This window comes from Perognathus longimembris, chromosome 28, assembly GCF_023159225.1.
Source record: "Perognathus longimembris pacificus isolate PPM17 chromosome 28, ASM2315922v1, whole genome shotgun sequence".
Classification (NCBI taxonomy): domain Eukaryota; kingdom Metazoa; phylum Chordata; class Mammalia; order Rodentia; family Heteromyidae; genus Perognathus; species Perognathus longimembris.
This window is the reverse complement of record NC_063188.1, coordinates 76,173,602-76,451,101: the sequence shown is the minus strand read 5'-3', so window position 1 is coordinate 76,451,101 and position 277,500 is coordinate 76,173,602. Positions and strand designations below refer to the sequence as shown.

General features: G+C 40.2%; 1 protein-coding gene and 1 long non-coding RNA gene across 6 annotated transcripts; one reads left to right on the top strand and one right to left on the bottom strand.

Annotated features, from left to right (window-relative positions):
• Positions 1 to 41,811: 41,811 nt before the first annotated feature.
• Positions 41,812 to 258,382, bottom strand: Shroom4 (shroom family member 4). Of its 5 annotated transcripts, XM_048335882.1 has the most exons (10): positions 257,849 to 258,380; positions 145,235 to 145,386; positions 84,083 to 84,217; positions 78,082 to 80,527; positions 71,837 to 71,898; positions 56,665 to 57,453; positions 52,027 to 52,176; positions 51,033 to 51,213; positions 48,103 to 48,372; positions 41,812 to 45,811 (listed from the first exon to the last, which is right to left on the bottom strand). In XM_048335882.1, exons 1-10 carry the CDS (start codon positions 257,963 to 257,965, stop codon positions 45,542 to 45,544), a joined length of 4,572 nt encoding a protein of 1,523 aa, XP_048191839.1. In that variant the 5' UTR covers positions 257,966 to 258,380; the 3' UTR covers positions 41,812 to 45,541. The 5 variants fall into 5 exon arrangements, with proteins under 5 accessions (XP_048191839.1, XP_048191842.1, XP_048191841.1 ...); XM_048335885.1 differs by lacking the exon at positions 145,235 to 145,386 and having other exon boundaries at positions 257,849 to 257,953; XM_048335884.1 differs by lacking the exons at positions 145,235 to 145,386; positions 257,849 to 258,380 and adding an exon at positions 90,035 to 90,983.
• On the top strand, positions 192,594 to 195,043 carry LOC125343452. The gene is made up of 2 exons (XR_007209339.1): positions 192,594 to 193,633; positions 193,860 to 195,043. It is a non-coding gene; the product is annotated as an uncharacterized LOC125343452 (long non-coding RNA).
• Positions 258,383 to 277,500: the final 19,118 nt, after the last annotated feature.

Genomic DNA, 277,500 nt, shown 5'->3' with positions numbered 1-277,500 from the left:
TCCTGAGGTCTTTTCTTTATTGTGATTGAAAAAAAACCTAAAGTGTATCATCTTAATTATTTTATATCTATATTTGAAGTGTTAATTATATTTGCATTGGGGTGGAATAGATCTCCCAGTTTAAAAAAAGGGAAAACCTCTGTAAATCCAAAGAAGTATAATGTCAGTGTGCTCATTTTGTGAGAATTCACTGGTTTGTCAATTCACCCACTTTTCTGTGTTTATGTTAAACCTCAAAACAAGTTCTCTGAGTGGTAACACTGAATAAGACATCAATGACCTTTCCAGTTATTAAGTGGTGAATAATTCAATTAGCTATAGAAATGAGAGATAAATTTCTTATATGCAATGCAAGAACAACCTTGTTTTTGTAATAATCTCTACAATTTAAAGGAAAGAAGAGGCAGTTTAATCCTAAGACATTTTAAGAGGCATAATAGAAATAGGTAGTCTATTTATTTCTACTCATTCTTCCATATTAGAATCAACCATACACCCTGGAAATCAACCCTTTAGTTCCTGTGAGCTGTGAGACTCCTTTCTCTACCAATAAGCATTTGGAGGCTAACAGATCACCTGCAAAGGGGATTTCTCTAGAGCAAGTGACCCACTCTGGCAAGTTCTTTGTGTCCATGGACCTAGTAATTACGTCCACCACACAAGAGGCCACACTGTCCTAGAGGAGGTCGGGGCTAGAATCCTGCACAGCATATGGCCAACTATAGGAAGCTTCTTTCTATCTATACACCTCACACAACCAAGCCCCCTCCCCCCGCCAACAATGAAAACACCCTGTGTCCACAGGTAGAACTGCACATACCACTGGGAGCCTCAGTGGCACCAACAAAGGCTCCAGAGATGACATTGTCATTGGAAACACAGCTCATGAGAGCAACCAGGAACTGCATGCTACACCTAAACAAGGAGATTTGCCTCAAACAGAATCACTTAGGGCTGCAGTTGCTTAATGCAACAGAAATAAAAACCATTATGTGGCTATTTTGCAGAATATATTTAAAAATCACTTGTCATACCATGCATGAACTAAGAAGCAGAATGAGAAATGACAACTGAATGATGCCAATATCAATATGAATCATAGGTTGGAATTGTCTGACAAAGATTTTAAAGCAGCCATCATAAAATTACCTCAGTGGCCCACTAGGAACACAGTAGAAACAAATGGAAGAAAAAGACATTTAAAAATGTTCGCAGAGAAATAAAAGTTATAAAAAAAAGAAACAAATGCAAACTGAGAAGCACATTAATGGGAATAAAAACCCACTTCAGTTAATTATGATGTATGGAAAAGCTGATATCAAAAGGTTATGTACTGTGTAATGCCATTTATACAATTTTTTGAAATGACAAAATTGGTCAAAATTGGTAGCAGAAGCTGAGTGCTCAGGGGTTCACACCAGTAATCCTAGCTATTCAGGAGGCTGAGATCTGAGGGTCATGTTTCAAAGTCAGCCCAGGTAAGAAAGTCCATGAGACTCTTATCTCCAATTAACCACCAAAAGCCAGAAGTGGCACTATGGCTCAAGCTGTAGAGTGCTAGCCTTGAACAAACAAAGCTCAGGAACAGAGAGAGCCCAGAGTCTTGAGTTCAAGCTCCAGGACTGGTACACACACACACACACACACACACACACACACACACACACACACACACACGTAGCAGTTTTGGGATAGTAGGGACTTGAAGTTCTGGTTCAGGAGGGAGAGATGGGTATGACAGAAAGACTCAATGAGGTCTTTGTGGGGTGAACTCTTCTGGATCTTCATGTGATACTGAGCACACAAGCCCTCACTTACCCAGAATTCATCATTGCCTTGCAAATAACTAAACACACAGAGAGACATACATGGGGGAGATAAGAGAAATATAAGTAGTACTGGAGAAATCTGAATGACCTCAGTGACTCTTAGCCAACATCATGGCTGTAATGTTGTGCCATTTAAGGGAATAGCAGAGTTCAGAGATCTCCTCATGTCCTGTCTTTTCTTGTGGTGCTAGAGATGTACCTTATGCTTGCGAGATACACATTCTACCACTGAGCTACACCCCAGCCCCTTCTCTACTTTATATTATAGAACTATAAGTGGATCTATAATGATCTTAATTACAAGTTTAATTACAAATTAAGAGGCTATGTTGTGTAGCTCAGTGGTAGAGCATTTTGTAGCATATAGGAGGGGTCCTGGATTCAATCCCAAGTTTGCATACATACATATGTGCATATATACATATATACACACATGCATTCATATGTATGAGATAATTTATGTTTTAGTTTGTTTTGTTTTATGCCAGTACTGGGCCTTGAGCCATACTCAGTCACTTCATAGTATTTCCTCTTTTTTTGCCAGTCCTTGGGCTTGAACTCAGGGCCTGAGCACTGTCCATGGCTTCTTTTTGCTCAAGGCTAGCACTCTGCCACTTGAGCCACAGCACCGCTTCTGGCCTTTTCTATATATGTGGTGCTGAGGAATTGAACCCAGGGCTTCAGGTATATGAGGCAAGCACTCTTGCCACTAGACCATATTCCCAGCCCTAGTATTTCCTTATTTATTTATTTATTTTTGGTAGGTTGTGGAGCTTGAACTCAGTGCCTGGGCACTGTCCCTGAACTTTTTCACTCAAGTTTAGCTAGTGCCTGACAAATGGAGCCACAGCTCCATTTCTGATTTTCTGGTACTTAATTGGAGACGAGTCTCACCGATTTTCCTGCCCAGGCTGGCTTTGAACCATGATCCTCAGATCTTAGCCTTCTGAGTAGCTAGGATGACAGGTATGAGCCCTTAGTGCCCAGCAACTAATATTTCTTTATAATTTTGTATCTAGATAGGCATTTCTAAACACTACATTTAAGTCTTGTCTGTTTTGAAATTTTTGAAATTGCCAAAGTATACTGTCTTCTTTTGTGCCTGACTTCTGTCCAAGATGATAAGATTCATCCATGTTTTTTTCTATACTATAAATAGCTTTATTTCTACTCCTGTTCCATTTATTATCTACAATAAATGTATTATAGATAATAAACACAATATGTCAAATATTACATACATATAATAAATATATTATGCATAATATATTGATATTATATTATACAAAATACAATACATATAATAAATATTATTTACATATAATATATATTATCCCACTTTGGAGAAACTTTGGATTGTGTCTAGTTTGTCACTGTAAGGAACAAAACTATGTATCATGGGTGTGTACATGTCATACACTTCTATTCTTATTACCCAGGATATACTGATTGTGTTTCAGCATCAGTTTATGTTCAAGTTTTTTGTGTGTGTATGCTAATACTGGGGCTTGAGTCCAAGGCCTTGCAATTTTTCTTGACTTTTCGCTGAAGGCTAGCTCTCTACTACCTGAGCCACAACTCTATTTCCTGTTTTTTGCAGAGGATTTAGAGATAAGAGTCTCATGGACTTTCCTTCCTGAGCTGTTTTCAAACTGTGATTTACAAGAAAAAAAATGTTCTTCCAAATCAATTCACACAGTAAGCTTTTCATTTTGTAGAACCCTGTCATTTAATAGTTTAAAGTGTTGGCATATTAAAGTAGTTACGAAGTTACACTTTCTTTGTGTGTGCCTGTACAGGAGCTTGAACTCTGGGCCTTGTGCTTTTGGTTGGCTTTTTCCTTCAAGGCTGGTACTCTACTATTTAATCCACAGGTCCACGTTTGGCTTTTTTGCTGATTAATTGTATATAAGACTCTCACAAACTTTTCTGCTGAGGCTGGTTTATGAACAGTGATTCTTAGATCTTAGCCTCCCGAGTAGCTAAGATTATAGGTGTGAGCCACCAGTGCCTGGCCACCAAATTATACTTCACACCCTTCCTTGTCTATTTGCTCCAGTGCCTCTTTGAAAAATTAGAGCAGAAAATGGACAGAGAAATGGGGGTGGAGAACAAAAGCAGTCATAATATTCAGTGTGCATATGTGAAACTGGAGCCAGGAAATTGAGGGGATCAATAGGACTAGTATAGAAATAGGGGAGAACAATGAAAGGGAAAGGGGTGTATTTTACTTACAAAGTAACATTTTGAATTCAAACTCCTTTGTATAACTACTTCAAGATAATAAAGATTAAGGTAAAAAAAGTCACAAAAATATGCATTTTCATGTTGAAAATAATAGTGCAGCAAAGTCCAAAACAAGTTGTGATACTGTTTGTTTTTCAAAAGCTTTAAGGACTGAGGTGAGTAATGCATTGTAATAGTACTATGTTGCAGGCTGCTCAAACAGATATTGCTTTCATAGTTTGTTGCCTGGACCACATTTTTTTCTCTTTTAAAGGCACATTTATTGCCCCCATCAAAGGCTTCATTTTGTGTGTGTGTGTGTGTGTGTGTGTGTGTGTGTGTGTGTGTGTGTGCATTCTGGGACTTGAACTCAGAGCCTGGATGCTGTTTCTGAGCTTTTGGGCTCAATGCCAATGCTCTACCATTTGAACCATAGCCCTACTTCTAGCTTTTTGCTGTTTAATTGGATGGATCTCACAGAGTTTCCTGCCAGGCTGGCTTCAGATCTTGATCCTCACATGTCACACTGCTGAGTAGCTGAAATTATAGGCATGAGCCATTGGCTCCTGGTATATTTAGTCATTTTGAAAATCAGATCTCATGTTTCTGTCCCAGCTGGCCCTTATTAGCTATATTTTTTGTGTAGCTGAGATAACAGGCGTGTGCCACCACATTCAGATTGTTTTACTTAGATGTTGTTTCTTGAACTTTTTTTTTCTGGGGTAGAGTCAAAACACAGTCCTTGTGATTTCTACCCAATGAGTATGAGCTACTGCACCTAGCCATGAAAATCATTTTTAATACTACCATTTCAGACTTGCATGCAGATGAAACTCCTGTGTGTTTTACAATCACTTTTTCATTTGAAGAATCCATGAGTTTTCCAAATTTATCTGAAAATACTCTTATGAATCATGGTGGTAAAATTTGAAACAAATGGTAGATATCACTGGGTTTCATGAGTATAATTTTTATGTGTCAGTCTTCGGGCTTGAACTCAGGGCCTGGGCACTGTCCCTGAGCTATTTTTGCCCAAGTTGCTAGCACTGTACCATTTGATCACAGCACCACTTCCAATTTTCCAGTGGATAATTGGAGATAAGAGTCTCATGGGCTTCTCTGCTCTACCCAGCTCAAAATGGCTTTAATTCAATATGTTAACTTATAAGTATAATACATCTTAGATCAGTTTCCTTGTAGTATTGAATGATCAGACTCATAACTATGGTATATCGTGGTTTAAATACAAAATGTTTCTCACAAGCTCATGTGTTTGGGGCTAAGTGCACAGCTGGTGGTGAGATTTGTGAAGGCTGTAGAAACTTGAGGAAGTGGCATAGCTGAAAGAAATCTCACTTGAGGTAAGTCCTTGTGGGTAGCTTGTCCCTGGCCCTGGGCGGTATGTATTGAGGGCAGCAATAATGTTTTTCCCTCTCTGCTTCTGCCCTGCCATTAGTAATGTTCAGGTTCCACAACATACTGCCACCATCATGTTCTGCTCAAGTGCATGAGGCCAAGCAACCCAAGCCTGCTGAAACTGTAAGTGAAAATAATCTTTCTTCCTTTAAGTTGATTATGTCAATTATTTTGGTCACAGCTATGTAAAACTCTTTTGTTGTAACTCTCATTGTTATGCCTCTCAATTCATTTTTGTAATTTCCCATAAATTATTTTCCCCCTAAATTATTGTTTCCTTCAACTTATTACTTTTGTGTGTTTGTGTCAGTCCTGGGTCTTGATCTCAGGGTCTGGGCACTGTCTCTGAGTTTTTTACTCAAGGATAGCACTCTACCACTTGAGCAATATTTCTTTTTTTTTTTCAAATTTTTATTATCAAACTGATGTACAGAGAGGTTACAGTTTCATACGTTAGGCATTGGATACATTTCTTGTATTGTTTGTTACCTTGTCCCCCATACCCCCCTCCCTCCTCCCCCTTGCCCTTCCCCCCCCCTGAGGTGTTCAGTTCACTTACACCGAACACGTTTGCAAGTATTGATTTTGTAGTTGTTTGTCTTTTTTTACCCTGTGTCTCTCAATTTTGGTATTCACTTTCAATTTCCTACTTCTAAGACCAGTATACACGGTTTCCAATATACTCAGATAAGATTACAGAGATAGTGTAAGTACAACCACTGGAAGGTGATACAAGAACATCATCAATAATAGAAGCTACAGATACACATGGGACATTGAAAGTAGTTACAACTGTGATATAACCATTGTTTCCATAACATGGAGTTCATTTCACTTAGCATCATCTTATGTGTTCATACGGGTATAGCTATTGGGCCTTGTGATGCTCTGCTATGACTTGCCTAACCTGTAATAATTATTCCCAATAAGGGAGACCATAGAGTCCATGTTTCTTTGGGTCTGGCTCACTTCACTTAGTATAATTTTTTACAAGTCCTTCCATTTCCTTACAAATGGGGCAATGTCATTCTTTCTGATAGAGGCATAAAATTCCATTGTGTATATGTACCACATTTTCAGGTCCATTCATCTACTGAGGGGCATCTGGGTTGGTTGCTGCCATGAACATTGTTGTGCTGGTGGCTTTACTGTGATGTTGTTTGTGGTCTTTTGGATAGATAACCAAAAGTGGGGCTGCTGGGTCATAGGGGAGGTCTACATTTAGCCTTCTGAGGAATCTCCATACTGCTTGCCAGAGTGGCTGAACCAGTTTACATTCCCACCAACAATGAAGTAGGGTTCTCTTTTGGCCACATCCCCTCCTACAATTGTTATTGTTAGTTTTCTTGATATATGACATTCTTACTGGGGTGATATGGAATCTCAATGTTGTTTTGATTTGCATTTCTTTTATGGCCAGTGATGTAGAGCACTTTTTCATATGTCTCTTGGCCATTCTCATTTCCTCATCAGAGAAGTCTCTTTGTAAGTCTTTAGCCCACTTGATGAGGGGGCTATTGGTTCTTTGCGGTTTTGTTTTGGAAGAAGGTAATTTTTTTAGTTCTGCATATATTTTAGATATGAGGCCTTTGTCCGTTGAATGGCCGGTAAAGATCTTCTCCCAGTCTGTGGGCTTTCTGTTTATCTTGCGAGCTATGTCCTTTGCTGTGCAGAAGCTCTGCAGTTTGATGCAGTCCCATTTGTCCAACCTTTCTTTGATTTGTAGCCTTTCTGGGTTATTGTTAAGGAAGTTCCGTCCTGCGCCAAGGAGCCCAAGTGTTTCTCCTACTCCTTCCTTTAGTGTTTTCAGGGTGTCTGTTTTGATTTCGAGGTCTTTAATAAATTTGGAACTGATTTTGGTGCAGGGTGATATATAAGGATCTAGTTTTAGTTTGTTGCATGTGTTGAGCCAGTTTTGCCAGCACCATTTGTTAAAGAGGCTATCTTTCTTCCAAACTATTGTTTTAGCTCCTTTATCAAAGATTAAGTATTGAGCAATATTTCTATTTCTAGATTTGGAGAGTCTCACAGACTTTCCTGCCTAAGCTGGCTTTGAACCATAATCCTCAGATCTCAGCCACCTGAGCAGATAGGATTATAGGTGTGAGCCACCAGCACCTAGTATGTTGCATTTTTTAAAAATTAGATTGATCTTGCACATCACTTTGACAATAAAAAAATAAGATTGATCTTGATCTTTAGTATTTTTTTTGTTTCACTTGTAAAGATGTCTTTTTTTCTGATATCAGGACTTTAATTTAGGCCCTCAAGCTTTTTTGCTCACTGTTAGCACTCCATCACACGAGCCACTCTTCCAGTCTGGCATTTCTGTTGGTTAATTAGAGATAGTCTTGAATAGTCTTTCCTTCCTGGACTGGCTTTGAACTGTGATTCTAAGATATCAAGTAGCATTACCCACCTGCAGCAACTGGAAGGATGCCTTATATTTTATTTTTTGTTTTTATTATAAAACAGATGTACAGAGAGGTTACAGTTTCATACGTTAGGCACTGGATACATTTCTTGTACTGTTTGTTACCTTGTCCCTCATACCCCCCTCCCCCCTCCACCTATCCCCCCCTGAAGTGTTCAGTTCACTTACACCAAACAGTTTTTCAAGTATTCCTTTTGTTGTTGTTTCTCTTATTTTACCCTTTGTCTCTCAATTTTGGTGTTCCCTTTCAATTTCCTAATTCTAATACCAGTATACATGGTTTCCAATATACTCAGATAAGATTACAGAGATAGTGTAGATACAATCACAAGAAGGTGATACAAGAACATCATCAATAGTAGAAACTACAGATACACATGGGATGTTGAAAGTAGTTACAACTGTGATACAACAATCATTTCCATAAAATGGAGTTCATTTCACTTAGCATCAACTTATGGGATCATAAGGGTATAGCTATTGGGCCTTGTGATGCTCTGCTGTGACTTGCCTAAACCTGTGCTAATTATTCCCAATAAGGGAGACCATAGAGTCCATGTTTCTTTGGGTCTGGCTCACTTCACTTAGTATAATTTTTTCCAAGTCCTTCCATTTCTTTACAAATGGGGCAATGCCATTCTTTCTGATAGAGGCATAAAATTCCATTGTGTATATGTACCACATTTTCCTGATCCATTCGTCTATGGAGGGGCATCTGGGTTGGTTCCAGATTCTCGCTATGACAAATTGTGCCGCAATGAACATTGTTGTGCTGGTGGCTTTACTGTGATTTTGTTTGTGGTTTTTTGGATAAATACCCAAAAGTGGGGTTGCTGGGTCATAGCGGAGGTCTACATTTAGCCTTCTGAGGAATCTCCATACTGCTTGCCAGAGTGGCTGAACCAGTTTACATTCCCACCAACAATGAAGTAGGGTTCCCTTTTGGCCACATCCCCTCCTACAATTGTTATTGTTAGTTTTCTTGATATATGACATTCTTACTGGGGTAAGATGGAATCTCAATGTTGTTTTGATTTGCATTTCTTTTATGGCCAGTGATGTAGAGCACTTTTTCATATGTCTCTTGGCCATTCTCTTTTCCTCATCAGAGAAGTCTCTTTGTAGGTCTTTAGCCCACTTGTTGAGCGGGCTATTAGTTCTTTGTGGTTTTGTTTTGGAGGAAGGTAATTTTTTTAGTTCTGCATATATTTTAGATATGAGGCCTTTGTCCGTTGAATGGCCGGTAAAGATCTTCTCCCAGTCTGTGGGCTTTCTGTTTATCTTGCGAGCTATGTCCTTTGCCGTGCAGAAGCTCTGCAGTTTGATGCAGTCCCATTTGTCCAACCTTTCTTTGATTTGTAGCCTTTCTGGGTCTTTGTTAAGGAAGTTCCGTCCTGTGCCAAGGAGCCCAAGTGTTTCTCCTACTCCTTCCTTTGGTGTTTTCAGGGTGTCTGTTTTGATTTCGAGGTCTTTAATCCATTTGGAATTGATTTTGGTGCAGGGTGATATATAAGGATCTAGTTTTAGTTTGTTGCATGTGTTGAACCAGCTTTGCCAGCACCATTTGTTAAAGAGGCTGTCTTTCTTCCATCCTATTTTTTTTTATCTCCTTTATCAAAGATTAAGTAGGCATAGTTCTGTGGGTTCTTTTCTGGGTCTCGAATTCTGTTCCACTGGTCTTCAGGCCTGTTCCGGTGCAATACCAAGCTGTTTTTATTACTATAGCTTTATAATACAACTTGAAGTTGGGTATTGTAATTCCTCCAGTACTGTTCTTTCTGCTTAGGATTGGTTTTGCTATTCTAGGTCTTTTATTATTCCATATGAATTTCTGGATTGATTCCTCTATTTCATTAAAAAATGGTGTTGGGATATTAATGGGTATTGCATTGAATTTGTAGATAGCCTTTGGCAATATTGCCATTTTGATTATATTAATCCTCCCAATCCAGGAGCATGGGAGGTTTTTCCATTTCCTTAGTTCTAATGTAATTTCAATTCTCAAGCTTTTAAAGTTCTCCTCAAAGAGGTCTTTCACTTCTTTAGTTAAGGTTATTCCTAGGTATTTTATGTTTTGGGGGGCTATTGCAAAGGACGTTGCTTTCCTGATATCAGCCTTGGTCTTTGGGTCATTAGCATAGAGAAAAGCCGTTAATTTTTGAGGGTGTATTTTATATCCTGCAACTTTGCCAAAGTTTTGGATCAGCTCTAGTGGCTTGAGGGTAGAGTCTATTGGATTCTTTAGGTATAGGATCATGTCATCTGCGAAGAGAGAAAGTTTAACTTCATCTTTACCTACTTGGATCCCCTTTATATTTTCTTCTTGCCTAATTGCTCTGGCTAGGAATTCTAGTACTATGTTAAGAGCAGGAGAGAGAGTGGACATCCCTGCCTTGTTCCTGATTTTAAAGGGAATGGCTTTAGTTTTTCACCATTTAGAATTATGCTTATGCTTGCTGTTGGTTTGTCATAAACTGCCTTGATTATATTGAGGAATGTTCCCTGGAATCCCAGTTTTTCCAGGGCTTTTCGCATAAATGGGTGCTGGATTTTATCAAACGCTTTTTCCGCATCCAGAGATAAAACCATGTGGTTCTTTAGCTTGCTCCGTTTGATGTGGTGAATTACATTAATTGAGTTGCGTATATTAAACCAACTTTGCATTCCTGGGATGAATCTAGTTTGATCGTGGTGTATGATTTTTTTGATGACCTGTTGAAGTCGATTGGCCATAATTTTGTTGAGAATTTTTGTGTCTATGTTCATCAGGGAGATGGGTCTATAGTCCTCTTTCCGTGATGAGTCCCTGCCTGGTTTTGGGATGAGGGTTATACTGGCTTCATAGAATGAGTCTGGAAGTGAATGTTCTCTTTCAATTTCTTTGAAGAGTTTGAGAAATATTGGAGTGAGTTCTGTTTTGAAGGCCTTGTAGAATTCTGCAGTGAATCCGTCTGGACCTGGGCTTTTCTTGGATGGGAGATCATTTATTGCCGTTTCTATTTCAATACTGGATATGGGTCTGTTTAGGAGGCTTAAATCCTCATGGTTAAGTTTGGGGATATGAATTTTTTCTAGGAAATCATCCATTTCTTCCAAGTTCTCGAATTTGTTGGCATAAAGGTTTGCAAAATAGTCCCTTATTATTTTTTGAATTTCGGTTATTTCTGTGGTGATGTTACCTGTTTTATCTCTTATCCTGTTTATTTGAGTGTGCTGCCTTTGTCTTTTGGTCAGGTTTGCCAGCGGTCTGTCTATCTTGTTGATTTTTTCAAAGAACCAAGTCTTTCTTTTGTTGATTCTTTCGATGGTTTTTTCCTCTCTAATTGATTTAATTCTGATTTGATTTTAATTATTTGCTTCTGTCTATTGATTTGGGGTTTGGCTTGTTGTTCTCTCTCAAGGAAATTAAGGTGCTTCCTTAAATTATTGAGTTGCTGTTTCTCCAGTTTGTTGATGTATGCACTCAGAGATATAAATTTTCCTCTGAGTACTGCCTTTGCTGTGTCCCAAAGGAGCTGGTACTTTGTGTCCTCAACTTGGTTGAATTCCATAAACATTTGAATTTCCGTTTTAATTTCTTCAATGACCCTCTGATGGTTCAGCAGTGTGTTGTTTAGTCTCCATGAATTGTAGGATTTTCTGTGGTGGCTGTTTGGGTTGAGCTCTAATTTTATTCAATTCTGGTCTGAGAGAATGCAGGGAATGGTTTTGATACTTCTGGATTTGTACAGATTTTCTTTGTGCCCTAAGATGTGATCTATTTTGGAGAATGTTCCATGTGCTGCTGAAAAGAATGTGTATTCTGTTGTTGCTGGGTTGAATATTCTGTAGATGTCGGTTAAGTCTAGTTGGTCTATGCAATTGTTTAGTTCTGTGGTTTCTTTGTTCAGTTTTTGGCGTGTTGATCTGCCCAGAGGTGATAGCGGAATGTTAAAGTCCCCAACTATCAATGTGTTTGGTTCTATGAGTGTTTTTAGAGCCAGTAGTGTTTGTTTGATGAAGTTGGGTGCTCCTGCATTTGGGGTGTAGATATTTAGAATGGTTCTTTCTTCCTGTAGGAGAGATCCCTTTACTAGTATGTAGTAACCTTCTTTGTCTGTTCTTACCTTTTTTAATTTGGAGTCAATTTTGTCTGATACTAGGATCGCAACTCCAGCCTGCTTATGGGAGCCATTTGCTTGATAGATTTGATTACAGACTTTCACTTTTAGAAGATGTTTACTTTTACTGGATAATGTGTCTCTTGGAGGCAGCAGAAAGATGGATCTTGATTTTTGACCCAACTTATGAGCCTATGTCGTTTGATTGGAGAATTAAGTCCATTAATGTTTACAGTTAGGATTGAGAGATGATCGTTTGTTCCTTTCATTATCACTATCTTGTTTAAAGCTGTGTCTTCCCATTTCTTGATCTGATGTTTACTAATTAGGGTCATTTCTCTGTCTGTATTGGGATCTTGATTATTATCCCTGTATAGTACATCTTTGAAGACTTTCTGTAAAGCTGGTTTGTTGGAGATATATTGTTTCAGTTTTTCCTTATTGTGGAAAACTTTTATTTGACCTTTGGCTATGAAGGAGAGTTTGGCTGGGTACAGAATTCTTGGTTGGTAGTTATTTTTATTTAGAGTTTGGTATACTTCATTCCAGGCTCTCCTTGCTTTCATGGTCTCTGCTGAGAAGTCTGGGGTAATTCTGATTGCTTTTCCTTTATATGTGATTGTTTTCTTTGCCCTAACAGCTTTGAATATTTTTTCCTTGCACTCTGCTGAAGCTGTTTTGATCACAATGTGTCGGTGGGATGTCCTATTCTGGTCTGGTCGATTTGGGGTTCTAAATGCTTCTTGTATCTGTATAGGCCTTTCCTTCTGGATATTTGGGAAGTTCTCAGCTAATATTCTGTTAAATAGGTTGCCTATCCCATTAACCTCTTTCTCCAAGTTTTCCTCAATACCTATTAAAGGATGCCTTTTAATAATTATTTGTTTTGTCAAACTTGGTATATAGAAACGACTGTTGAGGGGTCTAATTTAAATACGGTAAATTTTGCTGTTTTTGATGCACAGTTCTATGAGTTTTGCCAACCGCATGTGTTCTGTCACTGCAAACAAAAAGCAAAGATAACCCATCACTTCTTACAAACATCCTCTAGCCTCCTCTTTGTAGATGCCTTTCTCCCCAACCATGAAACTCTGTTTCTTATGGACTCATTGCTTACTCTTATATTTTTCCCTTTTAAAACATGACATATATATTCAGTCTGTAGTCATTTTGGTCTAGCTCTTTAGTTTGTATAATTCATTTGAAATTCATTCAAATTGTTGATTCATTCAAGTTATTGATGAGTGATATTTCAGTATATGGAATAGCATTGTTTTTATCCATTTATTATAGTGACGATACTTGTGTTGGTTTCGGTTTGGAACATTATGTCTAAATCTCCAACATACACTCATGAATAAAGTTTTATGTTAACATAAATATTACTTTATCTGGGTAAAAGTATCCAGAATTAGGATTCTGGGATTTTATGGTAAGTACATGTTTAACTTTCAAAGAAATTGTCAAGTACTGGACATTGATGGCTTACACCTGTAATTCTAGCTACTCAGGAGGCTGATATTTGAGGATCAAAACCAGAACAGGCAGACAAATTTGAAAGACTTTTTACTTACAATTAACTAGTAAAAAGCAGAAGTGGAGATGTGGCACTTGCCTCAAGAGGTAACAGCCAAGTGAGAACATGAGACCATGAGTTCAAGCCCCAATCTGACACAAAAAAAGAAAAATGGTCAATTCCTTTTCCAAACCTACTGTATCATTTCCATTCCTATTTTAACAATGTAATAGAGATATACTTGTTCCACAATCTTGCCAATACTTGATACTGTGTGTTTATTTTTTAATTTTAGTATAATAGTATCTTTGATATTCATTTTCATTTCTTTAATGCCTAAAAAAATACTTTATCAACCATTTACACATTCCTTTTGTGCTGGTCCCGGGACTTGGAATTCAGGGCCTGGGTGCTGTCCCTGATTTTTTTTCCACTCAAAACTGGCATTCTACCCCTTGAGCCACAGTTTCACTTCCAGCTTTTTGTTTAACTGGAGCTGAATCTCTCAGATTTGTCTGCCTGGCCTGGATTCAAACCACAATCCTCAGATCTCAGCCTCGTGAGTAGTTAGGATTATGGAAGTGAGCCACTAGTGGCTGGCTCTACTTACATTTTTTAAAGTAACTTTGGATCAGTTTTAGATTGACAGAAACATTTTATAAGTAGCATACAGAGTCCCCTCATCCCCACATCCATTTTATTCCATTATTAATAACTGATACCATTAAGTGACCTAATATTAGCATATTATCTTTTTTTATTGTGTGCCAGTTCTGGGGCTTAAACTGAGGGAGGGCCTAGGTGTTGTCCCTGAGCTTTTTGGCTCAAAGCTGGCATTCTACTACTTGAGCCACAGCTCCATTTCCATCTTTTTGGTGTCTAATTATAGGTAAGAGTTTCTTGGGCTTTGCTGCTGGGTTGGCTTTGAATCATGATCCTTATAGCTCTACCCCCTGAGTAGTAAGGATTACATGTGAGAGCCACTGGCACTTGACTATATTATTATTTTAAAGTCCTTAATCTGTTCAGATACCTTTTATTAAAATTGCTATTGCAGAGTTGATATACAGGAGGGTTACAGTTATATGAATCAGGTAATGAGTACAATTCTTTTTGAACAATGTGTTCCCTTCCATTGCTCTCTTCCAGTTTTTCCCTCTTATCCCCACCACAAGATGTACAGTTCATTTTCCACATAGAGTTTAGTGAGTACCACTGTTGTATTTGTTCACCCTAGTCCCACCTTTTCTGTTCCCTGCCTTACCCTCCCAAATAAAAACAAATTAACAAACAAGACAAAAGAAAAGGAAGCAGCAACAATGGCAACTAAAAACGTCTCTTGTTTCCTTTTCTTGGTGTTCATTTAATAGAATATTATTTTACATAATCATATTCACATAGCTATTGAGCCTTTGTCAACCACTCCTATGCATATCCTCTTTTGGTCTCAGTGTGTGAATGTCTAGAGTTCTATATAATTTATCATATCCTAGTGTATATTATATAATATGTTATATATCTTAACAATTCAAAGTCAACTTGTAGATTTATAGGAACATTCTAGCTATCACAAATGAGGGAAACCATGCAGCCTATGTTTCTTTGGCTCTGACTTACTTCACTTAATATAATTTTTCCCGAGTCTTTCAATTTCCTTACAAATGGTACAATATCATTCTTTCTGGTAGATGAGTAGAATTCTATTGTGTATATATAGCACATTTTCTTGAGCCATTCATCCACTGAGGGACATCTGGGTTGATTCCATATCTTGGCTATGGTAAACAATGCTGAAATGAACATGGTTGAGCTGCTGGCTTTAGTGTTTAGCCTGGTTTGTGGTCCATTGTATAAATGTCCAGGAGTGGGATTACTGTGTCATAAGGAAGCTCTGTGTTTAGTCTTTTAAGGAACATCCATGCTGCTTTCCAGTTCTAAGGACAAATGGAACAGAATAGAAAATCCAGCAATAAGCCTACAAATATATAGCCACCTAATATTTGATAAGGGAGCCAAAAACACAGGTTGGAAGAAAGGTGACCTCTTCAACAAACGGTGCTGGCAAAATTGGCTATCCATGTGCAGAAAACTGAAGCTAGATACTCATGTATCACCCTGAACCAGAATCAACTCTAACTGGGCCAAAGACCTCAGTGTAAGGCCAGATAGTGTGAAAATATTACAGGAAGGGGTAGGGGAAACCTTTGGCCTTCTAGACATAGGCTGCAACTTCCTAAATAAAGATTCAGAATCACAGCAATTCAAGGAAAGACTGGATAAATGGGATTGTATCAAACTGAAGAGCTTCTGCATGGCAAAGGACATAACTAACAAGATAAATAGGAAGAAAGTCCACAAAATGAGAGATCTTTACGATGTATGCATAAGATTAGGGCCTCATATCTAAAATATACTTAGACCTCAAAAAATTAACCCCCTCAAAAATTCAACAACACAATCCATAAATAGGCTTAAAGAGAGACTTCTCAGAGGAAGAAAAAAGAATGGCCAGTAAACACATGAAGAAGTGTTCAAAATCTCTGGCCATAAAAGAAATGCAAATAAAAACAACATAGGGATTCCACTCATCCCAGTTAGAATGGCCATTATCAGAAAAACCAACAATAACGAATGTTGGTGGGGATGTGGTCAAAGGGGACATCTATTACACTGTTGGTGGGATGTAAAGTTGTCCAACCACTCTGGAAAGGAATAGGGAGGTTCCTTAGAAGACTAAACATAGGGAAGATTCCTTTTAACCTCTTGTCCTTTCTCTGTTCCTGAATCCCAGGTTACATCTAGTAGGTATTTTTCACAGGCTACTCTTGATTGCGAGTTTCTCATTTTTCCCCTTACTCTTTTTTTTATTATCATGCAGGTTTGCGGCACACAAATTAGGCATTTTTATAGAATTCTCCTCAGTTGGGATTTGTCTGATACTTTGCAATGATTACATTGGAGTTCCTGGTTTTCAGAGATCCACAGAGGTAACCACAATGATTCTCATAACATCACAGGACGTCACATACTTTCCCCATGGCTTTTCACTTCAGCTTGATTATTGGCTGATTTAGTGTTTTTCTTGTTTCTCAACAGCAGTTTTTTTTTGTATGACATTTCGTGGGCTTGAACTCAGAGCCTGGCCACTGTCCCTGAGCTTCTTTTGCTCAAGGCTAGCACTCTACAATTTGAGCCATAGCTCCACTTCCCACTTTGCATTTTGAGTAGTTTATTAGAGAAGAGAGTTCTCATGGACTTTCCTGCCTGGATTGGCTTCAAACTCAGATCTCAGCCTCCTGAGTAGCTAGAATTACAAGTGTGAGCCACCAGTGCCCTGCTAGAAAGTTGTTTTTTTATGGATCTCTTTCTATATCACACTCTTTGGAAGGAAGTCACTATGGGTAGCCCTTACTTAGAGTGGGAAGTTATGTACCTTGGAGGTGAAGTGTCTACAGAAATTACTTTGGATTTTTATGTATGAGAGATTTGTCCTCCCTCTATTTGTTTTCTCATTCCTTTAGGTCAGTGTGGACTAATGGATATTTATTTGTACTTTGTGTTGTTATTCAATACCACTTTACTTTCTTGCTCAGATTTTTCCAGGCTTGGTATTGGGAGCTCTCCTGCTTTGCTTGCTATATCCCTTTAACACTTTTCCATGATTGGGGCATATTGGAGTTCATCCTCACTTTCAGCACAAGGTGCTCCAGGCTCATCTTATATATTTTCTACCACTGCCCTAGACTCGATTATTTCTCTAAGGACTCTTACTTCCTCTTACTGGAGAATTGCATTAAAAACTAAAATCGTGGTATTGGGTGTGCTTGTTACTATGAGGGAACAATTATTTTTACATTTTCTCAACAGATAGAGCTACAGAAAAAATTACATTATACACACAGATACACATATGTATACTAACCCATGGACATACACAATTTTGGTCTTGGCAATACAGAGGTTGAACTTAGGACCTTGTATTTGATAAGCTGACACTCTACAACTTGAGCCATACTTCCATCACTGTCTCTTGTTGGTTATTTTTGAGATAAAATATTTCAAATTATTTTCTGACAGGGCTGGCTTTGGACCATGATGAGAAGATCTCAGTCTCCTGAATACTTAAGATTACAAGTGTGAGCCACTGGTGCTCAGCTCACACAAATTCTGTATCAGTGTCTATGCTGAGCTAAACATGTTTTCATACAGATGTATCCAATGCTAATACAGAACCCTATGGTTTGTTCTCACCTTTCTTGCTGGTCTAGCTACCACCTCCCACACTACTTCCTTATTGTTTAATTCTGGCATGCATATGTAGTGCTTTCAAAATTTGTGAACCATACCTTATGGTAAAATAAAAACTTGTTAAGGTGCTTATGTACTATTTCTTTTGCCTTTAGTCCTTCAGTCTCCAGTCATTTTCAAGGTTACACAAGTCAACACCTGATCACTCTTGCCAGTACCACTGGGCCCAGCTGGACTTGTCAGCAGGACTCTTGATTGATCTCTCTAAGACGTAACATATCTGAGTCATCTTCATTTAATATGTTAGAGTTAGTAGATGCCAGGCCTGGGTTACCTTCTGTTTTTGCCTGATGAGTGAGTCATATGAGGAGGGACTACTGTGTTGTTCCTACAGTACTTGGATTCCTAGCCAGTCTAGTGTCCTCTTCCCATCATTGAGGGTTCTCCTGTGGTTGTCGCATTACATTATAGTTGAACTTAGGAGAAGCAGGGGAAGATGAATCTCTGTTGTGTTGTCTGGATCCAAGTTGCCTGACTAACTACACTTAATCTAGCTGCTATTATGTGAGGCTCAACTCTTCCTCTCCTTCTTTTTTATTTTGTTTTTATTGTGCTGATCCTGGGGCTTGAACTCTGGGCCTGGACACTGTTCCTGAGCTTCTTTTGCTCAAGGCTAGCTGTCTACCACTTGAGCCATAGCTCTACTTTTTTGGGGGTAGTTTATTCGAGATAAGAGTATCACGGACTTTCCTGACCAGGCTGGCTTTGAACCTTGATCCTTAAATCTCAGCTTCCTGAGCAGCTAAGATTACAGGGATGCCACAAGCACATAGCAGTCTTCCTTTGTGTATGTATGTACATATGTGTTCTGGTTTTTTACCCTCTGCTTTTTTTTTCTGGTATTCTTTGGGTTATTTAATTTTGTTTTGTTTTAGAATTCTGTTCAGATTCATCTGTAGTTGTTGAGTGTATCTCTTCATATGGAATTTTCAGTGATTGCTGGAGGTGTATAACCTATAGTGTTGACAACATTTTACAGTTTGAATAAGATCAAGAAACTTTCCCTCTTATATTTCGAGTTTTTATACTTGCCCCCACTTATAGTATTGTAACTTTTCCAAGATTTCTTCTACATACCTAAGAGAGACACAAGACAATAGTATTTCTTTTATTTCAACCATTGAACATAATTCAGAAAGCTAAAGAAAAAGTTAATCAAATTTACCCATATTTTTGCTCTTATATTCCCTTCATTCTTAATGTCCCCAAGTTTCTTATTATATCATGCTTTGCACTACATTGACTTACCTTAGCCCTAGAAAAGGAGTCCCAATGAGAGCTTTTTAAAATTTTACCTTTGTCTGAGAATGTCTTGATTTCTACTTCATTCCTGTAGGGTATTTTCACTCGATACACAGATTTGACTGTCATTTGCCTCTGTCACTGTGTTGCTTTCATTTTCCTCGAAATAAGGCTGATAGTCCTTACAGGGCTGCAGTACAGCACACCATTAAATATATAATTCTCACTACATTCTGACAAGCTTTCAGACTGTCATCTATGTAAGAGGGTCTTGTGAAGGACCCTTGTGAAGGGTCTTGTGCTGTTTCTCAACCCACTGCCCAAATTATGGGAGATTCAGTGGGCTTGAAGATTGCAGTGGAGATTTGAATAGACACTGACAGGATGGTAGAGGAAACTGATAAGTAAAAAAAAATGGATTGGGGATGGGAATGTGGCTTAGTGGTAGAGTGCTCGCCTAGCATGCAAGAAGCCCTGGGTTTGATTCCTCAGTACCACATAAACAGAAAAAGATGGAAGTGACGCTGTGGCTCATGTGGTAGAGTGCTAGCCTTAGGTAAAAGAAGCTCAGGGACAGTGCCTAGGCCCTGTTCTAGGCCCAGGACTGACAAAAAAGTGCGATGGTTCAGTGGTGCTAAGAAGCCATCTCTTTGTGGTCATCTCAATCTGCATAGATAGGTAATTCTTTCAATTTTATTTTTTTGTTTGCTTCATTTTAAGCAGCCTTGTATAGAATGTATTTGAGGCAGCTGTGAGAGAATAAGTTTAAGGAAAGCTTTTAAAGTTTGGTTCTTGTGTCTTTTCCAATTGTCTATTTGCATCACCGATCCCATTCACTATAGCAATTAGCAGAAACATCCAAACCACAGTTACCAATATCTATGAGTATCTCAGAGTATATCATAGCCACAAAAATCCATGTTTTCTTGGGCTGGAGGTTGATGAACATAGATAAGTACTCCCCTAATCAGTGGGCATTCATTCTGCCATCCCTATTATATCTTCAAAGCTGATTATTGCCACCTGGGGATGATGACTACACCCAGTGCTGCTTTGTTCAAAGAGGTTCAGTATGAAGGATAAGCCTTACTTACAGACTAGTAGCAAATGCTAATGACTGACAGGCTCTGTGGTACATGGGGCTGTCCTTTCCCCACTCAAACACATTGAGGCTGACATAGATTAAGAGAGATGAAAGGTATGCAGGTACTGTAGCACAGGCTTGTAATCTCAGTATCTGAGAGGTAGAGGCAGAGGGATGACAAGTTCAAGGCTAGCCTGAGCTCCATAATTAAGATCTTATCTCAAAACAATCTCTCTCTCTTTCTCTCTCTCTCTCCATCCCCCTCTCTCTCACTCACATACACAGTGAGATATTCTAGAATAGAATTTAACAAAAATAAACCCACAAAATAAACTTATTAAATCTTATAGACATAAAAATAAAATCCTCTAGAAAGGAAATAAATTGATAACAGACTTATTAGTAGTACTGAATATGAGAATACAATTGAGTAACAATTTTAAAGAACTGAACCTATTTTACTATGAATTTCATCTTATAATTCTATATGTATCTCTTTTTTATTTAAAAGTATCAGACTAATGCCTGTAATCCTAAGTGTTTAGAAAGTTGCAATTGGGAGGATTACTGTTTGAGGCCAGCCTGGACCAAAAATTCATGAGACTCTCTATTCAACCAATAGCTGGGCATAGCACCTGTCACCGCAGCTATGGTTAGAAGTGTAAAATGATTTAAAACTATGATTAAGTACATATTGATGTTAAAAACAACATGATAGAAATAAGAACTATAATAGATAACTTGGAAGCTAGGAACAGAAAATTTGACCTATCCTGTAGAAAAAGGGAAAGAAGAAAAAGATGAATTAATCCCAAAGTTTACTCCTCTAAGTGTTGGAAATAGCCACTTTGTGGTCACAAATGACTGGCTGAAGTGAATGAGCATGAAGACATTCAACTGGAGACATTCAACTCTCAGAGAAGCTAAGGTTCTGGGTGACATGTCTGTGGTGATCTGATGGCAGAGACTTTGAGATTTCTTTCTCAGGGTTTTCCTACTCTCTTTGTCAAGCCAGGAATGTATGGGGAATGAGAAAATGAGCATATTTCATCTGAGCAGGGTGTTTAGAAGATACAGTCCTTAAGGAAGAATATAGAGGAAACATTCAAATAAGAGGGGTAACAAGAATATTTTTGTACATTTCTCATGATGTGAGCTTGCTTTTCTATGCAACAGATTTCCAGGAAGATGTGAAAAGGGTTTTAAAAGAGAAGAATTGCTGTTGGAAGAGAACTGAAGAATTCCTGATGATAGAATTTGAGAGTAGAAAGGAGAGGTGATGGTGTAGGAGGTTCTTACCTCCTACAAGGGATTACAAGGATGAGAAGCACAGATGATATTGGCTTTCCTGAAACACCCAAACATGGTTTCATTGTTTTGTGAACAATTCAGAGCTCAATCTGGATTCAGATCCAGCTACTTTGAAGGTAGTAAACAACCCCCATACTAGCGCACACCACACTACCTCCTCTAGCTAATTTTCTGTGTTCAAAGCAAAGATCCCTCTATAGTCTCTGATCTTCATCCTTTCTTCCATCTCTTTCCTTCCTCTTTCTTCTCATTTTTCTCTCTGTATCCCCATATCACTACTGATTACCTCTGGACAGTAAGGTGGCCTATCAGATACATGCTGTAACCATTGATCAACTTATAGGACTTAAGACAAAGGTTGCCACCTTGTGGTTGGAGACCAAAATAACCAAGATGGTCTTGGGTGAAAAAAAGGTTAAGACTTGACTTTAGGATCACAGACTTCCATGTGCATAGAAACATCTAGAAAACTTCTTAAAACAGAGCTAGGCTCTGATATCATAGTTTCTGGTTTAGTTCATTGGGGCTGAGAGTAAAAAACTAGCATATCTAGCCTGTGCCAGTGGCTCATGCCTGCAATCCTAGTATTAGGAGGCTGAGATCTGAAGATTAGTGTTTGAAACCAGCCCTAGCAGGAAAGTTTGTGAGACTCTTACCTCCAATTAATCACTAAAAAGCCAGAAGTAGAGTTGTGGTTTGACAGCTAGAGTGCCAGCCTTTAGCAAAAGAAAGAAAGAACAAGGAAGGAAGGAAGGAAGGAAGGAAGGAAGGAAGGAAGGAAGGAAGGAAGGAAGGAAGGAAGGAAGGAAGGAGAAAGCTAATAGACAGTGCTCAGGCCCAAAACAAACAAAAACCTAGGATATCGAATATTTCTCCAAGTGATGCTCCTATAATTGCTTCAAAGACCAGAATTTGAGAGCCAGTACTTTAGATAAACCACTTTGAAGACAGACTGTCATTAATTGGGCCATGCATAATTGGTAGAATTAGTGGTTGAACCTAGATTTGCTTGTATTACATTCTTGCTACATTTTTTACTAGAAAATTCCTGTGGTACTGCTTGGGAAACAGTCTCATTTTCTTTTCTGTCTATAGACTGGGTGGTAAATAATGGAGAAAGGGGGCTGGGAGTGTGGCTTAGTGGTAGAGTGCTTGCTTAACATGCATGAAGTCCTGGGTTTGATTCGTCAGCACCACATAAACAGAAAAAGCCAGAAACGGTGCTGTGGCTCAAGTGGTAGAGTGCTAGCCTTGAGCCAAAGGAAGCCAGGGAAAGTGCTCAGGTCCTAAGTTCAAGCCCCAGGACTGGCAAAAAAATGGAGGAAGGAGTGACATTCTTCTTGCATGGATCCAATGTATCATGACCCACTTAACAATTCACCTATTGTTGGTTGTTTCTAAATTTTCACAATTATTAAATATTTTAATAGTTAACTTTCTTTTTTTAAATAAATTCTCTCGCTGTTTATTGATTACCTCTGATAGAATAACTGATGTAGTTTTCTTTTCTTTCTTTCTTTTGGTGGTTAATTGAAGATAAGAGTCTCGGAGACTTTCCTGCCTGGGCTGGCTTTGCACCATGATCCTCAGATCTCAGCCTCATGAGTAGCATGAGCCACCAATATCCAGCTGGATACTGTTTTTTAATGCTAAAAAAAATCTCCCTTTTCATGAAAGTTGAGGTCGGTTGGAGCAAAGGGGATATGGGAGCCAAAAACTCTATTCGACCAAATGTATTACTATGAACAAACCTGGATTTAGGCTCCTGAGATTACAATTTATCACAGGAGTCAAATATTAATCTATCAATCCTACAAATAAATGTAAAATTATTACTGGGAAAATGTAGTTAGTACAGTGAAACTCACTAGACACTATGTTGAAAGTGAACTTGTGGACAGGGACAGGAAGGGAAAAAAAAAACTGGAAGGGAGTGAAGGAAGGGGTGACATTGTCCAAAAAGAAATGTACTCATTACCTGACTTATGAAACAGTAACCCCTCTGTACATCACCTTTATAGTAAGAGTACACATATTTAATAATAAAAATGCAATGAGTGAAAGATCAGCCTTATAGTAGGCAGTGTGACAGTGCGTAGACATTTTTGTTCCCAGGTACTACTGATAAACTTATAAAAATTGGCTACTGACATTTTGATAATAAATTTGTTATGATTAATATTTAATGTAATTTCAAATTTATGCCTATATACCAGAATTTCAATATATAATGATGATTTGTGGACTTGGCTTTAGCTTTAGCTGAATACTGATTTTGAAACCTGACCAAGTAGTATTTGTAGATTATGTGAGCCTCCATCACCTACCTTGTACCATCATCCTTCATGGAAGACAACTTTTGAGGTGACTCTTAGGACTCCCATCACCTGGGTTCTGAGTATGAGTGGTACTTAGGACTTGTTCTAGCCAATAGAAGATGGCAAAGGTGAAAGATTTGTAGTACTCCATTTGCTATCAGACTTTAGAGCCCTTTTCTCTCTCTCCACTCCTGCACATACATGTGAACACATGCACATGTGTGCACACACATGGCCATGCCCTGTTCTAGTGTCCAGATAAGAATCCAGCCTTGGCCAAGACCTTGATTGTGAAATTCCTGAGGACCAAGCCTAGCATTGCCTGGAGTCCTTGTCCACAGTAACTGTGAGATAATACATGTGTGTAAACCCCTCAAGTTGTGATAGCACAGTAAAGGAGCTAGCTTCTCCTCAGCTAGGCAATTCCTCACTTGAATTGAGCATCATCCTGTGATATGCCACATCCTCCATTCTGGGCTCTCTTGTTATCTAACTACATCAGCTTTCAGCTGAATGTTCTCCTCTCCTTTGGGAAGATTTCCTTGACATTTTTGAGATTTTTTTTTCTTCCTTGGTGAGATGACAAAATTGGTATACTGGTTTTAAGCCATTCTCATAACACACACACACACACACACACAGGCAGGACATTTTTTCTTGAAAGAATTATGAAATTGTTAAGTGAAGTACATATTTAAAGATTCTTCTTGATGAGTAATGTTTAGAATTAGAACATATAGGTGATACCCATCTCAACAGTTATTAGACTTAGAGTTTTTGATTTGCAATAGAACAAAGGTGAGCCACATTCAATAGAAAAAAACGTCTGGAGTTGGCTGAGGATCCCTGGAGTTAATCCATGTGAGGTGCACAGGGCAGTGGCTAGCTCAGAGGGAGTCCTCCATGAGGACTTGCTGTTACTAGAAAGGTCAAGTCAGAGTCCAGTGAGGTCCTGGGAGGGCCTGCCATGAGCATCTTCAGTAGATGATGGTTTCCTTCCTCAGCTGCCCTGCTCTGGGCACCAAATCAGCATTTCTTTGGCCTCAGGATGAAACCATTTTCTGGCAGGCTTGATACTACCATGTTACTAGAACAATGCAATCTATTGGCTCCCTGCAAGACGACTGTCAATAGTCCAAAGAAAACATCCCCATTTAGAGCCATAAGAAAGGAATTAGTGATAGTCTCTAATTTATGATGGTTTGAATTAGATTTTTCAATTTTACAATGGTGTAAAAGCTATGTGAGTAGAGTAGATACTGTACTCTGAAGTTTGAGTCTTTTCTTGGGAGAGCAGTACTATGACACTGGGCTGCCCTTAGATGTCAGATTGAAGGAAACTATTATCACTACCATGTGCTGTGTTAGGAATGAGTGCTAGGTTAGGTATTGAAGATGTATTTTTTACTCATAATATTTTGAACTTGTGATGAGTTTAGGTAGACATAGCCCCATCAATATTTAAGGAATAACTGTACTTGGGTTGCTAATATTTAAATTTTAAAGCTACATCAGCTCAGATTTGGAGCAATAGTCTTCCTAAGGTTATCTAGTGGATGCAGTCTCTCGAAACTATATACTTTACGATTTGGAAGATATTTGTGCTAGTAGCAGGGTTGCAATCAGGGCCTTGTATTTGCTTGGCTTGTTTGTTCAACTAGTGCTTTACCATTTGAATCATGCCTCCAGTTGGCCTTCCCTGGTTATCTTGAATATGTTAATGACATTTCTGACCAACACGAAATCCAGGTCCTCTGGATCTCAGCCTCCTTAGTAGCAAGGATTAGAGGTGCAAACCAGTGGCATCTGGTTGATTGTTTGGTGTTTAAACTTTTTGGAGATAAATTAACAGTATTAATTGTTTATTTTACTCTTTCAAGAAGAGATGTCTATCTTTCAATTGAAAGATAGAATGAAAACATATAGTATATATGACATATTCTTTCTAACTTATATCTGGTATGCTTATATACATTTGAAAGAGAATTTTCACATACTAACTATAAGCTGGGCACCAGTGCCTTGTGCCTGTAAATCTAGCAACTCAGGAGGCTGAGATCTAAAGATGACAGTTCAAAGCCAGCCTGGACAGGAAATTCCATGAGACTCTTATTTTCAATTAACTACTCAAAAACAAAACAAAACAAAAAACAACCCTGCTAGGTGTAGCTGTGGCTCAAATGATAAAGCACTAGCTTCGAGCAAAGAAAGCTGAGTAACAGCCCCCAGGCCCTGAGTTCAAGCCCCTAGATAGTAAGTCCAAATGATCTCCATTATTCATATTCTAGTTTTTATGCTAGTGAATATGACAGCAGTCTAGATGATCACATGATCTTTAATGACATATTTAAGAATACCAAAAGTAATTCTTTCATATACTGTATTATTTGTTAACAATTATGATTGCCCCGATCCTATAGGCAGAGTACACATTACCGCCCTATTGTCCTTAAATCACTTACTTTAGTACATGTAAGTAGCTGTGATATCTAGAATCTAGAATGACTTCCATGATGCTCTCCTCATAGGATTCTTGGTCTTGAATAATCAATCTCTACCCCTTGAGTATGGCTAAGACTTTGACCTGTTTCTAACTGATAAAATTTGGCAAATGTGATGAACTTTCACATCCATAATTATATTACATTATAAAAGAACTAACGACTTCCGGGAAGATGGCGGAGGAGCTACAGAGCCCTAGCTGAGCTCCCTCCAACATCGCAGTTTTCTCACCCCATAGAAACTTTTACTCCTAGAAAGACAGCCAGAGTAAGTTCTAACAGTACAGGGATTCTGGCCAGGAAGGAAAAATCGACTTTGCTCATCTGAAAACACAGATTTGAGCTCCAGGTGGCATCCCACCGCTGTGCCAGTCCTGGCACTGGCACAGTGCCCGGCACAGCAACCTGTACTCCACGCAGATAAAGCACACAGTGTAGACCAGGGAGAAATCCTCCAGATGGTGGCTGAGCACGGACAACCAGAAATCGCAGAGAAAGCATGAGTACCCCATGAAAGATATTCTCACTCGTGCCCACAGAGCAGCTTCTGGAAGGTAGCCCTTCCCCTACCACCAGAGCAAAGCGCCATCTTTGACACTGGCATAGGGTCAGACCAGACTAGAACTAGAGCAGGCCTGGGGAAAGCGAGGACAAAGGAGCCATCTTTGAAAAGGGCAAGAGGGACCGACCAGTGAGAGCCAGCTCCGCCCAGGAGAACACCCCCTACCCAGGAGGGAGGCTCGTCCTGGGCCTCGGCTTAGCCAGAGGTGCCCCGCCCTGCCCACCAGAATTTCTAAATTTAAAGCGAAAGCTGCGAGCAGCTCCCGGTGGCACGGAAACACCAGACGTGGGAACAAACAGTTCCTGAGACAGTTAAACGGTTCTGTCACAGCGGAAGCTCAATTCCCAGCCTGAAACAGAGCTGCATTCCATAGCCACCTCCGCCAAGGAGGCCGCCCCGCCCAGGTGGGAGGAGCATCCCCCAGGCAAGCAACTCTCAGCCGGGTAAACCAGGCCAGAGGCGCCCCGTCCTGCTGAGTCCACAGCCTATTCAAAGCCAGGCGCTAAAGGCAGTGGCCCCAGAGCAGACAGAGGAGCCATGGTTCCCGAGACTGCTCAAGTCCCCATTTACAGAGGACGCCCAAGGCCTACCTGCAAGCTGTACAAATCACAGAGACCCAGGATTGCACCAACAGGGGAGAAGGGTCACAACAGATCCACCCCCTGCAAACTGAAATAAATTCAAACCAGGAATTCAAATCAATTCAAATCAGGAAAATAGACTGCAGACCATCGCAAGGAAACCAGAGACTGGGGAAAGACCACCCAAACAAAGAAGACTCCATTTCTTTTTTCTTCTTTTCAAACATTTTTTAAACTTTAAAAAAATTTTTTTTTCACTTCTGAAATGTCATTTTTTTTTGTTTTGTTTTGTTTTCCATTTTTACCTGTTTTATCAAGTTTTTTTTTTTTTGGTTTGGGTTGTTCTTTTTCCGGTTTTTTTCCTTTTTATTTTTTTTTCCTTATTTAAATAATTTTTCTCTGTTTTTTTCTTTATCCTTTTTGTTTTTGGCCAGTCCTGGAGCTTGGACTCAGGGCCTGAGCAACATCCCTGGCTTCTTTTTGCTCAAGGCTAGCACTCTGCCACTTGAGCCACAGCACCACTTCTGGCCATTTTCTGTATATGTGGTGCTGGGGAATCGAACTCAGGACCTCATGTATATGAGGCAGGCACTCTTGCCACTAGGCCATATCCCCAGCCCAATTTTTCTCTGTTTTGTGCATCTGTCTTCCACAATTTTTACTTTATTTCTCTCTTTGTGTTCTCTTTCTTTAAAAATTACTTTCCTATGAATAACACCTCCACTCTTTTCTGCTAACTCTCCATTGTCTATCATTTTAACCTTGTTCTCTCTACTGATTCTACTCTTCTCCACATTTCCACGTCACTGAAACTAAACCAAAATCACCACCACCACCCCCTACCCCAATACATTTTACTCTATTCTCTTTACTACCTCCAACTTACCCTCCTGACTTACTGCCTGGACCTCCAGTTTCCATTGACTCCTGGTTATTGGATAGAGGGTATCCTACCTTAATCTGAGTGAAACAAAGGGGTTCATAGAGAAAGCCAGTCCTAAAAGAATTTAATATAAAAACAAGAATTGCTTATAGGGTTGTAACAGTAAATAAGTAACTACTGAATACAGGGCCCAGTATCAGTTGTTATATTGCAATTGTATTCTTTAGGAACACCAAATCTAATTTTATAGACAGGTATACAAGGTATCTGTATATAATTGTGAACTTGTAAGATTTACACAACAGTGCTTGGTAAGGTCTGCTTTGGGTCTTAAACGGTGCTCACAGGTGCTGGTAGACTGGCATTCCCAATCCAAATGGGCAGAAGGAACACAAGAAAGTTGGCAAACAATGAAGTCTTATCTCCCACTCAAAACAAGAGGAAGCAGAGCAGTCAATCAAAGACATAGAAGAGAACCCCAAAAAAACTCTACAAAGTCTACTGATAAACATGATAAATGAAAAGTTTGAATCTCTTCAGTCAATTATTCTAGAGAATGAGGAGGCAAAGCAAAAATTAATGGAGAATTTCATGGCATCCACAAATAGAAAGATAAATGAACTTCAAGAGTCAAATGAAAAGATAGCTAACCAGCTTAAAGATTTGAGAGACAACACTCAAAACCAAAGTAATGAAGTTAATGAAGTAAAGAAGTCCATACAAGACCTAAGAAATGACATGGAAATCATCAGGAAAGAGGAGTCAGAAGGAAAAGAGATTCGAAATCAAGTAGCTAGCCTACAGTCCTGACTAATTGAAGCAGAGGATCGAAATTCAGGAGCTGAAGATTCCTTAGATCCTATGGAGAAAGATCAAAAATCAATACAAATCCAGTCCAATCAACAAAACCGATCGCTACAGGAGATTCAAGACACGATCAGGAAGCAGAAATTAAGGAAAATAGGTATTGAGGAAAACTTGGAGAAAGAGGTTAATGGGATAGGCAACCTATTTAACAGAATATTAGCTGAGAACTTCCCAAACATCCAGAAGGAAAGGCCTATACAGATACAAGAAGCATTTAGAACCCCAAATCGACCAGACCAGAATAGGACATCCCACTGACACATTGTGATCAAAACAGCTTCAGAAGAGTGCAAGGAAAAAATACTCAAAGCTGATAGGGCAAAGAAAACAATCACATATAAAGGAAAAGCAATCAGAATTACCCGACTTCTCAGCAGAGACCATGAAAGCAAGGAGAGCCTGGAATGAAGTATACCAAACTCTAAATAAAAATAACTACCAACCAAGAATTCTGTGCCCAGCCAAACTCTCCTTCATAGCCGAAGGTCAAATAATTGCCTTCCATAGTAAGGAAAAACTGAAACAATATATCTCCACCAAACCAGCTTTACAGAAAATCCTCAATGATGTAGTATACAGGGAAAATAATCAAGATCCCATTACAGACAGAGAAATGAACCCTAAATAGTAAACATCAGATCAAGAAATGGGAAGACACAGCTTTAAACAAGATAGTGATAATGAAAGGGACAAACTATCATCTCTCAATCCTAACTGTAAACATTAATGGACTTAATTCTCCAATCAAACGACATAGGCTCATAAGTTGGATCAAAAATCAAGATCCATCTTTCTGCTGCCTCCAAGAGACACATTATCCAGTAAAAGTAAACATCTTCTAAAAGTGAAAGTCTGTAATCAAATCTATCAAGCAAATGGCTCCCATAAGCAGGCTGGAGTTGCAATCCTAGTATCAGACAAAATTGACTTCAAATTAAAAAAGGTAAGAACAGACAAAGAAGGTTACTACATACTAGTAAAGGGATCTCTCCTACAGGAAGATATAACCATTCTAAATATCTACACCCCAAATGCAGGAGCACCCAACTTCATCAAACAAACACTACTGACTCTAAAAACACTCATAGAACCAAACACATTGATAGTTGGGGACTTTAACACTCCACTATCACCTCTGGACAGATCAACACTCCAAAAACTGAACAAAGAAACCACAGAACTAAACAATTGCATAGACCAACTAGACTTAACCGACATCTACAGAATATTCAACCCAGCAACAACAGAATACACATTCTTCTCCGCAGCACATGGAACATTCTCCAAAATAGATCACATCTTAGGGCACAAAGAAAATCTGTACAAATCCAGAAGTATCAAAACCATTCCCTGCATTCTCTCAGACCAGAATTGAATAAAATTAGAGCTCAACCCAAACAGCCACCACAGAAAATCCTACAATTCATGGAGACTAAACAACACACTGCTGAACCATCAGTGGGTCATTGAAGAAATCAAAACGGAAATGCAAATGTTTATGGAATTCAACCAAGTTGAGGACACAAAGTACCAGCTCATTTGGGACACAGCAAAGGCAGTACTCAAAGGAAAATTTATGTCTCTGAATGCATACATCAACAAACTGGAGAAACAGCAACTCAGTAATTTAAGGAAGCACCTTAATTTCTTTGAGAAAGAACAACAAGCCAAACCCCAAGTCAATAGATGGAAGCAAATAATTAAAGTCAAATCAGAATTAAATCAATTAGAGAGGAAAAAACCATCGAAAGAATCAACAAAAGAAAGACTTGGTTCTTTGAAAAAATCAACAAGATAGACAGAACTCTGGCAAACCTGACCAAAAAACGAAGGCAGCACACTCAAATAAACAAGCTAAGAGATAAACAGGTAACATCACCACAGAAATAACCGAAATTCAGAAAATAATAAGGGACTATTTTGCAAACCTTTATGCCAACGAATTTGAGAACTTGGAAGAAATGGATGATTTCATAGAAAAAATTCATATCCCCAAACTTAACCATGAAGATTTAAACCTCCTAAACAGACCCATATCCAGTATTGAAATAGAAACGGCAATAAATGATCTCCCATCCAAGAAAAGCCCAGGTCACTGCAGAATTCTACAAGGCCTTCAAAACAGAACTCACACCAATATTTCTCAAACTCTTCAATGAAACTGAAAGAGAACGTTCACTTCCAGACTCATTCTATGAAGCCAGTATAACCCTCATCCCAAAACCAGGCAGGGACTCATCACAGAAAAAGGACTATAGACTGATTTCACTGATGAACATAGACGCAAAAATTCTCAACAAAATTCTGGCCAATCGACTTCAACAGGTAGTCAAAAAAATCATACACCACGATCAAACTGGATTCATCCCAGGGATGCAAAGTTGGTTTAATATACGCAAGTCAGTTAATGTAATCCACCACATCAACCGGAGCAAGCTAAATAACCACATGGTTTTATCTCTGGATGCGGAAAAAGCGTTTGATAAAATCCAGCACCCATTTATGCTAAAAGCCCTGGAAAAACTGGGATTCCAGGGAACATTCCTCAATATAATCAAGGCAGTTTATGACAAACCAACAGCAAGCATAAGCATAATTCTAAATGGTGAAAAACTAAAGCCATTCCCTTTAAAATCAGGAACAAGGCAGGGATGTCCACTCTCTCTCCTGCTCTTAACATAGTACTAGAATTCCTAGCCAGAGCAATTAGGCAAGAAGAAAATATAAAGGGGATCCAAATCGGAAAAGATGAAAAACTTTCTCTCTTTGCAGATGACATGATCCTATACCTAAAGAATCCAATAGACTCTACCCCCAAGCTGCTAGAGCTGATCCAAAACTTTGGCAAAGTTGCAGGATATAAAATACACCCTCAAAAATCAAGGGCCTTTCTCTATGCTAATGACCCAAAGACCGAGGCTGATATCAGGAAAGCAACTCCTTTTGCAATAGCCCCACAAAACATAAAATACCTAGGAATAACCTTAACTAAAGAAGTGAAAGACCTCTTTGAGGAGAACTTTAAAAGCTTGAGAATTGAAATTACATTAGAACTAAGGAAATGGAAAAACCTCCCATGTTCCTGGATTGGGAGGATTAATATAATCAAAATGGCAATATTGCCAAAGGCTATCTACAAATTCAATGCAATACCCATTAATATCCCAACACCATTTTTTAATGAAATAGAGAAAGCAATCCAGAAATTCATATGGAACAATAAAACACCTAGAATAGCAAAAACAATCCTAAGCAGAAAGAACAGTGCTGGAGGAATTACAATACCCAACTTCAAGCTGTATTATAAAGCTATAGTAATAAAAACAGCTTGGTATTGGCACCAGAACAGGCCTGAAGACCAATGGAACAGAATTGAAGACCCAGAAATGAACCCATAGAACTACGCCTACTTAATCTTTGATAAAGGAGCTAAAACAATAGTTTGGAAGAAAGTTAGCCTCTTTAACAAATGGTGCTGACAAAACTGGCTCAACACATGCAACAAACTAAAACTAGAACCTTATATATCACCCTGCACCAAAATCAATTCGAAATGGACTAAAGACCTCGAAATCAAAACAGATACCCTGAAAACACTAAAGGAAGAAGTAGGAGAAACACTTGGGCTCCTTGGCGCAGGACGGAACTTTCTTAACAATGACCCAGAAAGGCTACAAATCAAAGAAAGGTTGGACAAATGGGACTGCATCAAACTGCAGAGCTTCTGCATGGCAAAAGACATAGCTTGCAAGATAAACAGAAAGCCCACAGACTGGGAGAAGATCTTTACCGGCCATTCAACGGACAAAGGCCTCATATCTAAAATATATGCAGAACTAAAAAAATTACCTTCTTCCAAAACAAAACCGCAAAGAACCAATAGCCCCCTCATCAAGTGGGCTAAAGACTTACAAAGAGACTTCTCTGATGAGGAAATGAGAATGGCCAAGAGACATATGAAAAAGTGCTCTACATCAGTGGCCATAAAAGAAATGCAAATCAAAACAACATTGAGATTCCATCTTACCCCAGTAAGAATGTCATATATCAAGAAAACTAACAATAACAATTGTTGGAGGGGATGTGGCCAAAAGGGAACCCTACTTCATTGTTGGTGGGAATGTAAACTGGTTCAGCCACTCTGGCAAGCAGTATGGAGATTCCTCAGAAGGCTAAATATAGAACTCCCCTATGACCCAGCAGCTCCACTTTTGGGTATCTATCCAAAAAACCACAAACAAAATCACACTAAAGCCACCAGCACAACAATGTTCATTGCGGCACAATTTGTCATAGCTAGAATCTGGAACCAACCCAGATGCCCCTCAGTAGATGAATGGATCAGGAAAATGTGGTACATATACACAATGGAATTTTTGCCTCTATCAGAAAGAATGACATTGCCCCATTTGTAAGGAAATGGAAGGACTTGTAAAAAATTATACTAAGTGAAGTGAGCCAGACCCAAAGAAACATGGACTCTTTGGTCTCCCTTATTGGGAATAATTATTACAGGTTTAGGCAAGTCATAGCAGAGCATCACAAGAGCCCAATAGCTATACCCTTATGATCACATAAGATGATGCTAAGTGAAATGAACTCCATGTTATGGAAATGATTGTTATATCACAGTTGTAACTACTTTCAATGTCCCATGTGTATCTGTAGCTTCTATTATTGATGATGTTCTTGTATCACCTTCCTGTGGTTGTACCTACACTATCTCTGTATTCTTATCTGAGTATATTGGAAACCGTGTATACTGGTATTAGAAGTAGGAAATTGAAAGGGAATACCAAAATTGAGAGACACAGGGCAAAAAAAGACAACTACAAAAGCAATACTTGCAAAACTGTTTGGTGTAAGTGAACTGAACACCTCAGGGGGGGAAAGAGAAAGGGGGAGGAGGGAGGGGGGTATGCGGGACAAGGTAACAAACAGTACAAGAAATGTGTCCAATGCCTAACGTATGAAACTGTAACCTCTCTGTACATCAGTTTGATAATAAAATTTTGGAAAAAAAACAAAAAAAATAAAATAAAATAAACATCTTTAGAAAAAAAAAAAGAACTAACTTTGCTGGCAAATTCTCTTTAGGGATTTTCCTTGTTGTCTGAAATAGCAGCCATGTTACAAAATTGTAAGGAACTGTAGGGAGGCCTCTGAGAATTATGAGCAGTATCTAAGGATTTGGGCCACTGCTAAGAGTAGACAGAGGTCCTCAAAGTCTGAAAGAAATCCTTAGCTGACAGATGGCAAGTAGCCTCCTCTATTCTATAGCCATAAAAATATGATTTCTGCCAACAACCTGAGTAACATAGAAAGTAGATATTTTCCCCAGTTGAGCCTTCAGATGAAACCTCAGTTGTAGCCTTGTGAAACTTTTAAGCAGAAGAGCTAGTGAAACTATGCCCACACTTCTGATCAACAGAAATGATTAAATAATATGTGTTGATATAAGTCAATTATGTTTGTAGGAATTTTAATGCAGCAATTCATAAGTACTTCAATGGGCATGGAATGCCCCACATTAGAGCAGAAGTTTTAAATATCTTTTCATGGTTTGGCTGTGACTGTTAAAAGAGAAGAGTGTGTCCAGGAGAGTGGCAGTTCTTTCAACTCATGTCCCTCAATAAGATGATTTATGGAGTCACCTGCACCCAGCCAGGTCCAGCAAAGCTGTAGTTAACCATTAGCCTCCATGTGAGGTGAATAGAAAGTAGTTGTAAACCTTTGAAATCGGAGGGATGGTTTTTTTCTGCAGCAAAAGCTAAATAATTCAATGTTGAAGAAGATACTTGGCTAGTCAGCTCTCAAATATCAAACCCAATGCCATAGCTGAAGCTGACAAGCAGATTTAGCAGATAATGAAGCTGAGGCTGAAGCTGAACTCGGTGCATCTTTAGACCCATATGAGCACACAGTGCTTTAGAGGCGACGGAAAAGCCTTTGGAATCTAGTACAATGATTTAGGCAGAAGGAGTGACACAATCCTATTTGGGTTTGGGCAAGATCACCCTAGCTATAGCATGAAAAACAGTATAGAAAATAAGAAATGATGCAAGGGGACTAGTTACTAGACAAATGCTGCATTTCAGGAGATAACAGTTGTGGAAAGAGTAGTGAGCAGATCTGAGACCCCAATTAGGAGACAAACTTGACAGGACTTGGTGATGGATTCATGAGAAAAGAATATACAGATCACACCAAGATTTGTGGCTGAGCTCATTGGTTGGCTAGGTGTATAATGCATTGAAATATAAAGGACACTAAAGGGAACCAGATTTGGGAAAGGAAGACAGCATGTTCAATTTTGGACATCTGTGGAGATATCAACCTTTCACCTGTGTTAAAACTCTTAAGAAAATAAACTTACAAGGAAAAGAGAAAGAAAAAGGAAAGAGAAAATTGGGCTCATAGTTTCAAAGGTTTCTGTCCATAGCCAGGAGCATATGATGAGGCAGAGCTGCCTTCCTCCTGACCAGGGAGGAAGAAGAGAGAGGGAGACAGAAGAGGAGAGAGTTGGAAAGGAGGAGAAGAGGGAGGGGAAGAGAGGAATTAGAGGAGAGGGGAGGGAGGGAAGGAGAAGCAGAGAATGAGAGGGAGAAAGGAAGGAGAGGGAGGAGAAAGAGGGAGACAGAGTATGAGAGGAGGGTATATAACCAATCTTTAAGATACAATTTAATAATTGTGTTGAAGCAGATAAGCCAGTGTCAAATTACCTGTGGAACTTGAAACCCACAGCAAAGTCTTCATGAAACAGTGCTACTCTGTCTTTCTGAAGTGTTTAATATGAGCTAGGAGCACTGTACTATGTGCTAGTGGAATAAATTAATATTTGTCCTCAAGAATCCTATAACCTATTGAGATAGGCACACAGTACAAATGAGAGATCATTCCAGCATACCATCCACCATTGTCAGAAGAATAAAGGGCAAGTTCCAAAGGAGTAAAAATCAGAGTTGGCACCATAGGTTATTCTGTAATTTGCTAAAAGGGGAGTCAGTGGTGTAGGGGTGGCTTTTCAGGCAGAATCTAACTTATGAGAAATCAGAGAAGATACCTAGTGAAATATTTTGCAGGACTATCCCTAGCAGAGGATCACAATAGCTCAGTGACTATGTACATACGATCATATAAGAAGATGCTAAGCAAAATGATCTTCGTGATATATAAACAAGTGGTTTTTCATTGTTGTTGTTATTTTTAATATCCTATATGAAATTATTTCTTTTTTTCTTGTGCTTTTATTCCCTATAGTTTAGCTCTTGTTGTCACTGTATTTGATTTTGGTACTCTGGGTATTGTATATACACTTATCTGAATTAGGGGAGGAGAACATCAAAATGGTAAGACAAAGGACAAAGGATAAACCAATGCAATAGTGATACAAGATAATATGTTGTAAACTACCTGTACAACTTTCAGGGGGAGGATTGGGGAGGAGGGAAGGTGGGAGGAAAATGAGTGAGGGGATAGCAAGTTTGACAAGAAATGTACTCACTGCCTTATATATGTAAATGTAACCCCTCTGTACATCACCTTGAAATAAAATAAAATTAAAAAATATGTTTTGCAGAACCGGCTAGAGCTAAGGGCAAGGAAAAGTTGGTGAGGAATCATAGCTGGAGAAGAAAATAGGAGATAAATCACAAAAGGTCTTGAGTGCAAGGAAGCAGGATTTCATCCTGTGAGCAGCAAGGCCTGTTAGAAGGGGCTGGGCTGGTGTACCATTTAGGGTCCAGAATGAAGCATCTTATGCCCAGAGGCTGGAACAAGACAAGGCATCCCTTTACTTTAATGACCACCAAAGTAGCTCACTATATCAAAGGCACCCTAGGTTATAGAGAGAGGGCATAGCTGGATCCAGGTGTAAAGATGCTGAGTGTCATGCCAACAAGGGCTAGAAGATTCATGGCCTTATCATTCGGAGATTATTTTCATACCAGGCATGGTTTAGGCTAGACTTTTTTTTTTGTCATATCCGCATTTTGTTTATAAAAGGTTTTCTTCATTATCTGATTCTCATGCCAGGCTCATTTGATACAATAATGTAGCTACCAGGATGTAGCAGAGTGACCAAAATTATGTTCTAAATGGATAGCATGATCAAATGAATCTAATCTCCTTAGTCTTTTCTGTTTCTCCTTATTCTTTCCCCTGCTCACCTTTCTAGAAGATACATCAAGGTTCCATATTTTTAAAAGACACATAAAGATACAATCACGTATGAAACTTCTAAAAAGTATCTGTATGAGCCATTATGTTCAATGTACATTATGTAAAAATTGAACTATGTAACTTGAGGGTAGGGATGGCAGGAAAAATAATGGAGGAGAATGATGGAAGGGGTGACACTAATCAAGATGCATTGTACTCATAGCATGACCTACAGAATTGTAACCTCTTTGTACAGCTACTTAATACTAATTATTTAATGTTAAAATCATAGTACCATGCTAAAAAAGAGTAAAAAATTAGCCCTAATAAGGATTTCTCTCAATTAGAAGTTATAATTTGCAATATCTACTGAGTGTAGCATGCTGTTTTATCTATAGCAAGCTGAAAAGTTTAGGAGAATTCATGGTGCAAATTGTTATATATCTTTGCATTTTATTTGTTCATCTATAGTTTAATGCATTTCCAAATTGGAAATACTGTTCACTCATGATCTTTTTCCTAAATTATTTCTGCCGTGTGTGTGTGTGTGTGTGTGTGCCTGTGTCTGTGTCTGTGTCTGTGTCTATGTATCAGCACTCAGGTAGCTAAGTTCTATTAATTATCCTTTTTAAGATAGAAAATCAGTAGCTGGGAGGAAAATGGGAATTCAGTCATGTTATTTTACTCAGCTGATGGTAGTGAGCAAATCCAGTATATAGGGTCATAATTAAGAAGCTTAAACACTTTACATGCAGAATGTATTTATTCACAGTCTAGTCTATTGTGAAAGGATTTATTATCAGAAACTTTTTTTGCCAGTCCTGGGTCTTCGTCTCAAGGCCTGATCATTGTCCTTGGCTTCATTTGCTCAAGGCTAGTACTGTACCTCTTGAGCCACAACACCACTTCCAACATTTTCTGTGTATGTGGTGCTGAGGAATTGAACCCAGGGTTTCATACATGCTAGGCAAGCACTCTACCACAAAGCCACATTCCCTGCCCCTACTGCCAGAACCTTTTAGTCCCTGAACATGTTTGATCTGTGTACAAAATGGCAAGATCTCTATATGATATAAAAGTTGATTTTCTTTATCACTAGTGGAGTTTAACCTTTCTGTCTAAAATATTTAAACTTGTTTTTGTCAATGACAATCTGTCATTCTTTTAGCTATTTTTGAAAACTTTTGTTATAATTTGTTTGGTTAGAAAAAAGAATTCATCTGGTAAAAATATTTTCTTGTAAATATTTTAAGGGAACAACATAGTTCTCTCTCTCTCTTTCTGTGTGTGTGTGTGTGTGTGTGTGTGTGTGCGCGCATACTGGTACTGGGGCTTGAATTGAAAGGCTCAAATTCTCCCTTAGCTTCTTCACTCAAGCTTGATGTTCTACCCCTTGAGCTACAGCCCCATTTCTGGATTTTTGCTGGTTAACTGGAGATAAGAGTCTTGAAGATTTTCTGTTCAGGCTGGATTTGAATGTGGATCCTCAGATCTCAGCTTCCTGAATAGCTAGGATTACAGGTGTGAGCCACTGGCACCCAGTTTTAAATTATTCAATTTGTTCTGCTTGAACTCAGGGCCTCGTGCTCTTGCATAGCTTTTGCACTCAAAGAGCGCAAAAAGGCTCTAACACTTGAGCCTCAGTTCCACTTCTAGGATTTGGTGGTTAAGTGAAGATGAGTCTCATGGACTTTTCTGTCTGGGCTGGCTTCAAACTAACATCTACAGACCTCAGCTTCTTGCATAGTTAGGATTACAGGTGTGAGCCACCAGCACCTGGCTTAAAATTCTAACTAATAAATTCGAGTGTTTGAAAACATAGAGCTGTTGTAAAGACTGAATTATTCCTGTATAAATGTGAGCTTAGATAGAAAAATAGTAGAAAGCAAAGAGTTATGGAAATGTCTAATCCAGGGTAAGAAACACAGTGACATTCAAATTGACTACAAATCTGAAAACAGGTTTGCAAGATAGTTTTTTTTTCTAAACTGTCCTCAAATTAGACTCTAAGAAGTTCAATTTCAAAGGAAATAGCTCTTCCTTGATGCTCTGAATCGAGTATTTTCTTCAGAACATTAGCAGTTAGATTGTCCAGGCATCCAATCGCTGAAGAATCTTGATGATAGCAATATAGACAGACCAGAAAATTCTTTTTCTGAAATATTTCATTCATGAGGCCAAGGAAATGCTGTTTTGGTGCCCAGAGCAGGGAAGCTGAGGAAGGAAACCATCATCTGCTGAAGATGCTCATGGCAGGCCCTCCAAGGACCTCACTGGACTCCGACTTGACCTTTCTAGTAACAGCAAGTCCTCATGGAGGACTCCCTCTGAGCTAGCCACTGCACTGTGCACCTCACATGGATTAACTCCAGGGATCCTCAGCCAACTCCAGACATGAGTATTTGTTATGACCATAACAAAATACTCTCTCACTCTTGTAAGAGGCAGAGCCAATATGTGGTGGTGGTGATGGGGTGGGTGGGTGGAGGGAATGTCCAGACTTGGAACTGTCTTTCTAAGACAAGGATTATTGTTTTTTGTTTTGTTTTGCTTTTGGCCAGTCCTAGGACTTGAACTCAGGGCCTGAGCACTATCCCTGGCTTCTTTTTGCTCAAGGCTAGCTAACTCTGCCACTTGAGCCATAGCACCACTTCTGGCTTTTTCTGTGTATGTGGCACTGAGGAATTGAACCCAGGGATTCATGCATGCTAGGCAAGCACTCTACCACTAAGCCTCATTTCCAGCCTGGATTGTAGTTTTTTGTGAGTTCAGTGGAGCAAAAAAGCTCAGGAACAGTGCCCATGTCCTGAGTTCCAGCCTCACAACCAACAAAAAGAGGTTGATGGAAACACAAACCAGCTTTGTGTGTGTGCATCTGTAATGAAATTTGAACTTATGGTTAGGGTAGTCTCACTTAGCTTTATCATCCAAGACTGGCCTAGAGATAAGAGTCTCACAGATTATTCTGTTCAGGCTGGTTTTGAACCTGGATCCTCAGATCTCAGCCTCCTGAGTAGCTAAGATTGTAGGGTGAATCATTACTGCCCGGCAGGAAACAGCTTTCATGCATAAATAAAAGTAAATCTCATCATATGTGTTCCTTTGTTACTGGCTCCTTTTTCAAGGTTTGTGCATGTGTAGTTTGTGACAGCACTTTATTTTTATGGCTGAATAAAATTTCAGTGTGGTGGTATACCACAGTAAGTTTATCTACTCCACAATTGATGTGACATTTGGATTGTTTCCACTTTGGGGCCATGATGAATAACTTTTCTTTCTTTCTTTTTTTTGCCAGTCCTGGGGCTTGGACTCAGGCCTGAGCACTGTCCCTGGCTTTTTTTTTTTCGTGCAAGGTTAGCACTCTGCCACTTGAGCCACAGCACCACTTCTGGCCGTTTTCTGTATATGTGGTGCTGGGGAATTGAACCCAGGGCTTCATGTATGGGAGGCAAGCACTCTTGCCATTAGGCCATATTCCCAGCCCCAATAACTTTTCTTTCAGCATTAAAATGTTTTTGTTTGAACACCTGTTTTCAATTCTTTGAGGTATAGGAATGTGAAAACTTCATTCAGTGCATTAAGAAACTGCTCTCCAGGATCTCTGCATTAAATTACATCCTCATCAGCATTATATGAGAACTCTCTTCTCAATAATTATTGTTGTTGTTTATTATTACTATTGCTGTGCCTGTTCTAGTGCATGAACTTGGGGCCTGAGTGCTGTCCTTTGGATTTTTTTTGTTTCTCAATGCCAGAGCTCTAATTCTTTAGCCACATCTCTACCTCTGGCTCTTTGACTGTTAGAGATAAAAAACTCAGGTTTATCTGCCCAGGCTGGCTTTGTACTGAGATCCTCCCATCTCAGTCTCCTGAGTAGCTAGAATTACAAGCTAGGATTATATATTCTGTAGGATGGGGATTGTGTTCCTGAGCACCTTCTAAGTAGAAAAATACCATGTTTCAATCCTATGGTAATTTCCAGCATAAACTCTGCTCTTCCTACTCACGGTGTTCTTGACCAGATGCCTAAAAATTATTACCCTTAAAAAGACTCTAAAAGAGGGCTGGGAATGTGGCTTAGCAGTAGAGTGCTTGCCTAGCATGCATGAAGCCCTGGGTTTGACTCCTCAGTACCACAAAAATAGAAAAAGCCAGAAGTGGTGCTGTGGTTCAAGTGGTAGAGTGCTAGTTTTGAGTAAAAGAAGCTCAGGGACAGTGCTCAGGCCCTGAATTCAAGCCCTAGGACTGTCAAATAAAGATTATAAAGACCCTAGTCTTTTACCAGGGAAAATGACTGGTATAGTTATCACTACCACCCCCAAGGGGTCAAAATAAAGATTTAGAAATGTAGATGTGTCTCTGGTCGTATAGCTACCTGTGAAAGACTATGTATAGGTGACCCAATTCTTTTGTAATGCTTTTCAATAAAATATTAAGGGATTTCCATTACCTAAGTCAAAACACCTGAGACAATTACTTTTGTCCATAGCACCTTTTATTGAAGTATGACCGTGGTGACAATCTGGCAGGCATATATCTATGTCAGCCAAGATGGGTATGGTGGAGGACACAAATTCAGAAACAATAAGATTTAGGAAAAAAAGCATACCTTCACATTGGATAAATGGTCCCCCTAAAGTTGTACAATGAACATTTGTTCTTTATCTATACAAATGGCCCTGCCCCACCCCCTTCTAAACATCTACTAATCTTCAAATAATATAATATACTGTTACAGAAATATTATTGGCATCAACAACTCCCTTGGCAAAGAAAGCAGGAGTTGCCAAGCTTTCGATGGGTAGAGATGGCCAGAATGTACCCAGAGTCCCCCATCTAGGGCCTGCTACTGGTTCAGCAGCACCTTTGGGGAGGCTGGGGTTCTGGATGTATTTCTGGCATTCATGTGTGGCTTCCTTTTTGGCATATGAGGTTAAATAGAAAATATAATCTGACATTGCCCTGAGAGAGGCTTTTGACTTTTTATCCTCTCTCCTTCCCTCTGCATTTAATCTCTCCCTTTGTAGCACTTCAATTTCAGTGTCTCTGTCTTATTCTCTTAGATTGCACTTCTATATCCTGGCTTAGTCTCCAGTTATGAGTCTCCAGGTGACTCAATTATTAAATTTGGCGAGTGGGGGAAGAAAGAGGCGACATATAATAGAAATCTTGCTCTGACTCCTTTCTAGCTGCCTACCACCCTGCTTAACTATTACTCAATGGGGCCTATGTGAGGATTTCTCTAAAGGAGGTTTCTCCTTTAGAGAAATCCTTGAACCTGACTTTAAACTGCTATGCCCTCAGAGGCCTTAGGGGAGGTCTGAGCCTCAAAACAGAATAGGAAAAGATGCCCCAGCTCAAGTAATACCAGCAGCTTGAAGAGTATCAGGGACTTTTTTTAGCCAGACTGGCAGTGACCTATGGTCTTCAGATCTGCCTCCTGAGTAGCTTGGATTACAGGCATGAGCCACTAGCATCCAGCTAGTTTTGAAATTATATTTTAAATGCTTTGGAAACGAAGTGTTTTTGTGTTGTAACTCCAACTGTAGAAACAAATTTGAGGTTGGGATAAATGCCAGTAATACCAGAGTTAGGGCTGGGGTGGTAGCTCAGTGGTAGAGTGCTTGCTTGGCATGCACAAGACCCTGGGTCCCATCCCCATCAATATATACATACATACATACCTACATACATACATACATACGTACATACACACAATTCATCATCTTTTTGGTATCATAAACTTAAGGTATCATCAATTTAACCATGACTACATATACTGGATTATGGCCATGTTGTCCTGGTAAGAAGTTTCCCTTTTCACTAGGCCCATATTCCCCCAAATTCCCATATTATAGTCAAAAGAAACCTTAGAACGATAGCATACATTGGTCTCTCCCCTCATAAAAGACATTTCATTTTGCTTCTTTTTTGTCCTAGGGCCCGTTTATTTATTTTTTTAAAGCAACTATGTCCTATTTTCAAAGCACTCTTGCACTTCCCTCATCCTTCCTTTGCATTTTACAAGCCACTAGCCTAAGCGAGAATCTTCCACTTCAGGGGAAAATGGGAAAATGGGCATTCTAACAGTGGTTCTAGCAATGAGGGCAGTACTATAAGCACACTTAGAACCCCCCCCCCACACACACACACAGGGTTGCCACACCTCCCAGACGCTCTGCTGGCCAAGATTTTCCTATTGTTTTCAGATACAATGCAGAGGAAATGGAAGCTAGTGATCAGTATTTGTGGCAGCAGCAAAGTTCCTTGGCAAATTCTTTGGTTTGAATGAGGTCCCCTGCTGCTACAGTGAACCTCCAAGGACCCTGAGGAACTCAGCAGTAACAAGAAAAGATGCTGGAGTGGAGCTTGGCCATGCTGGATTTAGGTTTAGCAAGGATCAAGAAATTAAGCTAGATAGCAGAACAAAGTTTGGTTATTCCCTTCCTGCCATTGCCCACTTGAGTGCTTTTCCAGGATAGAAGCTGGCTACTAGTGTCAGGGTCTGGGCAATAGCGGTGGCTTTAGTTCTTTGGACAGTAGTCCCCCACCCCCACACCTGATATTTTCATGATTTCAGTTACCCGTGGTGATGAACCATGATCTAAAAATAGTAAATGGAAACTTTCAGATATAAGCAATTCATATGCTTTAAATGGTGTTCCTTTCTGAGTAGCGTGATGAAATTTGACCCCACCTTGCTCCATCCTACATAAATGTGAATCATCCATTTGTCCAGTGTATCCATGCTGTTTGGGGTATCTTCCCTTTAGCCACTTCGTAGCCATTTCAGTTGTCAGACTGAGTGTTGTGGTGGTACATATAAGGTTTGGTTCAGGCATCCAGTGGAAGGTCTTTAAATATACCCCCTAAGGATAAGGAGGGTCTAATAGCTGGATCATAATTTTCTCTCATGTCTAGCCCTGGCTATAAGTCCCAGCCACCATCATTTTAGTTCCCCGAGCCTGGCCACAGGCTGAGAAACCCGTGAGTTGTTAGAAGAGCACCACCTTCTGAGCTTACCTCCAACTCATCCCATGATAAAGAAATGAATGACCTTTGTCAGTTTTAGATTTCTTTGGTTTCAAAAAATACTTTGGAAAAAAAGTTGAACTTTGCTCAGGAATTCTAAGCTCATGGTCACTCAGACTTCAAGAGGTGCAGAGCCAGGCCATGTTTGGGAGGCTCTGAGTTCAAAAGACTAACTCTTTTCTTAAGACACTTGTGGCTGTGGTGGGAAGAAGGTAATGCCTTGGCACTTGCGTACCTAAGCCAGGATGGATTCAGACTGCATTGCAGAAAACACTTTCTTTCTGGGCTAAGTTTTCCCTCCCCAACTTCCCTCTTCTTGCCTTATTAGTTATAAAAGGAAAAACAAACAAAACAAAAACAAACAAAACATACAAATAAATAAAAATCAAGATGCCATTTCAAATATAACAATAAGAACCCTCCCCACTCCCATCCCCCATAAAGAAACCTATATCCAGAAGTCAGCTATAGTTCTGAATATGCAGCTATGGAGGAGATGCTTGTAACTCCGAGTGAGATCGTAACAAGAGAAGGAACAAGACCCTAGCTAGCCAGGACTCAGTGTAACCTCTTTCTCATCAACTAGCTGCTGGGGAAAAGTAGAAATGGAACCCATCTGTTTACACTCTGGCCTCTTGACTTCGTGATACCTAGCTCTTCCTTGTATTCAGTTCCATGCAGCCCCCTTGCAAAGTTTGGGTAAGGCCCTGAAACTGTTGCTAGGTGAATACACGCAAGTCAGTCAGTTTTCTGTGGCTGACAGTGGGGTCATGAGCTGGTCTAGAGGAAGCTGCACAGGCAGTTACTCTCTGAGCCTGAAAACAGCTGATTTGGGTGCAGGTGGGCATTGAGTTCATTATGACTTTGGTGTCCTAGTATAGAGACAAATAAAGGCACTTGTTTGTCCCATGGGCAGCAAGTGCTGGCCCACATTACTGTGGGAAAGTGTGGTCAAGTGATCACACAAGGCTGTAGCTACCTTGGGTACAAGCTTCACACCTCTCCAAGGTCTCCTAGCTTTTGGGGGAGCAATGCTTGGAAAAAGGCAATGCGAGACATCCAAAGTAGAGGGCTGGAACAATCTAACTAACTGCTATCTACTTGCTAATATAACTGGACCAAAGATTGAAAGTATTCCCCACTGGGATGCTATGGCAGCCTGCTGGTTGGACTAGAAATTGCTAGGCCCCAGGAGTAAGCTCTCCCTGAGACATTTGAGCTGCTCTTCTCCAAGCTTGATCTTCTCCTCCAACTCTCTCTGTTCAATAATTAGAGCAGATTTCATCTTGACAAAGTGCTGGTAATCTTGAAGCTGGTCCTGAGGAAGGTATCGCGAGACCATGCCAAACACCAGCTTCTCCCGACGGTCCACATGTTCCTTCAGCTCCTTGGCATCAGCCAGCTGGCTCGTCAGCTGCTGCTTCTTCTCGATCAGTACCAACTGGGGAAGCAGAGGAACAAATTAAGGGATATCTCAATTACTAAGTATCTGCCTAGCAAGTCCCCACTGAGAAGGTGGCCACAAAGCAGCTATGCATTCTGCTAATTGGTCCCCTAGATTTCCTACTTGAAAGTCTACCTTCATGCAGCAGCCTTGTTTTTCTGTAGCTGGAAAAGTGCGAAAGCAAATGTAACACAGGTGTGCACAATCACCTTTCTATTGCTAAGGCTGTTTTGAATATGTGGACCACTACCAAGTTTGGTAGGTCAGGATAGCTCTGCCAAATCCAGCCTTTGTCGCATGCATCTGATGAACAAGCATCATGGTGGCAGTTTTCTCTCTCTTCCTTCTTTCTTTTTCTTTCTTTCCTTCCTTCCTTCTTTCTTTCTTTCTTTCTTTCTTTCTTTCTTTCTTTCTTTCTTTCTTTCTTTCTTTCTTTCTTTCTTTCTTTCTTTCTTTCTTTCTTTCTTCTCCTGCCTCCCTCCCTCCCTCTCTCCCTCCCTCCCTCCCTCCTTCTTCCTTTTCCGTGCTAGCACTGGGGCTTAAATTCAGTACCTCATGTTCTTGCTTGGTTTGTTCACTCAAGACTGGCATTCTGCCACTTGGATCACACCTCCACTTCCAGCTCTTTGCTGGTTAATTGATGATATTGACTTTTCTGCCTGGGATAATTTTGAGCCTTGATACTCATATGTTAGGTTTCTGAGTAGCTAGGATTCCAGATGTGAGCTACTGTAGGTGGATATGAACATGTGCCTCTTAGTGTGGATTCCAAGCCACTTGTGTAGGGAAAGGTAATGCAGTTTGGTTGGGGAATGGATGAAGAGTGAGCCAACTTGTACAAGGGAGAGCATCCCCAGCTCAATTAATTGATGAGTCCTCCTCTTCTAACTCAAGACAAAGGCAAAATTGCTGCTGCTTCTACTGACAGATAGTACTTGTTCAGTAAGTACTCTTAGCCTGTTTTAAGTGATTAGCATGAATTGGCTAATTTAATCCTCATAACAAGCCCATGAGAGGGGGCTGGGGATATGGCCTAGTGGTAGAGTGCTTGCCTGGCAAACATGAAGACCTTGGTTCAATTTCTCAGCACCATATACACAGAAAAAGCCAGAAGTGGTGCTGTGGCTCAAGTGGTAGAGTGCTAGCCTTGAGCAAAAAGAAGCCAGGGACAGTACTCAGGCCTTGACTTCAAGCCCCAGCACTGGCAAAACAAAAAAAACCAAAAAACAAAAAAAACCCAAACCCATGAGGCAGTCAGTTTACTTGGTGTTTCATAGATGAAGCAATGGAGTGAGTTTAAATAAGTTTGTGTATAGCTGCACAGCTAATAAGCAGTAGAGCCAGAAAATAGGGACAGTAAAAAGCCAGTGCTAGCTGGGTGCCAGTGGCTCACACCTGTAATCCTAGTTACTCATGATGTTAAGATCTGAATATTGAAGTTCAAAGCCACCCCTGGTAGGAAAGTTTGTGAAATTCATATCTCCAATTACCCACCCAACAAAGCCAGAAGTGGAGCTGTGGCTCAAGTGGTAGAATGCTAGTCTTGAGCAAAAAAGCTCAGGGACAGTGTCTAGACCCTGAGTTCAAGCACACACACAAAAAAGCCAGTGCTCACACTCTTAGTATAAGAAGCACTTATAAGCTGCTTTTGCTACAAGGCATTTTACTTGGCCTACAAATTAACTGAAAAGATAAAATCTAGGCTTCCCAGCCTCCATTTTGTAGCTGTATTCTTTGCTTTTAACTTATTCTGTCCTGAAGCCACTTTGCATTCATCCTGGAAGTCAAGATGGCAACAAAACCCACCTGCCAGACATCATTGCCTCATTATACCAAGGTCCCACCAGACCAATCCTGCCACAGTAAGCTGCCAGCCCATCTGTGGCTGCCATCTATGATCAACTGTGACCACTGAAACGCACCTATGGGTAGAAGTGTTTAGAAATTATGCATATGCTTCCCCTCCCCCAATTCTTCCTCCTACTTAGATATAAATAGCAAATGTGTGTACTGGGAAGATGGGGAGAGGCTGCACTTGCCATATCCCTATGGTATGGGATAAACCTCCTTTTTCTCCCCTTGGACATCTTTCATCTCTTTATTTGATGCATTGCTGTGTCTGGACTTAGCCTTAAAGCCCAGGAGTTTGGGCCTGGGGCCTAAAATCTTCCATAACATTAACCTTATGCTATTTTCCCTCCCCCAGTAGCTAAACATGAACAAGGGAGGACTCAGCAGAATTAGATGGCATTTCCCTCCATTCCCTTGGACAGAGACCCCAAGTCTACCTTTTCCTGGTTGGTTCCTGAATCAATACTGTTGAGAGCATTCTCTACCCTGGCCAGTCTTCCAGAGAGTGACAGCAACAGGTTGACCACCTTGTCCAGGTCCCCAATAAACAAGCGGTATTTTTCAAACTCATTAGATTTGCAGACAGCTTTTAAGTTGGCCTCCACCTCCTCTCCAAGGGCAGAATTCCCATTGATGTCCTCCACTAGCCCTCGCTGGGCCTCCCGCAGGACAGACAGTTTTCGGCCAATGCTTTCAATGAGCTGTATCTAAAGAAGTTAAACAGAAGACAAAAGATGTGCGTGCACACAAATGGAAACTGATCTGTGCCTCTAACTTCAGTTTGGAAATTAGAGAGGGAAGTTTGGGGTTGGCTTTGCCTTTAAAAACAAAGGGATGCCTGTAACCCTAACTATTCTGAAACCTGAGATCTGAAGATCACAGTTGGAAGCCAGTCCAGGGAGGAAAGTCCAGGAGACTCTTATCTCCAATTGACCACCCAAAAGCCAGAAGTGGAGCTGTGGCTCAAGTGGTAGAGTGCTAGCTTTGAGCAAAAAGTTCTGAGATAGGGCCCAGGCCCCTTGAGTTCAAGCCCCAGGGTCAGCATGCACACACACACACACACACACACACACACACACACACACACACACACACGGAACATGAGTAAATCACAGGCAATTCTGGTTTTCTAGGTAGGGTCCTCCTCTCCCTGTCAGGTAGGCATCTCCATGTCACCACCAAAGCTCTTGACATGAAATAAGTGGTACCATGGGCTATGCAAACATCTATCAAATACAACTGAGACTAAAACACTGGGAATACAAATGCTTTGCAGGCATAAATACAAATTGCATTCTTGGAATACTATCATATATGTAGGAAGTATGCTTCAGTGTTTATTGTTGTTTTAGCCTAGATATTCTAGGACCATAGAGTTGGAATTTTCTAGAGATGTGTTCCTCTCTAGAAGTTTATTTTGAGATATCCAAGGTATGCAGAACTAAGAGTTTCCTCTGGGTTCCAGGGCCTGTTGACACATTTTCGAACTATTCAAAGATGCTAGAAGATCATCATGATTATAGTCTGAAGTGTAATATGTTTGGATTTAAGAGAAATCCCAAAGCACTGGGAATTGGGGATCAGTGACATGAATGAGGAGACAGAATTAGGTGTCTGGGGATTTCCAGTTACCTTATCATCTTCAGCTCTCCCATCCCAAACTAAACACCAGGATCAAAGGATGACTCACTTAGAATATCACCTGTTCACATCAGTCCTGCGCTCTGGTTGGGATAGAAGGATAAGCACAGAGAAAGCTCTTTGTTTCTCAGCATCTGAGCTCTACAACCTGACCCTCCACCCTGGAGAAGACACTGTAGATAGATCTGTGGAGTCATCACAGATTCAGCCAGGAAGAATTTTTTTTTTCTGGGATACCGGACATTGGTGACCTTCCTCCTTTTACTTTCTCAGTCACACAAATTTCCCTGACTCACCCATAGTCACTTTAAATCATTCTGCCTGTCTTTCTTTGATACTCCCAATTATCTCTCCCTTCAAGACCAGACTTCTGTTTGGTTTGTCCCTTGAGAGGCCAACCCTTGAGGAAAAAAGGGGCAGCCCTGAGGTGCTCAAGGGATATGGCACCCAAGGAAGTGCATTTGGTGAAATAAATACATCAATACAATATGCTTCCAATTATTTCCCTGACATTTTGCTTCCGATGAGACTTGGAGGAAGGGTTTTTGCAAATGGCCCTATGGTTTCTTACAGGCCCCATCCTAGAAAAGAAATATGAACAGAGAGCAATTTGGCATTGAGTTGACATGTCTGCAAAATGGTAAATTGGGCCTTGGAGGTTACCATGACAACTCAATTTGCTTACAAAATAAAATGGGTATGTACACAGGGGTGGGCAAAGTGATTCCAGGAACTTGATTAGAAAACTAGGCTACTGGTACTTAGAGGAAGAAAGGGAGGCTTCAGCACAACAATAATACCAACAACATTGCCATTTACTTATTTTGTATTTGTAAGAGATAATTGACCATCATTGTAAATAAATAATTATGTCTACTAGCCTATATTTTCTCCTATTTTCAATGTAGTCAGTCTGTTCTTCCTGCAAAAAGTTAGATAATAAAAATCAATGCTCTTTCCATTGGCTAGAGCTCAGCAGCAGCAAAGAATGTGCTTAAGGCTAGCTGAATTCTGAGGGACAACATGGTAGAACAGAATTTCAGTCTTGACTTAAAGACTGGATCTATCATTTAGTATGGAACTATAGGAAAAATTAATCCTTATGGTTTTAAAAAAGGGGAGGGATCGTGATACCTGTCTTGAAGGGCTGGAAGTATATCTCAGTGGTAAATCACTCATCTGGCATGTGCACAGCCCTGGGTTTGATCCCCAGAAAATAGTAAGTAATGAGGAAAAAAAGAACAAGAAATAGTATGTAAATAAGGAAAAAAGAAAGGAAAGAAGGAAAGAAGGGAGGAAAAAAGGAAGAAAGGAATAAAAGAAAGAGAAATCTGTCAGTAGCCAGGCAGGCAGTGAGGGAGAGAAGAAAGGCAAGGTAGGAAGAAGTAAGGAAGGAGGGAAGCAAGGAAGTAAAGCTTGGGAGTAGAACATGTACAAGGCCCTACATTTGATCTCCAGCAAGACACACACTCATGAACACACATACACACTTGCACACATATACACTACCTTGTAAGGTTGTTTTTCTAAGAATCAGAGAAATTACTACTCTGAGTACTACAACAATTCTGATTATTGATCATATCTATATGATTGGAGACAGTCTATTTGATTTCCATATTAAATACAAGACTGACAGATGTTCTAGAGGGCTTAGAGGAAATGATCACCCTGCAGACCCAGTTGGCTTTAAGTTAAAAATCTCTAGGACATCATAAAACTTTACCTTTTTTTGAGCCAGTTCATGGTCAACTTCCTCCTCTCCCAGGCCCATCTCTGCCATTTCGGGTTGGTCTTTTAACTTGTTCAGCAGCTCTGCCTTGGCCACAGAAATATTGTAATAAGCAGAGTAAGAGGTTGGGATCCCAGGGGCCCCTGGAGGAGGCGAGAAGTGCTGAAAGTCTTGTCTAAGGAAACAAAAGAATGTCCAGTTGAGCACTTCTGTTGAGAGACTGCTGACCTTTCTACTTCCTTAATTTCCCCTTCTATACAATGTGACCCTGTTTTCTCAAGGAGTTGCAAAGAAATGGACCAGGAGGTGCTGCTGAAACATAAATAGGCCACATGAAGGCTATCTAGAAGGCAAGAAAAGGCAAAGTTTAAGAGCATAGAAATCTATGCTCCTGACTTCGGCAGCTAGGGGTACTTCTCTAGAGATAATTTGATCTGAACCTATTCAAACCCAGAAGATCTGCCAGTCTCCAAGACATCTAGGCTTTTGATCATCAGTGATTCCCCTTGGGTCACAGCCACCCTGAGGAGAGGCTGAATAGCTAGTTCAGAAGTGTTAGAGATCTTCTCTATTGGTCTGCCTTCTATCCCAAACCACCACCTTCCCTGGTTCTATCTAATATGCTTGTTTACAAAGGCTGGATCTTCTCAACTTTTCTTCTTTCCTGATGCCACTGTTGTTTCAAATTACTCTCCCACTGAAGACCTCCCACAGCAAAGAGACCACCCATGACCTCAGCAGTGGTCATCATGTGGTAGGCTGGGGTTGGCACCCCTGCCAAGGACTGATCACAGCACCTCACATCTCTCATGAGCACTTCTGATACTGCCTCCTGTAGGGGAGTACTTCAATCTGAGAAGGTATAGAATCTCTCCACTTCTGATATATTTTTATATCAGAAGCCCCAGCCTCCTGTATGGTTGTAGAATGAAATGGGAGAACACTGAAACCAGTGACACCAAGGGGTTGAACAAATGTAGCAGCAGACCTTGATATCTTCGGCTCACTGAAGCCAGTGGGACCGAGGTGCTGCTTCTCAGAGCTCCAGCCTGTGCAAGATAATTTCTCTTCAGGAAAAAAGTAATTCTGGTTCCATGCTGGCTTGCATTTGGTCTCTTCTGCTGTGGAAGCTTCAGGCCTGGGAGGGGGGGGGAAGAAAGTAAAAGAGAAATGAGACAAAGTCAAGTTTCAGTGATGGAGGGGTAAATAATTCCAGCCAGAATTTATGAAAGGGAGAAGGCATACCCCATCCCCTGACTACATTCTCTTTGCTGTCACTACCCCATTGCTAACCCCAAGCTGTCTGAAATGGAAAATAAGAGAAGCTCATTAGTCATTTTGCAGCTATTTGCAGCTCTTAGATAAAGGTCAAAAATAATGGTTAAATGGCTCTGTAGCTATTTACTGATTCGTGCTATACTGTCTCCTAATTCATCAGACAAAAGAAACTTGGGCATGCCAATATTCTTCATCCTAGGTGAATTCATTTCACATGTAGGGTTTCAAGCTCAGAATACTGACAGAAGTACAAAATTAGCTAATGGTCACACAAGGCTTTATAATGCCCCAGAAAGTGACCTGATACAGGTACCATACAGATGCACAGACATTCTCCCCATAGACCATCATGAGCACCTATATAGATGTATAATCAAGTGTTCATCATAGCCATTTCATAAATAAGAAAACTTAAGGTACCGAGAAGGAGAATCAGTAAACTGCAGACTTCTGATTTGCACCTGGGCAACTTGATTCCACAATGCATGTGTGTTTTATTTTTTAAACCATTGTGTTATATAGTACTGACAAAGGGAAAACTTGACATTGTGTGTGTGTGTGTGTGCATGCGCGTGTGTGCATGCACACATGTGTTCATGCATGCCCACCATTACTGGGACTTGAACCCAGGGCCTTTAACTCTTCCTTGACTTTTTTTACTCAAGGCTTGTGCTCTATCATGTGAGCTGCTGCTCTATTTTCAGATATTTTTTTGTATCCTGGTTAATTAGAGATGAGTCTCATGAACTTTCCTTCCTGGGATGGCTTCGAACCATGATCCTCAGATCGCAGCTTTCTGAGTCGCTAGGATCACAGGTGTGCATCACTAGAGCTTGGCAACTTGACATTCTATCTGTGGTAGCAGGGAAAAATATTCTGGAGGGAATATGAATACTTGAACTTAGGAAATTTCTATTTACAAGAAAAGTATTTAAGGTATGCATGACCATTGAGTGAGAAATTGTACAGAAGAAATAATGATGCCTTCAGCAGAGATAGGCCATCTTCATATATTAGTGGAGCAAATGAGACACCATGTTCTAGAGATTCTTTCTAGAACAGAAAAAGGATTATAGGAGAAGTATGATGACATAATCAGAATCTTTCTACAGAGTACTGAAAGAAGTATTGTTCTAACTTGCTTTATGGACAATTATCAGATTTTAACCAATATCTGATAATTCTATGAAATTTCCCTCTATTGTAGTCTAGAAATTTTAACTTAATAGTACATGGGTTATAGAGAGATACTTTGGTTTAACTTGACTGAAATTTGGATGTCTTCGCATGTTAGATTCAAAATAGTGCTCATCTTTTTTCCTCTAGCACTATTCTTCCTTGCAATAATCACTGTTTCATTTCGGTTAGGACCTTGTGTTCTAAGGCCTAGAAAAGACATCCTGAAATAACACTGCAGGGATAGTAAACTAGGCTTCCCAGCTTCTAGCTACCTGTGATCTTGTGATTAAGTCGTGATTATCTCCTGAAGCCTCTCTTTTCTTATATAAAGGAGGAGACTAATTGTAATCATTTTATCAGTTTGTTGTGAAGAATGAATCAATCAATACAATGCTCCTTAACTGAAGAGTGGGGCTCACTCCTAAAGAAACTATCATTGAGTTGAAAAGACCCTAAGTTTCTGGGCACTGGTGGCTCATGCCCATAATCCCAGCTACTCAGGAGGCTGAGATCTGAGGATTGCAGTTTGAATCCAACCTGGGCGGGAAAATTCATAAGATTCTTTTCTCCACTTAACCACCATCAAAAAGCCAGAAGTGGAGCAGTGGCTCAAGTGGTAGTGCACTATCCTTGAGCAAAAAAACCTCAAGGACAGCATCTAGGTCTGGAATTCAAACCCCTGGACTGCAAAAAAAAAAATCCTAAGATGCACGTAATATACCAAATAATCTACTACACATGGCAGCTCAGCAGCGCAGCACATAGTAGAATTAATTCCCCTTCATACTCATGGGGCTGAGAGCTTCTACCCATCACCATGAAAGTGTATTGCATTGCATTTTATTAGCCCAGGACAAGATCAAAACCTGCCCCATTTGTAAGGAACTGGAAGGACTTGGAAAAAATTATACTAAGTGGAGTGAGACAGACCTAAAGAAACATGGTCTCTGTGGTCTCCCTCATAGGGAATAATTAGCACAGGTTTAGGCAAGTCACAGCAGAGGATCACAAGAGCCCAATAGCTATACCCTTATGAACACAAAAGATGATGCTAAGTGAAATGAACTCCATGTTATGGAAACGACTGTTAGATCACTGTTGTAATTACTTTCAAAATGTGATGTGAAACCGTAGCTTCTATTGTTGATGATCCTCTTGTATCCCCTTTCTGTGGTTGTACCTGCACTCTGTATCTTATCTGAGTACATTGGAAATCGTGCATACAGGTATTAGAACTAGGAAACTGAAAGGGAATACCAAAATTGAGAGACACAGGGTAAAAAAGACAAACGATTACAAAAGCAATACTTGCAAAACTGTTTAGTGTAAATCTACTGAACTCATGGGGAGAAAGGGAAAGGGGGAGGGGGAGTTAGGAATGAGGGAGGAGGTAACAAACAGTACAAGAAATGTATCCAATGCCTAACATATGAAACTCTAACCTCTCTGTATATCAGTTTGACAATTAAAAAAAAAGATCAAAACCTAAAGTTAAGGTACAGTTTCCAATGAATGCATATTGTTTCTGTATCATGCAAAAACCAAACCCAAAGGAAAACAACAACTTGTAACATGAACCACTGTAAACCATGGTTAATCAGTCCATGAAAGGGCTTAGAATAATTCTTAGCTGAAAACAAGCTAGCTGTGTTCGGAATAATGCTGTTTCTTAAATCCCCACCATGCATAGAAGCATCTATGATTGAATTTGTTCTCTTCTTTACTATTCTCTTCTTTCTTTTGTGAATACTGGAGTTTGAACTCAATGTCTCATCCCTGCTAGGCAAGCACTCTACATCCCTCTCCTATAGTTAATTGTTGTAGCCAGAAGCCAGAGCTGCATGGAAATGTTTCTTCTGTCATATCAGTCAGTCTTAAACATATGAAAGCTGGATATTTTGATGTAGCTCAAGTGGTAGAGTACCAGCCTTGGACAAAATCTAAAAGATATGCCCAGGCCCCGAATTGAAACACTAGCACTAAAAAAGAGACTCCCCTGAAAAGCTGTCCTCCCAGAAAAAAAAAATCTCTTTGAGAAAGGCTGCCAAAGAAGGCAAAGCAAACAGGGGGTTATAGTCAAGCAGATTTGCCTTTGAATCATTGCTCTGCAATACTGACCTAGATGGTCCCTTATTGTGCTTAGCTTTAGTTATCTCATCTGTCACATGGGGATAATGGCCAATAGGACTGTTAGGATAAATTAATGAAATAATGGGCCTAAAGCGTAACAGTATCTGGCACATAGTGACTGTTTAATAAATACTCATCCACTTATCCTTCTGTCTTCTGAAATGTTAGTTAAGTGTATGCTATGTGTAGATCACCTTTCCTTATTCTGGCTATGATACATAACAATCACAGTTACATTTTATTAAATATCTCCTCACAGTGAGAATGCTTGCCAGCTACATCACAACTTGAGGAGAAGCTATGTTGGGATCTGGCGATGGAATTTCAGTTACTGGAAACCAGGAGCTTTTGCTTGTGGCACCGCAGACTAGAAATCTGCTAAAACAGATCCTTATAGCCAAGTAAAAAAATTGGCTGTCAATAAAAGGTATAAAGTTTATCTGATTTGGGGAGGGTAAGGGGAAGCACAGAAATGGTGGGATAAAGGTGAACTAATTAGGCAGTGATACTCACTAGACACTACATTGAAAATGAACTATACAACTTGTTGGGGAGGGGAATCGGGAAGGAAAAAAACTGGGAGAAAATGGGGGAAGAGGTGACACTGTTCAAAAAGAAATGTACTCATTACTCTAACTTTACATAACTGTAACCCCTCTGTATATCACCTTTACACATTTTAAACTTTTAAACTTTAAAAATTTTTAAAGATACAATAGCAAGGTGTGTGTGTGTGTGTGTGTGTGTGTGTGTGTGTGTGTGTGTGTGGTGTGGTGTGTGCTGGTCATAGGTCTTTGAGCTCAAGGCTTGAGCACTATCCTTTAGCTTTTTTACTCAAGACTTGCACTCTACCACTAAAGCCACAGCTCTACTTCTGGCTTTTTTTGGTGATTAATTGGAGATAAAGAGTCTCACAGACTTTCCTGCTTGGGCTGGCTTCGAATCATGATCTTCAGTTCTCAGCCCCATGAGTAACTAGGATTACAGGTGGGAGCCACCAGTACCCAGTAGGGATCCAATATGTTTCACAAATACTTACTTAGGGGAATCTGTGGCCTCTTGCTCTGATGCCTTCCACAGCCCACCAGTGCCATAACAAGGAGGCTGGGCCTGCTCCACTTGAGATCCCAGATGGCCCCTTACTGGAGGCAGGAGATTGCTGGAATAAGACTCTGGCTCTGAGAAGCTTTGAGAACCCCGTCTTGAGGTCTCCAGGTGGGCAAGGTGCAGGGTTTGTGGCTGTTCCAGGGCCTCCTCGCGATTGACAGTACACAAGCCAGTGGTTTCTGAACTGAAATACTGGGGAGGCAGCTCCTCTTCCTCTTCTCCCTCCTCTTCCTCTTCTTCCTCTCTCTCCTCCTCCTCTTCTTGCCGTTGTTGCATTTGCTGCTGCATCTGCATCTGTTGCTGCTGCTGTTGCTTCTGTTGCTGGGCTGCCCGGAACAGCCTGTACTTCTCCCAGTTGGGAGGAGGAGGGCGAGGAGGAGGAAAAGGTTTCTTCCTAGTTCCTAGAGGATCTCGCTGAGTCTCATCAGCTTTGGGAAAGAGCTCCCTGAGATGCTGTCCCCAAGCCCGGGTGCCCTGGGGCTCCAAGCTGATGTGACTTTCAGAGAAAGCCCGGTTGCGCAGTGGGCGGGGCATGGAGGCCAGATGGCTGTCCTCCTCATACACTGAAGTTTCCTCTGCTGTCTTCAGGGAGTGTTTGAAGTCTCCTAGGAGATCAAGAGAAGAAACTGCTCGGTGGCTTGACAAGTCCAGTGCTGGGTTCTCAAGGCAAGGATGGAAGGGGTTCTTCCATGAAAGGTTGCCCTTTGAATGAGCCATTTCTCTGCAAAAAAAAAAAAAAAGGCAGATATAGCATCATTTATGTAAAATCTAAAATGGCCCCCAAACATTGTAATAAGTGTAGTAAATGTGATGAACATAGTACTAATAAAACAATAACAATGGCCACTAGCATTTACATATATTAAGTACCAGATTAGATTTTTAATGCTTTCCATGTCTAAAAGTATTTCATCCTCATGATACTCCTAGAAGGCAATTATTACTGTCTTGATTTTATACCTGAGGAAATAGACTCACAAAGGTTAAGGGACTTGCTGGGGGGCATAAAGCTAATAAGGGGTAGAGCTAGGATTTTAATTTGATCTGCCTGGCTGCAAAGTCTGACATATGCACCCTAGTCTGTTAATAGCGGCTAGACTGTATTTTTTGTGTTCTAAGGCTTACAAAGCCTACTTATCCTGCTTTATCTGTTGTTTTTATTTGACATCTTTTTCATTATGAAAAATTTCCAATATTTAGAAGTGCACAGAAATTTCCATAATAAATAACCATATTCTACCCTACCACTCAGAATTAGCACATTTGAATACTTTTCCATCTAAGCTTCACGAATTTTTTTTTATTATCTTGAAGTAGTTGTACAAAAGGGTTCTAATTCAACATTCTTTTTTTTTTTTTTTTGCCAGTCCTGGGGCTTGGACTCAAGGCCTGAGCGCTGTCCCTGGCTTCTTCTTGCTCAAGGCTAGCACTCTGCCACTTGAGCTACAGCACCACTTCTGTCCATTTTCTGTATATGTGGTGCTGGGGAATCGAACCTAGGGCCTCATGTATGCAAGGCAAGCACTCTTGCCACTAGGCCATATCCCCAGCCCTAATTCAACATTCTTGACTAATGTCACCCCTTCAATCATTCACCCCTATCTCTCCTAACCATACCCAGGCCCTCAATTTTCCTAGTTCCCTTTTCACATATGTACATTGAGTATTATGACTGCATTTGCTGGCTCTTCCTCTCTCCATTCATCAACCCTCTCCCCTTGGTCTCATCCCTTGACTCCTCAAGTTCTAGCTTCCTGGTGTTCATCTCCATGAATTTTTCTTAAGAAACAACTCATAGTATAAAAGCACCACATGCACAGCCTTCTAAAACAAAAAGATAAAGAAGTATTATTTAATAAATTTTGTGGAGATAACCACAAATTAGTGCTTTTTGGAGCTACACCAAAAATTCATTCAAAATCAAGACTTGGATATGTGTGTATATATAATTTTAATGTACTACATATATGTTATATATAAATAAATATATGCACACATGTATAACATAAGACAAATATTTTAGAAAACTGAAGATTATGAGGCAAAAATAAGAATGCTATACATAATAAAACAAAGTTTTCACGGAGGAAAATGCAAGTTTATTTGAACATGCATAAAATGTCAAATTTCTGCCTAATAAAAAGTCACCAAAGGGCTGGGAATATGGCCTAGTGGTAGAGTGCTTGCCTGGCATACATGAAGACCTGGGTTCAGTTCCTCAGCACTACATTTATAGAAAAAGCCAGAAGTGGCACCGTGGCTCAAGAGGTATAGTGCTAGCCTTGAGCAAAAAGAAACCAGGCAGAGTTCAAGCCCCAGAACTGGCAAAAAAAAGTCACCAAAGTCAGACGGTATCTCCTTGGTTTCTAAATATAAAGAATTAAGCCTCCAAGGCACTGGATCTGGTACTTTGCTACAGCCTGTGTACAACAAATACCAGGTTAAGTCCGGCCCAGTGACAAGACATTCTGGGGCTTTAATTATCATCTATAGTCACAATGAACACAGTACTGGGCTTGAATTCAGAGCCTGGACACTGTCCCTTAGCTTTTTGGCTGAAGGTTGTACCTTTACTACTTGAGCCACAGCTCCACTTCCAGCTTTTTGATGGTTAACTGAAGAGTCTCACAGACTTTTCTGTCTGAGCTAGCTTCAAGCCACAATCCTCAGATCAGTGTCCTGAGGTGCTAGCATTTTAGGAATAAGCCAACAGTGCTCGTAACATACTGTTTTTTAAAAGAAAAAAAACCTCACCATAGTACTTAATGGTTAACTAGTGGAAATTGGGAACAGGGCAAACGTTTCTACTTCCTTCATAATGCTGAATACTCTTTAGAAAGTTCTAGATATGCAACGTGATGTGATAAATATACAAACATTAGAGGAAAATATTCTGATTATGTATTTAGACATTTCTGAAGAAATAATTTAAAAGTCTAACAATAGGAAAATACAACAAGATTTTAGTACAAAATAGTACATAGAAACCAACAACATTTCCGTCCAAGCAATAAGCAGAAAATATAAAGGAGTGAAAGATCACATTTACTACAGAAAGTAAAAAAAGATAAGATGCCTAGCAATAAACTTAAATAAGAAATATACAGGTCCTATATGTAGAAAAATTTTAAACCCTATTGAAGGACATAAAACAAGATATACATAAATGAAATAACATACTTTCCTAGCAAGGATAATTTAATATTGTAAAGACGTCAACTCTACCTAAAATAATCTATAAACTTAATGAAAACTCAATAAAAGTATCCACAGATTGCATTTGGGAACATTATTCTAAATTTCATAGAGGAAAAATAAAGTTGTGAGAATTGCCAGGAAGAGTAGCAAAAAAAAAAAAAAAATGGGAGGGGGGGTGGTTGAGGATGAACTAACCTGCCAATTCCCAAAATATATCTCACAGTTATAGCAAATAAGGCAGTCTCACAAACAGAAAGGTAAAACTATGGAAAAAAGATAGTCCACTACATGAGAATGGTTGTATATACCTGTAATCCTGGCTTTCAGGAGGTAGCAGTAGGAGGATTTCAAGTTAGGGGCCAGCCTGGACTAAATAATGAGAGTCTATCTCAGAAAACAAAAAATAAACAAAAGAAAACCACAAAAGCCTTGGCTGCCCTCAGATTCTCTATCCTACTTCCCCTGCTTCAAGTAGCTAGGATTATAAAAGTGTACTACTATGCTCAGCTTCCTGCCTAATCTTTATTGATCTTTATTATTAGTAGTATGGGCTGATCTGGTAACATAAAGAGGAGACAGTAGAAGCTACAGGTAGTAGGGCTGAAACATACAGTTGTGAATGTTGTACTCTGCATAATCGTATGTCAGCACCATGTAAGGAAATTCACTTAAAATAAATATAGTGCTCTCGTTTGTTAGTCTACTATTATTTGTCTTTTCATGTAATCCGCATCATTTCTAGAGACTTTTTACATAGTGAATCCTTATGGCAGCTTTGTAAAATACGCATTTTACTGAAACTGAGAAGTGAAAGTAACTTGTTTTATAGGTCATGAATCTTTTTTTTTTTTGACAGTACTAGGGTTTGAACTCAGCTCCTTCCATTTGCTAGGCTGGCATACTACCACTTTAGCCACCCTCCACCTTTTTGTTTTAGATAGGATCTTGTGATGGTTTTGCCCAGGGGCTAGCCTCAAAACAGGATCCTCCTACCTAAATTCCTCCTGTATCTGAGATTGCCAGCATGAACTACACTAACCTTGGTGGCTGAGATAGATCTGTCTCTAATTTTCTGCCTGGGATATTCTTGGACTGTGAGCCTCCCTATCTCTACCTTCGAAGCCATTGGGGTTAGACAGGAGCTACTGTACTTGCTCAAGGTCAAGCATCTTTTCAATTATGGAACTAGATTTTAAAGTTGTACTGGGATTCCAACTCAAGTCATTCTGACATTATGTGCTTTTTTTCTCTGCTCCGTTGCCTTTCTTATGATAGACTGAGGATGCGAAAAAGAGAAGTTTAGTTACTATCATGGAACAAGATGGCAATGGGACATTTACCTAACAGGCTTCCACTGATCTGTGTGTTAGGCTAAAAGCAAGGGCATGGCCATAAAGGTTCTACAATCAAGACCCAGACATCCTAAACACATAGACAACTGTACTTTAGGACTGTGTAAAGATTCTCACCCTAGGTGGAAGACAAGGGGCTCCATGGAGGGGAAAGATCTCTGGTTTGTTCTTTTTTCCTTCATATTAGGTATATTCACACATGCATTTCAGTTAATCTCTATGTAACCTATTGAAGAAGGTACGTATGTACCATTGTCACCAGGTTACAGATGAGAAGCCAAAGGCACAGAAAGAGCAAACATTCTCCTCGCAAGTGAGAAATAGGAGTGTCTAGATTGGAATTTGATCTCTCAGAAGGTCAATGCACTGAAGCAAGGACTTCCAGGGTAGAGCAAAAGCTACTTGTACAATGTTCCTCTCTGAAGAAAGGGGCAAGGGAGAATGAGAGCTAAATAATAGGAAAAGGCTTTGTTGACAACAGCAAGCAGATTACTCCTCAAAAGCAAAAGCAAAGCTGGGCACTAGTGGCTCATGCCTATAATCCTAGCTACTCAGGAGGGTGAGATCTGAAGACTGTGGTTCAAAGCCAGCCTAGGTCTTTGGGAGTTACATCTCTGATTGACCACTAAAAAGCCTGAAGTGGAGTTATGGCTCATGTAGAAGAGCACCAGCCTTGAGTGAAAAAACAAAGGGTCAGTGTCCAAGCTGTGAATTCAAGTCCCAGTACCAGCACACACACACACACACACACACACACACACACACACACACACGGGCGAATTGCCCACCAAGGCTTGGGCTGTTTTCTTTTCCTGTTTGCATGGGCTGCTTTTTCTTCTCCTTTTGGTATTTTTACCCCCTTTGGGCCTAATTGAAAATGAAGACCAATAGTTGCAATGATTGAAAGATCTGTTCTTTTCCTCTTCCTCAGCCCTTTTGAAGTTTTCTTGTTCAGAAATTTTATTTTTAAACTCACCACAATAGTTTGGCATTCCAGACCTTAGTAGCAAGAGCTCACAGGGCTGGACCCTCTTGCTTTTCCCTTCCCTCAGCAGTGAAAAGATAAGACTGCTCCAAGAGAAACAACCACTCCCAGGTTATTGTAGAAGGAAATATTTGTGAGGTCCAGGAAGTGAGACCGAAGGAGGCTACACAAGTAGGGGGAAAGGACCCAGAGAGCTTTGCTGTCAACTGTCTCGGCCCCTGGCTTCACAGAACTCTTTGCTGTTATCTGTCTCAGCCCCTGGCTTCACAGAACTCCAGTAAGGAACAATTGGCCTAATAACAACAAAGCCTTATAGTAGTACTTTCCCAGAGCCTTCTGCATTCCCCAAGAAGCTGATGCCTTGAAGATCAGACAAGTCCTTGTTTAACTGGCTGATGAACACTGTCCTAAGGTGAAGCTTAGTTCCCTCTCCCAAAGATTCTTACCTCTACTTGTGATCAAGTTAGCTATATATCCAATTCTCTTGGTAGAAAAAAATGTATATCTTGGTGAAAAACTAGCACTGAAATGCAAATGATTTGCAAACCAGTGCTGGTGATGGCACTGGAGAGAAATGCAAAGGGCTTTAAAAAGTGATGACTTTTCCCAGATTATAAAATATGTATTGGGGTATGTGGGAGGGGGCAGGTATATAGTTGGGGGGTACTGTTGTCAGGGTGGTAGAGACCTGTGTGAAGATTCACAGAGGCCTGGTAAAATTCCTCTTTAAAAATGTCAACATTATCAAGGACTTAGCTAGAAGAACTGCTGCTCATCGGAGAATTTTAGCAAACCCAGTTCTAATGAGCAGTGAGATGGAGCACATCTGGTAAGTAACAGTCTGTCCTTGGTACAGGGATTTTCCAAGTCCTTTGATCTCTAACTTCCCAGGTCTAAATCAAACCAATGTGGGCTGCCTCTTCTTCAGATTTTCTTTTTATTACAAATTCCTGCATCTTGGCACATACCCAAAGAACACCATGTGCATTCAAGTCCAGCTATTTACATTTTACCAGACTCCTTCCTGAATTTTCTTTGTCTATTTCTGCTGTCAGATTCAACATGTAGTTTAGGATTTGGCTGTCTAGGGGTTAATATACATATAGGTTCCTAGGTCAGTGCTCCATTCAACATTCATACACCTATCCCTGTTCATGATTATTCTATTTATTATTATTATTACCAAAATGTAATAATATGCTGGTATGGGTTTTTCTTGTGGTTCTAAGTAGCACAGATACACTTTTAAAGAAATTATGTTTTTTATTTTCAATGTGTTTACTTCAGGGAATGCTGGATCTGAGTATGACAGGTTTTGTAACTCTTGTCACAGATTTCCAGACTGCTCTCTAGGAAAATGGAACCTATTTATACTACTTCCAGAAGCATGCAGCTTGCCCACAGCCCTGCCAAAGAAGGCTTTTCTTTATCATCTCTACTGATCATTTCTGTTAATTGTTGGAAGTTTAATAAGAAGCTTGTGCTACTTTGAAGTTGCTTTTTGTTTGTAATTCTTTAACTGCTGGAGAGGCTGTACTTTTCCATGGAATGGATGGTTTGTCTGCTTTGATTTTCTCATGTGTAAAGTCAATTGTCTGTTTATTTTCTCTGACCACTTACAAAGCCAAATCCTCAAACTGACATTCAATATCTGCATTCAGATTTTCTACCTCTTGGACAGACAGCTGTAATCAGTGATGTTGATCCTAGACACTTCCCTCATTCTGCTGCTTAGCTTTTTATTAGATTTTGTTGTACACATTTTCCCCTAAACTTGTATTTATTTGAATCCATCCATCTTGTCTCTGATGATATTCAAATTTATCTTGCATTCACAGCAGAAACAAAAAGACTAAACCACTGGTAGACTTTCTTGCTAGGAGGCACTATGGCTCCAAGTAAGGTATGTGCTATGTACATTAATTATGCTCTGCTTGATTGTCTCACATTTCTCAAATTTATTAAAGAAAGAGTCATTTTCTCAGCATAGGGTTGCTTCCAGTATTCAATATTCTTAAAATAGCTTGAGCCTGCTCCTGGAGTGTCCGTTTTTATTTTACAGTTTGACATTTTTCATTTCACTATCACATTAGGACAAGTTTTTAAATCTCAGATGGTCAACTGGTTTCCAGTGGCTCACTCCTCTAATCCTAGTTACTCAAGAGGCTGAGATAGGAGGATCAAGGTTCAAAGCCAGCCCCTGGCATAAAAGTCCTTGAGACTCTTATCTCCAGTGAACCAGCAAAACAGCCAGAAGTGGACCTGTGGCTCAAGTGGTGGGACACCAGCCTTGAGCAAAGAGTGAGAATGCGAGGCTCTAAGCTCATGCCCCCATACTGACACATGCTGCATGCACACACACGCGTATATGTGTGTGTCTGCATGCGCACACGCACACACACGCACACACACACACAATCTGAGCAGGTGAGTCCACCATCATTACTTCAGAGACTCCAGTCCACTGCTTCCAAATAAATTTCACTATGAATATGACAAGTTCTAAGGCATATCCCATGGTAATCTAATTGCAACAAACGATATCTGCATCATTAGTATATTCATTCTTCCCAACTTGAAACAGTGTAAGACATCCGTTTATTTATGTCTTGGTTTCTCCCATTAGATTTTTTTTGAATGTCCTGGGGCTTGGGACTCAGGGCCTGAGCACTGGCTCTGGGTTCTTTTTGCTCAAGGTTAGCACTCTACCACTTGAGCCATAGTGCTACTTCTGGCTTTTTCTGTTTATGTGGTGTAAGGGAATCAGGGCTTCATGCATCCTAGGCAAGCACTCTATCACTATGCCTTTTACAATTGTCCTTGAATAAATTTTGTGTGCCCAATGCCACATTTAACTTATGGGTAAAAGGACCAAGGTACACTGCACACACAGCTATGTGTATATGTATATGACAAGTGTATATGATGGGATGTGGGTAAAATAATAAACCCTTTAAAGACTGCATCATAGGTAAAGTCAATTCTTGAATGTAACCTCGTTGTATGAGATGTGACTATATAGTGTAACACCTTAAGTTGCAAAACAAGGGAAGGGGTGACATTGTCTGAAAAGAAATGTACTCATTATATAACTGTAATCCCTCTGTATATCACCATTATAATAACAATAAAAAGTAATAATAATTGGGGGAAAGATGTACTAAAATCATGATACACAAATTAAAATAAAATGGTAAAACAATAAAAGAAAAAAGAGGAAGGGTAGAATGGGAATGTAAAGGAGAAAGTCAACTTGTTCAAAATACATGGTATGCATGTATGGAATAATCACAATGAAACTCTATTGTCTTACTAATGTATGCTAATTAAAACACAAAATTAAATTAAAATACTCAAGTAGTTTAAATAATCCTCCTTTCTTCCAAAGGTTGTATTATTCTTGAAGACTTCCTGAAATATCTTCTTTCTAATGAAATCAGATCAATTCTGAAGTCTTTTGCTTCTACTCAGTCAGTAAGAACCATGTGCTGAATATTCCACACCCTACCCAGGATGTAGTGGAACTAGGGCAAAGGAGAGCTCTAGGCTGAGAATTGAAAAAAAATGGAGTTCTGGTTTGGTCACCTACTTGCCATATAAGCCCAGAAGGAGTGACTCTGTCATCAGATTGACCTTGAGAAAGCAGCTTTGATCTCTCTGTGAGTCAATTTTCTCATCTGTGAAACTAGATCAATAAATAATAACGACTTCATGGGATCATTATAAGGTAATAATGCATTTCATGTAAAATGTATATAACTTGCTGGACAGGGTGACTCACTCCTGTAATCCCAGCTACTCAGAGGGTTGAGATACGAGGACCTAAGTTCAAAGCTAGCTCAGGCAGAAAAGTCTGTGAGACTCTTATTTGTAACTTGCCACCAAAAAGCTGAAAATAGGGATGTGGATCAAGTAGTAAAATGCCAGCCTTGAGCAAAAAAAAAAAAAAAAAAAAAAAAGCTAAGCAAGAACACGAGGGCCTGAGTTCAAGCCTCACTACTAGCACCAGAAAATGCATGTATCTGTGTCTCTTGCATAATAAACACTGTAAATGTTAGTTAGCTACTCTCTGTGTTCTTGTTGCTAATACTACAATGATATCTTTTCTTTGTTTTAGCTTCCTCATCAACAAAGGGGAAAAAATCAAGGCTTAAACTCATAAAGTTATGAGGATTAATAGTGGCTAAGTGTATATAAATATTTAAAAGAAATGCCCCAAGACTTCTAAAGTTCTACATAAAGCAGGAAAATGGAAAGAATCACAGCAGGCAATTGTAGGTAGAGAAAACCAAAAGATATAATCTACAAAATAATATATTTTAGCTTTTCAATGTATGTGTTGACGCAAATCTTCCTCCTACAAGATCTACTCACCATCTTCCCCTTCTGCCAATATGAAAATGAGTTTGCATTCTCTGCATGCAAACCATGTAAGAGCAGAAAGAATAACCAGGAGTGGAATTAACTAGAATTATCAATTCATTGTAGGTTTCTAGGCAGAGAGAAAAGCTCAAGATTATACATTTGATTTTTCCACCTACATCCATCATTCCTGTTGTGACAGAAATGACATAATAAATGTGAAAGATGCCTGTGTGTGGTAGTGAGAAAAAAGTGAGAGGAAATTCCATCAGAATTTTTCCTCACAAAAATATCAGCTTTTCAAAGCTGGGTGGTTGGGGACTCATCCTTGCAATCCCAGCTACTCGGGAGGCTGAGATATGAAGATCGTAGTTCAAAGCCAACTTAGGCAGGAAAGTCCTTGAGACACATCTCCAATTAACCTCCAAAAAGCTGAAGGTAGAGGTATGGCTGAAGTAGTACAGTGCCAGCCTTGAATGAAAAAATCTAAAGGACAGTGGCCCCAATACCAACAAAACACACACAGACACACAGACACACAGACACACACACACACACACACACACACACACACACACACACACACACACACATACCTGGACTTTCTCTAGTCCTTCCTTTATTGCCTGGGATCTCTGACCGTGATCTACATCTTCCATCTTCCATATCTGCAGCCTCTCTATTGATCTCTACGGGTTTTTTTTAACTGTATTTTTTTTTGTCTTTTGTCTTTTTTGGTACTGGGGATCGATCCCAGGACGTTGCACTTGCTAGGCAAGCACTTTGCCATGAGCTACGTCCCAGCCCTGATCAATATGTTCTTAAACATACTCCACTAAGATTGTGACCAAACCTCACTTCTCAAATTTAGCTTGGATCAGAATTATCTGCAAGTCTTGATAAGACATAGGCGCTATGTGGGCCCATACCCCACTTTCCAATTCAGCAGATCTAAATGGGGTCTTAGATTTTTTCTTTCATTTCTAACAAGTTCTTGGGTGATATTGAGGTTGCTGGGTCTGGAACCACATTTTGAAAATCACTGAATTAAATCCAGTCGTCCCCAATTTAATCCCATTTTCCCCAGCCAACTTCCTTCTAGACATTTTAAATAGCTTTTAGGCTGGGTTCCAGTATCTCACGCCTGTACTCCTAGCTACTCAGGAGGCTGAGACCTGAGTCGCAGCTCAAAGCCAGCCTGGGAAGAAAAGTCCCTGTGAAACTCTTACTAACCTCCAACTAACCACTCAAAAAGCAGAAGTGGAGCTGTGGCTCAAATTAGTAAAGCCACTGGCCCCGAGTTCAAACCCCACAACTGACTATATATGCAGGCCCTGAGTTCAAACCAGACAACTTACGATATATGTATGTATATACATACACAAACACACACACACACACACATCTTTTTAACATGTTTTTCCTTTTAATTTTTTAAAATCACACAGGAAAATATGATAATATTAAAATTAGTGAAGAGAAACTTGATCCTTCCTACATGGTGGAAATGCAAGATGCTGCCGAAAACGTTTTTTTAAAAGCAAAGTAATCAAAATAGTGAGAAAAAGGGTAAAAGGCGAACCGATACAAAAGCAATACTTAAAAGACAATTTGTTGTAAAATAACTATACAAGTTGGGGCAGAGGTGGTGGGGGGAGATTTGGAGAGGAGGGAAGTTGGTAGAAAAATGAGTGAGGAGGTAACAAGTTTGCCAAAAATATATGCACTACCTTACTGTAACTCCTGTGTATATCACCTTGACAATAAAAAATAAAATAAAATAAGAATTATAAAAACTTAAGTATAAAGTAATCATATAGCCCAGAAATTCTACTCGCAGTGCCTAATAAAGAGAACTGAAAACATATCAACACTAAAACTTGTACCCAAATGTCTTGAATAGTAATGTACATAATCAAAGTTGGAAACAAGGCAAATGTCTATGGATGGATGGATGGACGGATGGATGGATGGATAGATGGTGGTCTATCCATAGGATGGAATATTAGTAGGCAATAAAGAGAAATGAAGTACTGAAACACGATACTACATGGATGGACTGCTAAGTGAAAAAAGTCGGCCTCAAGAGCCCACATTTTGTATGATTTCATTTATATGAAATGTGTGGCAAAGGCAAATCTATAAAGACAGATTAGTGGTTGCTTGAGACTGAATGGCAAGTGATTGCAAATGAGCATGAAGGATCTTTTTAGAGTGATAGATCATGTTTCTAAAGGTGGATTGTGGTAATGACTGTACGTTATTGTATATTCACTAAAAGTCTGAATTGTACATTTAAAATTGGTTGAATTTATGATGTGCAAAACTATTTGCATTTCTTCTTAATGCTTCATCCTTACAGACCATCATGCCACTGACTTTTGATGCCCACTACTTAACTAAATTTGCTTTCTTGAAGGTCACTTGTGATTGCAAACTGTCAAAGCCATTAGCAGTCATCATCTTCCATAATGGCAATACACCTGCCGATTTCTCCTTCTACTTCAGCTGCTTGACCTTTTGGTTTTCTTTGCTGCCTCTTTTTCATTATCCTGCCTCCCACACTGAGTGTTAGAAAAGCATCCTCCAAGGAATATACTTGTGTACCTCTTTTACCTCAACTACAACATATTCCAGCTCTAACTTCTCCACTAAACCAGCGTTCAGTGTGTGCCCCATGTATGTGGGTAACTTTTTGCAAGTCACTAGGTCTCACTGGTGTGTCTTCTTTGTTCCCACGCTCTAGTCACCAAGTTTTCTCTACTTTCTCAAAAGGTATTATTTATTTGTAAGCAAACAATGTGAATAGATAATGCACATAAGATGCAATTCCAACAGATGAAAAAAATGCTCAAAGCCAAATGATCAAAGTAAGCAATTTACAATGATAATTTCATACCCATTGCATTAAATTTATACCCATTGCATTAGAAAAAGAACATTATCAATGAAGAGAGTTCTGCTATAGTGCTAATGGCCAAGTAAAACATCTCCTGGGGAAAGCAGTTTGGTGAAATCCATAAAGAACCATAAGAATGCTCCCAACTCCAGATAATTGTATTTAATGAGATCATCAAAGTGAGAAAAAGGCTATAACTACTGAAAATGTTCTGCAGCATTACTTCTTAATAGCAAAAAATAGGAAACAAAGTAATTACCCAACAATTTAGAAATTATTAAGCAAATTAGAGCGCATTAAGCTGGTGAAATATTAGATAGCCATTAAAAATTATAACTATTGAGAGAACTTGCACAGCAGCATGAAAACAATTCACTAAATAATGCTCCTGAGAGGAAGAATCAGGATGCAGGAAACATATCTACATAGTTATTATAACCATGCCAGAAATAATCTCCATACCTATAGATAAAGCCAAGAGGGAAATAAAAGCAATCAGGGTGGGAAGGTGGTAGAAATCAGACTATTTTTTCTACTAGTTTTTAATTTCCTATAATACTGTTTGCATAATAGACAAACTTTTTTCTCCACAATCATTCCATATTTATCTCTTTCTTCTGTACATACCACTCCACCTCCCTAATCTAAGCCACACTCTTTCATGCCTGGCTCATTGCCATGGTGGGTTCCTTTTACTACATTTAGGCTACGGACACTGCCATATTGCCTAAAGGGTCACATCGATCAAATCACTTACCTGATCAGTGATCTTCCTTAAAGAAAAGCTATTTGCTGTTTTTTTTTGTTTTGTTTTTTTGTCGGTTTGGGCGCTTGAACTCTGGGCATGGGTGTTGCCCCTGAGCTCTTCAGCTCAAGGCTAGCACTCTACCACTTGAGCCACAGTGCCACTTCCGGTTTTCTGGTGGGTAATTGGAGGTAAGAGTCTCAGGGACTTTCCTGCCTGGGCTGACTTTGAACCGTGATCCTCAGATCTCAGCCTTCTGAGTAGCTAGGATTACAGGCATGAGCCCCCTGGCACCAGCTATTAATTTTTTTCACCAGCTATTAATTTTTTTAAAACCAATACAGGCAAACAAAAGTTGTGCATACAATAAGCATACATATTATGTAATGTTTAAGTTAACCTACTACTCAACCTAGCTCCTCAAATTTTTATCATTTGTGGCATAAACTTTCAAAATCCTATTCTAGCTTTTGGAAATATTAATGAGCTCAGCTCATTAATGCTAGCTATAGTCACTATACTGTGGAATAGCACATGAGAGGTTCTTGCTTCTATCTCAGTGTAACTCAGTGCTTACTGGTGCTCAGTGATCTTTAATTGCTCTCATATTTCAGTCCTGTCTTAATCTTAAGGCCTACTTTCCTGGACCAATGTTACACTAGTAACCTTTCTTCTTTACTGTTCTGAATGCTGATACACCACTTCCTCAGTATCACATGGAACATTTACTGAGAGTTTTCAATGTCAGGTTTTGTTTTCAAGAGTTTACTTTGTGTATATATGCCAGTACTAGGGCTTGGACTCAAGGATTGGGCCCTATCCCTTCATTTTTAAACTCAAGGCTAGCTAACACTTGAATCATACCTACATTTTCTGCATTTTTGGTTTATTCATTGGAGGTTTTTTTCTGTGGGTCCAGCTTTGAATTGTGATCCTCAGATCTCAGCCTCCCGAGTAGCTAGGATTACAAACATGAGGCACCAGTGCCTGGCTTTACCCCTAGACTTTTAATGAACAGACTAAATTTTTCCATAAGCCCTTTCAGAAGAATGGTTACCAAAAAGCATGTACCTTCAACTCTGGGGACAGATCCTTCAAAGGCACAGCCCTCTTACCACTGTGCCTACTCCAAATGCCCCAGGACCCCTGGGAAAACAGCACAGTTTATTCCTGTTCATTTCTGTTTCTACAGTCTGATCCCATAAATCCTTGGGGCCTGCATGGGCAGGGCTGCCTCAGGCCTCAGAGTGACCATCACAGTGTCCCACAATACTGTCCAACGTGGAAGACAAGGAAGAGCCACTACAGGATGGCAGGGGGCTGGCTTTCCCTCGACCTACCTTCATAGAAGGTTGCTATAGCATAATCTAAAATGTTCTCACAACCGTCAAGGTCATTACCGGCAGTCTGAGGGACAGGCTGGATATCTTATTGGCATAAGTCCCTGGTATAGATACCAGACCAGTTTCCTCAAACGAAACAAATCAAGCCTAAAACCTTAGCAATTTATGTACAAGCCCCAGAAGCACCAGACTCACTCCAACTCCCTGAATGGTCACTTACCTCCCCGACTGGCTAGTTTTCCTGTTTCCTGTTATTGGTTTCCATTTGTCCCCAGGAAATTCCTGCAAAGCAAAATTCTGATAAGTTAGAGAGCTCTGAAGAGCCAGGTGGGAGACTGTGCCTAGCCAGGCCACCCAACTGGTATGATGTACTATTCCAGGCCGGCTAGGGAAATATGCACCTGCAAGGCTGCCTTTGTGTGGAGAAGATAGCTGAATTGCCACAGGCTTTCAGACACACAGAGAGCACGCAGGGACCTGGACACTGTAGGTTAGGAACACTGCGTTTCCCTCTTGCTCCACTCCCCTCCCAAATCATGGTTAAAAAAAAAAAAGAAACCAGTTTAGCATGTTTGCTGTTTGCTCTGGCTCTTCCCTTCATGAAGGGATGGAGGTCTTTTTGTTTGTTCTGCTGGATGAACCTGCTCATTCCTTCTGCCTCTTTGGATACAGAAAGCATCTTCTTGGAAGCTCTGGCCTGGAGGGGGCTTTGAGGACAGGACATCTTGCTGGGTGGCGTGGGGTAGAGGGAGAACACGCATGCCAATCCCTCTACTCTGCAATGGCTCTTCCTCTTCTGCCCATGTCTGCTAGCAGGGCCTAAGGTGGCCTCATCTTGGGCACCATTTGTACCAGGTGCCATGGTCCCCCACACTACAGACACCCCACTCTAAGAATGTTTTCTTTCATTATTATGCCTAAGCAGCATTTTTCCTTCCAAGCCAAGCCAAACATATAATTTGTAGAAATGTCCCTGGCTTCCTATTCTAGCTCCAAACTGAAAGCAAATTTGCTTTTAAGATCCTGATTTGTGTGTGTGTGTGTGTGTGTGTGTGTGTGTGTGTGTGTGTGTGTGTGTGTGTGTTTATGACAGCACTGGGGCTTGAACTCAGAGCCTCATATTCTCCCTTAGCATTTTTGCTCAAGGCTGTCCCTCTACCACTTGAGCCACTTTGGATTTTTGCTAGTTACCTAAAGATAAGAGTCTCACAGATTTGTGTCCATGCTGACTTTGAACGAGGATCCTCAGATCTCAGCATTCTGAGTAGCTAGGATTAAAGTCATGGGCTATCAGCACCCAGTCTAAGTCTCTGATTTCATATCCAGCCTTCTATGTATAAACTCAGAGCTTAGCTCAATGAGAATGGACAGTTTTTTCTAAACCTTGCTCCATCTTCCAAATTGTTTTTCTCCAGTGCTGTTATTATTAGTTCTAGTCAAGATTTTATTGCCTTTCTCAGAGTACACTTCCCTTTGAGAGATCAGACACCTGTTGAAGGAGAATGAATGTAGGTCTTTTGTATAAATCATATTGGCTAAGACAGTTTTAGCTGGGTTATTTGAAGCAAGTTCTGTTACTTCCCATCTGGCAAATAAAGACTGTGTTGTTTAGTCTTGCTGGATTACCAGCTCTATTACAGTGCAGCAAGAATGCCCAGCACAGTTCTTGACAATATAGAAGGCTCTAGATGGGTAAGGAGCCACAGCCTCTAGTTTTACCATTTAAGAGACTGAGGCAGGAAGATCACTTGAGCTCATGAATTCAAGACCAGTCTGAACAACATAGCAAAAACCTCATCTGAAAAAAAAATAATTTCAAGAAGGTTCTGGATATCAGTAGGTATAGAAAAGGTAAGTTTCATTTCCTGGTTCCAGCTTTCATAAGACCAGAACAGTCCGATGTACTGATATCTGGGCCATCAATGCGGGTCTAACTACTTGTACTTCAGACTACATCAAGGCCATTGTGAGTGCTGTCCCTGCCCACCGACATCATAATTCATTTAGCCACAGCGAGAGCCAGAATTTCCTGTCCATGCTCTTATTAAGTCCTGTGGAAGTGCTCAGAAAATCGCAGTGGCCAAACAAAACAAACTCCTCTATTCCTCTCCCAAATCCAATATCCCTCCCAGGACTGTGGCACTTTTTCCCTTAACTATTTAGATGTCTGTAAATGAATGATGCCCTTTGAACCAAAGCAGTAGTAATCCTCTTGACTAGCTGCAATTGGGCATCACTGTGGAACTTTTTGACCTAATGAGGTGATTCTGCTAGGTGGCATCCTGCCACACTGGAGAGGGGACTGGGCTTTGTAGTTGGCTTGTGGAAAGGCAGGGCAGCACACTCACATTTGTTCTATGTAGTGAAGTAACAGGACTACAAATCCTACACCCACTTTCACTAACTGGGTGAATGCTGAACAGCCAGGTAGAAGACAGGTAGGACAACTTCTCTTTCCCTTAGTTTCCCCAGCTATATAGAGTGGCCTATTTGTGATCACCTGAGTATCTGTTTCTTGGCTACTTGAGAACTCAAAATCAGTACATCTAAAACACCTATAATCATACCTGATGTCCAATGGACACTCACAACCCACCGATATTAGTTACTATGATGTTATTCAAATCCTGGCTCTGTCACTTGTGAGATGCAAATCCTGTGTGAGCCTCAGTTTTCTCTGTTGTAATATGAGGATCCTATCATAATTTATCTCATAAAAGTGTCACATGAACGAAACTGATAATGCATTCAAAACTCATGAAACAATAGGATGTGAATTTGTGCCAAGTTCCTCCTCTTAATATCAATGCATAAAGAGTTAATTAGCTCTCAACCTTCTATAGGGCCATAAGGAGCTGAATTTCAGTCTTACTTCTGACAGTCACCTACTATGTTGGGAATTACAGCTGTAACATCTGCACACATGCTGCATGTTCTCCCCACATGTTGAGAAGTTGGAGACAAGACAGTTCCAATGGCAAGTGTAGAATGGGCATGCAGTGGCTCCAAGACCGCCATCTATGTACCCAAAGACCTAGTAGCTAAGCAGACATGTTTAGCTCATCTAACAAGCAATTGAAAACTCTGCATGTTCTTCCCCCACAAGCACACAGGGACAAGCATGGATAGGCACAGGCTCCCTTGTATTGCTGCCAATTGCTGCTGCCTAGTAGTCGAAAGAAGTTTACACTGAATATCCATATGCCCATCACATAGATTCCACAGTTATCATTTTGCTATATTTACTTTATCGTATAACTGTTTACCCTTCTATTCATTCACCAGTCCATCTTAAATTTTTGATGCATTTCCAGGTTAAATTGCAATAATCTTTTGAAAACTTAAGTGAAATTGAAAAGGTCCTTAAAATCCACAACTATTAAAATGGTTTCAAGAAGAAATAGTTAACTGAAATAACTCTTTCTAGGAAAGGAGTTAAAACTTGTAGTTAAAAACACACACACACACACACACACACACACACACACACACACACACACACACCCCACTTGAGGTCCAGATGGCTTCAATAATGAACTAGATACTTAAAAAAAGAAAATACTAGTTCTATACAAACTCTTTCTGAAAATAGAAGCAAAAATAATCCTTTCCAACTTATTCGTTAAAGTCAGTGTTATCTAGATAGAAAATAGGATAAGGTTTTTACAATAAACTGCACGCTAAAATCGTGAACATTACACATACAAAATCCTCAACAAAATAGTAACAAATAAAATCTAGTGACATATAAAAAGGGCACTATATTTTTACCAAATGGGATTTATCCTGGCAATGCTTATCCTGTTGCTTATTTCAAGAACCAATCAATGTAATTCAGCATATGAATATACAATAAAGGACCATATCATTCTTTTCCTATATGGTCATTTTAATAGACATAGAAAAGCCACTTGAAAGAAATACAAATCCATTCTTGTTTTGTTTTGTTTTGTTTTGTGCCAGTCCTAAGGGGTTGGAACTCAGGGCCTGAGTGCTGTCCCTGGCTTCTTTTTGCTCAAGGCTAGCACTCTACCTCTTGAGCTACAGCGCCACTTCTGGCTTTTTCTGTTTATGTGGTGCTGAGGAATCAAACCCTGGCCTTCATGCTTGCGAGGCAAGCACTCTACCGCTAAGCCACATTCTCAGCCTACAAATCCATTCTTGATTTAAAAAACACTCAGAAACTAAGACTAAAGAGTATTTACTCATCTAATAAAGGACACCAACAAAAAAACCTATAACTGACATCAAACTTAGTAAAAATTTTAAGAACAAAGCAATTATGTCTGCTGCCCGCCACTTCCTTTGAACATTGTATTAGAGGTCCTAGATAGTGGCCAAGTATAGTAAAACAAACCTATAATCCCAGCTATTTGGGAGGTGGAAACAGTGTGATCAAAAGGCCAGCCTCAGACAGAGTTAGCGAGAACCTATTAAAAACAAAATAGAAACAAAAGGACCAGAGGGAATGGTACAAGTGGCAGAGTACTTGCCTAACAGTCAGAAGGCCCTGTACTCAATCCTTAATACCTCAAAAAAATTGATTCCTAGATGCCATGATTGCCCATGAAAAAATGTTTATAACCTATCAAAAAGCTACTAGATTTAATTAGCAAATTTAATAACAAATTTGCAGGACACAAAGCCAATATAAAATTCAACTATAGTTCTATATAATAGTAACAGAATTCTAACTTTACACTACAAAAGAATTCTTACAATAGCATAAGAAACTGAAATCTTAGCAATAAGTATAATAAAATCTGTTTAAAATATGGCTGATATTTACTTACAGTTTTTGAGCACATTTTTGAGCAAACTTTACTTCCCAAGATATGGACAATTATGAGGAATACATCTGTTGAGTTTTTTTTAATCTGTTGAGTTTTGATGAAAACACTTGTGTAAATCTAGCCCTTATCAAGGCATAGAATATACCCTTATATTCTTTTCTAGTCATTCACTGTGCCAGCACTTCCTGGCAAGTCGGCTCTCAAATTTTTTTCCATAGAAGAGCTTCTTTTCTCATTCACCAAGTACCTCTTTCCCCCTCAAGAATATATATTGAGGGGTTTCAAACTCAATGTCATTATAGAAACATCTGGCACAGGAATTAATTATGTTTTGACCACAACAACCTCAAAGTGTCACTTCAGATGCAATGGGAAAGAAATGTGGCATTGAGCAGGCAAACAAAAAACACTTGGGTGTCCTCCAGAGGTACCTAGAGGAAAGGCAGAGTTTTGTATTGGGGTTGTGGGTAGCAACAGCAAGTTTAGACCTGGGTCTCCTGTCCTTGGAAGCAAGCAGACAAGTGAACTCTAAAAGCAAAAGCCTGGGAGACATTTGAAATTTTTACAGTTCCAAATAATAATTTTAAGCAGGAAGTAGAAGACAATGAATGCTGGTTTCTGTTTCAGTGCTGATCCTGGGGCTTGAACTCAGGGCTTGGGCTCTCTCCCGGTGCTTTTTTTTTCTCAAAGCTAGTGCTCTACCACTTGAGTCACAGCTCTTCCTCTGGATATTGGGTGGTTAATTGGAGATCAGAGTCTCACAGACTTTCCAGCCCAGGTTGCCTTCAAATCATGATCCTAGCATCTCAGCCTCCTGAGTATTTAGGGTTTTAGGCATGAGCCACCAGCACCCAGCAATGAGTACTGTTTTGTATATGCACTGAGTCTCAACCCCTAGATACACTATCTCATTTGATCCTCACTACTGATCCACATGGCAGCCATGACTTTCTTCTACTTTAGATGTAAGGTAATAAGAATTTTCTTAATACTTTCTGCTTTATTAGGTAAACATCCATTTTCTCTATTAAAAATCATATGCCTTCGAATTGTAGTTGAATTGCTTGCTTACAGTGACTCAGATACCAATTTTACAGTTAGGAGAGAAATCTCAGTGGGTTTTTTTCTTTTCTTTTCTTTTCTCTCTCGCCCCCTGTCTTTCTCCCTTCTTCCTTCCCTCCCTCCCTCCCCAATTCCCTCCCCTTCCCATCTGTGTATGCACACATGCACTGGTACTGGGGTCAGGGCTTTGCATTGTTGCTTGGCTTTCTTTTGCTCAAGGCTGGCATTCTACCAAGTGAGTCACAACCCATTTCTGTCTTTTGGCTCGTTAATTGGAAATAAGTCTTATGAAATTTTCCTGTCTGAGCTGGCTTCAAATCATGATTCTCAGATCTCAGCTTCCTGGGTAGCTAGTATTATAGGCATGAGCCACCTGCTCCTGGAGAGTTCTTTTCATAAGGAGTCAAAATTATTTGTATCTAGGTCTAAAGATGCACAAGAACATTGCACTCTGAGGGTGAGTGTCATACCCAAGGTCACTAACCTACCATGTGGTGGCCTAAGCCACCCATACCCAGTTCATATTATGCAAGTGTAATTGTCATATTTTCAAATGATTTCCCTAGCTTGCTCCTCACACAGAGAATGATGAAGTTCACCAAAGGCTCACCTGCACTGTCAGCTTCCGGGGCTTCCAAGCATTGACAGGTGTCAAACTGCCATCTTCATGGGCACTGTGCTGAGAGTTATGATAGCAAGGTGCACACCGGATGCACTGGTGGTGGTGGCACCTGCAATTGTAGCAGTTAGGCATCATATTTCTCTTTAGCAAGGCAGGACAGAGTTCCCCAGAACAATAAACGCAAGGGTCATGGACAACAGCTCCCTGGACACCGCAGGAGTAAGAATAGGTCCTGTGGCAGTCAAAATCACCACAATACAGTGGCTTGCAACACATTGTATTTTCTAGACTTTTGCTTGCAAAGCATTCTGAGTATGTGGGAGTTTCTGACTGGAGAGATGACATGGAATGATATGATTGGTCTGTGGCATGATATGATTGGTCCATGGGATGGGGCCTCAATTCCCTGTAGCTGGAGCTCATTGACTGGAAGTTTTGATCTAAAGGTTTGGGTCTCTGTGTAAAAGTCTTGTTACTATGAGTGGTTAAACATGGCAAATGAGATGTTGATAAGGATTTGCTACTTTCTTCAAAGAACTTTCTTCTGTCAGCAAAGGGCAGAAGGATGGCTTCCTCCCCAGCTTGGGTAGTAGTAGTCTTCAATTCTTTGTTGTCACATGGGCTGGAAGGTCCTTCTATGGCAAGTGCCACATGTGGCTGGGAGTTATGCTCTGGAGACCATCTCCAGTGACCTCCATGGACCCCACGGTGAACATGTGCTTTCTCAGAGTCTGAGGGAAATGAGTCAGGTGCTTTCCACCAGGTGTTCAGGCCTGAAGACGACTGGGTAGGCCTCTGGCCAGGGCTTATTCGTCCCTCTAAGCTTAGCCTAGATTCGTGGCTTTCAGGGGCTTGGCTGAGGCATTCTGAAGATCTAGCCTTGAGAATCATGCTTCTGTTGAAGAGTTTCTCTCTAGGACTAGGAGGTTTTTTATATGAAGATAGAAGAGATGAGTTAGCGGCAGGGAGTGGAGGACTTTCTGGAGGTTCCTGGGTCTCTTCCACTGGCTCCTTAGTGTCACACAACTGTGACAAGGGGCCCTTGCTTTTTTGGAGCTGGGCCTTCCTCCTCTGTATTTCATTCCGAAGGTTGGTAGCAAACCGTTCACTCTTCCTCCGGTTCTGGATTGAGCGGCCCCGGGAACTTCCACTTTTCCTAACTCCAGTTTGACCAGTCTCCTTGGGCTCAATGTCCCTTTCTTCAGTTGCCCTGGTGCTGCCAGCTCCTTCAGTGGTTGAAGAGCAGTCTCTTGTTTGTTGAGTGAGAGAGCCAGAGGCAGAGGGCTGCTGGCTGGCCAATTCACTGCCTATTCTGCTGGGGTCCAGGAAATCTCTTTCTGGAGGGTGTCCGTCAACTTCTCCATGTGGAGAACTGCTTTGGCTCTGGTGTTTTGAATCCAAAGGCTGATCATCCATTGGCTTTGTCTTTCTTTCTTTGCTGGACTGGTCATGGGCTTCTCCTGTGGGGCCACATTGACTGGTTTTCCCTTTTTGGCTGCTGTGCAAAGGGGACAGAGTCCACTGATGCTCATCCTGCTCATTTGCTAGCTCTGTCCCCTTTCTGCCCCTGGGATCAAGGTGTACTTGCTGCAGGTGGACTGCCAGAAGCTGTTCAGGGGCACTGTGGCGATGCCCTGTGAGTCCTATAAGGTGTGGAAGGCCTCTCAAGGGAGAGGGGTCAGCAAGTTCCGCTGACCTCTCATTGAGCAGGCTGGGATCTCTGCTGGAAGTTTGGTCACAGGCTTTTGGGGAAGCCTCCATCAATAGATGCTCAGGGTCCTGCTGGTTAGATTCAGGATTTGGGCTGTGCTCACCATCCTGATGGTCATCACCTGTCCCTTGATCTTGCCCACTGAGGCAGCGGATTTGGTTAGGGTTCCTTGGGGATAGTACTGTCTCTAAGTTTGCTTTCTCCTTCAACAGCAATGAGTCCACAGGCTCAGAAGCCCTGCGCTGCTCTCCATTGAAGAGTTGGGTTCTAGAAGCCTGAAGGCTATCCCGCCTCACTGGAGGTTGTGGTGGACCTCTGAGCACTTTGGAAGACCCTGAGTGGTGACCTTCCTGTGGGCGGGATAACATTTGGGAACTGGGGGTTAGGTGGCCCCCATTGGTGTGTTGGCTACTTCCTGAGGTCCCAGACACATTAGAGCGGTCATTAGGAGTCTTACTTGTCCCTGGACCTTGTGCGATGCACTCTGCAGATACTGACTCCTCTGGCCTGATAGAAAGGGCACAGTCAGAGGCATTTGAGCTGGCCGAGAAGGAGCTATAGGCTGAATCGCGCTGGTTAGGGTACGTGTTCTGGTCAATGGGTAAAAGGTGACCCTCATAGGTGGCCTGGCCTGGTTGTTCCAGGCTCTCCATGCTGCCAATGGAGCTGCTCTTCTCAGTGCTACAGTGCCGGGACAGGGGACACCACTGCACACACACGTCACTGAAAGATACAGGGCACATCCATTAGTTAGTTAAGCCATTTATCCCTTTCCTATCTTGGCCTACCTTTCCATATAAAAAGACAAGAGCCACCCGTATCACAAATGCAATGGCATTGAATCAGAAAGAGAAAAGAGAGAAATAGGGAAGAGGTGGTCATTGGCCCACAGAAGGATGTGGCAAAATGGAGGAAAAGATGACACATGGAAGAAAGATGGGAAAACAGCCCAAAGACTAAAAGTGGACAAATGCTATGGGAACTATGCACTATTTCCTTATCATCAACAAATCTGATCTTCCTTTTGGGCTGTTCCTGGAGCATGTAATTCTCTACTATAAGCAACACTATAAGCAACAGCCACTTGTGTCTTCATTGGTGTGGGTCTTATGGTGCTGATTCAATGTTAGCCAGGCCATTTCAGAAGTGAATGACTCTCAAACTTGAGTATGTACCACAATCATATGGAAGACTTGTTACAACACAGGCCACTGGGCCTCATCCTACATTTTCAGATCCAGGAGGATCCTGAGAATTTGCACTGTTAAAACTTTCCCAGGTGTTGCTGGGACTGTTGACCCAGAGATCACACCTTTGAGAATCACTGGTATCAGCAGAGCAAAGGGAAGTGACTGTGAACAGGTGATTTTCCCAAAGTTTTAACTAGAGGCCCAGGCTGGAAATTTAGGTGGTCCTCTTGTTATTCTATTCTATCCTTCTATTTGTTCTACTCTCCTCTCCTTTTCTCTTTTGGCCCATCCCATCTCCCCTCCATTTCATTCCCTTCCATTCTTTTCTTTGCAGTGCTGGAGATGGAACCCAGGGTCTTACACATGCTAGGCAAGTGCTCCGCCTTGAGCTACATCTCCAGCCCCTCTCATGCTTTTCTTGATAATAAGATAAGTATTAATTGATAACCCACAATTTTCCAGGCACTTCACAATTGTCCATTTTAAGCCCACATGAGGAAATTATCTCCACCTAATAACTGAGAATACCGAAATTAGAGTGGTAAGGTAAATGGACATGTTCACTATGAAGAAACAGAGCTCCAATTGGAAATTAGGCTTTCTGAGTCCAGTGTCTTAGCTCTTCTCTGAGACCATCTTTTGCTCATTTATTTATTTATAATTTAAATTTTGTTGTAACGGTGATGTACAGAGGGGTTATAGTAAGGTATACAGTAAGGGGTTATAAGTAAGGTAATGAGTACATTTCTTTTTGAACAGTGTTACTCCCTTCCTCATTTTCTCCCTCTCCCCGCTATCCTTCTCCCCTCCCCCAAGTTGTAAAGTTCATTTCCAACTAAGTATCACTGTTGCATTGGTTCACCCTCTGCCCCACTGTTTCTGTGATTCCCCTTCTCTTCCTCTAATCAGACAAACTTATACACATGACAAAGGGCATAGAGCTCAAAAACAGTGACAACCAGGAATAATCCAAAGGAAATACAAGAAAGAAAAATAACTACAAACAGTTCAATAAAAAAATCTCTTGTTTCCATTCCTTGGAAAGACCATCTTTTAAATGGAAATAATAATAAGATATCTGTAAGAGGACTGCTTTGTAGATGACAACAGAGCCCTTGTCATAGTCCAGGCATTGAGCAAGGGTTTACTACATATCCGTGGCAGCTTTCTTGATGGTTGTCAATGTCCTTCCTAATGTTAGTGTTGATACTTCAGTAGTCTCTGCCCACCCATGCCTCCCTCATCCCCCACAGCAAAGCCAACTAGGGAGACCAAGGATCAAATGCAATCCTGACTTTTAAGTATCATTTCCCATACATGTAACCTTTCTGAGCCAAGTCATGCCAGTAACTCCCTTTGACTAGAACTCCAGAGGTTGCAGGCTGCTCTCAGGAAAGCCATAGCCCAGAAAGCCACAGCTGAGCTGTGACAAACAGCCCACAAGACTCTCTCATCAGCTTTCCTTAATTCTTTGCTCCCTGTCTCACCCCCCAAGCCACTCTGCTCACTGTGCTAGAGGCTACAAATTCATCAGTTTCTTGTTGGCAAGGAAACATGCTACACACCCTTCCACCCTTCCTGCTGAAGAAACTACCACCCCCACTCAAACAGAAGCCAAGCTCAGTGTGTGTTTCTGTATATTCTTCTAAAATGAAATTACCTCTAACCCCAAGCCTCTTGCTTCCAATGCCAAATATAGTCACCAAGTTGGGAGAAAACTTACCCCTTAATTTCTCCAAGTGCCTGTGTAGAGGGAAGAACTAGTTATGGACAGGAAAGGCAGCTGAGGACAGTGTGGTGGCCAGTACTGAATACATCAAAAAAGTTGTCTGCTGGACCCTGGTGGCTCATGCCTGTAATCCTAGATACTCATGAGACTGAGATCTAAAAATCGGTTCAAAGCCAATCTTGACAGGAAAGTTCATGAGAATAAAACCCTCAGTTAATCAATAAAAAGCTGAAATGGAGCTGTGGCTCAAGTGGCAGAGTGCTAGCCATGAGCATGAAAGCTCAGGGACAGCACATAGGCCCTGACTTCAAGCTCCAGGACTGCCCCTCTCTCTGCACAAACATTGTCTGCCCTTTGGGTAATTGTATCAACAATACACACCAGCAAGTTCCTTGAATTGAGTGTTCTTTCTTGCTTGTAGAACTTGTTATTTGGACAGGTCCCCATTTGGGGGGCTTTGATTCTGCAAAGTGGATGATGTATACTTAATGGGGTTCCTAGGGAGTCACTACAGATGCAAAAGCCCACTGGAATGAAACTCTGTGGTTGTTCCATATTAGATGAGAAGAAAAAACAAGGAATTAGGTAAAGAGACTGAAAACAAGCAGCTAGTGAAATAGGATGAGAAACCAAGTGCCCATGACACTTGCCTGTAATCTTAGCTACTCATGGGGCTGAAATCTGGAGGATTATAATTTGATGTCAGTCTGGGAAGAAATGTCCATGAGATTCTACCTCCAAAATAAGCATCAAATGCTAGGCTGGAGGTGTGACTCAAGTGGTAGAGTGCCAGCTGAACAAGCAAGCCCAGAGAGCTCAGAGCCCTCAGTTCAAACTGTGATACTAACAAAAATAAAATGAACAACAACAAAAACAAACAGGATGAAAAGAAAGGCTATGTGGTATTTTAAAAAATCATCAAAAGTGAGGCACTAGTGCCTCACACCTGTAATCCCAGCTACTCAGGAGGCTGAGATCTGAAGATCACAGTTCAAATCCAGCTTAGGGAGGAAAAAGTCCATGAGACTTATCGCCAATTACTCACCAAGAAAACCAGAAGTGATGCTGTGGCACAACGTGGTAGAGGGCTAGCTTTGAGCAAAAAGAGGTCAGGGGAAGCACCCAGGACCACAGTTCAAGCCCCATGACTGACAAAAAAAAATCATCAGGAAAGAAAGTAAGGAGCCCCAAATCACAGAGAGCAGTATACCCAGACAAGGATCTATGTATTCTGAACTCCCATGTCATTTTTTATTATATCACTCTTATATCTAAAGCATTCAATAGGGTCCCAAATAAAGAAGAAGCATGCAGGTTGTCCACCCTCCACCCACCTGAATGGGAGGATCCTAGACTCACCTTGTGTTGCAACCAGAATGCCAGGACAAGCTGAAGGCTTCAGAAGGGAAATGCATGGTGGTGGCCGCTTCAGGGCATCCCTCCAGCAGCTTGGCCACGTGCCATGAGTGCGGCCTACTGACAGGGGCGTTTCTCCTATGGCCAGAAAGTGACAGGAAGTTAGCTTAGGGAACAGGGCTGAAATCACTTCCCAGGCAGCTTCCGCCCCACCCCCTCTTCCCTTTCAATGATGTAGAACATCTTGTAAGGAATCTGAGTGCTCTCTCTCAACTCCCAGTACTCAAATCCTTCATCCTGAGAGAGAAGGATCCTAGAGCTACAGGATGCCAGCTTCACAGGACTATTTTGTTTATAAAAGCATCCTAAGTACATACAGTAGTGCAAGACACATAGGAGATGCGCAGTAAGTATTTTAGATGCCTAACCTCATTTCTCTTTGAGGGAGAAAAACATCCAACAAGGTGGTTAATCTTTCCAAGAGGAGGCAAGTGAGGAAGAAGTTAGAACAAGTCAACACCAGGCTGTGAATTCTCCAATTTAAGCATTTGTGTGTTTACTATGTGCCACCTGCATAGGATTCTAGGCAATCACATATGAACCAAGCACATTCTTTGTCCTTGAGAACTCAGAATTCATAAGAAGAGACAGAGCTAGGTAAGGACACTGAGACAGTGATGGGCAGAGATGTGAGACACTTGAATTTGTAGGCAGAGTAGTAAGCAGGAAGTCCTTGCTCTATTGAAGAGAAATAGAACAAAATGCTGAATGTCACAGAGCTCAGCAGATGGGGGAAATGGACTGCTTAAGAAGTTAAGGATGAAGAAAGGAAACAGGTCTGAGGCCAAGGACTGAATGCAGTCAGGAATCTGTCAGGTACTAGAGGCCATGGCCATAACTTTTGCATTGATTGGCTTATTGTGCAAGACTCATCTCTGCACCCTGCTCTGAATAAATGCCATTCTTGCAAGTGGGGAAGAGCATGCAAGGGGCTTGAGTAATACCAGAGGCTAAAGAGATAGCTGAAGGGACAGAGAAATGGAGGAGGGAAGGAGAGGAGGTGAGATTGCAAGAAGAGAGGAAAGAGAGCAGCAAGATGGCAAGAGCAGAAGGGGCAGGAAGACGCTAGAGGTAAGATGAGACATGAATGGGAGAAAACTAAGAACGATTGAAGAGAAATATTTAGTAGAGAGAAATGGATAAAATCTGCCCACCAGAGGAAATACAGACAAGCCAAGTGCTGGACTGAGGCCTACAAAGGTGGTTCTAGGGAATTTGGCTTTCTAGGGACCCATGGATGAAATGGGAACAGGGCAGATAGACAAGGTGCAGGACGAAGGGAAGAGGAAACTGCTTGTCAAATGTCAGAGCCACAGGTCACCAGCAGTGGCTAAGATTTACAGAGAGGAAAATAAGGCGAGGCCCTGTCTTCGCAATCACATTGTTTTGTTCTGGAACACAGAGTGCCAAGTGGGGAAACTGGGGGTGCTAGCAGGCCTGGAGGCTGCCATACAAAGCCTGGTTGCTGGAAAACTTCTCCAGCTGCTCTTAGTTATGTGGTCAACACCTGTTTATCAAGCATCTTCAGGATATGGTACTGGCTACATCAAGTCTGTGTATCATGCATATCTACGATGTCCTGTGCTCCTAGGCATTGAGGCTACAATGGAAAAAAGAGCATCTGTCCTATTTCAAGTTCTTCTTTCCAATCTAGGATTGCTCGTTCTTCTGCATCCAAGATGTAAAATGTGAGTAGTCAGCTTTGTGACCAAATTCTCTTTGACTGTCTAACCAAAGTTCTCCTGTTCTAGGGCTTGAACTCAGGGCTTGCACACTGTCCTTAAGGTTTTTTTTTTCTTTTTGCTAAAAAACTAGCTTTCTACTATGTCAGTCACAGCTCCACTTCTGCCTTTTGGTAGTTAATTGGAGATAAGTCTCATCAGTTTTCCTGCCCAGACTGGCTTTAAACTGTAATCCTCAGATCTCAGCCTCCTGAGTAGCTAGGATTATAGGCATGAGTCACTGGTGCTGGCCTGAGTCATCTTCTTTTTTATTTTTTAAATATATATTTAAACATATTTTCTCTTTATTTAATTTTTTATTGTCATTATGAGGTAATGTATAAAAGGGTTACAGTTTCATAAGTCATGTAAAGAATACATTTCTTTTTAACAATGTCACTCCTTTCCTCCCTCTCTTCTAGTTTTTCCCTCTCATCTCCACCCACAAGTTGTATAGTTCATTTTCTACATAGTATCTGAGTCTTCTTTTAAGATACATCTCTTGCTTGCCAGCCTTTCTCCCTCTCCTTCTCTCTCTGTACTCTATTACCCTTTTTACAGTTCTTTTCCCACTATTACCAATATCACCTCCTGTTCTGGTCCAGGCCCTCAGTGCTTTATGTTCAAAATACTGCATCTACCTTCCATCCAGTCTCTTCTTATTCCACATCCAATTACTACTTTTGGGTACTAATATATTAAATACCAATTGAGTTGGAGGCATTCTTCCACTCAAGAATCTTAATTGACTCCCTATTTCTTACTTTGTCCTGCTTCAAATGTAAACTGGATCAGACCTTCAAAGTCTCTACCAACTATGTTATAGTCCAGTGCAACCTCATGTCTCTGCTTCAATCAGAGCTCTGTCCCTTTCTGACTTTGTACCTTTGCCATTGATTTTCTAGTAGGATCTATAATGGGCTCTGGGGTTAGATTCCTATGAAATATCTATTGTGCCACTTACTAGCTTCTGTTGCTTTAGATAGGTGATTTTACTTCTCAGAACTCCCCTCTCCTCCTTTCTTTCTGGTCCTGGAGCTTGAACTCAGGACCTGGGCACTGTCGCTAAGCCTCTTTGTACTCATGGCTAGTGCTGTACCACTTGAGCCACAGCACCAATTCCAGCTTCGTTGAATAGTTTATTGGAGATGAGAGTCTCATAGAGACTTTCCTGCCTGGGCTGGCTTCAAACCACGATGCTCAGATCTTACCCTCGTCACTAGCTAGGATTACAGGCCTGAGTCACTGGCACCTAGCTCCAACCCCGTTTTTACTGTCATGAATATTAGTCCATAAAGATATACCAATTAATAAAATAAATAATTAAAAAATAATATCAGTCTACTTGTGAGGCTGAGATCTGAGGATCTGAGTTGGAAGCTAGGCTGGGCAAGAAAACCCACAGAACTCTCATCCCCAATTAACTCCAAAAAATGCCAGAAGTGGAGCTCAAGTTGTAGAGAGCTATCCTTGAGCACAAAAACTCAGGGACAGCACCCAGGCCCAGATGTGAAGCTCCAGGACCAATACACACATAAAACAAAACAAGAAAACCCTGATAGCCATGTCAATGGAAATGTTTAAAGATCAAATGAGACAATGTGTCATATTTGAAGGTTTGAACCTGGTGCTGGTCAGATCGCAACTAGTAAGGTTCATTACTAGGACTGTCCTCTCTACCTAGAATAGACTCTCCAGCCTGTTCTTATGGTATTGCTCAACTGCTATCCACTCCATGCATCTTGCCCTGAACAAGTTAGCTGTTAACAGAGTCCATAATCACATGGGTGTTTTACATTGCTTGCCATCACATCATGTATATTAGCTTCATAATATCAACTATGTCAAACTCATAGGAAGAATGAGATGAATACAGCTAAGACAGATCTATGTTCAAATCCTAACTCTACTATTTTAGATGTTTGATTCTATGTGAGTCACTTAAACCATCTGAGCTTCAGTTTTCTCACCTGAGAAAGGGAATAACAGTTCATAATTGGCTAGGTTATTGTAGGGATTAGAGATAATATTCTCAAAGTATCTGAGACATAGTCTGTTGCAAGTGGTCAGTAACTAGCAGGCACTTCAGTGGCAGTTATTAGTTCAAACTCATCCTTTTGGAGAGCTCAAGGGAGTCTGACCACCCCTTGTCAAGACTCTGCTATGTAGCTCATGCCTGTAATCCTAGCTACTCAGGAGGCTGAGATCTGAGGATCACAGTTCAAAGCCAGTCCAGGCAAGAAAAGTCTGTTTGACTCTTATCTCCAATTAACCACTATAAAACCGAAGTAGTGCTGTGGCTCAAAGCAGTAGAGTGGTAGAGCGTTAGCCTTGATCTGAAGAGCTTAAGGACAGTGCCCAGGCCGAGAGTTCAAACCCTACAAACACACACACACACACACACACACACACACACACACACACAGAGAGAGAGAGAGAGAGAGAGAGAGAAAGACAATGCTACGCTACAAGATTCTGCTTTCCACACTTTTGAGAGGTCACTTATAAAGCCCCCTTCCTATCTAGGGTTACTCCAGGACTAGGAAACCATCCCAAAGACTAGTGGGGAGGATGAGAAGGGCAGTGGGATTTGGGAGATACTAGGGACAAATGAAAAGGCAAGGAGGAGGAAAATCTCAGTAGAAAGAATGGGAATGGGGGGGGGGTCCTTCTAACTCTAGTTTGGGAAAGAAACTTTCTCTAGGATTTAATATTTTATCACATTCCTATTCTTGAGTTGCTATATAGACCCAGGATTCCACATTTCAGATTCAATCCTAGTGTTCAAAATTCTGATTATATGACCTTGGGCAAGTCATTTCTCTGAGTTGTGGATTCTTCTTAGAAAGGATTATTGGGCACGAAACCCAGAGTCTTACACATGGTGGGTAAGCACTATACCACTGAGGTGGTTCCCCCAACCCCCTGAGTTATAAATTCTTTACCTGTAAAATAGGGAAGATGACCACCTCTTCCTCATGAATTATGGCCTAGACTAAATGCAATCAATGCCATGTATGGCATCAATCGGCACAGTACTTGATCACTACTCTATTAACTTAAAAAAATACAAACTCACATGAGTGCCAGAGATTCATGCCTTTAATCCTAACTACTCATGAGCCTGAGATCTGAGAATTATGGTTCAAAGCCAGCCCAGTCAGGAAAGTCTGTGACTCTTATCTCCAATTAACCAGCAAAAATCAGAAGGGGAGCTGTAGTTCAATTTGTAGAGTGCTAGACTTGATGGAAGAAAAAGCTTAGGGACATCACCTTAGGGACATGCCCTGAGTCCCCGCCCCAATACCAGCACATGCGTGTGTATACACACACACACACACACACACACACACACACACACACACGTACATATGTCTACAAACACAAACAAAACAAAACCATCCAAACTCAGTGGAGGCTGAAGATTTAAGGTGTGCCAGGCACTAAATACTTCACATACATTAGCTGGTTTAATCCTCACTCCACCCTTATTTGTAGGAGCTATTATTGCCCCCACTTTACAGATAAAGAAATAGCAGTACAGAAAATTTAACCAAGTTGCAAAAAGCATACAGCTAAAAACCAATGAAATGGTGATCAAGACTCAGATTTTCCATCTCTTCCTAGAATACCACACAACCCTTCCTCCCCAAAGGGATCCATCACAGAAAACTTACAGACCTGAAGCCTGTTATAGCCATTAACTTAAGTATATCAAAATGGAAGGTCTCAGTAGTCTTGAACTTGAAATCATCCCCTCCTTAGACAAGGGGCAAGAGTTGGGGGGGGGGGACAGATAAACAGAGAGGCAAGAAAATCCCATTCACCAACCCTGCAGCCTGAACCCAAATAGGAGAGTAATGACTCCAGCCCTTGCCCTTTCTCCTAAGGCTAGCTCAGGCGCTATCACTGAATACACTCTACAATCCATTACCCCCAAAAGTCTTTCTTAGAAAGGAGAAACACAAAGATATTAAAGAAAAAAAAAGGATGAGGAAGAGGGATAGTAGTCATGAAAGCCACAATGACTGACTGTACCTACCATAGAAGTTTCTCAGGGTGGAGAGATGGCTTGGGAGAGGTATCCAGCTAACTCTCTTTCTCTCTCTCTCTCTCTCTCTCTCTCTCTCTCTCTCTCTCTCTCTCTCTCTCTCTCTCTCTCTCTCTGACAAACTTGTATTCAATGTCTTCTCTTAGCTGGGACCCATCTGGCCCCTAGCTAAGACCTCCTAAGGTTAGGAAGTAACAGTCCAAGATCCTGAGTGCCATCCAAGGGACTCAGGATCAGTCAAGTCCCAGTTCCAAAAAGAGGATACAGTAGCACTGGAGACAAAGCATGTCATCAGCCTGGCTGGGCCTGGATGTAGCCACAGCCTTAAGGACTGGAAGCCAGTGTCAAGAGCTGGATAGGAATGAAGACAGACGCTGCTCCAGGGACAAGCCAGCACACTGGTGGCAAAGGGAAGAATGAAAGGCAGTTCTAAAAGCATAAACAGGCCCCCTGTTCCTGACTCCCACCTCCTCTGAGCCCTGGCCTACCCCCGCCACAGCTCAGAGGCCAATAAGGAAGCTGGGCCCCCAGCCACTGCTAGAACTCAGGAAAGGAGCAAGGAAATGATGTTTGGGAAAGATAAAGCGGGTGTCTAAAAAGAATTTTTAAAAATACACGTAAGTGAGAGAGAAAAATACCCCCAGACACATACACTTAAAAGAATTCCTGCACTTCCTGAACTGAGTTGACCCCACCCAGCCATCTCCTCAGGTTCTCAGAGGATAACCAGCAAAAGAAAGGCCATTACCAGACAGGCCTAGCTGCCTCCAGGTCCAGAGGGATGGCCCCACAGTTGAGTTTCCAAAGCTGAAGGAAAGTGACTGAAGGAAAGTGACTTAAGACATTCTCCAAGATGAAGGGCTTACTGCAATATAAAGATTTAAAAAAGTACTAGGCTGTACTTACAGGTTCTTCATTTCCAAAGGGCAATTGAGCAAACCCAAAGTAAACTTAATTTCTCACCACAGGCTCCAACTCCACAAATAGGTGCCTGCTAACAATGCTGGAAAAGTGGTAGTTGGGGTCAGTGTCTCTGGATCTTCCATAAATGTACTCTGCCCTCTCAGACCACTACTTTCCATCTCTGAGCTTGTTTCTCTCTTAAAAGTAAAACACTGAGCTCAACCATCATAGATGGCCCTTCCAGCTAGAACATACTATTATGGAGTGGCTCACCTGGAGCACCTAATGATGTCTTCACTGACCAGGGTGTTAGCCAGAAGTCAGAGCAGCCCCACATGGGTTTGTTGTATTCCCTAAGTCCAGGCCCCAACATCAGAATTGAATTTCTTTTAGAGATTTAGTGAAGGTTTCCTTTCATAATACTCCTGGTCCCAAATAGCTATTTCTCTTGGCCTCTGTCCCCAATTCCAGAAATTTCTGACCCCTAAAAAGGCTGATGGAATAAATATGTTAGGGCCTTTCTTCTCTGGGGAAATTTTGCTTGGAGGCACTTCTCCCCTTTTCATCTCTACCTTTTAGGGAAGTTTGGCTTGGCTTTTATCAACTTACGAAGGTACAATATGGAAGAAACTTTGAGAGTTTGGAAGTGCATATAAGTCTGGAGTGGAGATTCAGCTTCATTTTAACTAGTTGTTTGGGCTTGGGCATGACACAGAACTTCAATTTCCTCGTCTTTAAAATATGCCTAGTATGTGACAGGTATTTGATAAATGGTATCTGTTATTAACATGAAGTGCTACTCAAAATAGCAATGGAGACAGTACTGTTAATAGAAAGCAAATCGATTTCTTCAACACAAGGATAGATGAAAGAAAGGGAAGACTAGTTAGGAGAAGTCCCCAAGGAACGCTAGTACTCTAGAGAAGCACTTGTCAAACTTTCACAGACCTGAGAGTCACAGGGGGTTGAGGCAGGACTTATTTATTCAACAGGTCCAGAGTATGATCCAAGTTCTACCTTTCCAACAAGTTCCAGATTGATGCTTTGGCTGCTATAATAACTATATTTAGAGTAGCAGTACACTAGGGAAGATTCCCTGGATCCCAAAAAAGGATCAATATAATGTCTCTTGTCACATCAGTATTTAGGCCTGAGTGACCAGCCTTCCCTAGTCTCCTTGCCAAGTGACTTCATCTTTCCACTTAGTAACTTGTCCCATGCAAGTGCTTGTTTAATGAGGGCTGCCAAGCTCACTTCCTACCAAAATAAAAAGCAAGCACTTTGACAACAGGGGCTAGTAGGGGCTAAGGAAAGAATGCCTAGAGGAACAAGCATGTCTGTGGGATGGGCTAGCTGACACACAGTGGGAGTATGACAGTTGGGCAGTTCCAGATGGGTGATAGGCAGGTGAGCATAGATGGACATCCTTAAGAGATCCTTTGGCAAGGGAAGGTAAGTGAAGAATTTGAACAAAGTTTGGCCAGTGTGGGATTAGGAGGAAGAGATCAGAAGATGGGGTCAGGAACAGAGGAGTGCTTTGCCACTTAGCAGAATTGATATCCAGAGAATTTGAGCAACTATAACTTCATAGGGTGGAGCCAGGTATAGATGGCTACTCCTTTTCCCAGCTCACATGGAACAAGAATATGGCCTGGAAGCAGAGGAAGGTGGGCACACTCAGGCTTAAGTGGCAGGTCAGTCTGTTTCTGGCTCCTAAGAGTCCCTCAAAAGACCATTATGAAAGCCTGGTGCTGGTGGTTTATGCCTGTAATCCTAGCTACCTAGTAAGTTGATATCTGAGGATCATGGTTCAAAACCAGCCTGAGAAGACAAATCCAAGAGACTTATCTCAATGAACCAGAAAAAAATCCAGAAGTGGCAGAGCCAATCAAAATCTCAAAGCCCTCCCTGAGTTCAAGCTCCAGTAACACACACACACACACACACACACAGATTATGAGAGGTAAGGATAAGGGAAGGAGAAGCAATTCTGAAAGGCATCACTGTGAACTGTGGTAGTTGGCTGTCCACCCCAATATCTTCTGACAGCACCATTTGTCTTTGGGCATGGCTCCCAATGAATCTCCTAAAAGATACTTGGTGAGAAAGGAGAATCAGGAAGAGAACCATGGCTCTGCCTAAATCAGAAAAAAAGGAAATGTGACTTGCTTGGGGCTTATGCTTAGCCTCAAGTCTGAACCTTAATATGATGTGGGCCCTTTCCTTCGTTCTAAGTGCTTGGCCAAGGAGAGGCACAAAAGAGAGCCCTTGATTAGCTGTTTACTTTCTGTGACTCTTCTAGTCTCCTCCCAATCAGCACATTCCACCTGCCCCACAAGAAGGCGTCCCAGAGCATTCTGACTGTTAGGCAGGAAGAGAAGGCTGCAGTCAGGCAGAACAATGCATGCCTTGTTTATCTGACAGGAGGGGAAAAGCTGCTTGGTCACCATGGAGGGACACAGAGCTCTAACCGCCTGCCCATGCCCCACTGCTGGCTGGGATGGTTCAGCCTGGTAATCTAGAGACTCTTTATTACACACCCAAGCAAAGAGTGATGTGATTGGGAATAGGGTAGTTTTAAAGAGAACTTTCAGGATAATGGCTTTGGCATCAATGTAGGAAAGCTATAATTTGGGATACTCAAGACAGATACATTGAGAGAAGCATTTTTTTGATGGTCCTGAAACACTAGATAAAAGGGATTGCATTAAAATGAAGACTTTCTGCATGGCAAAGGATGTATTTAGCAAGATAAATAGAAATCCCACAGAATGGGAGAAGACTTTTACTAGCTATGTATCAGTCGGGGCCTCATATCTTTTTTAGTTTTTTTTTTTTTTTTTTGCCAGTCCTGGGGCTTGAACTCAGGGCCTATGCACTGTCCTTGGCTTCTTTCTGCTCAAGGCTAGCACTCTACCACTTGAGCCACAGCACCACTTCTGGCTTTTTCTATATATGTGGTGCTGAGGAATCAAACCCAGGGCTTCATGTATACAAGGCAAGCACTCTACCACTATCCCATATTCCCAGTCCTGCATCTTTATTTTTTTCTTTATCTTTTTTTTGTCAGTCATGGGGCTTGAACTCTGAGCCTGGGTGCTGTCCCTGAGCTCTTCAGTTCAAGGCTAGTGTTGTACCACTTGAGCCACAGCTCCATTTCTGGTTTTCTGGTGGTTAATTAGAGATAAGAGTTTCATGGACTTTCCTGCCTGGGCTGGCTTTGAAGCAGCTGGAATCCTCATCCCTCAGCCTCCTGAGTAGCTAGGATTACAGGCATGAGCCACTGGCACCAAGATTGGAGAACCATCTGAGTAACCAGTTCTGCCTCCCCAACTCTACAGTTCTTCGGAGCTCCCTCTCTACATAGCTGTGTTCAGTTCATCCACTGTCTACTCCTGCCTTTCATTTCAGGGTCCATTTCTGGCTATAAAGAAACCCAAGATTGGAAATTAAAAGGGAAGGGAATGAGCATAAAATAAAGATCCTCCCAATGTAGCAATGTGTGCATCAGGCAATTTTCAAAGTAGGGAACAACAAATTCCTCTGATTGGGGACATTGCATTTGACCTTCTGTTTCAATTACTCTAATATTAGATCTTGATTTCTTAATTTTTTTTATTTCGGGGGGGGGTTACTGGGGTTTGAATTCATGGCTTTGCGCTTGTTAGGCAGTATAGTATCACTTGAGCCATGCATCAAGCATGTTGTGCTTTAGTTATTTGTCAGATAGGGTCTCATGCTTTTATTTGCCTGGAACACCTTTGGTCTATGATCCTCTTACCTATACCTCCCACATAGCTAGCGTGAAAAAGCATGAAGCACCATGAGTGGCTTATTTGTTGTGATGGGGCTGGGTTGACCTCAAAACAGTCCTTCAGATCTTTACCTCCTGAGTAACTGAGATTATAAATATGAGTCACCATACCAGGCCAGTAAAATCTTTAAAACATGGGATAGATGTTTTTCCAAAGAAGTTTGAAAGTATATAACCATCCAAATGACTTGGAAGGGTTGTGTGGGTTTTAGGAGCTATGAAAATAATAGTAGTTTAGGAATGTAGTAGTCATAATTCTCATTCAGGCTATAGAGAAATTTGTAGTTTTTCTACATTTAGTCTGATAAAATATACTCACTATAGACTGGTGTTAGCCAGTGATCCTAAAGGCAAGGAGTTGGATGGTGTCAAATTTGTAGGAAACGGGGCAAGTAAAAAATGTGAATAATGAAAGAGGGATTTTTATTCTTTTTTCTTTCTTCCTCTGTGCTCCAAGCTAAGGGTATGACATAGCAGGGCTGAGGGAAGCTTCAGAGGCACACATAGAGATAACTGTACATATAACATTATTTGACTCAACAGAAGACCTTACACCTTTTGCCAGGATGCCCAATTTCCCAGACCAACACCCAGAGTGATAAGGAAGGTGGAGGCTGTTTGTCCTCCAGCTCTGGTTTCTATCAGTCATATTTATGGTATTCTTTGGGATGAAAGCAGGGAGAACAACACAAGCTTTCCTTTCTTCCTTCTTTAAGCTCATTATCTCCTTTTGTTTGTACCCAGTATTGAGCATAGCACTTTTGATGCATCTTCTGGAATCCACAAAGGGATCACTCAGACTCAACTCTCGATTCTTGGAATGTCTTCTACTACTATATTCACTGAGCCCTAGCAAATAGCTAGTACTGGAGGTTTGTAAATAAGATGGACATTAGCGGAGATAATGTAGTAGGTAGAAAGTGAATAGGCTACACCATGGAGTTTGCTTAGATCAAGGCAAGTGGTTTGAATTTTATTCTCAGTGAAATAGGAACTTGTCAGAGGTTGGCAAACAAAAGATGAAGATGATCTACATTTTACAAAGATCTCACTTGGCTGACAGATTAAGGCTTTTGTAGGTAAGAAAGAATGGCAGGCTGTTCTGGGGAGTTAGAAGTAAGTGTAGGAAAAAGAAGTTTAATTAGAGATATTGTGAACAGAGAGAGAGAGGGAGAGAGAGAGCTGACAGTATTTGTTGACAGATTGAATGTGGAAAGTGAGGGAACAAGAATAATCTATGACACTTGGGTCATCTGGCAACTGTGCCTTCTTAGCATACTTCATTCCTGAAACTGGGTTATTATAGCTTAAAAAAAAGAAGTTGGCAGTCATCATCATTCTTTTATCCAAGCATTTAAGATGCTTCTATCTGCATTTAAGGTAAATGGAGAGATATTGTAAAAATGAAGAAGACAAAAATATCTGTGTTCAAGGAATTTATAACATAAAAAGGGCCAGGGGAGGGGGCTCGGAGAAGGCTTGGAAAACCAAATAATTGAATAACAGAAATATCAGAAATGCTAACCAAAGGAGAGTTAAAGGAGAACATGTGCCTGACTGAATTTTGGAAGACTTGGTACCACTTCAACTGGAGAATGGCGGGAAAGAGCTCTTGCCAGGTTTACATGAGCAAAAGTGGGAAAGGCAGGAGTACATGGCAGAAAGAACACACAGTTTCTACAAAGTACACAGGAAGACAAATGAATCAAGGACACGGGGCCCTTGAGTGTCACCCCACAGACAAGAAGCCTTGGAGGTTCCAGTATAGGAGAGTACTATAATACAGTGTTGCAGGATGGGTACTCCTGTAGCCATGCGTGGTATGCCTTATGTAGATAACACTACTACGAGAAACACATAAAGACATGTGTAGGATAATATAAAATACATAATAGAAATTCAAAGTAGGTCAGGCACAGTGGCTCATGCCAGTGTCCTAGCTACTCAGGAGGTAGAGATCAGGGAAGATTATGGTTCAAGACCAACTCAGGCAAAAAGTAAAACCCCGTCTCAACCAATTAGCTAGACATAGTAGTTTATACCTGCCATCCCTTGCAAATGAAGCATAAGTAGGAATTTGGTTCAGACCATGTGGGAAAAAAATCACTGGACTTTATCCCTAAAATAACCAAAGCAAAAGGGCTGGGGTGTGCCTCAAGTAATAGAGTGCCTGCCTAGCAAATGTGAGGCACTGAGTTCAAATTCTGTATTACAAAAATGTCAATAAGTGGTTTGTGTTGGGATGGAAAGGTAGGAAAGATGATCAAAAGGGTTGAACTATTAATTTGATATGAAGGAAAGGTAAAAGATGGTTGCAAAGCACCTAGGAGAATGGTGACATCACTAACCTAGGTAAGGAAGGAGTAAGCTTCAGGAGATGGCAGTTTCATTTAGATCACAAGTCATTATGTTGGAAAATTCTGTACCTAGGGATGCCCAGTGAGCAGCAGGGCAAATGTGGACAAAATACAGGCATGTGGCCAGAGACGAGGTAGTTAGGCCAGCTTTAGTGGATGTTACTGTTCACACAGAATGTTTGCAAGGGAAAGAAGACTGAGAACAGATATTTACAGACCAGCTATCCTTTGGGAGAGAAAGAAAAGAGATTAAAGAATAAAATATAATTTTCAACAACATTGGCATAATTGTGTGTGTGTGTGTGTGTGTGTGTGTGTGTGTGTACTTGGGCTTGAACTAAGGGCCTTGTACTCTCACCTGGCTTTCTTGCTCAAAGCTGGCACTCTACCACTTGAGCTACATCTCCAGCCTAGCTTTTTGCTGGTTCACTGAAGATAAGTATCTCGCAGAGTTCTCTGCCCTAGCTGGCTTTAAACTACAATTCTCCAATTCTTAGCCTCCTCGCTAAGTATTGGTGGTTCATTCCTATGACCCTACTCAAGAGGCTGGGGTCTGAGATCAAAGCTAACCCAAGCAGGAATGTCCTTGAGATTCTCCTCTCCAACTAAGCAGCAAAAAGCCACAAATGGAGCTGTAGCTAGAGTGACTGAACATCATCCTTGAGCAGAAAATGCTAAGGAACCAGTACCCAGGCCCTGATTTCAAGCCCCAGCACTGGCACAAAAAAATATGTATGCATACATATTCATATACCAGTGAAAGCAAATTAAAAGTTTGGATGTAAATGTATGAATCTATCCTACCAGTGGGTTTATTTAAATGTCTGCATTAGAGGAGTAAGGATCATCTTTTTATTTTTTAAGTGCTCTAAATTTTCTACATCACACATACATTAATTTTTGAATAAGAAGAGGTTTCACAGAAAACGTCACTGCTCTCCATAAATACATCTATTACCCAGGCAACGTATGATCCAACTGCTTGACACGTTCTTATTAGGAATCTGCAGTTGTCTCTGTGTTCTATTTAACTATCTGAAACATCTGGACTCTGCCTTTAGGGAAATTAGCCCAGAACCCACCAACCTAGCAAAATGCCTTTCCCAGTACTGTTTTGCTGTTTGGGAGGGAATGCCACTAATTAAAGAAAAATGCTATGTGACAGTTGGCTTTTAGTTTTACAGGGCTGGGGCTCAAACTCAGGGTGCATGCAAAACATTTATTCTACCTCTAAATTATACTCAACCCCATTCACAATTTCCCCCCATTTTCAGCAGTGGACACTGTTCTTTGCTGTGAGAGCAGAGCAAGGCTTGAACAGAAGGAGAAAGTTTTAGGGGGAAACTAGCAAAGGAAAAGGAAGGTCAAGCCAAAGTCAGTATTTAGGGCAGAGCCAATGGATTGAAAAAGTTACCCAGAACCTTCTGGACAAACTTGGGTGGAGAGAGAACAAAGCATAGGAAAATCTGGTAGGAGGTGGGAGTAAGTACCATTTTTGAAGCCATTTAACTACTAATAGTTTTATGTGATATTTGTAGTCTATAAAGAACTTTCATGGACAATGTTCGATTTAATCACCACAACAATTTTGATCAAATCCACTTTAGAAACAAATGGCTTATAGAGTCTGAAGTAAATCATGTACAACATGAATATAAATTTCTTGTTTCAAATTCCTGTGTTTTTTCCCAATTAAACATTGTTCTCAGAATTTGTTCTAGATGCCAGCAACTGCATCCCCTGGGAGTGTATCAGAAATGAAATTCTGAGATCCTAGCTCATACCTTCTGAGTAAGAAAGTCTGGGTAAAGCCCCCCATATTGAATGTTGAGAAGCAACACTCTAACAAACATTTTAGAACAAATAGCTCCTTCAGAGCTATCTAAAATTGCTTTTATCAATGGCTTACATTTTTCTGTGTAGAGAGGTGTTTTTATTTTTTGGTTTAATTTATTCTGAATTATTTTAAATTGGTTTTATTGCAATGGTAAATAGAAAATCTTTCTTAGACAATTTCTTGTTAGCATAGAGAAATGCTATTGATTTTTGAAGGCTGATTTTTATTACATACTATAATTTTACTTAATTTATTTGCTATTTCAGACAGCTTTTAGGTAGAGTGTTAGGGGGGTTTAATATAGAAGATCATAGCATTGCAAATCCAATTTAACTTTTCTAATTTGATGGCTTTATATCTTCTTTTTCTTATCTAAATTCTCTGGCTAGGATTTCTATACTGACTAGAAGTGGTAAGAGTAAACATCCTTGTCTTGTTTCTTATTTTACAGAAAAGTATTTCAACTTTCTACCATTCCATATGATGCTACGCACTGTGTGTGTGTGTGTGTGTGTGTGTGTGTGTGTGTGTGTGTGTGTGTGTGTTGATACTGGGACTTGAACACTGAGCCTTATACCCTTGCTCAACGTTTTACCATTCAAGACTAATGCTCTTCTACTTGAACCACAGCTCCCCTTATGGCTTTTTGATAGTTAATTTGAGTCTCAAGGATTTGTCTACCAGAGCTGGCTCGGAACCTCAATCCTCAGATCTCAACATCCTATGTAACCAGTACTATGGGGATGAACCACTGGTGCTCAGTTTCGTATATGCATTTTTATTATGATAAAGTACATTTCTTTGATGTCTAGTTTGTTAGAGCGGGTTTTTTAATATCATGAACGCATTTTCAACTTAATGAAATATATTTCTTCATTTATTGCGATGATCTTATAATATCCTTATTTTTGCTAATATGGCAGATCACATTTATGGGTTTATATATGCTGAACTACCCTTACAGTAAGGAAATTAGAAAGCTGGGTGGGAAGTTGTTTAAGGATGTAGATGAAGAGGAGTCCATGCTCCCTGGCTGGAAAAATAACATACCCTTTGGTTATGTTGCCAGTAAGTTTCCTCTTGTGGGCGGGGGTACTTTTTCATTGTGTATACTGCCTTTGTAGTATTTGAATATAGAGTGTCCCGTGTGAGATAAGCACTGCTTTAAAAAATAAGAAATACTTAAAGATCAACTTGTCCAAAAATGCACTAATTTTTCTTCTAATGCTAGAGAGAAAATGAATTATTTACTAAGGTAAGAAATCTGGGAGATACTCTGGATACTTCTTTACTCCTCACATCTTATATACAGGAAACCAAGACTTACTGGTTCTATTTTCTAGATTTAACCATTCTCAAATATTCCCCCTTTCATTCTTCCCTGAATCGCAGATCACTTGGATTACTGCATTCACTTTTTAACTACTTCACCTGTCTTCTAAAATAATTAATTAATTAGCTGGTCATAGGGCTTGAACTCAGGGCCTGGGTGCTATCCTTGAGCTTTTTCACGTAAGTCTAGCTAGTGCTCTACCACTTTGAGCCACAGTGCCACTTCCTGTTTTCTGGTGGTTAATTAGAGGTATGAGTCTCATGGACTTTCCTGCCTGGGATGGCTTTGAACTGTGATTCTTAAGATCTCTGCCTCTTGAGCAGCTAGGGTTACAGGTGTGAGATACAGGCACCTATCCCAGTTCTCTTTTTTAATCCCTGAAAAATGCTAGAAGATGCATTTGTCCAAAATACTAATCTGGCCCTTCCTCTCTTGTGCTTAAAATCCTTCACTAGCTCCCTAGTGGCTATAGGAGAAGTCCGAGTTCATCATCATGGCAGACAACAGACTAGACCTTCTGTGTTCATACTATAACCTGTCTCTCAATAGGTACAAATATAAAGATGGAAAGGGAGGATAATGGATCTGATATTGAGAATAAATGAAAGCCTCTCAGAAATCCTACATGCTGGGGCTTGAACTCAGGGCTTTAAGTTCTTACCAGGCTTTCCTGCTCACTGATGGTGCTCTAACACTTGAACCATGCCTCCAGCATAACACTTTTACTAGTTAATTGGAGATGGAGTCTGGAGGATGTTTCTATCCAGGCTGGCTTCACATCACAATCCTCCAGGTTTCAGCCTCCTAAGTAGCTAGGATTATAGGTATGAGGCACCGATTCTGGTTCACTGTGTGAAATTTTTGTAGTTTATTTAAACTTTTCCATCCAAATAATGAATACTGATGTTGTTTCTAAAATTCTGTTAATACAAACAAGGATTTCATGAGTGTCTTTGTATGTGTCTTCACGTACATATTTCATTCTACCTTTGAAAGTTTTCCAAGTAGAACTCTGCATCCAAAGGTATGGAAACATTTAATATGAGAAAAATCTAAAATCCGAAGAAGTTATAATAAGTTATAGAAGTTATAGTTTGCACTTCCACCAACCTTAAGGCAGTACTTTTGAACTTTCAGGGGCCTGTAAATTTCCTAGGGATCCAGTGGGTCTGAGGTGGATCAGCATTTCTAAAAATCTCTCACTCGATACATATGCTGCTGGCACACTTTCTGCATCAAGGTCTAAGGTTTCACATTACTCCACATTCTTACTAAATAATGCATATTAAATGTTCCCATTTCTGCCAGTCTCATAGGTGAAAGTTGTATGTTATCCCTTAACTTAATGTCTATCTCTTTAATTATGAGTGCTGTGTTACAGTTTTCCATTCATTTTTACCTTTTTTGTCTAAACTGCCCAGCCAAGTTCTTTTTCCTCCCTCTCCCTTTTTTGTGTGGTGGTATTAAAATTGAACTCAGGGTCTCACACTCTCACTTGACCTTTTCACTCAAGACTAGCACTCTACCAATTGAACCAGACTTCCACTTTTGGATTTTTGATAAGTGCCTCATGGGTTTGTTTGCTGGGAAGGCTTGAATCAAGATCTTCAGCTCTTAGGCTCATGAGTAAACAGGACTACAGGTGGGAGCCACCAGCACCTGGCTTTTCCCCTTCTTTTAGAAAGGTTTGTTGGCAATTTCCTCAGTGACTCTTAAGAGCTCCTCATATATTAAGGAAACCAGTTCTTAGAAAAGGACTCTCTAGTCTTAGAAAATGATACACAACCTGTACCCCAGTGGTCTGTGAGTTTTATTTATGTATTTTGGTGGTTGTTTGGATTTTAATTTTACATAGTTAAATTTCAAATATTCCCCTTTATGACTCTCAGATTTTGTATCTTAGAAGAGTCTTTAAAATCTCAACATGATATACTAAAATCATATATCCTTATCCTTCAGTTGGAAGAGATTAGCCCCAAGATTCTGTAAATATCCAAATAAAATGATATTGTATTTTCATAAAACCTAAACAAATTTCCCTAGATACTTTAAATCATTCTGGGTGGCTTAAATAATTAATGTGATATAAACACCTTTAAGGTCTTCCAGCTATTAGGTAATTCCATTCCATTTTATTATATAGCAACAATTGTATATGATAGACCTACAGTTCAATCCTTCTACTAGTACATTGTTGCAAAATTGTTCATTGGGAAAGAAAAGAATATATTCCTTGATATATATATATATATATATCATATATATCATTGATATATCATATATATCATTGATATATCATATATATCATTGATATATCACATATATATATATCATTCAGCTTGGAATCCTACAGAAAGGGTTATGGGACTATGAGAAAATGAAAGGTGAGAAAATAAAGACAATGAGGGTAAGAATACTTCTAAAGTCTAAGAGGCTTTGCTGTGAAGAAAACGAGTGGTAGTTGGCAGAAGATGAAGGCTAAAGGCAGATGATGTTTTTAAGATGAAAGGACCACCTGAAGGTGGCTCATTGGCATTTAGGTTAATTTAGATTAGAGATCACATTCTGTATGTAGAGGGCAATCTGTAGCCTTAATCTCTCCTCCAAACACCACCTTATTTATACCTACTCTCTATAAAAATCAGTGGGATCTTTATATATCTTACCAATCACCTCAAAATAAAAACAACAGAAACAACATACAAGGAGACACTAAGCCCACTTTCTATTGACTTATTTCATGCTTGCTTATTTTAAATCCTTAAAGTTGTGACTGGCTAAAACCTTGTGGTCATCATTTATTCCTTTTTGTCTTTATCCTGTACAGTGAATGACTTACCAGGTAGTGGCTTTGTTATATCTCCCCCTATCAATGTATCCTATCTTTGCCAATGCTATTTAAGCAATCACATCATTTTATCTCCCTATGTCTAATCCAATTCCCGGCAATTTTCACAAGTGCCAGTTTTCTTCTCACAATCCCGTAGTGGTTCCCCATTTGCTTGTATAAACCTTCTATCTATTTTTTCAAATTTATTTCACATGGATCTCACTACATTTATCTTAAGTGGGGTAAGCCTCTTTACTATTCCTCAACTTTAGATTTCTTTCCATCCATTTTTATAACTTCCCACAATCCACCTAGAAATCAGGACGAAGCTCCCTGACATTTTCCACAGGCAACATCTTCAACTTTCTCCTCTAGTCTTCAAATTTACTTGGGGCTGGTATCGTTGACTTTCACATCTACTTCTTTTGCTCAACTACTTTATCCATCTGTGTCTTCTCTCTCTCAGCTAGAGTGGAGGGCTAGAACATATCCCCACTGCTATTCCCACTACATTGTTTAACATATGCTCTAAGGACTCAAGAATAATGACTTAATCAATGAAATATTGTCATAAAAATTTGCTATTGAAAGAGATCTTCAGAGAATTACCTTTTGGAAAAATGTCCGGCTTATTTTTACCTTTCAAATGCCATCCCAAGCATAACGATACACATTTATTGGATAGATAGTCAGTACTGTCAGGAATGGCTATACCTTTAAGACCTGGGACTGCGTGGCTATTATCCACTCCTAACTTCCCCCCCCCACCCGGTCTGGAACTGGAAAGTCGGCCCAAACCAGCCCTGCCTCTTGTCTTGGAGCACATGTCTCATAATGGCGCCGGCCTGAGCCCAGGGGGCCGGTCCTGGGGGGACTGTGATCTTCAGGTCTGCGGGAAATTTCGTGACATCACTGTGATGGACAGTTCATCAGCCAATCGTTAATACCCAGTTAGTCCCTCCTCTTCCTGCCACCATTACTGTTATATAAACCCCTCCCCTGAATAAAACTTCCGGAGCTCCTGAAGCTTACTCCGAGATGTCCACGCATACCTGGCCTCCTTGGCGAGTATAGGGGGGGGAGGGTATTCTCGTGGCCACACCTGGTCCGGAGCTTACCCATGGCCCTCGCTCCCGCATTACTTCCTACTGGCCAGAGGCTTGCATGAGAGCGAAAGGGGAACACATGGAAGTGGCAAATAGGCCCGGGATCTACACGGAAGGAGGTATAGAGTTAGCCCGGCAAATGGCACCATAACGTGGGGGCAGAAAACCCGCGGGAAACAAAATTCTCAGCATCGGTAAGCCTCCTGGAGCATGGGTGTGGTCAGCCCATCGATTCAGCAAAGGATGGGGAAGGACTTAAGTGCCTGGAATAATTTGTCTTTCACTGAATTGGACTTTTGGGACGCTCAGGCCAAGGGCCGAGGGATTTCCGCTGCCCGGGGGATGGGCTCACATGCAGGTCCCAGGCACAAGGCTTCGCAAGTCAGGCAGCGCGGCGCCGGGTGGGGCGGAGCGGAGCACGCGTCCTGCGGGAGGCCCTTCATGGTGGCTTCACAACAAGTGGGGCGGGCAGCGTGGGTACCGTGGCAGGCATGGCAGAGGAGCACAAAAGGCGCGGGCAGCAGCGCCCAAAGTGGCTGCTGCCATCTGGGCTGGGACCCCCGCCCTCCCGGGGTTTCCGGGTACCGATTTGCGAGCGGAAGCGCCTTAGGGCACGGCGGACGTGGAGGAGGCAAGGCGCTAGGGCCCCTAAAGCAGCCTGCCCTTGCGCCGGCCCCCTCCCCCTTTCCGCTTCTGAGGCCCGGCGCCAGCGGCTGCCCGGCCCTGGAGCATGGCAGCTGCGCGCGCGGGGTGTTTGGGCTGGCATGCCTTCATGCCCTTCCTGCCTCTAAAGCCTGCCTCAAATTTACTGGACTCGCCTATAATACCTGTTGACTAAAAGAGACAGGAGCTTAGGTTTTTGTTACTAATGCTTGATAAGTTGGGATGGCCTCCTCCTGCCCCCACCCCTGCTGGTGGGTGTGTTGGAATCATCAGGGCTGGGCAGGGACTCGAAGGCTGGGAGGCTCCTGGGAATGCTTCACAACAAAGGTGTCCTGCTGTGAGCTTGCGGTCTGTGTCCTGTTCGTGTCTTGTCTCCCATCTCCTGGACCTTCTCTGGTTGTAAGAGCTGAACTGGTTTCTCAAAATGTGGCTTCTCGGATAATCTGTAAAAATTTTGGATTGCTAAAAAGGATTTTTTTTGTTTTTTGTTTACTAAAATATGGGCAAATAATACCATTTCGCCACTGGAATTCCAGAAAACTTACATGGCCAATTCAGAGATTTTTCCTAAGAGCGCACAATCTGTATGTCTGTCTGTTTGTTTGTCTGTGGGTAAAAGCATATAAAATCTAACATCATGGTTTAAAAATTACTTCCTTTTAACTACTACATTAATTTGCTTTAGTTCTGTGTGAAACTTTCCCTTGCAACTCCTAGGTGGAGTTGCAGTAAGAAAAAGCCCCAGGTCTCTAACCCAAATGGATTGTTTGGGGGGCAAGCAAACGTGTCTAAGAAAAACTCCAAAGGGTTCTAATATACAGCAATGAGTAATTTGACTGGATTTTCTAAAACTACCCCTTGAGAGATACTAAAAATTAAAAGTCTTTCTTACTGGTTAAGAAAGTTTATTTTTCTAATGTGATTTGATTCCTGTGCTATTTTTGCAATTTAGAGATATTGAAAAGGCAAGATGCTAAGACCAAATCTCTTGTGTTTATGATTCTGGTAAACACTGTTTTGTTTGTTTGTTTTTGTTTTGGCCAGTCCTGGGGCTTGGACTCTGGGCCTGAGCACTGTCCCTGGCTTCTTTTTGCTCAAGGCTAGCACTCTGCCACTTGAGCCACAGCGCCACTTCTGGCCATTTTATGTATATGTGGTGCTGGGGAATCGAACCCAGGGCCTCATGTATATGAGGCAGGCACTCTTGCCACTAGGCCATATCCCCAGCCCCTGGTAAACACTGTTAAAAGTACATTTGTCACAGTTATTTTGGATATCAGTCTAATGATTCAGGTACTAAATTCTATGTGTATACTGTGATTTAATAAGTAAGACTCCTAACTATCTTAAGTTACATATAATCAGGCAAGTATTTTAAAGTATGTATAATAAAATAGTGGGGATAAAAGTAAATTCTCATTAACCCTGTATGTAGAAAAAAAAATAGCAAAGCAAGCTAATGTTTCTCACTAATTTATTGGAAAGTTAAATGGATAAGTGTTTCTAATTTTGTAATTGTAATTCCTGCATTAAGAAAAAATTGTCATTTGAGTTCAGAGTCTTTTGGATGCAAATAAGGCTGAGGCAAAGGCTTAAAGTACATTACTAGATAAAAATTTAAACAACCATAGTGCTAACATTTTTCCAGGTCAAAGACATCATAGCCACAGAGAGGCCACAGAGTTACCTTGGGATTTTGTAACTAGGGAAATCTCTTAAAGTCATCACCCTGCTTGAACCAAGAGGGCATCAGCCTACAAAAGCCAGAGAATACTCAAAATGACCAACCAGGAAATGCTAGGGGATTTCAAATGTCTTAAACAGTTTGTGTAGAATCTTTCAGGAGGTGTGACAACCTGTCCAGAGGACTCTCTGAAATCCTACTACAGCCTTACTCAGATGCAACCCATCTCTCCTGCTGGCCTGCTAATTTGGGATGGAAGACACAACCACTTCAGATCCATTGAAGTTGAAACCTTTCATTGTCCTGACCTTTTGCCCTCCTAATTATTATTCATTTGTGCTCTCTTCCACCTGCCGGTAAGATCAAATGGTATGATTTAAATTGATGGCACATAGATCTCATTCAGTCTGCTGTTCTCTAAGTGTTATAAGAGAACTCTGACAAGCAGTTGTTGGTCAATTCTTGACAAGTTACAGATGGGGCTCTGTTCCTATTGTTCTCCTTGTTGCTTTAATTGGATATAAAAAGGTCTCATATGGCTAGAACTCCTCGGATTACAGTTCAAAGCCAGCCCGGGCAGAAAATTTCTGTAAAACTCCATCTCCCAATTAACCAGCAAAGAGCCAGACTGGAAGCTTGGCTCAAGAGAACCAGAGAAATGCTGAAAGCGGCACCGTGGCTCAAGTGGTAGAGCACTAGCCTCGAACAGAAGTACTCAGGGATAGTGCTCAGGCCCTGAGTTCAAACCCCATGAATGCCGATGAGAACATGCCATCCCAGCAACAAGTGCCTGAACTCCTGGGACTCAGCCAGTCCAGGAAACAAGGATATGGATAGGAGTCAGAGGAGAATGATGTCATATCCTAAACGGAGTCGCCTTGTCTCACCCTTTCAAAACTAATCAGAGCCGGGAGATCAGGAGGAATAGTTACCTGTCCATTTTCCTTTATCCTGCCAGTTGTATATATGTATGTATATTTATTTTAGCCTCTGACTGGCTACTCCAAACCGATTAACTAGCCCTAAACACTTCCTTCAGTTATTCCTCCTTCTTTGTAATTGACCACAATTGGGTTTATGCTCCAAATGGAACTTTTCTGGCTTATGCCCAGGGTATGTTCTCCTATGTCATTCATATTAACTAGCCCTGTGAACTTGTCTGCCTTTTGCCTGATCCTTTCAAAAGTCTCTTTTAACAGAATAGCATCCCTCACTGAGGTCACCACCTGGGAACTTGCAATTCAAGGCCATCATCTCTCTACACTGCTATGCCCAACGCAGATCTGGACCCTGGAGGCCCCAGCCCTAGGGACTTCCTGATGTGACCAAGCTACAGGAGCTGGCCAGAGGAGACCATGACACCCTCTGGCCCTGATAACCATTCTTGTTGTAATTATGAGGACTTTTGCCAACCAAACTGGATGGTACCAGGCCATATGGCAAATCAGGAGCCCCTCACTACTTCACCCCCTTTCAGCAGGAAGTAGTTAGAGAAGAAATGACCTTCGCCCATACTCCCAGCCTGGTGCCCTCCTGTGTTAAGTTCATTATTTAAAACAAAAAAGGGGGGAAGAGCCCCCATGACCAGTTAAGGACAGCTATGCTCACATTAAATATCTTAAATTTACACCAAAAAGAAAGTTTAAATCTCCCCAAATCAGTGTGGGAAGGAGCCTTGTATGTGCCTTTTCCGATTCGGAAACTAAGCCCAGAGCACTCGCTCTGGAGAAATGTCTTCTTGTTCTCTCTAGGAAAACAAGGACCGTGCTGGATTTCTTCTGCTCTTCTGCCAGGCTCGGGTCGCTTCCCCTAACATGGGGATTCAGGCTCTGCTATGCTTCTAACAGCTCCCTTTCTCACCCTCTCCCCTGGTCACCCGACCCGCAGGTAAGGCCAGGGTGGAGTGGGGGGCTCAGGAAAGACCTCAGGTGCACGGGGCCGTACGAGATCGCTTTACCCCCTCCTTACCCATGAAGAAAGCCAGGCGTGTGCGGATCTCGGAGATGCTTCCAGAGCGAATCTGATTTATTAGGGAGGGGCAAAGGCTGATATGGTGGGAGGTGACGAGAGAAAAGGTGGTCGGCCAGAGCGCTGACGATAGGCTGCGAGCCTATCATAGGACCCCCTCATGAGCTAACGTCACTTGGATAGCGACACCCCAGGGGTGAAAAGCCCGCGAAAATGGGGGGCACATGGGCTGGTGAGAAAGTTGGGGGCTGGTTGCAAAGCCAGTTCTTCTGGTTCTGGACCCAGAGAATTGTGGCCTGCTTCCGCATTCCCCAGGGCTGGGGAAAGGGCAGCGTCTCGGGCGCGCTCTCCAATGCTCTTCCCCCTCAAGGCCAAGGCTGGACCCCAACACTCTTCCATGGGAATATGGGAAGCCTGCCTGCATGCATCAGCAGTAGTCGACACCGGAGGCAGCCAGCTTCCCTTTCCTGCTTGCTTTCTTGACTCTTCCTTGAGCGTCTTTCGTGGCGCAATGTTTTGCTGTGATGATATTGCCTGCGGCTTTGCACAGGGACTGAAATGGGGAATTGCACTGTTTCCCTTTTGCCCTTCACCCTGCTGCTGAGTTTAGGGGTTCACATTGGAGAAAAATAGGCATAAGGGTTTAGCACCTTACTTCAATGTTTATGATAAAATGTTTTACTAACCACATGTGTGAACTGCCTTGGCTGCTGTGGACTACCAGAGTCGCCAGAGTTTAAACCTGCTACTACCTCACTGCCAAAAGAGGAAATGATGTCTGCATTTGTCTTGAGTGGCGTGGAAACGGGCTAAGGACTCCAATTTCTCCGGACTTAGCCAAATGGATGGCCCCTTCACTTACCCCCCTTTTGTGGAAGAGGCCCCATATATATCTTATGTCAGCATTTGCCTCATGCCTACACATGCAATATGTTTACAGCATCACCTGCTAAGTTAAAAAAACAAGGGGGAGATGTCGGGGATGGCTATACCTTTAAGACCTGGGACTGCGTGGCTATTATCCACTCCTACCTTCCCCCCCCACCCCCGCCCCCGGTCCGGAACCGGAAAGTCAGCCCAAACCAGCCCCGCCTCTCGTCTTGGAGCACATGTCTCATAATGGCACCAGCCTGAGCCTAGGGGGCTGGTCCTGGGGGGACTGTGATCTTGGCCTCTGTGAGAAGTTCCGTGACATCACCATGATGGACAGTTCATCAGCCAATCGTTAATACCCAGTTAGTCCCTCCTCTTCCTGCCGCCATTACTGTTATATAAACCCCTCCCCTGAATAAAACTTCAGGAGCTCCTGAAGCTTACTCCGAGATGTTCACACATACCTGGCCTCCTTGGCAAGTATGGGGGCGGCGAGGGCATTCTCGCGGCCACACCTGGTCCGGAGCTTACCTGTGGCCCTCGCTCCCGCATTACTTCCTACTGGCCAGAGGCTTGCTTGAGAGCAAAAGGGGAACACACAGAGGGGGCAAATAGGCCCAGGATCTACATGGAAGGAGGTATAGAGTTAGCCTGGAACAGTACCAGGTACTTTCTGATACCAAACATCTATTTATGCTTTATCAGGTAGGACCTATTGCTCTGAATTACAATAAAGACAAGACTATGAGGTATTTCAAGATTTACTCAGTAATTCCATTACTTCCACTGGCTACTCAGAGTGCACCTAAAATCATTAAGTCCCTTCTCGCTCATGATTGTAACCCAAAACTACTCAGGAAGCTAAGATCTGAGGACCAAAGTTTTAAGACAGTCGAGGTAGGAAAATTCATGAGATTCTTATATCCAATTAACCATTAAAAAAAAAACAGCCTTGGTGGGGAAGTCTGTGATGCTCTTATCTCTTATTAGACAGCAAAAAGCTGGAAATGGTGCTGCTAGAAATAGAACAGTAGGCTTGAGCCGAAAGCTAAGTGACAGCACCCAGGCCCTGAGTTCAAACCCCAGTAGCAGCACGTGTGTGTGTGTGTGTGTGTGTGTACCTGTGTGCACACACAGGCCACATACATGCACACAACCCCTAAGACCCTTGCTTGATCCTTCAGAACACAGAGTCCTTTCATTTCTATTTTTTAAAATAGGGCCCCCTGGTTGTTAATAGAATTTTAAACACTATCTTAAAAAATAATTTTAAGTTAAAAATTCTAAGAAACAAAAGAGGTAAATCATGAATACGTTTATACCTCAACTTTTAGTGTCTAATTATAGTAACCATGAGTATGGAGGGACAGTACCTTTGTGTTCTCGAAGTAAACTTGGGCTGCAATGCAAAGGGAGGTGCGATGCAGCAGGGGGATGTATTAACATTCACAATTATGCATCATATGTTCCAGAAACGAATTGTTGTTTGCCAGCAAGGGACAATGGCAATAGTAAGAATTATGACAAAAGCACATAAAGTTAATCAACACATAATTGACTCTCAAATATGCACATTTTAGATGTTTCCTTTTATTGATGTTTATGATTTATTGTTTAGAGACATTGTAAACTAATGTACTGGAATAGATTTCCCTATTAAGATGCCCGCAATGAAAACCCACACACATAAAGTGAATTAACTTTTTATGACACATAGTAGATACCTCACTTAAGGGAGACTTTGTTCCACAAACTCAATAATCTGTACATAATGAGGTGTCAACTTCTCCAGTGATACTTGATCTAAAACACACACATATTTGCAAACACATTCATTGGGGAAGCAACCTCAACCTATTGGGAGAAAAAGACTAGATTAAAAACCCCTTTTTTTCAGTGACTCCTAATGTATACATTATTAAACATAATACATCCCAGATAAACAAAAGAGGAATGCAGAAGGCAAATGACAATATTTTCCCACTGACTGAGACTGACCCAGCCTCAGGTCAGAAAAGAAAATGCCTTCTACTCAACAGATGGCTACTGAATACCTTCTCATGGGCATCCAGTGATCATCACTTCAGTTTGTAGGCAGACTCACTCCCACCTAGAACCTGAACCCTCACCCCATTCAAAAGCCAATTAATTCAGATCATTCTTCTGTGCAAACTGCCAGGCAATGCAGGTTAAGGCAAACAAAGGCCTGAGTAACTGAGGTTCAATTATCCTATCAGATCCATTTAAACTCCCCCAGCTGAACTCCAGGGATCCACTGGGCCAAGGTTATTAGCTGAGGATAACACACAGAGTGAGGCAAGGGAGAGAGCATACACAACTTGAAGGCTTGAAAATTGATAGAAGGATGTCTGAAGAACTCAGCTAAACAGTTAGTTTAAAGCCTCTGAAAATACTACCAAGCCAGACATATATATGAACTGATGTCACAGTACAGATGACGTTGGTCACTACATATGAAGTTGACAAACCTGGCTCTGAGACAGTGGACACTGCATTTCTTTGATCTAAATCTCATCATCTGTAAAAAGAAAAGTGGACATAGAGTCACTCCTTCCCCGCATAGCAGAGTTGTGATGATGAAGTGATAGGGTGACCAGGTGCTACTGGCTTACACCTGTAATCCTAGCTCCTCAGGAGACTGAGATCTGAGACTCATGGTTCAAAGCCAGCCCAAGCAGGAAAGTCCTTGAGACACTTATCTCCAATAAACTACTCAGAAAAGGCAGGAAGTGGTGCTGTAGTTCAAATGGTAGAGCACTAGTCTTGAGTAGAAAGAGGCTTAGGGACAGCACCTAGGCCCAGAGTTCAAGCTCCAGGACCAAAAAGAAAAGAAAAAGAAAAAGTGATACAGTGTAAGGGACTGGCTCTTTATACAATCCATAGTAAGTGCTAGCATAGAGAACATTTATAGAGCCAGATAAACCTGCAGATGATCAGGGTTCTCCCTAAGAAAAATTTAATTCATCCCTTTGTGAATTGCTTTTTTTGTTGTTGCAATACTAGAGTTTGAACTCAGGGCTTTGCACTTGCTAGGCTCATCCTCTTCTGTGTAAGCCACTGTTTTTCACTGTTTTTATTTTTGAGATGGGGGTCTTACTTCCTACCGATGTGTGCGCCTGAGCCACGGTTGGCTTACTTTTGGCTTCCCATAGTCACAAGGGTCACAGGCACACAACACTATATCCAGCTTCCCTCTGTGAAAGCAGAGTCTTCACAGACCTTTCTGCTTCCTTGTCCTGGAATTGCAATCCTCTTCACCTCATCCTCCTAAATAGCTAAGATTATGCTCATGGGTTACTGGCATACAGCTCGATCTGAACATTTTAAATAAGCTCTTCTGTAGAGGACTTCCATAGCACTATTTCAGGGAGCTATGGCACTTTGATAGGCCCAATAACTGGAATTCCCCAAACTAGCACCACTTGTACCAGAGAATAAGAGATATGTCTACACAGCTCTGATCCAAGCTCTGACACCTATTAGCATGGTCGTCTTACACAACTGGCATATCCATTATGTGCCTTGGTTTGGTATCATTTTAATGCATGTGCCAATAGTGGAGCTTGAACTCTGGCCCGGGTCCTGCACCTTAGCTTCTTTTCTGCTCAAGGCTGAAACTCTACCACTTAAGCCACACCTCCACTTCTGGTTTCTTGGACTTTCCTGACCAGGCTAGCATTGAACTTCAATCCTCAGATCTTAGCCTCCTTAGGTGCTAGGATTACAGGAGTGAGCCATCAGTGCCTAACTTGTTATCATTATAATAGCCCATAATTTCACAAGGTGTCAGTTCAAGTATACTACTAAGATCTTGGGATATAGTACACAGACAATACAAAGCTACCTTCTCAGTTTAGTTCTGGTAAACCAATGGCCAATGCCAGCATTTATTCTAGTGAGAAATAGGAAGCAGAAAAGACTTTTTTAGGGTTGAGATTTATAGTAGCACTTCTTCATTTTTTGGCAGATTCATAATAGTGACTCTTAATCATACATAATAGATCAGACACCCTTCCTAGCTTCTACTCAGCCTAAAAGTTTCCTTTATTAAACCTCTAGCTTTTCTCAGAAATACAAGGTAAGAAAGAATTGCATGCACACAAAAAGTTAAAAAAGGGAGGGTAGGAGAACAAAAAAGAGAAGGAAAGATATTACAAGAGAAAATTTTCTTCATCTCATATAAAATGGATGTATCAGAATCAGTCAGTAATTTTTCTCAAAATATTCAGTTCTCCTCACGGGTCATGGGTATTTCAATAAATCTTTTACCACATTGCAAAGAGGGACATACTGAAGTAAGTAACCTTCACTGTGTGTAAGTTTAAATCAAACTATTTTATGACTAAGAGAAAGAGAAGAACAGGTGATTTTCTGCTCTCTTCCCTAGAGGAAAAAAAACTTACCCTATATAAATTTTCAAAGACCATTCAAAGGCATACATTAACTTTATAATGAACAAAATTTAAGGATATTCTGCATCCTCATCTCAGGGAAAAAGGGAAGACTATATCTTTGCATTAGGATCCAGAGACATAATCATTTTTAGCTGAACAGAGATGCCAGAACGGCCAAGCAATGCTTTCCCTTTGATTAGCTGGAAAGCAATCAATGCACTTTTGCTAAATTGGAGCCTTCACTCAAAATAGAAACTGGCCTGAAGTCCAGAAGGCTGGCAGTTAAAATACAAATCCCCAGAAGGGATCATGACACTTATACTTAGTTCCAGAGGCCAGAGTTGGCATACTCAGCAGAACCCAAGTTTTAGGGCTGAGACTTGAAGAATTTATTAAATAATAAAGACTGGCAAGGCATATGCAGTATCTTTAGGATTTACATGTTGCTTTCATTAGCTAAAAGAAATAGCTTAGGCACTGAAAGCTTAATTCATTTCACTATTTTAATAAAGACATCAGAGGTTTGGCTTTGTTCTGTTTTTGTTTTTGAGACAGGGTCTTGCTATGTAGCCTGGGATAACCTGGAACTTATATTCCTCGAACCTCTGCCTCCCCAGTGTTCAGATTATAGGTATGTACTACCATGCTGTTAAAACACCAAATTCTTGATACAAATATTTAATTTTGAATTCATATAAGAGATGGTGTCAGGCATCAGTGGCTCACACATGTAATCCTAGCTTCTCAAGTGGCTGAGATCTAAGGATCACAGTTTAAAGTCAGCCCAGGCAAGAAAATGCTCGAGTGTCTTATCTCAAATTAGCCAGCAAAGAGCCAGAAGTGAAGGTATGGCTCAAGTAGAGAAGTACTAAGAAAGAATACAAAGTCTTAAGTCCAAGCCCCAGTGCCAGTCCAAAATAATATGGGGAAAGTGAAGTATATAATTCTTAAGATGGGACATTAAAACTAAAACCCTTGGATATTACATATGAAATAAACATAAAGTCTCTCTAGCTTTCTCAGACCCCACTCATTAGGAGAAACTATTTGTAAAACACATAGTTGACAAAGGTCAAGTAATTAGAGTGCATCAAGATACTTCAAAACATAATTGGCACTGGGCACCAGTGACTCACACCTGTAATCCTAGGTATTCAGGACACTGATATCTGAGGATGGTGGTTCAAAGCCACCCTGAGCAGGACAGGCTGTGACTCTTATCTCCAATAAACTACTCAAAAATGCTGGAAGTAACCCTGTGGCTCAAGTGGTAGAGTGCTAGCCCTGAGCACAAAGAAGCTCAGGGACAACGCCCAAGCCCTGAGTTCAAGCCCCAGGACTGGCCAAAAAAAGGAGGTAAAAACCAAACAATCCAACTCTAAGTATCTTAAGGTAACGAATATGGAGTCTGTTACCATCTATTATGAAGAAAACAGACTGCCTGAAAAACAGGGGTCCAGGGCACGACACAGTGGGAAATTTCTAAGGTATTCTTCTTGCCCTATATAGTCAAGATTTGTGGCTAAGAACCAAGTGGAAACCTTAGTGGGTACTGAAAAAATAAGCCCTAAAAAAACCAACTCTTATTATCTAGAAGAGCAGGAGAGATGTGGCCTAGAAAGACTGACTGTTTTTAAACAGTAAACTGCTTTACTACAGCTAAACACATCACAGATAAACTGTGACTCTGTCCCCACTCAAAGGCTGATCTGGGATCCTAGATTTCCATTCTAGCCAGGGTGTGATGAGGTTTATCAACACCACCCCCCCCCCAGAGTATTGGCAGAAAAGCCTCAATACAGAAATGGGATTTTCATCCATGCTGAGTAGTAACAAGCCTTGATTTCCCCACAATGGAGAGCACATGGGACATGAGGGAGAACCCACTCTCTGTCCCTGTAGAAGTAGGTTCAAAGACTACAGCCAAGGAGCAGCAAGGAGAAATGAGTAGATGTCTAGCAGGAATGAACAGTCTCCTTCCTTGGGTGTCAGGAGAGAGCAAGTGAAGAACTGGCAAGAACAAGAATGAAGCATTAGTTTCATCCCCTAAGAGGGCAGTGTGAAAGGAAGCAAGCACAAACAGAAAGTTTAATATAATTCATCAACTCCTAACATAATATCCCCATGTCTGCATTTCAGTAGAAAATCATTCACCATGCTAAGAGCCAGGAAGATCTTAAGCTGAACAAAAAAGATAATAGATGTCAACACTAAGATGACAGACATGTTAAAAGTATATGAAAAAGCACCCATCATAAAGATGCTTCCGTGGGTAATTACAGGTGTGCATGAAAAGAATGACAAAACAGAACATCTCAGCAAAGAAACATCTCATCTTGACAAAAGTATACAAAGAACTGCCAAAGGGAAATTTTGGAATTTTAAAAATACAACACTCGGCTGGGTGCTAATGATTCATGCCTGTAATCTTAGCTACTCAGGAGACTGAGATCCAAGGATCAAATTTCAGTACCAGCCCAGGCAGGAAAGTCCATGAGACTCATATTAACCACCAAAAAGTGGAAAGTAGAACTGTGGCTCAAGTGGTGAAGTGCTAGCCTTGAGCAAAAAAAGCTCAGGAATAGCACCTAGGATTTGAGTTCCAGGATTGTCCCAGGACTGACACACACACACATACACACACACACACACACACACACACACACACACACACACACACGACACTCAAAGCAGCAAATATAGGAGATAAACATTAATCATTAAATTTGAAAATAGAGCACTAATTTTGTCCAATATAAACAACAAAAAGAAAATAGATTTGCAAAAATGAATAGGTTTCTTTACAGTACCAGAGTTTTCGAGGGAGAGAAGAAAGAGAGCAGGTCTAAAAAATTACTTGGGACAGTAGCACTGGCTCATGCCTGTTAACAAAACTACTTGGGAGGCAGAGATAGGACTAGGGCCTAGACCACTATCCACTTCTTTTAGGCTTCCCCTTATAGCTAGGTTGACACATGTGTGTCATCATACTCAGCATCTTCTGTTGAAATAGAGTCTAACAGACTTTTCTTCCCTGGCTGGTTGGGAATCTCAGTCTTCCTGATCCCAGCCTCCCACCTAGCTAGAATTATAGGAATGAGCCACCAGTGCATAGCTTCAAGATAGAATTGTAAATATTGTTTAAGTAATACACAGGAAGGCAAGAGCAAAATAGAAAAAAAAGACAAATTTAAAACTAAGCAAGTAGGACAGAAAGAAAAAATGTTAAAAATCAAGCTCTAGTTTATTAATGATTATATTAAACCGAAATAGTCTAAATACAGTTACTAAAAACACAGATTGACAGTCAATGCATAAAATCACATGACACAACGACATACCAACAATGGAAATTCTCTTCAAATGAAACAATATAGACTGATCAAAGGTAAAAGGTTGTAAAAAATATCATATAATTTCTGATCAATAAAAGAAGAAATGGTAACATTAACAGCACATGAATTAAGTTTCAGGGCAAAGGAAGTGACTATAGAGAGAGGGACATTGTACAATGACAAGAGATCAACACACCAAGAAAGCATGAAAATCCTAAATGCATATATTTTAAACAGCTGAACTGAAGAACAGATGATGGTGATCCAGATAGAAGCAAAAGGACATATACAGACAAATCTACAATTATACTGGTCTTGCAAACTTTGAGGCCTGTCTCTGAGCGATAGAACAATTAGATGGAAACTAAGTAAGGAAAGAGAATTCAACTACCATTACTATACTAACAAGACCTAATTGACATTTATGGAACATTCCACATACCAACAGTGAAACACACATTGTTTTCAAGTGCTCGTAAGATATGTACCAAGATAGACTATATCCTGGCCCATAAAACCAATGGTATTGACTTTAAAGGAACTGAATTCTTAAACAGTACATTTTTTAACACAATGAAATCAAATTAGAAGTGAACGATAGAAACAATTGGGAAGCAAACAACATATTCCTAACTAATTACACTAACTGGATAAAAATATAAACATAACAGCAAAATTTGTACAATTCAGCTTTATCAACTCTTTTGCTTAGAGGAAATTTATAGTACTAAAAGTTTAAATTAAAAAGGAAGAAATGACTCATAAGTAATCTAAGTTCCATTTCAAAATATTTTTAAAGAGAAAAAAAATCCCACCCTAAAGAAAGCAAGAGAGAGAGAGAAAAAGGAAGAAAGAGAAAGAAAACAATGAATATAGGAACAATGAAACTGAAACAAAAAATGCAAAACAAACCAATGTAAATAAAAACTGGCTTTTTAAAAAGGGCTACAAAAGTGGCAAACCTCTAGCAAGAATGACAGAGGGAAAAAAGACAAACATTAGAAATTAAACAAGGCTTATGAAGACATACAAAAGACAACATAAGAATAATATGAACAACTTTATTGATATAAACATTACAATTTACATTAAATGGATCATTTCTCTGAATAACAAGTATAACTCAATCAACATAAAATATGTAATCAAATAGTCTTTAAATAGGCAATTGTTTTTTAACTAAAACTAGACCCATGTGGTACCCCTGGGAAATTCTATCTAAAACAGAGCACTCAAAGATTATATTATTATTATTATTATTATTATTATTATTATTATATGTCAATTAAAAAGAAAGCAAGTCAGTTGGGCACAGGTGGCTATCATCCTAGGTACTCAGGAGGCTGAGAGCTGAGGATCATTTTTCAAAGCCAGCTGGGGCAGAAAAGTCAAGTTGATGACGCTCTTATCTCCAATAAACTACTCAAGACTCAGAAAAGGCTGCAAGTGGTGCTGTGGTAGAGTGCTACCCTTGAACCAAAGAAGCTCAAGAACAGAGCATATGTACTGGCACCAAAAAAAAATTTAAGTTAAAATACCTAAAGCAAGTATAGATACAGTGGTTTCATGCCAGTAATTTCGCCTACTAGGGTAGACATCAGGAGGATTGCCATTTGCAAGCAGCAAAAAGCTAGTGAGACTCAGCTCAATCAATAACCCAGGTATGTTGGTGTAAGCCTGTGTTCCCAGCTACTTGGAATGCCATATGTATAAGGATCATAGTCATAAAACTGGTCCTGGGCAGAAACAGGAAACCCTATCTGAAAAATAACTCAAAGCAAAATAAGGCTAGGGACATGGTCCAAGTGATGGATTGCCCTCTACTAAGTATGGGGGTTTGAGTTAAAATCCCAGAGCCACTCCCCAAAAAGTTTAACACAATTGCTTATTAGTACCATTTGTGTGTGTGTGTGTGTGTGTGTGTGTGTGTTCCAGAAAACTGAACAGGAAATTCATGTTACGTAGTAAATATTAAACTGATAAGTAAGCCAGACAAAAAGTGTACAAGAAAAAACTGACTACAGACCTTCTGAATAATGATACAAGGCTTTAAGAAAACATTAGGAAAAAGAATTCTCCTATATTTAAAAAAATCATATAATGTAAGCTGGAGCTTATTCCTATAATGCAAAAATAGTTCAATGTTTAAAAAATCAATGTCTAAGTTCAAACCCCAGTGCCACCAAAAAATCAACATAATGTACTAAGCTAAGGAAGGAAACATAAGATTTTATCATACAGTAAAAAACTACTGGCAAAACTTGACATCCATTCATAAGAAGTCTTAGCAAACATGAAGTGCAATAAAAGTCCATGGCTTGAAAAAAAGCACCGTAAATATTCTACATTAACATCACACTTATGAAAGACTGATTGCTTTCCCTTTAAGATCAGAAACAAGGGAGAGATATCATTCTGTCCTTATTTAAATTTATAGCTAGCACAGTTTAAAAAGGGGGAAAAATGAAACATTCATTTTGGAAATGAAGAAGAAAACCTATCTTTATCTGAGGATGGCATATGTCAAAAGTACTAAGGAATCTAAACCAAGCAAAACTAACCTAACACAAAGAAACTCTAAAAACTAGTAAATCCAACATGAAAGATCAACACTCTGAAAAGCAATCACATTTCTAACCACTAACAATAGACATGTAGAGACAAATTCAAAATGTAAATATTTATAATTACTGCAAAAAATGAGATGCTTGGGTATAAATCTAACAGGGATACAGGACATATATGCTGAAATTACACAACACTGAAGAAAATCTCAAGGAAGATCTAAGTGGAGAGACGTTTTATGGATTAGAAGTTTCAGTGTGGTACAGAGACCAATTCCCTCCAAATGCCCATACATATTTAATGCAATTCTTATCCAAATTCCATCAATTTATTGTAGAAACAGAATTATTATTCTAGAAAGGCAGAGGAAGTAGGATGACCAAAATGGTTTGGGGAAAGAAGCATAAAGTAGAAGGAATCAGTCTATCTGATTTTTTAAGGTTTAGGAAACTACAGTGATCAAGACTCAGTGACACTAGTGGAGATTTATACACATTGATAAATAGAGAAGAATAGAAAGGACATACATAGACTCACACAAATATGTCCAACTTGTTTCTGACAAAGCTGTGACTATAATTCAGTGGAGAAAAGAGAGCCTTTTCCACAAATGGTGCTATATTGATTGGACAACCATGGGTCTAAAATCTTAAGACTTATTCTTATAAAAAGTAAACACACACACAGACACACACACAACTTCAAAGTGTATTATGGACTTAGTGTAAAACTGTGAACATTTTATAATAGAAAAATACATGAGATTCAGGACTTTGCAAATAGTTTTTAGACTTGAGAGAAAGTATTGATAGATTAAAGGGGAAAATGACTAATTGGATTTTATGTTACAGTATGCATTTTTTCATATTTGTTACCACAGACTATGATATGCTAGGTACTGAAATTTTAAGGACAATAAAATGAATTCTCTGTGTGAGCACCAGTGGCTCACACCTATAATCATAACTATTCAGGAGGCTGATATCTGAGGATTGAGGCTTGAAGCCAGCACAGGGAAGGAAAATCCATAAACCTTATCTCCAATTAATTAAAAAAGGCAAAAAATAGAGCTGTGGTTCAAATGGTAGAATGCCAGCCTGGAGGGAAAAAACTAAGAGTCATCACTCAGACCCTTAGTTCAAGCCCTGATCCTAGCACACGCACACACACACACATACACACACACACACACACACACACACAGAAGAATGCACATGTGCACACATGTGGGCATTTCCTGCCTTCAGGGAGCTCATATTTTAGTGTGGAAAAGAGCATCCTAAATTGATAGCTATGTGACAAGTACACAAAGGAGAGAACCATTGGCTCTTCTGTGGAAATGAGGAATGGCTTGTAATGCATGACAGGGGTTGTAACAATGAGCAGAGACTTACCAGGTAAAGGAGGAGTGGGCGATTATTCCAAGCAGAGAGAACATTATCTGCAAAGGCACTGGCAGAGTTATGATAGGACCCTGTATTCAGGAAATATCCAAGACATTCAAAAAGTGTGAGATTTTAGCTGGGTTTTTGTTGTTGTTTTGTTTTGTCTTGCAGTAGTAGGGTTTGCATTCAGGGCTTTGCATTTGCTAGGCAGGGCTCTACCACTTGAACCACACTTTCCCAAGCTTGAGATTTGAAAGAAGACATATTTGAGGTAGAATCAATGGGATATGATAACCAATGTGAAAAAGTCAAAGCAGGTAGTTGACAGCAGGTAGTTGAAGCACTTTAAGTTACTTCTAGAAGCTCTACTTTAAGGGAACTAGATCATTAAATGTGATCTAGAACGGGAAATAAAGAGGAGATTGCATTTTAGATAACATCCAGTTTGAAGCACTTCCATTTCCAGGTAAAAATACTCTACTGGAAATACATAGTCAGTATCCAGAAAATAGCTTGGGACTAGAGATGTAAATTAGTGAGAGGCATTCATATTCAGATAGTTGAAGCCATGGAAGCAAATTGTGTTATATACTGACTGCAAGGGCACATTGAGAAGCCTGGTGTGTGAGTACTTGTGCAACACAGACATGAAATTAACAGAGCAAAGTCCAATCCTCTTTTTGGATTGCTTGTCATTCAAACTTTCACAAGAGTAGTCTCTGTTTTCCTCAGATCATTACGATTGGAGAGCCTGGTTTGAGTAAGATAAAGAAATGAAAGGGCTGTGATTGGTCCATCTCTCAGGCTCTGTTGCCAACTACCTTCTCTTGGTTTCCAGAAGCCATCTTTGGTGAGATAACAATCCATTCTTTTCATTGGTAAACTCAACTGGCTACAGAAAGTGACATGGAAGTCCTCTAGAATAGCTACCCAAAAATCTTGTCTGCTGAAAATGTCATTTCTTCTTGTCCTTAATGGTAAAAGAACACAAGCACCCTCGTGCACGGATCATAGAATCATATTTTCTGGGGAGACATCAGGAAAAGTAGAGTTTTCAAGAAAGTGTTTGATGTGAGGTCTTAGGGTTCACAGGGAAAATAGTGGATAGAAGATACCTTGGGATTCGATTCCTAGCACTCTATAAGAAGCAGATTGTTTTTCTAAAAATATTTTTCAGCCAGGTATAGGTGACTCACACCTGTAATCCTAGCTACTCAGGAAGCTCAGATCTGAGGATCGCGTTCGAATCCAGCCCAGGCAGGAAAGTCCATGAGACTCTTATCTCTAATCACAGAAAAAGTCAGAAGTGGAGCTAGCCCAAGTGAACTCTAGCCCAAGTGCTAGAGTTCTAGTCTTGAGCTACAGAAGCTCAGGGACAGCACCCAGGCCTGGAGTTCAAGCCACAAGACTAGCAAATAAAATAAAAAATTATACAGGGGCTGGGGATATGGCCTAGTGGCGAGAGAGTTTGCCTTGTATACATGAGGCCCTGGGTTAGATTCCCCAGCACCACATATACAGAAAATGGCCAGAAGTGGAGCTGTGGCTCAAGTGGCAGAGTGCTAGCCTTGAGCAAAAAGGAAGCCAGGGACAGTGCTCAGGCCCTGAGTCCAAGGCCCAGGACTGGCCAAAAAAAAAAAAAAAAGACTTTTAATGGGCTGGGGATATGGCCTAGTGGCAAGAGTGCTTGCCTTGTATACATGAGGCCCTGGGTTCGATTCCCCAGCACCACATATACAGAAAACGGCCAGAAGTGGCACTGTGGCTCAAGTGGCAGAGTGCTAGCCTTGAGCAAAAAGAAGCCAGGGACAGTGCTCAGGCCCTGAGTCCAAGCCCCAGGACTGGGGAAAAAAAAATTATACAGATACATACATATATATACATATATATGTCAGTACTTACAAACAGTTATTAAATCACTCCCTGCTGTCTTACAAAACAAATACATAAGGAATAACCTGGGTATAATGGTACACACTTAGGATCTCAGCATTCAGGAGGGAAATAGAGGCAAGAGTGTTACAAATTTGAGGCCAGACTATGCTGCATAGCCAGAGACTGTCTCAAAAAAAAGGAGAAAGAAGAAAGAAAGGAAGGAAGGAAGGAAAAATGAAAATTTCACAGAACTTACTTATTTTGTCAGTCAACATTTACCTTATGGATATTAATTTGGTTGTAAAATTATTTAGGTTGGCATGTTTGGGTCTTGTTTATTAAACCATCTATGGCCAATGGCTATCTTTCTAAGGATCTGCACACTTTCTCCAGGTTGAATAATCTTAATTATTTTAGAAAGCCTTAATTTAAATAACTGTTCTATCCATTAATAGTTTTATAGCACCTCTGTGCTTGCTCACCAAGTTCTTCACAGCCACCTTGAGTTGTTATGATTGAATCACATTAGCTCTCTGATCAAAAACTTGTGTTTGAATATTTTTCAAAACATTCTGTTCTGTGTAAGGGATATAAGCCCTCTGGGGGGAAATACCTTTTGGAGCAACAAAAGTGTCAGGCAGTGTTGTTAAAGGAAGTGAGTTGTTCAGGGATATTAATTAAGTCCAGTTATCGTACCCAAATTGAACTGGTGTCTCCTAACTCCAGCTAAAAATAAACAGCTAAGTGAAAGGAAGAAGAGATACAAAAGAGAAAAGCTGAAAATATCTTCAGCTTAACGAAAAGGTTGGGAAGGGATTTTGACCTATTCAATGTTATCACTTCCTTAATGAAGCCATTCTTTTCCCTGTAAATTATGTCTGATGGGGAAGGATAAAAATAATAGGAGGAAATCTCATCATAAGCAGGCTTAAACAGGTATATTTGGAGTTTCTCAATGATTAGCACCCACAGCTAAGGTTGGGGGAACAGTGTAAATGGTAACTCACCAGAGATAAAGAAAGACAGACAGACACAGACATACAGAGAAAGGCAGAAAGAGGGGCACAATTGGGTACTTTGGATGCTGAGCAAGTTCTCAAGATAAAAATATACTGCTAGAAAAAAGATTTTATTTATCATTTATGAAAAGCTGATAAAAAACAGAATGAAGGAAGGAGTATCATACCAGATAATGCCTTTTCTATTGTTTTGTTTGTTTTCTTGCGTTTGCTTATTGGGCAATGTTAAACTAAGCTTTTTTAACATAAATACCAGTTTTTAAAAGAAAAAGCATAATTTTCTCTGTTTGCAATGTCATAGAGAACAAATAGAAACTTTGACTTGTCTGGAGAGTCTAGAAAAATATATGGGAAAGAGAGCAAATGCTTCTTAAGATGCTAAATTCTAAGCACCTTATCTACCTGAATTCATTTTATCCTTTAAAGAAATCGTTGAAAAAGAAATGAGAAAAGTGGATCCAGGCTATTAAAAAACACACTAAACCTACCAGCCCACAGTTCATTTTAAATTGGTATTCCTGCATTCTCTCCAAGGTATCATTCACACATTCATCAGCTACATATTATCAATTCATTTCTCAAATACTATATTCTAAACACTGGAGCCTTGCCTTAAAGATCAATGGTGTATAACACCAGATCTTGGTTTGATGGAGTTTACATTGTCCCTAACTTAATTCTGCAGCTTTTGCAGAATTCTCTCTTTTAGTATATTGGCTTCTCATTCTCTATTCCATTATCTGGCTAATCAATGGGCATTCTTTTTGTTGTATGCCTATGGTCAAGTATGAGTCATTCAGCAAAGGGAAAACAAACAAAATGCTCAACCTGTTTTTTTTTCTCTGACACAATCAACCAAATGAGTGTAGGAAAAAGCTATTAGGTCATATCCAGTGCATCCCTTTGGGAACAGAGCAAAACAACTCCTTGTATCATGCTACATTATTTCTCAACGACATTGTCCTGTCTAAGTGTAAATAATTACAAATGACTCAGTTGTAAAGGTTCCATGATTTCCTCTCAAAGCTCAGCCCACAATCCAGCAATTTTTTCTGTCAAGACAGTTTCTCTGATAATCAACTTAAACAACCCTTTTCTTGATTTCATCTAATTATACTCTGATATTCCCTTATCCCATTCCATACAATTCTTCTTATTGTTGCTGTGTTTATGAGCTTCAAATACAGTGATGTGCCCAGTGTACCCAATTCCCTCCTTTCTCCCCCACAGAGAATTATTAAACTGCCTTCATGGGGGAATCTGCAAATCCAAACAACTCCTAGCCATCTCAGTGTTTCCTACCCCAAAACGCCAGCTAATTTTTTGTAGTTCTGACATTAGACATCCCAGATCTCGACCCACATACCAGGCAGAGAAGGGTCTAAATGGTATTTGAACCACCATTTGTCACTTCTACTCTCTTATTCCTTTAGTGTACCCTATCACACCTTCAGAAGATTTTCCCCACTGTATGTTTTAAGGCTAGCAGAACAAATCTACTTTTCTCAAAAGAACATATCAGAAGATTTTGTTGACTGAGTGAAGAATTTCTTTTTATACTCTTACTCACAACTTCTGCTAGAAATCAACAATACCATCCTGTATAAGTCACTCCAGCTGTACTATGTTACATCTGACATACTCAACTCCCGCAAAGAATTCATAGACTAATAAAGGAGAAAAATATATTTTTCCAAATTGTCCTATGTCACTTTCTATTCCTAAAAGGAATGGTTGGAATGCGGGGTGTTTAACTTACCTAGCATGCGCAAGGTCATGGATTTATTCCCCAGTACCACACACATATACATACATACCCCCCCCCACACACACATAGTCCCTCACTCTCCATTCATTCTTCTTTTAGTACTGAGCTTGGAAGTCAGGGACTTGCGCACTTTAGCCAAGCCCTCTACCACTGATCAATAACCCTAGCTCATTCACTCTTCATTGAAACTGCTGCCATTAACTTTTCAATGTAGTATTTTCTGTGAAAGTCAACCACTCACTGCTGAACCAACAAACTCAATAATATCTTCAATACTCATCTGACTTGACTGTGATAATCCTTAGTGATCTTGACTGGAGGACTATTCCTTCTTGCAATCTTCTCCCTGACCTTGGGCTTAATGATGCCACGATTCCATGTGTATCTTCCTACATCTGTGGTTGCCTCTGCTTTCTCCTTTCACATGCCCTTCCCTTCACTCTGAGCTGATGGTGTCCATTTATATTTGATTAAAGCACAGCACTGAAATGAGAACTCTCTCTTCTTTCCATCACTTCCCATCAATTTACCTGGCTTTACCTCCTCTTAATGTAGACAAACTTTCCTTGTTCCTACTAAGGTTTATTTCTCCAGTTCTGCTCCCCATGATCTTGCTGTTGTAATTATTCCTTCCTTTACGTAAGACCCACCTCTTCTTCACCACTGTATCAGTCCCATCGATTACCTCTTAAGCTAACAGTCCATTTTTCTATTTTAGTTCACATCTAAATACCTAGGAAGACTTATGTCTTTACTTCTTCACCTCCCATTCGTTCTTTTTCTTTTCTCTTCTTTTGGTGCCAGTACTGTGGCTTGAACTCAAGGTCTCAAGTTCTCACTTACCTGTATTGCTCAAGGATAGACAGTACTCAACCACTTGACCCACATGTCCACTTCTGGCTGTTCTGCTCCTTAATTGGAGATAAAAGTTCCATGGACTTTTCTACATAGGCTGGCTTTGAACCATGATGCTCAAACTTCAGCCTCCTGAGCAGCTAGGATTATAGGTGTAAGCCACCAGCCCTAGGCTCACCTCCCCTTCTTTCATGAAACAATTCAGCTAGGTTTTTGAATGAATAACTTTGCTAATAACTTTCATGTTGTCAAAATCAATAGTCAATTCTCAGACTTGATATCTCACCAACATTTGACAGCACTGACTACTCTCTTTCTTGAATCAGTATCCTCATTTGAATTATGGGAACACTACTCTCTGGTTTTTCTCTCACCTCATCAGCCACTATCCAGCTTCTTCTTTTTATTTTTCTTCTTCTGATTTACCTTCTTTCTTGGATTTCACACTGGTGAATCCAGGACTGAATCCAAAGACCTTTCTACTAGTGTTTACATTTAATCCACTAGTGAGCTCTGGTTCAAATCTTTAGTGATCAGAGGATGACTCCAAAATTTATATTCAACCTTGATATATTTCCTGAAATCTAGTCTCTTCTAACTTATTATTTGACATTAGCATCGCCAAATACACATCTCAAGTTTAACATGTTCAAAACCAAATAATTTTCCCTAACTTTTTTCCTCTTCCCACCAAACTTGTTCCTTCTCCAATCTTTTTCACATTTTTAACTGGTCCCATACAGTTATTCAGACACAAACCATGGGCTGATCTTCCATTGGGAATGGGAGAAGTCCTAGTGGTCATTTATGCTTGAGTATATTACCGATGTTTCAAACTCCATTTGGTTAAAACTACTTACTTTCTCTTTTCTTTTGATGTAATGTACATAATGTACCTAGTCCAATAGTCAGGACTCAGTAATCATTCAATAAATGGTAGTTCTTGTGCCTGGCATTTATAATTAATCTTGTAACATCAACCAGTTTATTAAGAAAGTTTGGACTCATCTTTGAGACACATCTCTTTCCTTTACTGAATCCACCACCTCAAGTTTCAAGTATTTGGCAGCCCACCATTTCCGGTATTCTAGACACTCACCTCTTGCTGCAATGACTTTCACTGGCTTTGCTTAGCACACATTCATTCAATCCAGTGAGATATTTAATAAGAATTGGCATTTCACCCTGCTAGGCACAAGGATGGCAATGTCAAAGATAAAATGATGAACATCATATGGACACTGCCCCAAACTTACAAGGGGAAACAGACTTGTAGACTGTCACTACAATTCTAGATGGAGGAAACCAGAGGATGTGATCTATGGGAGGAAACTTAATTCAGTTCTGGGATGCAATGGCTAGGCAAAGCTTTGAAGTAGTAAAGTTTAGGTCAAGTCTGGAGTATTAACTAAGAGTCAACTAAGAGAAGAAGAGAAAGGAGTAATCAATAATCGTTCTGGAAAGAAAGAGCACAATGTGCTAATGAACAATGTCATGAGAAAAGATGTTACAGTTAAGGAAAAACAAGTAATTAAATATGTCCATAACTTGAGTGTAAGCTTTGGCAGCAACAGTGCTAATAAATGTTACATATATGATACTGGGGTTTTGAATTTAGGGGCTCCGGATTCCTGGGCTAGTGGCTCATTCTACCATAGCATTTCCGCTTTAGATAGTATCTGACATCATCCCTCCCACCCCCATTCTGGAGCTCCACCCACAGTTGTCTCTACCCACAATTCTCATATATAGCACTGCCATCTAGCTGAGGTTACATGCCACCACAGCTGACCTGGCTCAAACTGGATCTTGCTCAATTGTTTGGTTTTGGCCTGGGATGGCCTTGAACTACAATTTTTCCATTGTCTGCCTCTCAAGTAACTAAGATTACAGGTGTGAATCATCATACAAGGCCCCATGGATTATATTTTAAAGGGCCTATTCAAGGAAGTTAAAAAGGTTAGCTTTTATTCTCCACCAAATGAAGAAGTTTGAGGGATCTGTTAAGGGTTTCATGACTAGATTTCCTTTTAAAATATGATTGCTGTTGTAATTACAGGATAAATTCAGGATATAGGCAACATGGAAAGACTCTAGGTAGAGAAATTGAGAGATTGCTGCAGGAAACACATAAGAACACAGGATTTTTCAGTAGGTAAAAATGGTCAACAAAAATGGTCTAACTGTTCAGTTAGATACAGAAATGAGATAAGAAAATTGGCTTTACTGCCAAAAGTTCACTTTTACAGAGGCACCCAAGAGAATATAAAGATTTGATCAGGATTTAGAGGTGGAAGTTGATGATTTTAATATGATCATGTGGCACTCTGGAAATACTTGTGGATCATGTGGCTGGAGATAGCAAGAAAGAAGTGGGATATTTGGGACAAAGGTACAGGAAAAGTGACAGTTTTAAATCTTACTTGTTAGTGGAATGAGTTAAGTCATCTATCCTATACAGGTGAGGAAACTTGGACAGAACTTTGGAGAATATGAATACTTAAGAAGGAGTAAAGGAAGAGGAACCAGGGAGATGGAATAGGCAAGAAAAAAATCAGAGGAAGAACCAGTGCTACTGAGGGAAAGAGAGAAGAAGTTTTGAGAAAGAAGTAGGGTTCAACAGTGCTAAGTTCTAACTAGAGGTTGCACAGAGTTCAATATGCCCCCATAAATTCACGCCTATACAGAACCCCAGAGAGCAACCCTATTTGGAGTTATGGATTTTACAAATGTAATTGATTTATGAGATCACACTCTACTATTATAGGCCCCCAACCCAATGACTGCTGAGCTTTTAAGAAAGCTGTATAATCTGAGTAAAAAAATAAATAAATAAACACACACACACACACACACACACACGCACACACACACACACACACACACACACACACACACACACACACACACACACACACCAAAAACAAAACCAAAAAAGAAAGCTGCATGGAAGCTGGTACCAGTGGTTCACAACTATAATCCTATGTACTAGAGAAGCTGAAATCTGAGGATTGAGGTTCAATGTCAGCCCAGGAAGATAAATCCCATTAAGCGACAAAAAACCAGACGCCTAAGTGTAGCACAAATGGTAGAGTATCAGTGTTGAATACAAAGGCCAAGCAGAATACAAGGCCTTGAATTCAAGCACTAGTACTGGCAAAATACAAAAGAAGGCCACATGAACAGAAAAATATAATAAGGTGAGGAAAAATGCCTTAAGAAGACAGAAGTAGAGGTTGGAATGCTAAGGAATGGCAAGGGCACTAGTAACCACCAGAAGCTGGATCAGAAAATGAAGGTTGCTTCCTTAGAGCCATCAGAGAGAGCATGGCCTACAAATACCTTGACTTCTGACTTCCAGTAACTGGAATATGAGAGAATCTCTCTTTTTTTAAGATAACCAGTCTGTGGTACTTTGCTATGGCAGCCTTAGGAAACTAATTTAGAAGTGAAGTAAGATGAATTAACGGAGTACTGGCAATGTTGAGCTGAGTCATTTAATGTGGTCAGGGAAACAAGTAAGGTTGTTATAGGTCATACTTATGAAAGAAAGATAAAAGGGTGCTAGTCACTGAAGACCACTTTTCAAAGCAGTTTAGCCATGAAATAAAGGGCAGCATTTAAACATGAACATAGGTCCAGGAAAAGTTTTTTTCAAACTGAGAGAAAATCAAGCAAGTGTGTAGTGTCAGAGGAAAAGTGTAGAGCAAGAAAGAAAAATAGATTGACAATACCAGAATCAGGGAGAGTAGGAGTTAAAGGAGGAGAAGGATTCCTTTTGTGTGTTACTATTGGGTCTTAAACTCAAGGCTTAAATACTGTGGTGCTCTACCACTTTGTGCCACACCTCCACTTACTGATTTTTTGGTGGTTAATTGGAGATAAGTCTCATGGACTTTCCTGCTCTGTGACTTCAAACCTTGTTCTCAGAGCTCAGCCTCCAGAGCAGCTAGGATTATAGGCATTAGCCACTTGTACTGAATGAGGAGAAAGATTTCTTAATAAAGTAAAAGAGAAATGAGATCCAGGACATGGTTTAAAAAACAAAAGAACCGGGCTGGGGATATAGCCTAGTGGCAAGAGTGCCTGCCTCGGATACACGAGGCCCTAGGTTCGATTCCCCAGCACCACATATACAGAAAACGGCCAGAAGGGGCGCTGTGGCTCAAGTGGCAGAGTGCTAGCCTTGAGCAGAAAGAAGCCAGGGACAGTGCTCAGGCCCTGAGTCCAAGGCCCAGGACTGGCCAAAAAAAAAAAAAAAAAAGAACCAGATATATCCAAATGTGGAGGAAATATACTCCTTTGTGTTTCAGGAAAATAAAGGCAGAAAAAAGTCACTTAGACCCATCTACACTGGGTCATAAATAGTTGAATGGAGACACTGGACTTAGTTTTGGAGGCAATTGGGGTATTTTTTTTTTTTTTGGCCAGTCCTGGGCCTTGGACTCAGGGCCTGAGCACTGTCCCTGGCTTCTTCCCTCTCAAGGCTAGCACTCTGCCACTTGAGCCACAGCGCCGCTTCTGGCCGTTTTCCGTATATGTGGTGCTGGGGAATCGAACCTAGGGCCTCGTGTATCCGAGGCAGGCACTCTTGCCACTAGGCTATATCCCCAGCCCCCAATTGGGGTATTTTTGAAAAGGGGACTGACATGACACAGGGCCAGCACAATAGAGATCTCCTAACTCATGAGGTTTACCCGAAGCACAATTATTGCTGATTGAAATAAATACTGAGATGTACTTTAGGAAGATTAATTTGGCATAAGTGCAAAGAATGGGTTGGAGGGCATCCAGTCAAGAGGTAATGAGTCCCTGGCAGTGGCAGAAAGAAAGCGAATGAGAAGGATGAGATGGTATTAGAAACACTGCAGAGGGAGCTCAGAAAGGACTTGGAGATGGTTAGGAATTGCAGAGAACTCAACATTTGAGAGTCTTGACTTAGAAGGACAGGAAAGATGCCACAGACTAAAATAGAGATATTGGGACTTGTAGGGAGGAATAATGGACACTTTGGAATGGCAATCTGGAGCTCAGGGAAAAGGAAAAGCAGGGTATGGGACCAGGCAGGCTCCTACATCCAGGAAAGGTGACCCTCTTAGGCAAAGATAAGTTTGTAATAGCAGGGTAAAAAGCTAAAGAATTGTCCAGAAGCCACCGGCTCATGCCTGTAATTCTAGCTACTCAGGAGGCCAAGATCTAAGGATCACAGTTCAAAGGCATCCCATGCAGGAAAGCCCATGAGCCTGTTATCTCCAATTAACCACTAAAAAGCCTGAAGAGGATCTGTGACACAAGTGGCAGAACACTAGCCTTGAGAAAAAAAAAATCTTAGGGACAGCACCAAGGCTCTGGGTTCAAGCCCCAGGGCTGGTTTAAAATTTTTTTTGCCAGTCCTGGGGCTTGAACTCAGAGCCTGAACATTGTCCCTGGCTTCTTTTTGGTCAAGGCTAGCACTCTGCCACTTGAGCCACAGCACCACATCTGGCCTTTTTCGTATATATGTGGTGCTGAGGGATCGAACCCAGGGCTTCATGTATTTGTACTCTTGCCACTAGGCCATATTCCCAGCCCACTCCAGGGCTGGTTTTAAAAGAAAAAAGCTAGGCACTGGTGGTGCACACCTGTTATAACCCTTGCTACTCAGGCAGCTGATATTTGAGGAACACAGTTTAAAGCTAGCCCAGGCAGAAAAGTCCTGTAACTCTTATCTCCAATAAAATACTCAGAAAAAAGCTGGAAGTGGTGCCATGCCTCAAGTAGTAGAGCACTAGATTGGGACAGCTCCCAGGCCCTCAGTTCAAACCCCAGGACCAGCAAAAGAGGGAGAGGTATGGGGGGAGGAGGAGGAGGGGGAGGGGGGGAGGACTAGGAGGGGAAAGAGTGTAGGACAGAATCATGAACTTAATTTAGCTACCAGGAGATGTTTCTTTCAAATGAAGGAAGGCTTCCTAAGAAGGAGTAACCAGAAGCAGGAGGAAGGAGACACTTTTTACCGCAAAGTAGAACATGCTGATTTAGTGCTGTTTCTGTCACTTTCAAGTTCTGAGGCCTTAGAAAAAGTTCTTGTTATGTTAGGTCTCAATTTTTTTTACCTATAAAATGGCATCACTGAGGTCAATGATTACAGAAACCTCTGAGCTCTGACAGTAACATTCATTTAATAGGAGCTTGACTTGGGTGTACTGGCACACTTCAATTTAACAAAGAAGGGTAGAAAACTTTTCTGTGTTGAAAAACAATATATGAAAAGCAAAGAGAGAGCTGGGATTGAACTCAGCAGTAGAGCGTACATGGCTAAATTGTACAAAACTAAGTTTGATCCCTAGCACTTTAAGCAAAAGGAAAAGGCAATTGGGGAAGTAAGGCTGTGGATTCAGTAGTAAAGTGCTAACCTTGAGCAAAAAAGCTTAAGAACAGCATCTAGGTCCTGAGTTCAAGCACCAGACTGGCACACATGCAAAAAAAGAAAAGGCAATCTGGCATATTTAATAAAAAAGGAATAAACCATTATAAGATTACTTGCTTTTCACAACTTGAGTTATCCCACCTAATGATTGTTGTGACATTTGTTAAGATACTGTGTGATGGATAATTACCACAGGCCTTCTATGTTGTCAGAGTGCTAGCCATTGAAAGGAAATTCGGTGATATCTTGCATACTCCACTGAAACCATTATTGCCTTTCTTTTACTCAGGAAAAAGGAAAAGTTATCCAATGCCTATGCAGTTTCAAGGACTATATATAAAAGCTAGTTCATATGAGGGCAAGAATTCCTTAAATCAATGTCTATATCAGCGATGCATGAAAATGTGTGCTTAGCACACAGTTGGCACTTTAACAGTCTTTAAGTGACTTAAAATATATATGTATATAGCCAGGCAGTAGTGGCTCACACTTGTAATCCTACCTACTCAGGAGGCTAAGATCTCAGGATTGTAATTCAAAACCAAGCCAGGAAGGAAAGTCCATGATACTTTTACCTCCAATTAAACACCAAAAAGCTGGAAATAGAGCTGTGGCTCAAGTGGTAGAGTGCCAACCTTGAGTGGAAAACACCAAGTGAAAGCTCAAGAGCCCAAATTCAAGCCTCAGTACACATACATATACATATATATACACACACACATACACATATATCTATATATACATATACACACATGTATATGTGAGTATATAATCTCATTTACATATAATAATCTCATATGTATTTGAATATAATTTAATCCTTTCAACAAATGAAACAAAAAATGGGGAACGAATAATTAAAAGAGATTCTACAAACTTGTCCAAAGTCACACAGTAGAAGGAGTCATGCCAGACTCAAACAAAGGACAAGAAGCTCCATGGGGCAGGGAGTATCTGTCTGTCTTACTGTCCATGGTATTCATATTCACAGCAGCCAGTATCTAACCAGTATCTATGGTCTAGAAGCTGTCAATAAGTATCTTGTGAACAGAAACAAGAAAGCAAGCAAACATGTTACACACCTAGATCATATTCATTTTGGTCCAACCAACCACATTGTAGTCCAAATTTAGAAGAATATCTGAAACTCATCAATTTTACCTACTATTCCTGTTGATTGAAGTATTCTGTGATTTTGGATTCATTCCCATTTATAGACTATAATGGTTCTCTTTCTGTCTTTTTTTTAACCTTTAGATAAAATCTCAAGATCTTCTGTTTGGAAGGTGCTTTATATAAGGGGCCATCTGCCAATATAGTGTAAAATTAGTCACAGCCAACTCTCCGATGGATGAGCATGCCCCTGTTCCAATAAAACTTTATTTGCAAAACAGATTGAAGGCTAGATTTGGCTATAGACAATAGTTTACCTGTCCTGTCTTTAAAATAGTACATTGATAGAGGCATGAAATTCCATTGTGTATATGTACCACATTTTCCTGATCCACTCATCTACTGAGGGGCGTCTGGGTTGGTTCCAGATTCTAGCTATGACAAATTGTGCTGCGATGAACATTGTTGTGCTGGTGGCTTTAGTGTGATTATGTTTGTGGTCTTTTGGATAAATACCCCAAAGTGGGGCTGCTGGGTCATAGGGGAGTTCTATGTTTAGCCTTCTGAGGAATCTCCATACTGCTTTCCAGAGTGGCTGAACAAGTTTACATTCCCACCAACAATGAAGTAGGGTTCCCTTTTGGCCACATCCCCTCCAACAGTTGTTATTGTTAGTTTTCTTGATATAGGACATTCTTACTGGGGTGAGATGGAATCTAAATGTTGTTTTGATTTGCATTTCTTGGAAAAAGTTATACTAAGTGAAGTGAGCCAGACCCAAAGAAACATGGACTATATGGTCTCCCTTATAGGGAATAATTAGCACAGGTTTAGGCAAGTCACAGCAGAGGATCACAGGAGCCCAATAGCTATACCCTTATGAACACATAAGATGATGCTAAGTGAAATGAACTCCATGTTATGGAAACAATTGTTATATCACAGTTGTAACTACTTTCAACATGCCATATGTAACTGTAGCCTCTATTATTGATGATATTCCTGTATCACCTTCCTGTGGTTGTACCTACACTATCTCTGTATCTTATCTGAGTATATTGGAAACCAGGACCAGGAAATTGGAAGGGAATACCAAAATCGAGAGACACAGAGTAAAAAAAGACAACCACAAAAGCAATACTTACAAACTGTTTGGTAAAAATGAACTGAACAACTGAACAACTCATGGGGGGGAGGGAAGGGAAAGGCAGAGTGGGGAGGGGGGAATGAGGGACGAGGTAACAAACAGTACAAGATATGTATCCAATGCCTAATGTATGAAACTGTAACCTCTCTGTAATTCAGTTTGATAATAATATATATAAAATAAAAAAATAAAATAGTACATTGACTTTCCTACCTTTTGCTTTTCCTACACTACTATGCTAACTATGAAGCTCCTCTTATCACTGATATATAATACTTGATAAACTACTTCAGTTTTAAATGTTAATCACTTTAACTGTTTCCACTTAATTGTGAATGGCAGTGGTGTGGCAAGTCACCAGGATGAAGCTCCAAGTTATAGTAAGTAGTTCCTTTTCATTATCTTGATACTGGTCCAAAGTCCTGACATATCAGGCCCACATGATAAAAACTGGGTTTTTATAATCCCAGTAACTGAGAAACCAAGACATCAGGTCACAAGTTCTAGCCAATCCTGGACTATGCTAGGAGACTTAAAAAAAAAAAAAACACAACTAACTAAAAAGCAAAAAACCCAAAAGCCTTGGTTTTTGCTTTTTATTCAAAGTACCCAGAGCCCATCCATTACTTAAAAACAGCCTCATACAACCAGACTCAAAGAGAATGAATGCAATCTATGTAGCCATGAAAAATACCTCTCAAGTGAATCATTTATTCATGGCTATTTCCCTATATCAGGATATATTAAAAAAATTTTCCTGAGTTCTTTCTACTTTCCTATAGGAGGATGTAGACAAAATAATCCCCAAGTCCTTCCTATGATTCATGCAATGTACATGCTGAGAAAACAATAAATAAGGAATAGGCTTTCCCCTCACAATTCTTCTAGTGCATCAGTCAGAAATTTCCTGTAAAATACCAAATAATAAATCATTTATGTCTCTCAGACCATACAATATCTATTATAGTTACTCAACTTTTCCATTTTAGTGTAAAAGCAGCATAGATAGTACATTAATGAATATGTATAATTCTGTTTCAATATTGTAATTTATGAACACTGATATTTGAGGGTTTATTTTGTGCCAATACTGGGGTTTGAACTTAGGATTTCCCACTGTTGAATAGCTTTATTACACACAACTGGTGTTCTACCACTTGAAACACACCACCACCTCTGGATTTTTTTCTGCTTAATTGGAGATAAGTCTTACAGATTTGTCTGCACAAGATGGCTTTGTGCTTTCCATCATTAGACCTCAGCCTCCTGAGTAGCTAGGATTACAGGCATTTGCCATCATTGCACCAGATTTACATTTGAGGAGTTTTGTGCACACAGGTGTGTGTGTGTGTGTGTGTGTGTGTGTGTGTGTGTGTGTGTGTGCCAAATCCTGGGGCTTGAACTCAGGACCTTTAGGTTTGTCACTCAAGCTCGGTGCTCTACCACTTGAGCCGTGCCTCAACATCTGACATTTTGTTGGTTAACTGGAGATAAAAGTCTCTTGGATTTGTCTTCCTGGGATGGCATTGAACCTTGACCCTCAGATCTCAGCCTCCTGAATAGCTAGAGCCACAAGAGTGAGACACGAGCATCCAGCTTTGAGTTTTATATCATTTCCCAACCACTAAAAATATATCTAAAAATAAACTAAACTCTTAATTAGCAGGACATATAAAAGCATATGGTGAACAGGATTAGCTCAGAGGCCAAACCCTGGCATAGCCTAATAAATACAGCCTAAATAAATACAGAGACAGAAATGAATGAATATGTTATGATAAAAGCTAGAATTCCAGAGGAACCAAAGGAAGGCTTCCTAAATGAACCCAAGGAATCAAAGAAGGTATCCTGGAAATTATCAGCCTATTACTGATTTTTTCAAGCATGTGAATTTTAATGTGGATGCATAAACCAGAAAAGAAATGAACAGATGCTCCAGGTATGATGGAGAGAAGGAAGAGCCAGTCACACAGTTGATAAACAGCATGATATTCTTGGCAAATAGTACTGCTCCAGCATAAATGGAGTCATGAGTATGGTTGAAGAAATAAAATACTGTATGTAGCATACCTCTGAGTGATGAAGGTCACTGACAAGTTTTCAGTAGGTGGTTGATATAATTTAATTTGTATTTTGAATTCATGTCTATAGCAAGGCCTTGGCACAAAGATCTGAGGGGGCTGGGAGTCTAGTGTTAGAGTTCAGAGGAGAGATGATGGGTGCCTGAGGGAGGGCAAAGGAAATGAAGAGAATGCCATGGATTCCAGAAGTGTCTAAAAGGTAACCTCAGCATGGCTCAGAGAGCACAGGAACTTGAGAATGACTTTTAGTTCTCTCAGTTGGATGACTGGGTAGACTATGATATTAACCAATTGATATTTGGCAAAAAAAAGAGTTTAATAGGCTACATAATGAGTATAAGTTTGTACATACTGCATTTCAATTTTCTGTTTTTTTCTTTATTCTCTGTGTATGTGAGTTGGGTCTACATACCAATACTAAGGCTTGAACTTAGGGCCTGGGCAATGATCTTTATCTTTTTTTGGTCAAGACTGGTACTCTGCCACTTGAACCACACCTCCACTCCTAGCTTTTTGCTGTTTAATTAGAAATAAGAGTTTCAGGAAGAGTGGCTCAGTTGGTAGAACACTAGCCAGTGAGCAAAAGTGGCAGGTATGGAGTTTGAATCCTGGTCTTGGACCCAAAAGAAAAAAGAAATGCATTTCATAGACTTTCCTAGTTCCTACCCTACTTGTCTTCACACCATGATCCTATGATCTCAGCATCCTGAGTAGCTAGGATTACAGTGTTGAGCCACTAAAGCCTGGATTACTGTTGGGTTTTTCTTATGAAAGTATTTTTCAAGCTGCTCAATGTATGAATCTGAATTTTATAAAGGGTTAGAATTAGAAATATAGTCATTATCACAGATGTGGTAGTTATAGCTGTAAATGAATAGGACAGCTCAGATGAAATGACTAGAATAAAGAAAGTCATAGGTCATGTGGTCTTTTAAAATATTGCATTTGAAGCTTTGATGATGTATAAAAGCAGTAAAATGAGAGTGGAATATGAGAAAGCTAGATAGAAAAGATTGCTAGCAGTTACTCAAATGCAGTTTTTCTCAATTGATTACTGAGAATTAAGTTCTAACACCTCAAGATAGTAGTTCTCAAACTGTCAACTTTTCATTTAGAAAGCCCTTTAAAACACATTGCTGGAAAACACCCCCACTATTGCGATTCAGTAGGTCTACGGTAGTGCCTAATAATTTGCATCAAACCAGTCCCTAAGTAATACTCGTGAGAATCAAGGACTTAAAACACCCACTGCATGTAATGAATCATTTCACTATGATGCATCTAGAATGCTCCTATGTATATATCTCCTTGGGAAAAAATAAAGTAACAGTCACAAATTACTTTTTGTGTTCTATGATTTTGGCTGAGGAACCCTGATGGGGAAAGACTGGAGGTGTCGGGGGGCCTCAAGAACAGGGACTGCAGCCATATTGTTCATGACTGAATCATCAAACTCTAGCACAACTCCAACATTTAATAAATATTTTCTGACTTAAAAGCATTTGGGAGACTGGGACAGAAGGTTGGTAAGTTCTAGGCCAGCTTGAGCAACACAAGGGACTTTGTCTCAAAACAAAAACAAAACAAGGTCCCTGGGATATATTCAAGGAAATAAGTTACTGATATAGAACCCTGAAATTAAGATTGAGGACCCATAAGATTCTAAAGGTTATGATCCTTTAAAAACAATGAAATCTCAGCATGACAGCTGGAATCAGGGTAGAGAAGATGACAATAAAGTAGGTAGTAAAGTGTAAAATGGAAGTGGGGAAATTAGACTTGTTTGAATTAAATGTGAAGGGATCTGCAACAGGTTAGAGGAAGTTGTCTATGGAGAACATACCTAAGCCAGACCATGTGAACATACTGTTCATTAAATATGGTCTTACTTTTTTCTTTAAAAAAATCACTTAACATGGTGCCTTAAGTTTGGTCACACTATCTAAAATTATTTGTTCACTTTTTCTGTATAGTTTTATGAACTCTTCCATATGCATCCTCTGTGTGCCAAGCATATTTCCTCTTGAGGGCATTCCCCAGTATTTTGTGTTTGATTGCTACTGAAGAAGGGGTTGTTTCTTCATATAGCTTCTAATTTGTTACTGTGATTTAATATCTTTGAACTGAATTTGTGACACCTTGACTTCTCCTTAGAGCTAGTTTTCTTCATTTGTTCATTATAGTTAAGTAAAATCATTAACATATGTTTGTTTTTATATCTGTAGGAGTTGAGATTTGACCTTTTTGTGGTACTGAGGATGGAACTTAGCCAGGTTCTGGTGGCTCACGCCTGTAATCATAGCTTCTCAGGAGGCTGAGATCTGAGGACCATGGTTCAAAGCCAACCTGGGCCGGAAAGTCCATGAGACGCTTATCTCCAATTAGGCACCAGAGAAGTGGAAGTGGCACTATGGCTCAAGTGGTAGCCTCTAGTGTTGAGCAGAAAATCTCAAGGACAGCACCCAGGCCCAGAGTTTGAGCCCCATGACTGAAAAAAAAAAAAAGGATCTTTTTCTCATGCTTGTTAGGCCAGGGCTTTATAGCTTGAGCCATATCCTCAGTCTGTTTTTTGTTTTTTATTTTGTTTTTTGTTTTTTCAGAGAGGTTCTTTTACTAACTTTGCCCCAAGATAGCTTTGGTATGCAACATGCCTGGACAAAATTTTTACCTTAAAAATGCCTTAGCCGAGCATATTTTAACTATAATTCCAGCAATTGGGAGGCCAAGCAGGAGAATCACAATTTAGAGAATAGTCTGGGCTCCATACCAAAATTCTATCTCAAATATGGATTTGGATAGCTTTACATCTGCCAGAATTGTCATTGCCCTATATTACTGAATTAGATTTGATACAATTGTATTTATGGATTTTACGACTAAACTCACAATTTAGAATACTCTCTTTTGGAGCAGTTGGGGATTTGGTATCAAAATCAAGTTAGCTCCCAAAACAATATAAAACTACAACATCTTCAAATTTATAACACTACTAAAATTAGACTTGTCTATTTTAGAAAATATAAAAGAGAGCTGGGAATGTAGCTTACTGATAGAGTGTTTGCCTAGCACGCATGAAGCCCTGGGTTCAATTCCTCAGTACCACATACACAGAAAAGCTGGAAATGTAGCTGTGGCTCAAGTAATAGAGTGCTAACCTTGAGCACAGAGAGGCTCAGAGACAGTGCCCAGGCCCTGAGTTCAAGCTTTAGAACCAGCAGAAATAAAAGAAAATATAAAAGATCTCACTGACCTACAGTATTTTTGGAAATTTTTTATTATTATTTTTATTTATTTATTTATTTTGTCAGTCCTGGGCCTTGAACTCGGGGCCTGAGCACTGTCCCTGGCTTCTTTTTGCTCAAGATTAGCACTCTGCCACTTGAGCCACAGTGCCACTTCTGGCCATTTTCTATATATGTGGTGCTGGGGAATCAAACCCTGGGCTTCATGTATATGAGGCAAACACTCTTGCCACTAGGCCATATTCCCAGCCTTTGGAAATTTTTTATTGATTATTATTTTCAATGTTTCTATTGTTACAGGCCTATTTGGTTTAGAACTGAATAATTTTAACATCTAAAATGCTGTTATATTGTGAAATTTCTGTAAGACTTTTCATATTTGCAAAGGTATAATTATAGCACTGTCTTTAATTTTGGAAATTTCATGGTATTTGTTTTTATTCATTTCTTATTGAAATTTAGTTTATAATTCATCTTTGTTTTCTTGATTAAATTTGCTGGAGGCTTATCTATTTAATTTATTCGCTCAAAAAAAGCCTAGCCTTTGGCAATATATTATATTGGATTCTTAGTCATGTAATTTCATTCTTCATTTTTAATAATAAAATATTTAAGATTATAAATTTACTTCTGATCTCAAAGCATTGATAAGCCATGGTCTCATATTTTAGTATTTTATTAGTATTCTAGTGTTTTTTGAGCTAATACTTGCATATAAATATGTTCTGATATAATCATGTTGGAGATTTTAGTTTAATTTGTCTATAAATTTGTAAACAATATATTACACTCAGAAAACAAAACCAATGTAATTTCTACTTTTATGAGTGTAAAAGTTTTCTTTGTGGCATAAATGATAATTTTTAAAGGATTTTTTAATATTTAAAAAGAGCATATATGCAGTATGGAATACAATTTTTGAAATTTATTAATTAGATGTAATGAATTATGTTTTCATCTCCTCTAAGTACTCATGTTTTAGTGTGCTTCTGCCATATTCTCCCGTATAGGCATTCCTATCATTTTTCTCTTTTGTATTGCAAATAGATTTTTCTTTGTACATTTAAATATCTAGATGATATTTTTGTAAAAATAATAATTTGTCTTCAATCTAGCTGGCATCTTCTATAAATATAAAATGTATCTTTCTAAGACAATTATGGTTCTTGCTCCTGACCTGCTCAGATGCCTATTTAGAAAATGGATTGATTAGAAGGAGGTAGACTGAATACTGAGAAAACAGTGGGAAGGCTCTCAAAATAGTTCAGGTGAGAAATCATGAGTGATTGGGTTAAGACAAATGCAACAGAAAGCTTTTTAGCAGGTTAGAAACATCAAGACTTGAAATTAGTTGAATCAGGGGACTTAGGCAAGCGGGAAGGTTGTATAGCATCTAGATTTCCTGGTAGGTAATCATCTCAAAGGCAATATAGGAGGATGAGCTAGGCTAGCTTTCAAAATATGCCATTTTCTAAAGTTGCTTCTCTTCAGGTTCATTCTCAAAGGACTCAAGCCAAGACCTAAAGCCCAGTAGTGGATCATTGTCAGTCAATTGCTTACTCAAACCAAAGATCTACCTTCATTAAGAAAAAACGACCTTAGGCTGAGTATTCATAAACTACAAGAAACTTGAATTTATTTTATGTGTCAATTTATGGAGAACAGAGAACAAAGAAGTTTGTCATAAATTTAAGTGTGGGGGGGACGACAAACAAAATGAGGAATGTCTAGGGTAGTCCATAGATGAAGGTTAAGTTTTCCACAAGAGGGCAGCATCACTTCATAAATTATGCATTGATGGCCTCTACCAATAGGAACAGAAGTAAACTTTACAGGTTCATGGAGCCATAGGGCCTGCTACACCATGAAAATAGAAGGGACTTGAGGCCATACACCCAGCCATTCCTAAGTGATGTGTACTGGTAATTGTGCCTACAGAAGGGAGAAAGACTGGGAACTCTTCAAGGAAGAATGAGTGGGTAAAATTCAGGAGTCTAGCATTCCGGTGAAATTGGCTCAGATGCCACTCACAAGCTGTCCTTGCTCATTCAAAGTGCTACTATCTATGTATGACCAGCATCTCACAGGGGAGTTATTTCTACCCCTAATGGTTTCCCACCAAGAGATTCGGCTACAAAGCATACTACATTTCTGGTGCACTCCCTATCTAACAATGTTTGCTTCCTCCAAATGTAGCTATGCTTCATTTATTCAGACAAAGGAACAGAACTCATTATGTAAAAGGCATTATACTAGGGAAGTAATGTATATAGGCCTACTGGACTCTCAAATAAGAATTCTTATCAAGCTTCATCTCCAAGTTTTATCTAAAACCCAAATCACTACCAATAAAAAGGCTAGAGAGGTAGCTCCTTAGTAGAATAGTTGCCTAACATGCACAAGGCCTTGGGTTCCATCCATAGCACCACAAAAAAACAAGACTGAAACAATGATGATATACTTATTGTGTAGAATAACACATTACTGAACATATCACTCCTGTTCGGGTGCATGCATGAGCATGCATGGCTTAATCTAAGGTACCAAAAGATAATATAATAAACCAGTGGGATGCTATAAAACCTCCCCCTTCCTAACTCCAAATTCTTTTCAAGGTAAGTTGTTTGCATAGATAATTGAGAAAGCAGAAGAAATGAAGATCTATTTCTGGCTTGGTTAACTGAGTATATGGTCACCAATGTAAGGAGCTGGGTAAGGGGGGACGTGTTGGATTTTGAGCATGTTGTACTTAAAACACTTCAGAGACACCTAAGAATAAATATGCAATAAAAAGTTGTTTATGCAATGTGGGACACCAAATTCTGTTATTCACATATAAATACAAGTAGACAGTAGAGAAATATGATTTCTCATAGCATACCGGTAAAGTTAGAAAGAAGGAAACTAGAGAAAAATGCCAAGTTCTACAGGATGGTAAGGAAAATAACATGTAGAAAAAGAACCTAATTTTTCAATGAACAAAGAAGGCAGAGATGCATTGGTTCACATCTGTAATCCTTTCTACTTGGGAAGGGGCGATCAGAAATACCATAATTTGAGTCTAGCTCAGGCAGAAAGTGAAGACTTCATCTCAATAAACAAAGTAAGCATGGCGACAGACATCTACAATCACAGTTATGGGTGGTGCCTAAGTAGGAGGATAGTTGTCCCAGACTGGTCTAGGAAAATAAAATAAAATAAAATAGACCCTATCTGAAAAGCACCTTATGCAAAAAGGGCTTAGAGGTATAGCTCAAATGGTAGAGCACTAGCTTACCTAGCATAAGACTTGGAATTCAAACCCTATTTCACTCAGAAAATAAAGTAAACAAAGAAGGAAGAAAAGAACAGGTTACAGGAAATCTTCAAAGTAAGAATTTCATACAGGGACATAGCAATGATATCAAGTGCCATCATACATTTTGCCATATATAAACCATATATGGTGAAGACAGCAAATAGCCCAGTAGTTTTGGAAACGAGATAAAAGATGTGTGCTGAGAGTTATTTCAATGTAGTTTTGGGAGCCAAATTCGAACTTTAGGGCAGGGTTTGGAAATCTAAACAGCAGGCACAGAAGTAGACCCAATGCATACGATACACACTCTTCTTCTGAAACTAAGTATACAGCAAAAGAGAAAAATAGAGCAGCAGTCAGAGCAAGAAGTATACTTGTGGTATACTGCTTTTACATTTTTATCCCATAAAATAATTAAGATGTGATCAAGATATTCACACACTGCTTTGTGAAATAGTGACTTTGCACCACTAAAGATAATTTTAAAAAAGAAAATAATAATAAACACGGAGACATGTTGGCATGTGCATAAAGATAAAGGAAACCATCCCACAGAAAATGGAGAAGCAAAGATACAGCAAGACAATGAAAGAAAGACAGGAGTAGTTAGATGGTAATGTGTGAAGACTGGGCTCCATCGTCAGCATCACATCCCCACAGAAACCATATGGAAAGCTTTCTCATGGGAAGATACTTTGGTGGCAGCAGAATGACTGCCTCCAACTACATCCTTCCTTCCTCCAGCTCACACCATTCCACTTACTTGTAATGCCTCCCTTTCTGATGCCTATGTTCAAATTCTACGCACCCTTTAGCTCAATTCCGCCTCCTCTTCTCTCTCAAGCCCATTTGAAGTGATCTCTTTTCATAGGAATTTAGTCGGAATAGAAATTAGAATTTCTCTCTTTAATAGGATTTTCTGTCTGAACAATCCCTTTGACAATCACACACCACCCTGTGAAACCTCCTTTAATGCTTTCTTGAAAAAGGCATTGCTAATGAACTTAGCACAACTGTGTCTTTTTTCTTCCCTGTCACCCTGTACACTTCTCCAGGACAGGTTTCTTAAGAGTTTACCTGAGCCTCCAGACTGCCTACGCTAGTTGGCAGTAGGGTGTGTTGAAATGCCTGTTGATCTGTAGTTGAATCAGGGCCACTCATTCTGAAAGAGGAGACAGAAACATGGCCCTTGATCTGTACTGAGACATTTAGGTCTCTGGAGAACAAATAAAGAAACCAAGTCTTACAGAAGCAAAATAAATTTATCAAAAGTGGGTATGGCTAGTATGAAGCAATGTCAGACTTTAAAGCCCTTGTCCCCATCATTTTGCTTCATTTGTCCACAAAATTCTGCTCATGATGAAGTGCCTCTCTCCTCAATGATACCGATAAGGATGAGATTCTATTAAGGCTTTATCACCAGCCAAGCAGTTTCACTTTCTGTGCCTTACCTCCTGACAATCAGCTTCAGGATCCTGAAGGAGCCTTTGATGAGAATCAGGGCCTCTTGGCGGGAGCCATACAATGGAGTGCCATTAATATTCACCAGCTCATCACCAGTCCTCATCTTCTGGGACAAGGCTGCCTTGCCTCCATCTTCAATCTGTGTTGCAGAGAACAGAACAGAAAGCAAGTGGTGAGGGGACTTCTTCCCCATAATTCTACTTTCTTGCTCCTCCCAAATTTGGAGCCACAAATAGGACTGGGGAATAGCTCCAGGCAGCTCCGGAGCAGCTGAGGAGTTGATCACAGGCCATTGTTTACTAAAAGCAAAGGTTGGGCAAGCCCTTGAGGAAAGAGGCCACAGGAATAATGCAATCCCTGCCTTAAGGAATAAACAGTTCATCTGGGGAGACTGGACCTCCAAAAAAGCAAAGATGCTTTGGAAGGAAGCCCAGGGTGGCTAAAGTAGCAGCAAAGTATTGTACCTGGTGCCCACAAGTCAAAAGAGCCAAGCTTTAATATAAGTTGCCAATTCTTTTCCTATCTCTGGGAAAGCTTTGAAGTCTGATAAACTTGACTTTGAATTCTGGCTCTACTATTTTCTACCTCTGTAATCCTGAGCATTACCTAACAACTATGTCTCAGTTACCTCAATCTTAAAGTATAGATCATAAGAATACCTACTACACAAGGTTACTGATATATGAAGTTGTTGAGAGCACTGAATTCTTTTTTTTTGGGGGGGGGCAGTCCTGGGGCTTGGACTCAGGGCCTGAGCACTGTCCCTGGCTTCTTTTTGCTCAAGGCTAGCACTCTGCGACTTGAGCCACAGCGCCACTTCTGGCCATTTTCTGTATATGTGGTGCTGGGGAATCGAACCCAGGGCCTCATGTATACGAGGCAAGCACTCTTGCCACTAGGCCATATCCCCAGCCTGAGAGCAGTGAATTCTTAATAAATATAAGCAAGGAGTCAAGAATAACATGGGAGTCAACAATGAAAGACCTTGAAAATGGCCCAGTGCAGTATTCTGAGAGTGGGACTGCAAATTCAAATGATACACAGGTACACAGAGAGTAGCTATCATTTATCTATGTCTCTTCAAGTTCCCAGCATAGCACTTCTATGCAGAAGCACTCAGCAATAACTGAGAATGAAGAGGATTTACTGCCCACAGCCTACACATTCCCACTGAGCAGGGAGGGCCATCTGTGTGAGAAGGTTTTCGGGCTGGAGTTACAGAAAGCAATGACAGACATAATAGCCTGAAAGGTAGGTAAAAACAAATCAGAATGTCCCCAATGAGTGTTGCTTATAGCCAATTTTACATGCAACATTCCACGTACTACAGAGGTGAGTTCTCTCTCTATTAGACTATGGATTCCATCCAGTGTGTCAGGAGCTGTCTCATGCACCCATGAACTCATTCTTCAAGTATTCAGTGAATTTTTATTATGTACAGGGCAACATACCAAGTGGTACAGTAGTGCGATATGGAATGAACATAGCTCCTGGCTCCTAGCATCAGAAGGGAGTCACTGGCTGAAGTCACTATGTCCACTGAGATGGAATCAGCATACTCCAGAGTGTTTTGCTTGGTGTATAGGGGACATGGGAGTTAAGGATAATTAAATCATGCAGTCCTTTTGTGTCATTCATTTTCTGAGTGTTTGTTAATTGTACCAAGGGGTTTAATCATGGTATTTCAGATGTACATGTATTATATGTTAGTCAGAATAACTCCCTCCTTGCTTTCTCTTTCCTTGCTCCTTATTGGTTAACAGCTTTCACTGAGATTCTATGTGCCATCTTCATGAGGGGTACCAGTGGAACGGGGTAGGACAAACAGAAAGGGTAAATGGGGATGAATATTTGCATATCTGAAAAAAGAATAATGAAAACTATTGAAATTATTTTAGCCAGGAAGAGAGGGTAAAGGACAGTGACAGACAGGGTGAGTTTGATTGGGACATTGGGACACATTCTATACAGGTATGGAAATGTCACAAAGAACTACCATTTTGTACAACTGGTGTATGCTAATTAAAAATTATATAGTCCTTGGGAAAAACTATATTTTTAGTGGGGCAACTAAGAATTGGGTTTTGCTGAAGGTAGGTATACACCTTCTGCTCTTGTTCTAATAGTTCTCTCCGAATTTTATAGCATGCCTTAAATTTGTCCCCACCCTACAGAGGTTAAAATAACACTTTAGGTCAGGTAGCTTATGTGCAATTTGGAAGACAACAGCTCTGAGTTCAGAGGGAAATGTTAATTCAAGATTTTTAAAACTGCATCAAAGAAACTAAACTCTAAGTTAAATGGGTTGCTGCTAATCCAGCATTTTTTGAAATTAACCTTTGTGTGACTAATCATAGGGCTAGCCAAGCGACATTGAATGTACCTTTGATCCCATTCCTGGGCCACAACTCCAGACAAACCAAGCCAATATTGGTAAATGGGGGACAACTTTCCAGTAAATTAATTAGGGTTATACTTTTATTTCCATTGTCATTATTACTTTACAGATACTGCTGACTGCAGCCAAAAGAAAAAAAAAGTAAAAGGAAAAGGCTGCAGTTGAACTTCAGATGTTCTCTTTGAATGACTCATTCTTTTAGCATCTGTGGAAGGCCCTGAGTACCAGGCAGAACTTAGAATATGAAGGATACAATGGAACCAGCCATTTGAAACGGCTTTCTGAAACAAATAAAGGACAACAAATGGAAATCTGTTGATTGATTGATTGATTGATTGACTGATTGATTGATTGAGGCAGTACTAGAATTTAAACTCAGGGCCTCACTTTGACTTGGCTTGCTTTCTCAGCTGGTATTCTATCACTTGCGCCACACATCCAGCCCTGCTTTTTGCTAGTCATTATCAGAAGTGGAACTTGAGGACTTTTCTGCCTGGGCTGACAACAAACCACAATCCTCCTCCTGAGTAGTTTAGGATTTCCAGACAAGAGCTACCATTGTCCTGCTACAAATAAGAGACTCTTAACTACTGGGTGCTAATAGATTTTCCCCGTTGATGTTCGATATCCTCATTTTTAATTCATACAACTGAATTGTCTATATTACTGTTACCCATAACAAGTTTTCCCTTCAACAGGTACTGTATTTTTAAACTGCTGTGTCAAATGCCAACTCCTCTGTACAACTTCTTAAAGATAATACTATTTTTTGAAAGCAAGTGCCAACTCCGGTTAAAGACACATTCAGTTCCATCAGCAAGATGTCTGTTTATTCTAAGACAAATAAAAAACCATGTAAACTAAAATGATCAATTCCTACTCCAATAGAAGCTCCAGTAGGCATTCCCTCCTGTTACTTTAGCAGCCACTTTCGAATCCTAGTAGAGATTTTCTTGAACTATAGTTGTTGCCAATTATGTCCTTCTCTGTTCCATGGCACTTTTCAGTCACCAGCAGCATCTTCCTCAGGGAAGATATATTGAAAGTAATAATGTCACGTTAGTACAAGTGTGAGGATGCTCTGGCAAGAGACTTTTGGTACCCAGCACAATCCCCAAGCCTAGCTGGGTCCATAGCAGGAAAAGAGATCCCCATTTCATGAAAGATCTCCTGGACTAGACTTCAAACATAGCTATTACCAGATATAAGGTATTTACTGAGCTGTACATCTTTAGACTCCTTACTCCTCCTAACATCTTGATCCTTTTAGTATTTTTTTGCTCACTAGTCCATCTTCTCCCCTATGTCTTCATTCCTGAGATCCAGTCTTTCATTTATTGTTTGGTCTCCTGACAGCAAGGTCAGTGGCTCAATCACACATCTGTTTACATAGAAGACCAAACAGATGTTCATGTTCCTTGCAAGGAAAAGGTAAGAAAAGGAACAAGAATAAGTCAGAGAGAATGAGTGAGATTCTATAATATATTATAGAGTAAGTGTAATATATTCTATATCATACTTTAAATATATTTAAATCTCGATATGTTTTAAAATACGTGTACATTTTAGAGATTTTACAATATCACAAACTTTTGTTTTCCCCTTTCCACAACTCTCCCTATCTCTGGCTGGGGCCCAGGAAAGGTATGAATCAAAACAACTTGTTGAAATTCACATACCCTTTGTGAGGTCTGTATAACATCATAAGATGCTTGTCCATTCAGCAAGCCTGGCTCATTTTCCAGCTCTTTCTGAATCAGACCTTCAGGGTGGCTATCCTGAAGTGTTGTGAATTCTCAGAGTTGAGCCAGACATATTGGATTGTTGGTATAAACACACATCACAAAGTTCAATGTAAATGATGGTTAATTTGCATGCCATTTTGGATTATCCAAGTGATGGTTGGGCTAGGTGAGTAGCCCATGTAACTGAGAAATGATTGCATAGAGGTTATATAGCCAAAAGCCAGCTGGTGTCTAGAAAGCTTGGAAGAGCTGAATGACTGTGGATAAGTCACTTTCTCCCCCTACAGCCTCTCTTATCCTTGCTGGTAAAATGTCGGGACCTGACCAGATGATCTTCTGGGGCTCTGACAGCCCTGGACTTGGACAGCTCTGACATTCAGTGACCTGTGAAGACGTAGCAAAGTCATGCATTATTCTTCTGCTGACACAGATAATCTTGGCTTTTCTCCTCATTGTACTTTGCCTTTGCCCATGTTTCACTCCTGTGAAATGGACTGATTAACAGCCATCTCTCAACTCCCCTTGGTTTTCTCCATTATTTCAGAATGGTCCACCAAGGCTGGAACACTTAATAGGGCATAGTTGGGACAATGGGAGAAAAAGATTACTGAAGCCCCAATTTGTGTTAATGGGCTGGCAGTTTTGAGATGTTTGATGGGTTTCCAATGAAGCATGAAGTTCTCTGATAGCTGTCAACAAAGTGACAAGTTGGCCCCTTGAGAGTAAAACGCAAAGAAAAATAGGCTTGGCAGGATCAATTGGCTTTCTAGCAGCTTCTATTTAATCAGATACAAACAGATACTTGCTGGGTCTTCTGAATATACTTAGGAGATATACGAAAGTGAAGAGATGAACTTATAGATCAGATATACATTTTTATTGTTGTTGTTTTTTGGTTTTTTGGGGGGGCCAGTCCTGGGCCTTGAACTCCGGGCCAGAGCACTGTCCCTGGCTTCTTTTTGCTCAAGGCTAGCACTCTGCCACTTGAGCCACAGAGCCACTTCTGGCTGTTTTCTACATATGTGGTGCTGAGGAATCAAACCCAGGGCTTCATATATACAATGCAAGCACTCTTGCCACTAGGCCATATTCCCAGCCCCAGATATACTTTTTAAACTGAATTTAGTAAGAAAGACATCAGCTGCAACAATAATAACGAACAAGTATTCAATGCTTTTTTCAGTAGTGTAAGTGCAGTATTAAAAATCAATGAAGAGCCAGGTGCTGGTGGCTCAGGCCTATAATCCTAGCTACTCAGGAGGCTGAGACCTGAGGATCATGTATTGAAGCCAGCCCAGGCAGAAAAGTCACTGAGACTCTTATCTCCAATTAACCACCAAACAGGCAGAAATAGAGTTATGGCCCAAATGCATAAAAGTTCAGGGACAGTACCCAGGCCCTGAGTTTAAGCCCAGGTCTGGTGCATGCACGCACACACACACACACACACACACACACACGCACACGCACACGCACACACACACAAAAATGTTCAGCATATTTAGCCCTTAGAGAAATGCCAGCCAAAATCACACTTTAATTTTATCTCACTCCTGTCAGAATGGCTATCTTCAAGAAAACCAAATTGAGACTGAGAGTGGAGATGAGCCATCATATACTACTAGGAATGTAAATAAGTTGTGGCCGTTATGGAAATCAGTATGGAGGTTTCTCAAGAGACTAAGACTAGAACTTCCACAAGATCCAGATATACCACTTCTAGGTATATACCCAAAAGAATTATGTTAGCTTACCACAGAGATGCCTACATGGTCTTGTTTACTGCTGGCCTACTCATAATAGTCTGGTTATGGAATCAGCCCAACTGCCTATCAATAAATGAAGGGATCAAAAAATGTAGTATGCATCACAATGGTATATTATTCAGTCATGAACACCAATGAAATTCTGTCATTTGTAGGAAAATGGAACTAGAGATCATCATGTTAAGGGAAATAAGCCACTCTCCCAAAGACAGGTATCATACTTTTCCTCACATGTGGAATCATGTGGTATAGGAAAAGGGCATGAAAAATAAAAGAGGGACTATTGGGTATGTGAAATGGTAATGGGGGAAAGAAAGTGTAATAGAGAATGTGAATATGATCGAAGTACATGATATGTAAGTATGGAAATGTCATGATACTCTTTACTTCGTACAACTAAAAATAATGAGAAAAATCAGTGACATTGTTATGAATATCTCTGCTTTCTTCAAAAAAATTGTAGAAAAGTAAAAACTGCCTGAAACTTTCTTAGTTTTCAGCAATTCTGGCCAAATTGGCAACCCAACACATACTATTTCCTCTACCAGCTTGTCTATAGTGTTAAAAAATGAACATTGCAATTGGCTTTTCTGGTTTATTTTCTTTTGAAAAGACAGGGCCTCACTATGTAGCCCAGACAGGCCATAAACTCAAGATCCACCTTCTTCAGCCTCCTAAGTGCTGACATTATAGACATGTGCCACCATGCCTGACCATAACTATTAATTGATGTGGTTTTTTTCGCAAATGGGTAAAAAAGGTCCAATTGAAATACAGTTTGTTACACATACATACACATAATTTTCCCCTCAGGTTCTTTAGAACCTTTGAAATATTTTCAGGTTTTTAATAACACTATAAGCAATCTGTTCAGCAGTTTAGTGTTTCCTGGGAAGTTAGAGAGAAAAATAGAGGGATGATGTTAAGCTGGCTTTGGGAAGTTTCTTAAGAAGTAGGGTCATCAGAAAATGGATAAAGCCCTTGCTTTTTTCCCCCATTTTTATTAACATATACTAGTTGTACAAAGGAGTTTCATTTGTGATGTTTCCATACATGTATATAATGTGTGAGATCAAATCTATGTACCCTATCAATTCCCTTGTCACTCCACTCCTTTCTTAAAGCAAATTCAACATGATGGGTTCTATTTTCATATTTGTGTATAAACTACTTCATATACAACTTCCCCTACCCTTTTCTTTCTTTCACCTTTTCCCTCCTGCTGGTATCCACCCACAAACAGATTTTATATTCCTGTCACTTATTTTTAAGGACTACTTTTTGTATATGAGAGAGAATACATGATAGTTGACTTTTTCAATCTGGTGTATTTCACTTAGCATGATGATCTCTAGTTCCATTCATTTTCCTGAAAACAACATAATTTCATTCTCTTTTATGACTAAACATACTCCACTATTTATCTATACCACATTTTTCTTTATCCATTCAACAGCTTATAGCCATATAGGCTGACTTCATATTTTGGCTATTGTGAGTGCGATTGCTATAAACAAATTTTTGTAGCTATCTCAACTGTATGTTGACATACATTCTTTAGGAGTAGTATGACAGGGGCATAAGGAAGATCTATTTTTAGGTCTTTAGGAAACCTCCATACTGATTTCCATAGTCACTGCACTGTTTTACATTCCCACCCACAGTGTGTAACAGAAGTCTTTAGTCTTTCTGAAGCTTCCAGTGAATCGGGTTTTTTTCCGATAAATTTTTATCTTTAAGTAGTTGTACAAAGGAGATGCCATTCAACAAAGTAGTTTATGAATAATGCATCTTGATCAATGTCATCCCTTTGATCATTCTCCCCCATAGCTCCCAACCTCACCCCTTCCCTCAGTTTTTTTAATTTGTAGGCTATGCATTGAATTTTGTAACTGCCTTCTCCCCCAATTCCTGTCTTCATTTGTCTACCTTATTTGATCTGTTTTCCTTAACTCTTTTCTTGCATGCTGGTATCCTTTAGAATCTCTTCTTGGTAGAGAGATTTATCAGGGTGCACTGAACAGAGGAGATGTGGGCTTGGAAATCTCTGTAGTTTCCTTATGATGACTATCAACTCTGGTTCCAGGTTGCAGACACTGGCTGCCCTAACTTGCCTCTCTGAGCAACTCCCTACCTTAAAAGTCTTTCTCAAATTCCCAAAGCAGTTTTGTCTGTTTGTTGTCGTTTTTAAAAGAAATCCTATGGTATCTCATTTCATTTTTCCTACTTTACCCCCAGGTTCATAAAAGGCAAGAGAGGAAACAAAAATCAATCAAGTTTGACAAGAAATGTACTCACCACCTTACCTATGTACATCACCTTAACGGTATTTTTTTTTTTTTTTGGCCAGTCCTGGGCCTTGGACTCAGGGCCTGAGCACTGTCCCTGGCTTCTTCCCGCTCAAGGCTAGCACTCTGCCACTTGAGCCACAGCGCCGCTTCTGGCCGTTTTCTGTATATGTGGTGCTGGGGAATCGAACCTAGGGCCTCGTGTATCCGAGGCAGGCACTCTTGCCACTAGGCTATATCCCCAGCCCCTTAACGGTATTTTTTTAAAAACTCACTCTTTTTCTTGTGTGTGTGCAAGTACTGGTGCTTGAACTCAGGGACTAGGTGCTGTCCCAGAGCTTTTCTGCTCATGGTTGATGGAGCCACTTCTGGCTTTTTGGTGTCTAATTGGAAATGAAAGCCTCACAGACTTTCTTGCCTGGACTGGCTTCAAATGGCGATCCTCAGATCTCAGCCTCGAGAGTAGATAGGACTACAGGCATTAGGCCTCTGACACTCAGCTACAAAAACCAATCTCTTAAATAAATGTGAGTGCAAAACCAACAATCAATTAAAAATCTGTAAGCAGACTAGGTTATGTAGCTATAGTGAAGAAATAGATACCAAGCACAAGGCCATTTTTACCTCCACTAGCCACGAAGCAGATGCTCCAGGAGTGTACATCACTACGGATCAGGCTCTCCCATTCCCTTGACCTTGAGTCAGTGGAATTTCTGTGCCCCACAGCATCACCTGGATCTACAGATAGTGCCTTCCTCCCAGATGCTTTATCACCATCGACTTTACTAATGCACACAACAAAGACTGTCAAAGTTCTGAATCATTCATTTTCCCTGGGGATGACCCCAAGTTCAATTCTAAGCATCTTTGCCCCAAACTCAGTGGGCCCAGTGTCAAGTTCAGCTCTAGAACTTGGGTGAGTAAGACAAGGATAAGGATGTAAAAGCACTGCTGATGTCAACAGTCAAAGGTGAGATCGTCTTTGCTCCTTCTGAGGCAGATAGCCCTGCAGCCTATGTGAGCTAGATAAGAGGTGACAAACGTGACTGCAGCAAAGTAAGCACAGACTCTCTTACATTGTTCACAGAGCGGCTCACTGGGGTCCTTGTTACACAGTATAATACTCCAGCCATTTATTTACACTGAAGTCTTCTGCTGACATTCATATTATCAGGGTTTGACACACATGTTACTATTTAGATGTTTAAAACAATGGCATCCAGATTGGGCTACTCTAAGCTGTGCACAAAATGACCCATTGGAACCTCTATTTATACTTATGTTCATCTAAAAAAAATTAAAAATAAAACTGTATTAATATTTACTATTGTTGGAAGTACATGATACCATCCATAAGTAAAATTCTGGATATTGGGCATAGGTTTGAAATCTTTTCTACTGCAAAAAATTTTTACTTTTAAAAATGGCTAGACTGTAAACCTAAATAAGAGCGCTAAAACCATAAAACTTTTAGAGGAAATTATAGGAGCATATGTTTTTGTTCTGGTCCTAGGGCTTGAATTCTGGGCCTGGGTGCTGTTCCTGAGCTCCTTTATGCTTAAGGCTAATGCTCTTCCAGTTGAGCCACAGCATCACTTCCAGCTTTTTCTGTGATTAACTGGAGATAAGAATCTCACAGACTTTTCTACACGGGCTGGCTTTGAACCATGATACTCAGATCTCAGCCTCCTGATTAGCTAAGATTATAGGCATGAGCCACCAGGGCCAGGCTCTTTGTAACCTTGATGTGGGCAGGATACAAAAACAAACCATAAAAGCAAACGTAATACACTGAAGTTCATCAACACAACAATAGCAAATATCCTCATCAGAGATGTCCCTAAAATAGTGAAAAGACAAGCCACAATCTGGAAATGGAAAATATCTATGAGATATATATCTGACAAAGGACTAGAATATATACATATCTAGAATATCAAAATCCTACAAGTCAGGGGCTGGGGATATAGCCTAGTGGCAAGAGTGCCTGCCTAGGATACACGAGGCCCTAGGTTCGATTCCCCAGCACCACATATACAGAAAACGGCCAGAAGCGGCGCTGTGGCTCAAGTGGCAGAGTGCTAGCCTTGAGCGGGAAGAAGCCAGGGACAGTGCTCAGGCCCTGAGTCCAAGGCCCAGGACTGGCAAAAAAAAAAAAAAAAATCCTACAAGTCAAGATGAGAAAGGCAAATAGTCAATTAACAGTTGGCAGAGACTTGAACAAGCACTCTGCTAAAGATAGCCAGATGTCCAATAAGCATGTGAAAAAGTGCTCAATATAATTTTTCTTCAAGGAAATGCAGTCTTAAATCACAGTAAAATATCACTATGTATCCAGCAGAACGTCTAATTATTATGAAGACTGAAAATGCTTAGTACTGGCAAGAAGGCAAAGTAATTTGAACTCTGTACATTACTCTCAGAAGTGTACAATTATATAACTACACACTGGTGACCTACTTGTATAACCAGAAAGTCCACACCTAGGGGCATGAAAGAGAAAGGAATGAATGTGCCCCAGATGGATATGGCTCACATTTGTGATTCTGGCAAAATAGGAGGCCTACACAGGAGCATAGAAGTCTGAGCTTAGCCATGAGCAAAATGACAAGACCCAATCTGAAAAAATAAACTAACGCAAAAAGGGCTAGAGGCATGGTACCAGTGGTAGATTACCTGCCTACCAAGTGCAAGAACCTGAATTCACCGCCCCCCCCAAATAGTATACATGTGTCCATAAAAGTAACTACCAAAAAAGCCAGAAGTGGAGCTATGGTTCAAACACTAGAGCACTAGCCGTGAGCAAAAAAGGTCAGTTCAAGCCTCAGCACCAGCACAAAATAATATTTGCTTGTTCACAACAGAATGATTTCTAATAGACAAAAACTAAGAAGAATCCAACGGTTCATCTAAACATATATGTACATAAATGGCATACTATATAGCAATAAAAAAGAACAAATCATTGATTTATGCAATAGAACACATGAATGCCAAGAATATTATGTTGAATGAAAAAAACCAATGAATCAATGATGATAACTCTGAAAATGAGTTAACTATGGAGAGAGATTTGAAAGGCACATGAGTAACTTGGTAGGGAAATATTATACATATTCATCTTGTTGCTGATTACATGGGGACATACCTATTTAAAAATTCATTAGGATTTGTGCATTTTATGGGGTGCAAATTATCCTTTAATTTAAGAAAGAATTGAAAAATAAAGATCTCTTGAGTATACAGCTTATATTTCTGCAAGGCAAAACATTAAATAACCCAATAGCTACACCCATATGATCACATAAGATGATGCCAAGTGAAATGAACTCCACATTACGGAAACAAGAGTTATACCACTATTGTAATTATTATCAACATGCCATATGAAACAGTGCCTTTTGTATTTTTTTCTTGTCTGTTTGTTTTATTGTTTTGTTTAGTTTTGTTTCTCTTGTATTCCCTTCCTGTGGTTGTACCCCGGCTACCACTATATCTCATCTGAATACCCTGGATACTGTTTATACGAGTATTAGATCTGGGGAAGGGAAAGAATATAAAAATTGAGAGACAAAGGACAAAAAGACAAACCATTCCAAAAGCAATACTTAAAAAACCATTTGGTGTAAATCAACTGCACAACTCTTTTTTTTTTTTTTTTTTTTTGGCCAGTCCTGGGCCTTGGACTCCGGGCCTGAGCACTGTCCCTGGCTTCTTCCCGCTCAAGGCTAGCACTCTGCCACTTGAGCCACAGCGCCGCTTCTGGCCGTTTTCTGTATATGTGGTGCTGGGGAATCGAACCTAGGGCCTCGTGTATCCGAGGCAGGCACTCTTGCCACTAGGCTATATCCCCAGCCCGACTGCACAACTCTTGGTGGGGAGAGGAAAGGGAGGAGGGGGAGGTGGGGGAAAATGAGGGAGGAGGTAACAAGTTGAACAGGAAATATACTCACTACCTTACATATGAATCTGTAACTCTTCTGTACCACACTTTGACAATAAAGACAAAAGTTTAATAAAAAAAAAGTACACCTCCACAATAGGACTCTAATTTATGAATGTTCACATCCAGGGCTTCTCTCTTCTCTGAGATATTATTGTTCCATTTCTTCCCTGCTCCCAGGTGGATGTTTTCAGTAGGACATGAAAACGAAGGACAACACTTCATTTTCTTTTACCTGCCAACTGGTTAAGGTCAAAAGTTTTGTTTTGTTTTGTTGTTAATCTCCAACCACTTTCTATCTTGACATATCCTAAACACAGAATCAGTCCTCAATATTAGAGCCATCCACTGCAATTACCCAGGTCTGTTTCAGATGTCTCTTCCTTATAGTCCTGAGAATCCCTGCAGTTCATACCTAAAAGCTGAACTTCTTTAGGCTATTGCCACCCAAGCAACGAGCTTTTCCTCAGCATCATTACTGCCCTTTGATTGATAGCCCTTGCTTCCTGGCTGTCCAATAAGATAAGGCCCTCAGTGGGAGAAATGATCAAAGACATTTACAAAGTTGATGTAATAGTGAGAGCTCAGGAAGATTTTCTTCATCTGGGTTAGAAGAAACCAGAAAATAGGTTCAGTCTTAGCCCCTGAATTCTAGAAGAAATCGCCAGCAACAGAGTTTATTATACAAATAACCATGATTTGCTCCTTTGTGTGGTATCAAAACAGTCTAGGACAAACCAGAAAGTCCAGGATGCCCTGGAACATGAATATAGTATTGGGTGTAAATCCAGCTGATGAGCCTAGGAACCAGAAAAAGACTACAGGCAATCTTTCATGAACCATTCAATGCAAAACCATTATGGATTGGGGGAGGAGTGAGGGGTTTGGTGCTGGAAGCAAGGCCAGGGGTTTCATCTCTAGCACCACACACACACACACACACACACACACACACACACACACACACATACACACATGGGCACACATGCATGCAAGCATGCACACATACATGCATGCGTGCATGTGCCCACACTCTAAAAAGGACATATCAACTCATTGGCATTTATGAACTGTGCATCATGCCTGAATTAAAACAAGAATGCATGTTAAGCAATGGAAGTAAGGCTGTTTGGATTAATGTAATCTTTCTTTCTCCAGTATCAATCCATTTCTGGGTATAAAACTCTTCCTCAAGTTGATCAATACCATTGTTTTGAACTTGCCAGCTGACTGTGAATGAGTTAGACTCAGTTTTCTAGCCCACGAGAATGTGATTAATATCAGGAATCTGAAGCATCTCAAAGCCAGGTTTACTGGATAACTCATTGCTGGTTCTCTGAAGCCATTTATTTATAACTTATTATGCAAAAAGTCAAAGACAGTTTCTAAAGAATGCACATGCCCAACATTAGTCACTTCTGACTGAAAAAGGACTAACCAAAAGCACTCTTCTGGGGATGGAGGGAGGAAAGGCCATTTCTGCAGAGCACTGCCTTGCTCTGCTGCCCATCCATCTTAGAGATAGCCCTGTTCCCCCCACCAGCTGTGGAAGGAGAGATGGGGGCTTGCTCTTTTCCAGAGCTGGCCAACTGCCTTCCATTCCCAGAACATTTTTTGCCCCTATCCAGGTCCCTGCACCTCAGCAGTGATTCGAATTTCTGGTCCTCACTTAGTCCTGTGACCAATTGGAAATGAAGGAGCAGAAAGGAAGTATCTCACTGCCTGCCATCCTTCAGAATAATTGCTGCCTAAGCCTGCAGTTCCTATAGGAACATGTAGGCTGCAAAGTCAATAACAGTAATACCCTTTACTGACCCCAGGATAGAGCCACCTTTAAATTAAACTGGCATAGTACCTGCTGCGTTCATCCTGTGCTGCAACTCTGGGAACAAGTGAGCCATCACGATGTCAGTTCTGAACTCCCTGTTCACTTGGTGACTGAGAAATGACACATCATCTCCTTCCCGCTCAGTAAGATATGTCAAACAATATTTTTTTTAAAAAAACTGCTTCCTCCACAAAGGGAGAGGGTGAGGAAAAGTAGGAGAGGGGAAGGAAGTGGGAGGAAAGGAGGGAAAATGAGCATCCAATTGTTTCTATGCTTTAATAGTGGGTGGGTAGGAGCTCTTTCATCTGAGATCATTTTCCCTCTGAAAGGCCAGGATTAGCCTGAAAAACACACAAAGGAGGAAATGATGGGCCTTTGAGTTCAAACCTGGGCTGAGCAGTTCAGAAACCATTCTTTCTGGTATACACTCACCTTTCATCTTAGGTCTGAATGCAAACAAAGAAGCAGATTTCCAGCTCCTGCCTTGACTCACTTCTGTTTGTTCTATCCTTAGGCACCAGGAAGTGGCCTGCTGTCATGCTATAACAGTGAACCCTTCTGAGAGAAGACTTCACACCCAAGGTTGCTGTGGTACCATTCCTCCTCTCCCCAAACTTTCTCCAAACCTCTTTAACCATCTCCCTACCTGTCATCATTCTTACCTCCCTCCAGGCTTGCTTTCTCTGCTTTATCCTTCCCCCTGTGCTCCCCATCTCCTCTCCCCTCTCCTCTCCCCTGATCCTTCATCTCCTATGGGCAAATTCCAACCACCCTATCGTTAACATCTGGCACATATGTTCACTAATTAAATCAGACAGGCCAAGGAATGATTCTCACAATGTAAATAGCAGCAGATTAGAAGGTCCACATGATCTGGCCTTACTGACCTCCTTTCATACACACACACACACACACACACACACACACACACACACACACACACACTACAGTCATACCAAACTTTCTGTTTCTCAGGAAGGTCATGTCTACCTCAGAACTTTTATGTGTGCTGTTCTCTCATCTGAGAGCATTCTAGATCCTTGTGTAGCTCCTTTTTATCATTATCTGAATGATAAGAGTACCTGCCCTGCCCTTCTCTTTTTCTCCATAACATTCCCCATCACTCCCCAGCATTTTACTGCCATCATAAAATTTATTGCCATTTTATCCCCTCTTGTTTATTTCTATGTGTGTTTACTTTCTATCAGAATGCTTACATTATAGTGGGGGAGAGAGTTATTGTCTTTTTATAGCTCTGTTACTGGCATCTGGGAAGACAAATGCCTTTATTCATCACTCAAATATTTGTTGAAATTAGAAATAGAAAGGCTCTCTGGGAATCACCCCATCGGGTTTGCCCGATTTGGCATGCATAACATTATTTTCATTTTGTTGATCATATCATTGAGGTTCAGGTTGTTAAAAGTCTTGCCCAATATAGAGCAAGATACTTCCTTCTGCAAAGTTATGACAAAAAACTTTTTTTTGTTTTCATAACATATTCATATCCTTATATTCACATATTCATGATCCTTAACTCAAAACACAAAGAATTCCTGCTAAAGCTGCATCTTAAACTGTTTTTTCTTTTATTAGTAATGGGGTTTGAATTCAGAACCTCAAGCTTGCTAGGAAGCAATCACACTATACCCAAGCCCTTTTGCTTTAGTTATTTTTCAGGTAGGACTGCACATTTAGGTGGGGCTGGGTCCCTTATATCTATGCTTCTCCTATACCTGGGAACTCAGGTGGCATGCACACCATGCCTAGCCTGCTTTTTGAAACGAGGGCCTCATCAATTTCTTGCCCAGACCAGCCTTGAATCACAATACTCCTGATTTCTACCTCTGCAGTTACTGGGACTGCAGGCATGTGTGCCATTACACCTTACTCTTCGAAAGCATCATTGTTGGCTCATAAGATTTCAGAAAAATTCCTTTTGAGCTAAATATCTCTTTTTTAATCAGGGATAAATGTTGGAGTCTTACTTTGGTAGGACAAATGAAGCCTTTCGAGAAATGTAAGTGCATGGCAATCATATCTTATGCCCAGATACAATCCTCCTATGATTTGAACATTCCCAACCACAGGATGTTAATTTAAAACACACATGTGCGCTCGCGCGCGCGCGCACACACACACACACACACACACACACACACACACACACACACACCTCACAAACAAACCAAGAACACTGGAAGATTTAACTGCACCCAGCATCTGGGAATTCAAAGTAACATGGACTCCACCTTCCTGTGTACAACAGTCCCTTTCAGTCTGCTAGCCCTGAATTTTTTAAGAGCAAATCCAGACAATGGGCATAAACCAGATTCTACATTGATTTAGTGTTTAACTAGTTCCCTCATATCCCTAAAATGTTGTGGGGGGTAGGGGCATCCACCAATGTTTGATTGAGAGTTTTCCCTGACTTACTTGAGCTATAGCTTCTTTCTTAAAAGCCTTTTTTATTTTTCAGTGACTTCAGACTTTTATACCTTTGTGATTTTAATGTTTATACCTTCGTGAGGCTTTTCATATAAATAAATTCACAAGTCAGAAAAAAAGCCTTTGTCAAGCCAGGTTTTCCTGATCTGTGGTTTGGAAATTATGGCCACCATGGAATGGCTCAGGAATGTCTAAATATCTGCAGTTGCATTTGGCACTAATGGACAATAACTGATAGTGAAGTTTCGTCAGGTCTGATTCAGATTACCTGTGGCTGCTGTGAATTATATGGAATTACAGAGAGTTTAATGGTTCTCTGGCAATTTGCCTTGGACTAGAGCCAAGGCAACTAATACTTCAATCAAGCTCTTCTCCCCACCCCCACACCAAGACAATTTCTGTTCCTGTCTGAGTGTATCTGTGATGAAGCCTTCGGTGACACTCTCATACAAATGCCAAAGCACTCCTCCCCCATCCCTTTCTCTTCCTTCTTTATGGCCCAGCATATTAACTGCTCCCATAGCTTTGCTGAGACAAATCTCCTGGCTAGTGGTTACAAAGCTTTGATGAGAATGGAAGAGCTAACAGAGAGAAAGAGAGCAGGACAGATATTCCTTTCCTCTGTAGGAACAGCAGCTAAATCCCATTCATCCTGATGGACAGGGGCCCTGGCCCTACCCTCCAGCCTGCCCTAAGTCAGCAGCCCCTTCCTATCCCCACAGGCAGCTTAGGGACACATTACAGGAACTGCAGGTAAGCTGTCTGACAAACAGAGTCCCTTTGTGTGGCCACTACCCTCTTTTCTTTTAGGACCCCAACTGGGCCTGGGGCTGAGATTCTGCCACAGGTTGCTTACATCACTTTCCCAGAGGCAGGTCACTGGAAAGTAGCTAAGTGCACAAATAAAGGTATGTTAAAAAAAAAAAAACCCTCTACACACTTGCCCACAAAACCTGAACAACTCCACAACCCCTATCATCAATCCCTGATCACTCCTGTTCCCCTCTATCTCTCCTAAACCCTGCTGCTGGTGCTTGAGCATGGGTAACTCCCATTCTCTGGCTAAGGTGACTCCTCCACCCTTTGTCCAAGTGATTCCAAAGTCCCACTTGCTGCTTTGACTAGGGAGAAAGCTCATTTTAAGAGGCTAGCTGCCACAGAACCAGCAGGAGGGAAGGGCAGAAACCACAGGATTCCTACTCTGCACTGATTGCTGCTAACTCATTTCAGCTGCTAAGGGGAGGCCCTGTTGGGGGAGCTGAGAGAGGAAATGGGTTCCCTGTACAGTCCACTTTAAATTGCTCACAATTGCATGCTGGAAAAGAATCTCCACTAAACATTTAGCATGCCCATTAGCACAAACCATAAAGCTTTAGGCTTTACTGTGCTGTTTGTCCAAATTGCCTGAGCTACTTTCCAATGGTAAAGATGAGTATTTAATAGTTGGCAAGTTCAGATAGGTACAGGAAGGATAAAGAAGCTCCAAAGATGGTTAAACCTAGACCCCGAAAAGATGGCTTCATACAATGTTAAGTATGTAAAGGACTTAGGGAGTGAGAACGAATTGTTCTCAATTGTGATTGAAAGTGAGCAAGGGAAAAGAAATTGCAATGAGAATACCTGATGTTAGCAAGAAGGAAGAACTTTCTACAAGGGCAAATACTGAACCAAGTGTTTGGTCAGTGAGGGTTATGGAATTTCCTTCTTCTGACAGGGCTAATTCTGTGTGGTCCTTGAATGGAGTGGGGGGAGAAAAAAGCTGCTAAAGGTCCAAGGCAGGACCTCTCAGCAAGCAGAATCACTTCTTTGTAACATTCCAGGGGCTCTAACAAGGATTCCTGAAACACTTGCAAAGAAAGAAATAAAGAGCAGCTTGCTGCTCCTCTTAAATGTTTAGACTCACCCCAATTCCCTAGCTGTCTCAAGGAGCCAAGCTTTTGCCCTGGTCCCCACAACTTCAAGAAAGAGAACAGACTTGTTTTTGGCTCCCCAGGACACCTAGGCCATGCATATGGGAACAATATATTCTGGACCCCAAAGCAGGACACAGTCTGACAATTATATTTATGGGAACAAAAGGATAGAATATGTGAAATCAGAGCTATCCTGGGAAATCTGGGACGTATGGTCTCCATCGCCACAGATTATCTCTTTCTGAGGGTCCTAACAGAAGAAGGAGTTCATTAAAACTATGCCATGTGGTTTGGGGCCTGGGTTCTTTCCTTGTCTCTAACGAGATCAGAACTGTGGAAAGCTAGAATCATAATAAGCCCAATACAAACTGAAATTCCTGCTATGCAAGTATTCTCCCTGCATCACCCCCTCATGCACACACACACACAGACACACACACATACACACACATACTCACACACACTACACACACTCCATATTATAGCAAGAGCCAAGAGGCATTCCCTTTCTCTCCTACCACAAACACTGTCATGGATTATAGAAGAAAAGGAATATCTTATAGCACAAGGGATCTTGCTCATTTTCTCACTCATTCATTCATTCCTAAGAGCTGTGATTCTTAAAAGATGGTATCTGGACCAGCAGCATTAGTATCTATCTCCTGGAAGCTTGTTAGAAATGAAAACAATCAAGGCTGGGAGTGGTGAGATATACTTGTAATCTCAGCTATTCTGGAGGCAGAGGTAAGGGACCATGATTTGAAGCTAGAAAAAAAAAGATTAGCAAGACCATGTCACACACACACACACACACACACACACACACACACACACACACACACGCTGGATGTGATGGTGAATAACTGTAATCTAAGATACTCAAGAGGTAGAGGTCCAGGACCAGCCCAAGCAAAACCTTGAGATTAATCTGCAAAATAAAGTGAAGCAAACAGAAATGTAGGTTTGGCTCAAGTATGTTTGCCTTGAGGCCATGAGTTCAAAAGTCAGTATTGCCAAAAAATAAAAATACTAATTATCAGGGCCCACCTTAGGCCTACTGAACCATCAGCTCTAGGATAGGAACAGCAGCCTATGGTTTAATACCTCGCAGGTGACTATGATGGGAACTAAAGTGTGAAAATCCCTGGATTAGACATTCTCCTGATGCTGCTTACAATGCCAACCAACAATATCATTAACACAAAAGATCAAAGCAATAGGCATGCTTGAGAAGGGCAGTCATTGACCCATCAGTGTCTGCCAACTCAGCCCATAATATCTCGTGCAATCCCTGGATTATGGGATAGTCTCTTACTACAATCCCGGCGGTAATGAGCCTTCAATACCCACAGGTTCTACATCAGTATATTCAATCATATGTAGATCAAAAATAATTTGGGAGGATAAAAATTGGCTCTATACTGAACATTGATAGACTTGGGTTGTTTTTCCTTTTCATTAGTTCCCAAACAATACAGTATAACAACTATTCACATAGTCCATGAGACTTTTATTTCTAGTTAACCACCAAAAACTCAGAAATCTAAGTGTGGCTTAAGTCTATGTAGAATGCCAACCCTGAGCAAAAAAGCTCAGAGATACCACCTAAATCATGAGTTGAAGCTTCAGTACTGGCATGTATGCATGAATGCGCACACATACACATACACACACACACACACACACACACACACACACACAGAACGCAATGAGGGAAATCTCTTGGGTGATAGGATAATGGTAGTATTCTCCATATTGGTATGTGTATTTAGAAAATGTAGATCCATGGAGTGTCAAAAATGTACCTAATGGGACCCTGAAGATTTACATATTTCATTACATGTCAATTTTGCCTCAAGAGAAAAGAACTGTAAACACCGGAGACTAGTCAGGCATATAAATGCTGAACATTTTATGTTTTGTTTTATTTTATTATTATTTTTTTTGCCATCGAAGGGTTTGAACTCAGGCCCTGGGCACTGTCGCAGAGTATTTTGTTTTCATTTGATTTATGCATTTTTGTTTGTTTTTCCTCAAGGCTAGTGCTCTACCACTTGAGCCACGCCTCCATTTCCAGCTCTTTTTTTTGGGGGGGGGAGTGATTAATTGGAGATAAAAGTCTCATGGACATTCCTGCCCAGGCTGGCTGTGAATCACAATCCTCAGATCTCAGTCTCCTGATGAGCTAGGATTAGAGGTGTGAGCCACCAGCACCTGGCTACATGCTGAGCTTATAATGGAAACCTATACTGAGTCCCTCAATTTACTTTTAAATGTGTCAGATAATAATAGGAATTGATGGATAAATAGAGGCAATCAATAGATGAAGAGATTCATGAACTGGCAATTTTATAGCAGAATCTATGGGGTTACTGTTTACTGTAAAATTCCTTCAGCTTTTCTGTATATTTGTTATAAAATGTTAGAAATAAAAACTAGATAAAAAAGGAAAAAAAGAAAAAAATAAAATAAATGTACATTTAAGTTTTATATCTAATTAACAATCATGTAAATTATATTAATGAAATGGTCAGTTTTAAACTTCTAGTTCTCTCCATTCAATGTTAATACTTTTTTGTTATTGAATAGTGTGTAATAAATAAATAACTTGCAAGGTTAAAAACAAACAAAAAAAAAACCAAGATATAGCTGGGTGCCAGTGGCTCAGTGCCTTTAATCCTAGCTAGCTAGCAAAGGAGGCTGAGATCTGAGGATTGTGATTCATGCCAGTCCAGACAGGAAAGTCCTTTTACCACTAATAAGTTACTTTTAAAAAGCTAGAAGTGATGCTGTGGCTTCACTTTCATGAAAAGGTAGAGTGCTAGCTTTGAGGAAAAGCAGCTCAGGGACAGCATCTAGACCTTGAGTTCAAGCTCTAGCACCAGCACCAAAAAAAGATAAGAAGTTATTGTTCAACAGACTTTCATTGATTTGTCTGTTTCACAATGTGGGTGAGCTGAGACTCTACTACATGCTAAGCACCGTTTCAGCAGTTTCATAGCAAGTGACTGGCCTTGAGTGAATCCTTTCAACTTTCCAAAGTCTGATTCTTTAACTACTAAATGGAGAGTAACACAATTTAACTTACAGGATGGTTATTGATGGACTTTTATTTAATTTACTTATCTGGCTGAGCACTGGTGGCTCATGCCTGTGATCCTAGCTACTCAGGAGGCTGAGATCTGAGGATCATGGTTCAAAACCAGCCCAGGCAGGAAAGTCTGTGAGACTCTTATCTACAATTAACCACCAGAAAACAAGAAATGGCACTGCAACTCAAAGTGATAAAGCACTAGCCTTGAGCAAAAGAGCTCAGGGACAGTGCCCAGGCCCTGAGTTTAAGCCCAATGATGGACAAAAAATGTGTATTCCTTAATGAGTGATCTATGGATAGGGCATGCTTGGCAAGATGCTTCTTATTCATCTCCTGTGGGATCCACAAGGTCCCAACAATGGAAATCCTTAGCAGAGCACTTTTTATTTCCTGGAAATAGTTTGTAGATTGTGTCAACACCTTGGATTATGGGGTGTGTACAGTACTTAACGGATTCCCTTTTAACCAAGTTTTGGGTTGCAAAGTACCCTTTGCCAAGTCAATAAATAAACTAGAAATAATTTTGTTGGAAAGAAGTACTAAGCATAATTTAAAGAAAAGGGTAAAGCCAAAGTATGGTTTCAGGTATTTATGTCCACATTCATTTGAGTCCATAGTTAACATGCTTGATGGAGCCTGAATATAGTAGCTCATGTCCATAATCCCAAAAATACAGGAGTCAGAGGATAAGAAGAATCTCAGTTTGAGATTAGCCCAGATGAATTTTCATGAGACTCCCATCTCAACCAAATAAACTTAGCATGGTGACATAGAGACTATAGCTAGAAAAATATCACTATTATGAGACCAAGCCTGGGGCAAAAGCTTGATACTTGACCTGAAAAATAATTAAAGCAGAAACATCCTGTGGGAATGGCTCGTGTGGTAGAACACCTGCTAGCAAGAGTAAGGCCCTGAATCAAACCACAGCACCTACAACAGAAAAAGTCAGATTTAATTTTAAAAGCTTAATTATTAGCCTACTTTTTCTTTTTTTATTTATTGTCAAAGTGATGTACAGAGAGGTTACAGTTTCATACATTAGGCCTTGGGTACATTTCTTGTACTGTTTGTTACCTCCTCCCTCATTCCCCCTTCCCCTCCCCCTTCCCTCTACCCGCCCCCCCATGAGTTGTTCAGTTGGTTTACACCAAATGGTTTTGCAAGTATTGCTTTTGGAGTCATTTGTCTTTTTATCCTTTGTCTCTTGATTTTGATATTCCCTTTCACTTCCTTAGTTCTAATACAAGTATATACAGTATCCAGTGTACTCAGATAAGACACAGTGATAGTGCAGGGACAACCACAGGAAGGGGATACAAGAGGATCATCAACAATAGAAGCTACGGTTTCACATGGCATGTTGAAAGTAATTACAACAGTGATATAACACTTATTTCCATAACATGGAGTTCATTTCACTTAGCATCATCTTATGTGTTCATAGTGACTAGCCTAAACCTGTGCTAATTATTCCCTATGAGGGAGACCATAGAGTCCATGTTTTTTTGGGTCTGGCTCACTTCACTTAGTATAATTTTTTAGCCTACTTTTTCCACCCAGTAGCTCTGGCATCTTTTCCAACTCTGGGATGGTTCCTGACCAAAAGGGTCCTACCATTTGTCAACATCCTCAGCCCTTGTTAGTTTTTACCTCAGTTCATTTCCAAAAATGATTCTTTCTGCCTTCCCACCCACCTCTCTTCTCTTTGATGTGTACCCTATCATCACTACTTGGAAAAAAGATAAGACTTCACTGCTGAAGGCCAAGCCATGCTTTTCTGCAAGTGGTCACCTCTGCCTTTGGAAAGTAAAAGCTAGTTCAAGAGAGGGAGCTAGCTATACTGCCCCACAATCCTTTCACTTCAGAAAGCATTGTCAAACCTTGGGTCTCAGGAAGCAACTTGAGAATAGGCAGATAGGTAACTGCCGCTAGTGATAACAAAGCCTAGAAAGTGTCAGAGAGAAAGCATCCGGACTCTGAGACGCTGTTCCAGAAGGTGTTTTATGAGTCTGCAGAACAGGAGAGCAGAGTTCTCTATACAGGAAATCAGGACCTCAAAATGCTGCCAACCTTTCTGTGGTCAAATTTAATGAGGCTATAATGAAAGCATTTTAGGAAGCAGAGAACCTTGGACAGCAAAGATGTGTACACAAGACAGTGGTAACAAGCAAAGCTTTGTCACTGGGGCCTGGGCATCTAACCCTGAGGTTGGCTTCAGGGATTACATGTTGCAGATTTTCCATGCCTTGTCTTCACAGTGCCACCAGGAGGCCTTTTACAGTTCAAGGAATTCATAGGGACAATGAAAACAGCATAACTAAATCATTGCTTCATATTTAAGAAATATTTCCATTTTTAAAATGGACCTTAAAACGAGATGTATTAGTACACTCTTATAATCACAGCACTTGATAGACTAAGGCAGCCTTGAACTCTGGTTCAAGGCCAGCCTGGATGACATAGTGAGACTCTGTCTCAGAAATTAAAAAGATAGATGATAACTAAACAAAATCCATTTAAATTCTTTAAAATTTAATTTAAAGTATGTTAAAATAGTAATACAGGCCAGGTGACTGCAATGTTTAATGATAGGATAAGTGAGATTCTATTGTTAAAATTATCTTTTCTGAAAATGATGGTAAAAATGTCCCAACGAGTGGGGCTGGGAATGTGGCTTATTGGTAGAGTGCTTTTCTAGCATGCATGAAGCCCTGGGATCGATTCCTCAGTACCACATAAATAGAAAAATCCAGAAGTGGTGCTATAGCTCAAGTGGTAGAGCGCTAGCCTTGAACAAAAGAAACTGAAGGACAGTGCCCAGGCCCTGAGTTAAAGCTCCAGGCCGGAGAGAAAATGTCCCAACCAGTTATTAAGAGTCCAATAAGTAATTCTCAAATGATGCTCTGTAAAAGCCACGAGTAGCTTTAGAGGACCCTCTTCTTCCTGTGAGGGTCAAAGCTTTATTTTTTGTTTGTTTGGTTTGTGGGGTTTTTGTTGGGGTTTGTGTTTCAGAGGGCTAGTACTTGGACTTCATCTCAGGGCTTTACACTCTTGCCTGGCTTTTTTTTTTCTCAAGGCTAGCACTCTACCACATGAGCCCTAATTCCACTTCCAGCTTTTTGGTGATTCATTGGAGATATGAGTGTCACTGATTTGTTTGCTCAGGCTGGCTCAGATCTTTAATCCCAAGATTTCACCTTCCTGAGTAGGTAGGATTATAGATGTGAGCCACTAGCACTTGGTTTAAGTCGTTGCTCAGTGACATTTTGAGGCTCTGTTCTATGGACAGGCCTAATTGTCAGATACATCACAACAGATGGTGAAGAGGAGGGAACTAACAACAGTGTGCTGTATACTTAACAAGCTCAAAGGATAGATTTTGAGTGCTCTACATGTTTAAAAACTGGCAAATTTGTGGTAATGTATATGTTCATATCACAGTCCACAATATGTCAAAACTAAATATTTGAAATCATCCTGCTGTGTCCCATATGTAATACATATACGTAATTATATTCATTAAACAGAACCTAAAATTTAAATAAGCCAGGTCTGTTAAATAATCCTACCTACTCCAGAGGCTGACACAGGAAAACCTCAAGTTCAAGGCCACCCTGGGCTATCTAGCAAGATTACTTTTCAAAAACAATGATCTGATCTCAGTTGGTATCCTGAAGCTACCCATCATTCTACAGTGTTCACGTTTCTCTCCTCTATATATAGATAGACTAAGAAAGTTTCAACCTTTACATAGTTTCTGGCTCTTAGTAATTACTAGAATCGTCTCTCTGCAGCAAGACAAGAATAGGTAATGATTTACACTGGTACTTATTGCCACTTATTGTGGACAACTCCATCCATCTTGGAACCTGCTCTTCTGTTGGATTTCCTATTATATGACATAATAAATTTCTTGCTTACTTTAACAAGTTGGAGTTCAGGTTTCAGTTACTTACAGCCCAAGTCATACCTAATGATTAAGGCCTACCTTTCAAGGAAGACTCAATTTCTGCCACTTTGAGCCACACCTTCTACTACTGTATTTATTGAAGCTATCATTTTCCTCAGTCAGGCCTTCTCTCTAGAATTCTCATCTTGCTATCCTGGACTATTCTTGTGGGAATGGGGAAGACGAATCTCAGAGAAAGGATATCAGAGAGGCTCCTGAAACAAAAGTTAAATTGCACAGAATGGGATGGCCTACACCTGTAATCCCAGCAGATGGCATAGGGATGCAGGAAGATCATCAGTTTGAGGCCAGCATGGGATAAGGAGACCCTGTCTGGAAAGAAAAAGTCATTAAAGGGACCATCCATTATAAAGCCATGTTTTGGAGTTTTCTTGCTTGTTTGTTTGTTGTGCTGATACTAGGGCTTAAACTCAGGTCCTGAGTGCTATCTACTAGTTCTTTTGCTCAAGGATGGCACTTGAGCCATAACATGACCTTCATCTTTTTTGATGCTTAATTGGTGATCAGAGTCACACAGACTTGCCTGCCCAGGCTAACTTTGAATCTCAATCTTCCTTTCTCAACCTCCTGAGTAGCAAGGATTACAGGCTTGAACCATATTTATGCCATATTTATGTTTTCTGGCAGGGCTTGGGGAGAAGAGGTAGGAATCTTTATATTACTTCCTAGAGATAGTTCTCAGGCCTCTCTCTAGAAAGACTGCAAGCTGATACCTTTCCAGAACACAGCAGTCTTCTTCCAATTGCTCACATTAGGGAAGCAGTTTTCATCCCAATGGCCTTTTGAGCAAAGTGGGTAAAGAAAAGTTCCAGAGAGATTACCTTATGTCTCAGTTCTATTACACACTCTTGGAATATGTCCATTTCCCCAGTAGAGAATGGTAATAGAACTTGCTCTTTCCTTTTCTTTCAAGGACACATTAAACTTGAATGATGTTCACTAGATATGTATTAAGACCTGCAAAGTGCTTGGCATCACCTTCAGGCCTGGACCCATCAGTGTTTACAGGATTATGAACAGGATAATTCCATATGTAAGGATCATGTTAAACTACATACACATATTACATACGTTCAGTGTGCTGAGTCCTGAGCTGGGCTTTGGGATTACATTGATGAACAAGCTACTGTCCCTATTCTCAAGAAGTTCATAGAACAGTGGGAACATTTTAATGGCATCCATATCTGTGGGGAGAAGCAGTAAGAGTTGAAGCCAGAAAGATGTGTTGGGCTAAAATGAATCATGGATGCAGAGGTAATCACTATTTAAAAACTAGTACAAGCCAGGCACTGATAGCTCACACCAGTAATCCTAGCTATTCAGTAGGCTGATATCTGAGGATTGAGGTTCAAAGAGAGCTTGAGCAGAAAAGTCCATGAGACTTTTATCTCTAATTAATAGCAAAAGGCCAGACTAGGTGCTGGTGGCTCATGCTGTAATCCCTGCTACTCTACAGGCTGAAATTTGAAGATCACAGTTCAAAGCCAGCCCAGGAAGGAAACTCTGAGGGACTCATCTCCAATTAACCACCAGAAGTAGAGCTGTGGCTCAAAGTGATAGAGTGCTAGACTTGAGAAAAAAAAACCCACAGGAACAGTGTCCAGGCCCTGAGTTCAAGACCCACAACCAACAGCAACAAACAACCAAAACCCCCACAAAGCCAGGAAGTGAAATTGCATCTTAAGGGGCTTAAGTGGTAAAGTGCCAGCCTTGAGTGGAAAAGCTAGGCAGGAGCATAAGATCTTGAGCTCAAGCTTCAGTACCTGCACAAAAACAAACAACAAAATGAAACAATACAACAGCAGAATGAACTATGTCCAATGGGTTCAGGGAAACATATGAAACATTGTTCTTTAGATCCTCTGCTGAGGCTGGATCCAAGGGTGGGGAATAGGTCATCTGAGGTAGCAGAAGGGTTTTGAAGGGGTTCAAAGCAGCAGTGCAATCAAACATTCCACGATTTTAATAAGAATCTTAATCAAACCAGTACATACCAGTTGAATATAGCCTGCATCCATGTTATATGAATGAGCATATCTATTATCTTGTGAGGATCCAGTCTAGGAGTGTCATGTGAATTAGAAAGAGCACTCTGTTGACCACGTGCACAGTGGTCTGGATGACAACAGCAGAAAGTCAGGAGGACAAACAGGCAAGTTTTGCAATATACAAAGGAAAGTGAATGATGGCCTAAATTGCTGCAGTAGCAGCACGGGTATTTCTTTAAGCTATAAGCAGACCTAAAGTTGCCCGCACGAATCTCCATCTCTACAGATGACCATTGGTCTTTCTGTTTTGTTTTCATGTGCCAATGCTGCAGCTTGAACTCAGGGCCTAGTCACTGTTTCTGAGCATTTTTTGCCCAAGGACAATGCTCTACCAGTTGAATCACAGCCCCACTTTTTTGTGTGATTAATTGGAGATGACAATCTCCCAGATTTTCCTGCCTGGGCAAGCTTCAAACCACGACACTCAGTTCTCAGCCTCCTGAGTAGAGGGCATTACAGACATGATCCACCAGCACCCATCTATCTTTGTTCTTAAGAGTTCTCCAGTCTTGCTCTTGTGGCTCTGTTCTCTTAGTCCACTGCTAACTTACACACACAAAGGTGTCTGCATGGGTGACAGACCCTGCTTCAGGATGCATACTCAACTAGTAGCTGGCAGACTATAGTTATGGCCTGCCAAGGAAAAAAAGATTCATTCAGATATTGAAGTCATCCCATTTACAGCTACAACATGACCCTTCATAATCCCTGTCTATAGTTTGACTAGCCTAACCTACTTTTCTCAAGCACAGTCATATGATTATTTCATTTGTTCTCTTAACAATGGTCCTATGATGTAGATAAAGCGTATGTTATAGAGGTCCACTGCATAGATGGAAAAACTGGGATTCAAAATGAGTAAACTTGAATAAGGTAATCAATAATGAGTCAGTAGTGACATTGAAAGTAAGTGTCTTCTGCCTCTTGGTCCGAAATTCCTCTCAGCCTCCTGTATGGCCTTTTTCAGAGACAATTTCACATTAGTCTTACTCTCACCTCCTGAAAATGAATGCCCATTCTATTCATTCTATTGGTGATTTCTAAGATAATCTGTAGATGTATTCCCTTCCATTTCAATAAGGATATTTAGCATACATAAATGACTCCAAGCTGCCAATACTATTCCTCAAGGCCCTGAAGGAATCTCACCACACCCAGCCCCTTGAGAATCCAGTTCTGCCATCTTGATCCCTACTCCTTTAAACATTTACACACTATATTACCACATTTGTGATTTATTCTAGCCTGTTGTGCTCTTATTACTCTGTGACTTCTATTTCCTTGGTTTTTCCTATTCTTCTCTTTGTGCCTAGCACAAGGTTGGGCACAAAAGGCACACTTATTAAAGTGTTAGTAATAATAAATGGTTGGATTCATCAAAGTCAATGCCTGCAATTCCAAGTCCATAACAACACATTCTGAATATCCGTGCTTGTGTGTATGGAGAGGGCATGTGTGTGGACCCACACACCACTCATCCAGAGACCCTGAGGGGAACTAGCTCAATGCTGTCAAAATGCAACATCAGCACATACTTATTTTACATTCCAGTAGGAATTGAAGCAAGGAAACTTTTCCCCCTAATTTTTCCAAATAAATATTTCTGTGGTTCCAAAGGGTATATTTTTGACATCTTGTGTACATTTCTGAAATAGAGTCCAGATGAGGAACCAGATCATGTGTATGTCCATCCCAATCTGAAAACAGTAGATTTCTGCTCATGGACAATTTCAGCTCTGAAATTCCAATGGAAGGGAAGTGGAATCCAGTAGAGGAAAGGAGGGGAGAGGAGAGAGACCAAGGGAGAACATTGCAGAAAGAAGTAAGGCCAGCATGGGAATGATTGCTAGAAAATATCTTGGAGACTTTGGACATGTTTGCAATAACTGGGGCATGAGAAAGACAAGAAATCGATGTTAACATTTCATCCTCCCCCCTCATACCTGCCTGCACAGATTGCTACAGACTATGAGGAGAAGGCAGTTGATGACTGCTTTTAAGAAGGTGGGACACTTGCAGAACACCCTTAAGACATGAAAGTAGCCAGAGGCAAGTGAACCCCAAGAAGACAATTAGACAAATCCCAGATAATAACATCCATTTGGGTGGGGGGTGCTATCTCATAGGTTTTTTGCTCAAGGTTGGCACTCTACTACTTGAGACATGCCTCAATTCTAGAATTTTGATGGTTAGAGATAAGTCTCACAGACTTTTCTGTCCTGGCTGGCTGTGAGCCTATATCCTCAGATCTCAGCTTCCTTGGTAGCCAGGATTACAATGTGAGCCACCAGCCATTTTGTTGCTTGATGAGAAACAATTTCTTAGAATATCAGTCAAGGAAAGAGCATTCATTTTCCTATTTCCTTTATACCATGCAGCACTTCCAAGTACAGGTACTATGTTTCACATCTGTAGCAACTATTTTGTCCTGCAGGGATTCAGATTCCTTTTTATGGCAGTACTGGGGTTTGAACTCAATGCTTCATGCTTTACTAAACAGATATTCTACCTCTTATGCCATGACCCCAGACTTTTTGACTCTGCTTAGTTTTGAGATAAGATCTCAAGTTTGCCCACGCTGGTCCAAAATCATAATCTTCCCAATCTCAGTGTCATGACTATCTGGAAGTACAGGAGTGAGTTATTATGCCTGGCCTCATACTCCCATTTTACAGATGAAGAAACAGAGTGAGTCAGTTACTGATTATTTCAGTCAGCCTGACTCTACAACATAGGTTCTTCCCATTGTCCCACTCTATCTTACTGGGCTATGCTTAGTGATCTCTGACAAGAAGAGAGCTGAAACCCAATCTCCAGGGTTTCACAGAGGTACTTGGTCTTAAATAATGAGTGTGATGTGCCATAATGGAGAAAGGAGATGGGCATTCATCCCTTTCTGACGGACCAGCAGATCCAAAGGCACTGAGATTTTTTAAAATACTATTTATTGAAAGGAATTCCAGGAAATGGAAACATGGTGGGGTTTTTTTTTGTTGGTAGTGGTAGTGTTTGTTTTTGCTTTTTTATTTTGTTTGTTTAGTTTTGTTTGTTCTTTTATCTGTCTTTGGGGAGGTATGAAAAGGGGCACATAAATGAAAGGAGAGAGGGTGACCAAATGCAGGCATGATACTCAGTAGGCACTATATGGAAAACAAACTAAGCAACCTGCAGGCAGGGACAGGAGGGGGAAACTGGGGGAAAGTGAAGGAAGGGATGATTTTGTCCAAAAGAGAAATGTATGCATTACCTGACTTATGAAATGGTAACCCTTCTGTACAACACCTTAATAATAACAATAAAGTTGTGTGTGTGTGTGTGTGTGTGTGTGTGTGTGTGTGTGTGTGTGTGTGTTTTAATGTTCAGGGAAACAAAAATTCAGGAAAAGGATATACTGTTGTAGGGTTCCTGCAAGTGAGGACAGATAAAGGTACATGAACCTAGAGCTGAGGCCAGACTATAAAAGATACCATAAAGCTGGGTGCAGGTGGCTCATGCCTGTAATCCTAGTTACTCAGGAGGCTGAGATCTGAGGATTGTGGTTCAAAGCCAGTCTGGGCAGGAAAATCTATGAGACTCTTATCTCCAATTAACCACCAGACAATGGGAAGTGGCTCAAGTGGTAGAGTGCTAGCCTTGAGCTGAAGAGCTTAGGGACAACAACCAGGTCCAGAGTTTAAGCCCCACAACCAACAAAAAGAAAAAAAAAGATATCATAGACCACACTAAGAAATATGGATTTTTATCCTGGAAGAGATGAGCTAGATTGGAGGAGAAGGAAGAAGCAAGTCAAATGTCTGGTTTAGAAAGAACACAGTGGCAGCCAAGTTAGGATATGATTTGGAAGGGGGATTGATTAGCGGCAGGGGGACTTAGTTAGCAAAGTAGGACAATAGATAAGGTGAGAGTCAGGATAGCCAACTGAAAAGAGGCCAGTTTCCAAAATGCTACCTCCAGAAGAATCACTGCGAAACAGCCTCAGGCATTAATCTCATAGTTGGTACTACAGAGGTATAGGTATACTACAGAGGTATAGTTTAAGCAAGTACAGCGGCCTAAGTTTAAATTCTAGCACAGCAAGAAAAATGTAAATAAATGAATCCTTTCGTTCAGAAGGAAGACATTGGAGGATCAAGGAGGTTCATAGTTTGAGGCTGACCTGTATAAAAAGTAAAAAGTATCTGAAAAATACTTAAAAGCAAAAGAGCTGGGTGTGGTTCATGTATACTAGCAAATCAAAAGTTCTTAGTTCAACCTTCAGTAACACACACACACACACACACACACACACACACAGAGGGAGAGAGAGAGAGAGAGAGAGAGAGAGAGAGAGAGAGAGAGAGAGAGAGAGAGAGAGAGAGAGAGAGAGAGAGAAAACGCTAAGGCTGCAGGCAGCATTCAGCCTTCCTCAGCTCATAAGCACCCTGTATTACTTTTCCCTGAAAACTAGTAACAAGTTTTGTTTTGTCTTTTGGGAACTCTTCATTTGTCTCCATTTTCTAAGCCAGCAACTTTGAGGCTCCCCTGGGCCCAGACGACCCCATCTGGCTGGGGAGGATGGGGAGAAGTCAGGTTGATTCAAAGCAGAAAGTGTCCTGATTAGCACAAGACTCACATTCTTCATATTGCATGGAAATTGGAGACCAAAGCCTACAAAATTGTTTTCTAAAAGATTTAGGATGAGTTTAGGACTTTCCTCCCTCCCTCCACTTCTTTCTTCTTTTGTTAAAGTATGTTTCTGGACTGCAGCTATTTTCTCTGTCCTTGAGTTAAGTAATAGCAGAGGGGGAAAGAAAATGAAAGTTTACAGCAATGCAGAAAAGATGTTTTTTGAAGTCCAGAGGAGGATGGGAAACCCAGTATGGGGGCCACAGCAGTGTTCATGGGGAGGCAAAGGGAATGTGGCTGCTGGAGGGGTGGGGACAGACAGGGTTTCAGCTAGCACAGTGAATAGGAGTCAGGCTAAACTCTTCCTACCTGAGGGAACCAGGCCCCAAGCCAGCTCTAGCTCTTGGTTCATCTGTGAGCAGCACTCTGAGCTGATTTTGTTCTGGCTATAAACACCTGCTATAGCCTTCTAGCCCCAGCTTAACCCCAAGATGCAGACCCCTCTCCATTAACCAAAGAAATTCAAGCATTCTGATGTGCCAAAATGCATTTCACAGGTAAAGACTGTCAGCTAAATGTGTGTAGGAAGCCTACCTTCCTAAAGAATAGTAGAGTCTAAAAAAATAAAAAACAAAATCCTCCCAGGCTTCCTTCTATCTTGCCGTGTATGTACAAATCTGAAACAGACAAGATGAAATAACTTTTCACGTGGGTGTCCATCCTAACTTGAGAACAGTAGATTCCCATACTTGAGCAATTTCACACCTGAAATCCCAATTGTAGAAAAATGACTCGGGGAGCAGGAATTCTTTTTTTCTCTCTTTCCCTTTTTGTCATTTCCCTGAAGGCACTGTGTGTGAGAGAGATTTCAATTGAAGTGTGCTGTGGCACATAAGGACACAATGGTCATCTTTTAGTTAATAGCTTCATTGACAACTGATTACACACCATTGAATTGTCATACCATAAAATGCATCTATTTAAATGATTCAAAAAAACTGTGATGCAATGATTTTAGTACATTTACAGAGTTGTACAATGATCACCACAATATAATATTAGCACATTACCATGACCTCTGAAAAGAAACTTTTACCTGGTACATACCTGGTCTATGATCCCACAATGGCCCTAAGCAACCACGAGTCATTTTCTGTCTCTATAGATTTGCCTTTTCTCATGAATAGGATCATAAAGTATGTGGTCTTTGGGATCTTTTACTTAACATAATGATGTCTAGTTTCATCCATGCTATGGCATGTACCAGTATTTTGGTTCTCTTTATGGCCAAATAGTATGCCATCGTAGGAACACGCCATATTCTGTTTATCATCCCACCACTCAGTGGATATTTCAGTGCATTTATGTCTTTGCTAATATGAACAATGATGCTATGAACATTTATGTAAATACAACTTTCTGCATGGAAAAGTGTGCTTATTTGGGTGTTTATTTGTTGGTAGATATGTAGGAATGCTAGGTCATAGGGCAATTGATGCTAACAAAGCTGAAGAGCTGTCAGACTGTTTTCTTAAATGTTCCAGTTTTCCTCCTTACTATCAATGCTTGCTGTTCTCTGTGTTTTTAGTGTAACTGTCAAGTGAGTGAGTGAGAAATGGTATGTCATTTTAATTTTTTATTCCATTTCCCTATTAAATAACTATGCTGGACATCTGTTCCTGTATTTACTGCCCATTTGCTCATTTTTTTCCTTTGTACATTTTGATGGGTCATTTGTATTTATTATTGAGTTATAAATAGTGTATTTTTCTGGATACAAATTACTTTTATATAAATGTTGTGAAAGTGTTTTCTCCTGGCACTTCCATTGTTCTGACAAGAAAGATGACAGCCTCCAAAGATGTCCACAGCTGAATCCCAGGCACCTGTCAACATGTGACCTTACATGGCAGAAGGGGATTTGGTGGATGTGACTTCTCTTAAGGATCTTTAAATGAAGAAATCTAATTTATGAGTCCCTAAAGATGGTGAACCTATCCTGGTTGTGATCAGAGAGAGATATGATTACAGAAGAGTTGTTAGAGAGATGCAGACTTTGAAGATGGAGGAAGACAACTAGGAACCAAAGAATGCTGGTACATCTGAAAGCTGGAAAGGACAATAAAGTTAATTTTTTCCCTAGAGCCTCCAAGAAGAAATTCATACTGAATTTTAATCTCCTTCTGTGGTATTAAGAGGTAGAACCAGGGAGATACTTTAAGAGGTGATTAGTAAAAGTCTAAACTTTGAGGGGGACTATTTGAGAAAAAGAGAGCTGTAGGAGGGGAGAACGAAAATCAAACTCACTTAATATTATACACATGTACAAAAGTGTCACAAGAGACTCACTATTTTATACAATTAACATACACTAATAAAAATTTTACAAAGAAGTTAATTAGTTTATATGGGCTTTGTCTCATGAATGAATGATTTATTCATTGATTAATGGATTAATAAATTAATGAGTTATCTCAAGTTGGTCCGTTAAAACAACCAGTATGAGCCGGGCAACAGTGGCTCACACCTGTAAACCTAGCTACTCAGAAGTCTGAGATCTGAAGATCGCAGTTCAAAGCCAGCCTGGAAAGTTCATGAGACTTTTATCTCCAATAAGCTACTCAGACAAAGCTGGAGGTGGCGCTGTGGCACAAGTGGTAGAGCGCTAGCCTTGAGCAAAAAGAGGTTCAGGGACAGCACCCAAGACCTGAGTTCCAGACCAACATACATACATATGTACATACATAACCAGCATGGTGTCTTTTGTGTCTTCTCACTGTTTGATGCCGTGAATGCAGCCTGGAGACTGAATAGCTTCTTAGTGTTGGACCTCTCACATTCCAGAGCCATGATCTGAATAAACCTTTATTCCTTATAATGTATCTAGTCTGTTATATTCAGTTATAGCAACAGAAATGGACTAAGATATGTCTCATATTTCTCATCTGTAATACTATAAAATAATTACTGTTTCAAAGCTGAGAGAGAGCAAGGGAATGGGTAGCATTGTTCAAAAAGAAATGTATTCATTACCTGACTTAGGTAACTGTAACCCCTCTGTATATCACCTCATATATGTACATATATGTATATACATATATATGTACATGTTTATTTACTGTTTTAAGCTACTAGATTTGTGGCAATGTATTACAGCAATGATAGAAAACTAAGTTTTTCAGGGTTTTTTTTAACAATGTCTTTGAACTAAAATAAGTTTAAAATTTTTATAGATTCTAATATTTGTTAAACTGTTATTTTCATCACTTAAACCTTTTGTGTTGTATCTAATAAACCATTGCTGGTAGGATTCCAGAATGGAGGTATAGGCAGCTTCGTGGATCCCTCCCCCAAAGAAATAGACATTTAGCTAGTGAAAACCATGAAAGACCAAAGAGCCAAAGAGTCTTAAGAAATCATTCTAAAGGCATGTGGAAAAATGTTGTGAAAAAACATTCGGTGGTCACAAGAATAGGAGTCAATGGCATTTGGATCATATGATCCCACCTCAGCTCTATCCACATGTTATGGAAGCTCTACTACAAGCAGGTGTGGCCAAGAATAGAAGGGAATTCCCTTTTTTTCTCAGCTCTTAATCAAGGTTTAAACCTTGACTAAGGTTAATTTAGGTTGTTACCCCAATAGGGGCATGCTACCAGCATTTCTTATTCTCTCTAGGTCCTTGGTATGGAAACACTGCTCAGGCAGGTGGAACAAAAAGAGCTGGGTCTCTTTCCCTATTTACCTGCTACTGGGAATGGACAGCCACCAAAAACAATGAGGCACCAGTCATCTCACCACATCTTGACCATACAGCATAAGCTCTGTGCCCAGATATGTGAGCAAAGAATATCAGAGACACTATTTGCTCATGCCACAAGTGTCTCACTTCTAGAAGAAATAGCCACTCCGCTCCAGGATAGTGAGAGGCAGGTCTTAAAGTCAGAAAGTTCCAGCAGCTTTGCCTCAGGGACCTGACTTTATTTGGAACAGAATGTGAAGAGCTTTAGCTCTGAGGGTTGTATCAAAAACAATGGAGATCTCAATATGCAATTAAGAAGAAATTGCCAGCTCCAGAATTTTAGTAAGAACTAATGAAATGGTCAAGTGGCCAGAAGTTTAACAGAACACCAACATCTGGAAATTTGTGTGCATATGCACTCTTTCAGGAGTAATCTGAGTGGGAAGGGAGGCAGACTTAAAAGTTTTCTTCAAGCCACACACAGATCTATCAGATCAAGGTACTTAAACACAACCTCTGATAAAAGCACTGGCTAAACAACAAGCTATTCTGACCCAGGGGTTGCTCCTAGGAATCCAGGCCTAAAAAGAAAGTCACATTCATCCCTAGTGGTCTGGAACACTGTGTGCATGCCTGAGGCTGCCCCCTCACAGAATTAAAAAAAAACACAGAGAGAACATCTGGCTAAATGCAGACAAAACCATAAACACCCTGAATTGTGAAAACAAACTCCAAGCTACACACACAGTCAAAATAAGGAGTCAAAGTCTAACTGGCTATGGAGAGTAAGCACGATCTTCAATGAATAAACAGTTTGTGTGGACCCAAGGGTGACCCCTAAGAAGCTAGGCTAAAAGATGAAAAACAAAGAAAGTTTTGAGCATAGACATCAGAGGCTGCACAGTGTAGTAGAAACAGACTTCATAGAATTAGTCCAGACAAGTCTCAATAAATAAATAAATAAATAAATAAATAAATAAATAAATAAATAAATCACAGAAATGGGAGCTGGTAATGGTCATTGACTAAAATTTTTACACAACTTCAGGCCCTGGGTTCAATCTCCAATACTGTCAAAACTGCTAAAAACAATCCTGCTATTCATATTGATCTGGAAAAGAATGTACACATTATTTTAAATGTTATTTACTTTAAATGTTATTTATTAAATAACAAAGATAATAAAATAATAAATAAAATAAAAACAAATATTATTTTAAATGTTATTTATTAAAAATAAATTTTTAGTTGTAAAACAGAAAAGAAACAGTAATGTGTGACCCATACATAAGAAAAGAAGCTGACATTGAAAAAAAACCTTGAAGTAGCACAACTATTGAACTTTCAATGATTACAAAGCAATTATTATCTGGTTGGGTTTTGTTTTTTTCTTTGTTCTTGTTTTTCCCAGTACAAAGGTTTGAACCAGAGCCTTATACATCCTAGGCAAATATTCTACCACTGAACTATACTACCCCCAGCCCAGCAGCTGTTATAAAATGTTAAAATATCATACTTAAGGGGAAGAAGGAATGTATACTAACAAAACTTCATCAATAACAGAATACCAGTAAAAATTAATTATAAAGAGAACTATATAGAATCCAAAGTTGAAATATTTTACCCAAATGAAATATTAAGTAGAGGAACTCAAGGGTAGATTTGTGTTGGCAGAAGAAAGAACCAGTAAACTTGAGGACAGATTCCTAAGAGATTGCACAAGAAAATAAAGTAGAGAAAAGAATAGAGCCTTGAAGAAATGCTGGATATCGTTAGGCATCTAACATCCATACTGGAAGTACCAAAAAGGGGGAAAACATGACTCAAAAATATTAGAAAAACCATGACTAAAATTGAAACAGATGGTAGATACCCACCTTTCCCTTGGGCTCTGAATTGTAAAATACTATTAACACACTGCTAATGATAATTATAAGTTCTTATTGTAAGCACCTTTTTAATGTTTATTTTTCCTTTATGTGTGCTGAGATGTTGGCAGCTAGGGCAATTTGATTCCCTAATTGACAGCTCTTAGACCCTTCCCTGGGGCTCTGGTTACCTTGAGTGAAGGCCTAATAGCCAAGAAGCCAGCCAGACTGCCCTCATGCCAGCGCCAGCTGCTTTAAACACTGCACAGACACACCACAGAGTCTACACTGCAAAAGCACAACTCCGGCTCTGCACTGCTCCAGCAAACAGCTTGCACAATAATGTTTGACATTACATATTGGTGAACTCTAGATGAGTCTGTATCTATTTCTATGCAAGCCAGGCATTTCCCCTGGTAACTCAACCAAAGACCTGTGATCAGTATAGACATATTCCTTCATTTGCAGGAGGGGTTTTCATGATTAGTGCAAAATTCTTCATTCTCATAAGTGGCTGCCATGATTAGTGCAGACACACTCTTTCATTGGCTTGAGGGCTGCCATGACTGGTGCAGGTCCCTTTTTCACACGCCCTTCTGACCATTCAAACGGGCTGCTCAACTCACTTTATGAAAAACTAGGTGAAACCCTCCTGTGCTGCCTTGCTCTGGATACCCCATCACACTCCACTGCCCTAAACATGTTGCAACATTAGTTCTCAATAAAGACATTCTCACTGGGCGCAGGTAGCTCACAGCTATAGGCCTAGTTACTCAGAAGGCTGAGATCTGAACTGGAGTTTGAAGCCAACCAGGGCAGGAAAGTCCACGAGACTGATCTCCAATTAACCGTCGAAAAGGTCAGAAGTGGAGCTGTGGCTCAAGTGGTAGAGGAACAACCTTGAGTAAAGAAGCTAAAGGAGAGTGCCTAGGCCCTAAATTCAGGCCTGAGTACACAAAAACTTAAAAAATTAAATTAAAAATAAATACAAAGATTTTCTTTCAAATGCTCATGCCTACCTTTGTTGAGCTGGTAGCACAAAGAAATGGTGCAAGGAAGATTAGCTTGGGGCAGCCCAGACAGCAAGGCCAGCAAGCAGATCCTGTGGCAACAGGGACCAATGGCCCTTAGTGGGCAATAGAAAATGATAGGAGCAGTGCCAGCAGAAAGAGTGTGCAGCTGGCATCAGTGAAACTGGAAGGAGGTGAAATGGCTGAGAAGGGGGGATTGGCTGGTGGAGAGACCCCTCCTGAAGGTTCCTGATCAGGACACAAAAGATTGTTAATGTTTTGACTCTTGGACCAAACTCCTTGCCACTGCCCTAGATTTCAAAGGCCCAGGGCCAACTTCCGTTGCCTTCTGTCTGTCAAAAGCCAGAACTGGAGATATGGCTCAAGTGAAAGACTGCCAGCCAGGAGCAAGACAAGCCAAGGTAGAGCTCAAAGTCTCCTTACCAGGACCAAAACAAGTAAAAGCAACCTTTGAAAGCCTCAGAAAATGGTTCTAAAGGCAAAAGTAGCAAATTTTTAACAACATGTTTTTGGAGAAAATCTATGACAATTGGCTTAGAAAGGCAAATCAGTGATATCTCCCAAATGACTCTCTCCTATGATTCCACTCCTATCTCTAGCTGGAGTCCAGACTGCGAGGCTGCAGCCTTAGCACCCAGCCCCAGGGCTTGCTTTCCCCAGACCCCAGGAACAGGCTTTCAGTAGTTCTCAGTTGCCCAAGGCTGGCCATGCTAAGTTCCTTGTGAGTGAAGTCAGAAGGTAGGGATCTTTCGTTGGCATGTGTTGCTGAGAACATCAAAGCTGCAAAGTCCTGTTCTGGACATTTTCATTCTAGGAGAGGCAAACCAAGAGGACTGAAAGCTCCACCTAGCTAGCTTTCAGTTCCTTTATTGGTAGTGTGTATGTCATGCAGAGAGAATTTGTCATTATCACCACCACAGTTCTGGCTTGGATATTTTACCTGAGGGGAGAAATAGACTGTAAAGCTGACAGGTCCCAATCCCTTTCTATAGGAGCTGACTTCATTCTGAAAACAGCATGGAGAAATGGAGACATGGAGAAATGCACTCAGGAAATGGGTGGAAAATGATCTAGTGGTGACTGTAGATTGGCTGGGTTTGCAGGTAGGAACAAAGGAATACAAGAACTGGGAGGATCCTTCAAACACTACTTTGAATTATTTCTTGGACAGAGCCACAGGTTTATTTAAATACATTTTCAGAATTCATATCCCAAGGCACTGCTGTAACAATAAGGCAATTGGCCCATATTTGATGGCCTGGATTTAGTTAAAGATAGAAAGGATGAGAGCCTTGATAATACTCCTGTCATCTAAAAGCTGTGTCTCTCCCAAGGAGCAATATTAAAATTTAACACTGTGGGGGACAGTGTTTTCAAAGAATCCAGCCAAAAGCCTGGCATAGTGGCTCATGTCCATATTTGTAATTCTAGTTACTCTGGAGGAGATTAGGAGGACCACAGTTCAAATCCAGCTCTGGCAAAAAAATGTGGAACCCCCATCTTAACCAATAAAAGCGGAGAATGGTTAGCATTCACCTATGATTCTGCAACATAGGAAGCATAAACAGGAGTGCAGCCTGGGGGGAAAGCAAGACCCTATTTGAAAAAATGATGAAAAGAAAGAGCTGAGAGTGGTGTGGGTCAACTGGTAGAACTTCTCCCTAGCAAGTAGGAGACCCTGAGTTCAAACCCCAGTGCCACCACCACAAAAAATCCAGCTAGTCACTAAATAAATAAGCAAATAAATAAAACAAGCCTCAAAAGAGAGGGACTAGTATCCAGTGATAGTATATTATATTATTTTATATTGTGTTATTATATATTATATATTGTATCTACTTACTTCCATGAATATATAAATGTATCACTTTTAATAATATATTGATAAAATAAAAAATCAAATAAAAATGTCTACTTACTGACAAAGTATTTCTAGTGATATAAAGAAAGAAATCATCATTATACCCTAGAAAAACAACTAGGTCAAACTTTCCTATGAGAATAATCAGGTGCAGGCTTTAGATTTTGCTCATAAAACCTAGGGAAAGCTTGACTAAAAAAAGTAAAAGACGGGATGATGATAATGTCACATTGAATAGAAAATAAAGAAACACAACTTCTTTGAGATGATTTCACAATATATTGTCTGGGCTAGTCTCAAACTCTTAGGACTTGTGGACTTGAGTAAGCTTCTTCCATCAGTTTCCCAAGTAGCTGGGACTATATGCACAAGCCACCATGCATGGAACAGGTCCTCTCCCTGCCTCTCTCTTTGTCTCTTATGTGTATGCATTCAGTGCTAGTGTTTAAACTTAGGGTCTCTTAATTGCTAAGCAAGTGTTCTACCACTTCTAGCATGTTCCAGCCTTTTGTTTTTTGGAGTTTTTTTTTTTGCTTTAGTTATTTTTCAGATAAAGGCTCATGCTTTTCCTATACTGGCTTCAGACTTTGATACTCCTCCCTACAGCTTTCTATGGATCTGAGTTTACAGAGGCACACGTGACCATACCAAGTTTGTGTTGTCGAAGTATGAGGGTATCACAAATTATTGTTCAGGCTGGCCTCAAACCATACTCTTCCCCTTCTCCATCTTCTTACTACCATAAGATCAAAGGTATAAGTCAGACATGGAGCCAGACACCTGTGGCTCATGCCTGTAATCCTAGCTACTCCAGAGACTGAGAAATAAGGATACTGATTTGAAGCCAGCCCAGGTAGGAAAGTCTGTGAGACTGTTATCTCTAATTAATCTCCAAAAAGCCAGAAGTGGAGCTGTGGTTCAAGTGGTAGAGCACTATCCTTTAGCAACAACGCTCAGGGAAATGCCCAGATCCTTTCTTATTTTTTATTTATATTTTTCATGGTACTGATGTCTGAACTCAGGGCCCTATGCTGACTAAATATGCTCTACCACTTAAGCCACTGTGCCAGACTCTTCTTTCCTTAATATATTAGATAGGCCAAGATTTCATTCAAACCAGCAAAAGTCCTAGGAATAGAATATGTGAGATTTGACAGCTCTGAAACTACCTTCTGTCCACTTCACTATATCAGACTACCAACTTTAGGGTATTTCTTCCACACCCCAAAACCCTTACATAAAAGAGATTCCAACAGTATGGCCTTTCACTAATGTGCTACTGAGCTCTACCTGGGCCCATGTATTTGTATACACCTTCTTCAAGCCTATTTAACCCTGTCAGAGGAATTAAAGGCACCAATTCATACAAATGCCCCTCCTCAGAATAAATATGGGAAACATTATTCGCATTATTCATGTGAACGAATTCTGATTCCGACTGTGATTTAGACTATCTACATGATAGTGAACCACAAAGTGTTGATTATATCCCAAGTATACATGACTAGTCCCTTGGGATCTTATGATATTAAAAAAATGAAAGTTCTCACAGATAGTTACCCATGCAATAATACAAAGCCATACTGGGTTATGCTATAATCAAATGTTGGCAAAGATGCCTACTATACTGTCCCTGGCTTCTTTTATTCTCAAGGCTAGCACTCTGCCTCTTGATCCACAGTGCCACTTCCAGCTTTTTCTGTTTATGTGGTGCTGAGGGTGCTGAGGCTTCATGTATGTGAGGCAAGCACTCTACCACTCTACCACTGGGCCACATTACCAGCCCCTCTGCTGTAATGTTTTTACAATAGCTACTTTATAAAATCAAGACAATGATGCCATCTTTCATTTGGTGCTACATCTTCTGAGGGACTGCCATCCTCTACTGGGTTAAAAAGGATGAAATGCAATAGGGCTATACGGCTGAAGCCAAAAAAGAAAAGAAAAGAAAACATCAACTTCAATGCAGTTATTTATTCTTCTCAGTAGAGGGCAGTGGTGGCAGGGGAAGGCTGTTTAGAAGAGAGGGATATTCACTTTTTGATGTATACCCACTAAGTGCTCAACCATAGTGCTTAATGCTTGATAGGAAGTATCTCATAAGTCCTGACAACAAACCTTGAAGGAAGGATCATTCGTCTCAAAGAAGTTCAATAAATAACACATAGTTGATGCCCTCCAATTCAACTATACCCTGATGCTTCCTGAGAACTACTTAATTCCTAAATCCTATAACTGAGAAATTATACTGATGAACTAAAGGAGGCAGGATCACCTAGGACAGAGAAGATCCCCACATATAACTATGTCTGAAAAAGATCTGGGCTAGCTAGAACAATAGGAGGCATTTAAGGAGGATCACATAGGAAATTTATAAACTCTGGAGCCAGCAACAAGGTGGAAATTATCTAGGAGTGGTTCAGAGAAGTGGAAAACTGGCATCTGGGAAACAGTTGAAAGACCTAGAAGAAATTAGACCAGGATGTTTGGCACTACAAAGGTGCTCACAAATACTTTTTTGTTGTTGTTTATGTGCTGATCCTATGGCTTGAACTCAGGGCCAGGGCTGAGTTGTTTCCAAGCTTTTCTTGCTAAAAGCTAGCAAACTACTTGAGCCACAGCTCCACTTCTGGCTTTTTCAGTAGTTAACTGGAAATAAGAGTCTCCTAGATTTTCCTGTCTGGGCTAGCTTTGAACTGTGATCCTCAGATCTCAGCCTCCTGAGTGGCTAGGATTAACAGATATGAGCCACTGGCACCTGGCTCACAATTTTTTGAAAAAGCTGAATGTAGAAAATCTGTCACAAAGAATCTACATTTGTCTTTAACTATCTAAACACAAGTTTGCTTTTTTGTTTTGTTTTGTCAGTCATGGGGCTTAAACTCACGGCCTGAGCACTGTCCTTGAGCTTTTTTGCTCAAGGATAGGACTCTACCACTTTGAGCCATAGCTCTACTTCCATTTTTCCGGTGGTTAATTGGATAGTAGAGGCTCACAGATTTTCTTATCCAGGCTGGATTCAAACCAAGATCCTCAGATCTCAGCCCTGAGTAACTAGGATTATAGGCATGAATCACCAGTGCCTAGAGGAAGTTAGTTATTAAGAAGACACAGACTGTTGAGTGGGTCTCCAAGTATGAATAGGACTTGGAAATACATTTTCGTTCCTTAAGAGAAATAGTCCTCTAAAACAAAGAGAAAGCTCTAGAAGACAGAGCAACTGAATTCTGACAAGAGTTGCTTGGTAGGATTCTGTTCTGAAGGTGAATTCCTTAAGAAACCTTCCACCTTCCTCAAAGTAGGAACTAAACAGGATTCTCAGTAGTTTTTTAATGGAATAAGATTCTTCACTCTTGTCAAATGAACAACTTAAAGCTTACCAAGGAAGAACTGGCTTGTTCTCAACATTTAGGAGCCCAGGCATTCATACCATGCTACAACAACTGTCTAAGAAGTTGGACATAGAACTTGTCCACAGGTTTCCCTAAGAAACTCGAGAAATTCTGAGACTACCTCACAAGAGGGAGACAGTGCTGTTCCACTGGAATCTGTACATTGGATCAATTTATTTGAAGGCTACAAGTGTACCTTTTTGCTCAGGGAAATAAATAAACATAATTGGAAAATGTAAGCATTTAATTCAAGAAGTCCATATAGCTCATGATGCAGTGTGTATGTAGTATGTGTGGAGCCATGGGTTCAATCTTCAGGAAAAGAAGGAAGCGGAGGAGCAGCAGGAGGAGGAGGAAGCCCTGAAATACATTCTGGAATACAGGTATGATACCAAATAACCCCCAATGATAGAATCTAAGGATATGAAATCATAGCCATATCTGAATAAATAATTCAACCACTCAATTAATGCTTACCCAACTCAATGTTATGCATTGGGTTCTTTTTTAGAGTACAGAGATACTTGGCTGACACAATTCCACTCTCTAAAAAGGTCACTGAGATATAGCCTCAGAGATGATTTACTCCCTAGTACAGGATATGCTAAAGACCTCTACAATAGGTTTTATGACCATAGAACTAGAGATGGAATGAGATAAAAGTGATACAAAGAGTATAGCATTAGAGATGGACCTTGAAGAATGGCTGAAGAGTTCATTGTGTAGAAAGGGGAAGCAGATATTCCTGCAAAAGGAATATCCAACAAACGCACAGACCATAGGAGTGGAAATATCTTAGTATTGTTGAAGAATGCAGTTGAGTTGATTATGGCACAGGAAAATGTGAGAAGTGGGGAATCAATTGCCAGGTGCTCTTGCTAAAGGGATTCTCTTGAATATTAGACTTTCAGCAAGCCTATCAATTATGGAATCCCTAGAAAAGCTTTACTACTAACCCTAGACTGGGCTGTGCCCTTGCAATAAAAACCTGGTCATCACTCTAATGTCTTGGGAACTATCAGAGCAAACAGTGTGCTGCAACTAAATAACAGGAAAGCTTCTTGAAGACTCACACAACCCACTTAACATAACCCTCACGTCTTTGTCTTAGCCTCCTCCAGATAGTGATTCCAAGAATGAAATGATTGGTATGGAGTTCCTCACTGGAGTCTATATTCAGATCTACCTACCATGAACCATTAACGCTGAGAAATCAGAAAAGAGAGCCATACATGGCAGCTCCCTGGCCAATATCAGCTCTTAAAGTCCTATACCCTCATTTCCAGCAGGAAGTGTCCAAAGAGTTCCTGCCAGGAGTTTTGACTGTTGGTATTACATACTCTTCCTCAAGGGAAAAAAATTTGCGGGTCACCTCCTTCTTAAAATGGTTCAGAGTCCTCCTGTTTCTACTGTTATAACTCTACTATAGCAATTCAAACTTGGAATTATTTCTTTTTTGTCATGGGGCTTGAACTCTGGGCCTGGGTGCTGTCTCTGAGCTCTTCAAACTTGGAATTCTTTCTTAAGAGTAGATCTTCAATGGGTGCTAGTGGCTCATGCCATAATCCTACCTACTCAGGAGGCTGAGATCTAAATATCACGGTTCAAAACTAGCCCAGGCAGGAGATTCTTATCACTAATAGACTACCAAACAAATCCAGAAGTGAAGTTGTGGCTCAATTGGTAGAGCACTAGCCTTAAGCAGAAAAGCTCAGGGACAGTGCTCCAGCACTGAGTTCAAGCCCCAGGATTGGCACGCACAGAAATGTGAATCTTCATTGACCTCAACTGACAATAAGGAATATAAAGGAATAATCTTTATCTGTAATATTCATCATCCTTTATTGCCTTGAAACAGATGACCAGAAAGTGGAAATGATTGTTCAATCATTCGGAGTGACTAAAAAATGGTAGATAGTTACAATGTTGGGTTTCTTAAAGATATGTCTATAGAAGAAGGTGTTTTTCGAGTTAATTAAGCCTTTCATTCTTTTTACCATGACAACTAAGTGATGTGTGGGGGAGGGCAGGGTCTATTTGTCTCTGTGTCTGTGTATGTCTATGCCAGTCCTTGGGCTTAAACTCAGAGCCTGGGTGCTATACCTTACTAGCCTTTTTGCTCAGGGCTGGTGCTCTACCACATGAGCCACACCTCCACTTCCAGCTTTTTGGTGGTTAGTTGAAGAGAGGAGTCTCATTGACTTTTCTGCCCAGGCTGCTTCAAACTCAATCTTCAGATCGCAGTCTCCTGAGTGACTATGATTACAAGCATGAGCTATTAGCACCCAGATGACAATTGATAGGTTTTTGTCAAGAACTATGGGGAAATGATTGGATTCTGCCACTCTAGCTGCTGAAATCACCATGTCTATATAAACATAGCCCAGGACATGGATGGACCTATGTAGGACCACCATTTTATTCAACTGTGACATTTTTGTTCCTACAATGATGTGACAAAACCACAGAACAATAGGATCTTTATCTTCTAAAATATCAAACACCAATCCTAAACTGTATTTCCCCTGGGGAACAACAGTGGATTAGAATTTCTCTACTACCAAATAGATTCACTTTGGTGAAAGGGTGTCTCTGTACAACTACAGCAAAAGATGCTAATGACATTGTATACCTCAGGAATAGCTGGATCTTACTGTCCAATTTTGGTCCGTGTTTGTTATTGCAGTGATTATAGTCCTTTTCTTTAGCAATAGTAGTTGACATCTCCTTATCCACTTTTCCTTCTGCCACCATGATACTGACAAATGCCACCAGGGAATTACAAAGTGTCCTTTACTTGTTTGAGATCATGCCAAGTGCCTACTGTTCCAACTTCACACGATCAATGTTTAGTTATTATTAACATGATCATTTCTTTTATTTGGTTATTTTTTGAAAATTGAAACCATGTTTCTCAGGCTAAACAGTAAGATTTAGGATAGCAGCCTAGGTCAGGAGAAAGACTAGGCATTGGAATAAGGTATATTCAAATTTGAAACTCCCTCCCCCAAGTAGCTGTGGAAGTCACATTAGTCCTGTGCATCTTAGTTCCCTCATCCATAAGGTGAAGAAAAGACTGGCTGCCACTCAGGATGGCCCAAAGATTATATCAAGAGCTTAGCATATTTCTGTAAATCACAGTTATCTTTCCTTTCCTTTCTACTATCTCTATATCTAGAACTGAGAAAATGTTCACTAAATTTTCATTAAAAATCAAGGAGAAATGTTTTGTTCTGTGTGTGTGTGTGTGTGTGTGTGTGTGTGTGTGTGAGAGAGAGAGAGAGAGAGAGAGAGAGAGAGAGAGAGAGAGTGTCCTGGAACTTGAACTCAGAGCCTGGGCACTGTCCCTAAGCTTTTGTACTCAAGACTAACATCCTATCATGTTGAGCCATAGCTCCACTTCTAGCTTTTGTCTGGTTAATTGGAGATAAGAGTCTCACAGACTTTCCTAGTGGGGCTGGCTTTAAGCTCCAGTCTTCAGGTCTTAGTCTCCTGAGTAACTACGAATACAGGTATGAACTACAGGTGCCCAACTTGTTCCATGCTTTTTGTGCTCGGTTATGGAGATCAGCCTGTATCCTACTTTAAGTTACACCATATCATACAGAGCAGAAGTTTTCAGGCTGCACCTTGCCCTGGGTGATTCCATTTTATAAAGCAGCAATTTGCCCCATTTTGAGTACAAATATTGAGGCAAAATAGCTTTGCCTCTTGCTTGTGCAAGTAAACAACCACCATCTGTCCAGCACAAGCTATGAAACAGACAGATAATTTATTCACACAAATACAATATTACCACTTATGAACTTATTAAATTAGGAACACATGGGCATATCAACCAAAGTGCTTTGGATATAGTTTAGTGGTAGATTGCTTACCTAGCATGCAAAAGGCTGGATTCAATCTCTAATAGCACAAAAACAACAACAACAACAAAAACACATACCTGGGCATATTTGCTCAAGCTTATAATCCTAGCTACTAGGAAGGTAGAGATGGAGGATTACAGAACAAAGCCATTCAGGACATAAAAGTTTCTGATGATTCCATCCCAATCAATGGCTAGATGAGGTAACATTGAAACTATTGACCCAGCTGCCAGAGAAGCATAATAGCTAGGCAGATTGGCACATGCTTGGCATTCACAACAACACCAGAAAGCATAATTTGGAAGATCACAGTTCAGGCCAGTCCAGAAATAAAGTGAGACCTTACCTCAAACTTACCAATGCAAAAAGAAGCTGAGAGACATGATTCACATGGTAGAGTGCTTGACTAACCAGTGCAAGGCTCTGAATTCAATCCCCAATGCCGTATCTCCCTCCCCACAAAGCAACACATAGTGGAAAAACTAGGCCTGAGATATTATCAAATTTCCCAAAGCAACAAATGATGCAATCCCCTCACCTGGATCATATAAAAGGAGGGGACATTAATACTGAGGTATCGGCTGGGGATATGGTCTAGTGGCAAGAGCGCTTGCCTTGTATACTTGAACCCCTGGGTTCGATTCCCCAGCACCACATATACAGAAAATGGCCAGAAGTGGCGCTGTGACTCAAGTGGCAGAGTGCTAGCCTTGAGCAAAAAGAAGCCAGGGACAGTGCTCAGGCCTGTGAGTCCAAGGCCCAGGACTGGCAAAAAAAAAAAAAAAAAAAAAAATACTGAGGTATGACAACAAAACACCCAGTGATCAGAATCATCCATCCCCTGATTTGACCTAGTCTGCTTGAACTTCATTTCCTTCAGCTCAAGTGTGTCTGTAATGAACCTTGTGCCTTGAACCAGCTCTGTGCTTTTGCAGCCCTGCGTCTGAACAAATCTGTAACTGGGTTCCTAATGTTAATATCTAACCACCTGCAGTGACTCTCCTTGCATCTCACCCCATCCCTTTGAACTCTGTGCTGCTTTAATCCTTCCTTCTCCATTCTGTAACCTATATAACTTTGTGTGAAATGTAATGAGTGATCTGCGAGTTAATATTAGTAATAAAGATTTGGGTAAAATATGCTGTTTTTGCCAGTGATCATTAAGTATCAAGTTAAATCAACAGTACTTGGTGAATGCCAATGAAATCAACATAGCTTACAAATTTATTGTTATTCAATAAATTCTGACATGTGGAAAGACAAACATATACATGTATTTTTCTGACATAGCTCATGGCAAGTACCAACATTAGAATTCCCCATAGTAAAGCCAGGTTTAGTTACTCCTGGCTACAAATGCTTTTTTGAGCAGACTAAGGCCTCTGGAAAATTGAGTCTGTAAGTGCTTCCTATTACTAATAAAGCAGACAGGCTAAATTTCAGTCATAACTTAATCCTTTGGAATGCTCCTTATTTTCCCCTTTCTTTTGACATGCTAGCTTAGAACCGCATCTTCTCTCTGGGAAGAGAAGAAAACAATGTGGGATTGTGTTTGTTTCAGAGAAGCAAGTTGGCTATCTGCCTTACTTTTCAGCTGATTATTCCCATTCCAAAGATTGTCATTGGAATCAAACTGAAAAGCTAGGATTCATTTTGCAGAAGATTGTTCTGAAAGGTAGATAGGAAACTTGCTGCACCAAGTTTAAAAGCGTTATTTTAAATCTCCAACGAGAGAAGCTTATCGAAAGCCTAAGACAACTCTGAAAGCTCTTCATGTGAGACAATAAATGTAAACTATTTCTTCCAAAAGAGATGAATCAACTGGTAGCTTTTTGTGCTAGCATGTTGCTACAATTACAGTAAAATTTTGCCACAGAAAATGTCAGGTTAGCTCAGAGCCTAAATTCTGGCTCCATTAATTTGAATCTCTTTCCTCCAAGAAGACAACACCTAAGAATAATATTGTAATTGATGATTCCTAGAATCATCAATTGAGGGATCTATAAGTTCACCCTCCACCTCTAACATAGCTGGACCATGCTAGCATACACATAGCCACGCATAGTCACAAATATAATTACATATCACCCCGACTATAGCAAGAAGATAGGGAATTCCAGAATGATGGAATGTTCTGGAAGAAGAGACTGCACAATGGGAGGATGTCAGCAGATACAGAAAAATAATTCCCATGCTAATAGTTCTTCGCTGATCTTTCTTAGGGATTTAGGGCCCTGAATGGCAGGTGTCTCTTTAATAACCCTGAAGTCCCTATCTTAAATTGTTTCCTGCTTTAGTTCACAGCCACTCTGCAGCTTCTGTGACCTCCTCACTGCCTCAGAGGATGTTTACAGAATAAAAACGATGCTCTGCTCTAAGAAAGTTACTCTCCTAGCAGCAGCAGAGATGTCAAAGGGACTTAAGGGACTACTGATGCTAGCTTGGGATTTAAGCTTGTGATTGGCAGCCTATATAAAGATTAAGTGAATTTTCTGCAAAATAAATGATGGCAGTGCCTAGTCCAGTTGATGTGGCTTTCCTCATCACTTCATAGAAGAGTAGAGAATACATCGATCTCTGTGAATAAGGCAAGCTGTCCAGTGCAGTAGTCACCTGCTACCCACATGGGACCATGGAGCACTTCAGTGGGATTAGTCTATATTGAGAGGAGCTTGCAAGTTTAATATACATACACAATTTCAATGATTTACATCACAAACAGAGGTAAAATATCTCACTGAAACTTTTTATATTGATTATTTACATGGTAAAATCTTAATGTTTTTGATATGCTGAGTTAAAGAAGATATGTAATTAATATTTTCCTACCTAGTTTTTTTGTAATTTTAATGGAGCTGCTTGAAGATTTAGATATATATCTTGTTACAGATATCATATAAACTATAATTACATATTATGTGTATATTATATAAATACATTATTAAATAGAATGCATAGTATATTATAAATGCACATTATATAATATGTAATCTTTTATATTACTTATTATAATTTCTATATATACATGTATAATTATATTCCTATTAGCCAGTGCTGACCTAGCGTCTTACCTATCACACAGCTGATAGTCTGTAAATATTTGTTGAATTTACAAAAGAAGTGATGACAAGACTCTTAAAGAGGTACTAAGCCAGATATGCCAGCTGGCACTGATGGCTGATGCCTGTAATCTTAGCTACTCAGGATGCTGGGATTTGAGGATTGCAGTTCTAAGCCAGTCTGGGTAAGAATGTCTATGAGACTCTTGTCTCCAATTAACCAACAAAAGACAGAAGTGGAGCTGTAGCTCAAATAGTAGAATACTAGCCTTGAGGAGAAAAAAAGAAAGAAAGCTCAGAGATAGTGTCCAGGCCGAGTTCAAACCTCAAAACCAGCAGAAGAAAAGAGGTATCAAGGAATTGGGGGGTGGGGGGCATTTAGTCAAACTCTATTGACATTCTGAATTTCAAGTCCAAAAGATGGAACTTGTATTGCTCAGACTCCTAATGTGAGCCTCTATATCCCCCTTTAATAGCAACAAATGGGTTTGCTTTTTGTTGTTGTTGTTCTATTTTCATGCTGCCTGGACATGAACACAGGACCTTGCACATGCCAGGAAAAACACTCTACCACTAGGTAGGTATTACATCCCTAGTTCAGAATTTGCTTTTTTTTTTTCCTTTTTTTTTTTCTGTGTTCAGGTACTGGGACTTGAACTCAGGGCCTTGTACTCACACTTGGCTTTTTGTTCAGTGCTGGTGCTCTACCTCTTCTTCTGGTGTTTTTTTTTTTTTACTGGTTAATTAATTGGAGAAAGAATTTCATGGACTTTTCTACCCAGGCTGGCTTTGAACCTTGATCCCCAGATCTCAGCCTATTCCGTGCCAGGCTTCAGGGTGGGGGGAAGTGAAGCAAGAGTACAAAGCCCTGAGTTTGAGCCCCAATACTGGGACAACAAAAGACATAAGGAATCAAATCCTAGTTGTGTGGTATACAGTGACTTCAGGTAGAGCATTTTAATTCCCTGAGCCATCATTTCCTCACAAGGTTATGAGGTGCGCCTAAAAGGCCCAGCAGCTGGCACAAAGATTGTATCCCAGATGGATCATTTATCTTCTTCCCAAATTCTTTTCAACAATGTTGGGTGGTATTTCAGAAACAGTGTGAAAGCTATTCTCGGTGGGATTAGGACAAAGTAATTGCCTCTTAGTAGAGAGCTTATCCTGGCTAGTTTTCCAGCTCCATATTCAGTAGCACCATACCAGCAACTTGAAACTGCCCTTAGTGTATCTACTATAGAGACCACAAATGCTACAAATTAAGCTTATTTATTGTCTTCCTGGAGAGCTGTTTACCATCACAGGATTGGCTTAAACCTCAAGACACATGGACAACCCAAAGACAAAGAAAAGGCAATTGCATACTTGTCATTTTGAAATAGAGACCTTTCTCTAAGCTGAGAACAAAAAAACAAGTGCTATAAAATATAGCTACCTGGTATTTCTTCACAGAGTTTTGTGGCACATTAAACATTCTTATTGCTCTCCAGGTATAAAGATCAGCAGCATAACGCACCACAAGTATCATCACAGGGCCAAGTACACAGTAGGTGCTCAGTAAACATCTGTTAAATGTATAAATAAGTTCAGGAGTAATTATTTGCCACTTGTTAGCAAAGAAACAGGAGTAGAACTTTGAGAACAACACTCAGGATTTGGAAATAAGCTTCAAGGGAACAGTGCTTTTGCACAAAGGCAAGCACATAAACCAGAATGCTCGAAAAGAGAGCAGTTCTGGAGGCATCAACAGGCTCAAGGCAAGAGAAAGATGGCTCACAGAATGAAAAAAGAAGAGGAGACTCAGGGCAGTGTATAAGAAGGCAACATGGAAGAACCTGTCAAAAGAAAAATAACTTCTGAAAATCTAACAGGAATAGAAAATTGGAAGTTAAACTTTAACTGGGAAAAAATTTCATAATTTCATTTGTTTGGGTGGTATCATGTGTGCACGCGTGCAGGCACCAGTTCTGAAGCTTAAACTCAGGAGCTGGGTGCTGTCTCTTAGCTTTTTTATTCAAAGCACTCTAAAATGAATCACAGTAACACTTCTGGCTTTTTGGTGGTAATTGGAAAGCCTAACAGGCTTTTCTGCCCGGGACTGGCTTCAAATCATAATCCTCACATCTCAGCTTCCAGAACAACTAGAATTATGAGTGTAATGATATTATCCTTTATAAAATCATCAAAATGTTAGTCTTTTAAACCACTGAATTTTAACCATGTCATTGTTATATAATTTACATATGGTGAAGAGTATACACTTTAATGAATTTTAACATACTTTTAAAGTTGGACAGCCATTAATACAATTAATTTTAGAACATGTTTACTATCCTAAGAAGAAACTTTAGTCAGTCTTCATTTCCTAACACCTAACCAAGCAAATCCTAATCACATTCAGCCTCTACAGATTGGTCCTTTATTGAATTATTTCATACAAACAGAATCACGTAACATTTGGACATATAATGTATTCTATCATTGAGCATAGTTTTTTAGGTTCATTCATATACAATCATATAACAGTTCTTCACTACTTTTTGTTGCTAAACAATATTCTACTGTATGAAGATACTACATTTTATTTATCAGTTTATTAGCTGAGGATGTTTGAAGTGCCTACACTTCTGGGTTAGTGCCAACTAGGTAGCTGTGAACATTTATATGTAAGTTTTGAGCTAGAGCATGCTTTCATTTCTCTTGGGTATATACTAAGAAGTAGAATTGCTAGGGGGGATGTAGTGTGTCTTTAGGGTGCCATCAGGGTGACAAAATACCTAACATAAACAATGTAAGCAAGGATTTATTTTAGTTTATTTTATTTGTTTTACTTTCAGAGGATTCAGTCCATAGTTCTTGAAGTCATTGATTCTGGGGCTCTGTTGGGGGCAAATATCATGGTAGTAGGAACATGTGGCAGAGGATACTCACCTCTTGGTGGATAGGAATCAGCTAGAGACAAAGGGACTAGGTTCATACCTTTAAAGTCTGAAAATCTGGAACTCAAGCAACCATATCTAGCAAAGGGCCTTATGCTTCATCATCACATGCCCAAGGGTGTCACATGGGGAGAGTGTGTACAATGTTGAATGGCACTTGTAGAGCAAAGATTGAAAGGAGTTGCCAGACTCACTTACAACACTTTTACTCACTTTCCTGAATATTGATCCATGAGAGCTAGTAGTCTCTCCTCTTGAAGGTGCTATCACCCACTCAACATTGCCTCACGTTCAAGCACATGAAACTGGGGAAAACCACACCCAATTCATAGTACAGCCCTTGACACTAATACATTAAGTTTTAAGATCTTTTCAAAGAACCAACTTAATCTTGATTTTTCTGAAGGTATATTCTATTTGCTTGCACTGTAATATTTACTGTATCTTTTCTTATGCTTGCTTTACATTCACTTTGCCCTGCATTTCCTAGTTTCTTAAGGCAGACAATTAGGTAGGTTATTGATTTTACATTTTCCTTTTTAACTTAGGTATTTATAGGCACTCAATTTTCCTGTAAGTACTATGTTTGATATAACTTGCAAATTTTGATGTGGTGCATTTTCATTTTTACTCATCTTATTAAAGTACTGTATAATGTCTCCTGGTATTTGTTCTTTGACTCATTAGCTATTCAGGAATATGTTGTTTAATTCTCACTTATTTGCAAATGTCCCATATTATTTCCATCTGCTGTTAATTTCTAATTCAATTCCACAGTGATCAGTACATTTATTTCTTAAGAATTATTTTACGTTTGTTGAGATTTATTTTATGGACTAGCATATGGTCTATCTGAAGAATGTTCAATGTACACTTCATAAGAACATATATTCTGCTGCTGTTGGGTAGAGTGGTCTGCAGATACCTAAGTCTACCTAATTTATTGTTATGTAAGTCAGCTATTTTCTTGTTGAACTTTTAATTATTTCATGCATCACTAAAAGTGATCATTTAGGTCTTCAGCTATTATTGTTTCAAAGCATTATTTTGTTTTTGATTGATACATAATAATTACACTTATCTGTGGTTACAATGTGACATTTCTATGTATATACCCACATGTATTATGTGTAATGACCAGGGTTATTAGCATACACATCAACTTAAACACTTACCATTTATTTATGATGAGAACATTCAAAATCCTATCTTTTACTTATTTTGAAATGCACAATACATTAGTATTAACTAGTTACCCAGCTGTGCAATAGAACACCCATACTTACTCTTCTTATGTAACTCCAGCATTGTATTTGTTTTATTGTTGAATTATCTGTGTCTCTCTTCAAATCAGTTTTCATATCATGTAATTTTAGGTCTTGTTAAGTATCTGTGTATCTAATATGGTTATATCTCCCTGATAAATTAGACTTTTAGCTTTATAAAATGTTCAGTTTATCTCTAGTGGTGGTTTTGGTCCTTTTTTTTTCTTTGCAAGGCTGGGGAATCAAACTCAGGGCCTTATTAGCTACTATATACCACTGAAATATATTCTTAGTCCCGTTTTTGGCCTTAATATTAACTTTGTCTAACATTAGTATAGCTACACCAGCTGTCTTATCCTTGCAGTTACCATGCATATATTTCTGCCCTATTTTACTTTTAAAACTATGAGGTCTTTTTCCTTTGATGCTGGGGATGGAATTTAAGGCAAGTGCTCTATCCCTGAGCTATACACCCAGTTCCATTATTTATATCTTTGAATGGAAAATGTGCCTCTAAAAAGACAGCATGTACATACATGTTTTTAACTCATTTGATAATCTCTGTCTTCTCATGAGATTATTTAGACCATTTACAGTTAACATTAATTTTAATATGGCTGAGTTAGCATTAGACTTTTACTATTTTTTTCTATATCTTAAATTGAAATTTTTCTATTCCAACTTTATTCCCTCTTTTATATGAAATGGATATTTTTCCAGTTTAGCATTTTAATCTTTATCGAATTTCAATCTCTGCTTAAAAATTATCCTTTATTTAAAGTTATATATTTAAAAATAAAAATAGTTATTTATTTAAAATTTTTATTTGTGGGCTGGGAATGTGGCTTAGTAGTAGAGTGCTTGCCTAGCATGCATAAAGCCCTGGGTTCAATTTCCTCAGCACCACATAAACAGAAAAGGCCAGAAGTGGCGCTGTGGCTTAAGTGGTAGAGTGCTAGCCTTGAGCAAAAGAAGCTCAGGGACAGTACCCAAGCCCTAAGGTCAAGCCGTGGGAATGGCAATAAAAATATTTGGTACCTTGGGGATGATGCTATATTTTTAAGTTTATACTGTGATTCAGTTTTATATTAATGTAATTCCATTTTATACTAATCTATCCTTATTCGTTGCCCTGGAGATTACAGTGTATACTCTAACATACTCTAATTCAGTCTTATACTAATTTAATTCTAGTAAGATATAAAAACTTGCTTACTATAGTCCCATTTCCTTTTTCTTTTGTCACTAATTTTATATATTTTATGTAAATGTAGTATAAACTCAATAGTGCAAAATTAAAATTGTTGCTTTGAGTAATTTTATGCTGTTTGAATAAACAGAGAGAAAACTATGAAGATTTGAAAAAAATCTACTGTTTATACAAAAGTGCTTGCACTATTAATTTCTTCCTATAGATATACAATCTAATGTCACCTTTTGGCCCATTGTAGACAGCTTCCCTCCACTTCCCCTATTTTGTGCTGTTACCAGGAAGCATAACTACCTATACTATAGTCTCAAATCTTGATTTTTATATATTATTTTATGCTTCGTAGGGGGGGTTGAAATTAGGGCTTCAAAGCTCTCACTCAGCTTTTTCTCACAGCTTGTGCTCTACCATTTGAGGCACATCCCCACTTCTGACTTTTTGCTGGTTAACTGGAGATGAGACTCTTTCTGATTTGTCTGCTGTGGCTGACTTCAAACTATGAGCTTCATTCTCAGCCTCCTAAGCAGCTAGGATTATAGGTGTGAAACACCTGTGCCCAACATATGCCGTTGTTTTTTTTAACTCAAGGGAAATTGAGAGGAAAAAAAAAAAAAGGTAAATTTCCCATCGTGTGTGTGTGTGTGTGTGTGTGTGTGTGCGTGCCAGTCCTGGGCTGTGAACTCAGGACCTGAGCACTGTCCCTTAGCTTTTGTGCTCAAGGCTAGCACTCTACCACTTGGCCCACAGCTCCACTTGCAGCTTTTTGGTCATTAATTGGAGATGAGTCTCACCCAGACTTCCTCCCTGAGCTGGCTTTGAATCCTCATCCTCAGATCTCAGCCTCATATAAGCCTGGCTTATATTTTGTTGTTGTTGTTGTTGGGGAGGGGGTGGGGCTTGAACTCTGGGCCTGCCTGATGTCCCTGAGCCTCTTTGTGATCAAGGCTAGTGTTCTACCATCTGAGCCACACAGCACTACTTCCGTTTTCTTTGAGTGCTTAAATGGAGATAAGAGTCTCAAGGGGATTTTTCTGCCTGGGCTGGCTTCAAACCAAGATCCTTGATCTCAGCCTCCTGAGTAGCTAGGATTACAGGCATGAGCCACCAGCGCCCTGCCTGGCTTATCTTTTACAGTTACTACATAATTAATCATCTTTACTGGAACTTTGTAGTTTTTTTTTTTGTTTTTTTTTTTTTTTGCCAGTCCTGGGCCTTGGACTCAGGGCCTGAGCACTGTCCCTGGCTTCTTCCCGCTCAAGGCTAGCACTCTGCCACTTGAGCCACAGCGCCGCTTCTGGCCGTTTTCTGTATATGTGGTGCTGGGGAATCGAACCTAGGGCCTCGTGTATTCGAGGCAGGCACTCTTGCCACTAGGCTATATCCCCAGCCCTGGAACTTTGTAGTTTTTTTTAAGGTGTGTAAAAATTACCATGTGGTGTCACTTTCTTTTCAGACTGAAAAACTTTTGATATTTCGTGTAAGGAAAGTTTGAAACCAAACATTTTTCTCCGTCTCTTTATCTGAAAAAGGCTTTTTTAACTTTAAGCTTTGAGAGAAAGCTTTGCCAGATGTAGGATTTTTGGTTGATTTATTTTTTTCTTTAAGTGCTTTGAATATCTCATCCCTTCTGATCTCCATTATTTTCTGATGAGAAATCTACTATTGATTTTATTTGGGTTCACTTATAGGGGATGAGTCATTTTTTTTCTTTTACTTCTCTCATAAAGTGCTCCCATTGGCTTTGGCTCCTAATATTTTAACTATAATATGCCTATGTAGTGTAGATTTTTATATTATTTTTAGCCTTCCTGGATTGATTTGAGGGTTTTTTTCATACATATATTAGCATGCTTTGGAAATTTTCACCCATAATGTCTTCAAATTTTATCTGTCCCATTCTTTCCTCTCCTTCTAGTCCTCCCATCATGTATATACTGGAGCCCTTAAAATTGTCCATATGTTTTTGGAGCTCTATTCATTTTCTTTTTCCCCTTCTGTGTTCCTCAGTTCTCATAATCTCCACTCTAAAATTCACTAATTCTTTGTTCTCCAAATTAATTTTAGTGCAGAGGTGCTCTAGTGAATTCTCTATTTTAGTTGTGCTTTCCAACTCTAGATATTTTTTTACTTAGGATGTGCTTTTATAATTTCTATTTATTAATACCCTCTCTTTGATTTGATAATTGTCTTACTAGCATATCTTATTTTTATCATTTTAAAAACTGGCTCCTTTACCTTTTGAGGATATTTATAATAGCTATTTTGAAGTGTTTGTGCCTGATAGGTATAAGAGTCATTTCAACTGACAGGTAGCTTCTAATGAGTTTTTACTGTGCAGTGATCATACTGTTCATTTTCTTTGTATGTATACTCTCTGTACACTATAGAAACTCACAATTCTAACTGCCCATCATCCCACCCCTACCATGGGGCTTTTTGCTAGTAATTTTACTGGAATAAGTTTACAAACATTAATGGCCCTGCATTAACCAATATTTAATATTAATGTTCAGTTACTCTACCTCAGTTTGTTTTATTGTGCTTTGTAGGTATTTTTGATATTTTATGTATGTATGTATGTATTCTATCTTAGAGTAATTTCTGATTCAGTATAAACATTAAGTTATACTGGTAGTCAGTTAGATCTTAAACATTAAATTATATTAATTAGTTATAGTGATGGGTGGGAGGTTATCCTTATGTCTCTTAAGCTCTAAATGCTTTAGGACTGGGATAATGGATCTCTGTACAGTATAGAGAATGCTTTTAAATATTATTTTTATTTTAAATATTTTAACTTATTTTCATGTTCAAGCAATGACTCATCATTCTCAGGTGCCCACTGTGGCTACTTTTGAATCAATTCAATAGAACTCTTGATCCCAGGAATAAGTGTGATTTTCTTTTAAAGGGCTCTTTTAAACTGTCTTTCTCCATAGTTTTCCTTGTTAAATTTCTGGCTGATCTGTCACTTCATTTGTTGCTTCTACTCTCGTGGAACTACTAGTTTCCTTCTCATTGCTCCACATGAAGAACCATATTGTTTTGGGTAACACTTTCAGGAATGAGTTTCTTGGATGCTCTGTTCCAAGCTGTCAGATTTCTTGAGAGAACAGCCGGTCAATAAGTCTTACCCAAACCCTCTTGCACCCTAAGCCTCCCCAGAGTGAAGGCATGGTCATAGGCTGATTCTCTCTGAGTGATATGTTCTCCCTGATTCACTCTGTGATATATTTTCAATATTCTTACTGAGTGCTCCTTGATGCAGGATCTGGAAGGGAGGAGGTAGGGAAAGTAGCTCCCTCCCTGCCCCCCACCATCAAGTTTTTTTTGGAGTGCCTTATGATGGGACCTTGACCCTACAAATGCAGTCTGGAGAAGGGAAGGGGAAATTCAGTTTGATTATGCCAACCCAACATGAAGCTCTCACAACATAAAGCTCAGTGGGGGAACAAGCTATTGGCAGCCTACTTTCCCCAGGGTAAAATTATAGTTCTATGAATGGTACTCAGGTCTAAGGGAACTCCATATTATAGGCTACACATACCCAGAGTAAATCTTCCCCAATACAGAGCTGGGTTGGAGATAGGTGATGACAGCTAGTTAAACATTCATTGTCTTTATTGAAACTACGTGGATTTTTTTGAGTAAGAGTTCACAATATACTGAATTCCCTTAAGTCAATTTTCAGAGACTTTAAATGGTTGCTTACCTTTTTATTAGCCAATTAAATGGCTGTTTTGCTAAGAAAAGGATCTATAATGCTTTCTACATAGACATTCAGGAGATTTTTAAGCTTCTTATTAAGCTTTTTCTAGGCATCTAGAAATCAATCCCCTCAATTTGCAGATATCCTGGATCCACTTACCAATCATTTAATTTCTGCACTGTAGACTTTAGGTATACAAACCAAGAAACAAAGGCACACAAAGAAAAAAAACATTTCACAGATTCTTTAGATGATTGTTAATGTAAGTGGAAACATTCAAGTTGTTTTTTTCCAGCAGAAGGTGAAACTGAGCTGTTTTTCTATAGCTGAATACTCATTCTAAACTTTATTTCTGCAAGCATGAGATCTTTTGTTTTAGCCATCTTTCTGAACTCACTGTAAAAGTGTCTTATGTGACTTACACAAAAGGAGATATTCTAAATACTTGAAAGGGAGATTGAAGGATTGCTGAAAAGGAAACATCTGAAAGATATCACAAAATTGTCAAATATATCTAGAGATTAGACATTTGAATAGATACTTTATAAAGGATTAAAGGAATAGTGCTAAGAAGCCCAAATATCAAAACGGGACACATGTCTACCTCACTCACACTTCAGAGAACAATATGGTGAACAGGGGCTAGTTTTCCAAATGACATGGACTAAGCTAAAAATCTATTCAGATCAAGGCACGGTCATGTAAACCTCTCCTATTCCCAAGCAAAGAGAGTTAATGCTTCCTCTTGACCTCTGAAATCCATTTAAAATTGGTCCCAACCTTCTTTCTAATCTAAGCCTTTCAATTTTACCAATTACCAACTTGCCGTTCTCCAACTTGTGACTTCATCCAACCATATCTGTGTTCTCTAGTATACTTTCTTAAAAGTATTATTAGTTTTGCTAGCCTGAGAAGTTCTTGAGAACTGGGACTGTGCTTTGTCCATCTCTAAACTCAGCAAAAAACATCTTGGCAGAACAGATATTGTCAAATTGTTTTTTGAATGAATGGTACTCTACCATCTGAACCCTTCTTAGGTATGTATGTATGTATGTATGTATGTATGTATGTATGTATACACATGCTTATATATGGCATTGAACTCAGCCTTGCACTTGTTAGGTAAGCACTCTTACCAGCTACAAAGCCTCCAAATCTAGAAGCCCTTTTAAAATATCACCTCTATCTTGAATAGAATCTACACTCTTTAAAATACCTATAGATCTTTGTTTGATTTGGTTTGGTTTGGTTAGGTTTAATTTTTTGTAATGCTCATGATGGAACCCAGGGTCTCATGCATGCTAGGCAAGTGCTCCACACAAAGCTATACTCCCAGCTCGTGCTTTCCATCTTTATAATGTTATCTATCATAGTCTTCCTTGTGTTTATGATAATTATGTAAATATGTACCTTCTTTTTCCAGTCTTGGTGCTTGAACTCAGGGCCTAGGCATTGTCCCTGAGCCACTTTTGGTTCAAGGCTAACATTTTATCACTTGACACACAGCACCACTTACTGCTTTTTAAAAATAGTTTATTGGGAAGCCCGGAACAGTGCTCAGGCCCTATGTCCAAGCCCCAGGACTGGCAAAAAAAAATAGTTTATTGGAGAGAAGTTTCTCACAGGGACTTTTCTGCCAGGGCTGGCTTCAAACCACAATCCTCAAATTTCAGCCTTCTGAGTCATTAGGATTACAGGTGTGAGCCACTCGCACCCGGCTTAAATATGTACCTTTTCTAATACCACTGCCACCCTTCACCTACCCAGAGAAAGAAAGAGAGAAAGAATGACAGAGGCACACAGGCATATTCACACATACTCACAGAGAATCACACACTTGGAAAGCATGGATTTTTGCCTCATTTGAAGACAAACTTTCTGGTGGTACTTATCACAATGCTTAGCACATAGGAAGAGTTCAAGAAATATTTGCCAAATTGAATTGCTAAAACATTTGGATATCAGTATGGAGATTTTACTTTAGATCCATACCTCATACCATACACTTCAATAAATTCCAGATGGGCCCAAGAATTAAACACAATAAAGAAAAAACACCCTGGAGGGAATGGGAAAGACAGAATCACATATTTGTCCCAGCTGTGGAGGAGTGGTAAATTTCTCAATATTAAAAAAAATGAAAGAAACATCAGAGACAGGATGGATGGATTTGAATATATAAATGTAAAAAAGAATAATTTTGCATAGTGAAATATGATAAAGCACACATAAAAATGAAAGCAATAAAATTGGAAAAACATGTGACAAATATCAATGATAAAGCTGGCGATCCAAAATACAAGAATGGATAAAAATATACAGGGTCAGACTCAGATTTTATTTGAGAAGTGGTGAAAGAAAATAACTGAGCAGACAGTAAATTGTGATATAAAAAAGAAAAATCTCATTAAACAAAAAATAGAACAAATACATATCGATTGAACTAGCAAAAATGTTAAAATGATAACATTCAGGGTGGCAGGGCTCATTGATAATAGGCATACTCACATACTTTAACCTTTGAGGAATACAATCTGGCAGCATGTAACAAGAAGTTATGAAACAGCTCTCTACCTCTTGGCCTGGTTAATACACAGTGTGTGTGTGTGTGTGTGTGTGTGTGTGTGTGTGTGTCTGTGTCTGTGTCTGTGTCTCTGTGTGTCTGTGTGTGTGTCTGTGTGTGCGTGCACATGCATGCTTGCATGGTCGTCACTGGTATTGGTTCTTGAACTCAGGGCATGGGCACTGGCCCTTGGCTTTGTCACTCAAGACTAACACTTTACCAATGTGGCCACACTTTCATTTCTGGATTTCTGCTGGTTATTGAAGATAAGAGCCTCACAAACTTTCCTGCCTGGGATAGCTACAAACCACAATCCTCAGATTTCACCCTCTTGAGTAGCTAGGATTACAGGCAGGAGCCACCAGAACTCAGCTTTAATACACCTTTGGTAATACCAAAAAGCAGTGACTCTCAACAGAAGAAATGCAATCCATACAGAAACCCATTTACACCATTATACCAGAGTGAACATTTTTAAGTAAGTTAAGTCACCAATAATTTTAAAACGGCTAAGCAAAACCTGGCATATCAATACCTACCTTAAATTTTATTGTGATGGGCTATCTACTCCACATTACTAGGTCTTTGCTTTTGTGGCTTTCCTATCCTGGTTGTCTAATACTCATCTGCCACTGTGCCTATTTCTATAGCAAACTGCCTCCCTATAGCCACACAACATGCTGCCTTTAATTCTAATGTGTTTGCTCTTATTTTACTATAACTGAGGAATAAGTGTCCCAGTGCCAAATGCAGTAGCATGTGCCTATAGTCCTAGCTAGTAGGGAGGCTGAAACGGGAGAACTTCTTGAGACTAGTAATTCAAGGTCAGCCTGGGCTACATTGTAAGACCCAGTCTCCAAAAAAAAGGGAGGGCAAGGAAAGAAAAAGACAAAAGGAAGAGAGGAAGAGGGGAGAGAGGGAAGGAGGGAGGGAGGGAGGGAGGGAGGGAGGAGGGAGGGAGGAAGATAAATCAATTAAGGTCCACTGTGTCTCTTGAAAGTCAAAACATAAAAGCCACTAACTGTACCATGGGCTTTGTCATCACTGTTTCAAAATCTAAAAGCCTATTTTTTTCTTTTTAAACTTATTGGGTCCAGGCTATGTTCTGGTCATCAGGTCAAATAGTACATTACTAAAAATTATTTGCTTCAATTACAGGCTCATCATAAAACTGCATTTCATGAACACCATATATTTGAACAAAATTTTTCTAGTTCATACTACCTCTTATCAGAATAGATAGCATTAAACTCTATGAATTACATGTCTTGAGGAGAGATATGGCCATGTTAAGATTAAAGAGAAATCTAGGAACAGATAATAAACTCATTTATTAGAGTCATGTTTAAGTGCCTATTATCAACTAAGATATATTTATTTAAGCATAAGTCTCTTTATCAAAGCTCATTACAGCTTCAAAATAATGTACTTGAATTTCTCAAATATATGAATGTTGCAATATCTTACAATTTTCATCAAGAACCCAATTTCAAACTTATTTCTGAAACCAAATGACTAGTACCCTTTAGAGATGGAAGTTTTACTTAAAGTCACACATGATTAGCCTTCGAGACTGAAATCAAATCAAAGCTCAGATACAGACTCTCCCAGAATTGTGATGAAGCTTTTTTGGTAAAAACCATGGACACCAGCCCTACTAAAGAAGTCAGTGTGCACTTTAAAGTGAAAGTAAGTAGAAAAAAAAGAGTATTCTTGATGGAAAAAGTGATTGCTGGCAACATAAAAGAAAATAGTATCTTGCACTTTGAACAGCACAACCAACAACACAAAACACTCCAAAGAAATTTAAGCTTCTAAAACTTGGCTATGATGACAAGAAGATAGAATTGAAGAGTTTTCCACCTGGAGTCAGCTCTCTAGATGGGCCTGGAGATGTTAAGTTTACTTGTGTGATATTGGAAACAATAATCCTAAGATTTCTAAAAGAGATTGCTGAATGACACCCCTTCTTTACATGTGGTTCATTCTAAAACTGACTTTATTTTTTATATGTAAAAACCTATTCGTGAATCTGCTGATCTTTTTCTCTACCTTTGAGCATGAGCTACGTAGTGCTTTTATCAAAACAAATAGTATAGGCACTATTAATTCAACCTTAATGGGCCCAGTGATTCCCATGTGCTGAGCATCTGAAGTAAGCATGCACTGCAGGTTGATGAGCAAAGAGAGGCAAAACTCCTTTTAGAATCCAGATCTGCTGATACCTGGCACCAACAGTCTGGTAAACATTTATATGAATTAGGTTGGCAGGTTGATAGATTTCTCATTACAATTGTAGGTTTCTTGAACGCTCCAGAAACTAGAAGAGACTATTTGGACAACAATTATGCCAGCAAGCAGACCAGGGGAGTCAGACCTGAAGGAGATGCTGGCTGAGCCATTTCCTGAGCAGATCAGAAGGGAATACTCACAATTATTGTCCCACAATGGGCCAGATGCTCCCTTACGCCCTAGCCTAACTACTCTTCCAAAACAAAGGAGAGAGGAAGAGGAAAGGAAAGAAGATGAAAAGGAAGAGGAGCTAAAGTAGGGAAGAGAGGGAAGAAAAGACAGAAGAAAGGGATGATAGGGAGGAAGGAATGAAGGAAAAAGGGAAAGGAGGGAGGGCAGAAGGGAGGAAAGGAGGAAGGGAAGGAGAGAGGAAGGAAGGAAGAGAGAGCAAGAGAAGCCATTATAATTAAGTCAAAGTGAGGATTAGCAATTGTAATAAACTGAAAGGTTACTTTTGCATAAAATTAAAGGAAATGTTACCACACTAGTTCAGTCACTCTCAGTTCATAGGCCTGAGTCACTAGGCTTAGTTGGCCCAGGAAATAGGACCATAGCTTTGTTGCTTTGCCTTTTATGAGGCATCTCTGTCTTGGTGGCAGCTAACAGACTGGCAGGGCTACAAACTGGCATACCCTCAGGTCATAAACTAATTATGGCACAATCCTTCACTTGTTCTAGCCATGCTGCCAATTACTTCATGAGTGAGGAGGGCGGGCCCCTTGTCTAAGGCCAGCTCTGGACACAAGACCTCCAGGGCCCAAGCTTTCCTTCCTGGGGAGCTATGTGGGAGTCTGTAGGGCCATGAACAATCTCTACAAGCCTGGAAGTTCATCTTTCTCTCTTCATGCTCCATTTACCAGTCTTATTCAGGGCACAATGAGGAAGTACAAAAATAGAGAAAAAAAGTATCCAGAAAGTATATATGAAGTATAGGGGAGGTTGGGGAAGATAAGATATAAGATGTATAAGTCCACTTACACATCTCAAAACCTAGTTTTTCCTTAGTCTGGTCACTGCATTAGTTGTTTGAATAGTACATCTCATCTCCTGTCAGGGGATATGGGTAAGGAGAATGAGACATTTCCTTTCAGGATCAGTGTAATCGTCCATCTATCTTCTGGACAATGAGGGATTCATTTCCCTGGATTCCAGAGTTGCAATTCAATTAAAGACTTAGCATATAGCCTGCTTCTCCAAGAGAGAGGCCAATCATCGGCATCTAGCACACCTCCACTGCCCCAGGTCTGCCCCACTATCCTCACCATCAAAGTTCATGGCAAAGTATACATAAATGAGACACACACACACACACACACACACACACACACACACACACACACACACACACTACACTACACACAGAGTCCCAAATCCCCTAGACTTCCAACTGCCCTCAGAGAGGCAAGCATGCAAACACATGAAAATGTATGCCACAGATTTAATCAGAAGAGAAAGAAAACAGACTGTGAAGGGCTGGTGAAATATCACAGCTCGTTGAGCTGTTGACTTGGATAGACAGGAGAATGAAGTAGTCCAAAACCTCCATCGGCTGCTGCTTTTCAGGCAGGACACATACACACAGCCAGTGAAAAGTGACAAGTGACTTGCTGGGAACTGAAGAGGATTCATTGAAGAAACTGGGGGAAAAGTTTGAGAATCAATAGGCTTCGTCAACATAGTATGCCAGTGACTTCAAAATAATATAGTCAAGGGGCTGGGGATATGGCCTAGTGGCAAGAAAGCTTGCCTCGAATACATGAGGCCCTGGGTTCAATTCCCCAGCACCACATATACAGAAAACAGCCAGAAGTGGCTCTGTGGCTCAAGTGGCAGAGTGCTAGCCTTGAGCAAAAAGAAGCCAGGGACAGTGCTCAGGCCCTGAGTCCAAGCCCCAGAACTGGCCAAAAAAAAACAAAAAACAAAAAACAAAACAAAATAATATAGTCAAGCTGAGCACTGGTGACTCATACTTGTATTCCTTGCTACTCAGGGGGCTGAGATCTGAGGATCATGGCTTGGCCCCAGCTTAGACAGAAGTCCACGAGACTCTTATCTCCAGTGAACCACCAAAAAAACAGAAGAGGAGGTGTGCCTCAAATGGCAGAGTGACAGCCTTGAACAGAAAAAAGCTAAGGGATGGTTCACAGTCCCTGAGTTCAAGCCCAGTACCAGCATAAACATAATAATACAGTCAAGGTCCCAGAGTAAATCATTTCCATATCCATCACCACTTATGGAAAACATCACCCAATTCAGACTTAGAGGATCAAACAGTCCCAGCTCCCACATCACTGAAAACATTCCTGCCAGGAGCTCCCTTTGTAAAGTTGAGCCCAGCCAGTGGCCAAGCACACAAGCATCTGCTCTCTCCATGGTCCCCTCTTCCCCCTTTGCCTGCTCCTTCGTACAAGCCTCCTACAGTCTGTTTGCATTCCCACACGGACCCCACCTTCTAGAAGAGGCCAAAAGCATCATTCCTGGATCTGTGCCCAGTCTTTGAAGTCAGAGAGAATGCAGCCTGTTAGATGAGGAGATCCAGATTCAAGATTTCTCAACATACACTTCCCATACTGAACCATGCTTACAGTAAAGTTATACTCAATAGCCACTCTGGCTGCTAGAAAAACAGGAAGCCAGAGGAGTGGGTGGAGGAATTAGTCTCTGTAGGCTGGCCTGAGCCCTGTGGAATGTCGGGCTCCCAGGAAAGTTGAGTCCCTTCACTTGAAGGTGTGATCACGAAATTTTTACACTAGGTCCTGATCCACCAGTTTTCCCTTAAATATCTTTCTCCCCCAACCCTAATCTTAGCTCCAAACACAAAGAAAGGATCCAGGCCCATAGACTTAATTCTCTTGAGTATAGAAGAACAATTCAAGTTAGAGGCAGCTCAGGACACTTTGCACTTTTCAACTTTAGTGCTAACCTAGGGTTTCAGGTTGCCAAAGAACAGCACTGAACATCTGTGTGGAAACAGCTATATTTCAAAGCAATCAAACCATTTCATTCCAATATTAAGAGTGTTTTTTCTTCACCTTGGCAATTTGACAGAGACAGTGGAGATGTAGATTCTTTTCAATGATGGAGAACATCCAGGCTGAAGGACATATAAGGCTCACCAAAATCATTTGGTACATGGCAAGATTGGTATGTAATGTGTTTCATTGGCCGTCCACAGCTGCTCTACCTGTATTGATAATTTTGTATGGTCTTTAATGTTACAAATATCCAAATGGCACTGGCAGAAAAAAATGTCCCTCAATCCTGCTAGAATAAACACTAACTGTTCATTCATGCATGTTTTTATGTAGGTGTATTTCATTAGAATTGGGGAGAAACCAGGCTTTCTACCCTCTCCTAGCCCTTAAAATCATAGGTCTTCCATATCTCTAACAGTAACAATTGCAATACAGTAACTCATACTAACACAGCACTTGACAATCTACAAAGCATCTTCCCATTCTTTATCCCATTTAGTAAAGACTGATGAAATATGTGCTATAATTAATAAAGGGAGTTTAAGTATATTTTCTTTGACTTAGCAATTCTAATTCTTCTATAAACAACTTTTCATAATCCCATAAGTGTATGAAGATATATGTACACAAATGGCCACTGTTGCACTGTTTATATTAGCAAAGCATTAGAAGCAAATTAAATGTCAATTAAAATGATATTGGCTAAAATACTTCTAGTACTTATGTAAACTGTGATTCTATGAAGTCATTCAAATGATTTTGGAGGCCAGAAAGATTTCTCCATCATGTTGTTAGATGAAAAATCATGAGCTATAAAATAATACATTTAATATGACCTGGTTCTAATGTTTGTGTGTGTATGTGTGTGTGTGTGTGTGTATGTGTAAACAGAAAAGTTGTGAGATAGCATACTTCAAAATACCAATCAATGCATATTATCTCTAAGTAGTAAGAATGTGCCCAACTTTCTTCTTTAAACTTTTATGAATTTTCTAAGTTAACATCAAAACAACAATCATTATTGCATTTTATGACATTGAAAAGAAAAAAATATTTGCTTTGAAAAGGAGAGTACTTAAGTCATGTGACACCAACAATAATAGTAGCTAACATTTATTGAGTAACTACTATGTACCACAGTTTTAAGTACAGATATATTTAAATATCATCACAGCATTATGAGGTGTGTAATAGTGTCCCCATCTTACAGATGGGAAGGAAAGACTGAGACTTAAAGAACTTAAGGGACTTCCCAAAGACACACACCTAGAAAGTGACAAAATTAAGGCTATGTTGATTCGAAATCTCATGCTTTTTTATTTGTTGCTTTACCATCACCTTCTTCAAAGGTCATGCCTTTTTTTAGATGCTCAAAGCCATGGATTAAAGCCAGCTTTTATGCTTATGCCAGAGAGACCCATTAAAAATACAACTATTTCCAGCTTGAAGCATGATTTGAAATAATGTATCAAGGCCTGATGCCAAAAACTTAGTCACTAAAAATTAGCAACTGAACTTTGGTCCCTTAAATCTCACAGTGGTAAAGAGCATCGCTGTTTGATTCAAGCCTTTCATCCATTTACTTTTTTAAAATTGAGTACCTATCATAGGCCAGGTCAACTCCTTGTCTCCATACAGTGTGAAATCTGGTCCCCAATGGGCAAACCAGTTCACTTGAAAGCGTTGAGAGCAAACTCCTTGGTGAAATGTGAGCAGTAACCAAGGGGCCAGAACAAGAAATCTGGCAAGACAAGAAACAGGTGGTCAAATCCTTTCTTACTACACTTGCGAAGAATAGTAAACACCTGGATCCAATTAGCCAAATCCAGCAAATATTACTGAGCAATGACTATGCACTGTGCTCTGTGTTAGGTACTACCACATATCTTACAGTACTATTACCACTATTGGTACTACAGCTGCTATAAAAATAGCAGTTAGCATTTTATTAAACCCTTACTGGTCAAGGCAGAAACCAGACTAAATGCTGTGCATACAATATGTGTTTTCATGACCACAAATCTGTTATCATAGATTAAGGGAGAGGCTTAATATGAAAACAAAATGGAACAAGTCCAACAAACAAAACCTTTAGAATTCTCCACAGATCTATTCACCACTAAGAATCCGATGGTCATTTTAGAGGTGGAATGGTTTCAATAGCCACATACCTATATAAACACTTTCCATTTGTTCCTTTATTTGGCCCAGCTCACAAACTTAATGGATTGCTGTGGAGCGTTCTATAAACAGATGTATCACAAGAGCTATTCAGGGGGCATTTTCAATAATTCATTCATAGTGTCTTATATGCTAATTTTAGCACCAAACTTAAACAGTGCATCAGATAATAATTATGGGCTAAAAAGTATATGCCCAATAAGTTATGGATGTTCTTTTAATGTATTAAGCTTCATAATAACTCTATCAGGAATATGTCCATTTTACAAATGAAGAAATCGGTTTGGAGAGGTATACCCTAATGCTTCAGTGTGACAAGGTTAAAGTTTAAACCCTGATCCGAATGATACCAATAATTATATGCACCTTATATCAGCTTCATGAAGATATTTACCTTTTCCTTTGATATGGAAAGCCCTCAATACCACTTCAGTCCCAGCTGATCAAGAGATGGGGCAGCTCTGGGGCCAGTAAAGAGAAAGAAGTGGCCAGTTTATGATGGAAAGCAAAAGGGAGGTCAGGATAGCAGAAATTCAGGGAGCACACTTTTCCATAGCCTACTGACAAAAAAGGGAAATATTTACTTATGTTGAGACCAATGTCTGATATGGGTGACAAAGTCAGGGAGATATGTTAGGAATCAAAGTATCATCAAGGTATAAGATGTGAGGAGACTTGCCCAACTAAAGTAGCCAGAAATCCTAAGACAAAATAACTTGCCCTCAACCCATGGGCCCAAATAGAGATATGATGACATTTCTTCTAATTCTTCCAACAATCCTATGCCTTAATTATGATGGCCAGTTGACAAGAGAGGAGAGTGAGATAAAGGGAGTTGCTTCACAGAAATTGCTCAGGCATACCTGGTGAGGAAAGACAACTCCTGCCTTTCAACACATATATCTGAGGCTCTAATACAGCAAAGAACCAGCCATGAGCACAGGTGTGGGTGTAGGAAGACTGGGAGGGGGAGGGGCCTGCACCAGATTACTGTCAAAGAAATGCTGTTATCCAAACGGAGAACCTATCAAAATTATGCTTCTAAGCTTGAACTCTTGCCTATTCTATTCCAAATAGAACTATCTCCAAATATTCTTCTATATTATGCATATATTCTATAAGTGCCATCTAGTATTGTTATGAATATTAGCCCTTACTTAAATAAAAGTTTAAAATATACATATTCATGTATATGCTGGTGTGTATAACTACATAGACAAATATATCAAATACATATATATGATATAATATGGGGCTGAAGGCATGGATCAAGTGGTAGACCATCTGCTTAGAAAGCACAAAGTCCTGAGCTCAAATCTCATCACCACCATTCCCAATTCACAATAATAACAATAACATAATATGATATTAATATTATTTATATAACATATAAATTTATAAAATACGCATAAATGGTTTGAAACTATATTATTTATATACTTACATATAATGGAGAGATGATTATATAATTTGTAATATTTATTATTATAGTAATAAGTATATATTTATTTGTATATACACATACTCATATAAACAATGGGTATGTACATTTTAACCTTTTAGTTAAATACTATATAAAAATATTCAGAATAATTATAGGTAGGTTGGGCTGGAGGCAAGGTGCAGTGGTATTGTTCCATCCTATCAAGCATAAGGCCCTTAATTCAAAGCCCAGACCAATAAAAAGAAAAAGTAATAATAATAGGTCCTTCATGTTGGGAAAGACTATGCCAGGCACAGCACTAAGTGGTTCAGATAATTTCACTGTATCAGGATAATATCTCCTTTAGATAATTTCTCTGCATCAGAAAAATATTTCCATATAAATTATACTCTTATCCACAATTCTCAGGTGAAAAATTAATCCCAGAGATGCTTAATAACTTTATCAAAGCACATTAGTTCCTTTATATATAGCAGTATTGGGAGATAAATATAGTACCTATGCATTCAATAGACATTCATTAAATAAATTTTTAATTGAAAAACTGTCCAAAAAAGAAGTGATTGAATAACCTGTTTTAAGGTCACATGGGAAATAAGCTACAGAATTTCAGTTTAGTCCTCTCAGCCTCCAGATTCATACTGCACTACCCTTTTTGTCTTTCTGATATGGATAACCACAGAAAATAGGAACTCTCAAGAAATAATCATCCATATGCCATTATGATATCCCCAGACTATCTCCAATGACCTTCAGGACCTTCAAGAATGTCAAGGTACATCAAGTAGTGCTGTGATTCAACTAAGTTATTTTGGTTTGGTTTGTATACTTTGTAAGGGGTAGGTCTTGAACTCTGGGCCTGGGGGCTGGTCCTGAAGCTCTTTTGTTCAAGGCTGGCACTCTACCACTTTGAGTCACAGATCCACTTCAGGTTTTTGGTGGTCAATTGGAGATAATAGTCACACAGACTTTCCTGCCCTTGCTGGATTTGAACCGCAGTCCTCAGATCCCAGCCTCCTGAGGAGCTACAGGCATAAGTCACCAGCACCCTGCTGACTTGTTTCTTAATTATCCCACACATGTCTGGTCACTTTCCCCAAGCAGCTATAAAGCCCCTTAAAAGCAAGACTGGACCTTCCATTTCATTTCTCCTACCTATTCCAACTCAGTCCTAGTGTAGAACCCAATAGGTAGGCAAATCTGTTGCTGATGGACCCATGCAAGAAGATCCAAGATCAATGGTAACAGAAGAATGTACCAGAACTTTCCAAGATGACTTGCTCAACCTAGGAGTTCATAGGAATTCACTATGTAATCAGAACAATTAAAGATGCTTGAGTAACCAATGTAAGTCCTAAATTGACCTCATCCTTTATTGGTGTACTAAATTAGCCTGTTATAAATCAGTAAGATGTTTTAAAGCGTTGATAAGGTTTCAAGTAAATTATCAGATGCTCAGATAAGGATAGATATACAAAGATGTCCTCCACATATTATTTATAATAGCAAAAAATGAGAAATCTCAATGGCCAACTGTATGGAAATAGTAAGTTAAGTGATACTGCATCTATGTGAAGGGCTATTATTATGAAGTAATTTAAAAATTAAGGTTTCAAAATTTTTCTAATGTCAAGGGAAAAACACCGCAATAAATTAAGCAGGGAAAATGGAAGGGATGATAAAGAGAACATGACCCACATAGCATGAGCTTGAAAATAAATTACTTTTAGAGTGAAAATATATTAGTCTGTTAATATGAGAAAAGACCAACTTATAAAAAATATGATGAACAATTAATTGTGACCCTTTTTACCATGGCTTTTCTCTTATAGTTAAGTTTGCTTTTCTCAAATATGGTTTAGGGTGTTGCTAAACAGTTTCACTTTTAAAATGGGGAGAGAAATGACTACTAATCTCCTTCAGTTTCTGTGCTGATCAAATGATACAATGGATGTGAAAGTGACTTTCACATGGAAGCATGGTCCAGGGGGGAGAGAACCAGTCTTGAGTGGAAAAAAAGTGAAAGTAAGGCCTAGAGTTCTGTTTCTAGTACCAACACATACACACATAACACACACACACTCACGAGATAGCTCACAAAGTTTCACAGCCCAACACCAGTGGCTCATGCCTGTAACTCTAGCTGCTTGAGAGACAGAGATCTGAAGGTTGATGTTCAAAACCAGGCTGGAGAATACAAATCCAAGAGACTTTTATCTCGAATCAGCTAACCAAAAGCTGGAAGTAGTGCTGTCGGTTGGTGGTAGAGAGCCAGCCTTGACCCGAAAAAAATTAAGGAAGAGGGCAAGGCTCTAGTTCAAGGCCCAGTACTGGCACCAAAAAAATACAGCGATCTTCCAAACATTAGCATACTTTTCAATGAGCTGTGGCTGAGGGCATCTCAAATGTGCTGAATTTTTGGTGATTTGCAGTAATCAACATCTCTTGGAGTGAGGCCTTCCTGTCTATTTCTACCAGCAAAATCAAACTCCAGGTCCTTATCCCCTCAGTGCCTGGATTTCTACACTAATCTCTGAACTGGATCTACTCCAGTCTCTATAGCCACCCTATACAATGAATTAAGAATGCCCTTTAAGAATACCTTTTCTGGTAAAATAAGAGAAACAACAAAAGCAATACTTGCAAAACTGTTTGGTGTAAGTGAACTGAACACCTCAGGAGGGGAAAGGGGGAGGGGGGAGGGGGGTATGAGGGACAAGGTAACAAACAGTACAAGAAATGTATCCAATGCTTAACGTATGAAACTGTAACCTCTCTGTACATCAGTTTTACAATAAAAACTTTAAAAAAAAAAAAAGAATACCTTTTCTGACCACATTAATCCTTTGCTCACACTCCTACAGAGACTCTTGAATACTCAACAAACATACTAATTTTTAGCTGATTATTCTGTGACATTCTCCAACTATCATCCCAGTCCACATGTAATCAACTTGAAAGTCTTTAACATGTTTTTCCCTAATTACAAAGCATTTCATTAAGTAGTGCACCCTCAGTATAAGGGGCAGTGTGGTATTGAAGGGGGGAAATGAAGAGCCAGACTTTGAAGTCAGGCCCCACTTTACCAAGCCAACCCCACCTTACCACGTAAACCTGAGATAAGCAGGCCCTGTGAGCAAACCCAGGACAAGCTTATTAGGGCCCAGCCAGTCGAGAACTCTAACGACTGGGAATGCTTAACTCTAACCGCCCCTAGAATGCCTGGAGCCCTGAGCCAATCAGATTTGTACTCGTAATCTTGCTAGCTTAAACACCTGATTGTTGTAACTTTGTCTTTTGCCTTTATAAGCTCTGTGTAATTGCAGCTGGGGGCGGCCTCCTAACCTCCGCTGTGTCGGTGGGTAGGACAAGGCCCGGGCCGCGGCCCCTCTTGAATAAAGTCTTGCCTTGCTATTGCATTTCCGAATGTCTGAGTCTCGGTGGTCTTCTTGGTGGTGGTCTCGCGACTTGGCACAACAGTATTACTCCATGTACTGCCTCTGGATCAATATGACCAGCCTCATCTGTGTGTTTGTTGGAACTTCTGGCTCCATTCAGACCTACTAGATCAAACTCTGTAGTGAAGAGTATCCTCCAGATGTTCCATAGGTAGAGTAAAGTTTCAGAAGCACTGACCTCAAAGACCCTAAAGTTGGCAGATGAAGCCATGTATTAACAGCTGTAATCAATTGAAAGATTCATGTATGGTTTCTGATCTATCATGTATATTTGCCTTTTGCCTCTTTTAACTAGTAAGATTAAAAAGTATCACATATCTTTCTCTTCCTTTGCCCCAACCTCTACCATCCAATAGGTCTTTACCAAGTGCTTATTGACTAAAAGTAGTTTTTTGAACAGGAACTTCTTGGATTTTTTATTACTTTATGTTTAAATCATTTTTTCATTTTTATTGTTATTATAAAGGAGTTGTACAGAGAAGTTACTGTTACATAAGTCAAATAAAGAGTACATTTCTTTTTTAACTATGCCACCCCTTTCCTTGCTTTCTCCCAGTTTTTCCTTCCCGTCCCCACTGACAAGTTGTATAGTTCACTTTCAACACAGTGTCTAGTGAGTTTTAATGACCATATTTAAAATAATCATAAAATGATTTAATTTATAGTCATTAGAAATATAGAGTCTGAAGTCTACCAGCCTGAGATCTAAAATCACTTTCCAGCTGTGTGACCTTGGGCATGGAACAATCAGCATATGCTTCCAATTCCTCCTTTTTGAAATGAAGATATGAATAATAACTACCACTAAAAGTTATTGTGAATAAATGAGTAAAGATACCAGAGGTTAGCATAGCAATCACCATATTGAGTTTGTGGAGTTATGTTTGCTTAGAAGATAATTACAGTAAATATTTCAAAATACTGGCCATTAATAATCATGACTACAAAACTGCTTCCATACTAGACTGAGTGCTGAAAACTTGCAATAGTTTTACTGAATTCGTACAACTCATTCATTCGTGTAGCAGTGCTGGGGATGAAGCGCGGGATCAAACACAGGCCTCACACAGATGCTAAGCAATTGCTCCACCACTGAGCTATACCCCGAATCCAGCTTTATTGTTACAGAAGGTAAAGTATAAAGCTAGACTTGAATTCATGTTTAAAGGATTTCAGAGTCCATGTTCTTTCATGTGTCTCAGCAATGATCTTTAATGTCAATAGAGAAAAGAAAGAGTTGATGGATTTAAGGCATAATGTAGCATTAAATAAAAGTTGATGGTTTGAAATTTTAGTGTCAAGATTTTAGAAACACATATGTAGTTTTGTAAGAGCTAACAAGCTCTCTAATATAATTCAGATGATGTTGTGAATACTATATTCAAACATCTAAATACAAAGTGAATAGTTTGTGCAGAATAAACCAAAAGTTATCATCTGTGCTTCTGGGATATTCTCCTTCAGTATCTCAAGCCAAGAAATAGTTCATGGAATCTTTGTATCCTGAACTAGTACCTAGACTTCCCTTGGACAGGAAGTAGGCACAGATATTTCTATGTTGGAATCAGCAAGTCTGGAACACACAGGAAAGAGGAGGAGAGAGGCCCACAATATGCCTCCAAAACTCCTCCCATAGACATTACTATCTCTGTTCTTCCTTCCTGCCCTAGGGATTTACCCAGCTGCCACCACCATCACCACCCATTAGGGAAAACCATGCACTTCTCTTAAGAGAAGCCAAAGGGATTGGGTCCAAAGATGAGAAAAAAATAGGAAAAAAGAGCCTATCCTGTGTAAGTGCAGAAGCACTAGGAGCTATTTAATAGCCAGGCTACTGGGATTCCTTTTTTCCTCCGACAGTGAAGTCCAGAGAAAACCAATACATGGATACAAATCTTTCCCCTTATCTCCACCCCTTCATCCCTCTAACTACAAGAGTTAATCTGAGATCACCTGGAGACATTCCTTCCTCTGACACAAGAGTAAGTCAATCTTTAATTTTATACCAAATTAAGCTGCAAAATTCCACATTTTACATTTGGGGGACAGGAGCATTGGGGCCCTTTTTTCTAGTTATTTGTGAGCTAAGGGCTAGATTCCTGCCCTGCCATGTACCTTAGACCAATCCAACTATGTGATGCTTTTTGTCATAAGACAACAGATGCATGCCACTAGGTCCAACTCTTGGTTGAGGAGGAGAGTCTCATGAACTTTTCTGGCGAGTCTGGCTTCAAATTACTGTTCTACTAATGTAAGCTTTCCAAGTAGCTAGGATTACAGGCATGCGCTACTGGCATTGGGCCCCTGCACATCTTTAAGATCCAAGATAGACCAGGATGATAATAATACTAACACAAGAAAGTCTGGGATAAACATCTTATTTCCATTTTTCTGGGTTCAAACTATGCTTTTGTTCTATGCTTGCCATGCTTTAAATTTCCCCTCTCCCCAAGTTTCATGTATTGGAAACTTAGTCCTCAAATTCATATGTTGGTAGAATTTGGAGGAACGGTCTTTGGGATGTAATTATGTTTGATGAGTTCTTTTTTTTTGGCCAGTCCTGGGCCTTAGACTCGGCCTGAGCACTGTCCCTGGCTTCCTTTTGCTCAAGGCTAGCACTCTGCCACTTGAGCCACAGTGCCACTTCTGTCCATTTTCTATATATGTGGTGCTGGGGAATTGAACCCAGGGCTTTATGTATATGAGGCAAGCACTCTTGCCACTAGGCCATATCCCCAGCCCTGATGAGTTCTTGTGGGTGGGGCTCCTGTGATGGAATTAGTGGCAGAGATCTGATTTTCATCACCCTGGATTAAGGTGATGGTTCCAATATGAAATGTTTCCTATAGGCTCACTGTTGAAGGCTTGGTCTTCAGATGGTGGCATTATTTTGGGAGGTTCTGGGGACTTCCTAAACTGGGATATACCAGGAGAAGGTATGTAACTAAGAGGTGTCCTAGGCCTCTGTCCCTTTCCCTCTGCTCCCTGGCTGCCCTGAAATGAAGTTTTCCTGTGCCATCATGTTCTGCCTCATCATGGGCCCATCACTAAGGATCTGAGTGAAAATATTCTGAAACCAGGAGCCAAAATAAATCTTTCCTCAACTTTTCTCATATGTTTAGCACAGTGACCAACAGGACTAACATACCATATGATGCTATCAACCATGGTAAAATGCAGTGAGGCCTTCACTAGATATGGCCCCTTGATCCTGGACTTCTCAGACTCCAAAACTTTGGGAAATCTCTTTGCTCTATAAATTACTCAGTCCAGTCCCAGATAAATCATTGAAGCAACATAAAACAGACTAAGACAACACTGGTCATGTAAAGAGACCTGGACCCCCCTACAGAGTGGGCAGAGAGAATTAACAGGAAGTTCTATAAATATGCATGTATTATCAGTGAGGGCTCTTAGTCACTGGACAAGCAAAGATGGGAGTGCAATAGATGGGGGTGGCTGGACTCTTCCAGGAAGGCTTTTGTCTGACCTAGTTATGTTTGCATGCTGAGAGATAAAGAGGCCTCCAGATACTATACATGTAGTCTCACAGGCTCAGCAGGCACAAAAACAGGGCAATCAATGCCTTTCTTTGATGGAGGTAATGATTTCTGCTTCTGGAAACACTGGCTCCAAGCTATCACCTCTAAACAGGAAAGGGATCTGGAAGTCATTGCAAACTGTTTCCTGAAGACACTAGTCTAATTTGCTGTCCCACTCAAAACAAGTATTAGTCTACTCAAGTCAGAACAAAAAAAGCAAGGGAAGCTGGTCTCTCTCCCCTCATTCCTTCACTTCTCCCTGTGTTCAGTTGCTTGTTCTGGTTTTCTCTCACCTGGAATATAATGTGCAATTCTGATTACTATGTCTTGGGAATGACATTAATCTAAGTAAGTTCAATAAAAAGGTAAGCCTTCTGTACCAGTGAGATACATTCTAACACTTGGCTATATTAGAGATAGGTTCCTGCTATGCAGACCACCTTAGCTTCAAATTCTTCATCCTCCTACTTCTATGTCCCAAGTTCTGGTTTTACAAGTGTGTACTACCACGCTCAGCTACTTATTTTTTTCTTGCATGTGGACATCTTCTTGTTCCAGCACTATTTGTTGAAAATATTATCATCTTTCCATTTATTTGCATTGGTCCTTTTGCCAAATATTAACTGACCCTCTACATGTAGGGATCATTATTGGACATCTATTATGTATCATAAACCTCCAAATTTATCTTTATGTCAATAAAGGCTTCTGATGCTGTTTTTATAAAGAGGCATGGGCTATTCTCAGTTGTTTAATTTTTCTATATGAAGTTTAGAATCTACCTGTTTACTTCCATTTTAGAAGACTATATATGCCAGGCACTGTTGGCTCATGCCTGTAATCTTAGCTACTCAGAAGGCTGAGATCTGAGGATTGTTGTTCAATCCTAGTCCAGGCAGGAAAGTTCATAGGACTCTTATCACCAATTAATCACCAAAAAGCCAGAAGTGGAGTTGTGGCTCAAGTGCTAGCATGCTAGACTTGAGCAAAAAAAGGCTCAAGGAAGGAATGTCCAGTCCCGATTTTAACCCTGAGAACTGGATTGGGGTTATGTTTTGTTAATAGACTGATTAACGTGTGTGTGTGTGTGTGTGTGTGTGTGTGTGTGTGTGTGTGTGTGTGTGTTGGTCCTGGGGTCCTGGGACTTGAACTCATGAGCACTGTCCCTGAGCCTCTATGTGTTCAAGGCTAGAATTCTACCACTTGAGCTGCACCTCTACTTCAATATTTTGGAGGTTAATTGGAGAGTCTCACAGACTTTCCTGCCCAGGATGGCTTTGAACTATGGTCCTCACATCAGCTAGTTTTATAAAATTGGACTTTATTATACCAGCAGAAAGTCTGCTGGTATAATAAAGTCCAATTTTATAAAACTAGCCAATTTAGAAAATGTATTATATTCAGATTGCATAAAATAGGACTCTTGTAGTTGTGTATTTACTATCATAAACTGGGGATATGGTTAAAGTGGTAGACTACCTATATAGCAATCTCAAAGTTCTGAGTTCAAGCCCACATACTGCCCAAATAAAATGATAAATTTACCATTACATTAATATTATAAATATTTGATTAACAATATAGCTCAATATTAGAATTTTAAAGACTACTAAAAATTAGCAAAGAATTTAGACTTCACTAAAGAAATTAAAGTATGGCAAATAAATGCAGAAGTTATACAACATCATTTCCCATTAAAATGACTGTTGCATGATGTTTACAACCATTTTGAAAAGTGATTAATTAGGCAATGTTCTAAAATGATAGACATATCTGTCCTGTGATTCAGCTATGGCACTTATATCTAAGATAAATGAAAACACATGCTCACAAAAAACTTAGGTGTGAATGTTTACAGCAGCTTTGTTCAAAATGGAAAAATATTTCTAATATCTAGAAACAATGCAAATATTCAAAAAAGAATGAACAGACAAACCATGATGCATACTGAGGTATTTAAATATGTCATCATAAAAAGGAAGAAGCTATTGATGTGTTCAACATTATGGACAGATATGGTTTGATACACAGAAGTAGGAGGATGAAGAATTTGAAGCTAAGGTGGTCTACATAGCACGAGCCTATCTCTAATAGCCAAATGTTGGAGTGTATCTCACTGGTACAAAAGGCTTACCTTTTTCTTGAACTTACTTAGATTAATGTCATTCCGAGACATAATAATCAAAATACAGATATGGTTGTGCCACGGGAAAGAAAGCAGATTAAAGGATATCCAGAGAGGTGGTGAGAAAAAGGAGTAACACTGATCAAGATGTATCACATTTACCAACTCTTTGTTAAATGGCAACTCATTTGTACACATATTTAAAGATAACAAAAATTAACCAGGTGCCAGAGGCTCATGCCTGTAATCCTAGCTACTTAGGAGGCTGAGATCTGAGGATCATGGCTAAAATCCAGCCTGGGCAGGAAAGTCCATAAGACTCTTATCTCCAATTAACTGGTGCTGTGGCTCAAGTGGTAGAGCACTAGCCTTAAGCTGAAGAGCTCAGGGACAGTGCCCAGGCTCAGCGTTCAAGCCCCATGACTGAAAAAAAAATAAGATAACAAAAATTTTAATTAAAAAATAAAATGTATGTTGGGCACCCAGCGGCTCATGTCTGTAATCCTAGCTATTCAGGAGGCTAAGATCTGAGAATCATGGTTCAAAGCCAGCCTAGGCAGAAAAGTCTGTGAGACTCTCTATGATAAACTACTCAGAAAAAGCTGGAGGTGTTGCTGTGGCTCGAGTGGTAGAATACTGGCTTGAGCACAAAGAGGCTCTGGGATATTGTGCAGGCCCTAAGTTCAAGCCCCAGGACTGGCAAAAATAAAAATTTTAAAAAGTATAGATTATATCTGAGATATCCTTAAAAAATAAAAAATAAAGATAATGAAATGTAATAAGACATTTACTAAGATTTTTAAAAGGACATCTACCCCTGAATTTTGATTGGTATTTTCAACATGGGATTCATTTCTAAAATTAAAAATAAATAAAAAAGGACATCTACTATATGGTTCCATAGTTGCACATTCTCAAATACGTAACATGTGTTGGAAAACAGACTAGGAATTACCTGAGGTTGGGGGGCTAGGTCACAAAGGGGCACAAGGAAACATGGAGGTGTGATGGCCACATATATTATCTTACTTATGGTAATGGTTTCATGAACATTGTCAAAACACATAAAATGGTTTATAAGATTGTACATATATATTTTATTGTACATGCGTCAGTGGAGATGTAAAACGTAAAAGTAAGCCAATTTCACCACTTTATCATATTGAATGTATTCGTAAAATAGACAATTTCTAAAAAGGCAAAAATCAATGTCTTGAATGATGTCAGCCAGATGTCTAAATAGAAAGCCCTGAACTCTCACTCCCTAATGAATGGACATAATGAATTCCAAAGCAAACACACAAATTCTCTTTGCAAGAAATCCACAAAGTAATCAAAGGACTCCTGAAGCTCATGCAAGTGAGAAATGAGTAACATGAAAACTAGTAGAGGAACGTTGCCATAATCCTTCCCCACTGTATAATGCCATATGACTGGTAGGAAACTCCCTAGAGAACAGCTTCTCCCTGAGAAGGGCAAGAGTTAGCTTTTCCAGGGACTGTCCAAAAGCCTGGAATCTGTCTTGTTTGTCTTGGAACAGTGTTGGAACCAAACATACTGTCTAGAAGCTTGGTGTCTGTTTTGTTTGTCTTGGAATGGTATTAGGACCAAGCATACTCCAGTCACTTTGGGAGCAGTGAGATTAGAGTCAGTGGTTTAGTGCCAGTCCCCTCAACTCAGCATAGAGCTGGCAGATGAGAAATCCAAGTTCCCAGCTTCTCTTTGGGAAAGGAAGGAGTTAAGTGACATGTTCAAAGCTCCAGTTTCTTTAAGGGATACACGGAGGACTAATTTCCATCTTGTCAAAACAGACAGGACCTGGTACATTCTAACTGCCCCAACCAGGGCAGTACCAAATAGCCATTTATGCTGGCAGCTAAATGGCCCCATCAAGCTGAGCACAGAGCAAATAGGCAGAAAGCCCGATTCTAGTCTCTCTTTAAGAAATGAACAGGATGGATAGTGTTGAGTGATCTAGCTCTTCCAGAGGCTAAGAGACTAGTTTTACTGTTATTGCCTGAGAGGGCTGATGCTATGTAGCATATGTTGATGGCTGGGGAGGGCACTAACAGCAAAAAATACAGGCTTATCTAGGAAACACATTTAGAAGACCAAAAAATCCATAGTTGAGCTGACCAGTTAGAGTTGTCTTCTGTACCAGGACTGTAATACACATAGCTGTCTATCTATTAAGCAGAAAATAACCCAAAGTCAAGAAAATTAGTCCCAAAGGGTCAAAATAAATCTGAAATCAATTGTAATGAAATAGACAAATATGGTTTACCTAACAATCAAAATAACTATCATAAAATGCTCAATAAAGTCAGGAGAATAATGTATTATAAAAGTAAAAACTTCAAAAAAGAAATAGAAATAAAAAATAGTAATATTGGGGCTGAAGAACATGATAACTGAACTGAGAAATTCACAACATGAATTCATGAGCAGGCTAAATCAAGCAGAAGAAAGCATTTCCAAACTAAAGTCTGTGAGACTCTTATCTCCAATAAACCACTCAAAAAAAGCCAGAAGTGGCACTGTGGCCCAAGTGGTAGGGTGCTAGCCTTGAGCACAAAAAGGCTTAAGGACAGAGCCCAGGCCCTGAGTTCAAGTCCCACAACTGGCAAAAAAAAAAAAGAGTCTCACGGGGAATTTTCTGCCCAGGCTGGCTTCGAACCACGACCCTTAGCTCTCTCCTGAGTAGCTGGGATTATAACCATGAGCCACCAGCACCCAGAATGAGACACATTATAAATTGTTGAAAGGAAGAAATAGAAATGTAGCAAAACATAAACAGTTGTCACATGCCTATAATCCTAGCCACTTGGGAGGATCACAATTGGAGACCCCCAATTCAATAAAACACTGGGAACAGTGATGCATGTTTGTCCTCCAGCTACGCAGGGATAAATAAGAAAATAAATAGAAAGATTGTGGGCCAGGACATCCTGGAAAAAAAGTGAAACTCTATTAGAAAAGTACAGAAAGAAAAATGGCCTGGAGTATGGCTCAAATAGTAGTGCACCTGCACAAGCATGGGAGCCTGAGTTCAATCCCTAGTACAACAAGAAAGAATAAGAGAGGGGGGGGGAGAAGAAGAAGGAGGGGGAGAAGGAAGGAAGAAAAGGAGGGAGGGAGAAAGGGAGGGAGGGACAGGTTGTTTTGTAGAAGGCAACTTCCATAAGACTAATGGCGGCTCTCAGTAGAAATCTTACAGGCAACAAAGGAGTGGGGCATCTATGCATAGGGATAAAATTTTAAAACAAAAAACTACCAGCAAAGAATACTATACCTGTTAAAAAATGTCCTCTAAAATTGTAAGAGATTTAGTTGAGTGTGGTGACTCATAGACCACACCCAGCCACATCTCTTGTATTTTGATTACGTTCACTCTCACCCTGTCTGTTGGCCCTCCCTACTCTGGGTGTAATGATTCCTTCTCCCACTATAGCCTGCGAAGACCTTTCCCCCTTTTTAGCATACATTACTTGTATAAAGGTGTTTCCCCATAGTAATATATATATATATATATATATATATATATATATATATATATACTTTAGTCAGATTAACTTCATCTATTGCTGCATTTCCCTGTACTTACCAATTACTTTCAATAGTTTTCAATGACTTTCCTTATGCTATTATCATATATAAATGCAGTGTGTTTCAATATCATTCTCTTTCCCTCTACCTCACAGTACACACACACACATATGTATACAATATATATGTGATATATATATATATATATATACACACACTCTGTGGTACTGTTTATATATTGGATATAACTGTGGTACTATTATATCCTCTGTGTGTGTGTGTGTGTGTGTGTGTGTATCCACAATTACCAGGCTATGGAATTAGCAGAGATGCCCAACAACTGATGAATGGATATTTTTTATAAATATATACCATGGAATATTAAGTATTCATCCATAAAGAGTAATGAAATCATGTCATTTACAGGATAGAACTAGATAATAACATTGACCAAAATGAGTTGGTGTTTTGAAAACATAAACAAAATTAATGATCCTTTACCTAGGTTAATAACAAAAAGAGACTCAAATAAAACTTGAAAATAAAGATGAGATATTAACAGCAGATACTACAGAAATACAAATAATCATGAACTATTAAGTTATAGACTAACAAGTTGAATTGCCTACAAAAATGAGAAAATTCCTAGAAACATGCAACCTGGACTAACACTGAATCATGATGAAGTAGAAAATCTGATGTGACCTGTAATTAGTGAGAGATTAGATAAGTAATGAAACATCTTGCCACAAAAATATTCCAACCACCAGCAAGGTACAAGTACTTGGGAGGAAGCAGGAAAATCATGTTTGAAGCTAGCCTGAGCTACATAATGACACTTTGTCTCAAAAAAAAAAATAACAGATGGCTTCACTGGTAAGTTCTACCAATTATTTAAAGAAGAATTAAGGCCAGTATCCTTCTCACACATTTTTTTGTGGGTCATGGGGCTTGAACTCAGGGCCTGGGTGCTGTCCCTGAGCTCTTTTGCTCAAGGCTAGCACTCTACCACTTGAGCCACAGTGCCACTTCTGATTTTCTGGTGGTTGATTGAAGGTAAGAGTCCCAATGGACTTTCCTGCTCAGGTTGGCTTTGGGCTATGATCCTCAGATATCAGCCTTCTGGGTAGCTAGGACTACAGGTGTGAGCCACCAGTGCCAAGCCAAGCCTTCTCACATTCTCCAAAAAAACTGAAGAAGCTGGAAAAATTCCAAATTAATTTCATGAGGCCATAATTACCCTGATATTAACTGGACAGTGATAATATAAAACAAACAAAAGAAAACACACAGGAAAAATAGACCCAATTAAAATAGATGTAAAACTCCTAGCAAAATATCAGCAAACCAATATCAAAAGCACATTACAGGGGCTTGGAATATGGCCTAGTGGCAAGAGTGCTTGCCTCGTATACATGAAGCCCTGGGTTCAATTCTCCAGCACCACATATACAGAAAATGGCCAGAAGTGGCTCAAGTGGCAGAGTGCTAGCCTTGAGCAAAAGGAGGCCAGGGACAGTGCTCAGGCCCTAAGTCCAAGCCCCAGGACTGGCAAAAAATAAAAAAAAAATTTTTAAGTACATTACAAAGATGATATACCCTGACCAACTAGGATGTAAGGATGGTTCAACATACATAAATCAACAAATACAGTATGTTACAATACAATGACGGATAAAAGTCACATGACTATCAAAATGACAAAACATTACTTTTTTTTGCTGGTCCTGGGGCTTGAACTCAGGGCCTGGACACTGCCCTTGAGCTTCTTTTGTTCAAGGCTAATGCTCTACACTTGAGCCACAGTGCCACTGGTAGTTTTAATGGAGTCTTTCCTGCTTGAGCTGGCTTCAAACTGCAATCCTCAGTCTTAGCCTCCTGAGTAGTTAGGATTAAAGACATGAGCAACTGGACCCCAGCTCAAAGTACTACTTTTATTTTTAAAAATTCTCAACAAACTAGGAATGGAAGGCAGTAAGCTTTTTATCTAAAATCAGGAACATGGTAAGGATAGACACTTTCAGCAGTTTTATTCAATGCAGTACAAGACATCTTACCCAGAGTAATTAGGTAAGAAAAACAAAGAAAAATATCTGCTGTAGATGACATGATCTTATATGTAAAAAATTTAAATATAATATATAGACAAATATATACACAAATGTTAGGACAAATGAAATCAGTAATGTTACAAGATATAAAATTCAATACTGTTTCTATATACTAACAATGAAATGTATAAAAAGGAAATTTAAAAATCTCATTTATTATGCATCAAAAACTAGAACATTTGTACACTGTTGGTGGAAATATAAAAATGACAGTCACTTATAGAAAATGACATGGAGATTATTCAAAAATTTAAATCAGAGCTACATCTGATCAAGAAATTCCATATATGGAAGTTTATCTCCAAGAACTAAGTGGATTCTGGGGGCTCATGTCTATAATAGCTACTTAGGAGGCTGAGATCTGAGGATGGTGGTTCAAAGCCAACCAGGGCAGTAATAAAGTACATGAGACTCTTATCTCCAACAAACTACCAAAAAAGCTGGAAGTTGAGCTGTAGCTCAAGTGGTAGAGAACTACCCTTGAGCAACAAAGCTCAGAGACAGTACCCAGGTGCTGAGTTCAAGCCCAGGACCAGTACACACACACGCGCGTGCACACACAGAGAGAGAGAGAGAGAGAGAGTTAATCCTTTTTTTCCAGTACTGGCAACTTAATGCATAGCTTTGCATTTACTAGGCAAGTCTTCTACCACTCGAGCTATACTCTCAGCCCTGAAATCGGGATCTGAATTTTGTCTCCCATGTTCACTAGAGCATTACTCACAATAACCAAGTCATGGAAACACTCCAAATGCTCGTCCATTGATGCATAGGGGGAAGCCTGACATAGCACAAAATAAAATATTGTTAAGGAAGAAATCTTACAATATGCAACAACATAGATGAATCTGGTAATCTGCTAACTAAATCTGCTAACTAAAATAAGCCAGGCACAGAAGAAAAAATATGCATGATTCTCACTTACATGATGTATCTAAAATAGCCAAACTTATAGAAGCAGAGAGTGTAGTGGTAGCTGCCAGTGGGTGGAGGGGAAGGGAAATTAGGAGTTGCTGTTCAGTGAGCATAACATTTGGGTTATGCAAGATGAATAAATTCTAGAGATCTGCTATACAACTTCAGGCCTACAGTTAACAATACTTTATTGTACACTTAAAATTTGCTACAAATATAGATCTCATGTTAAATGTTCTCACTGCAATAAAAAGTAAGGTAGATCAATTTAAAATTTTACAAGGTATATGAATATTGCTATGGTTTAAATGGTGAGTATACCCCAAAGATCTAAGTGTTAAAGGCTTAGTCCCCATTTGGCACTATTGGGAGGTGGTGAAAACTTTATTAGATAGGGTGTAATGGGAGGTCCTTAAGTCACTGGGAGCATGATCTCAAAGGGGATTGTAGGATCCGTCTGTCTGTCTGTCTGTCTGTCTGTCTGTCTCTCTCTCTCTCTCTCTCTCTCTCTCCTTCATTCCCTCTACCCACTCTAGTCTCTTTTCTCCCTCTCTCACTATTCCCCACTCCGCTCTGAGGGCTGAGTGGTTTTACTTTACCAGGTGAATGTGCCACCACAAGCCCAAAGCCCAACAAATCATGGATGGAAACATCTAAAATTCTAACCCAATATAAACCTTTCTTCTTCACATGTTGTTTGTCTAAGGTATCTTATGGTATCATAAAGCTTAACTACCACAAATATACCTTCTGAATTTTAAAATTTAACAGTCAACATTGGAAAAAAAAATCAGTACTTATTTTGTAGCTAAACTTTGCCTAGCAGGCATAATCCATTTTGGAGGAGGAGTCTATATATAATGATTCCCAGACCATTCTAATACAGAATGTTGTTAGAGAAAGAAAGAAACAAAGAAAGAAAGAAAGAAAGAAAGAAAGAAAGAAAGAAAGAAAGAAAGAAAGAAAGAAAGAAAGAAAGAAAGAAAGAAAGAAAGAAAGAAAGAAAGAAAGGAAGGGAGGGAGGGAGGGAGGGAGGAAGGAAGGAAGGAAGGAAGGAAGGAAGGAAGGAAGGAAGGAAGGAAGGAAGAAAGGAAGGAAGGAAGGAAGGAAGGAAATGAATGTATACTGCAAATAATCTCCATCATCCCTCTGGAGACAAGATGTCAGTGTTAGGTAAAAGAAGAAGAAAAAGAAAGATTACTAACTGTAGCTTTCTTGGATGATAAAATTAAGGCAAGGATTTCTGGTACTAAGTCTTTCAATAGTGAAAACTAATCGTGGAGCTCTTTCATTCATTTAAAAAGTCATAGCCATTACTGAAAAGAGTAGAAGGGAAAAAAAGGCGTGTGGTTCCCATATGGCTCAGTAATAATCACAACCAGTCCAAGACTCTCTTAAACAGTCTGATGAAATACGTGAAGGGAGAAGAAAAGGAGGCCTGTGAATGTAGCACAGTGTAGGAGGGGGTTGACCAAGATATTATGAGGCCAGAGAGAGAAATCAAGAGCACAAGTTTACTTTGCAGAATCAAGTTAGAGACCCTTAGGCAGGTGGCTTATACTCATGTAAAATACCAGCTAATCCATCAACAGAAAAATTTTAAGTACCACTAGTGATTTATAGTTAATGCTTAGTGAACTGGAACACTGCAACACTGCAACTGGAACTACTTAAAATTTTCTGACTTCTGAAATGTAATTAAATTGGTACACACAGGGAATTAACAGCAGTATCATGATCCTTTAGAGAACGATGTGTTACCCATTGAATTAGCCTGTCTGTCTGAGTAGTAAATCATGTTCTTTTCTAACATACTAGATAAGCATATCTCACTCAATCAGGGAGCCTAGCCAACTTCAGATATAAATCACTAAAAAATACAAATAGTAGAGCACAATCAGTGTGAAATTATGGCAAGAAGTACAGGAAGAAAAGAGGGGAGAAGAAAAAAGGGGCTGGTAGAGGAAGTGGAACAGAAAGAAGTAGTGGGAAAGGAAGTTCTGTAGGATTCAGTATTTAAAGGGGCTTTCTTAGTACAAGTTTTTTTCTCCAAAAGAAATATCTCAACCATCCAACCACCACACCTTGGCATCCCTTCCCACTCTCTTTTACACACACACACACAAGCCCCCCCACACACACACTTCATCATCATCATCATCATCATCTTCATCATCATCTACAAGAAAATCCACTGCCTCTACATTGAATGATAAAATATCTGTGCTTTTAAAAGCAAATTTTATACGTTTGGGTAGAGCATAGTAACAAATCTTAAAAGCAAAGACAAGAAAAGATCAGATTGCAGGTAAATGTAATAAAATTTCTCCTTTTTATGCTGCTCCTCATTCAGCTCTTGAGTGTATGTGTATACATACATACACGTACATTTATATATATGTGTGTGTGTGCATGTATATATACCATTTATATATTTGTGTATGTATATGTATACATACACACATATATACATATATATGCTTAAATTACAAATATGGATGGCAACACTTGAACAATTCTTTATTTTCTGGCACTGTCCTTGAGACAGGAAAGTTAAGAACAAATATATAATGAGGAAATGACAGAAATGAATGTACAACCTATCAAAAAACCTAAAATTTAGGAAGAGATTTACACAAACTTCAAATATGAAAAGAAGAATCTCAAGTTCACTTCACCCCAGTTCGAATGGCCATTATCAAGAAAACTAAGAATAACAAATGCTGATGGGGATGAGTCCAGAAGGGAATGCTGCTACCCTGATTGTGGGAATGTATATTTGTTCAACCACTCTAGAAAGCAGTATGGAAGTTCTTCAAATGACTAAACAAAGAACTTCCCTATGACTCAGCAATTCTACTCCTGGGCATTTATCCAATTGACCACAAACCAGGCCACACTAAAGCCATTGGAACAACCATGTTCATTGCCATATTGTTTGCCATAGCCAAGATATGGAATCAACCCAGATGCCCCTCAGTGGATGAATGAATCAAGCAACCATGGCATATATACACAATGGAATTCTACTCATCTGTCAAAATGAATGGTATTGCCCCATTATAAAGAAATAGAAAGACTTGGAAAAATTTATATTAAGAGAAATAAGTCAGACCCAAAGCAACATGGTTTCCCTCGTTTGTGGTAACTAGGATGTGCCTATAAATCTACAAGCAAACACACTGGATGGTAAAACAAAAAATCCTGGGACGTGATAAATTTTACAGGTCTCTAAGCATTCACACAGAGAGACCAAAGGAGGATATTCTTAGGAGAGGATCACAAAGGCTCAATAGCTATGTGTACATGATCATATAAAATAATAATATTCATCAAAATGAAATGAAAATAAGATTTTTTTTCTTGTTGTAAGGGGGGCACAGAAAGGGTGAACAAAGAGTGAACAAATACAGCAGTGGTACTAGACACTATGTTGGAAATGAACTATACAATTTGTGGGTGTGGATGAGAGGGAAAAATTGGGAGAAAGCTGGGGGAGGGGTGACACTCTTCAAAAAGAAATATACTCATTATCTGACTTATGTAACTGTAACCTGTCTGTACATAATCTTTACAATAACAATAAAATTATATATTAAAAATATCTACTAAATAAGAACAAATAAATTTTATTAACATTATAAAAAGAAGTATCTCAAGTCTTACGCATGTTCTTAAAGCCTCACTCTGCTTGTTAAATATTCTATAGAACTCATTTGAGGTAAAAGCCTGATCTACAGGTTCTACAGTCAACGAGATAAAGGATCTAAATGGGGTATGCTGAGCTTATTAGAAAGAACAAGATGTGGCTGGGTAGTAGTGGTTCACACATATTATGCTAGCTACTCAGGAACTACTGAGGACTAATGGTCAAAGCCAGCCCAGGCAAGAAAGTCCATGAGAATCTTATCTCCAATTAACCAGCAAACCGCTGGAAGTGGAGGCATGGCTCAAGTGGTAAGAGTATCAGCTATCAGTAAAAAAGCTAAAGGACAGTGCCCTGGCCCCAAGTTCAAGCTGTAGTATACACACACACATACACACACACACACACTCACACTCACACCATGAAAGAAGAGAATAGGGAGGCAGCTCAGTGGTGGGGCACATTGCATATTTAAGCACTGGGTCTAATCCCCAGTAACACCAATTAAATCATGGAATAAATAGGAAAGAATGTCAAAAAGGTGGGGAGGGAAGCCAGGTACCAGTGGCTCACACATGTAATCCTAGTTACCCAGCAGGCTGAGATATGAGGATTGTGGTTCTAAGGCAGCTTGGGCATACAAGTCCCTATCAGACTCTTATCTCCAATAAGCTACTCAGAAAAAGCTGAAAGTGGTGCTGTGGCTCCAGTGGAAGAGTGCTAGCCTTGAACACAAAGAGGCTCAGGGACAGCGCCCAGGCCCTGAGTTCATGCCTCACAACCAGAAAAGGTGGGGAGGGGGCACATTACAATAAGCACCAAAGGAAAGTAGTCTAAGAATTTTGTGGAGAGCTTAATCAAAAAAAGAATGGAGAGTTGGCACCCAGGGAAAAGAAGACAAGAGGAAGTGTTATTCGTGCTGGGCTTCCAAGATTTGGATTCAGTGAGGGAGATAAGATTAGAAATATGTGGCTTAGTGGGAGAGTGCTTGCCTACCATGTGTGAAGCCCTGGGTTCGATTCCTCAGTACCACATAAACAGAAAAAGCTAGAAATGGAGCTGTGGCTCAAGTGGTAGAGCGCTAGCCTTGAGCAAAAGAAGCTCAGGGACAGTGCCCAGGCCCTGAATTCAAGCCCCAGGACTGGCAAAATAAAAGAAAGAAAGAAAGAAATACATTTCAGGCAACATGATGAGCAAAGCACTAAGCATGTTTAGGAAACAGTGAGCTTTCTTTAGGGATTACCAGTGTAGGGCAATGGTGACAAACATGGACTTTGAAAATAGCTGTTCTGGGTTAAAATCCTAACTTTGCCATTCAACTTAAGATTCGTTTGAATTTCCTTATACCTCATTTTCCTCCTCTGTGAAATGGAGATCAATAAAAACTGATATCATCAGGAGCTGGTGACTCATATTCTGCTACCTTAGCTACTTAGCAGGCTGAGATCTGAGAATCTCAGTTCAAAGCCAGCTGGGCAAGAAAGTCTGTGAATCCCTTATCTCCAATTATCCAGCAAAAGTCAGAAGTAGAACTGTGGCTCAACAAGTAGAGTGCTAGCCTTAAGAATTAAAAAAAAAAAAAAAAAAAAAAAAAAAAACAACAAGGGAGGCCTTGAGTTCAAAATCTAGTACTGCCCCTATCCTCAAAAGCAAAAAAAACTGATATGGCTACTGTGAAGGTTAAATAATACACGTTAAGTCCTTCAGTACAGTCTTAAATCCAAGAATTTGCTAGATTCATTCCATAGGTTGCTAGACTGAAAGGGTTTAAACTTACATCAAGTAAAATGTCTTAAATAATAGACTATCATGAAGGCATATGAACTGGTGTCAGTTTGTGGTAAGAGATACATAACATCTGTAGCGATCTGACAGTACAAACAGCGGGTTTGTGAGAGTGTGCTTTCAAGCACAGCATGGTCATGAATTCAGAGTACTACAAGTGAGCCCCAGGCAGTGGGTCAGTATTGGTCAGCATGGGTGTTCTGCTTCTAAGACTCCTTTCAATGTTAAGTGTATGTAGTTAGAGATTATAAGAATGATATGGAGGGCAGTTATGTGCTTGGCACTGCTGGGCACTTGGAATTAGCACACATTCAAGAGAGATAGGGCAGCCCAAGGAATAAGTAGAGTAGGAAGTGGGGATAAACTGGGAAGATTTCTGATCTAGAATGTCAGATGTGGAAAGGACTTCAGAGATCAACAAGTCAATCCCGCTTCTTCACTTTAAAGACAGGGAAAATACAATTTCTCAAATAGAGGAAGTAACTTAGAGGATGAATTAAAAAGAGGTGAGCACAGAAATAGGGAAGCCAGCCAGGAATCCAAAAATCCAGACATAAAGTAATAAAGCCTCAGGAGAGGATGGGAGTACCAGGAATTGAAGGGAAAGGGGTGGATACCAGGGCTATTTTGAAGGAAGAAAGACTGACAGGACGTGGTGATTGACCGGATATAGGGATGAGTAAGTGGTGACTCTGAGATTTCAATCTAGCTGAGTGGGAGGTAGGGAAGCCAAGGACAGAGTCTGTTTTGCAAGAGGAAACTAACAAGTTCTACTTTAGACATATTGGAGGTTTGAGGGTTTTAAAAATAAGCAGCCAGGCACTAGTAACTCACAGATATAATCCTAGTTACTTAGGAAGATGAGATCTGAGGATCACAGTTTGGTTTTTTTTTTTAATTTTTTGTTATCAAACTGATGTACAGAGGGGTTAGAGTTTCATACCTTAGGCATTGGATACATTTCTTGTACTGTTTGTTACCTCCTCCCTCATTCCCCCTCCCCCTCCCCCTTTCCCTTTCTCCCTCCATGAGTTGTTCAGTTCATTTACACCAAACAGTTTTGCAAGTATTGCTTTTGTAGTTGTTTGTCATTTTTTACCCTGTGTCTCTCGATTTTGGTATTCCCTTTCAATATCCTAGTTCTAATACCAGTATACACGGTTTCCGATATACTCAGATAAGATACAGAGATAGTGTAGGTACAACCACAGGAAGGGGATACAAGAAGATCATCAATAATAGTAGCTACAGTTACACATAGCACGTTGAAAGTAGTTACAACAGTGATATAACAATTTTTCTATAACATGGAGTTCATTTCACTTAACATCATCTTTTGTGTTCATAAGGGTATAGCTATTGGGCTCTTGTGATCCTCTACTGTGACTTGCCTAAACCTGTGCTAATTATTCCCTATAAGGGAGAACATAGAGTCCATGTTTCTTTGGGTCTGGCTCACTTCACTTAGTATAATTTTTTTCCAAGTCCTTCCATTTCCTTACAAATAGGGCAATGTCATTCTTTCTGATAGAGGCATAAAATTCCATTGTGTATATGTACCACATTTTCCTGTGAGGATCACAGTTTGTTTGAAGCCTACTCAGCCAGACAAATCTGAAAGACTATTATCTCCAATTAACCTACAAAAAGCCTGAAGTGGAGGTGTGGCTCAAGCGGTAGACTGACAGACTTGACAGAAAAAGCCAAGCAAGAGTGAGAGATCCTGAATTCAAGCCCCAGTACCAGTACAAATAATATGGCAAACTTGGAGCAATACCAAGGACCATTAAACAATAAAATACAGTACAGCTATTTTAAAGATAGAACTATCCCTCTTTATATGGACAGGGAAAGATCTCCCGAATATGCAAGTGAAAAAAAAAAAAAAAAAGAAGGTATAGGAGATTGTTTTAGCATACTACCTTTGGTGTCAGAGGCTAGACAATCTTCATTTCCATTTGCTTATAGATGTAAAGAGAGACTGGTACATTAAAAAATAATCTAAGCACAGTTGGGGGAGTAAATCTGGGCAGATGAGGGATAACAATGAACAGGAAACTTCTCTGTTTACTTTTCGTACTAACTGGTTTTTAAACCATGAAAATAAATTGCCCATTTAACCAATAGTTGGTAAAGGAAAATAACTACAGAGAAAAGAAAAAGGATAAAGACATGGAGAAATGAATAAATTTGGCCTCAGAAAAAAATCAGTAAAAGCCACACTGGCGAGGATGAAGGAAGATACATGTAGAGAGGAAATAGAGACACTTAGGACACACATTAACACCAATAGCATGCCTATGTGTAATGCATATATCAGCATCTTCAGAAAGGTACACACAATGAATTGGTAATAATGGTTGCCTCTGGGAAGAGAACTTAGGTGATAAAGAGACATGGATGAACATATATATATATATATGAGTATATATATTCATACATATATGTGATATATATCATATATATAGCTTGTCAGTTTCTGAAAAATTCTCACTTGGGTAGTTATATCAAATCTATAGATGAATTTGAGAAATGACTGATAAAACATTGGTTAATTCATAAAATGGTAAAATAATTTTTTTCAATGGACAGTTATTACTTCTCCCCCAAACAACAATTTAAAGGAATAGTCTTCAGCAGATACGAGAGAAGGGAAGAAGGGAGAAAAGGGAGGGAAGGAGGAAGGGAGGGAAGGAGGGAAAGTGGGAAGGAGGGAAGGGAGAGGGAGGAAGGAAGGAAGGGAGGGAGGGCAGGAGGCAGGTTACCCGCCATTTAAAATTTGTTGGCAAAGATAGGCTTGTAGGGGCCAGGGACAGTACCAAATATCTCTCATTCATTATATTATTTGTCCTAAGAATCTGATCTGTCTTTTTAATGACCTCCCAAGGAAAGATTTTAAATGATTGCCCTGTAAGACCCACCTATGCCCAATGCTGTGGCACAAAGACCATGGTCACAGCAATAGTTAACAGCGGGATTAGAAAAGAATGTAAGGAATTAAAAAAATAACTTTGAAACAAAATTTCTAAGTACATTGGGACATGCATAGGATTTAGGGTCAGGTAGAGCTGGGTTTCAGTTCTACCAATCCTTGACTGTTACTTTGAGAACATTATTTTGCTTCTCAATACTTTACTGTTTTCCTCACTAACATAGGACTAGTACTGCCTAACTATTGCTGTGATGGGAAGATTAGAGAGTATGCATGTATAACTCCCAGAACACAATAAACAGTTAATTGATGGTAACTTTGATCATCTCCATTCCATAGTTAAAAATCCCAAAGACATGAAAATAGCAATGCCAATTTCCTATTGCACATTTCCATTCCCTTACCCCTTCCAACCAGCCATCAAAACATAAAAACACATAAGCTAGCCCTTTGATTTTTCAAGTACCTATGAGGTCACCCAAAGAATTCCCTCTTGCCCTTTGAACCTTTATTTCCTTCTCAAATGATTTACTGGCTGCCTGGCCTTCAAATGACCATGCTAGTAGCCACGTCCTTTGTACCAGAGCCTCTGTCCCTTTGATGACAATACTATCCAAATAAGGTTTACTGTTTCCCCATCCTTAGAAGCATGGATCTGTGGTGAAATTTCCCATTTTGGAAGACTTCAATGGAAATGGAAGAAGCAAGTGACCATTCTTGTATCTTCCATCAATGCATGCAAAGACCAAATTATCTCCTCCTTAAGACAGCTTCAGATTATTCTTATTCCTTTCATACAAAACTGATCCTGACTGGAGGCATCACTCAAGTGGTAGAGAGCCTGCCTAGCAAGCACAAGGCCCTGAGTTCAAACCCCAGTATTACCCCCCACACACACACACACAAAGTAATCCTGATAAGGAGAGGTACTTCCTAGGGTCTTTTTCTAGGCCTGTTCTGGAACGTTTGTTCCACTGAATCAAACACTCCACCAGAAGACTGGAAAATAACAAGCTAAGATACATACTCTCAGTGTCTTAAATTGTCACAGTAATGCCACTGTGAATTTCCACACTGAATCTCAACTTGTATACCTTAGGGTCCTGACACAATCCAGTTGATTACTACAGAGACAGCCACTAATGAGGAGAAACCCTACTAGGAAGGAAAATGGAGTCAGTTCCTTTTGGTCCTTCTTGATATTCTCCACTCTGAGTAAAAATAGTGAGAAAAGGAATGTCATGGTCAAATAATGAGGACACTTAAGGCATTAGGTATAAATACCAGACAGTGACTCACATCCCAAGGCCAGCCAGACAGAACATGCTAGAGCTTGCTTAAGTAAAAGTGAAAAGCTCACACACATACAAACATACACACACTAAAGTATGATCATTTAAAGTTGCCACATTTCCATTGAAGGAGTAAAACACTTGAATCAAAAACAAGATACATACTACGCCCACTCTGAACACATAGCAACAAGTGGGGTAGCTACTGTGTTAACAGTCACAGCAATGCTTCCCAACAGCATGAGAAATCTGTAATCATCTGCCAGCAGGCCTCTCCCACATGCATGCCTGGGGAACACAGCTCATACATGAGCTGCCAAAGCAGCCAGGAGTTCGGGACAAGCAGGTAGCCACCTCCATCCTCCATTTCTGTGATCCCCCTTTTCAAGGGGGATTACAGCTGGGGTCCTTCTCCACTTTTCACTCATACCACTGTTTTTCTGGGTTATCTAGCTTATACAAAATGTTACGCAAAAATTGGGAAACCCAACCAGCATGTCCAAGTTCAAGTCATATCCTCTTTCTAATTTGGGACTGGGGGTAGGAAAAGGCAAGATTACTAATTATTAAGTACAACATTTTTTACACTTCCTACATATTGTCTCAACCAGCAAACTATCGTGGAGATTCTACTCTGTACTCTGTGTTAAGGATGATGGATGTACAGAAGATACAGTCATTGTCCAGCAAGACAGCTGAAATTCTCAAAGATGACTACTGGGAAATCAAAACTCCAGTACTGCAAATAGCAAGTGGTCACTTCCTCCAGGAGAAGTCAGAGATGATGCCCTGAAGGATTAGAGCTAGGATTTCAAGGCAAGGCCAAATGGAAAAGGGCAGAGAAGAGAGGAAGTGAAGGCCTTCCAAGAATGAGCATGAAGCCATCCACTAAAAAGAACATCACGATTTAAAAAATCAGGGTAGAACTTCCCAGTGTGCTTAGGGAAATAGAGAAGAAATCATTCTGCTTGAAAACCAGAGGCTAGGAGGCAAGCTAGAGAGCCAGATGGAGAATGGTCTCTAACACCAACCAAAAGTAGTTTGGACTCTATTCTACAAGCAGCAGGGAACCATTAAATGATTTTAAAGGGGGAGGGGAGGATCAAAGGGAGAGAAACCATTGAGGAGGCGACTACACTAGTGTAGTTGTTCCAGGAGGAAGCTTCTTCCTGCTTATTCCAGCTCTTGGGAGATTTTCCTTCAAAGCTGCCCTTTCCCATCTGAGCTCGCCATCTTCCAGTTCATTACCATGCATCACTTTTGAATTGGGAGATATCAATGAAGTTTTTTATTCTGAATGAGACTCCAAATGTTATACTGAATAGGGAATTTTTTTCTCTTTTAAAGGAGAAGCTTCATGTGAATCTCCCTGTTTAGATGGATGGAAATGTGATGCATCATTTCCATTACCACAGTAGCATCAGTTGGCTTAGTCCCTGGGCCCTTCTCTAAGATCCCAACAGAGCAAGAGGGGAAGGGAAAGGAGGAAAGGGGAAGGGAGGGGAAGAAGCATAGGGCAAACCTGATTGTCAAGGGCTTTTCTGGGGCCTGTTCCAGATCATTGTCACTTACAGGCTTAGACTAGAGTTCAGCCTTAAATTAGAGCTCCAACCCTGGGCATGGGATATGGAAGGGCCCCACCTTGGTCTTAGCAGTGGGAATTAACTCTCCATGATCCTTAATTCTTTTGGCTTTTATTAGTGGCTGGAAGGGGAGAGGGATGTAACCCGAACCCTAATGCAGCTGAAAAGGGCCAAGAGCCAAAATCTTCCTTAAGCAGATACAGTATGTGCAGAGCCTGGGCAGGTTTCAGAACATTGTACATTTCTTGAGCCAAAGACTCGGGAAAAAACATGAAAATTACATATTGAACCCTTCACATCCAGAAGGGGTGGGAAGTATCCTCCCAGCTAGGCTCACACAGCAGAGGAGTTAGCAAGCTAGTTCTTGTAAAAGCCAGAGAGCACTCAGGCAAACTTTTTCACCCAAATCTCCCCTGCAGCTAGATATTTCATCTATTGCAAATATAAAGTACAAGTGATTTCACCTGGTTCCAGAGATGAGCTAACGTAAAGGACTTGTGTGGTCATTAGTTTTATTGCAGAAAGCATTGTTCTACAAGGAAGTAGGGAGTGAGTTTAGACTAAGACCCATAGCATAAGCATCATTTCAACATTCTGAATTTCAGTCCCTCATCCTATAGAAATGCAGACAATCTGGCACACAAGGAGGCACCAAGAAAGCCAATCCAAGAAGGATGAAGGGGAGTCAGAAGGATGGACTATACCTAATAATGGAAAGAGGCAAATAACATATCTGTATACAAACTTGTCCTTGCAACGCTAGGGTGTAGATCAGACAGTCACTCACAATTTGCAAAAGTCTCAATAATAAAGCAGTATTTTCCAGTCAGATTTGCAGTGTGGTGAAGTTATCACCTTTTCCTCCCAGGAAGTTTAACAATGCTTTGTCAAAGGTTACACTGAAGAACCACTATTACTGTGAAAACAGTAACAATGATATTCACAGATTATTCATACTACACAATAGCAGAAAGGATAAAACTTCAAAGAATGAAAATGCAACAGACTTGAACCTCCAGTGGTTTGAGGTTTGCTTCACCAAGCCACCACATTTTTACTTTTTGTATAGAGAAAACAATCCTTCAACATCTTGGCAAGACAACTGGTATTTTTTAACAGGCTCAAGCCATTTTAATGTGTCAGTCTGAGGTTTGGCGTTTTGACAGTTCTCCTTTTTTTGTTTGTTTGAGTGATTTTTCCACTTTCCCATCACTAGAAAGTTCCTTACGCTCTATGAAAAGAACCAACCAACTCCAACTTTGAACACCTCAGAGGCCCAAGTGTCCTGCAGATTGGAGAAGATAGCATGACAGAGCTGTAGTCTGGAAGGCTCCTTAAATAACAAAGCAGACCTGTTTCCCACCTATTGGGGGCAAGAGATTGTCTAGCAATTAACTAATTTCCACAACAATCCATCAATAGATTAGTAAATGATGTGTGAGGGTGTGTTGACTAGGGAGTTCTTAGCATAATGACTTGTTGTTTTAACTGGCCTGGTCCTTAAGTAAATAAATATTAACACTTTACTTCCTGCCCTAACTGCCTACCAGACTACCCTGACTTGATGGTTCAGCTCAGAAGGTTCAAACATGAAATAAAACCAGTTCCCCTTCTAGATCAGAAAGTGGCCTCATATCTGATCCCTACTTCTCCCTCATTTCTTCAGTGGTATGCATTATTACTAACCTCTGGTAAAACTTAATAATGTATAGCAAGTCAACATATTGCAAAGATGACTGATTTCTTCAACCTGCCGCTTTCTGACACTTGTTCATGTGACTGATACTATAAACTGGTACTTTGTTCTTAGTGTGTGGATTTTCTAAATAACAAAAAAGTAGATATCTACTTCTAACTTGCATCCATTCTATAGCCCTGTCTTCACTTCTCCAGAATATGTGGCTTAGATCCATGACTCTTGGTATTCCATTGTTCTGCAACTATCAAGTAGCTCTTCTTTGATCCTCTTAATTAGCTGCACAGCGATATGACATGGGGCAATTGCCGAATCTCCATATGCCTCAATTTCCTCATCTACAAAATGGAGTTAATAAATGAAGTAAAAGCCAGGCACTGGAGTGGCTCACTCCTGTAAATCCTAGCGATTCAGAAAGGTGAGATCTGACAATCTCGATTTGAAACTAGCCCAGGTAGAAAAGTCCATGCGGCTCTTTTCTCCAATTAACCATCAAAGAGTCAGAATGGGGCTGTGGCTTAAGTGGTAGAACACCAGCCTTGAACAATAAAAGCCAAGTGAGATCACATGGGCCTGAGTTCAAACCTCAGTACCAGCATGAAAATAAATAAATTAGTGAATAAATATTAAAGTAGAAAATGTGTGCCTGGCTCAGAGCATGCACTATAAAAATATTTGCTAAAAAACAAATTAAAGTAATATCCATAAAGCTTTGTGCTGGTTTCATAAGCGAAGGAAAGAATAGCTTGCTTCTAGAACAAGCAGTGGATAAATCTGGTGAATTAGTAAGTGAATAAATGAACGAACAACCTATATGCTACTCTTTTGCTGTTTGCTCATGGCAAGGTGAACAAATTGACCACGGAGCCTTATCTGTGTCTTTAAGACAGTCTTCGCAGTGCTTATACTAAATGGAATGAGTTCTCTTCTCTCCAGCCTAAATCCCATTTACCCATCTCTTCAGGCCCAGCTCCAATTCTTATTCCTTTTTCCACAGGGCTCCCAACTATATCAACCCACAATGAAATCTCTTCCCACTGAATACATGTTGCTCTTACATCCTATCCCATAGTTTCAACACCCAAAGCTCTTTGTTCCTTGGGCCTGCAGTAAATATCACTCTTCAACAAACCTGTCATCTCTTTGAGACTCCAAGGACGAGATTTTCCATGGTGGCCAGCACTTAAATTCCCTAAATGAGAGATCACACTTTACAAAGTGCCCAACAAATCAGTGTTGACTGGCTGATTGATTGACTAATTGATGGATGGATGGATGGATGGATGGATGGATGGATGGATGGATGGATGGTTGGACTGAGGGCTTAATTGAGAGCTGTTAGGACAACCAAACAAGGTTTAACATAGCTTTTCAAAGTACTGGTTGTTTGGACATTAGCCAGAAATCATGTCTGGTCTTACCACTTCTGGCAGCTGCAGACATTACACTAAGGGTGTCCTGCTGTTTCACAGAACTCTCAATGATTCCGTAACTTCAAACACTTCATTTTTTCAGTTCAAAATTCTCTGAAGAGACTTTCTCTTTAATAAGGGAACCCGAAGAAGGTTTTTTCTTAAATCTTATACACCTCTAGTACTTATAGGAAATAAAGAATAAAATGATTCTCCCTCCTTATTGGACAATATTGCAAGTTTTACAATTTTCAGTTTGGAAATAGGGAACTGACTTGCTTCTGAGTAGAAGTGTTATTGGGACTAAACTTCAGATCTTCAGAAGCCTGAGGTGTAGGTCAATACTCACCTAGCATGCACAAGGGCAAGTTTTGTTCACATATCTGTAAACACACACACACACACACACTACTACTACTACTAATACTACTACTACTACTTCAGGTCTACCTAGCCCATTTTTTATTTTAAAAAAATTCTTTTGAAAAAAATTCTTTTGATCTTGACCTCTGAGGAGCAAGTATTGGCAATATTACCAGTTTCTTCATTAAATATCATTCATTTCATCTCTCTTCTACATCCCTCTCAGTGCTCTTTTTATTTTCTTTCCTTAGCCTATGGTATTATAAAGAAAAAAAAAGCTGACAGTTGAAGTCAGACAAAAGTAAATGTGACTATCATAGATGTAGCTCAGTGGTAGTGTGCTCAAGGCCCTGAGTTCCTTCCACTTCCCTCCCAACACTACCAAAATTATAAACAAACCCCCCAAAATAAATCATTAAATTAAATTAAAACAGTACTCATGTGGTGCTGTGGACAGAACATAGGGCTTCACACATGCTGTGCAAGTACTCTACACCTGAGTGATTTTTCAAGTCCCCAAAGTAAGTAAGTTTGAATGCCAGTTCTCCCAGTTGTGTTGATTTAAGAGCGTCAAAGCCTCATTCCCCTCATCAACACAACTGGGACATCAATATCTACTTCAAAGATACTACAAAAATTAGAAGAGAATACATGTAAAACATCTACAAATAGCAGTATTTGCCATGGAGCAACTACCTTTCTGAACTTACCTTGTCTAGGCCCTGACTTCCCTTTGGGTTCAAGAAATTGTTAAAATCTGATCCAAACTGCAAGGCCTACCCTCAGTGGAAATCTGGAAATATCCAGATCCTTGTCTGATCTACTTTTCAGTCTGTCATCACGATCTTTCATAATAACCAATTTAAATGAAGAGAACTCCAAAGTCTCAGTCATTTCCTCCAAGAACAGGGGAGTCAGGCCTGATACTCACCCCTGAGGCATCAAGACATCATCACTCACACTCTCAGTCAGAGACAAGATGCCATTAAAATCTCTCTACCTGTAGTAGTGTTCTGGGGGCTTTCACTTAAACACAAATAAAAAGAAATGGAGAACAATGAGACAGCCCAGCAAAGACGAGGCTTTAGCTTGTCATCCTATTATAAGCAAAGACAGGGCTACAGCCATAAGACTCTAACCCCTTTCCCAAATAACTAGTCAAACCAGCTTTACTTCTAGCTCTACCTCATGTCACCTCCAACCCCCCACCCTCAAAAGAAAAATCAGTTTCAGATAGACCGTGAAAGGCAGGATAGGAGAACCATTCAAAACTTCCCTGCCAGAGGCTCAGGAAGACAGAGAAGATGTAACAGCTAGGAATCTGTTGAGTGGCATTAGTGGGGGGGGGGGGGGGCAGAAGATACCACAAAGGATATGTTCTCACTGGGCTTAACCCTTGATCCTGCCAAATGAGTCCTACCTCCCACATTCCTCATAGATGTAACATTAAAAGACTTGAGTGAAAGTTAACAGACCATGCCAGTCCCTGAGAACATACCAGGAAACAGCTACTTCTGGAAAGATAGGAAGCAGTAATGTGGACAAAAGCTGTAAGCTCTGTAAGCACTGTCTGCTGTCAGTTCATTTTCATGCATCCACGGCCCAGATCAAACACGAACCCTGGAGTCCTTAGCTAGCCTTCCATAAAGCAGAAACTTGCCCCATGAAGTATCTGAGAAGAAACAGGAGGGTACAGAGAGGTGAAAGAACATGCCAGGATTGCACACCAAATTGGTGAGAGCCTATACAGAACATAAGGTGACCGTGATCCCATCCCTCACTGAAATAGGACAGAGTGAAGATACAGTGTGAGAAAGACTCCCTCTGATTGTGCTATAACTTATGGAATATCTTCAAAGTTATCAGCCTCAACTTTGTAAGCTTCCCTCATCCCCACAGGAAGTTAAGGCTGAAGCAAGAGGGACAAAGCTAGTCCAGCAGACTAGAAGGGCCCACTGTGACCAAAAAGGGAAAAAAGCTGGATTTGGAACAGAGAGCAAGGCAGCCAATGAATGAACAAAGAGGCAATGGCACTTGAATGAGAGAATCTATAACGCAGGCCTCAAGCAATGGGTACCAGTGGTGGGGGCTGGGAACCAAGGGCTAGACTTGAAAGAAGGACAGCCTAGCTGCATGGAAAATGGGTCTCTGTTGCTCTTAGGCAATATTCATTCTGTGATCTAGCCTAGTCTTATTAGGGGTGAGTCAAAGGGAAAGGGTTAGAGTTCACTTTAAGCAATCAAGTCATCTTGATCTTTGCCATATCAGGATGCCAGTCCAGGATGGCCCTGCACCCAAAGAACATTCCAGTGTGATATGAAAAAGAGGAACTGATTATCCTCTGCAACAGTAACACACATGGCAATCTTTTCACCTACTCTATTTGCATTGCACCATTTGTCGCCTTATGGAGACAAATTTCTACCCCCAACCCAGTCATTGGAATATGATCTTTAGCCAGGAAAATATAGTATCTCAACTTACTCATCGATGACTTAATTGAAGCCTGAAGGGAGTATTTTTAGAAACACCAGGAAATAAAATATTTGGCTCCATGTATGCTAGAGGAAAGTGATTCAGTAGCAACATAATTAACAAACAAAGGTTCAAGATTGCAAGATAACTCTCAGATAAACCTGGAGTTCAGTTTCTGAGGGAAATGTAGCCATGTACACACATCTGGTCCCAGCATTATGAATATAAGCACCTTGGGCAGTGATATTAGTAGAAATCCTAAAGTTGCCCAGATCTGTGTAATAAAATTGTCTAGGACACTTCTTCCTAACTTATGGAGGGAAAGTTTTCCAGGAATTCCTTTTGTAAATAAGTATCGTACAACTTTGAAAAACATTTTCTGCAAACAGACTATTATAAATGATAGCTATGTTGAACAATTATAATTTATGACCTATGGATAAATAGGACTCACCAGAATTGTTCTCATCCTAATCACTACCAATTTTGTCAGTGGGACACATTTCCCAGATTTCAAGCTTTCTTTTTCCTAGATATCTCACCCTTCAATAATATTTTAGAACAAGCCCTACTGCAATCCCATTCTGATCAGGGCTTTAGTACTAAAGAAAGGAATTTTCATCACCAGATCATATAGATAACAACTGGTATATGTGGAGACATGGTCAGACAAGGCTAGGGATGGGTAACACTCGTGAGTATTCCAAATCTACACAGAAGACCCTAGAACTCCAGGATTTCAGGAGCATTTACAGTGTACAGAGAGACAGATATCTGATGGGGTATGGGACAGAGACTGCTGTCTCCAAACTCCTCCATCAGGCTGTAGGTTAGAGACATTTTATGACACACCTGGTTAGCATTCAATCTTAAAGACAACTATTTTTCCCAGAAGGGGAAAATTAGTTCAGAGAGGTAAAAAGGAAAGAAAAAGATCTGGTATTCTGATTTTGACACTATTAATTAAATGCCACTTCCTTCTTCCATTATACAAATTCCTCCTCTGTAACTTAATAACCCCTTTGTCTAAACATATATGCTCCTTGAAGACAAGGTTTATGTCTTCTCTCTAATCTCTCCTAGAATGCCTTTCCCAAGGCTGGCCAGGCCTAAGAGTAGGGGCAATTCTAAATAAATAGTAAGAGATGAAATGTGTCCCTCGCAAATTATTACACAGCTTCTCCCATGCCTATGTAGAGGCTTTGGGCAAGTATGGATTAAGAGCGGCACAGGTAGTTCCATTAAGAGGCTTTTCCTCACATATCATAATAGTATGGCATGGCCATGAAAAAGAACTAAAGTGGTCTTCTGCTGTATTCTTTCGCACCAGTACTGGAGCTTGCACTGGGGGCATGAGAACTGTCCCTTAGCTTTTTCATTCAAGCCTGATGCTTTGCCACTTGAGTCATACTTCCACTTTCAGGTTTTTTTTCTGGTTAATTAGAGTATCATGGACTTTCCTCCTGAGCCAGGCTTTGAATTGCAATCTTAGATCTTAGTCTTCTTAGTAGTTAGGATTACAGGTATGAGTTACTGTTCCCTATCTTAAGCTGTATTTTTTTTTAAAAAAAAAAGGTCCAAAGCTGCAAGCCAACAATGGAACATACAGCTCTGGGTCCAATCTCTAACATACTCTCACAGGAAAGGAAGGGAGAGAGAGGGGAGGGGAGGAGAGAAGAGGAGAGGAGAGGAGAGGAGAGGAGAGGAGAGGAGAGGAGAGGAGAGGAGAGGAGAGGAGAGGAGAGGAGAGGAGAGGAGAGGAGAGGAGAGGAGAGGAGAGGAGAGGAGAGGAGAGCAAAACAATAGTCATTCTATGAACCTTTCTCTGTGGGTTCCATAATTTATAAGACAGATCCCATAAGAAACAGTTGAAAGAGGCAGGGCTGTTAAACCCAGAAAAGTGAAAAAAAAAGAGATATAATATTTGTTTTCAGTTCTCCCAAGTATCATCCTAAGACAGAAAAAGACCTTATTTTGGGCTGGGAATGTGGCTTAGTGGTAGAGTGCTTGCCTAGCATGCATGAAGCCCTGGGTTTGATTCCTCAACCCCATATAAACAAAAGGCCAGAAGTGGCGCTGTGGCTCAGGAGGTAGAGTGCTAGCCTTGAGCTTAGAAGCCAGGGACAGTGGTCAGGCCCTGAGTCCCCAAGCCCCAGGACTGGCAAAAAAAAAAAAAGAAGTTCTTATTTTGTATATTTTCAGAAGGTAGAGCTTGGGTCCACAGATGATAGGTAGAAGGAAAATAGTTTTTTGTGTGCTGGTCCTGGCTTCAACTCAGGGCCTAGGAGATTTCCCTGAACTGTTATGCTTAAGGATAGTGCTCTATCATTGGAGCTACAGCTCCACTTCTGCCTCTTTTGGTGCTTAGTTGGAGATAAGACTCTCTCAGATGTTCTTGCCCAGGCTGGCTTTGAGCTGCTATCCATAGATCTCAGCTTCCTCAGTAGCTAGAATGACAAGTGTGAACCACCAGTTCCTGGTGAAGGAAAATGACTTAAACTCAACACACACAAAAGCTACCCATAGGTGAAATCTTCCAACAATTAAATAGACAGACTTAGAAGGATGTGAGCTCCCCCATGACTACTGGAAAACATGCTCAGAGACTTTTCACAAGAGGCCCTGAAAATTCTTACAGTAGGTGATTCAGAGAGTCTATGCTTCTAGATGTCCACTGAAGAGAGCACTAGTGTGGCAGGCCTGTGTTAAAACTGCTCTTTGGCACTCGGGGGTGGGTGGTCACTGTGTGCAACCCTTCACCTAAGTGCTGCTGTTCTTTATTTTTCTGCTGTTCTTCATTAACTTCTCACAAATCTTTTATCCTCTGGTTCTGAAGAAATCTAACTAGAAAAACCATGACTTTCCCTCCAGATAATCTCCTCATAACCACCAATCTCAAATCTGAGATTGTTTCTTCTTTGTTAAAAGAAATTCCTGGGGAGGGGGTTGGAAAGAGCAATGGTGTGTGTGGGGAGATCATTTAAACTTTTTTAAGGGACAATGCTCAAGTGTCTTCCAGCTGGAGTTGGATTATTTTCTTTGAGGTTTTGGAAATGGAAAACCTTCTAACAGGCTTGGCCCCTTTCCCTTCAGGGACCATACATGTAGATTTCAACAAGGGTACCAGGCATATTATGTATGCCAGACCAACAGAGTCTAAAGTCAGCCCAAAGTATTACCAGGTTTTTGCAGACATATCACCCACCACTTTTGCCCTTCCTCCCTTATTCTCTGAATTCCTATCAATATTCTAAGATGCCCTTTCTTTTCTAAGAGAAGGCAGTAAGTGTGCCTACTGAGGCATTGGGCATTAGTGCTTGTTCTACAGGAGGGGAGCTGGGGGCTGCTGGCTTACACCTGTAATCCTAGCTACTCAGGAGCCAGAGACCTGGAAGAATGAAGTTCAAAGCCAGTCAAGGCAGAGTTTGTGAGACTCTGTCTCCAATTAACCAGCCAGACAGGAAGTATAGCTCAAGTGATTGAGCAGTCTTGAGCAAGAAAGCCAAAGGAGAGTGTGAGGCCTTGTGTTCAAACCCCGGTACTAGCACACACATGTGCACACACACTCATATGGCGGGGGGAGGGAGGGAGATTTCATGTAACCAGGCTGAATTGAATTCCTAGAAATCACATGCCATAACTGTCTCTTTGGAATAGCCAAGCCCTGGTCTGAAGGTTGACAGGCACTATCATTATATAATACCACCTGTGCTCACAAGAACTCAGAGTCACAGTCAAGTTTACCACCAGCCTCAAAACAACTTTCCTCTGATCATTCAGGACCTTTTAGAGTCCCAACTGTCTTTTTTGTGTGTTTCTAGAAATAAGATCAGAGTGGGAATGGGAGAGTGACTTAAAAACAGCTTAAAGATTATTTCCTGCCATTGTCCTAGCTAAAGGATATAAAATAGAGTTAGGGTTTGCTCAATTCATGCTCACATAAGGAGTGAGAATGCTTACCATCATTCTGCAAATAGAGACTTGGATCTAGAGAGCACAAAACCAGAGAAAGACATCAATGCACATTACATGGATGAAGGTGAAGCTTCTTTCTCCTCCAGGCTACTCTCTTACCCCACCCTTCTTTGTTCCAGGGTAGTAACTAGCTCCCACTTGCCTTGCTCTGCCAGATGGAGATAACCACCAAAAAATGGGCCAAAGAAAGGGAAAATATGTAGGGTGAGCCTCATTTTTGTCCTATCCTGTCCTCCCCAATTTTCCTCTTTTTCTTCTCTTTGTACCCCCATACCTGGTCCCTATCCTTTCATTTTTCTCCCCTCAGTCAATCTCACAGCACATTTCTAGTATCGTGAAATAAATACAGGAACCTCATGCTTCTATCTCTCTCTCCCCATTTATCTCTCTCTAACTCTCTCCCTCAATTCCTCTCTCTTTCTCTCACTCTCTCTCTCTCTCTCTCTCTCTCTCTCTCACACACACACACACACACACACACACACACACACACACCTTACAGGAGGATACCACTGGATTCTCTGAGGTCTCTAAGAGACTCCATATATATGATGCAGAATAATTGGTGCCAGAACCTTCAGAGTTCACCCATCCCCCTAAAGAATCTTTTTCCAATGTAGAGAGTAAACTTCACAGATGACCATCTACACCATAAACAAAAACTCCTAGGTAGTAAGATAAACATATCTAACTAGAAAAAAATTCTCATTTCATCCAGACAGGTCTCCTGGTCTAATGAGACAGTATAAGAGGATAACTCAAAGGAATTAATAATGTCAAGGTCAAGGGACCGATTTCTTTTAAACCATGTTTCTTCTACTGGTCAGCATGATCTCATTAGGAATACCACAACATTCAGAAAAATCGCAAAGCATCCTCTAACATATGGGATAATCAGCAGTATATTTTTAACATTTCCTGTCTTCCATTTGATTGGCAGAAGAAGTCTATACATGTATTCATATATGAGGAAGCTGAATTCTCCACATACAGGAAAACCATATGAGTTAGCAGGAATTGATGATTTCCCCCACCTAATCACTTCCTGGCCCAAAAGTTCTTTCATAACAAACAGAAGTTAGGTTCTTATAGTCATGTCTTTTTTTGCCAGTCTTGAAGCTTGAACTCAGAGCCTGAGCACTGTCCCTGAGCTTCTTTTTGCTCAAGGCTAGCACTCTACCACTTGAGCCACAGCGCCACTTCTGGATTCTTCTGTTTATGTGGTGCTGAGGAATTGAACCCAGGGCTTCATGCATGCTAAGCAAGCACTCTATCACTAAAGCTACATTCCCAGACCTTGTGTCTTCTTATGATCAGCTTTTTTTTCTTTATATTTTCCCACTCCCCAGATATTTCCACAGAACGTATGGAAGCAGGAACAACATACAATCCCAGATACAAATCACTTTTGTTTCCCCCAAAGATATCATTCACTATCATTTACTACCATGGTTTTTATGCCTTCTATCTTGGCCTGACTCAAGTGATTTGGAGTCATCCAAACAGCCTTCCCCTTCTCCTTGAGCTCAGGTTCCATTAGGATCTACCTATAACTCAAGCTTCACTTATTACAGAGCCATAGGCCAACATGGAAAGTATCACAAGGGTGGGAGCCTGAAAAGATTATCTACTTCCCTGAAAGTTACTTTATTTAAGTCATTTTCTTAAGTTTGAATTTGAGGCCTCTTGCTTGCTAGATACTCTACCATTTGAGCCAAATCCCAGCCCTTTTTGCTTTAAATTTTTTCAGATGAGAGTCTTGATAACTTTTTGGCTTGGCTGGTCTCAAACCATGATCCTTCCAATCTCTGTATCCTGAGTAGCTAGGATTACAGGTGTGAGCCACTACACCAGGCCTTCCGTAATTGCCCCACATTCCCTAACAAAGTCTAGTATTACCAAAAAATTCAAGATACTCTAAGTCACAGAGAGTAAATGGGCTTTAGAGCCTATCATTGATTCACTGTATGACAGACTTGGCAAGTCACTGAATATCTGAATATCAAGGCCTCAGTTCTACAATCAGTAACACTGTATGCAAATGAAACAAAGAATCTTCCTTGGTCAATATTCACCACTTCTGGGGCAAAGAGGAACAAGGCTAGTATAAAGGAGTGACCACTAGATTGTCATGGTACCATGTAAAGGTTGCCCACTTGAACTTTATTTTAGTCCTATGGGTGCCTAGGCCCATGAAAGGAAAGTGCTATACCTGGGATTTCAAAAGTAGAGAGTGACAGAGCAAGAATTAGAGTTCAAGTTTTCCATCTGCCAATCCCATGCTATTTCTAGTCCCTTCCATTCCATCCCCACCCAGTATGTGCAGACTAAGAAGGCTATTTTCAGGAAGAAAGTTGTATTGTTCTGATACATAAAGGGAAACAAAACTCAGGTAGAAAAGGGGGATTAATGAAATATGCCAAATGGTGTCTTGCCAAGAAAAAGCCATAGGCAAACAACACACTGAAAAAAATTTAGTGCTTATATAATAATGTTCCAGCTAACTCAGTTATAGTTGGCTTTTACTATAAAGATCCAGGCTGTTTGGGAAGAGTGAGAGAACTGATTTTTACCCCCTGCATATCCAAATACATATAATAATGAGCCTTCATATAATAGGGGCCAAGTGTGCATTCAGCAGAAAGAGAATCATTAAAAGGCACCCTGCCTCTCCACACACGAGGCACTTCCTTAACAGCCTGGCCAAGGAAACCCTCATCTATCCTCAAATAATCCCCCAGCCAGACCACAAATTGCTGGCTGCCCCATACTTACTAACACCCCCTGCCATGCTCTTGTGGGCTCACAAAATAATCCAGGACCACAGTGGCAAGCACTGTTAGAGGTGCCTGGCAGGTTGGGTCGGCCCTGGGCCGAGTTGAAAAATGACCGCTGCAAGGCAGGTTGTTTAAGTCGACTGTTGAAAAGGGAGAAACTGCCAGACCATGTAGGGTTGCATATACCATTGTGACCTTGGTAGAAAGACAGAGAGGAGAAAAGGCCTTTGACTAGCAGAAATTCTTCAACACCAGTACTCCCCGCCTTCTCCAAAGAGGTTCTTAAAGGTGTTTTTCTTTGTTTTTAAAGAGAAAACAGGAGGGAGAGTGCCTGCATAGTTACCCGAAATCAGAAGGGTCACCCCATATTTCAAATCAACAAGCAGCTCAGTGAGTGGGTGTGTAGGCTGGGGGATTTGCCAAACCTCTGCTGCGACGTGAACATTAACACACAAACATACACACACCCAATCTCGAGCCACATTTGTTCCACAGCACTAAGAAGCCGCATTTATCTCCCATCTCCATCGACATGTCTACTCTGAACTATATTTGAGTAGATTAAGGGAGGGAACAAAAACAAAAGTGGACTAAAGTTCGTGAAGTTTCTTCTTTTGGCAATCTGATGAAGTCTCAAGGTGAGTCGTCCCAGTAACTGCCCCAAGCAGTCCTTATCCCTACTTAGGGCGGCTCGCTTTAGAGGTTCCAGAGTACCTCTAAGTACAACTTCACAACTTTAGCTTCCAGCTGATCAGAAAAATCCCCTAAACTAAACCAACCCTGGCGGTGGCGGCGGCAATGGCAACGGCAACGGCGGCAGCAACAGCAGCAGCAGCAGCAGCGACTCCAGCACAGCTGCATGGCGCAAAAAGTTCCTTCCACACTTCTCCCAATCGGGCAGGAAATCTGGCCGGCGCCGGCGCCGGAGTTGGGCAGGACTCGGGTGTGAGCCGGGTGAGGCCGAGCTGAACCCGCAGCAGCAACGCCCGCCCGCCTACCCGCCTGCCGGCTGGGAGAGCTGAATGGACGTGTGCGAGTTGGGCTGTGGGAAGTAAGGCTGATGAAAGCCACCAATGCCTCTCTCCGTTCCCACACCGGCCCCCAGCCCTGCAACCTGCCCCGCGCGGGACAGTCGCCTAGAGAGCTCAGAGAACTGCCAAGCCTCGTCGTCAGTGCCTTCAGCCCCTCAATGTCCCGTCAGGGGGGTAGGGGGGGACTCCACGGAGAAACCCCCAACAGCCGCCATTTCCTCTAGCCTAAAATTGAGGTGAGTGGCCTCACTGATGTGGGGATGCAAAGGCTGCGCCCTCGGGACGGTATCTGCAGCTAGCTCTGTTAGCGACTCAAAACCCCAGCCATTCTGAGGGGTAATGTGTGTTGGCAAGATCTGCCTTCGGAGGCTGCTCATGCCCCTTGTGGGGGCTTCTGCCCCTCACAGGCCAGGCCAAGTTTCCGACCGGATCTCATACAGTCCATTCAAAGTTTGGACACCTCAGGGACCGAGTCGGCAGTCCCTTACCTTAGACACTGTGAGTGGTTCGCAGTGCTCCAGACCCCCTTTCAGGGTGAAGCCCCAAGGCGCCCCTCCTTGCAACTGCACTGGGACGTACTGGAAAGACCCAGGCCGGTTCTCCATCCTCGGCTTGGGATCGGCTCGGCTGGGCTCCAGCGCCTTCGCCGCCGCCGGCCTCCTTTTCCGCGGGGGCTACGTAGCCTCCGCCCCCAGTGGCTCCGCCACCATCGTCCTCCAGCGCTGCACCACCCCGCGCCGCGCCGCTCCGCGCCGCTCCGCCTCCTCTCCCGGCTGGAGTCGCTCGGGCAGCGAGTGAGCGCAAGGAGGAAATGACACGGAGTTGGAGAAAGGGGGAGGGGGGAGAAAAAGGAGAAGGAGGGGGGGAAAGAAAAGAAAAGAAAGAAAAGGCGGAGGGTTAGCGGGTAATGGACAAGAGAACGGAGCAATGGGGAGGGGCAGTGAGTGAGACTTCGCCTATAGGATCGCTGAGGAGTGGGAGCAAGGCGAGGCCTCTCACATCAATTGTTACATTGTTTCATTCAAGCAGCCCCCCTCCTTCTCTTTGGTCCTCCTCTTTACTGCCCGGCTCCCCGCCCCTCCCACCAGCCGTGAGGCAAGCTGAGGTGAAAAGTCGTCAGTGTGGATGGCCCGCGTCGCTGAGTGGGCTTTCCTTTTTTAGTGCCTTCATGTTTCACTGACTTGCCTTTTTCTTCTGAAGGTCCTTAGAACCGGGTCCTGGGAGAGTTAAGAGGCTGCTAATCTGTGGCCCTTGCCTAGAGGGGTGGAAAGTAAAGTAAGCAGGCCAGCAAACACAGTGTGGCTGTGTGTGTAGGCTGCTCTGTGTGTGTACACGCTAGGTGTGTAGGGTCATTAGGAATCCTTGCCTGGGAGCAGAGCTTAAATAAGGAGCACTTTGAGGATGCCCCCTACCCTGGACTCAGCCACACCCTAGCTCAGCGTCTATGGGTGGCACTGTGTTTTTGCATATTCCACTAGATCTGGTGCTCCTGGCACTGTCTTGCACTAGCCCCATGGAGATGACCACAACAGGGATGGAAAACTTTGTGACTAGTAGTATTGTCTCTAAACAAACACACAAGAAAGAGCATCCATTGATAAGGTGGCCAATTAATCATGTTGTGCATTTGGGAAGAAGTAGCTTTTTAGACTGGATCTGGAACATCTCTGACCATTTATTCTTGCATGGACCTGTTTATTTCCCCCTCTGGCTTTTCCAACAGACCAAACAGCACAAGAACAATCCTGAGAAGTACATTTCCTACTACATCTAAAGCTGACTTCTAACTTTGACCCGAGGAAGTTATCTTCACTCTGGGATTTTTTTTCCTATTGCCACAAGTGAGTAGTGCATTTTAAAAGAGCTTCACACTTGCAAGGAAAGTGTTGACAAGCCAGTGGTGACTCAACAGGCATTTATTCTCTCTTGCTTCTACAGTCTCTTTCCTCATTCTACTATAGCTTGTTCCTCCAAACAAATATACGGTGACCCCAGTCTTCCATGGCCAGCTCTCTGCAGTTAAGCATTCCATCCTCCACTCCTGTTTCCTCACCTGTCACTTCCTCTTTCACACATTGCTGCTCTGTCCTGCCCCAGCAAGCCCCGGAAACTTCTGTCCCATGTAGCTTCCCCATGGCATCCATCCTTTCTTATCAGTCCACTGAACTCACTGACTTGTATGGTACTGATCTGACTTGCCTTTAAAACAACAGCAGTTTGGGTGTTTGTTACCTACCTTTCTTTTTATCTGAATTTTTTTTGTCTTTTCTTTTTTGGTACTGGGGATCGAACCCAGGATGTTGCACTTGCTAAACAAGCACTTTGCCACTGAGCTACATCCCAGCCCATCCTACCTTTTTTTAAATTGTCATTAGAAATGATTCACATAGGAGGACACCATTGAACTTTTAGACATTCAAGCCTATAAAGATGATCTTGATCTTATTGTGTTGCGCTTTCCCTACTAGAAATCAAAACTTTTGAGAAAAAAATGACATCTAAAATTGTTGACTCCAGTCTCTCTCTCTCTCCCTTTCTACCCCCTCCCTCTTGCAGTGCCTTGCTCATATAAGAAAGTGCACTGAGTGACATCCTCAGCTCCTCATATTAGAATTTGTTGGTGTTAGTGAAACATTTGGTTGATCCTTTTACTTGTGGTGCTGCTAGAGATTGAACCGTGGGCCCTTTGCATGTCAGGCAAGCAATCTACAGCTGAACCACAAACCCAGCCCCAACTGGTCCATTCTTAACTGTATATCAGCTTGTGGACTATCTCACTTTAAAATAGAAATTTTACTTCTGGGAAAAATATGATTGTCACTCAGTAGAACTTAACATGTTTCAGACCCAGCACATTGAAATCTGTAAAGAAAGTTCTGTTTACAGGATATGCGGTCATCACTCAAGGACTACTAGAATTATGTGTCTAGACTAGAGGAAAGAGATTTGAAAGCAGGGGCCACATCAGAGTTCTGGCCTTGTCACTAACTAGATGGGTGACCTTGGGCAAATCACTGAGCTAACTCTTTTCAGCCTCATTTTCTTTGTAAACCTTAGCTAACAAGCTCTGACTTTCCTACCTCCCAGACCCGTTGAAAGACTAAGATGAAATAATACATATGAAAACACTTTGGCAAAGAAAAAAGTAAAAATCCTCCCAAGCTTTTTTATTATGAAAGCAGGCAGAGTTTAGCCTTTAACCAACAACCCCTTTGCAACCTAAGATTTCCTCCACAGTGCTATGTTGTTTGGCTCTTCACCTTCTGTTCATCTTTATGGGATAAGAATATAAATTACCTGGCCCCTTCTGCAAACAGCACATAAATGGTAGACATTTTGTACATTAGATGGCCAGGTCATCCTGGTTGGGTTTTTTTTTTTTTTCTGTTAGCAGGAATCTCGTCCTTTCTTGGAAGTATAGTTAAGGCACCACAGTGGAGTAATGCAAATAGTACAAGAGTTCTGAGTAGGACCTGGGATATCAGGTTTAATACTTTTGTTGTGTGCCAGTATTAGAACTTAACATCAGGGCCTTTCACAGACACTTAGCTTTTTCAGAATCAGCTAGTGCTCTACTACTTGAACCACACCTCCACTTCTGGCTTTGGGGTGGTTGCTATAGACATAGGAGTCTCTCAGATCTTACTTCTTGGGCTGGCTTGGAATTGGGATTCTCAGATCTCAGCCTCCTAAACTACTAGGACTGCAGATGTAAGCCACTAGTCCCTGGTTTGATACTTTTGAAACAGAGTCTCATTATGTAGCTCAGGTTGGCCTCACACTCATGATTCTCCTAACTTAGGCTCTTGAACACTGAGTTTATAGGCAGGTACCACCAAGCCTAGCCTGAGAGACTTGGATTCTAATCTGATTCTAATCTGATTTTGACCAGCTCACTCTTCTTCACTGTAGGTTGAAGGGATGAGCTCCATGATTTCCTAAGTTCATCTAGCTTGCAAATTCTATGACTACATCCTGGCAAGTACCTAAACATACTATGTACATGTAAACAGGTTTGATGACAGAGATGAACCAAATGTGATTAAAGCAGTAGAGGAATTCATTTCCAAGTCTGTTGAATTGCTTGTGTGAGAAAGGTACAGATTCTGTGAGCAGATAGAACTCAAACTACATATCAACAGAGTGGTTGGTGATTGAAAATAGATGTTGTGATTATGATTAAAGTCATTTAGAGCACATAATTTCACCCAGAGAAACCAAAATGAGAAGAAAAAGGAGATTTAGGTGGCAGACTGGTAGTTCATACTAATATTTAAAGTATTATGAAGTATTTAAAGTGTCTTGAAGGAGTGAGGATGGATCTCAGTGGTAGAATGCTTATCTAGCTTATGGAAGGCTGTGGGTTCAATCCCCAGTACCATAGGAAAATAAAGATTAAATAAATAAAATCAAGACAGATAACAAAGAGTCTAGAAAGAAGCAGCTAGAGGAAGTGGGCAAAACAGGAATCATTAAAATGAGGAGAAAGAGTACTGGGATGGATACTTCTGTTATGTAAAAATTCCTCTAAACAAGCTTTCCTTAGACAGTGAGCCAGTGGATCATGCCTGTATTCCTAGCTACTCAGAAGGCTGAGAACTGAGGATCACAGTTCGGCACTAGCCTGGGCAGGAAAGTCCTTGAGACTCTGATCTCCAGTTAACTACCACAAAACCAGAAGTGGTGTTGTGGCTCAAAATGGTAGAGTTCTAGCCTTGAGTAAAAAAGCTCAGGGGCAGCGCACAAGCCCTAAGCTCAAGCCCCATAACCGACTAATGAACAAAATCTTTCCTTCATTAAAAAAAAATCACCCTATTGACCAGTGTATCTTTTCAAGAGGAATAAGGCTGAAATAGAGGCTTTCTGAACTTTAAAAGAAAACTCCATAACTGGGTACATTGGAACATGCCAGCATTTGGAAGACTGAAGCAGGAGAATCATGAGGTCAGGGCCAGCCTGAGCTGCATAATGAAGCCCTCCCTCAACCAAAAACAAAACAAAACAAACAAACAAACAAATAAATAAATAATAAAAGAAACAAAAAATAACCCTTCTTATTATGTATTTGGACAGCTTTCTTCATAGTGCCCTGAATTTCTTTCTAAACCAAGGGCCTTTTTGAGATTCTAGAGAAAGCCATCTACTCTTCCCTAACAGCTAGCTGTTAGCTACACCCGGATGTCACTCTGTGGTAGAGCACTTGCTTAGTGTTCCGAAGGCCTTGGTTCCATCCCCAGCACTGTAAATGAAAAGAAATGGGAAAAAAATAAACGTTGTCACACAATGGTGTATGCAGTTTGGGCTGAGATTTAGAGCCCCTAGCTTGAAATCTTGTTTTAATTTTTAAGAAGCAAGATATGTTTGTTATTGTTGTTGTTGTTTTGTTATTGTTTTGGTACCAGTCCTGGGGCTTGAACTCAAAGTTCTGTCTCTCAGCTCTTTCGCTTATGGCTAGCACTCTGACGCTTGAGCCATAGCTCCACTTCAGACACTTTTTGTGGTTAATTAGAGATAAGAGTCTCACAGACTTTCCCCACTGGGGCTGGCTTTGAACCATGATCCTCAGATCTCAGCCTCCTGAGTAGCTAGGATTTTAGGGATGAGCAACTAGAACCCAGCTGTTTTTGTTTTGTGGTGGTAGAATCATAATACGAAATCTACCCTCATAATGAAAGTTTCAGTGTACATACATACAGTCTTGTTAGCTACTTTTTTTGGTCAGTAATGGGGCTTGAACTTAGGCTATGGGTGCTGTCTCTGAGCTCTTTTGCTCAAAACTACCACTCTACCTACCACTTTGAGCCACAGCACCAGTTCATTTTGTGATGGTTAATTGGAGAGAAGAATCTCACAGAATGTCCTGATTCTTGTTAACTATTTGTATGTAGTTATGCAGCAGGTCTCTAGAACTTTCCATTTTTCAAGGCTGAAGCTCTATACTCATTAACACAGTAACTCTTTATTTTTGTTTCCCTCACCCCTGGAGCCAGCATACTCAACTCTGCTTCCTTGTCTATTTTAGACACCTCATACAAGTATTTGTCTCTTTGTGCCCAGTTTATTTCACTTAACATAATGAAATCCAGGCTTGCCCATTGTTGCATATAACAGTTCTTTTTTATTAAGGCTGAATAATATTTCAGTGTGTGTGTGTTTGTGTGTGTGAGTGTGTGTGTTTGTGTGTGTGTGTGTGTGTGTGTGTGTAAGGTCTTATCCAATGTAAGTCTCCTATTTTTTGCTCTTCTTCATCAAGATTTTTGTGAAGACTGAGGTTTTTGCCAGATTTACTGGGATTATTATTGGAAAAAAGTACATATATTTAGGATACACATCATGTGCCAAATGTGGTAGCGCATATTTGTAATCCCAGTAATTAGGACACGGAGCCAAGGAGAATCATGAGTTTGAGACCACCCTGAACTGGTCTCATGAGCTTGTGGAAGTTTCTCTCTCTCTCTCTCTCTCTCTCTCTCTCTCTCTCTCTCTCTCTCTCTCTCTCTCCCTTCTCTCTCTCTCTCTCAAAAGAGATATACATGATATACATGATGATTTATATATGTATACACTAAGATAACTGATTACAACAATCAAGTTAATATTCCATATCCACTATCTCAAATAGGTGAGCTTTGTGTGTGTGGTATGGTGTGTGTGTGTGTGTGTGTGTGTGTGTATGTGTGTGTGTGTTTGTGCTTGTGCATGTTGAGAACACACGGGATCTATTGTTGTAGTAAATTTCAATAATGTAATATGCTGTTATTGACTACAGTCACTATGTTGTATACTAGATCTTTTTTTTTCAAATTTTTATTATCAAACTGATGTACAGAGAGGTTACAGTTTCATACGTTAGGTATTGGATACATTACTTGTACTGTTTGTTACCTCCTCCCTCATTCCCCCCTCCCCCCTCCCCCTTCCCCTTTCCCCCCATGAGTTGTTCAGTTCACTTACACCAAACAGTTTTGCAAGTATTGTTTTTGTAGTTGTTTTTCTTTTTTTACCCTGTGTCTCTCAATTTTGGTATTCCCTTTCAATTTCCTAGTTCTAATACCTGTATACATGGTTTCCAATATACTCAGATAAGATTACAGAAATAGTGTAGGTACAACCACAGAAAGGTGATACAAGAACATCATCAATAATAGAAGCTACAGATACTGTATACTAGATCTTAAAGTTTGTACCCTTTTACTAATACCTCTCCATCTCTGCCCCAGGCCCTAGCACCCATAGTTTGTACTCTCTCCTGATGTGACTCAATTATTTTAAATTATTCTTAGACATGATAAGTGATATCTATCTTTTTGTGCCTTGTTTATTTCACTTAGCATAATATGCTCTAGATTCACCCATGTTGTCCCATCAGTTTATATATGTCTTTATGTCAGTACCAAATTTTTTTGGTTACTGCAGCAATGTAATATATTTTGAAGTCAAGATCGGTAAGGCCTCCATTTTATTTTTCTTTCTCAAGATTTTTTCGGTATTTGGAGTCCTTTGAGTATTATGTGAATTTTTTTGACTTATTTTTTCTTTTTTAAAAAAATATCATTGAAATTCTGATAGGGATTGCATTGACTGCAGAGTATTCTGTATGTGTACTGATTTAACATTTATTCTTTTAAAGAAGGTCCATATTGACTTTGAAATAATAGCTGGGCACATTGGGCCTAGCTTATAGTTCAACTCCTCAGGGCGGCTATGACAGGAAGTTTCTGAGTTTGAAACTACCCTATGCAACATAGGCAAAATAGTAAGGTCAAATCTCAAAAAAGAAGAAGAAGAAGAAAAAGAAGGAGGAGGAGGAGGAGGAGGAGGAGGAGGAGGAGGAGGAGGAGGAGGAGGAGGAGGAGGAGGAGGAGGAGGAGGAGGAGGAGGAGGAAGGGAGGGAGCAAAGAAGAAAAAAGAGAAGTAGTAAATATAACAATATCCATTCCATGCATTAAATTTTCTCTAGATTTGTGCGATAGGGTGGGGATAACAGTGCTACAGCAAGTTCTTAGCCTGTGCAAAGTCCTGGGGCTTGATTCCCCAGCACCACCACAAACAAAAGGGAAATAATGCTAGGCCAGGAGGGTAGGAAAGCATCCATAACCTTAGTAATTATGTTTCAGCCTATCATTTTTTTCCTCTTTTGTAGAGTCCTCCATTTCTCTCTCCTGTTTCCATTTGGAAGGATTTCTGTTAGCATATCTCTCATGTTCTCTTTCTCCTCTCATCAAGTGGTAAGAGAGTTGGCCAGTCTGTATAGCTAATGACCAACTTTCTATTCTCTATTGTCTAACACAGATTTTAATAGGGATAAATGGACATTTTAATGTCCATCTCCTTCCTGTGTCAGTCGATTGCTTCTATGAGTCCATCTGTCTGTTTATCTCTTCCATATTTTCTCCTGAGCATCACTGTGGCCTGCTTCTGAATGTTCCTCTGGTTGCCTAGATGTCTCCTCGATGTACACACATCTGTGTAACAGGAAGCATGTGTGGGTATGAGGCCCAAGTTCTAGATGGTCCTAAGTGGGATTGTGGAAAAAAGGAAAAAAGAATGAAGGCATGTTCCTTGAATCTGCATTTGACAGCCACCTTTCCATAATTCCACTGATTTTTTTAATCCTTCTCATTTAAAAGAAGGCTTTTCCTGCAAAGCCCCATTTTTCCGCTTTGTCTTCTTTTCTGAGGCCAAAGACTTCCCTTTCTTCATCCATGTCCTAGCAGTGTCAAAAGAAAGAGAACAATAACTATTTCAGAATCCCTTTCCTTAATGGCTCAGAAATTGTTTACACATTGTTTATGCACCAGGAAGTTGTCATTTTTCATAGGCAAATTATCATACAGAGAGAAATCTAACCTGTGTTTTGTACTTGGTGAATTTTATCAAGCCACCTCAATTTCATCATGTAATTAGAAAAAAAATAAGGTAAGAATCAGAATTATAATCATTATTTACATGTTAAAACCAAAGGTATGTATACTGTTTTGCTAGTAATCCCACCAACACTTAAAATTTCCTTAGCAATTCTAGTATTGGCTTTTAGGCAAAAGGGGATCCAGATTACTTTTTTGCCATACAATGGCTTGAACTTAAGTCCTCAAGCTCTTGCTAGCTCACTTTCTCACAACTACTACTCTACCATTTGAGCCCTGCCTTCAGCCTGGTATTTTGTTTGTTTGTTTTTGCCAGTCCTGGGGCTTGGGATTCAGGACCTGAGCTGTCTCTGGCTTTTTTTTGCTCAAGGCTAGCACTCTACCGCTTGAGCCACAGAGCCACTTCTGGCTTTTTCTATGTATGTGGTGCTGAGGAATCGAACCGAGGGCTTCACATATACAAGTCAAGCACTCTACCACTAGGCCATTCCCAGCCCAGCCTGGTGTTTTGCTAGTAATTATGGAGATGAAGTCTTCTGAACTTCTGGTCTAGCTTCAAACTACAATCTCTGCTCTCACCCTCCTGAGTAGTTAGGATTACAGGCATGTGCTCTTCTTCAGACCCCCCTTTTTTTAGTGAAACAGATTTGATCAGAAATAGAAAAGGTTTTATATCGTTGATGATGGAATTCAGGGCCTGATACATGTTAGGCAAGCCTTGAGCTACACCCCTATGCAAAAAATATTTGTTTTGTCATCTCATCAACTGGCTTTTTGTCTTTTCTTTTTTGGTACTGGGGACTGAACCCAGGACGTTGCACTTGCTAGGCAAGCGCTTTGCTACTGAGCTACATCCCAGCCCTTCAACTGGCTTGATCTTACTATTCTACTTGGATTTCTTTCTCCTTACCCTTTGCAACTATAACCCTTACTCTACTGGATGTTTCTCACGGGGAGAGATCTGGGACAATGATAATTACCTGTGAAGAGGGAAGAGTCTGAGGTGGCAGGTATTATTCATATACAGATAACATGAAAGTAGCAACAACTCCTCTTTCTCAACTACCTAAGATCTAAGACTGAAGCTGGTAGGGTGGGGAGGTGTGGCAAAGGACCTTTCTAAGTAGACCATGCAAGGAAAGAGAGTTTATCTAATTCCTGAGGAATTTTGCCCTAGGCAAAGTTGGTTGAGGTCTGTTTCTTTTGACTTGTGTCTATTGCCTAGGCTCTATTCTACTTAAATAAATCCTTGTAAGTAATGGAGAAATGTTGTCTTACCTCTGGTAGCTTTATAAAAATAAGTTTATTGCTAATACCTTACAGACAGGCACAGGTGGCTCATGCCTGCAATCCTTATCTACTCAGGTGTCTGGGATCTGAGCATCAAGGTTCAAAGGAAAGTCTGAGGCTTTTATCACCAATTAACCACCAAAAAGCAGAAATGGAGCTGTGGCCCAAGTGGAAGAGCTAGCCTTGAGCAAAAAAGCTCAGAGACAGTACCTATGACCTGAGTTCAAGCCCCAGGACTGGCACCTTGTAGATCATTCTAGGATTCTAACCATTTAGAGAAATATCACTTGCCTCATGGAATCCCAGGACCCACTGCTTGATATTAGGTGTGACTGTACATTCAGAGCATCTCTCTTCCCTAAACTGAAAAATATTGATTCTGACTTTTCTGTTTCTTTTGCCAGTCCTGGCGCTTGGACTCAGGGCCTGAGCACTGTCCCTGGCTTCTTTTTGCCCAAGGCTAGCACTCTTCCACTTGAGCCACAGTGCCACTTCTGCCCTTTTCTATATATGTGGTGCTGAGGAATCGAACCCAGGGCTTCATGTATATGAGGCAAGCACTCTTGCCAGTAGGCCATATTCCCAGCGCTAGACTCTGACTTTCAATCTCTTTCAATCTCTTTCTGTCTATCTCTGTGGGGTGTGTGTGTGTGTGTGTGTGTGTGTGTGTGTGTGTGTGTGTGTGTGTAACAGGCCTAGGCTGCCAGTTGTGGTGGTTGGTGCTCTCAGATAAGTCTTCTTGGAGTTAACACTGGTTTGTGTTCTAAACTCACACTGAATTGGAAACTCTCCATTTGCCCTCAGGGACATCAATCATTTAGTCCAAACTCAGCTGACCTGTGATAAATATTTGCCATTACTCTAGAACAGTTTCAGTAAGTGAGGGAAGACTCCTTCCTTGTATTAAGTATGTAACACTTACATGAAGTGCCAGGATCCAATCTGTGGGCTTTAAGATAGTCTCTTCTTGGTACCCAGTTCAGGCAGAGATTACCCATTGGTTTGAGCTGTGTGTACACTAATTTACTCTGCTTCTCAGGTGCTCTATTCTGCTTGACATTCTTTCATAAAATAAAATTTTGGTGCATATGAAGCCTCCACTGTAACTCATCTGGCCACAGAAAGAAAAACGTCACATCTACATATCTATCTATCTATTTAGCTATCTATCTCCCTATCTATCAATATTATTAAACACTTTCCCTTTCACAGAATTTTCATTACTTGCTCTCTAATAGTGGTAAAGAAGTACACCACCTCATTTGGGCATTTGAGTACAACAAAGCCCCTTAGTGAACCTGAGATATATAGCTGACAGTCAAAAGAATGATTTGTGGTGCAAAGGACACACACACACACACACACACACACACACACACACACACACACAGATCCAATAAGAAGTGGGAAGTGGAGCTGGGCATAGCAATTCTCCCTTTGGTCCCAGCTACTCAGGACGCTGGAGCAGGAGAATTTCTTAAGCTCAAAAGTTAAAGACCAGTCTGTGCAATGTAGTGAAGCCCTGAATCAATGTTAAGTAGTTAATTAGATTAAACAAATGCAGTGGGAACTGAGATATAGGTGATACATCATTTTGAGGGATAGTTGAAAATAAGATGGGGAACAGTAATGTTCATTTTACAATGCTTACCCTTTATTTGCCAGATATAATACGATAGATAAGAAATATTTCAAGAGAAATATTTCGATTATGATACGAGGGGTTGAACTCAGTTTCTTGTTTGTTTGTTTGTTTTTTGCTCAAGGTTGACACTCTACCACGTGAGCCACAGTTCCACTGGTAGCTTTTTTTGTGGTTAAGTGGCAATAAGTGGCTTGTGGACCTTTTTGCCTAGGCTGGCTTTGAACCATGATCCTCAAATCTCAGCCTCCTGAATAGACAGAATTACAGACATGAACCACCAGCAACCAACTGGGAACAGTTTCTTGATGCTTTAATATATAGAGTACTTCCTGTGGGCTTTTGTTCTGACTTTGCCTTACAGGGGTAAGGGATCGTTTATTCTGCCAAGGGCCATTTATATATTTATTACACCATTTGCAGGCCATGTAAAACTATCAATTCAGGCAGGTGGCCACCAACAGCTGATGAGAAGCATAGAAGCATATGCCTCTCACATCATGCACAAAGTGATTTTGTGGAGCCTATATGCCCTGTAGGAACTGTATTCCCCACCCCTACAAAATTTCTTTTCTTTTTTTTTTCTTTTTTGCCAGTCCTGGGGCTTACACTCATGGCCTGAGCACTGTCCCTGGCTTCTTTTTGCTCAAGGCTAGTGCTCTACCACTTGGGCCACAGCGCCCCTTCTGGCTTTTTCTATATATGTGGTGCTGAGGAATCAAAGGCAGAGCTTCATCTGTGTGAGGAAAGCACTCTACCATTAGGCCATATTCCCAGATCCCTGCAAAATTTCTGAGAGCTAGATATCATGCTTAACTGCTCCTGCATTATCTCCTTACATTACCAACATTCCCACAATCACCAATCTCTGTCATTCCTAGTTCTAAATTGGTTGTCAAATGCATCCATTTCTCACCATGCCTTACTGTCATTTCATTGTTACCTCACTTGTAGTGCATTGGAACAGCTTTCTAATCAGTTCCTGAAACCTGCAGTTCTGCCTAGATGCTTCTAGTCCTTTCTCTACTTTGTACTGAGACTTCTTTCTGAAACACAAAAAAGCACATATATGTCACTCCCTTACACTTTTTGCAATGCCTCCCTATTGTTTACTGAATATAATGTAAGTCCCTTTACTAAGATTCATGTCTCTTTGGGGAGGTGGGGTAGGATACTAGGGATTGAACCTAGTACTTACTAGGCAAATGCTCTTTTATTGAACTCTCCCTCCAGCCCCTAGGGTTTTTTTTTCTGGTACTAGGCTTGAACTCAGGGCCTTAAGTACTTGCTCATAGCTGGTGCTCTATCACTTGAGTCATGCCTCCAGGAAAGCTTTTTTCTGGTTACATGGAGAGGGAATCTTGTGGATGTTGGTGGTCAGGCCAGCATTGCACCTTGATCTTTATATCTCAGCCTCCTGAGTAATTAGAATTGCAGGTATGAGCCACTAGCACGTACCTTCCTTTGATGCATTTTAGAATGCTCTTATGATGTGGATTCCTTCCTATATAGCTTAAACGCATTCTGCATAGCACGCCAACCTTTCCCCAAACCTCTCCATACATTTGACTTTACAGAAGTACCAAATTACAGAAAGTTCCACAAAAAATAACCTGCCTTCTTATATCTCCATGCTTTACAAAAATTCTAGTGCTGAGCATAGAGCTCAGGGCTTCCAGCATGCTAGGCAAACACTCTTTAACTGAGCTCCACCCCAGCCCTGCACCACTAGCCTTTTCACAAACTTCTCTTTCTGCCTTGAAATATCCTTAACTTCATCTTAGCCATCTGGCAAATCTCTGTACCTTCTTCAAGTCTGCACAAAGTTCACACTTATGTGGGGAGAGGAGACCTTCCTGGACACCCTGCAGCAGCCTTAGGCCATTCTTCATTTCTGTGGCTAGCTGCCTGCTTTACAGCTCTACTTTATCCATTTTATTATAATTGACTCCTCCCCTGGGCTTCATGTTCCCCGATGGTGGGAAACATCTCCCATTCTTCAGTATGCTCCCCTGTGCCTAGCATTGCACCTGGACATAGTTATTGCCCAATTATCGCTAAATATTTTGTTCTAGCCTGGAACATCAAACACATTTTTAGGGCTGGGGATATGGCCTAGTGGCAAGAGTGCTTGCCTCATATACATGAGGCCCTGGGTTCAATTCCCCAGCACCACATATACAGAAAACGGCCAGAAGTGGCGCTGTGGCTCAAGTGGCAGAGTGCTAGCCTTGAGCAAAAAGAAGCCAGGGACAGTGCTCACGCCCTGAGTCCAAGCCCCAGGACTGGCAAAAAAAACAACAACACATTTTTAGTTATATGAGAAGAAACTTTCTGGATAATGTGTTGCTGTATCTTAGTATCATGGAGTGTAATTTGAGGATTTCCCCCATGTAGATCAGCTAGCCAATAGGATATCTCAAGAAGGCTCCGCTAGAAACTCAGAATCCAAGTCAAGATACTGGGAGTGACTGAACTCCAGACATAGAAAACTTTCTACTTTCATACTGTATATTGATTTCATGCTACTGAGAAACAAATAACAAAAAGAAAAATGAAGCCAGGCATGGTGACACAGCCTATGATCTCAGCACTAGGGCAGCTGGCTAAACGTTAAGTTAGTTGACTGTGTTGTAAATAAGACTATAATAAATAATCACTGCAACAAGCACTTTAAAAACAACAACATTTTTTTCAGTTTAACACTTTTAAGTTTTAATGTTTATGTATCTGGTAATAGGAATTGAACCAAAGACTTGTCACATGCTATTCACTTGCTCTACCAGGAAGCTGCATCTCTACTTCACTGTTATTTTCTTAACATAGCCAATTCAGATGCTTCAGCAACTGGTTCCTGCCTGGCTTTCCAGCTTTGTCTCCCTTTTCTCTTACTTTCCTCTTTGGCTGCACTAAACCATCTTCAATACTCCATATATTGTAATATATCTTTCTATGTGTTTGTGTGTGCTGTCTCTTCCTTTTTCTTCAGTTAGGTGACTTTTTTTCCCATGGAAGTACTGGAGTTTGAACCCATCCTCTGTGCTTGTTAGACAGGAGCCCTTTCTTTGTTTTAATTAGTTTTCAGGTATGGTCTCACATTTTTGTCTATAAGCCTCAAAATGCCATCCTCCTCATCTCTACCTCCTTGGTAGCTGAAATTACAAGTGTGAGTTAAGGCATTCAGCCATGCTTAGATAACTCTGATCAGCACTTTAAGGTTTAGCTCAGGCCTCATTTCTTCCAGGAAGCCCTCCTACTAACCAACAAATAACCAGGTATACACATAAACAGAGTCTAGATACACATCTATATGAATACTTTTGCTTACAAGTTACAGAAATACAATATAAATAAAGTTAAGCCAAAAGAAGAGGGTTGTTGATATTAATACTACATGGCTGACTTTTAGTAGAGCTAGAGCCAGGTACTCAAATGATATCAGCAATCTGTTTTTGTCTCTTGGCTCTGATCACCTCTTCAGTTGACTCAGTTCTCAGGCAGACACTCCCACATGATGGTCAAGATAGCCACCAAGAGCTATAGATTTGTTCCTTACCACTTAGCAACTCAATGGAAACACAGGCTTACTCTGTCAGTAGAACTAGTAAAAGTTTCAGGATTGAGTCCATTGCTAAACTAATGACAATGGCCAGAAGAACAGAATCCTGTGATTGGCCATATGAGATCTGTCACCAGAAAGACACTGAGTAGCAAAAGCATATGCATTCACACTCAGTTTCTTCCTCTTTCATAACTGATTGGACTACTGTTTCATCTGTATTTGTGTATATGTATGTATATGTACATGTGTGTGTCTCTTCCACTAATCTCTGTTATATTTATCTCTGTACTGCTAGGAATAATAAAGGGATTTGAATTCCAGAAAGTATTCTCAATAAATGAAGGATGAATGAATGGGTCTGCTGTGCATTTGCAGCAGCTGATTAAATTACACGGAGCCATACTGAAGGCCACACCCAGGCAAATAAGGTTCATTTGGTATTTAGACAAATTAATAACAAGATTAATGTATTTGGCTCAAATGATTGTTATTGGATTGCATGGTAAAGAAACATAAAGTGAAGAGTTCATTCACCATCCAAAATTATATATAAATATCTTCTATGTTTCAGAGGCTATGTTGCGTACTGAGGTTAGCCTCTGCCTATTAATTAGGCTCTTCCTATTAATTAGAGTCAATATAGTGTAGTGATTATGTGTGTAGGCTCTAGGATCCTGGATTAAAATCCTAGCATTAACAGTCATTGGTTCAGTGATTTCCAGCCTATAACTTTTCCACTGTACCTAGTTCCCTCTTCAGCCAATAGGAATATTATTTAGCATAGAAGATTGGTCTTGTCTGGAGATTATATACAGCAGTAGAGATGAAATATTGAAGGTAATGCCTGGTACACTGAGTGCTTCCTGTTAACTCTTTATGATAAACTATTAATCACAGCACCTTTTAATCTAAATATCTCTTTCCCCGTTAAACTTGACCTGAATTAAGGCCCTGGGTCAGGGACTTAACTTGAATTTAGTACAATTTCTAAGCTTCAATAAAACAAAAAAGAATAGACTAGAAATCTATCTCTGTCCTGGAAAGTAGTATTTTGATGTAGATTAATTTTTTTAAAAAAGTATCTTCAAGTAGCTATACAAACGGTTTCAATTCAACATGTCAGTTTACTGAGTACAATGCATCTTGATCAAATCACCCCTTCCATCATTCTACCTCATCTTTTTTTTCTTTCTTTCTTTCTTTTTTTCTGGCCAGTCCTGGGGCTTGGACTCAGGTCCTGAGCACTGTCCCTGGCTTCTTTTTGCTCAAGGCCAGCACTCTACCACTTGAGCCACAGCACCATTTCCCACTTTTTCCATATATGTTGTGCTGAGGAATCAAACCCAAGGCTTCATGTGTGCCAGGCAAGCACTCTACCACTAAGCCACATTCTCAGCCCCTCATCTTTGTTTTCTTAGTGTAAGATGATCATGCCTCATGATAGCACTATCTCCAACACTACTAGTGAGCTGAGGCTTATGAATGGGAGAAGTAGTATTCTCCCACTGGGAAGCTGGTGTTCCACAAGGGCTAGGACTTGCTTTTCTTACATCTCAACATTTATCATTTGTCATGGCTGACCACAAAGATCAGAGAACAATAAAATAGTTTGTGTGGCTGAACAGAGTGTGATAACAATGTATACTAGTTCTAAGTGAGCCCTTTGAGGTAGCTCAGGAGATGCTTAGAGGCCAGCAGACATGGGCTGGCCTCCAAGCTTTCTTTTTTTTTTACGGACTGTAGCATCTTGGGTCATCAGATTATTACTGTGTAACAGTGTCCTTTGGTTTTTTAAAACAACCTTACAAGGTAAGTTTTTCCCATTATCTTTTAGCAATGGAAACAAAGGAGAAGCAAAGTGACTAGTCTGAGATCACGTAATGATTAACTAGGGAAACTGGATTTCTAACCAGGCCCTTTAGCTCTAGCACCCATGCTTATAATTCCCACTCCACATTGCCTGTCAGCTCTGGCCCTCAGAATCCTCATGTATAAAATTGACTTACATACCCATCATATAGTGTTGTTGTGCAGATTGGAGATAAGTTATGAGAAGCATTTAGTATAATACTGGACACATGGAAGACGTTTTCTTTAAAGAAAAAAAAGGGGGGGGGTGTCATTCAGTTCCTCCATTGTCTCCAGGAGTAAACAGCTTAAACTTTTCTTCCCAGTTGCCAATGCTATTTCTTGATTCTAATAATCTTGAATACAAATTAGTGTGTGTGTGTGTTAGTTGTGCTTAAACATAGAACCTTGCATTATGCTCAGCTTTTTCACTCAAGGCTGGTACTCTAACACTTTGACCCGCCCTCCACTTCCACGTTTTGCTACTTCATTGGAGATAAGAGCCTCTTGGACTTGTCTACAAGTTGGGGATAGCTTGGAACCATGATCTTCAGAGCGCAGTCCCCTGAGTAGCTGGCATTTCAGGCATGAGCCACTGCTGCCCAACATAAATTTGCTTTGCATGAAGAATGTAGGTACTCCTGGGTTAATTACTTAATGGAGAAAACTTGAAGGCTGAGGATCATTCTTAGTCCATCTTCAAACTGTGATTTTTACCTTCTCTCTCCTAATTACATATGCCACTCATCATGTCCCCTAATGCTGGCTGATGTCCCTTTCCACTCTCCACTTTACTTTCCCACTGGGGCTCCTGCCAGCCTGGCCATGTTCCCACCTGTCATGTAATTATGGAAAGTGAATCTGCAAAGGACTGAAAGGCCAACATGCTGGGAGACTCCAGGACATAAATACAGCTGAAAATGATTTTAAATTATAGCCAGTTATTTAATCTCTTATTGGTATTTTTTCAAGTATATACCTAAACGTAGGAACAACAATGATCAAGATGAAACTAGAAACAAAGAAAAACAGCAATTATAAAACTTATTAACCCATCATAAGCTTGCACTCTTACAACTGCAATGCAAATATGGCCACTCTTTTGAGAAAGCAGTTTGGTAATTTGCATCATGTGCCATAATTATGTTTCTGCCCTTTAACACTGCAATTCCTCTCTGGGGATTCTATCCTAAGGACAGACTTTAGCAAAAGGAAAACAAAAGTCTATAAGCACAAAGACAGGCAATGTATTATTTTTTGTACTAATGAGAAACTGAAAATAATCCAAATGCTTAACAACGTTATATATGGGCTAAAAATAAATGTAATATTAATGATAAAAGATTTACTTTATAATATCGAATGACTACAATGAAAGGCAAAAATAATTACAACCATGTAAAGTTGTAATATCTAAACACAATTTAGAAAAGACTATAGAAAATAAAATGTGGTAGGATACTGAGTCACATTGTAGTCTATTCTTCACTCAGTAGTTTTGATTATTGATATTGCAATTTAAAATTTTAATATATTTTGGGGAGGGAAATGAGGCGTAGGAAGGAGATGGAAAAGAAAATTCAAATTCCAGCCCCTTTTAACTTTGTTTTTTAATCATTATTCTTCTTACTTTCTTTTCTCTTTTCTTTTTTTTTTTGTGCTGGGCTTGGTGCTTGAACTCAAGACCTGGGCTCTGTCCCTGAGCTTTTGTGCTCAAGGCTAGCACTCTACCACTTGAGCCACAGCTCCACTTCTGGCTTTTTCTGAGTTTATTGTAGATAAGAGTCTCACAGACTTTCCTGCCCAGGCTGGCTGTGGACTGTAATTCTCAGATCTCAGTTTCCTGAGTAGCTAGGATTACAGACGTGAGACACTGGCACCAGGCTCTTAATCATTCTTTTATAAATAATCCCATGGAAATTGTTGATTTAATTTTATCTGTTATTAAAATGATATACAGTGGCCATACCTATGCATCCTATCAGATGTGCATACTCCACTTGTGAGGTCTCATTTTTTTTTGGTCCTATTGTGGAAGAAACAGGATATAGGAGCAAATACACTGATATTTCCATCACTAGTCTTCTGCTGTAAATTGTGTGACCTAAAGTGTGTTACTTTTACTTGGCTCAATTCATTAACTTTAGTAATAGGGATTCTGTTATAGAATTTAATAATAAACCAGGCACCAGTTTCTCACCTGTAATCCTAGTTACTCAAGAGGCTGAGATCCGAGGATTGTGGTTTGACACCAGCCCGGGGAAGAAAAAGTTCTGTGAGACTCTTATTTCCAATAAACTCTAAAAAGCTGCAAGTGTCACTGTGATTAACATGGTAGAGTTCTAGCCTTAAGCACCAAGAGGCTCAGGGACAGAACCCAGGCCCACAGTTCAAGCCCCACAACCAGCAACAACAAATAGAAGATGGGATGGATACAAGAGAGATTGCTTCTTCTTTCTCTACTCTCTGTAGAGTGAGGACATAGCTAGAAGATGGCTATCAATGAATCAGAAAGTGGGCCCTCATAAAAAGTAAATCTTTAGGCATTTTGATCTTGGACTCCAGAACTGTGAAAAATAAATTTCTGTCTTTTATAAGCCATCCAATTTAACAGTATTGTCTTATAATAGCTCATACAGACTACGGCACAGTACATGGTATCATGAAAATACTTGATAAATGTTAGTTTCTACCTACAAAATGGGATGATACTAGAAACTACATCATAGGGTTTATGGAGATGAAATGGGAGAATGAATGTCAAACCTCTGGCCAAATAGGTGTGAATGCATAATAGCTGTCATTGCCAAAATTGTTGCATTGGGAAGTCTCTGCCAGTAGCAATATTAATAGCAGAGCTGGGTGTGTGGTGGTATGATATATGCTTGTAGTCCCAAGATATTCTGGAGGCTGAGTCAGGAGGATCGATCA

Coding starts and splice junctions, on each gene's coding strand:
- Shroom4 (XM_048335882.1), bottom strand. CDS start 257,965: ATGGAGAACCGGCCTGGGTCTTTCCAGTACGTCCCAGTGCAGTTGCAA. Junction 145,387..257,848: donor AACCACTCACAGTGTCTAAG/GTAAGGGACTGC, acceptor TCTGCAACACAG/ATTGAAGATGGAGGCAAGGC. Junction 84,218..145,234: donor CTGAAGCTGATTGTCAGGAG/GTAAGGCACAGA, acceptor TTCTGGCCATAG/GAGAAACGCCCCTGTCAGTA.